Source organism: Cygnus atratus, chromosome 8 (genome assembly GCF_013377495.2).
Source record: "Cygnus atratus isolate AKBS03 ecotype Queensland, Australia chromosome 8, CAtr_DNAZoo_HiC_assembly, whole genome shotgun sequence".
Taxonomy (NCBI): domain Eukaryota; kingdom Metazoa; phylum Chordata; class Aves; order Anseriformes; family Anatidae; genus Cygnus; species Cygnus atratus.
Window position 1 is genome coordinate 27,142,041 of NC_066369.1, and position 203,287 is coordinate 27,345,327.

The following is a 203,287-nucleotide window of genomic DNA, read 5'->3' on the forward strand; positions in this document are numbered from 1 at the left end:
TTGTATTTTTAACTTTAAAATGTCAGTTTTAGAAGGATTTCTTTAATTTTTAGGAAATTAGATTAATCATGTTTTTAAGGCACGATTTCATTTTAATGTCTCCAACTAATTGGAACATGGGAATGATTTTGATTTCTGTATCAGCCATTACAGCTTTCTTGGGCTCTGGATATGATTTTTCTAAGCCCTCCTTTGAAAGCTCTGGAGTTTGTGCTGCTGGGCAGTCATTAAGTTATTATTACCTGCCCCCTTTCTTAACATGGCAGGGGAAGAGTTTGGGCTGCTTACGTCTGAGACGAAAAAAGCTGATGCATCTGAGTAGGTAGGGAACGGGACAGACAGCCAAATGTGGCAGGTACCGGAAGCAAAGCTGTGTGCAGAGGCTTAAAGCATAAACTGGAGCCTTTTTACATCTAATTCCAGGAGAGGAACGGTGAGTCAGTGCTGCCAGGGATGGCTTGTGGCAGGCAGGGCAGCCACAGCTCATGGGTTTGCAGCTGGGACAGGGCGTCCTTGAGAGCCAGAAATCTTGAGGAACTGTTTACAAAAGGTTCCCCTATGCACCTTGTTCTCTAGTGACTAACTCTAAAGCTTCCTGAATGTCTAAGTTTCATTCAAATTTCTTGAGGACAAAAAGCTAAATTGGGCACAGAGGCATCCTCACGTACACTAACGAGGTGCAACCAGGTGCTGGGGAAACAAGTAAAATGCATCCATTTGGCTTTGTGGTTGGCACAAACCAGCCCTGGTGCTACACATGCTGCTATAAGATGGCATCCAGGGTTTTTCCCGCATTTGCAGAGGTCGTTTTGGCTGGGGAGAGGTGCAGTAGCATCTAGGTGCTCGATGCTCATGTGGGAGAGGATTTCTGAGCCACCAGGTGCCGTGCTGGACCTGAGCTGCATCCCGCATTTCTGGGCCTTTAATGTTGGTTGTGCTCCTTCAGTGTCATTTTTGTGTTTCTTTTCTCTCATTTCTCCTCAGCTGCCACCCTGGCACTGCTTTGCAAGGGTTTGCAAAGTGCCCAACAGAGGCAGGGAGCTGGGGGCCAAAGGCTGAGGGCTGGTCTTGGAGCTAACACTCTTGCGGAGGGCAGGGTCTTGGTCACCTCGAAAGTTGCTGCCTGAGGGTTGTCTGCAGGCCTGGGACACTCTCACGGTACCCTTCTGATTCCTTACAAAATGTTTGCTAAAGCCAAGAACTGCCAAGAGTTCCAGCCGGCAGCCCATGGTGGGGCTGCAAAGGACACTCAGAGTGGCTGGGGCATTGGAGACCTCTGGTTTCACACTGCTACTGCATTTCCCCAGTACTTTGGCTGCTGGGTTCACACGTTGCCACCAAATTGTGCTTTAAAATATATATATATATTCACTGTGGTTGTATATCTTTGTGACTGTAAGGAGAACGGCAGTCCTGTGGACCTGCTAACACCACTTCTGCAAGTGCTGCCAAAGAAACACCCCATTCAGCTCGGGGGCTGCTCAGTGGATTCTGATTACGCAGCTGCAAAATGTGGTATTTTCTTAACATGCCACCGAATTTAGCTTTTTTTCCCCCATGGAATTTACTATTTTGCTGAAGCCAGGTGCTTGACATTTTTCTGCCGGTCCTTTTGGGGGGGGCATGCCATCTTCTAGCAGCTACTCCTTGGTGTAGGCTGTTCCTCTAGGGAGCAGCTAGTTGGTTTACAGGCCTGAAAACCAAAGGGATGAGGCTTAGCACCGGCATGCCTGGCACGAGGGAAGGGCCTCGACAGCACTGCACAAGCACGGGGCTGCCAAGCAGATCCTGGTAGTGGGGAGGCGAAAGCGAAGGAGGAGAAGCACCATCCTCGGTCACTGGGAAGTTTTGACCCAGTGTGAGCTTTTCCGTGGTGCCCCACAGTAGCTCAGGTAACTGTGAGCTGCAGGTGAAGGGTATTTGCCAGAGAGGAACTAATTCTCAGTCTGGGAGTTGGTGGTGGTACCTGTGAAGATTTGCCTGGTGGTGAGGAATGTGTTGGGCATCAGCAGCATTTCAGGTGAGCTCCCCTGGCTCCGACAGGCACAGGACAGCTGCCTCGGGCTGCTGTGCTCCTGGCATGGGCAGCTTCTGGCCCTTTCACTGGGATTCTGCAGGCACCTTGGTTTTCCCCATGTATACCTGAGCTGCTTTAATTTCACACTTGCTGAAATGTCGCTGCTTGGTCTACATCACTGTCGGGCATGTTAAGAATGTGATATTAGGATTTATCAGGCAGATCAATGATTGTAAGAAATGACAGTAGACTTGTTTCCAGTTTTTAATGCTTTCTTGTAAAACTGAAAATATAAAACCAGCGAGCAAAAGATTTTTATATACATGAGGTCTGTGATTAAAAAAAAAATCCTTTTAGTTAAAAAAAAAAAAGAAGAAGAGAAAAGAATTGACCAATGAGTTAATTGAAAACTGGTTAAAGGGACCAACATTCTCAAACTGAAACATACTTTTCAGGAAAAAAAAATCTTTACAAGTTTATTATATAACTTACATTTACACTTTATGGAGAGAACTTACAAAACAAGCTGCTTGAAATGCTCCTCATTCCCTTAAAGCATGAATTTCAAAGTGCCACAGCAAAGGAACAGGTTCCAATATTATCTTATACAGACTATTCATGTATAAAATGGTTTGGTAAATGTGAGGTGTTTATTTAAATGAGCACATATAGGGATACAGACTAAATAAAAGTACTTGAGCAACACCTTTGTTATTACATACACAGTTATAGGTATAATAAAGGAAGGAAGGTCAGCACTGCTCTTAGGTATCTGTATAGATGGGAGGAATGTGATTCAAGCAGTGATCAAAGGCGCTGTTCTGGAAAAATCCGTTCTCGTCAGTTCCGTTGGACACCATGTCTTCAGACGCACACTGAGCTTCAGAGATTGCCTCATAGCCTGCAAGCGTGACAAGTTGTAAGGACATGATTTAACAGCAGTACATATAAGGAAGGAAGCATAGTTTGAGGCCTGGGATTATGCAGCACGGCACAGTGCTAATGACAAGACAATAGGATTTACCATCAAAGCCTTACCCAGGAGATACACAAACTAATCTCCACGGGCATTTGTGTCATAGTGTATGAGGCTCCCATTCATTTCTGTGGACGGCTACCCATTTGCAAGTGAAGTGCAAGTATCGGAGCATGACTCCCTTGGGACTTTACAGTTATTATCTGAATAGGATGTCTAAACAATGAATGGGCAAGGATCCTAGTAAGTGTGAGCTAAAAGTGATGTAGTCCTCTTGTTTTGTATGTTTTTCTTTTTAATGGCACTTACGAAAATGTTCCATGTGTCTCCCAGCTGCTCTTAAGCTTAAGGTCCTGGAGAAATTTGGATCCTACATTTGTTGTATCCCTCCATACTGCAGAGGCAAGGTCTGGACGAGCATGGGGAAGCGGTGTCTAGGTTGGGTCAGGCTCACAGGACGAGTGAAAGGAGCTGTGCACCATTTTGTCCTCAGCCCACCAAAGCTCACCATGCTGCTGGCTCCTCACCTGTCTGAGATGGCTTGTGCTTACCAGGCTACCAGAAAGCCACTGTGGTGGGGAGGAGTTTCTCTGTCCTTCTCCTTTCACAGTGAACACCCTCCAAAGGTGTTGTAACCCACCCCGAGCTGAGCACCCCTGTGGTAAGGAACAGGTTTGCCTCTACCACCTGCTTTGAGTCGGGTCTTTAAGAAAGTGTCTGGATGCGCTTCGGCACAGGGTTCTGATCCCTGCACCCAGCCCACAGAGCCCACCTAGCACAATTTCAATGATCATCAGCAGCATGAAGTCAGCTGAGACAACACATGGAGCAAGATCCTTCTTGTTAAGATCTCTCTTGTTAAGATCCTTCTTGTTAGTATCTCCCCCTCTAGAAAATGAGGCTGCTCCTTCTGTTCAGTGTTTCTCATCTCTTCAGCCTACCTAACGCTGCACACGTGTGCGCCTAGGTGTGGCAGAACCTAACTGCTCCAGGCTTTTAGGTGAGGCCTCCGAGCTGTGTGGCACTGCTGGGAAAGGCAGTGTTGGAGTCCTGTCAGGTTGGTCCTTAGAACGTAATGACAGGTAGCTTACTATTGGGTCTGTTTTTATTATTAGAGACAAAATTCTCCACTTATTTATAGTTCTGCATTTTCCTACGACGTACTCATTTACTGTTAGTTTACGGGTCAAATTCTGCTGTTTGCAGAATTCTGGCATGCAGCATATGGCCAAAGTTCCCGAAAGACAAAGTTAGCCTGTTTATCTGCCCTGGGCTGGGTGTCAGTCCAAGTGGAGTGACTGGTATTTTGATAAGCTTTGTGAGTGTTTACGCTATGCTAATTTCTATTTGATGAGCCTGTACACAGGGTGGATGCACAACTGCAGATGGACAAAACCCAAGATAAGCATACACCCCAGAAATCATTATTAGATTCCAGATAGAGTAAACTATCCAAAGTCCTGAACAGAAAATAAAAATTTATTGACTGTTAATGTGATTCATGGAACAGCTGTTTGCCAGTCACATTTGGCATTCCTGTGAGATGAGAACTCATTTAATATTAATGGTGCTATAAAAGCCTGAAAAAAATTAATATATAGCCTTGATGAATCTTGCCAACCTCAATGGTTCTTTTTGACACAGAAAATGATGAGATAAGATTTATATATTTCACATATATATATGTGTTTCAGCCTCTAAGTATTTGCATACCTCAATAACCACTCTAAAAACAAAAATATTACACAGAAACATTTCATAATAGTTTAGCCCCAGACAGAAAAATCAACTGTTGTTGAAGTTGGTGTCTTGCCATAGTATTATTCTTTGCTCCTACAATTTCTTTTGGAAAGTTTATTTAGTCTGTTCTTTAAATATTGCAGTCTGTCAATCTAAACTTGAAATTTGATGTTAACATGAAAAAAAAAATTTTGTTTTAGTAACATCAAACTTATGAATAACACAAAAGAATTCAAAGTTGAATTTGAAACTTCATCTTAAACTTTTCCCTTGTGCTAGTCACTGATGCATACACTTTCTAGTACGGAACACCAGACAAATGCATGCATGCTCTCTCTGAACAGAGTCTCCTTTAATACAAAACAAACAGGAAAGTCAACTCTAATTTTGTGGTCTGACTTAGACCCCATTTCAAAAAGCATTTAAACATATGTTTTCAGTATCGTCCTTAGCTGAGGTGCCCTCCTGAATTCAAACATGAAAAATTTCTTGAAGATATGTAAGTAAAGATTGGGGTAAATGATACTATTTCATGGTCCTGACAATACTCACATTTTGTTTGATTTCAGTAATTCTGTCAACTCTTAATTGTGGTTTTAAAAGTAGAAAAAATGCTTTATAAAAATGAATGCCTACATATTGAAGTACTATAGTCTTCTAGCTATTGTAACTTATTGAAAATTTTACACTATGCAAATATGTAGCTGAACAGGGAAATACAACTGCAATGAATGTGCACAGCACACACAATGAGCAGCACAAATAAAAAGGAACTTCCAAACAAAACGGAACTAAGTAATATTTTTAGCCAAATTTCCCAAAGCAAGGTCTTTCCATTTTGTAAACATCAGTATTGTAAAGCTAAGCCATCCGTTTATTCTTAGATGGACATGAAGCTCCAGCTGCTATTTTCTTCAGAATTTTGCTATCTTCTTAACTACAGTCTGATCATAAAAGCCTTACTGAGCATATGTGAAGACATCTACTATGAACACCCCACATAACGAATGTGAGAAATGTCTTGTTTGTCAGCTCTCTTGAAGCTGTGCGTTCCCTGTAATATCCAGCATAATGAAAGGAGAATTTGTCTGTCAAACCAATATTGGATTAAAGAAAAATTTGCTTTCCTAGTGGGATTTTTATAGAGTCAGATGAATTGCAGTGACTTAGTTTCTAGTGCAAACATATTTTTCTAATAGTACTGACTTCAAAATATGTTCTCTTCCCCTCCTGCTAAAAATATATGGGTAATTCTTTATAGGCAGAAAAAAATTACCTGTTGAAGCTAAAGGTGCATTGAGTATGTGATAGCCATTCTGTCTCAGAGGATTGAAGCAATGGGATTCCCCTGTTAGCACATCGCTGGTGACAGACTGGTCCATTGTTCTGTAGCAGTCTCCGTAGTGGAAACAGTTTTGTATTGAGTGAAAGCTGCCTTGGTAACCTGAAAACAGATATTGCATACACATTTTAACACTGCTGCAATGGTATTAGCTCCATTTCTGTCACAGTATTTCATTACTATTGTGGGGTTTCTTCAGTTCCTCAGTTTTAACTATGGAAAAATGATCATGCTATTCTATAAGGCGTAATAATAGAAAAGCTACACCAGACTTAGTCCCACAAGGTGCTGTGGACTGTAATCCCCATCAAACAAAAATCTTAAGGATGTGCTTTATTTCAAGCAATAGGACAGAATGGATGAATGAAGTCAACAGCCCACTTGTGTTCAAAGAGAAGTAGTAAGTACTTCACTGGATCAGGTCCAGGAAGCTCAGCCCCTAAGGGAACGCTTCTATAATGAATTACTTTTAATTTTAATACAATAATGCAATATTTAAATGAATGCTGCTCTATTTGCAGCAGAGTAAAGGCTTTTCTCATCCAAGGTGCATTACGCACTGCTGGAGACAGCACTTTTTCTTCCAAATACCTTTAAGAATACCTTAAACCCCTCCTTTCTCAGACTGCTCTTATTTCAAGTGAAAACTCTTCAGTGAACACAGAGGGTCACGGTCTGCAAGTAGAACCAAACTAGAGGTGCAGGTCTGTCTCCAGGTGGCCATCAGCTGAAGACTTAGGGCTCAGTTAGAGATTACTTGTTTCTTGCTTCTGCAAAGTGCCAAGATAAATCTGCAGGGTCTCTGGCTGCTTCAGTCATTCTGCTTTTGGGGCATGTGACTTTTGTACCCTGAATTTTCATCTCCTGCTTTTATATATTTTTATATGTATTTCTAGTGGATCAGTAGTTTTGTTTTTGCTTGCAGACATTGTGAATGAATTGCACACAACAAAGAAGACATTTAGTAGTAAAGGACAAATTAATTGCTGAGGAAGGAATTTTACAACTTGCAAGTTTGTGCCAACATCTTAAAAGATGATGTTATTTGCTCCCATAAGGATGACCTCAAAGCATGCCACAAAATTTATACCAAACAAGGTCTGATTTAATTCTCCTCGTTCCTCCTGCCCCAGTAGCCTCTTCCTGACTCCAGATGTGATGCACACTAATTGCATATTGAGATTAACTCTCTCTTTTCCTATCTTCTCCTGAAGTCCCTTCTGAAATTATTTTCCTTCCCTTATAGGTGACTAAAGTCAACCAAGTCAGGCTTAAAGTCTAGAATGTGCCATCAGGATTTTTCCCAAATTGCCACAAAAACCAAGGACTGTTATCTTTCTTCCCCAGTCTTCTTCAGTTAGACTGAAACGCTTCCTGAAGATCAACTGCAAAAGCTTCAGGCAGTTCAGTCAAACAGAGCCACAGCCAGCTCTGCAGCTGACAGGAGTCAGCACTGCTCCACTCACCAGCACAAGACCAGGTTTGCCGGGCCAGTTGTGCAGCTATTTAGTTTGCTTAGAAATGTAATAATGCCTGTCCCTGTCACCAGGGTGCCTAGGTACTGTACGGAGTGGAATTTGTCCCCTACAAATCATGCAGTGTATAAGTTGTTTTTTTTTCCTGTTAGGAAAGATCTTCTCCCTTTTTCTACCTTTTTCTTTTACTACCAAAGTTTGATCAAGTAGATAACATCAGGCAGAGTTCAGGGCCTGTCTGAATTCTGGTCATGTTTTTCTATGACGGTAATAAATAAGGCTAAGTGAGGCAATTCTTTAGTAGAAATGCAATGAACTCATCCAGTGGTGAAAGATTTGCTCTGAAGTTTCACAGTTTAATATGTGTTTTGGCAGTATGTGCAAGGATTAGATGATTCATTTCTTGAAAACCTGTGATCCTCCACCACAAAAAAAAAAAAAAAAAAAAGAAATTTGGAAAGCAGACTACTAAATGATGTATGTCTTTCCTCAGAATAAATAGTCAGCCACCTCTATTTACTGACTGGAGAGTCTGGCTCAGAAAAGCAAGAAGCTCTTAGGAGAGGTAGCAAAGCCATCTTCTGATGTGGTTTTAGGTACAGTGCTTAATTGATTGGCTTTTGATAATTACCCTGACTTTTCTGTTTACAAAACATGAACTTGCTGTAAGCCTTCTAAAAACATATCCTTTTGCGATGAGCAGTGAAAAAAATGAGACACTTGGCTTCAGATGAGGTATAGCTGGTTGCAGAGAGCACTTACATAAATTGCTAGAGGGGAAAAAAAAAAAGACCCTTTTCCAGAATGTCTGCTATACACATTCTGGGGAATGCTATACACTTCTGGGGAAGGCATGATGTGTATTTTCTCTGTCTCTATAATTGCTGCCCTTTCGTCATGCTTCCTAGCTTGCCTTTGTTAAATCAATTAAAACCTTTATGATCTGCAGTGCTGGCACAGTGGCTTAGAATATCCAAGAATAGCCAAGCATGACAGAACTGGATTGAAACTAGGTGGTTCCAGGATTTGCTCAAGACCTATAGGTAAAGGTTTCTTTTGTGGTATTTAAAATTACACTCTCTAGCTGCTCAGGAAAAAATATCTGAGGCAGTTGTCTGCCTCCGAATCAGAAGTCTGCGGAAGAGCTGCCATAAGCAATCAAATTCTCTTTTCGATTGCAGTATCTATCCATCAGCATCACTGAGTGATAATCTGAAAAGGCAGTGCAAAAAGTATTACTAGAACTGTCCAGTGAAGAGGCACAATGTAGGAAAATACTACTGTTATTATACTGTTGTATGTGCTCAAATTCCTGAAAAGTGCTTCCCAAAGAAAATATTGAGAAATGCACCATTCTTGCCCTAATGTGCCTGCAGATGTGATAACGGCAGCAAACTAGAGGAAAAGGACAGATTTAGGAAGGGAAAGGTTGCAGAAAGAATATTGGTCAAGTAAAGCACACCATGACTCTTAAAAATGGGACTTCTAACCCTTTGGACCTCAGCAATATAATAAAAGTTTACTTCCTTTTTCATCAGCTTCATAGAAATGATAAATCAGTAGGACCCTATAAAGAACAGGGTGGAGGCTTTATGGAAGGCATTCCATGCATGCGTCAGAAAAGGAGTGATGGCTATGGGAAGAGTGGTCTGTCTGAAACTGTCCCTGCACTTAAACTGGGGATGAAACAACACTTGGGTAGGAAGACTTGTGCTTGCAGAATTAAAAGCTTTATTTGAATATGTAACTAATTGAATGTCAATCCTGAAAGGTGGAAATCAGTCTTGGAATGACTGAAGCTGGCGTATCTCCAGGCTGTATGATAGCAGGATCAGTGAGTTGCTGTCAGTAAGATTTTCTTCATGACTTTTTCTATACTTCCTATTCTCCTGCCCGCTGTTTCAGCAGCACAGTTGGAGAGTTTCTTTTGGTATGAGGCTGATTGGCTTTTGCTGATGGCCCTCCACAGCCTGGCATGACTCAAGAGGCCAGTCAGTCTGCTTCAGAGGATCTGAGCCTCCGGCAACTTTAACACTAATAAAAAGGGAAAATTGCCAGCTTGTTGAAATGCTAAGTGTTCCTGAAAACCAAAGTCATTAGACAAGATGGAAAGGCCATGTGAGTTAAAGCAACCACAGGGACTTTTGTAACAACTGGTACCCTTGCCAGATAAGATTTCATTCATGTTACACAACCACAGGAAATGAAATTGATGCTTGCAGACAATACAGTGGTTGATTTACATATGCAATACAAGATAGACCTTACTGTTTTTAAAATGTGCAGTATTAAGGAGAGGTTCATTCCATTTCATTATACAATCATAGAATCATTTGATTTGGAAAGGACCTTTACGATCATCAAGTTCAACCACCACCATTCCTACCGAGTCCCATCACAAGTGCCATGTCCACACCTCCCTTCACTACCTCCGGGGATGGGGATTCCACCACTTCCCAGGGCAGCCTGTTCCAATGCTTAACCACCCTCCTCTTAAAGAAATTCTTTCTAATACCCAATCTAAACCTCCCATGGCACAACCTGAGACTATTTTGTCATGTCTCATCACTTATCACCTGAGAGAAGAGACCGACACCCTCCTCAACCCAAACCACTCTATGATCCTATGATTCTCACTGCAACCGCCTTTCAGGTAGCTGTAGAGAGTGATGAGGTCTCCCCTCAGCCTCTTTTTCTCCAGACTAAACAGCCCCAGTTCCCTCAGTGGCTTCTCGTAAGTCCTGTTTTCCTGTCCCAATTCAGTTACGGTTCCTTTAGGTTTTCTGAAATGCTTTGCTTCTACCTGACTTATCCCCCACCACCTACCTCAGAAAATAGTAGGAGCTAAGATATGATTAAAGTCCCATAACTAATGGTTCAATTAGCAACTACATATGGTTGATTAGTGAAAAAGAAACACGGAATATTTTTTACAAGTTCTTCAAAGTCTCCTCAGTGGCTAAAATATGAATTAGGCAGGGAGGCTTGTCTGGTGCAAACATCACTGCTCCTTCTGGGAGAGCGAAAGTGTAGCACCAATTTGGCAACAAGTGCTTTACCAATATTTTTTTTTCCACATGCATTTCAGATTTTCCTTCAGTTTGTTTGATTTAAACCAAATTTTCTGAGGTTAATTTTCAAGTGAAGAATTTACTAAATGTCCTGTCAGTTTAAATGATCACTATTAAATATTTTATGTACAGTAGATGTAGAAATATAACAGTTAATAAAGGAATAAACTGAGTTCCAAGCATAGCATTTAGCTAAAATTTTGCTTTGAAATAATTTGTGACAGAAAAGCTGCAGTTAGCCACTTCACACAGTGCACTGGCTGCCTCTGTTTCTCTAAGGCACAACCTAGAAAACTTGAAGGAGCTTTAAAATGAATGATGTCATGAGCAAATAATTGGAATATGTGTATTAAATGCCATCTTTTTATGTCATGGCATTTACATGTATGTACAAATAAATCTAAGCTCTTCAAATTCCATGAAATTTCTGAGGAGAAAGCATGTCAGGTATAAATAACTACAGGATTCTATCGCCTGCCAAATTCTTCCAGCATATAATAATTTCCATGTGATCTTACTACTACCAGCTTTAAACACATAAATAATGTCAGCTTATTATTCTTTTGTTATCAATATTTCTGCTTCCAGCTTGGTGAAGCTTGATGTCTTGAAAAAACCTGCAGATCCACAATATTTATATGCTTCTATACAGGTACCTAGTTCCACAGTTAAACTTATAGAGTACTCCTTTTTCAGTAAAAATTAAAAACTACAAAATTACTACAGATTCCATTAGAAAAGCATGCTATTAATGAACTGAGAGTCAAAAAAGACTTATAGCAACTATAGCTAAGTACAGGTTACAGATCAATTGATTTCAAAGGCTGCTAATCAAAATTGATTTTTGAATGACCATTTCCATAATGAATTTATAATAATACTTCAACATTTGGCCAAAGTGGAAAATTATTGCTTTTTCAAAACCACACGACATAACACTTAGAAAGCAACAATTCATTCAAAAGGAAATGTGGTTTTCTTAAGGAATAAAGTCAATTTATTTAAGTGGTTCAAAACTTGTTCTGTCTATGCATTTGTTTCTGCCATAGTAATGAGCTGCTAAACTTTCCTCTTGTGGTTTGTAGTTATTTAGCTCATTATAGTAACATAATCATATATCATTATATGCTATCATAAATCTGCCACTTTTCCCTCACAGAGTTAATCTTTTTAAATTGAGTAATCTGTTGAGCATCAGGTTGAGTTAGTTTTTCCTTTGGCACAAATCATTTAATATAATCTGCTTTAACTTTTCAGACTAAGGCAGTCCAACCAAAGATCAAAAATAGTCCTCAGAGATTGAAGGGCAGAAGGAACTGCTGGGATACGGAACCCCATTACAGCTGTGAATTGCTTATTGGCTTTGTGTTAAAATCCTGCGTTTCAGACCTAGCCTTAGAATTTATTCAGAGAAAGCAAACCTATTTTACGCACTGGTAAATTGATCACACGTGTTACTTTGCCAGCCAAAAATGACCTTATACAAATGACAGTACAGCTGTGAAGTGAGTTTCAAAAAACTGGTTATCTGCCTGTATAAACTTATATGCTTGGTTATACTTGCGACCAGACAGATGTCTTGCACACTTCTTTATTGTGAATATTCACCACGCTTAAGCAGCGTACCATCTGCATTATATGACATATTTCTTAAGTATGCAGGCTCCTGTTACTTGGAAGAATCTGTGATAATAATATCACTTGCTAATTTGTACCTCAAAAAAATGTAGAAACATTAATTATTTCCCCCAGCAGAACTGTGGAATAGGAAAATAAGTTCCCCATTATAAAGGCTAGGTAACTCAGAACAACAAAAAAATGTTTTACCTTAAGCAGTAGGGTAGCTGCTTAGCTGTCCCCATTCCTGTCCTCAAAACATGCTGACACTCTATAGTTATGCAAAGTGCCTTTGCAGATTATTATATTATATCATACATAAGCCAGACTGCCAAATATTAAATAGCAAAATCATTTTTCTTTGTCTAAGTTCATGCCTAGTACAGCACCACCAATGGACAGAGCAGGGCATTGCCAAGTGTGCTTCAACCCATCTATTTTAGCAAGCAAACTAAAAATGACTCTTGCTTTGCCAGGGTCACTCTCTCCAATCTGGCTGAAGGCTGGCTAATCAGTCAGATGAGGTGCACAGCCAGTTGTGCTGGGAGAGCAATCCTTACTGACAATCAAGGAGTGAGACAGGGCTAAATAGTTCACTTGATCATTAAATCACTGAGTTATTTGGGGGCGTAACACATTCTTGTGAGGAGACCTTTTTGAAGCCATGTTCTAAAAAAAAATGAATAAATGCAATGGATCAGCTGTTGTGATAGCTTTCCCTAGTATGATATGATATCACAGTATGAAGCGGTCTGAAAATGTTACTCTGTATGAAACAAAACTTCTTAAAATAGGAGTTCTCATTGAAATGCTGTCGGTCCCTTAAAACAATATTGGCAGAAAATGCAAAAACTAAAATCAATTCTTTTTCCCCAACTCCAAATCAGGAAAGCTTAACAACTTTTAAAAATTAATAAATAAATAAATAAATACATAGAAAGGAAGAGTTACCTTGAGATCCCTGCTGTACAGACTGGTTTTGAAATTGAGCATATGGTTTATTTGGTATTCCAGAAAACTGCTGCCCATTCGGTGACTGGCTGTGTGATGATGGAGAGCCGTGCTTCTGCAATAGGGAAGGTGGAACTAATGCTTTCAGGGGGCTGACAAGCGGAGAGATTATGTTGGGAGCAAGCCTAGAAAAAGAAAATTCAGAAAAACTTCACATATCACATCACAATATGGGAAAATGAAATACTTGAAAGGCCTTATTTCCACGATGGCAAAACTATGGAAACATTTATTTTGCAGATATAAATTATGTTGCTAAAAAAAAAAAGCAAGCATGGTAATGCAGTGCTGCTTTCAGGTCTTCATTAGCAGGGAAGGCAGTTAGAAAATGATTTATGTTCCTTTACGCTGACTTCCTGTGCTAATCATAATGACAGAATCAAAATGACATCACTCCCCAGAAAGCAACTTAGACACGGGTCAGTTTTAATTTAAAATTGTGTAAGCTGAGAAACATGTCCAGAAACAGGAGTGGGGAACATACTTAGAATGAGTGAATGCAAGTAAATTGTTTGAGTGCCTTAGTCATTGTAGCAGGGTAAAGCTTTACACCCAGGTTTCAGCCAAGACAAGGAAAAGCATTAGTTTTCAGTCGTTCCTCATACGGTATTTTTCAAACTTCCCTGCAAGAAATACAAATTGAGCTGCAACAGATGGCATTGTCCTTTCAAAGAAAAGGGCTGAGTAAGGGTTTGCTTCTGGTGGCACTGCTCAGTGGAAGGCAGGGACGGGTTGGTTCCTGCCGGATGGAAAATTCTCCTCAGACATCTGGGACTTGGGCCAGCCCAGGAGCATGGGGCAGTCCCGCTCAGGGGACAGGCCTGACCCGGCATTCCCAAAGCAAGCCGGAGCAGTTGAGGGAGAGCCCCGCTAACCCACTTCCACGAAGGCCCTGGTCACACCTCCACCACTGGTGGAGTCACATCCGTGCTTTTTCCTGTCCGCGGCTTGCCCATCCCACCAAGGCCAGGTATGGCAGCGGCCCCAGAAGGACTAAGCCTTTGCCAGAGAAGTCTTTTGGCCACAGGGCTGAATGGAACAGGCATTCACCATATACCCTCTGCTGTCTCTGGAGCTTTAGTTAAACACAGGAAACGTCTCTTGGAGCAGCAGTGGACCCTTCAGACCCCAGAGAAACTACCTGGGAGCCACGCTGCTGAGACTTCGTAGCTGCAGGGCCTGAGGTGGAGAAATAAAAACGCCACAGCAGGTTATAATCTATGCCACCTAGCTGGAAAAAATATGGAGCACACACCATTGCAGGAGTACAAAGAATCAAGTAAGATCACTAATCAAACCTAACACCGGTGACTTCCTCTAGCAGCGTACAAGCCGTTCAGGCAGCACACGCCATGCTTTGGCCAGCAGTTTCTCACCAGTTTGCACAACTGCTGCTGGAGCAGCTGGAGCTAAAACTTGTGCAGCAGGGCTAAGCACTACCTGGGAGTGTTCAGGAGGTAAATACAGATGAACTGTGAATTAATTGTGACAACGGCATAATCAAATGTAACGTGAGAAGCAAGGGAATGCTGCCAAAAGCTGTCACAGTGACACAGTGTCACAGTGACGCTCTATTAAGAGGGGCTTAAATAAATCAACCAGTCAAAGCCAATCCTATCATGAAATAACTCCTTCACCCCAAAGAAGAAAAATAAGGCATATAATGCGGACCAAAGAGAGCCCAAATATCCCAAACTAAACTGAAGAAATAAACAAGCATTGTTAAATGGGTTAAGGCAAGGGTATTTTCAAACCTTTCAATATTTAAGAACTGGAAAATAAACTTTTTGTGAAAAAGGGAGCCCCCCATTAGCAAAGGCCAGCAGTGCATAAAGAGGACTAAAGCAGAATTCTAAAACTCAACATACAAAAAAAAAAAAAAGTGTTAGGCTGGAGGTTTTGTTTGTTTGTTTGTTTGTAAGTGAATATTAAAAAGAACTCAGCAAAAAAAATAAATAAAAATAAAACAAGCTGGGATGGTCCTTACCCAACCAGTGGGTAAAGGCCTGGGTCTATGGGCATGGTAAAAGAGGGGCGCAGAGCTGTGTTGGTGGGGGAATGGGGGGCTGCTGTGCCCTCTTCAGGTCAGAGACAGAAAATGGTTTTCAGAGACTGCAAACGGCTGAGGAGCAGCAGATGCTCGGGGGAAAATACCGAGTTTATTTGCTAAGCAGCAGCAAAACGCAAAGGTCAGCTCCCATGCGGCTGTAGCTGTTCCTCAAACGTCTCGGTGGAGAAGGCGTTTAACAAAACTGATCTGTCCTGCTGCCCAGCTACACGTCGTATCCTCTGCAAATTCTCTCCAATATGTGTCTGTGGTGAGTGCTGCCATGAAGATGGGGCTGCCGTTATCTGCTGGGACCTGCAGGAAAGCCTTGGTACAGCCTCAGCCAGGGCTGCCGGGAGTGCTGGCAAAGCACAAGCACAAATTACAGAACGGTCCCCAGCCCGTTCAAACGGCACATGGAGACACTGTCCTCGACACGCCAGAAATGCTATTAGAAGCCTGGAAATGCTTCTATCTGAAAAGAGATTAAAAAGATTGCAGTTGTTTTCTTTGGAAGGGTAATAGCTAAAAGAGATCATGATAGTGACATTTATATGGGTAATGACCACACACACATTTTAAAGAGAAACAAAAGATGTACTGAAAACTCTGAGGCCAGAAACCAGCCAAAAACTACGCTGAATGAGGGAGGAAAATGCTCCTGGTGAGCACGTACTCTGCAACTGCCCGTGTTGGGTTTCCCGTGCCTGCTCTCATAATGCCTTGTGCTGGCTGCTGAGGGATGCGACCCCCGTACAGGCCGGCCCCGTTCTGCCTTGAATGCTGTTTGGCTGGTGGAGTAATTGCACCTTCACATTCTGTGCAGGCATGGTGCACAGCTAACAAAAGTGGTAAATTGAAGTTGTCTGCCTGGGGGATTGCTGAAAATCCCAGCTTCCACTTAACTCTTCCCAAAGTCTAGTTGGATCAACCCTGTGAGAGGAACTTGTCACTACTGTTAAAGCAGTGCTTGTCCCCACTCACACTCTCTTTCCTATTCTTTTTTTGCCTGTGCGTGAGCTCAGCAGTTGTGTTAGGGCTCGTGCCTTGAAGCCTTTGGGGTGGCTGGTTGAGAGAGGCGAGAGGGGCACCAGCAGCCACCGGGGAGGCAGCTGGGGCTCGGCAGTGCGCGGGGCCCTGCTCCAGCTGGGTGAGCTGGGCTGCCAGCTCCCCACTTCCACTCGGCACCACTGTCACGGTGCTGGAGCTCGGCAAACATAGCTGTCTGCAGGCAGCCAGTATCCTAGGAACTTGCAGCGCAGCAACTTGAGCCGAAACCCCGAGCGCGCCGTGTAACACGACGAGCTCTGCCTCCTCTATGTGAAGAGTTCCCAGCGGTTTGCGCAGGTAACTATAAAATCTGCTCTGCTCAGGCTCTCCCAAGCAGGGAATTTCACGTTTCCCATACGTTAGGGCGCGGTTTGTAGCTAGGAAAGAGCTATGCTCAGCAGAAAAATCAGGCTGTAATAGCACAAGTGGCCATCATGGGGATTGTCTCCTTAAAATAGTCATCACAATGCCTACAGCTCAGGCTGGCCACAAAAATACGATTGTGCGTGTGCGTGCACATGTGCTCTGGCACTCCTAAGGAGAGTTCTTCATCAAGTAACCGTCCCATTGCCAGTGCCCTGTTTTTAATTCTGTCCTGAATATTTGTCTGCTGCTCAGGTTGCTGTGACACTCAGGTTGTTAAAGGATAGGGGGAATCATTCCTGATACAAATTAAATATATAATGTATTAGCAGCAGAAAAGAGCTTAAAAGGAGCTGCCTTCTGTATGGAAGAAGAAATGGCAAACTACTTAAAGCTGAAACTCAGCTGGATACATTAAAAATTCCCAGGCAGTAGCACAGGCATATGTTTCAATAACTAATAGCCTGTACATTTCCTGTTAATACTGTACTACAACCACAATTTGCTTTGGTTTGGATATTGATAACAAATATATGCCATATATTTTATTTTAATTGTAACTTGCATAATTCAGTAAGTTTGCAGGTCCTTTTGGGGCCTTTTAACATATATCTGTGCCTACATATAGAACAGAAATATAAATATATATTTGTATATATAAATATCCCTATCTCTCACATACATGCAGAAAAATCCTTCTTTAATTCATTAAATTCGAGGGCTCCTGACTATTCTGAATCTTTCTGTTCAAGAGAATACATCTTTTTCCTATCTCCCTGATGTTGTTGACAAAGCTAAGGATGAACAGTTCTTACAGATTGCTTGCACTGCTGATACAGCGTACCCTGTCTTATTAGGATGCCTGATGATGTTTTCATTATCTCAAATAACAAATTAACACATTGCAAAGCTTTTATTACTCCATTATCAGAAACCATATGTTCCTTATGTGAAGAAAAAAAAAAAAGAAAAAAAAAACACTGTTGAATGTAATACATGGAGCAGGTAGGAAAGCTTTTTCACCTGAAGACTTACAGTGGTGCAGTGGAGGAGCCAGCCTCCTCTCCACCCTGCCCAAGATAAAGGAGCAACAGGGCATTCACCACAGGGAGAGGCAGGTCAGTTTAAAACAAAAGGAACATTTTGCTCACACAGCATGCCCTGGCCTGTGGCATTCATAGCCACAGGAAGTCACAGACTCAAACAGTCTAGCTAGTTTTTTTTAAAAGGGACTGAATAATTTAATGGCCAAAACCAACATTTCCATGCTAGGCAAGGGGTAATCAAATCTTGTGCTTCAGGATGTAAACTGATCACCCGAGAAGTCAGAGAGGAATTCTCACTCTTCACTCATCACACAACTTCATATGATTGACCAGGTATTGTGGGTTTTTTCAAATTCCCTTTGAAGCACCATGTGTAGGATGGCGCTGAAGACATAATACTAGTCTTGAGGGACTTATGATTTCAGGTGGAATTGCAAAGCTAATGCACTCTTCTCCTGAGGATGCATCACTAAACAAGTAAGTAAAAGGACTAATCAGAAAAAATCGTGTTTTTGTAATTCTGTCATCCACGCAACTGACAGAACACTATTGGAAGAACTGATCCTAAGTGGATAACATACTTTGATACTATGATACTGCACACATTTCTGCACCTTGCTAAACACAGTTGTAAAATACCTGGTTCATGGCCCCTCCTAAGGTAAGCTCTTGAAGTCAGATGGGATACTACCCATGAAGAGCCACTACACCACGTGTTGGACACAGATAACGAGCCAGTTCCTCCCCTGTACTGCAAAGCCACTCATACCAGTAGAAACTCACAGAAATCTGGATCTTAACAGAAGGATTTTTTAAAATTAAAAGTCCAGCCACAAAAGATACTACTCCGTCTTCTCTCATTTTATAAAGCACATACCTTTAAGAATCTCAAACAGAAATCCCAGACTTTTATGTAATTTTTCTTCTGATTGTGTTTTCATGTTACATATTTTTGATTGTAAAAGTTAAGATTAAATTATGAGAAAGACGTATGTGAAGAAACTATCCAGGAATGCCATGAGTTAGCAATGATCTCCACAAGATCTCAATCTCACCTAAGAGGCTACAAGTGCCGTTATCTTACTTTAGAATCATTTATCCTGCTTCCTGGGTTGGTTTCCACAAGTACGTGGTGGTGCATAAGAATTTGTGCATTTTCACAATTCACACCAGATGTTTTGTTTCAATATTCTTGTAAAATACAGAACCAAAAATAAATACATATTGACACTGATTTTTCTGTCAAGATGGTAATGTACGGTTTCCATATTCATCCATACTACTTGGTTGGAGTTAGAAATATTTTTGTACTTTGCTTTAGCCACTCTGTTCAATAGCTGTTCGTGGACAAATTAACAGAGTAACAAATAGTAAAGCCAGATTTAGAGAAGTTTTAAGAGGAGTTTTTTCATCATCTAGTTCATCATGTCTTGACTGCCATAAACCACACACAGTACACTTATATGGCAAATATTTAAATTGAAAATTGAAAAATAATGAAAATAAATTCAAACTAAGATTCTTCAATAATAATTGAGAATGAAACGTAACCACAAAAGAGAAATATCTGAGATAGGGATGTTTCCAATATGAAAACTGTCATTTCTTTTTTTTTTCTTTTTTCCTTTTTATAATGTGATGGCTTGATTGGCAGATTCCTAAGCTAGATGAAGAACCTCAACCCATGTCCCATTGAGTTCAGTGGAAACAGGACCAAATCCAGACTGAAAAACATCTGTCCTTTATCTCAAGTAAGTTTTTATATATTTTGGGTTTTAAGACCATACCGTAATACAGTTCTCATGTATACCATATTGACACATAACACAATCTAGACTTTGAGAATTATTTTTAACTCACGTTACTATGAAGAAGAGTATATAATAAGCACCAATGTGAGAAGCACAAAGCGAAGAAGCTCCATGATTTAGCGTAAGTGACTTGTACAGCATTGCAGTTAGTTGCAAAACCTGAGGTGTTTCCATGAAACCAGGTTCTACCATAAAATCCAGCACGCCAACCCTTTCATTCATAAATTCACTCCCCCTAGCCTTACAGTTACTTATATTGTGAGAAAGTCCAATGAAGTTCCAGGACCAGGAGATTTTTTTTTTTTTAATGAAAAAAAAAAAAGTTAACACTGATTTTCATCTCTCCCCATAATATTAAAAATGATGTGTAAAGCTCTGCTAATCTGGTCTCTGGATAGCGCCCAATCTCTTGCCACGTGTTTCTGTTCTGGGTCTTGCCCTACGGGAATTTCTGTCAGCACATGCTCAGGAAACAGTTATACCGTTCCCTTTTTTTTCTCTATTTTTTTTAAAGACAGACTCTATCTGAAGTTTGGTGAACCTTTGCACTAATCACTGCCAGGTGCCTCTGGCTAGGTTTCTGGAATGCAAGGAATCTTTTCTTTCTCTCTTTCTTTCTTCCTTTCTTCTCTTCCCCCTTCTCCCTGATATATTATAAATCGTTCATTGATGAGCACCTTGCTGCATCATTGCATTTTATTATCCTTTTCTATAAACAGCAAGCAAACAAGTTATGGGGCTGTTTGATACTCAGTCTCTGCTCTGTGACTGCAAGATATGACACCGTATTTTTGGTTTTGTTTGCTTGCTCTGGTTGTGGCTGGCTTGAGAGGTGCCTGCTGGTCAGAGCCTTGGACTCTATTCCTGGCTCTGCTAGTAGTGCAGCGTGTGAAATACCTCCATGTGTAGCACCTTTAAAGCAGGACTAAGGAAATGTCAGCCTCTTCCTAGCTTCTAGATAAGTACAAACTACTCTTTTTAATTCAGAATACTGCTTTGGACTGCTTTAATCCAGTGCTGCATCTTCACTGAGCAGTGTCAACAAGTGAATGTACGAGCGCACTCAGAGAGGTTTCATAAGCATCATGGAGAACACTATCCAAAGAAGCTTTTAATACGACTTGAGAGTCTTAGGTCATTTAATTGCTTTAGAATAGTAATACCAATCAACAGTGATATGCAAACAGCTTCTGGATGAAAATTACACAGGAGCCAGAGGAGTCCTCTCTTGGTACACTCAAAGGCTTTCTGCAGGGACCTTCTCTTCAGGTACAGTTACTGAAACACTTGCAATCTGTTCTAACAAATACACACAAGTCTCATAGTTGGGCATAAAACATAACTATTTTGTAACTCATTTCATTACCTACACAAAAGGACTCACATATACATAAACATAGGCTTTTCTATGTTAAAGTAATATCTTTACAATTGTTCTTACTTGATATGCAGTTTCTGCAGAGCAGTTAGATCTTGGTGATCGTTATTGGAACTATGCCAAACTAAAATACATTTTATTTTTAAGGGTTCATTCAATAATTTTCCTTGAAAAGAAACTGATGAATCACTACAGTGGAAGGCACTATAACAGAAACTTGAAATCTTATTCTTTCTAACAATCTAGCAGGAAAATGTTACCAAAGTAAAAGTAAAAAAATAAAAAAATCATTTTTAATGTGTTCAAAGAAATATCAAAACAGATTTAGATAAAGAACACTGCCTTAGGTTCAAGTGATTGCCAGGAAGCCAATTACTAAGACATGCAATCAAACACAGATATTGTCTACACTATATTATCTGACATGTACTGCATGCTTGACTGATCTGTCTTATTTTAGTCATTTAAAGTCATTATTCTCTGGCAAGTGTGCAGCAAGATGCTTCCAGGTGTAGGTAGATTCTTCACAGGTAGCTGACACCTGCTTTCGTCAAGTTTACAGCCAAAAAGGCAATACACCAAATAGGGGGGGATGTTAAGATAACGTTAACAAGTTGTGACAAATTATTGTGCTTGGTGTATATAGCTTACATCTAACTGCAGAAGTTCTGCTTAGACAACAAAACAAAATGAAAAAGGAACTAAGAAAAAAATCAGCTTTACGTATGTTAAGCACACAATTTACCTACAGATAAAACCAGTAATGGCTAAGATCATTAACATAATGCAGAAGAGCTGTGGTTGAATCCATTTTAAATGCTTCCTGATTTACTCTGATCAACTCTTTTATACTCCCTCCTTCTTCTGTGCCTGTCTCTTACTCTAAGCTAGTTTTGCTTACAGTGTCTCTTCTGGGCAGTCACCAAGGGGGGTGTCTTATCAATGTTTATGAATGCCTGAAGGGAGGGTGCAACAAGATGGAGCCAGGCTCTCCTCAGTGGTGCCCAGTGCCAGGACAAGGGGCAATGGGCACAAACTGGAACCCAAGAGGTTCTGTCTGACCATCAGGCAGCTCTTCTGTGCTGTGTGGGTGACAGAGCCAGAAGATCTCCTCTTTGAAGATCTTCCAAAAGCTGCCGGGACGTGGGACTGGGACCCCTGCTCTGGGTGGCCCTGCTTGAGCAGAGGTTGGACGAGAGGACCCAGGGGTCCCTTCTGACCTCAGCCACTCTGTGACTCTGTGATCATAGCGCTCCCTTTTTTAGGCTCTCTAATGAATGGCAATCCAGCCCTATTAGAAACATAAATGAAGTACATGTCCACCTATTTCTGCTGATGGCCAAACAATATTTTACCCCATGATCAAACACTAAGTTATTCTTAACTGTGTATCATTGAAGTAAGCCTAAACTAATGCTAATTTTGCTTTATGGGGGAAAAAAACTGCATAAGCCTATCTGGACATGATTATAAATGAATTCTGATCACATTTTCTACAATGAGATAAATGACTTGGGATTTGCAACCAGATGCTTTTAATTACTGATTTTCTTTGTTACATGAACCTCAGCTCCGCACCTGTACATTGTTCTTTCTTTGTACAGATGTACTGATGCCCCTTTTGCGTGCTCAGGTCCATAACACTGAGATAAATTATGATGGGTTCTTGGCTTCCTCCATTGAAAATGTTTTCAGCTGTCAGGGATATCTGTTTCTTGTTATTGGTTTTAGTGCTTTTGAAAGAAAGTCTAAAACACTGACTTGTGTATTCTATTATAAATGAAGAGTATTCTCCAGTGGAATTCACAATGAATGAATGATGCATCTCCCTGGTCCTAAGAACTGTTTTAAAACTGTGTAGGTATTTAGTTCTCCAGAGTACTTCTTGAGAGTAAAAGTTTGTTTCCTACAAAGATTCCACCAACGCAAGATCTGGCTTACACCCTTCTTATTAAGTATAACATGATAGTAATACAAACAAAAACCTAACGCACAGGATTTTATCCTGCGTATTTTTTTCAACCTTAAAAATATCAGGAATTTCAAATCTGGTGTTCCCTTGTTGAGCAAAAAGGGAGGCTCTGTGTACCTTGTTTTACTTGAAGTAGAGGGAAATGAAGGACTAACTTTTAACAGAGATCTCTTTACATCTTTACAGTGAAGTATTTCTGTGGTATTTGAATTAACAGGTGCTAACAAGCAAGCAAACAAAAATTCTGATGTTTAAGCAGCCTGATTAAAATGTCTCTTTTCATTTGATTGCTCTTAAGTCCTGTTTCTTGTGATTTTGTATGGTTAAGTGGCTCTTCAGGGAGGTCTGAAAAATGGTTTGAACTGGTTGCAGTTAGCTGGTGAGAAGCCTGGGCAAAAGAGAGTTCTGTAAACCCTTTACTCTAACCTTGATGACTTAATCCTCGATATTAAAGACTCACCATAATTATAAGACTGGATTCAGAGTTCTCATTAATCATCACCTATGGACATCATAGATGTCTTAATCTCACTAGTTCTTCATTTACTGTTGTGTTTACAGAGCAGAAATGACCTAAATTGCCACAGGAGGATATAAAAAATAGTTTTGCTTTCCTTTCCCTTGGAGACACATCACCTTGGTGAAGTTATTATTTGTCAGTCCCCCCAGCTTCTTTTGAGAACATAAGTGCTGTTTGTTATGAGCAGCACGAGTGACTGAGGGCCTCACAGTCACTTATAGAGGGACTGTGTTCAGATCCTACAAAGTGACCTTGTTCGGTCATTAAGCTGCTGAATTGGTGCAAATCCCTTACTTTGCGCTACCACTTAAACTCATTTAACTTTAGTCAGATCAGTTTCATTTAAACCGATAATTTATCACACTAAACATTTTAAACTGGAACTTAGGGAACTGGTCTACAAATACAACTAAGTACATTTTTAGATGACTTAGATAATACCAGCTAAAAAAATAGCAGAGAGAGAAAGCCAAGTGCAACATCCACCTAAGATTTAATACTAAAAGCTGTGCTTCCATCTTCATACTGCTACAAATCAAAATGGAGTACTTTTGCAATGGACAAAATGAAACCAAATTAGACATTGTACATGGCATATGCTACAAGACATGCTAAAATAACATTTTGCTACCTGAAGTAAAAAATAAATATACATTTAAACTTGGATCATGACAAGCCCACTTTCTGGATGCCAAAGTATTTCTCAGTCACACACTTTTAGTTTAATTAATATCAATATAAGTTAAAGTAAATTATTTGGTCTAGCGTATACTTCATACCAGAATTTGAAAAAATATTCTCCGTATTGTATAATGCCAGTATAAATACATTTGGTAATGAAGTCAGATTTTGTTAGAACATTTTCAAGTGAATTAGATAATTTTGTCAAACTATTTAAATGTCCTAGTAAACCATTTGGGAAAATTGACTGCTGCACTTGGTATTGACTTTGGCAAAGGATGGTATGGCATAGGGCTTTTTTTTTTTTATTTTCAAAAAAAAAAGCTTTAAATCAAATTCTGAATCTTCTGTCGAACTTGAGTAGACTATTTGTACTCTGCCTCATGTAGTTTTTGGCATCTTGCGTATTTGATGACTCAGTAATTAGATTTCTTGATAATAATCATTTAGTTCATTCCACAGACTTAAACTATGCAATCCAGTCTTGTCATCGTACTGATTCACAGTATAGAAATTCTTTGCATTTACTTAAACATGAATGCTGAGACAGCTGACAAATGAGGCAAAACATTATATGTGTGTCAGCCAGCTAGAGCAGTTCACATGAAGAAAGGTAGTGTTAGGTGTTTCTTTCTTTGCTATTGTAAACCATGTGTATTTTGTATGAGTAATGGCATGCTGCTACGAACTGGTAAAGGGGTGACAGGTCTAGAATTCAGTGGGTGGCTCCAGGTATTAGATTATTAAGTGATTTTTCCTAGTTAAATGAATGAATGCTTTACACAAAACTGTGCTAAATTAAATTCAAAGACTGTTAGTTCACACTAAGCTTTCTGTATTTGCAATTAAAATGCCATGGATGGGCTTTATTTCAGCAGTCCTTAATAATGTAAGTATAAACAGTTAAAATACAGAAAGAAGATCTGGAGCTGGGTGTGACAATACTGAATGTGTATTATTTGAGTTTAGAAAATGGTATTTGAGATCCTGAAAAATTCCAAGTCATTATGTCATGAAACTAGATAGCCTGTTTTAAAATAACCATTAAAAATACATTCCCTTCTCTACTTCCTGATGTTTGGTTCATGGATAGAAATCTGTTATAATCCCAGGCTTACATTTTGTCATAGGATATTAACTATGGTGTTTCCATGAAGACTTTGCATTACTTAAGTATGTAAGCACTGAGATAATGCATCAGCACTGTCATCTCCACTGAGAAAGAATACTAATTCCACTAGAACTGAAAACAGCAGTGACCATTCTGATGTAAGCTTTGGCCTAAGCAAATGATCACAACGTCTGGAGAAGAAGCTGGTGAGAAGCTCAGCTCACTCAGCACAGGGAGTGCTGAAGATAAGTGCCGTTCTCTGGTGGGGAGACACAAGGGGCAGGATGGAGAATTTATCTGGGAGCTTCCAACTCCTCAAATTGGAAAGTTGACTGCTGCCCTCATTCTGGTCAGATCTTTGATTTCATTTCTTATTAACAGTACCAAGATGTAAAGTGCTTTGGAAACAAATCTACCTCACTGACCACCAGTTAAATCCCTCCTATAGTGTACCTTTAGTCTGTTTCATTCTCGGTTGGTCTTTTGTGCCTTAACGCCCCTAGGAAGCCTATCCTGCAACCACCTGAAGGAAGAAACAGCTGAGCGCTGCACTGGGGAGCAGAGAGCAAAGAACCCTACTCCCCTGGGCTCAACTAGTCCCATGCTGCAGGGAAAGAATAGCTTGTGGATTACCTTCGTTTTTGGCTCTCATCTCCATTCCTCCTGTTTGCACTCACTGCCTTCTCTGCTACAGAAAACCTCACATTTACCTGGTGCAACCTCCACCTAAATCCTCGTGCCCAGTGCCTCTTGTTGGCCATGTCTCTGCCATGGGCATGAGTCTGTCAACAGGAAATAAAAGGTCAGGAATGTGGGTGGCAGGGCAGGGGGGAGAGGGACTGGGCGCAGACATCTTATGCAAGCTTTTCAGTAATTTGGGGACGAAGTCTACTCCTATGATGGGCAGATATGCATTGTATGGTGGAGAGGCACTTGTTACTGGCACGGGTCAGAAGAGGTGGCTGAGGGAGGAACAGGGTATAGAAGCTAAGCTTTCTACAGCATTCATTCCCCAATTCAGAAAAAAAGGCAGTAGCTTGTTTCTAATTGAATTTCCTCAGTCAGACAGTTCTCCAACTACTCCAGGTGTATTTTCCTTGTTGCGCTCTTTCCATGCACCCCTCTTTCTGTCTGTTGCTTAAAGAGTACAATTAAAACTTCCTGGACTTTCCTTTCCCCATATAAAAGAAGGGATGGGTCAGTCACTGACAAAGAAAAAATCTACATTCACTCGCTGGCTTTGCTGAAGAACCCCAACATATTATTAGGCAAAGGTCTCTTTTCTCTCTGTGTCTTAAGTTCCCATCAGAAAAGCAAAATCAGAGTACCCTCCCTGTCCAAAGCACTGGGAAGAAAAAAAAAAAAAGTTTGATGTGTGATTTGCATGAGTGCAGGCACCAAGAGTGTAGCAGAAAGATGAGTTGAATTTTGTGGCTTACAGAGATTCTTTGCTGTTGAGATGCTTTGAGATCCTTGAACAAATGGTATTATAGGAATATCACATAATGTAGCGATGCAATACAATCTATACTGTAGCAGTGCAATCTCTGCAATCATTGTGATAATATCCCCTTCCCTGATTAGGATCTTACTGGTCAATGCTTTCAGCTGAAAAACGTATTACCGAAAATCTCAACAGAGAGCAAGGAAGTGAGAAAACTTGCCATTTTGACACAAACTAAGTCTTACAAAGGCAAACACTGCCTTATTCCCGAGTGAGTCATAGTTTGGATTTTATCCTTTGAGAATTTTTTCATCTTAGCTAAGAAAAGTTCTCTGCACTTATCCAAATCTACAAGAAGTCATTGAGGAAGAATTTAAAAAATTAAATGCAATTGCACTCTGTGAAGAAAAAAAATCTCAGTGTATTTTGTGGAAGACAAAGACAGGGCTGTAATGTCAAATTTTTAGTAATGTCAAAGCTTGCCCTGCTTTGCGCAGTGGATGGATGAGATGAACTTTTGAGGTCCCTTCCAAATTAAATTACTCTGTGATTCTAAAACAAACGGAATTGCTTAGTTTGAGTCAGTGTTTTTCATTCAAACAGCATTCATGCAAACCAAGATAAACAATTAATCATTCACTATCCTGCCAGACAGAGGCCAAGCATGTTTCACACACATACCCTTCCCTGGCACTTTCCAACGGTGACTGATGGTGATGTGGATTGGAGAGGGTGGAGTCAAGCGGATGGTGTCTTGAAGGGATGTCGTGAGGAGGTGGCAATATACCCGGTGAGGGACCATTATGGTTAGCACTGGAACCACTGTACATGCCTGTGAAAAAACAAACATCATTTTGCAACATAAAATAAGGAAAGGAGCATCCAAGTAACCTAACAGTCCCTGACTCCTTCCCTGTCCCCCAGCCCACCCCGATACACACACGGAGCAGCACACCTCTGCTGGGGCAGTCCTCCTGCCAGGGGGGTCGCCTACCCAGACACCCGGCGTGATAGTGAATACCCATATTTGCCATGGCACTCAAACTGTATCAAGGCATTTTGACACGTGTGTCTCCTCCAACACTCTCGGATGGTCCTGTGACTGGAGACGTGTACGCACTCCCCCCAGCAGCCCGTGGGACCTGGCAGGACTCTCACCCTGCCTTCTCCGTTCTTCTGAGGGAGCACTTGCAGCGCTCAGCTGCTGGCAGCACGTTGGAGCTCATACTGGCAGCAGAGTGGTACGTGGTACCTTAATTAGACACTCAATTCAGAGTACTGTGTTTGTGTAAGGGGGAGCAGGATCTAGATTTTTTTTCACTGTTCATTTCAATTTTTAATTTGACTTTCAGTTTGTATAGTGCTGGACATCCCAGACCATTAAAAAATATCACATATCGATACAAATGAAACCTCAATAAATTAAATGCAAAGAGGAATGAGAAGAGATTTTCAATGAGACAACAAAATCAACAAGTTTAGTAGTAGATAGATTATTATTTCCAGTTTTTAGGACTCTGGCTACTTTTCTGTGCCATAGCAGTCAGGCACCAATAGCCAAATGCTTATCATGTCTTCAAGCACGTGCTTCGTTGAGGAAGCTTTGACAGCTGGATTAAGATCCTGGGATAAAGGATTTTTTTTCTTACAATGTCTCTTCTAAGCCATGTACTAAGACAAATCTAGGCTATCTCGGGGTCAGGCCCCTGACTCCAGCTCTTGGCACAAAGGCTGCCCCGAGGGCGGGCTCTGTAAGGAGGGAAGCTGCAGAACTGCTTGCTGCCTGGTGTTCTAGATGCTGTTTGCTCATGCCACCCTATGGCAGGGGGAAAAAAGGCCTGGCTCCTCTAAGTGCAGTTCTTGGAAAAGCCTGGTCTTCTTTTCTCTGCTTCCCTGCCTGTCTCCCCCCCTTCTGCGTTTACCTACAATACATCTCCCAGAGTTTTGGCCCACCGGGGCGTGTACACAGACATGGACTAGGGCAGCCACTGACATTGTACTGTGAAAGTTGTGGGGGGCAGATAAGGTTTTCCAGCTCCCACACTGCCCAGCTACAGCCCAGCAGTCCCCATGCATCCTCTGAGGGCTAGGTTCTTTGCCTTCTTTCCTTCTGCAGCGTTCACCCTTCCTCCCCTGCTCAGTGTGCGAGAGTTACACACCGAGGAAAAGGGAGCTGTGTGTCAGCCGTGCTTTGCCGTGTCCCACACCACTGGCAGGGTTCGGGATGGCACTCATCCCAGCCCCTCTCAGGGACATGTAACGGGCAGAAAGCAACAGGAAAAGCTGAGGCCGGGCGGAATGTGTGACAGCCCTCCGGGTGGGTAAGCAACGGCTGAGCGTCAGCATCTGTTTCTTTGTGACTGAAGAGTTAGAACCACTAGGGCAAGATTCCAGCCACCTTTGTCAGGGACTTCAGATGAGTCAAAAACCTCTCATGAACAATGAGTCCTCGGCTGTTGACAGATCTAAAAGAATGAAAATGAACCACATCATCTCTGTCTCCCACTAGACAGAACATTTGTCAACCAGCCAGTGAAAACAACTTGCTTTCTGCACCGAAAGCCAGACAGAAGGGGTTTTAAGAAGTCAGATGTTCCCAGGTGATGCGAGGATTTATTTGTCAAAGCCTCTTCTGATAACAGTAAGTCAGTAGCTAGGATGCTACATTTTGAGAACACTGTTATTCTGCTGGTGACTTCAGTCCATTTTATACTATAACCGATTCCACTTGCCACAGACCCTTCTTGTTCACACATTCATTCTCAGGCTTGGCAGATGAGCCAAACACCCATTTGACTTTGATTGTGCTGTGCCATTTCACACTTGACCTGTATTTCCACACGCAGCTCAGGTACACTGGCAGCACAGCCTGGAGGAAACTGCTGAATCTAAGAAGGGAGATTTGTGCTCTCTATCAGACTTAGATAGCCTTAATGGCCCCTTGGTGATAGCTCACCCAAAAAGTTAAAAAACTCACAGAAGAGAGTTCTAATAGCGTAGCAGCCAGTAAACACATTCATTTTTTTTGTCTTACAATCCCACCCCTGAACAGTTCATGAATGTTTCAGAGGTCTCCTCTGGGCTCTTCCTTACTGCCCCAGCTACCAAGAATGGTTTCAATTCTTTGCTTGAGGTGGATGAAGAAGACAGAGTACCAGAGTACCTGATTCTCAGCTACTGCTCAGGTATTACTTTTACAAGAACAAGAAAATCACAGTCAGCACGCCCCTCTAGAGAGGCAAGAAAACATTAATAAGAACACCCCACACATCCTTATGTCCAAGAGCTGTGTCCTGCACGATCCCATGTACTCAAACCCACACCATTAGAAAAGAAAATGAAACTAGAATTGCTGCCACTATCAGTTTCTGAGAGTTTTTTTTTTCACACTTTGCCAGGACCAGTACGCAGAGGAATTTACCCAGCTGTGGAACAACTTGGGCAGACACCCACTGCCCACACCAGCCTTGGAGCTCCTCTCCCATTTAAAGCAGGGCTTCCTCCATCTATCCTGAGTTCATCCATGTTTTCACTTACTGATTACACCTTCTCTGGAAAAGTCCCCTGCTTGGAGCATGTGTGCTGAGGTTTGTGGGGTTAGTTCACCAGTGAGCTTTCCTTTTCCTACATCTTTATTCACCACAACGCCTTCGCTCCTGCTGGGTTGGACACGTGGCATCTCTTGTCCTCACGTCCCCCCGGCCCTCCTGCCACACCGCAGCGTGTGCTGCCTCACCCCAGACGCCGCTGGCTGCCCTCGCACTGACAGCCCGGCCCTGCAGCACCGCTAGATCAGCAGCCCACCGCAACCTCAGCCGAAGCACGTCGGGATAAAGCCAGCTGTCCCCATCTCCTCCGTGACGCTTTGACAAATGTGGCGCTACACGTGCGCTGGCGGCTGCCAAGCAGCATGTGGCCCAGCTGAGCCCTGCCTGCTGCTCCCGTGGGGGGAACGCTCATTTTGGGTGCCACTCTCTGGTATCCAGCTGCCAGGATTCATGAAACTCATCAGAACGCAATTATCTCTGGGGCGTTTGTCAAATGTGGTTGAGCTTGGCTAACGTATTAAAAAAAATACTGTGGGGAAGGGGACTGACACACATGTGGACAGCGGCGAGCAGAACGATTACGTAAGTCTCGCTTCCTAAGGAAATGAGACTAGGCCCAGAGCCCCGATGTGCAAAACACTGGGCCAGGGAGAGGAAAAAGGGAGCTGCGAGGCTGCTCTGGCACCAGACACAGTGCTGTGTGCTCCTGGGCCTGGCGATGAAGCTCTGAGACTGCACAGCCTTCTGCTTTGAGCGGGCCTTGTCCGCCCCTGAAGCTTCTGGCTAGTGAGAAAGCCGAAAGACGAGCCAACGTAGGCCAAGCATCACCCCTATTGTTTGCTCGCTTTGCTTGCTGAGGGTGTCTGCCTGTAATTAGGAGTACTTACAAGGCCATGTGGCACAAGCAATGGAAGACGGGGTTTACTATGAGATTCCATGTGAGTCTGCAGTGAGACATTATTCACTTCTGTTGAGTCACTAAGGGCCAAATTGAACTTATTTTAAATTAAGTTCAAAACAAGGGCACTCTGACAGAATATTAACTTTACTTCCTTCAGAGGGACAGACCCTTCTCTGCCCATGGGCGCTGTGCCGGGCGTACCACGCTAAGCACTACACAGGCCATGAGCCATTTAGTCTGCTACTGGAACTCATTTTGGCTCTCAAGTTTCAATGTGTGCATTTCCAGAATTAAAACACTCAAAATTTGGAGCTGCTGCTGTCACTCTGATCCCATGACTGGGTGTGAAGCCCAGCAACAACAGTGCTTTTAGAAGGAAATAACGGCAGTGGCAGTTTATCAGAAAAGAATGAGAGTGAACTGTCTTGTTCAGAGAAGCAAGAGGTACCTGCTGACACGATGGTGGGTAAGTCCTTCCCACTGCCAATCCCTAACAGTAAGGAAGAGTCTTTTGACGTCAGAGAAATGCTGCATTTCCCTTGCTGCAGGCACTCCCTTTGCCTGAGAAACCAGGTGCCTCTACAATGAAAGAAGTCAAGGAGGAAGAGCAGTTGCTATTCCAGCCTCACTCAGTATCATTTTCAATAGTTCCAAAAATTTCTCTTCTTTTCCAGCTTCTTTTCCCTTTTTTTCAGCAGGGAGCTATGATATTCTTAGTACCTGAAGTCACACGGAAGCCTTTGGAGCTGTTATGAATGACTGCTCCTGCAAGCGCAACCCAGTCCAGGACTGTGCATCTTGGGCCTCTTCACGCATTGACCACCTCAGCTTGTAAATATGTCATCAATCAATAATTTAAATGGCTTGGCCTTTAACCTTAACATCTGCTGCCAAAATGGTACTCTGAGCATCTGTGACTAGCAGCAATTTTTTTCAGCTTTACGCCAGGAGAGACCAGAAAAAAACAATAACAAAACGGGCATGCCCAGAGAAGATGTCTGCATGGGATTACCTGAATGGAGATAACTTCCTCTGCAGGGAGAGTGAGAGAAACTCTTGGGCACTGCTAGACTTTCATGTGAGCAGCCATGAAGCAACTTACAAGGAAGGTAAAAGAAGATCTAAGCAAACAATGGGCTCCTCTGACTGCAAAATATTCTTTTGCTCACTGTCTTACCCAGTCCTAAGCACAAACCTGCTTTGAAGTTCGACACAAGGGACGGGAGTTTTTTACATATTTCATTTTTCTATGATTGGCTTTCATCCCTGACATATTTAAAATGTGCTTTAACTTGGAGAAAGACAACACTGAAACTCTCCAGGAATCCAAGTGATCCCTAAAGCCCAGAGCTCTGCACATTAATAATGTGGTTTCTTTGGAAAAAAAAAAAAAAAGCTCAAACCATGAACACTTTCATATTTTCAAGTGGCATTAAGAGACCATCATATACAGTATTCATCCATACATATCCTATATACAGTATTACAGCTGCTTTGTCCAGAAATATTGCCTCTTCTTATGTGAAAGAGCAAACATGCAAACTATAGGTGGCAGCAGGAATGTCCTTATGCTTTAAATCTGTAAGGATCATCACTTTAGCTTATTTGCTGTAAATAATGATAGAGGAACAGTTTTGCCTATGGAATTACACCACACATAATATGAAGTAACCTCTGTTTCACTGTAAAATAGTGATTTATTTTCCCTGGCACTTTTTCATATTGTGCATGTGACGGGGTCTCTTATAGGGTGACCTGATGGAAGTATCAGGAAAGATTTACTGTTTTTTACAACAACCCTGTGACAGATTGATACAATCAGCAAAGAAATTATTGGAGAAAGCCAGTATTATTGATAGACTAAACCTTTAATTTCAGAAGAGGTTCTCAGAACTAACACTGTGAGGTCAGGGCTGGTCCATTTATCTGTAAGCAGTAACTTTTTTCTTGTTTTATTGTGGCCACCTGAAATCTGAGGCTATTCCTGAGGTTATTAACTGCACCCCAATCCTCAGGGCAATGTCACTGAGCTTTCCTGTCCTGCCTGGAAGGGACAGGCTGGACTGCCGAGGGTGGAGAGCAGAGGCCATGTGTTGCCCTCACACACCTCAGGAGTGCAGATGACAAAGCCAGAGAACTGAAGTAATCCCCCCAAGTCCCTCCAGCTTCTTGCCACTTTTTGAGGAGCCACATATAAACCGGGACTGCAGACGCCCCCACTGCTGGAATGATGGGTCATTTCCCTTCCTACTCCGTCCTGCTCACCAGGTACATTCCAACGTTTTAGTGCAACTTAAACTAGAAAGGGAAATAGGAGGTGTCAAACAGGATGATTTTGTTGCTGCTGTTTTTAACATTTGGTGTGAGGAAAAAAGGATGAAATTCTTGCCTAGGTAATTGTAGTTATTTAGTACTTTGCTCTTACAAAGCAAAATACAATAATAAAGAGCACCAGCTCATCCCTTGGTGCAGGTGAATGAGCATCTGGCATTCTTGTTTTCTAATCCCAGTTTACCTTTGGTTTTCTCTAAGTCTCAAGAGGAACGAGCTAGGGTTTATCTGGAAAGCTTGAACCGAGCTCCTAAATCAATTTAAAACAGATTCATTTGGCCCTAAGCTAAAATGTTTTATGAATGATCTTAGCAAAGAACTCACAAAATTATTTCATTTTATTTGTTGTTTTTTTTTCTAACCTCTTCCATAGTGGCAAATCAGACGCACAGTATTTTCTGTTATTATATTGACATTAGCATGATACTTACTAGAAATATTCTTACCTGTAATTAAATCATGATGACCTACAGATCGACCACATTTCCCATCCAAAATGTGTTGTGAAGATGTGTGGAGCTGTTGTATAGCTAAGCATTCACTTAGTACATCCTGTTCGATATCAGTACATGAATTTAGCTACAAGAGGAAGATAAAACAAACATTTTATTTCAAAGTAAACCAAATGACTTCTAATTAATTTCATATGTCTCTTTGCTTAAAGATTATGTACAGAAGGAAGGAGCAAAATGACATTCTTAGCAACTTGGTGTAATTTAGGATATATCTATTACGTGGCATTTCTAATTAGAGATAATTTGGGTTTTCTTAAGCACACAAGTTAAGTGTGCTAATCTTAAATCAAGAGCAGTTTGCTCCAGAAAATAATGTACCCTGGGTTTCTTCAAACCTTCCACAGTAGTTTAACTGCACATTTTCAGGCTTTCTGTAGTTTCTTGGGTTCTGTGGCAAAAGGATTGCATGACGTTCTTACTGTAACACTTGGAAAGACATTTGATAGGGAAAGAAAAGTGTTTGTGCTTATCAGATTAGAACTGGTGGAATAATGTGCTGTCAGTAATGTGTACGAGGTATCACCAATATGTCAGCTGTTCTCCAAGTAAATTAAAGCTCTGGCAAAAGTGTCTGAAGCAAACTCTTGAAAACCACAATGTCGATCATATTAAAAACAGCAGGAGAGGAGAATTAAGAAAGAAAAGCATTTCTAATTCTCTTTCAAACATGCTGACGTTGCCAAGCTTTTGTCATAATATAGTGCTCACATTACACACACAGCCATCATATTCTATAGCCATTAATAAATAGTTATTGTCTCTCTGTTTACAGTTTTGCATACCAATCTCCCCTGGGTTTGGTTATTCTAAATAAAAGATCCAGGCAAACCTATTCAGAATTCTGCTATACAGCCATTTGTTTGATCACGATAAACATCTAACATTTGGATCACAAAGTGCATCTGCAGCCAATTAAACTTAAACTACTACTAAATTAACAGCTAACTTTCTCATATTTTGTGCTTGTAAAGCTGTTCAGAACAACCAAATATTACCGCTGCAGTCATCTAAGCCATGTTCGTAATATTCAGGGTTCCTTTGATGTAAGTCTCAGCACAGGGCATTTTCTTTTGTATCAGAGATGGCAGATTTTGGTAGCATATCTCAACTGAGACATGCAGGCAGAGCATTTTTCTTTCTTGGCTAAATCATCGCCACTCAGAACTCCTAGGAAGCTGATGCCAACAGGAAACTGCCTTTCCAGAGCTGTAACCAAAATTGAGCAAGTGAGTGTGAACAGTATTTTCCCGTTTTATCCTATGTCCGAAGTCCAAAGTAGACTGTCACTGTTTCAATAACAATGAGATTTACTTAGTTGTGAAAGGGTGGTGTGTGTGTTTTTTTTTTTTCCTGTAATATGCTTAAGTGAAATATTTATTATTTCTTTATGAATCAGACTCAGTTTGGTCCCTGTTAAGAGAGCCTGATCAAAATACTCTTCCAATCTACTGCTTTCTCAGATGCCTTTTAGGTTAAAGGAAAAAAGACACAGGATCAAGTATTCATAAAGTTATCACGGGCAAATGAGACAGGAAATCTGAAGATGATTTCTAACCTCTGGAGGAGAGCAGATTTAGATTTGGTCTACCAAATAAGGTGTGGGAAGCAAGGAATTGACATTATTTTAAGATAGACTTGATAAGTCTATGGGAGGGTATGTATATACATGCAGAAAAACTCCTCAAGCTAGGAGATTACGAGATATGAAACCCTGGATATTTGATGTCCTGGTAAGTCCAAGTAGCTTGAGTTTGCAATGAGTGTGCAGAGCATTTGCCCTGCTGTATTCGTTCTATGCTTAAGGCCTCCCGCTGCTTATCCAGGAAGTACTTTTTGTCCCTTAATGCAAAGTTTAGATTTAGGTATTTTCCCCACCTTCCTCTGCAGAACTGGCAATTGGCCTCATCAGGTGTTGGGGTGTAATAATGGGGACTGTTCCTTTGTCCAGACGTAAAGGGTGCTAATGAGTTCCTGTATTCAGCCCTGTAGTTAGAGCTGAACAAACGATACCCATATCTGCTATTAGGAAAGAATTCCCTCCTTCTTTTCCCCAAGAATTATGTCAGCAACCACTGGAAGGAAAGAGGTGGGCAGTTCTCTCCCTCAGAATACAGAGCATGGTTGCTTTCTGGGGTCATCTGAGAAATTCATATAACAAAATCTTCCTGTTGCAAAGATCTTGCTATTGCAAAAGATTTTGATGCTAGTCTACCTCTTTCTGTGGCCAATTATGGTTACAGCTTTTTGTCTCTTACCCTCAGTAAGACCCAAAGGTTGCTTTACGGTATTGTTGAGAAATGCTTTGCGACCTCTGGTGTGGGAAGCATGTGCACAGCACACTCTGAGGAACCTTCCAAGGTGAGAGCTGTAGTGAAACCACATTACCCTATAAAACAAAGCTGGGCTGCAGTCCTGGGTAGTCCTTTCCAGCCCTGCCCACCGACATAAAAGTTCTGACTGGATCTGAGGACAACGCTGCTGCTTGTTGGAACTAATTGTCATTGCTTGCTAAGCCGTGTATTCCCTGCCACTCCTGGGCCGCAAATATGCTCATGGTCTGTTCTGTCACAGCCTGGCTCTGTGGGGTCCCAATCATCTGTTTACAAACTGCGTGTACAAATGCGTAATAAACAAGTCTCTGATCCTGAGCTGGAACCCATAAGCCTTCCCGTTCAATAATGAGTTCAGGATTCAGCCCGTAGAAACCAAAATGCTTATTTGAATCTAACACCAGTGAAACACAACTCGCAGTCTGGGTTTGGAATGATTTATAAATGTGTTTAAAATACAGATGTGGTGGGAGAAGAGTGTGGTGGTTCATTCTGATCGATTACAAGCACTCCTTTTCTGACGTTTCCATAGTATGCTGGCTTAGTTTCACTTGAATTCGAGATAATCTGCTAGCATGTATTTACTAGCTGTTTACAGAGACTCAATGCGTGAACATTTTATGCGAATGACAGCAAAATTTGGGTTTGTGAACAGGAAAGAAATGGTTGGGCAGAAAGCGTGGGACAAACTGAAACTACCAGGTGGTGGCCTTGGAAGTGCAAAACTATAAAGTGAACTGATTAGCAATAACAATTAAAATCCAACAGGGAAATGAGCACAATTTGAGTTTTCTTGCAGCAGTATCACAGAGCAACCCTGATTTGAAAATATATAAACTAAAGTTAAATTAAAAAACTGTGGAGACCTGGAGATGTGTCATTTCTTGCCTGGTGAGTCTTACCTTCTTACGCACCTGTTGTTCTTTGGCTGAATGAGCTTTCACATGCTTGCGCAGCGAGCTGGGGTCGGTGTAGCGTTTGGAGCAGCCAGGAATCTGACAGGCGTACGGTTTCTGTAGGTGTGAGGGAAGGGAAAAGATTTCATATTCCTGTGCATCTCTGCAATTGGCACACAGAGCCCTGAAGGACAGCCATTTCTACGCAACGTGGCTTTAAGCCTGAGCTGCTTGCTCTGCTTGCCGTTTCCAGATCTGCAAACTCCTCTGTGTACAAACGCCTGACACAGCGCAAACAGAAGAACAGCACCAATGGCTCTGACTTTGCGCTCCAGGCAAGTGCTGAGAGCATTTGACACATCTGTAATCCTGCACACTGGATATATTACTGAGCTGAATTAAATGCTAATGAGATGTAATTGGATGGGCTTTGAGAGCATTAAGTTTTCGAGCCTTAACAGTAGACTAAATGATCACGAGAACACCCAACAAAATTATAAATATAGAAATTCTGGTTTCTAATTCTGGTTTACACAGTTTTTACAACAACTATGTTCCACATGCAGCAGAGTAAAACTTGTGGAATAGCACACATTTGGTTTCTTTCATACCCTTTTCCTGTTTTGAACAACGTCAACGTCTTTCTTTTTATAACTCCTAAGCAAACAACCTGCATCAAACATTAACATCTGAGCAAATCAATACAGAAAGAAAAATCCACTATTGTTGACTTTGTTGGGAAGACCTTTCCAGCTGACTTCGGCATGCGTCAGAGCTCGCCGAAATGTGGCACAATATGAGCACTTTCCTGGGAAAGCCATCTGAGCCTGGGCAAGCAGTTCCAGTGTGCTCTTCTCCTATGAAAATAAATAAATTTAAAAGGGCACTCCAATTTAGCTGCTGATTCTGGAGTCCCAATAATGGAAAGCCTCACCAAGTTCTCCTCTCAGTTATGCCTACTTCCAGTAACGAAACACTATCTCTCTGCCACAGTACAGCAGCCAAGTGAATGTGCAATTACCAAGCTGAACAAAGGGACTCTGGCACTTGTTGTTAAGTAACCATTGACTTAAGTGGTAGCAAAGGAGTGCTGTGTGTCAAAGCTCACAGAGTTTCAAAGCTGAACATTCCATTTTGCTTTGTTTTCTTGCCTCATCTTTCAACATTATCTTGGCCTTCTCACTTGTACCAGTAAGTCTTTTTGGTGCTTTCCCAAAGCTAGAAAACTGGTTTGTCATGACCCCAGTGTCACATTCTTTATTCCTCTTGATTTCAGATAGAGGATGCACAAAAAGAAAAAAAAAAAGTTTTGGGAGAAGTGACTGTGAGGTCCTTTACACTGGTTGTTTTACTCATGGAGGAGTGATGACATGCCCTTTCCACCACAAGGACAGATACGTTCCCTTTGTTTTGCTTCTGCCTAGGAGAAAGATCTACTTCCAGATGATTTAGGAGAGATCTGATCAAACTAGCATACACAGTAAGTCTCTGAAATTATTTACAGATTCTCCTCCTGGAGTAGATAAATGATGGAATGACCTACATTAAGAAGCTTTAAAACCAATTCCAAATGCACTCAATAAGGAATAAGTAGTCTGTATAAACCCCTTTTCTTTGTAAGTACCTCAAGAGGATAAGTACTGCTGCTCTGCCCAGCCAGCAGGAAATTTCTTAAGGAATAATAGAATCATTCACCAAATTATGGCCTTACAGGCTAACACAGCACGTACTCAGAAAGTTACAGGGCAAAGCAGATTTATTGAGAGTGTCTGGAACACACAGAGAACTGACACCTGAGGAAAGACTATGGAAAACTTCAACAAATCCCTCAGCAGAACAAAGAGCAGAGTATTTTTCAAATAATCGGTATAATTTGAATTACTGATAGAATCATTCGATTTAGTGATATGGACACTAGATGGAAGTCTGACTGTTTGCTTTGGCTATTTGCTTTGATGTTATGGACAATTATTTTGCCCACTGAGCTAACACAGTGTGCAGTCTTTACAGTAGCACCATCCTGTAGCCCCATTATTTTTCACATTCATACAATACACCAAGTCCAATCACAGGACTTCAAAATTAATGCAAGTAAGTGGAAGTCATTTAGTATAGTGTAGGGTTACAGAAGCAGTTTTGAAGAACCTGAAACAGAATAGCATGGATGATATTTTTAGTCATTTAAGAAAGTTAGTAGAAAATGATTACTGTACCTTTTTGCTGATTTATGAGATTTCAGACAATTAAGACAGAGATACAGGAAGAAGAAGAGAAAATAGAAAGTTAAGAGATTTATCTTCAATAATGCACAGATCAACAGATATAAATATTTTTGCTCATTTTGTTAACTCATTGAATTATCTTTCAAAACTAATAAATGGCATTCCCTTTGTGAGTCTGGCTAATAAAAAATATATACATTAGACTCAAGCAGTTACATTTCAAAACCATGCACCCAATTTAGTATATCCAGTTTCAAAAGAGACGCATTTTAGAACTAATTACAAATTCAAATATCTCAGGTTGACTTTCAAATAAATAAAACATTGTTATTGTAAGTGTGCTTTGGTTTGGAAAATGTGACTGACTCGCTTCTCTTACTTGTTTGTTTTTGCAAGGCATAATGTACATTAGACATTCCTTAATGCTGCACTGTCTGAAATGTGTAACTGCTTAAAAAGTAAATATCAATTAAACTCAAAAGTTCTGCCCCATAAACACTTGGCCAAACATTAAACCGTATATTCATTTCTTTGAAAAAGACAAAGGAACAACTTGGGCTGTTATTCTTTAAAAGCTTTATGCTGGGGACTTAACTCATCTACAGAGTTGCCTACTTACTTTCTTTCCCCATAATATGGTGATTTTATTTTATCAGAGCGTAAGACACCAGACAGGTCCCCATCTTCTCTGCATGACAAGTGAGAAGACTCATAGAGCTGAGCCAGAACTACCAACTGTATATAAAGGTGAATTTGTTTCTTGCAGTTCATTCTGGTGGTGGTACTTAGCTTATACCACAGCTGTATCTTTACCTTTCCAAAATTATGTCCAAAACTGAGAGGCATTTACCTTCCATTAGATGTCTGAGCTGCTTTTGCATTCATTCAGAACAGACTTTAATGAAGCAACACAGGATAGGAAGCGAGACAATGACATACATTGAGTACAGCAGCGATGACTCGGCTTTCACTCATACTATACCTTATTGTACTGGTGCCTCCTCTTACTGGAATGAGAACAATGGGAGAGTTTGCTGAGTAACTTATTCCTGTGTACATTATTCCTCAGCATGAATAAGACAGCTGAATTTGCCTTTCTGAGATCAAGCCATTTTTTATTTCTCAAAGCACACTGAATTAAAAACGAAAGTACAGTTGCTTATAGCTGAGTTTTCTGAGATGCTCCTCATGAAAAGGAAAAGTCACCCTTCAGTTTCAGGACAGATTGTGTACAAGGACTATTGGAAAACTCAGTGCAACTCCCGGTATGAAATCGTGCTTACGGTATCCAGGTGTGTTCGCTGATGCTTTGCCCGGTCGCTGGAGTTGCTGAAAGCTTTCTGGCAGCCTGGGTGCTGACACAGGTACGGCTTCTCCCCAGTGTGACTCCGGAGGTGAATCTTAAGGTTCTCAAGCCTAGAAAATGCCTTGTTGCACCCTTCAAACTGAAAAAAGTCATAAAACATCGTTGTAAAGCGCTATTAAATAAACCATGTGCAGCCACAATGAGAACAGTGTAAGATCCAAGTTGGACATGTAATAAATCAACCAACATTCAAACATCTGTTGAAATTTATGGATGAAACACAACGTTTTGTGCTGTTCATTTAATCTGTCACTGAAGACATGGTGTGTAGCTCAATAATAATACATGGGTTATAAATATCTCACGTTTTGTCTGAAGAACTGAACGTTTAAAGACGTGGTGCCAGTACAGAAAATTCAAAGAAAGAACAAGTGTTCTGATAAGCTCTCTTAAATGTTAATTGGCACAGGATCGACTGTGGGCAATAACAATTAGCTGCTACGGACAGAGAGCACGAGGAGCTATTTGTGGCGGGTAAGAACCTGGTTTCAGGTGTCTGAAATCCTATACACTGGAGCAGATGAGTACAGACTATTACAAGAAGACCCGATCCATTTGAAGATCAATCCAAAGGAGCTCTGCTGTCATTCTGCACCCTCTTCTTTACTAGCCGTATCATTCAGATCTGTTCTCAGCATTTACACAACCAGTAACCTGAGCAATTCTGATTTCTTAAGCATCCGTTTTGTTAAGGAACTCAGTAATAATATGCTGCATAGCATTCATAACAGAAGTAGCTGTTTCAAATTAAATCTGGATAAATAAATAAATAAATGATTAAAATTTCCAGCTACTGGGCCAGAGAAAGAGTATTTTGCATTGCTCAGTGGTGAGTTTCAGTGTTACAGACAACAGGAGACTGCACTGGAGGAACTGTGTCTAGGATGGGCTTTGAGAATTAACTCAGGTGAGCACAAACACATGTACATGCACATGCATGCAGCAGTAAACCCAGAACATGGGCTCAGATGCTTATGCATGTACACAAATACTTCTCTACATACTCACATGTGGTGGTGTGCCCATTTTGCCCACTCTGTGTTGCAGCCTCATGGCATTGCAGATTTCCTCGTGTCTCTATACAGATAGGAACTTGGCTCTGCTGTAATTTGTGATCTTGCCACTTCCTTCTGCTGAGTCAGGATTTTGTTCTGCAGACTGACATTCGCAACCTGTGGTTCTTTGGATGGCATCACAGAAATGACAATCTTGCCAATCCCTGACGTATTCTGCTTGTCATGCACACACCTCTTACGCCCATCGGTGTGTATAAACTTCTAACCCAGCAGTTGCCTCCAGCGTTGCAGGCAGAGGGATGGGAAGGGAGGGCAGACATAGATGGTGCCTAGAAGATTTGGTAAGCTGGAGGCACCTGGTCTCCTGGAGCCTGACAGAGTCAGTTTTGACTGCTGATGGAGAAAGGCCCCTCAAATCCTGCCGAGACCAGTGTGTTTTAAGCATCTCAACACTGTGAACAAAGTGATCTGGATTCTCAAGCCAGCGCTTCATTTCACAGGCTGTGTCCTGTCTTTGGATGCATATCAGCTCTGCACCCTGCAAATTAAACACACCGATGCACTCATGCACACAGACACCCACACAGAGCTTTTCCAGACAGACTGCAAGTTTCTGCCTTTCTCAGCCACTCATAGATGAAAAAGTCACCATGGTTTTTACTGCCCTAAATATTTTCTCTGCCCTGGGCAGGTATGTAATATCTGGATGGCATATTTAGGTCTATGTGCACAGACAAGTACCTCATATGCATATATTTTCATCTTTCCCCATCAAAACAATCCTGAAAGCTCATCACCTGGAGTCACCCAACCTACGGCTTCAGCAGTTAGGTCACGACTCCCCTCACAACGCTTCAGCTGGCGCAGAAAAGGAGGAGTTTTGGAAGAGTCCAAAGAAACAATCTTTCTTTTTAATCATCACTAAAAATCGGGCAAAGGATTCAGAACAATGCAACCTGAAATGCGCAAATATCCTTGAAGTCCATGAAAAATAAGCGGAGTTTGGCAAATCCATAGTTCTCCAAAGATGTCCCACAAGGACAGCCTCTGGTAAATGGAGTTGTGAGGTGCTGAACATGGTTTGCTCTTTGTTTCCTAGCTCCCTTTCCTTTCCTTTCCTTTCCTTTCCTTTCCTTTCCTTTCCTTTCCTTTCCTTTCCTTTCCTTTCCTTTCCTTTCCTTTCCTTTCCTTTCCTTTCCTTTCCTTTCCTTTCCTTTCCTTTCCTTTCCTTTCCTTTCCTTTCCTTTCCTTTCCTTTCCTTTCCTTTCCTTTTCCTTTCCTTTCCTTTCCTTTCCTTTCCTTTCCTTTCCTTTCCTTTCCTTTCCTTTCCTTTCCTTTCCTTTCCTTTCCTTTCGCTCCCTTTCTTCAGTGTCCTCTGATCAGTGCCATGTCTGCACTGCTGTATCACCCCTACAAACCAACACCCCTTCCATTTTCAGTTCAACTCCTCCCGGCTTTACTCCCTGATCCACAGCCCCAAGGTAGCCTGAGGTCAGACCCGGTGTCTAACAAAGCTGTTTTGCAGCTCAGCTCTGCAGCCTCACTCACCTGAACCCCAGGTGAGCAGCAAGCACACACTTCTCCCGTTGTTTTCATGCTCTCCCACCTGCACGAGCCATTCCCCCCCGACCTGAGCAGTCTCCCCTGACAAGCCCGAGCCTTTTACAAGCTCCGCTGCCCTCTCTAAAGGGCTGCCTGGTTCTGACAGATGGGCATCGAAACACCTAGCCCAGGAGGACATCAGGTGGCAACGTTCCTTGTTAATGGGTCCCTGGCAGACTTTACACCCTGCCAGCATCGGAGTCACTACAGTGACACTCCACAGGCTGACCCTCATCTCCGTGTCGTCTCAGGGGCAGAAAGACCTGGTAGGTCACAGAAGTCATTTCTGAGCTATCCAGTCACCAACGCGGGATTTTGACCCTCAGCATGTTTTTCTAGTGGATTATCAGTCTTCAGCTTCGTATCTACAGCCTAATGTGAAGTAGGAAAGTATGCAGAATAATCCAAACTAATTAGAGGTCCAGCTCCATTCCCATTGATGTCAGTAGCAAAAATTCCAATGGCAAATGTCCTAAAACATCTAAACACAAGCTTAATTTGAAACACATGAACGCACATATGTTTAAGAGTTTGCTGGATTGGGACTTAAGGAAGAAAAGGAACAGGCCCTACCATAAACACTCAGAGCTACAATGCGAGCAGCAACACTCAAACAAATATGAATTTATTGTACTTTTACTGTGGTCAACAGCCTTTTTTTGGTGCTAACACATAATCCAAACGCTCCATCACCACATATGCCTTGACTTCAATGGCTTTTCTTAATTATATTATTATTTTTTGATTTTTATTCTTCATATTATCCAGCTCCATTATGCTGGATAACATACAGAGAGTGGGGCAGTCACAGTGCCGTGATTAATTCAGCCTAACCATAAGGTGGGAGAACACACCAGCAAGGAGCGGTGTGACTACAGCTCAAAGGTTCAAGAAGGTAGGGTTGCTAAAGGTAAGTGGCTAAATAGGAAGAAAATCAGTGGAAAAAGGAGCGGGGGTGAGAAGCTTGCTGGCAAGTGATGAGGAGAGGGGAAGAAGAACAAAGGTGAAAGGCCTGAGAGGGAGAGAGGAAAGGAGCTGGTCAGGGCTGACAAGCACGAGGCTGGGAGGATTCCTTCAGAGCTGCAGAAAGGTCTTTGCTTTGAAGGATTCCAGGAGAACCTCTGTTCTGACTCTGTTATGTCTTGCTGGATCTGCTAACTGTATCCTTTGCAGTTTTTCCCTACAAGTCCACACGTGAAGGCAGCACTGCTGGGACCCAGCTTCCTCGAAGCGGAAGAGTCTCCCCCGTACAGTTGTGCAAGGATGAGTAACCTCAACTGGGCTGCTAAGGGAACTGCCAGGATGACTTCCTAAGGTAATTCCTGGACTTCACTGCTGTTCTCTGTCACTTGTAACCCTGCCACCTACCCCTGATACATGAAATGCACATATATTTATGTATAGAGCAAATAGAACTACTCCTGGAGAAACAGGGTAAGGTTCTTCAGCCTTCTCAAATAACCACAATCCCAGAAGTGTCTAAGCTTCAACTACAAAGAGCAAATGTTCAGTTTCCAAAGGGCTTTAGGATGGTAAGAGCTATTTGATCAACTGAGAAGGCTACATACAGTATCTCCCAGACATCTGGCCCCAATCTGTCATTGCCTAATCCTACAATCTTAAACATTTTGTTGACGTTTGATGCCTGGGATAACTGTAACAAACACTGCATGATCCTTAAAGTCTGTAAAAGTCAACATAACTCTTAAACAAGTTCATCAATTAAAAATAATAATTATACTGCAGTTAGTACTTTTGTGTTTTTTTTTTGTGAGACTGTCAATGTGTGCTTCACACACCGCTATGCTGCACACATCTGAGCGCAGACACAAAACAATGCCACATGATTACAGTAAATAGCATGATGTAATTATTGGATTTTATAACTAATGTGCTTTTAGAGTAAGGCTTCTACAAGGAAAAAATATGCTGTAGAAATTTACAGGACTAAATTAGCTCAATACCAGATGGAAATACACGTTATCTTTATCTTACACTACAGCCGCGCTGGAGCGTTACTGCTGGAATATCATGCATTTAAAAGGCATATTTATGAAAACACTGAATTATCTCACAGTGATCTAAACACATCACAATTTTCCTAACCAAACAATTTAATCTAATAACTGTAATTGCTTAAAATGTTTTTTCTTTGCTTCCACATTATACTTTGAATGCACCTGAGAATGTTGCCATGCAGAAATAACAGCATATTCCCGCGAGGGCTTACATTATCAAATGTTTACCATTTTCATAAGCATATTTAATCACAGTCATGTCTAGAATATCTGTCAGTGGTACAGATCAGAAGAAATAAACTATAAACTAAACAGCTCAGACCATAAGGTGAAGCAATAACTGACATTTTCTTAGGAAATGAGTTATGACTGAAAAAGAGAAGCCTTCACAGTTGTGGTGCTAAATAGGTCCAGTGTGCCATTAGAGAAAGCTCATTAATATACACCTCTGCTCTCTGCTGCAAGATCTGTTAAACAAGCTGCCTTTTATTTATAGACCGAAAAGGGAAAGAGCAGGTCATATTGGCTGCTGACATCTCAGACAGCCTACAGATGGAAAACCCAAAACATTTCATTCCAAAGCATTTAATACTATCAATAGGAAATCTTATGTCTGGTCAAAATATCTACAAGCCTTATGAACATTGTGAAATGTTCTTTCTTCCCAGCTGATTACCAAATTGGGAAAATTTTATTGAAAAACATGTCATGAGAAAAAGGATCCTGTGAGGTTGTGTATCCCTTCTGGAGGAGAGGAAATAGTCATGCCACCCTTTAAATAGCATCAATATTTTAAAACACACTGACTCTAATGTTGGTGACATGGCAGGAGGCATACAAGGCTCCAAACTGTTATGAATGTCAGTAACTTAAGCATGTGAGCTGATCCACCCAACACAAGAATCAAAACATCTGAGGTGGAGATTTGTTTTTTTCTAGAGAACTCCTGATTGGATTAATTTTTAATTCTCTATCGTAGCTACAATGTAAAGCCCTGATCCTGCAAATACTTGCTCAGGAGTAACATGACTCATGCAAGGGCTTTTATTAAACTCAACAGAACGATTTTGATGCATAAAAAGTACCTATAGGACTAAGCTCTCAACTTCCTAAAGAATCCCAGTTCATAGAGCCAGTGTACAGATTTAAATGGGTAGAAGCTGCTTTTTTCCCTTTGCAGCAATATAATAATGGAAGATATCTGTAACAACAAAGGACCTGCCAATTTCTACGTCTTTTTTTGAAGTCTGAACAATTTATGTTTGCAAAGTGACACTCCTGCATGATATTTCATTTGGAAAGTATTACCTGTACTCATTTTATTATTTGTATTATAACAAAAGGAGCTTGGACTTTATCCAGATTATTGTATGACTGCTGGTGTGTAGGACATGAAAAGGTAAAAGGTTTCAGAACGGGAAGAAGAAAAATCTAGAAAAGTAAGCCACAGAATAAATGCAGTGCATTGTTCACATTGTTGGGTTTTTAGGTAATTATGGCCAGTCATTTGACATCAACACACTGTACACCAGCAGTTCATTTTTCTTCCTGCTGTTAGACAGGTTGCATATTTCCTAATTAACGTGAAACCGGGAAATACTAATTAGCTGAAAGTCCTGGAAGAGGTTTTTGATCGGCATACGTCACTGAATTAAAGAAGAATTTGGGCTGTCTCTTTTCTTTCAATCCTATGCATTTTATAAGGCCCTAAGTCTGCATTCCTGACCCCCCCTCTGGCAGTACCAGGAGTTATGGGTGCGTGAGGAATGCAGACGTGGCCCACCGAGGGCATAACAACAGACTCATTTAAGTCATGAGGCCTTTAACAGCAAACAGCTCTGATTCTGCATGCGAGGTGATTTCCACACACAAACAGACTTCTCCGACTGCAAAATCCTACCACCTGCCTGCAAGCATCCCCTGAGATGGGATTCCTTCGCTCTCGCTGTAGCCACCTGAAAGCTGAACAGCCTCCTTGTCCGAGCTGCCCGAGCCCCCGGGGACAGGCAGATCTCCAACACGGGGCCGGCAGGCTCAGGCAGCTCCGTGGGACGTGTCCTGCTCTCTGGGTGCCTGGCCCAGGCACCTACGGAGACAGATGAGATTTGGTTCCTGGGTTTTGTTCTGTAAAGTCAGTTGTATCTGTGTTCCCAAGTAAATCTGGCGTTAAACATGAGTTTTGCCCATCCTCTCCCGAGGTCTGCTGTCACAGGGAGTGCTGGGGATCAGCGCATCAGGACAGGCACTGAAGCTCAGCCTGTCTTTAAGTAGCACTACGAGTTTTGGCTCTTGGAAGCCCTGTTCGTGTAATTGTAAATTATCATCTGTCAGGAAAGGTGGGAATGTTGTTCTGAGCACTGAAATATTTATAGATTTATTTCTTCCAGTACCAGTAGGTCAGACGCTTCAGTTAGTATTTCAGTGAGCAAGGAGAGCTTTTCATATGTTTTCCAGCAAAATTCAAAGTATCTGGGAAACTATCAAAGCATCCTATCATTTTCACAAGACCCTGTTGCAAGTCTTAAAATTCTTTTTAGTAATCCTTCTGTAATCAAGTAGAGGGATAACCATTTGTCTAAACGGCGGTACTTGCATTTATTTGCTGCAACATATGAGAATGAACCAGGGAAGTTGGGGATATCTTACTATCAGCAGCATGACAGCCACAAATTTTGCCATAAGGTTTTGGTAAATATGTCATTTGGAAACCAAACAATTTTCTGAAACCTCATTACAGTTGGACTGAATGCAGTATTATGGCTTGCAGGCAAAAATAACATATTATGGAACAACAGTTTAAAAAACAGAACGCAAAATTCAGATGGTCATGTAAAAAGCAAAGAAGACACCCCTTCCAAAATCTACATGTCAGTCCCTTTATTTCCTCATATGTGATTGGGAAACTATTATGTATTTGGGATTTTTTGAATAGCTTGCAAGTTATTTGAAATTAAAGAACAACACACAATCCAAGATTTGCTGCTCTAGTATCTGAAGCCAGATCTGCTTGTTATGGGGACAAAATTAAGATTGAACAAAATCAATTAAAAACCCTCTCCAGCTGTGCCAGCAAAGAACCACAAATAAAATAAAAATGTTTCCCTCCAGTTCTTTGAGACTTTTAAGCAAAAAATGTAGTTTCCTACACATACTTCAAAACTCTGTTCTTCTGTATTGGCAAGACAATGACTTGCCAAACTTTACAAGAAAACATTTCAATTCCAGTTTGCATCTAATGTATTACCTATTTTTACCTATTTCAGTTGAAATTACTGAAATTTTGTCCTACACTCTTGCCTCTATCTTTGCTTTCTGGCCCACATCTGAAAGTAAGGCACTGTGCTTGTGGTCTGGGAGGACAGTTACACTGCAAACAGCTCTGTGCAGAATACATGTCACTGACATGCAAGGTAGAATAGGAGCTCATAAATTACTTGCAGGTATAAGAGCTTGCAAGCTTGGAGTGAAAATATAATCTGCTTAAAATAATGAATGCAGCCCCAGAACAAGGGGAGAATCCGTTATTGTTTATGTGAGCTAACCAGTTGCAATTAAAAAAAAAGAAAGGAAAAAAAAAAAGAAAAAGAAAAAGAAAAAAAAGAGAGGACAACAGCAAGAAGGAAAAAAAAAAGTCATTACAGAAAGAAAAAAAACACCCCAAAACTTATGGCTGATTAGCATAGCGTAGCATCTTAAAAGGCTAAAATACCACATGTGTGGCATGTTACAAAAGAAGATTAAAATAAAGGAAAAAATATCCAGAGAACCATGAAGTCTCAAAACATCTGGAGTTTTATAGTAACAAGCAGGAAAAAATCAAAAACATAATTGAAAAAAGTCCACTGTGATACATTATTATACAATGAAGCTTAATGGAATTGAAAGGAAAAGAGATGAAAAGGCAAAATAAGGGGGGGAAGAAATAAAAGAAACAAGAAAAGGCATTTATATTTTAAAGATGTCACTGAGGGTTTTTATCCCAGTTATTAAAAATTACACACCCTGCTTCTGTAAGCTGTTCGTTTAACGTGTTGAGCACTCTCTTTCAGCGTAGGGCAGTCCTGCGTACTGGGGAATTCATCAACCCTTTTGTGCCCGGTGCAGGGGCACTTTTCACTCCTGATTATTTGAGAGAGATCTGCAAAGAGAACGGCAGAACAACTGCCCGTCTTGGGCTGCATTCTCCATCTGAAGGGAGATTTGAAGAGAGGCAGGGCAAACACGTAAATGAAAAATGTTTGCTAAAAACAATGCACACACTCAGGAATTAAGCAAACAATCCTAAACTGTTATACTGGCATCAGGCACTAGAATCAACATAACTTCGAATGTATTCACTAGGAAACACTTATATGGAAAAGTGAAATGAAAAACTTCCCTCTTTTTTCATATTTTTCTCTTTTTTAATGAATCAATGCAAGAAGAGAAAGATCTGCACATAATCCAGTCTGCCTTTGTAGCATGCTAACAGTGTCTCTCTAAACAGGGAGAGTTTCCAATGCACCACAAGAATTAACATCTTGGATCAGATCTGTGCTCTGTTTGTCCCCAGCCACAGCAGGATCTGGGACCGGCATGTGCCAAACCCTGTCTGTAACAAATACGGTGTCATCTGGCACCGCTGTCCACCCTCATTTCCCACTGTCCTGGTTTTGGCTGGGACAGATCCTCCTAGACTACTATATTTTTTTTTAATCCTGGGAAATCCATTTCATATCTTTGTCAAGACCAATAAATAAACGTGTTTCACAGTCACAGCTTCCCTGTCACATGTCATCGCAGCTCAGAGTGACTGCTGTCCTTGGCTGATCAAAGACAGGAGGATCCTAGGGGTGAAAACTCATATACAATTGGAAGTTGCTGGCTACAGCTAGCTAAACTAGTCAAGCACAACCAAGTTCTGTTAGAAAAGATAAAAATTATCAGCAAGATAACTCTATTTTGTTCAACCTTAATCACCTATGTGATTTTTTTTTTGCAAACGTAACTTTTTGTATGCGGTTCAACAGAGATTGTGAATGTTCTCACAAAATGTGTTTCACAAAATGGATAACCTTATTGCTGCTTTCTTCTCTTCTTTTAGATAGGGTGGTTTGTTTTATTTTTTATTTTTCCTAAAAGGCAGTTTCCTTCTCACACTCTATCAGTATTTATTTCCACATGGATGTAACGCAGATTTTCTCCAAAACTGTTGTTTCTAAAAATCAGTTAAGAAGATTCAAGTTTCCCTGCACATTAACAACACGCTGCATGAGATTTCCAATCCTGGATCAATCTTTGCCCAAAATGACAGGAAGAATGCCCCAATTTCCCCAAGGTTCTTCTCGCCAAGGCAGTAGACGACCTGGTGGGATTTTCTACCATCAGACAGGCTCCTGCTCCTTTCTGTGCCATGCTGGGCCAATCTGACTGTCCTCAAATGAAGATTGGGGTTCTGCCCGTAATCCAAGGGATTACAGCAAGGGATTTGCTGAGATGCCCATGGTCAAGCCCAGCACTGCCCCACGTGGTGAGCAGGGCTCTGTAAAAGAGCCCCGGTAAAGAACTGGGAATGAGGAACAGGCTGTGCAACGTGCTGGGGGCTTGCTATCGTGGCAGGCTTGTTACTTTATTCTGCTTTCCCTCGCCCCGAGTGCGAAACAGAACCTCAGAGACAAAGCTCCCTCCTTCACCTGCTGACCCACTCCAGCCTTGCCATGCCAGAACCCCACAGGGTGCCTTAACAGTGGGAAAGCTGAGGGGGAACAACATGGAGAAGAATAAATCTCTTGCTGCGAAAACAGACTCTCTTCTCTGCAAAAAGAACTTCGCATTTTACCCCGAGACGTTAATTTTCATCTTGTAGTGTTTTTGTTTCATCTTGCTCGGCCATGTTCGTTACATGAAGAAAAATCTGTGAGATGTATTCCTAGGCAAATGGCTTCAAGACCCCCAGTGTTTTAGGGCAAGTCTCCTTCCAGCTTTGCCAAAGTCAAATCAGTGCCTAGGTTGGTCAGGCACTGTGCTGTTGGCAGAGCCATGTTTCAGAGTTCTGAAACACAGCTGAGTTTTTGCACATAGTAAATGACTGCCGTGCTTCACCTGAGCTGCAGCAAAGGCCCATGCTAATTTCCTTCTGGTAAATCCAAGAAAATGGGATGCCTTCATTAGGGGCTGAGCTCACTCACATTTCCATGGGCTAAATGCATGAACTTAATCAGTTAAGGTGCCTGATACGCACTGTGAAGCCATTATACTGGATTCTGTGCCTAAACCCCCAGGAGAGTTGTTAAATCAAGATTTTGCTAATGTACACCCCAAAGCCCATTGCTATTTCTTGTGCACGGTGACCTACTACATCCTAGCAAGCTGAACGTGTCCTAGTGTGGTTAGTGATGATCTTCACCAAGCCCCGCTGCAGCTTTAGGTGGTGAAGTGGCCTTCTGAAGTCTATTGTGAAGCTGAGCTCTGCTAAGAGCAGACGGCGTGGCAGCAGTGCCAGGTCCCTTCATTCTCTATAGCACTGTGGGATCCTTCAGATAAAAGGCAGTATAGCAATGTTCTTTTCTGAATAGCACTTAATGTTTTCCCACAGTCTTATTGTTTACAGGGAGTTTAGCAAGTCACTTCACTAATTTAAAATAGATTGTATCCCACATGGGTGGATAACAATAACACATATTGGTGAATCATATGGCTTTCAAATGATATGTATGAAAAAGTGCTACACACATTGTCTGAAATTTTACTGTGTGAAACCACAGCACTTAGCTCCCTACCAGCTGTGTCAACAATTCAGTGTAATAAACTACACAATTGTAGAATAACAGCAAGGTTAGTTCTGAAAAATGAAAGGCCAAGATAAAAAAATATGCCGCAAGAAAAGGTAAATGAATACAGATGAACACCATTTCAGGTGGGAATAACCAGCCCTGCTAATGATATGACCTCACAAACTACAGATTCCGTGGTTGTAGGTTGCCATCTAGAAGCCTAAGAGGAAAATGGATCATATGGCTGAAAATATTTTCCAAGGGGAAGAAGAGCAAGCGTTGATACCTGAGGAAACCGGTGGGTGATGCTTAGACTGTACCACCACTGCAGGAGCATCCCAACTGGCTGCAGACTTTGCTTGCAACAGCTTTAAAATGAAACAAGAGTAAGAATCCTTCTTGAACTTCGCTTCCTAGGTTCAGAGGAGCCACACAGCCATGCCGACTCCTCTGTAGGAGCTGCTCTAGCACACATGACGTAGCTCCTGAGGACACTGCCAAGGGACATTCCTGACATACTTGACCAAAAGCAGCCCCTGCACAGGAATGGCTGCACGAGCCAGGCTCAGATAACAAAGGTTTCGCATCGAGCTGTCTCGAATAATTTTTAATATGCTGCTAAATAAATAAAGAAAGAAACGAATAAAAAATGTCTTTTTTTTCTAATATTTTGAGGGAAAACTGGAAATGGAACTCAACGGAAATACGTTTTAAATTGAAATGTTGAACTGTAGCCCAGAAATGACAAGAAAATCAAATCTTTTTTTTTCTGAACCCCAATAAAAAAGTCTTAAACACTCTCAGCAGACCACAGTTTTGAAAGAAATGAAATTATGTTATTGTCATGCATGATTATCCAGCATTTAGAAGGTATCTGCAAGGTTTTCCTGAGAGTTATACCTCCATCCTGCAACCTAGCAGGAAACCACAATCACTTCTGTACCTTACGTGGAGGACTTTGAAATGAAAGTGCCTCAAAATCAAATATGAGCAGCTTTCAACATATGCATTTAATCTTCCTAGGTTAAGAAACACCCTGTGGCCACCACACTAAAGAACTGAAAACGTAAATTGAAAAAATTATATCCATATGATTAAGTAAGATTCTTAAAGAGAAACATGTTGTTAAGTACTTCATTGAGAATAAAATGAAATGCAGTAAAATAGAAGCTATTTGGAATAAATCACTGACGCACATGCTTTCTATGCAAAATGGCAATGTTCAGCTCCGAGTGGACATCTGGAGCAAATTAGCATTATGTTGAGAATAATATAAAATTAAAACATTTAGTTTCAGCTTCTAAAATTAAATATAAAATCAGAGACCAATGTTGTGTTGGACAGCTCGCCTTGTGACTCTGATAGCAAGAGTTTATTTTGTTTTTAAAGTTGTTTATGCCTCCTCTCATTGTACTTGGAGCCCTGACACTTGCAGATACTATCTGTGCAAACAGCACCAGACAGAACATTGTATCTCGAAGTGCTGCCGAGTCCTGCTCTGGAGGTTCAGACTGAGGAGGCCAAGGCCAAGTGTGGGCCAGTGCAGGAAAACAAGAGGAAATGACCCAAAACTATAGGCAAAACTCGGACTGTACCCAAGCCAAATCTCCCAGGGCCTGAATGTATTTTGGTTTTACATTTGCACTCTGACTCTGCACTTTTTGCCTCTGGAGAGCATCCAGGGTTGATGTGTTGAAGGTGCTGGATGACTTGAAGCCCTCGCGAGGCTCCTCATACCATAAGCTGAGCTCCTCCTGGCTGCTGCTGCTGAAGCTGCTCCGCTCACACGAGGGCTGATGTGGCCGTCAGAGTTTCTCTCCCCGCTCCTATTGAGGTGAGGGGGAGAAGAGAAGGCTGCTCCTGGTGGGACCTGCCCTATTTGTTCCAGGGCCAGAGGCTGTGCAGGAGACTATTGCAGAGTCCCTGATTTCCAAGCCCCCAAAAAGCTTCTGTCCTTCCTGCCTCTTCCATGCACAATCTCCAGGCGCCTAAGGTGATCAAGGATTTGTACTGCTCTTTTTCTCACTGCCCAGAGAGATTAACCAGGATAAGGGGGGTCTGTGGGGCTGTAACTCCCTATAACCACTCTCCTCCACCCCTGGGTCCTCTGTGTCACTGAGGGGAAAGGCAGCTGCCTTCAGCCATGGGCTTGCCATAGCTGGGTACCCGGCCCATCCACTGTGGTCCTGTGCTTCTGCTCCCAGGGGATGCCAGGCGCAGCACTTGCCCAGACCCCCAACTTCAGGTGAGAACTTTTCCCCTAGACACCTTTTTCAACATCCCATTTCAGTGCTCTGCTCCCCACAGCCTTCCAGAACTGACCGGCTACTCAGAACCAGCCAACACAGCTACTAGAAAATATTTCTGAAAACCTCTTAGCCAGAAGCCTTCACCTCCCCAGTACACTTTGAACAACTCACATCTGGCTCAAGGAGCCATCCTTGCAACTGGTGGCACGCCAAGCATCCCTGCTGCTCCTGTGCCTACTGCCTCTCTGAAACCTCTGTGAGATCTCCCAAAGGGGTCACTTGTGGTCGGCTGGCAGTGTGAACCAGGACAGCCGGGTGTCGAGGAAGTGCCAGACTGGAGAGCAGTGCTGTGCAATCGATGAGACACAGTGCTGGGTGTGGGAGAGCTGGTATTTTCCCAGGGGACCCTAAGCAAATCTCCTGCATGTGGTTTTGTCCTTCCTGCCTCCTGCCTATTTACGCTGAAATCCCTACTGATCAGGGACTGTGCGACACCAAGACCCCCATTTTCCCTCACGGTGCCTAGGTACTTCTGTAATACCTCGCTCTGGTGCTGCCGTACTGCTCGTGTGCATCTGCTGCAGACAATGTGAGCAGCCACGTGTAATCCTACCAGAGCCTCAGAGAGGTCCCTCTTAGCTCGGTCAGTGCTATTGGGTTCTCATGAAACTCAAGCTAACCTTGCTTTCACTTGCTGCCAGACTCGCGGAGCTCTGTTCCCCGCTGCACATCATGTTACTTCATGTGAAAATGACCAAATGGAAGGAAAATCTTGCTTGGTGCCACTCGTGGTTCCATTCTGCTTTCAGAGCACCCTGAACTCATCCATCACGGGCATAAAGCCACTGAGCTCTGGAGAATCAGGCCTTCCTGCAGGAGATCAGTGCCCATGACTCTGGAAAGAATGCCAGGCACATAACCATCTTCAGGTATTTTGCTCATGTACCTTTATGCCTTCAAATACTCTCCTCCGTGTTTGGAACAAAATAACGTCACACATGCAACCAGCATTTACTTTATACAGCATGAAAATAAGCTCTTTATAGTATGATTTATCTCCTTTCTGATGTATTTGGGAACATGCCAACCTTGCCACCTGTTCCTGGACTTCCTTTAAGGTAGCCCCGTCTTTCAACATGAAACCTAAATTGGATGTGCACAGACTTGCTCCTGCACTTTGCAATGTAAACACCTGCACATATGTTTTAAATAGCCTCACACCTCTATATGTAAAATTTCAGACACCTGTGAATTGGCTTTAAATAGCCCCACTGGGTTTTGTGGATGGAGAACAACTTCCAGGTGCAGATGAATAAGGTTATTTCAAGGGCATAGGCAATGCACAGCCTCCAATCCGAGTACTACATTTCCAAATTTAAAGCAACACTTTAAGCACTTGTCTTTTCTGAAATTCATTAGTCATCTACAAAATGGGGTCATAAACATATTCGTATCTCTGTGTATTGTACAGAGCCTGAATTCTTTGGATTTGAATTCACAAAAGCACCTTGAGATCTCTGCACTGCGTGTGCACTCCACGAGCAAGAATATACCGAGTCTTGCTGTTCAAAGAGTTGCAGAGGAAAGGCAAATTTTCCTTGGTCTTAGGCTCCAGCGTTTTGTGCTTCTTCTGGAAAGAACTTTATTTCCTTGTCTCTGTTTTAACACTGAAAAGATTCTTCTGTTTTCATTTAAATTCTCCCACCACCTTCACATCAGATCCCCATAGGTGATTTCCTATTCCAAAATTTGGGTCCACTCTGGCCCAGCGTGTACTCACACAGAATTCGGATAATCACTCCCATTATGCTTTTGCAAATGATGCTCCATGTGCATAAAGGATGGGAAATCTGAATACATCTACAGTAATCTGTACCTTTCCTCTTCTATTTCTTCTCCAGCCACTTCACTATTAAGCAAGCAGGAAGATTGTCGGGTTATTTTGCTGTTTAAGCCAGGGGTTCTGGAGTAAACTTGCTTTGATTTCATGGTGATCTATGTGACCACAACGCATTCTTTGAAAAGAAGCATAACCTTAGCTTTTAATGAATGACTAGGACAAGGCTACCATAACTTTTTAAAAGTTGTGTCCTTTTATCTTTCCCCAGAAAGATAAAACAATCAAACAAAATAACCTCAACTTTCTATATGCAGGCAAATACATGTATCGGACAGTGAAGAAAGTTTTGCAGGGAGAAATAATGTCTTTTATTAGACCAACTAATATAGTTGGGAAAAAATAGACAGGCTCTCAGCACAAAAGCCCTTCTTTGGATGCAAAACTCCTTCCAGGCTGACCACAAAGAATTGGAGCCAGAGGCTTAAGAAAAGATATGTGCATTTCCATGCTGCTCTAGAAGAGGAGTCTAATTGGCAAGGGGGCCCTTGTGGCATGGGGGCCTAGTGGCCTGCACAAAGAAAAGGGTGGCCTGAGCTCCCTTCTGCCTCCCAGAACAGCTTGTTAATTCAGACTCTAGGTCTGGAGCAAGGCAGTGCCAGGCTCCCTGAGCGGTCACTGCAGAGCACAGGCACGCCATAGACCAAGGAGGTGGCTGCTGACACAGCGGTGCTGTGGGGTGGAAAGGGCATGCCTTGCCTTCAGCAGAGGAGGCCACTTAAAGACAGTCCCTGCTGCGTACTGCTCCACTTTCTTTTCTGCTTTATACCCTTGAGAGCAGGGAGGAGGTTTTGTGGATTCCTCTGTCCCACTGAACTCTCTTTATTTGCCTCCTCCAGCTCCTCTCCCTCTAGGTGCAGCCCTGGAAGTGCCAGGCTCCATGGGGATGGAGAGGTGCAGCCCTTCTTTCTCTCCAGATGGTCCTGGATCAATGTCTTCAGGGGGAAAAAACGCATATTCCTCCTTATGAGCTTTCTGTGTTCTTCTCTCACTGCCAAAAGTGAGCATATGAAATAATAATTCTCTAAATTTCATCTTTGAGGTCGGTGCCTTTTTAATTAGCCACTAATTACAGAGAAGCTATAGAGCAAACAAGGCAAATGTGGAAAAGTTGGAAAACACATGCAAGGAAAATAAAAGGGGCATGAGTGGTGGGTCTAGCAGTCTTTCCTGTTCTCATGATTTTTATGTACACATGACCTCAGCCTCTACATGCGATGAGATCAACAGTACAGGACTGTTCTCCCTGTGCTGCATGTCTTCAACACATTCCCGGCCCAAGAAACTTATCTCTAAACCACTGCCTAGAATCAGCCTTTCACATAGCCTAAAACAGGAACTTCACATGTAGTAATGCCATGAAACCCACTTCTTGAAAATAATGAGTAGTGTAACGAGTACTACATGGTGGGAAGGTGATTCCACATCTGTGGAATAAATTTTCGTACCTATTGCTGAAGCATCTCTCACTGTCACCTGTGGTAACGCTTGGTGCCCGTCGTACTGTCGCATTCCTTACCCCATGTCGGAGGCAGGCAGCTTTAATGTTTGAAAGATCACAGCCTCCCCAGAGACTTGATAATCAAAAATTCTGGGAGGATGCCTCCTACACGCTTAGGCATGAAACAAGACAGGGACAGACATGGTGTGGAGAGAGAACATCCTATGACTTCAGGTAAGCAGGTGAATCAGGACTCAATGCAGTCGCTGTCTTGCTTTCATTCTGGGGTAACCACAAAAAACAGAGCAGTGCAGAAAAACAAGACAGAAGACGAACAACAAATGCTGAGCAACCTGTGCAGCAGATTGTACCCACTGAACAGAGACTATTTTGAAATCAGAGCCCAGAATGGGGGCCAAGGAAATTATAAAAATGGTACAGGATACTCGCTCAGCCTCTGAATCCTGTTTACAATGAAGACTGCATTACTGATTTTGACGTGTGAACCTAGTTCTGCTTAGGATCAACCAAGTCTGTGTACCTAAATACCCCATGTCAAGCAACACAAAACATACCCCAATTTTTCATTATTTTCCTTGGTTCTCCATTGACTTTTTTTTTTTTTTTTTTACCATGACTAACGTGAGATTTTCCCTCAGAACTTACCATGACAAAATCACAGCTCCTCAACATAAGAGTACAGCCCGCAGGCTCTTGGAGTTAAAGCAAGCTGGCACAACAACAGCACAGACGACATCCTTGGCCACAAAGGATTACGCCAGCAGGTTACCAGAGGCGCATTAGCACAGCCTTAAAAGCCACACACACAAAACTTTGGCAAATGGTGTCAGTAACAATAGGAAGTGACCTTCCATCAGGGCACAGAAAAGATTCAGCCAAGTGAGGAGAGCCTCTAAGAGCACTGGGCAAAATCATCTTCTCCCCTAGGCCAGCCGTCTCTGCAGATCAGCTGGAACTTCGCACTGCAGGGCAAAGGAATCAGGTCAGTGGGCTCAAGTCTTAAAGAGTTAAGGACCTTGCAACCATTTCTTAGAGTCCTTTTCCCCCGCATTAAAATCAGTTTTCTCAGCATAGAAAGCATTCTTTGCATAGGGCAGAAAAGAGAAAGGGAGAAGTATATTCATGTAGGCACGGCTGAAAGGCTACTTTCCCACAGCAGCATCTGCAAGGAATATTTTGTATTATCTCCAGTTGCCTTGGAGACCCTGTGCCAACCTGAAGGGCTAGTCACAACCTCAGCTGCGACCTCTTAAACTAAACCACAAAAATGCAATGTATTTGGGCATTGCAGACAACCCATCGAGCCTGCTATGGCATTACCCTGCCCTCTGCTCTCTTCCCAGGATGACTGGATGACTCTGAATCATCCCTGCTGTTTGGATCCCATCATCCTCTCCTACGAGGCATTCAGTGGAATGGACAAGGATGCAAAAATCTGACTGGCATGCGAAGAACAAGTTTTTGGTAGAGAGCTTCACTTCTCCAGACAATGAACAAGCCTGCTCCATGGACAAAGAGGAACAGAAGGCCACTCTCCCCTGGATTATTTCAGAGCTATTCTCGAGTCCAGCAGCACACCCACCTCAGACCCGACCAACACACAGAATCGGCCTCTTCCTGGAGAGCCATCAGCAACGGGTCCGCTCTGAAAAATGGCAGCCTGGAACCTGCCAAGTTTAGAAGTAGGAAGAAATTATTTTGCTTTTACCAAGAGCATGTAATTATTGAATCCATTTGTAGGCTGTTCTGAAAAGCCACTTCTTTAACAAAGCAAGTTTTGTGAACCCTTTCTTGTCTGAACAGTCGAGTTACTCGGCTCCCCCATCTCAGGCAGACAAGGATGGATTGGGTGCTGGCTCACAGGACTGCTCTCTTCGGTGTGTAAGCCCACTGGCAAACAGTCCAGCACAGGAAGACTGCTGTAAAAAATGCAAAGTTCGCTGGCACTACACAAAATTTCGATAATGCCAAGCTCTCACCACTTCTGAGATACCCTTTCTTCCCTTAAGTTCTAGGGTTGGACTCTTAGTAGAAAGTTGACACAGCTGTCCCAGATGCAAACCCACTGACACTTCATCTGATATCTTCAAGTGACAACAAATAAACAAACCCAAAAGGTTTTTATGCCAAACACAACAGCCCAGCTCCAAATACATGCTAACATTTAAGCAAGGACAGGGGGATCTGGAGTCAGGGACCACAGTAAGTCAAACCTTGTTGTTGTTTTTAATACCAGCCGAGAAGTTGTGAAATACTGGTAAATTCTAAACCACGAGCATAACATAACGCTGGCCAAATTTCATGCCCTTCCAGTGTTGGGTAGGGGTTCTAGGATGTAAATGGCAACAATAGCGATGACAAACAAGATAACGAAGACGTGAATTCTGCGTAATAAAGGAAGGTCATTAGGACCCACTTTTTGCTGTTGGCCACTGTTCAATAACTGGTAATTTAGCCACGAAGGAGCTTATTGCTATGCATCTGTGATTTGTCAGAAACAGTTCTCAATGGAAACATACAGTTACTGCTATTCTTTGATCTACTGTTGTGTATGGGACTTAATACTCTGTTTGTGTGCACAGCACTCCTAACTGGAAAAGTGTGTGCTCTTATAACACAAGGACCATGTGCTCTGTGATGTAGTACGCTGGTTCATTTAACTGGTCTTTTATTTTACTTTAATCCTTCAAATGGACACCACCAGCATGCAACATACATTATACACATTTCATCTGGTACAAAAAAAACAACAACAAAAACAAAGCCCTAGGTAACCTGAAGGTCTTTCTCCTAAAGTTTTCATGTGTTAGAAATGAAAAAAAAATCCTTTCCAATTCCAGAATTTGGATAATGATTTTCTAATTAATAAAAATCGTCAGATTTATTTTTTTTATTCCCCTCTCTTGTAAGGTTTTTGGTAAGTCCCTTTTCTCTCTGCCACAAGTTCATTTGAGAAAGACACCGGAGTCAGCTGAAGAGAGCACACACAATTCTCCCATTAAGACACCTTCCAGATCAACCTGAAACCACACTACACTTCTCTTTCTTAGCTTTAACTATGCTTCAAGAAATTTAAGGTTTCCTTTTTTTTTCCATTTTATTTTCTTGTGTTTTCGAAGTTAACTTTGTGGGCCCTAAAAGTCAAAATGTTGTTTTGTGTTGTTTTTAATGAAAATGTAGATTTCGGCAGTCGCTTCTGTGCCAAAGGATCTGGGAGCTGGCACAGGAATTCGGCCTGTTGTGTGGCCACCTCTTGAGCGCCTGTCTCTGGTTTACTTATCTCACTTCCCTCTGACCTAGTAACTCTTATTTCAGCAGAAGTATTTTATGGATTTATGTGTAAAAGAGGGAAAGAGAGATGTACATATTTTCGAATCCATACCAGTATGAAGCAATCATTTTCAATTAGCATGTCCTTAGATGAATACAATAAGCCAGTGTTTTTCATTTCCAATTTGTTTTGTTCCTTGCAAAAGGAATTAAAGAGATAAAGGACGTACAAAGACTGGTCCCAGATGCAGCTGTAGAGCAAGATTTGACAATTAGTATGTTAGAAGGACCAGGCTAGCCACCATTCTTAAGGCTTCAGATTCCTGCCTTTCAATTGTATCAATTTTTCTGCTTTTAATTAAATATCATACACCAGAGTAGTTACTTGAGACGGCATCAAAATCACTAGCTGAACCCCAACACCATTCTATGATCGTTAGACTTAATGGCATACGATACCTTATTTTAACCATCACAATTCAAGTGATGTACTAAATAAAGACCTCCTTCCATTCCACTTCTAGAGGGCGAAACTTTAAAACATTAGGTACACACCACTGCATTTTGTCAAATAATGCTGCTCTTACTTCAGGGAAAATAAGACCAAAAACCACTGTAGGCGTCTTTGGCACCAGCACTGACTTAAGGAAATGTTGCCACTGTTTGCTACCACTTTTTGCTCATTCCTGCTTTGTTTTGCATGCCCTCAGTTCAGCCTACAGAAGTGTTTGCACAGCCATGCTGTGAACCAGACCAGTGATTTTATCAGCCAAAAATAGAGAACGTTAATTTTAATAGGGATCTGTTCAGTTCAAAGTGCACATCCAACAGACACAAGTAATGGTAAGAAGGGACAGCACCATTCAAACCCTGGTGCATGAATGAACAGCCAGGGAAGAGCTTTTTCAATCATGTTTCCACGTCTTCTGCTGAAAGCTCATGCATGGTGAAATTATTATTGAAGTACTTCAAGACTAGCCCAGCCAAGGTTACAGGGCAGTAAACAAAAGCACAGAGAATGGCATCCCAATCTTTTAAGTAAATGGCAGCTATACAGTAATACTGCAGCCCACTGCCATGCTCTCCTCCTTGCTGAGCTCTGTGAGATCTCCCTCTCCATAGCCTGTCCTGCCAGAAGTCTCCAAGCCATGCAAACCGTGTCTGCAGCCTGCCACGTGCCTGGGTGAAGCAATCTTAGACTTGTTAAAATGAAAGACTCTATACAACTATAAGAGATTATTACTATTGCCATTTCCATTCATTTTCAAGAGCTGACATTTTCACAGGCACACGGGCATTCATGAACAAACTTTGGCATGCACTTTAAAAATGTCTTTCTAAGAAATGGTGACAATAAATCTTTGATTTATATCTACAAGGTTCTGCACAAGAGTCTTTATGCTACAGACAATGCAAGTGAATGCATTTGCCTTCTTAAATCCTCCACAGGTCCACAGAAACAAAAAATAAACCAAAAAAAGCACTAAGAATTTACGAACCCAGCTTGACAGAAATCAGTACTTCATTTGCCTTTAAAGCTGCATGTATTTTAGAATATCTGAGACTATATAGGCATCACATCCACATAGTAGGTGCAGACGAGAAATGTCTGCTAACTTTTGAAAAAGTATGTCTGGATAATGCCTATAAATCCATACAGTAGCACAGAGGGAGAGAGAACATCTGATTATCCAGACATAAATCTTTGCCGATGAACAGCATACAGTGTACCCCTAGTATTTGCTGACACAACCTGGTAGTGCTTTCTCCTCAGCATCACCTACAGAGCAAAGCCAGATTTCCAAAAGGAAAGAGGAAAAAACTATAAGGAGGGTCATAATTCATATTAAAAAAAAAAAAGAAAAAAAAAAAGAAAAAAAGAAAAAAGAACCCAGCAAAGCCATCCCACCTCTGCCTTCTCTGTGGGATGTCCCATAACACTGGGAGTCGGGGGGTGTGTTTTCTGCTCCAGCAAGTGTCACGTAGGTGAGCTGCACTGAGCAGAAGCCATCTGTATTTGTCACATACACCAAGGCTGAAGTTTGCCCATGCAAATGAACACTATTAATGAACCACCTTAGCCATGATTTTTCAAACACCTCCCCTGTACCCACAGCCTGGAACCACTTCGTTTTAATCAGCTATTTTATATCCACAGGTAACATCCTCACACTGCTCACAGCGCTCAGTGTCGAAACAAGGCAAGCCCTGAGCACACCTGGGGTAGGTAAAGGTAACTCGCTTCAAACATACTCCCTTAACTGTGGGGATGGACCTTCTCACCTTGTCAGCTATTCTGAAGGTGGTGAAGGCAGTGAGGAGGCCGGCAGAAAATGCCGAGTGGCCTTTGCCAGCTCCTGCCAGCTGGCAAGGATGCACTGCAGGCTCTGTGACCCATCTATTTTCTCATTCTGCCTCACATTAACTTTTTCTTCCATGTTTTCCAGATGCTTGTGCTTACCTGAACTGCGTGTTCTGGAAGAGAAGAGACAAGTTGTCAGAAGGGAACTTTAGCCCTGGGTTCACTGAGCTTTGGGCTGGCAAGTTAATACAACAACGGGGATGGGGGAGCAGCGTTAAACAGCTGGGACTGCAGCACGTATCTGCAGTTCACAGAATCATAGAATGACCTTAAAGATCAGTTAAGTCTCTCCTGTGCCTAAAGATCAATGGTACTAAGTAACTTCTACACATCCTTATCTTTTCCTGTGTCATCTTAGGAGAGCGAAACAGAGAAAACCACTGCCACAGCTCCTCATGTCTTAAGTCTCAAAGGTGTAGGCTTAGCCACTGAGCAATCTCAGCTGTGTGTCAGCAGAACTGGGTGCCATTTCATTTCTTTGATTTTGAAACAATAATTTCTCATCACTCTCATTCACTGTGCCTCTGCACTGCCTCAGCCCTTGGCAATGACAGCCCTGCCACACAATGCCGGTTCTGTGCTCTCTGCTGCTCCCCGCCTCTCCAGTGCTTCTTCAGCCTCCCTCTTGGAGCAGTTTCCTCCTAAAGAGCCCTGAGGAGCTGGGAGATGGCACAGAAAGGCTCAGACAGGTTAGGGAGAACAGTTCTAATTTTTCATGAGAGCAGTCAGAAGCAGGAACAGGACAGGCAAAGCTTAGGGAGCTGGGATGAGCTGCCCGTGCGCCTAGTGTCCCCCACCCTGCTGGGGGTGCCTGAAGCCCCTCGCTCAGCAGCACACCTCCAGGAGGAGGAATGTGGACATTGCCCTTCCCAGCAGCTGTTCCCTCCAGGAAAATGCTTTCTTGGCCAGCACCCCCTGCCAGCCCTTGTCTCTCCCTCCCCCTGAGCCCCCTTCCCTTTCCCGACCTCCGCTGTGCCCCACGCATTCCGTGCTGCTCCCCCTTCACCTCCCGCACCCCGTCACTGGTACCGTGGTTCTCACCTCCTAAACGTGCCCCTCAGATTCCCTAATCCCAAAAACATACAGAAGGTGTGGCCAGCCCATCATTGAGGAGTTGGGATTACATTCTGCTAACCAACCTTCCCTTCTCTGCAGCTCACCTGCGCTAAGGCTCAGTCCGCCCGAGCTCTCCGCAGTAGCTGTCCCCACGTGGAAGAAACAGCAACGCGCTGATCAGTCCCAAATACATCTACAAGACTGCAGCGTCTGTAATTTATTATCTTTCAGGAAAAGCCTCTCTAATGCTAGCCATGCAAATTAGCATGGCGAATCCCTACACACACACACACAGTCTGTAGGATGAAGCATGAGCGCGCACACTGCAGGATCATTGCCGTGGCATGCCAGCAGACTGTCAGCTTTCTGTCAAGAGAAAAAGATATGGCAGTGGAGCAATTTGTGCCTAGCACATCCACTTGATTTGCTGAAGGACTGTGGCCACACACAGTCTAAAGAATTCCTTTGCTTGGTCTTTTTGGTATGTACCTCTATAGCCAATTTTTTTCTTAAAATTGAAGTTGTATCCCCAACGGTGCAATAGGAATCTTGAATTAGCCAAGACAAATCTCGAAAGGATGAGATCAGCCAGGGTGGGAGGTACAAGAAGTGCAGTTCAAAGCTTCCCGAGTGTACAAATACCCCGTGATTGTAAAAACACCTTTTGAGATTGTAAAATTCATTTTTCTGGGTGCAAGGAGGAAAAGTTAGATCTGACACCTTGCCATGCTGCTTCAGGCTTGTGACATTCCACACAAGAAATTCAAGTCTGCAACAGGAATCATCTAACGAGCCTGAGCCCAGGATCTTCATTGCAAGAGGTAAGGATACAACCGGGTTTTTAACAGCATGGGCCCAGTGAAATGTCGAAGAGGTCCCAGTAGTAGAATTAACAAAATGCCAATCTTTCTTCCTATTTCACATTACCACAATGGATGCAAGGTATTACAAAAGCAATCCAAACATGTTTTCAAAAGAGCATTCTGTCAAGAAAGGTAAGGCCTCACAATGAAGCAAAATAAAGGCATCTCAAAATATTTAGCCAGGTGAACACCTAAATGGAAATTTTCATTTTGGCTAGAAATCCATTCTTCATAAAAACAAAAAAAATATGAAAAAGTAAACCATTTTACCACTATTTAACGTATTTAAAATTGTGTAAGCGAGTAATTCCAGCTTGCAGAATTACATATGCATTGGAGCATGGGACAGAGCTTTCAGCAGGACCTTTTTCAATTTCTGAGTGCTTCACTTCACACTTTTACAACCTTTCTTACTTCTGAAAGGCTGGGATGAGAACTGTGGTGGCTGTGTCAGCCACCACAGAAGGGAGAAGGCAGAAGGGAGGCTGGGAAGAGCAGGATGCTGCAGGTGGGCAGAGATACCCAGACACAGATACCCGGACACCTGCAAAGCCTGAACTCCTTGCCTGTACCACTAAGTCAGAGCAGCCAATAAACCATGTATCCACAGCTGTGCTTTCAAATCAGAAGCTCTAATACAGCAGTGGCTTAAACTGTAACTGCAAAATTGCTTTCTTTCTTACCTGTGTTCTCCAGAAGAGAAAGGCAGTGCCTGAAAATTGGATTCACATCATCTTTGGCGTCTTCTGCAAGACCAGATGAATTAAATTGAACGGCCTGGCCCAAGTCACAATCAATCCTGCTATATATGGCTACATGCCATTAATTGCTTCATTTTATCCTGCTTGATGTCTCTGTTTCAGCTGTGGGGAAATACATTTCCCTATCTAAAAAGTTGGAAAGCTGCTCTGGGATCGTTCAGGCGGAGAGACACGATACGCTGTAAATATAATTACTCACTATACACAGTAGCCACTATTTAAACATGCATTTCTTAACTAGTTTTATTTTTTTGTAATGCTCAAAGGCACCAGTAGATGTTTAAAGCTGTTTGGGGGCTACAGGGTATTAAAAGGGGAAAAAAAGTTTCTGAAACAATTAGATTTCTATTCCACTCATCACTCTCTTGCAATCTGAAAACAGGCCCGTCAATAAACCAAATGCAGTTTAAATAAGAAAAGCAGTACTCTCTCAGGCTGGAACCCTGTGTGCCAAATTATAGCTTGCAGTAAATTTTTATGAGCAAGTTATAAACCCCTGAAAAATGGAGCTTACAACAGAAACACTGGAAGGGCCATCACTGCAGCAGCACTAACATACACCACTCGTTCTTGCCTGGTGGAGTCTAGCCTCATCTCCTCCTCCTCTCTGGCATCGATAGGGCTTTCTAGAGCGACTGTGAAATCAGCAGTCCTCTTCTCTTGTGAGATGCACTGAGCTATAGCACCTGCTCCTAGCACCTCTGAAAAGACCGTGTCTTCCAACACCACTGCTGAACTGCGGTGCACCCTGCTCTACACTGATTGCCACAGCTTTCCTTAGGGAACGTCTCCCTCTCAGTTTTCTGGTTTACTCTGTGAAGCTAAAGTCTACAGTTGGCCTCCCACTTTCTACCTCTCCAGAGGAAATGGAGTTCTTATTTGAAAGAAATCAGGCTGTTTCATGCACCACTGACTGTCCTTTGGCCTTGCATTTTCAGATCAGAGGTCTATGAACAGAAGTAGAGATTCAGAAGAGAAAGAGAATCCCAGAAAGAAAAAAAGCATAGCAGAGACTAACCACATAGCAGATGAGTGTTCATTGTGTAGTTAAATTGGCTATTTCCTGAACTTGTCAATATAAAAGCTATAATGGGAACACACTATCATTTGTCCAATAGGATTTTCACCTGAGTTGAACAGAGAACCTCATCATCCTCTGAAAACGGAAAGGTAAACTTGGGTTCTTGGCCACAGACCAAAAGCAATGCATTTGACTTCATCAGCGTAACCTCTAGTTTAAGCATACATCTGAAAACACAACTCTAAGGCAATCAAAAATCAAAGACAGGCTCAGTGGCAACAACCCGGGTCAATGAGGAGAAAATGCGCAGGTTTAAAGGTATCTGGCCCTGCGGATCTGATTCAGAGGCATGATGCTGTTTATCAGTTGGTAACACACAGATGGGTAGAAAATATATCAAAGCTATGCAATAATAACCAAAACCACGTTCAACAAAAAGGTGCAAGTCTGAAAGAAATCTATCTTATGGAAAGAAAAAAGGAATTGTGGTCACATAAATAATTCCCAGTGACCTCCTAGGTTACTGGTGAGAATTGGGTTTTCAGAGTTTGAGTTTAGCAGAGTGGTCTGCTTTTTCTTTTTCCATCTTTGATTTAAAATTACATTTTCTGAACATCTGAAAATGTTCAGATAGTTTAGATTTTTTCTGAATGTTTCTATAAGGATTCCACAAACTTTTATCTATTTCTGTGTTGTTTTCTTTTCCCCTTTTCCTCTTTCACATTTTTCTTCTTGTTATCTTCTCCTTTTCTTTTTTTCATTACTGGAAAGGGACTGAGGGGAGACAAAATGAAAAAAGTTGTCTTTTGCATTGGGCAATCAGGACATTTTTTGGTCAGGAAATGATGAACTTTTACAGGAAGCATAACCTCACTCTTTTGCCAGCTCCATTCTGTGACCTCCTTTTGCACAGGATGGAGACTTTGTACAACATTGCCCTGTTCTCCTGAGCATCTTCCCCAACCATTTTTTACTTTTCCTATTTCATCACCGCAATGGGCTGTGTTTATTCCTTCATGTAGAACGGAGCGTTTAGCTCAAGTGAAAAGCGGACAAATGGATTAATACCAAGTGTCATGACTGCTCTTTGAAACCTGTTTGACAAAAGCAGAGTCACTGTCATGAAGAAGTACCTCCTTCAAGACTTCTGTGGCCTCTCAGCTAACAAACACAATGACAGTTGTGCCCAGTACAGCCTACGAGAGCACTCCCTGTTTTCCCATTGTCTCAGGACATTCTCCACGATTTAATTACAGATTTTGGCTCTGCTTTGATTTCGGTTTATACTAATGATATTTGATTGACAGTAACTTAAGAAAAATCACAAACTTATGTTAAATTACTAGATTATTTATGCATTTTCTGCTGTACTGATAACAATGACTTCAGTGAAACATATGGAACAAATAATGGGATATTTAGAAATCAGGAGTTTATAAGAAACTGGAAACAACTTGATATAAACCATTTAAAAACTATATTGTGCTTCATTTAAAAAAAGATACATATTTACCTAGTCTGTCTGGTATTACAGGAAACAAATAAGAGAGAGGTACTTGCAACTGTAATTGAAGTGACAACATATTTCATGGTAGCTGGAGATTTCAACCATCTCTAAAGACTGGATTCACTTTAAAACTACATAGCCTCCTCCCATCACTGTCCAATTTCAGAACACAACTAATATTAGGAAGAGTTGGCAGTATGTTCCTCAAGCCAGAACAGTACTGTACGGTATTAAGAAATGGTAAGACGAGGACAGAACGTGTCTCTACTTCTTCGCACCCTTTTTGGTGATCTTCACAACCACTGCACTGGCACAGTACATTTGAGCTTCCCACAGTTGCCAGGACTGTCCACAATACACATGGTGTCCACCTCCCCAACAACATCCCGTCCCACTGGGCCACAAAACCAGAGATCACCAAGCACATGCTAATGACAAACATGGCAATGAAAGAGTGCACTGAGGTGGTGTGGCAGAGCATGGCTTACTACTGCTAGATGCTACGTAAGGTGAAGAAATAATATGTTGGGGAGTTACAAAATTAATAAATATCTTGGGATAAATACAAAGTAGGAAAAAGCAGTTTATGTGCTCTGTCATTTTTAATCACCACATTTATGAACATCAAATAATGATGCCTAACAACACTATGAAATGACAGTATTGCTATGGCATCAGCAAACAAAAAGCCTATCATTACTCTTGGCTGCTAGAGATGTCAACAGTTTCTACAAATTGGATTTGCCATAAGTGGCATCTCCTGCTCACGCTGCAATCCACAGGGAAGTTTCCCACAACAGGGTTTAAGTGCCTTACTTGTGGCTGTTTGTCACCTCACCAGGAAAGCTGCTCTGGGACGGGTCCCTCTAATTCCCTGGGCCCTTCGCTAAGCATTAGATAAATCCTCTCCGCTTCCCAATGAGAAACGTTTTTCTTAACAAAGATTGATTTTTATTTTTAACAGTCCTTCTAGGAAGGCTGGGGCTCACAGTGTGGGGGAAAGGCTTCCTACCACATATTACTAGGTATTTCTGGGAGAAGACAAATCTTGCTCTGGGTAGCTGGTGAGGAATATTTGATATTACTTCACAAATTATTTTGTAAGACAAAAATATTAAATAGCAATGTCAATTATAATATTCAATTTAATCAAATACGAAGGCAAAGTTCAGACACTAGCCCATAACTATCAAGAGGAAATTCAACAACTGGAATCACATACCTAGCCAGTTTATTGTTTATTTCACCAGTTACAACAGAACATAGAATTGCCCATCTACCTAAGTGACCATCTTTCTGATACAAGTAGCAGCCTAAATAGTGAACACTGATCTTTCCTCCTGTGTTAGGAGTTCTTTAGTTGCTGCTGTTGCTGTTTTTCAATTACAGTATTACAGCAATATAGTGTTTGGAAAAGATGAAACCTCTGAGACAAACTTTTTAGGACCACAGAGAAAACATTCACTTCTCCCCTTACCTTCAAGCCCTTAGATACCATGGCTTGAAGGGCCATAAAACCATTCTGCTTCCACTGACAACACCAATTCTGTAAGCCAAAGGGAAGGGAAGAACTACAGAGAACATGATGGAATCGATCTCTAAAGCCATCTTTTCCTAAGAGGATATAAAGCTCTGGATTTGACCATTGCTGATGTACCCATTTGAGATCTTTCACAGACCTCTGCCTGTGCCATTGTGCCATGTCCCAGCACTGGGCACAGCGTGGGAAGGCCCTAAAGACTCTGTGTCCTGTGCTGTAGAGTTTGAACAGAAATAAACTCAGTGTTTATGACATGGACCTAGTTCCTGGCACTGTGAATACAAGGTACATTCCACTCTAATTATTCCTAATTACCATGACTTAATGTGTAAATATTTGCAACACACGAACATAAAAGTGCTTCCATACTATTAGCTACAGACACGTTACCAGCTGCTAGCATGTTTTCTGAGCCTTTGCAGTTTCTCCAGATAGAGGCCACAGAGCACGGCTCCTCAGCTGACGTAAGCCCTTTGAAGTGAGGGGCTTTCTTCTTCTGTTGAGGTTTTCAACAGATAGTTGAATGGGAACCAGTGCAGCTCTAATGCCCCCGTTTGCACACACCATCTTCCCATAAATCTTTCTTTCATCCATCTGTTATTGTTTTCCACAGCTGTTGGACATGTCTATCACTGTGTAGCCTGAACCACACCTACCCTGGATCTGCCTTTGCCTTCTCCTGACTGCTCCCATGGTACTTACTGCTCTGCCTCTCCTCCGTCCTGCGTACACTGCACTGCTTCTAGTACCTTGGGCAACCTGAATTGGCAAGAGGAGACAGATGCCAGCTGAGAGTACAGCAGACATGAACCAAACATGCTTTTCTCAGTTCAGTCCGTTTTTTCGGTTGAGTCGAACCTGCAGAAAGAGTCAGAGAGAAGGTCGGGGGTGGCTGCAGAGGAGGCAGAGCAGTGGGTGGCACTGGTAACAGCTGGGACTTCAGCTGCCAATTCTGGAAGTTTCACTGGACGGTTGTGGAGACAGCTAGTCCCAGGGCCAAGGCAAGCCTTTGGAACAGTGACGATTCTTAAGATTACCCTGAAATGCTGCAAACAAGTTTTCCACATCCATCAGCCCTACACCTCCACTGGGTGTGCCAGAGCAGCTTGGCAGCATGAATCAGGTCAGATTTATTGACTGAATGCACCGATTGCCATCAGGCACCAAGCTCTCCTCAAGCTGTAACGATTCTCAGCCTCCTTCCACTTGGCCCAGTCAGTCGGAGCAGCTGAGACACTGCATGCAGGCACAGTGCTGTAACTCACTTCCACGTCCCCTGAGGCGTCTTGAGCCGTAATTTATACAGCTCCGAATACTTTTATATTATATAGTACTGAGAGCTTGAAGGAAAACCAAACCAAATGAAACAAAGCAAATGCAGACAATGAATAGCCTGAAAAATTAAAATAGCCTCAAAACTTGAAGATCCCAAACTGTCCCCCCAAGTGACTCACACTGAAGAAGCCTCGTTTATGAGGCTGGAAGAATTGTAAAAACAAGGAAAGAGCAAGCTCCCGGGAGATTCATAGGTTACTCAGTTATTAATTATGATCTCTGATTACAGATTACACTGTAAAGGCATATAGCTGTCCCAAGCCAGGGGCCTTCACCGGGGGTAGGGGAGGTAAAGGGCAAGGCATTGCCACCACCTCACAGTTTTTCTTTCCTCTCCCCCAGGCTGAGGGCCTCTCTCCAGAGCTGTGACACAGAGCATGTTCCACAGAAGGCCTTTCCACAAGGCTGGGGAAGAGGAGGGTGAGCCAGGACAGGTCACAGGATGACTGCGGGTGACAACAGCCTGAGTCACCCCTGCTGAATCTTCTCCTTGTCCACTCTCACCTCAAAGAGATCACAAGGCTTTGGCAAAGCTGAAATCATTTTTTAATGAACAGTAATAGCAAACCCAAGATAGTCTAATAATGCCAGCTAAGACACACACATGTCCTAATTCTTACAGCACTACAATGCACATGCTCTCTGGCTAGTCTCTCTACTCGTGCACGTTTTCTGCAGGCTGAACGGGAGTTTCATTCCAGGACTAACAGTCCTCAGCACACTCTGAGCAACAAATAATAACAAATAAATTACAAAAGCCCTGGAGCAGTCTGCTTAGTCATCTTATTAAGTGTTACTAACACTTTCACAGTGTTGAACAGGCCTTAGTCAGTCACCCCGTCCCGTAAAAGACATGGTTTTCTCATCAATAACCCTCTGCAAACATGCCAGAATGTCACAGCTGGAAAGGGATTGCTACGAGCGGAGTAAGGAGCTCCTCTCTGACCTCTCCCACCACCAGAAAGTAATCAAAGGTTGTTCTGCACTTCGGAAGCCCGTTCTCTTGGTGTTGGTTTGAACTCTAGGACATTGTTTACTGATTATCAGCTCGCTCCCACACCAGTGGGAATGGCTGGAGCTCTGGCTTTGGCTACAAGAACAGCAAGAGGAAGATACTGGATATAAGCTGGCGAGGCACTGCAATTCAAATTTGCTTTAAGAAATTAAAAAAAAAATATCTCATTTTATGCAAAATAAAGGGGATGTTATAAGTTAACAAAGAAATCAAACAGTAACCTTCCCAGGACTTAAATTTCCAGGTGGTTTGGAAGGAATTTCTAAACAGTTTTTAGTATTTTAGAGATTTTGAGTCACTTGATCATGCTGTATCGGAGCAGAAGTGTTAATCAGAATGAACAGTAACCGCCTATCACAATGGTAGTAAGTACATAAATATTATTGGACATACTTTTTCAATACTCCTATACGTGTTTTTTAACAAGCCTCCATAACACAGAGAACATATGAGCCTTGCTAGTATATACCATACCGCAAGGTAGTTAAGAATATATTGCATTTATAAACTATGCACAACTTTATGAGTCTCTAGCTATAATTTCATCATAGCGCAGTAATTGGAAAGTCTGCATAATTTTGGAAGGATATGTGTTTTAGTTAAAAGAACACTATTATTGCTAATTGGATACCAAGCGTACATTGTAAATCAGAGCAAAGTATGGGCTCCTAATTACAAACTTTTTTGAAACAAGCACTGTATGTCTTTACATTATTTTTGGCTAACAAGTGACTTAAATGACCTTAGAGTTACAAAGTCCATAAATCTTTTCTTTAGCTGTGGCTGATGAAATGCTACAGGATACGAATGTGTGTTCCCAAGGTAAATATCTGGCTTGGCAGCCTCATCTCCTCCAGTGAAACGAGGTAAAGGGGTATGTAAGTGACTGGCACCGGCACATGCCCAAGCAGAACAGGTAAAAAGGAGAAGGCTGGTATTAACTTATGTAGCATGTTGCAGCTTAACACGTTTTAAACAGGCTGGGCTCACTCTTTGGCATCTGGAGCTAAAAACTTACAGCCATGTTCTTATGTGGAACGAACTTGTGTATTAGAGTTTTACAACACCAGCAACAAGCTTTTACGAAGTTGTTAAGATCCTGAGTCCAGAGCTGTTGTGAAAGACTATTTTTAAAGTTTTTTTAGCTTTTTTTTTCAAAACAGCTTTTCCTCTGCATGCCTTGATCCACCCTTACTGCTCCTGTGGCAGCGGAGACAGCACTCACCGCTGAGCAGGGCGCCGAGGGGCAAGCACTGAGGGAAATCAATATACTCATTGGGTGTGACCCTTTCTCAGCTCTGCTGGGCTGACGGAAGGTGCCAAAAGCCTCAACTTCCTACCTGAGTTCATGGGAGTGGAGAATGTTCAACAGAGGCTACGATCCTTGTGGGATCTGCTTCTGAGCACACAGTGGTCAGGCCATGTACCCCAAACCTGCAGCCCATGTATTGGGAAGGTGGTTCATTATTTGGGTGAGGGTATTAACACGTCGGTTTTTCATCACAGCTTATCTGAATGATGAACAGAGTGAAAAACCTTTAAAAGGCATGAAAAAGAGGCAACTTAAAAACTGGGCCTCTTGGAACCCAGGTATCATGGCCCAGGAAGATGAACAATGCTAATCCTTTAGTCTTTCTTTTGGTCTCTCCCCATTCATAGGAAATTCATACCTATTTTTAAAGTCTGTTGTGATTACAATAATGTACTACAAATCTCTGGAAATCCTTTTGACTTTCTACACTTATTATATACCTATTAAAAATGTAATGTTGATTTTTGCCATGGCGATGCTGTTCAAATGTCAGCCTGCGTAGCATCAAGTCAGAAGCCATGGGTTGCAGATTTAAAAGCTGTATTCACTTTTTGATATACCATTCAGCAAGGAGTCACTGTCAGACAAGCCTTTTAATCTGTTCAGCATGTTTCCACCTCTTCTTCTTCAGGGAACGGTTGTGGTACATTTCACCAGACTACCAAGTAATTTTGGTGTCTTAACAGCCAGTTAGAGCAGAAGAGAGTCTCAGACAGTGTATGGATCCCATCAAGGCTCAACAAGTCCCCAAAGTCTTGGAGTTCAGCAGCTCTGCAGGCTATATGTATTTAACCTTTTATCCTGGCCAGGTTATTAAAGTGAGTTCACAGAACTTGCCTCCAGAAGAAAAAACAGAAACAGCACGCTTGCAGTGCTGCAGATGGGTAAGTATGGGTTAAGTCCTGTTTTATGACCCCCTTAATTCCTTTCCCATAAATTCACTAACCTCAAATCACAACTGTGAATGCCTGTGACAAAAGAGACTTGTCTGCATGGGAGCAGAACGTTGCAATCTCCACCTTGGCTTGTACCTATTGTTAATGCAGAACCTGAAAATGATTTCTGTCACAAGTTCAACCACAATCTTCTCCATCCACCACAGGGTTAACCCAGGTTCACTCTTGCAGTGCAGGGAACTCAAACTGTATGATTAAAATCACAGTGCTCCAGGCACATTGGCTGTGGAAGCTGGCTTGTAGCCTTCTTGCAAGCTTCTGTGCTTTTTGAGCACAGCTGTACCCAAAACCTGCGTACCTAGGATGGTCAGAGATGAATGACAGACAAAAATCATATTGCCCTGCCAGGCAGAGACACCAAAGAGGAGTTTTTCTCTGTGATGTTTTGACCACTTTGTTCAGGCTCAAGCCATTAATGTTCCAAATCAGGCTTAGGATCCTCCTAACAACCGAAGACACCATGACAACACCTTGTCTCTCCCAGAATGACTGGCTGAAGTACTACACTGTGGGAAAAGCTCTCTTATGGAGATTTTCCTCAGTTTCGGGTTGGCAGCCATTCCCCACTGACCAGAAGAATTGGGAAGGGTACTGGAACAGGAATCAAATCCTTTGAGACATGGAACAAAATGCCAACTGGAGAGTTTTAACAAGGCAGGTGTGACAGAAACCTTAGACTAAATCACTAGTAAAAGAAGAGAAAAAGTGGACAGAAAGACAGAAGTGGACATGTACATCAGACAGGAGGACTGGGTGACTCCTCTGGGTAATTTTAGTTCTTAATTGAAATCTCCTCTAGAAAATTCACAACCTTCAAGCAGGGACAAATTCTTATGAAGCTGGGCACAACATGTGTGCTTCATAGCCTCCAGAAACCCAGAATGGACTGGGCACAGAAACGGTAGGTGAGCACGGTTCAAACCTCATTGGAAGGTAATCTGTGGGCACCTCACATCAAATGGGCAAACAGAAATGCTCGCTGAGAAGCTCTCATCTCAGCCAGCATCAGAGGAAAGATTTACTATACCTGGCAAATCACCTTTGAACAGAGAGCAGAATCTGTTGTGCTAAAAACACGCTTAGCCACCTGCGGTTTATGTTTTTATTTTTGTCCTACTATTCTGATAATCCTGATGTTTCTGTTTAACACCGCTTGCAGTGAATCATTAATTTCAACTGAAACTAGGCCAACTTCTTCACCTAAAGCCTTATTTAAACACCTTCACAAGTAGTCCATTTTTAAAGGTGCTGAGCACTTGGTACCTCTGAAAAATCAAGTCTTTGGACACCATTTCTCTCTTGGCTCAAGCTGACTGTTTATCTCAGACAACTTGACATACTTTGTTTTCAAATCCAAGTCTGTCCTCTCTGTCCTTAGCTCTGAGACGACACACTGGCTGCTTCTCAATAGATTTTTGGTGGCACAGAAATTACAAGGTCTTCCCTGTTGGAATGAGCGTGTTCCTTTTCTTATCGACCCCCTGAGCACGGCAGCGCAGTTAGGTTCCAATTACATTACCGAGAGCTGCTTCAAGACCAGGTGAGGTGAAATCCGTGAGCAACCCTGCAAGCCAAAGCGCAGAGAACTAGCAAGGGCTGCTCCTGCAGGAACTTAGGAGAGTGTCTCTTCTGTGCAGGATATCCTCGGAGCACTGACCACTGACTCTGCTTTTGAAACAAAGTGAAACAGTCTGCTAAGAGTGATTTCAAGCCAACTATTAGATTTCCCATGTGCATGTTGTATGTGCATGTTTTAGACTATCCCCAAGTAACACATGACATTCCCATTAGCTTTTGTTAACATCTACATCGGAGTAAGCCAGAATCTTCAGAAGATTAACCTCTGTTCCTTCTAACTGTTCCTTAATTTTTATTAGAACAATTTTTTGGGATAGTTTTGAGGGCTTTTTTCCTCCTTTGGATGGATACAGAAATTTCTCTGATGAAAGCTTCAGACTTTTTTAATTTAAACCAAACCAAAACAAAAAAGCCAAAAACCCCAACCCTGTAAAATTATTTTCCTTAAGGAAACTGCCAAAACTCTAGGAATCAAATTACAGAACAGAAGCAGACGTCACAATTCCAGCTTTACTCTACCTACTCGGGGAACCTGAATGCCTCTCTGAGGTGATGAGTTGATGGGAAACAGCACAATTTGGCACTAAGGAGGGAATTTCTATTTGTATTTAATGATCTTGGTGAAAGTGAAGCTTATGAGCATATGTAATAGATTTCTGGGTTCTTAAAACCTGGAAAATAATTCTTTTGCCTACTGCTGAATAACTCCTATGCACAAACCTACAGCCAGCTAAGAAAGAAAAAGACCAGCAGGGTCATATCCATGGTCTGAGAAGCGTTTTGGTTAACTCCTTATAAGACTGCTATAAAACATCGTTACAAAAAGCCAATTACCAGCAGACATATATTTGCTACCCAAGAGTACACTCAACCATTTTTTTTAGGAATCTGCAAATTGAAAAATACTTCAAGGTCAGAGGGCCTGATTTTGGCCGTGTCCTTCACTGGTGATACATTTTCTGCTTTTTAAATTGACAGACATTCTTCATTCATAAGCCCCATTGTTTTAATGGTCATTGACTTCAGGAAAGTAAGTTTCTGTTACATCCAGTAACTGCTAACCCCTTTTATCCAACCAATAAATAATCCCTCACCCTCTGCTCCCTCCTGCTCAACTCCTAGGTTATTACATTGCAACATTTTGGCTGTATGCCTATTTAATCTCAGTAATAATGATCAAAACCAGAGTGCGCAGATCTCAGGACCCTGATTAGGATCACCATCCAACTATACATAATACACATACTTCATTATAAACAGGAGGTTCTGCCAGAGGTTGCCAGATTCTATTGGAAATTCTACATTTCTCAGGACTTAATATTATCATCAGCAGTTTAGATCCCACTGGACTTCAGATGGTAAATGGTAAGTTTATTAGTTTTTTGTTAGAGGCAAGTGAGGAAGTGAGTTTTTTTTTTCCTTTTACATTAACTTATGTCAAGAATGATGACTCTAAAAAGTCATTAGAAAGCAGAAAATGGAGGGTGATTACAGTATAATATTGTACAACTGACAAGGCTCTGTTCCTCTTCCAACAAATAAGAAATGCTGGTGAGGTTTCGTAGCCATACATAGTAAGGAATGGGACAGTCCAATTTTAATGTCTGCCTCACTGATTTGGGGTCATGTCTATTTGGAGCTTTTTGTAGTACATGTTAAAGAGTCCATTCACAGAGGACAGGACTCAACTCCTATCTACGACAGTGGCCAAACATCTACTGACCAAAATTGTACAGGCCAAAGGTTCCATTTGTCAGTCTCATGCTATAAAAAAAGAATAATAATAATAATAAAAATAATAATAATAAAGCAGTTTGCAGGTATACAGTCTAGTTTCTCCTGGCAAGGAGAACATTGCATATTGATTTATACTGTCCAACTATCTTCAACGTGCCTTGCACTCTGATGTGCAACAACAGCTACCATTTAAACAATGATTAAGATCCCCAAACTGTGGGTAAACAAATGTTCTGCTGTAGGCATGTTGCTTCCATCTTAAAGACAAGTCTACCTTCCAGCATATGTGGGAAATCCAGGAATTAATTTGGTTTCACTGCACACTTACTGGCTGATTCCTCTGCACATGCTGAATTTGCTGGCTAGCAAAGCACTGATGTGCTGGTACAAAAACAAAATAAGGCCTGGGAGTTTAAATTCGTTTGTTTAACAAGAAACATGCAAATCTATAGTTTTAAATAATGCTTTGTCATCACACTGCTTAAGGCAGGATTAAAATCAGCTTAGAGGCTTCTTCTGTTTTGCAGAGTCAGTTCCAGCACGGGTCACGATGTGGATAAAATACCAAACCCCCAGCCTTGGCTGTAGGTAGCCTGACAAACCCAAGTTTGTGCTGACACATTACACATCTCTGATTCATGGCCACTTCATAGAACAAACCATCTTCCTAATCAATTAGTTACCCAAATGAAATCAGCTTGCCTTCCCACTTTAAGTTGTCCAGAAACACCCAGGTGAGCCAGAATGATTTTTCTGTGTATGGAGAAAATGCCAGGCAAATTTGACAGCGAATTGCTGGTTGCAAAGATGTTAAGTTCCTACAAGTTTTTATGAAAATTGGCAGCTGAGTAGGGAAAAGACTGAAGAAAAAAACCTCAGTAGATTATCTTTTCCTGGACATCAGAGAATCTTCACGGGCACACAGCACTGAGACAACCAAAGAAAAACGGGACTTAATTAGCTCTGCTGTCCTCAGATTTGTTTTTAAGTTAACTATTTTATCTCTTCTTCATAATACTAAAGAATCCTTTATTGTAAAAATGCCTGTGGTATGGGATGATACCGTGCAAACTGTCTCTGCCCATTACATCTATTAAGTCCCTTTGTCCAGCATGGAGAATGGGGAGAGAAAAGCCTAGGCAGGAATTGATGGAGGAGGGATTTGCCTGTGCACATGGGTTAAAAGACATTTAATGAGTCACAGAAAATAATAGCTTTACACAGTAAAAGCATTCCCTCTCTCTGCTTCTCTCCCCCTGCTTTTCCACATAAATTATGTGAACATATCATCAAAACATGATGATTTTTATTTTCATAAATGGGGCCATATGTCAGCTAAAACAGAAAATGTGTGCTGAACTGTGATGTGGGTTACATGATACACTTTAATTGGATGTCACTTTAATGTAAACAGCTTTACATAAAACTCAGCCTTAAAGAAAACTTTTTTAAATTGTCAAATATTAGTTGCTAAAACAACTTGATGTTGCATGTGTCTTTTGCATTTTGCTAGTCAATCAAAGGAGATCAGTCATGAAAGGGGCTAGATTCTCATCTCACTTGCACCAAAGCAGCACAGAGAACAGGGTAGAGGTATTTAGAATATGGAGCCAGGGGCAAAAGATTTTTTTTTCCATAAACATTATCTTTGCCTAAGTTTTCTATGTGAGAAGATTTTTTTTTTTTTAATTGCAAATGTCATCTGTTCATCTAAACATTTAACAAGTGCAATTCACTTGTGGTCATGTCTGTATGCCAACATCCATTTTGCAACGGGAAAAACCTTAATCTGAAAGAACAAAACAGAAACAAAAACAAAACCCACCACCAAACAAGTACAATACACACACACTTATACAGGCGAAACAAACAACTTTTCCTTACACTACAAACAGCTCCAGGTACCCGTATGGAAATAACGTCCATAAACAACAGAGTGCCATAGAAATGAACAGCTGCAAGCAATGGGATTTTTAAAAAATTAAAATAAAAACGCTTTGGTAATGCTGGTAGAACATCTACCACTTACATTTGGAAACTAACAAGTCAGGATTTGCTAGCATACACCTCAGTGTTACTACAGTCATTTTCTATACATGATCATAGGAAAAAAGAGTCATATCTCACTTGCTACTCTCCAGTAACTGCTGGCAAAAGCTTTTTCTTTGATGCCACCATGGTCTACTCTCACAACAATGCTCAGAACAGGATCTATTGAACAAGCTGTCATGTTCAAGTGGCAACTGAGTCTTACTACCTTGCAATAACAAACTCATGTTTTAGCATCAGATATGCAGGTGGGTAGACTCGCTACCTTTTAGAAGTACTTCTACATGTCAAACAATACTGTTGGCAGCAACACATTTGCTAAATCTATCCATGGTTTCCTGTGAATATATCCATGGTTTCATCTAGCATTTGCTCAGACCTGCAGGTCCATAGTGCCATATATGCACTCTCAATCTTAAATGTTATCCCTAACACTTAAGGCAGAATCCCACAGGATTTTGCCAGTATTTGTGGTTGGAAGCATCCCCTGTAAGCTACCCCACCAGAACCCAAGGTCTGCTGGGCAGGAAAAATAACAGCTATCATTACTTAATCTTCAGCTTTCTATTGCAAGCCCACTGCACCGTAGAGCCAAGGCGGAAGACTACAAGATGCCCTCTTGGGCCTGGACTCCTCCTAAAACAAAAGAAACTCCATGCTTCTCTCCGAGAAGCATCTAACACGTTTTTGAATTACGTCTGGACCACCAACAAAGCTGTTGGTGAAAAAGGGGAGCGGCATTGTATTACAAAGCTTTTCCTTACAGTTCCTGTTCCTAGTTATTGGCCGTCATAATGGCTTTTACAACGACGGCAGCGTAAATCAGCGGGCAAAGGCTGAATAGAATGTTCTGCCCTTGCCTCCTGATGAAAATTTCTTTCCAAAGAAGGGATAAAATAATAAAGTAGTTTTAAAGAATCACTTTTTTCCTCGGGTTTATTTTGGTTTAATTTAGCAGAATGCATAAAAGAAGGATAAAAAAATCCATAAAGCCAAGAAAACCACAAAATCCCCTTAAAAAATGAGATTTATGTTCAAGTTTGAAATGGCATAAACAGGCATTACAAACATCATCTCTGTTCCAATCAGAGTAATAAAAATTGTCTTACAAATTATAAGGCTATAAAAACTGAAGATGACTGCTTCTGCCATCCAGTTGGCTTGCACTGACTTCGGTATTTGGTGTTCGAATGTAAACAGCACTGCTGATTCCTCACGTGTTGCCTGCCATTTCAGCTTGCTACAGACAGAGAATGCACTAAAAGGGGAAGCGTGTTTGTATGGCTGCTCCCACAAAGTGTATAGTCCCTGAGCTGACCCCAGCCACAACGCCAGGGGACAGCCGAACCAGAAGGATACCTGCAGAGCATCGTGCCTTTTACCCTGGCTGGTATTTATGGGAAACTCAGCAGCATCACGAGGAAAATCTAGGGGAAGTTTATTGCTTTAAAGCATCATTTTGCACATTAACATCTGCTGAGACAGAACTCATCTTTGACCACATGCTGTGGAATGAAAAATGTTTCAGAATCTGTTATTTTTTCTGGCTGTACTGATGTGGGCATCCACTATCTCAGCCCACAATATACAAACAGGCAACGCTTCCATGATAGAACTGTTGTGGCTGCAACAGCACGAATAAAGAAAATCCAAGCCAGAATGGCCTTTTATCAGGAAGATTTTGGATTTGCTGCACCTGAGCAGGGCACTGACAGCCCTGCAACCCCAACATATGCCATTTGTTCCATGCAGACGTGTCTACAGGTGCTTACACAGCCCCATCCAGCTGCCTGTCCTGCAGCATGCTACTCTTACACCACCTGTCCTGCCTCCTAGTCAGATTACTTAAACAAAAGCCTATTTCCAACTCTAAAATACAAATCCCGTGCATAAATGCTCTCTGGGGGTGGGTGCTGCTCTGAGCAACGTCTCACCAGGGATGGCTGTTGGTGACAATATTTATCCCAGCCTGCAGCGCTCATCCCCACACGGACTCTGTGTTGGCACTGGTGCCAGGGCTCCTGAGGGGGAGGCATTTTGTCTTGCTCCCTCTGGCATAGCCCTGGCAGGCCATAGCCCTGCTATTCTTTTATATACCTTTGCAGCGAGGCAGTGGGATCCAGCATCCTTTTGTCAGCAACTGCTAGGGATGTAAATCCTTCTCAAAAGCAGGGCTAGGGTCCATTCTGCAGCAGTTCACATGAAAGATTAATTTGGACACTGCAAAATCAGCTCCTTAAAGATATCTCAAAAGTGTGGGAGAAAATGAAATGTATTAGAACCACGGCTGTTCAGTACCTGCCACCCACGTTCACCAGCAGCATACAGAAGAGAATAAGCACGTTAAGGTGCTAACATGCCTGGCAGCAGGTGATTGATTTAAGGTGGTCACTTGGCACCTGTGGTGGGATTTTTATGTAAAACACGATCTTGGTTTGTGTATATACCCCGTCTGCAACAACCAGGCTGGGGGAGTATGCATGGGGCAAAATGCACACATACATACCTATAAAAAACACCTAGGTATACACATACACGCATATATGCATATGCTTTTAAATACTGCCACAATGAAGTACAACTGCCTAATGAAATTACTGAACTTTGCCTGTTATAAGCCCTGCTGCCAATCTGCCACCATGCATTCCACCTTTCACAGAGAATTCAGTAAACATTTCAATCCAAATCTCAGACCCATAGCGGAGGTATCAGTAACAGTGACATATTATGAAACTTTCATTCCCTTTCCCCCTCCCCTTCTGCCCCAGTAATAACTGTCAGGCGATCCTGGCAATTTCACAAGCATAGCAATGATTCAGCTGGCAGATTTCAGTGGATTATTGTGGCCAATTTGGAAAAACACTCTAATAAGCATTACTTTCCAGAAACCAATATAAATCTGGAAGAGAGGATTATTAAACCCAGGGAAACTATAACAAAAGACATTAATTGCATTTTTGGAAGGACCTTTTGAATTAAATTATTACCTGCTAGTTTATAAGGCAAATATATAGATAAAATCCACTACCGTGACAAGAATTTATTTATATTGGCTACATATATACACTGTAGGAAATTTATATATAAATATAATTTACACACAAACACTATGCTCATTTATGGCATTATGTAAGCAATACATGTTGTTACATGTCTGTATGTGTATCTTCAGACAATTAGGATTAGGTTATTTACTCTCACATACACACATGCACACAAGTCAAGTAGAACAAAAGATCAAAGGTAGGAAGTGATCACAATGAATTATAAGCCATGTGTTTGTGTATTTGTGTGTGTATTTGGGGGTTTCTAGATAGTCTTACAACAGAATACAGCAATTTCTTAAATTGGGTCCACAGCACTTGGAAAGATTTTCCTGACTTGCTTCTCATTTGCTGCTTGTGCATAATTTTGAAAAATCACTGGCCTGCTCCAAAGTCTGTTGAAGTATATCAGGAGCTTTCTCTCGACATCAGCAAATGCTGGATCAGGCCATTACGGCAGAAAGATTAATCATTGCCTCTAACTCTTGTGTCTTTGGGGACTGTGTGAGAAGAACGATGGAACAACCACAGGCCGTTTTGGAAGTTCAAACACAAGATGACTCAAGGATTCATCCCACTGTTGAATAACAGTTTGGAAAACAAAATACTGTATTCTTACAATAATATGATGTAACCTCTGATTTTCTTATTTTCCCTGTTACAAGGCTGTTAGGTTGTACATGTGTTGCTCATATTTTGTCTGTCTTGTCTATTTGTCTTTCCAAACACATAGTGATTAGCTTTAGAAGTGAATGAGAAACCCCTTCCCTTCAAAGTGAACTCACGTCCTCGTTGGAGTCAGTGTTCTGGAAGGCTTAATAAAGCAGCAGGAAGGCAGTGCTGCAAACAAATATTTAAATAGCTCAGATCATATACCCCACTTATGACAAAAACTGGTCACAAAGTCTGAATTTATTTTGATAACTCGAAAACAGAGCTAGGTTTTCACACTCCATTATTATTAATGAATAGACCAGGAACAAACACAGGAAGCCCAGCTCCAAAATAACTACTGCATAGGACGCTGCTGCTATCCAAACAAAACACGCAGGGACTGTGGCTGAGCCACACGACTCCCACGCAGCTACTTTTTGTCTTCCTGGAAGGGAAATAGAGCCTGTGTCCTGAACCTGAACACGTTCAGCACCTGTCCTGTGCCAAACACCAGTGCTGTCCACTCTGGCTCGGGTATTTCCAAGTCTGCATTTCACAACCACAGGGTCTGATAAACCTCTAAGTTTCCATAAATGCAGATGCAATTCACAGGTCCCTTCCTATTCTCAGCCAGCTCCCTCCAGGGAGTGGCCATTACAGACAACAGGTTAAAAAAGAAAGGTATTTGAACCTTCTGCTGACCTTGGCAGATGACCACGAATCCCCACACCAGCACAAGATGCTCACTTGCTCATGGCGCTGTGGCCACCTTGCAAGTGATAGCATCAGGACTGTGTTGAAGGGCGTGCAGCTAACACATTGCCCTAAGCGCCCCTATCAACTCTCAGTTTTATTTATTCCCAAATTCATTGATATACTACAAATAAATAATGAACTGTCCTTTTCCCAATAATTTTCATCTTAATTTTTGTTTCCTGTACACTCCAAGATCAAAAACTCAAGCACTGTACGGTAAAGTCAAAATTCTGCATCCACCATTAAACACGGGGACAGATTTTCAGAGTAAGAAAGAATAACGGAGTTGTCTCCCTTTCTTCTCCTTTTAGCATTGCATACTGATACATGCAAGTAAGACATGTCCTCCCTCTGCTTTTAATCCCAAAAGACAGCCAGGCATGAGCTGTCTGCTTAATTTGACAAACACTTGGCTTTCAGGAGGATATGACTCGCAGTAACAAAAGGCTCCAATGTCTTATACTGTTTTGCCCTAAACATTACTGCAGTGTGCAATTACCATAGAACTCACCGAGAAAACAAAGTCCCTGGATGATTCACGTTGTACATTTTCCCTAAACCTGAGCTAAAAACTTCAAAGCCTCCCAAACTGAATCACCAAACTGAATCACCCTGTTTTCAAACATGTCGAGGAGCTTCAGGAAAGCAGCATTCAGAGGTGCCATACAGTGGAGCTGTGCAGAACACAGCAAAGCCCAGGGAAAGTCACCCACCTCTATAACAGGAGCACTCAGTATCTTGTGAACTGGGGCTTGATTATTGCGCTTGTATCATAAAGGCCTCAGCTGTGCTCCTGCTTGTTTGCGGTCATTGGGAGTTTTGCTTTCAGCACAGCTGAAATTTGCCTGTAGGAACTGGCAGAGGCTTAGAGCTTGCAGCTGGGTAGGCTCCATGCAGGTGCTCAAAGGTTGGAGACCCTGCCTTGCCCGCGGAAACTCTCCCCGCAGCTTTGCACGGTCGTTCTGATGCCTGAGAGTGGATGGGACAGAGCAAAATGGGATTGCTGGGGGATGGGAGGGCAGCACCTTCTGCCTGCCCACGCAGTGGTAGCTACAGTCCCAGCTGGGAGCTCCAGTGGGCACTCTGCAGCTGCTCCAGCATATCTGGAGACAGACCAACCTCTCTTCCCCTTAAATAAGGCCAACGATTTGATAGCTAAACGATGTGTCTGTTTCTATAATAACATTATGAAACATTTATCAGAATTTACCAGAACCAGACTTGGGTCATGAGTAAAGCCACTGTACGCTCATAAATGTAGCAAAGAACCAGAAATTGGTCTTTTAAGGCTTTCTGTTCTTCATCTTTCATAATCTAAATTACAATTGGCTGCAATCAGGCCTGGAAATCAGGCAGCCCTGCTATAGTTGTTTACTAGTAACTGTATTTAAGCTAAATTTGCCAGTATTCTATATTTAACATTTTCTTAAGTATACACTGGTATCTTTGAGTGCATGGAGGGAAAGAGAGTTGAAACAATGACAACGTTTTTGGTGCAACACTGCAGTCAAAAGAACTCCATTTAATATACAGGTTTGATAGTTTGTTTTGTCTAAGGTGGCTATTTTGCATGCTGGAGTTTTGTACTTGAAATGGTTCCTGGGCAAAACACTGTAGATTTAGAATGATACGCTGCCATGTTTTTATGAAAAATATGGTTTTGTTTAGGCTACAATTAGAAGCTTTCACAATTTGTCTCTGGAAAACTGAGACCAAAAACTCCAGAGTCAGTTTGTTTACTGTGAACTGAAGTAACATCTATCTTCGTAAAGTTTTACAACAACCTTCAGCTTACAACAGCCTTCAGCATAGTAAGACCTAAGAGTTTTCCTACTAAAAATGTACAGCTGCCATGCAATTCTTAACGCACTCCAATTCACAAGGCTACGAGCCATGCATTGTTTTGAAGCCATGGGGGTAAATCAAATTATTATGAATGACACTAATGATCCCATACTTGCTTGAACATAATGCATGATATAGCCTTGCCTTTAGGGATTTATTTTTTTTTTGGATTTATAATTGTTATAAATGGCTCGCTCCCTCTCTTTTGTTGATTTTACAAACAAATGCACTCAGGTACACAGTCTGCCTTTTCCAGGTTAATCATGTGAGCCAAATCAGCCATGCCTATCATATGAGAAGTCCCAGTGTAATGCCTCAGAAAGGCCCGAGTGCAATAAATGGAGCAGCATATCATAAAATACATACAACTACCTTCTCCCAGATGGAGCTAGAGCAGCTGACCTGTGTCAGTGGATCCTCAAAGTCATGATTTAATAGAAGTCCTTTTGCATTGACTGGAATAGGTTTGGTTTTTCAAAGAAGTGGATCTAAACGCAGTTATCAAAGGGAGTTCCTGGGTGATCAGAGTATGCTGTCCTTCAGCAAAGCAGGCATTTTTATTAAGTACAGGTCAATTATAAACACAATAGCCAAAAATAAAAATAAAATACAAAAGCTATATAATGAGAGAAGACAACCATCACAGACTTTCAGAAATCCAAATGGTTTCTTTGCCTTGCCCTTTTCTTTCCCAGCAAAATCAGGCCAGATCCCAGCTGGTAAAAACTGGCAAATTTCCATTAGCCTGTGGGTCATTAACTCTGAAAAAAGGGCAGTTTCAAAACCAGTTTTGTGTATAGTGTTAGTTTTTGTCAGCGTTGCTATAAACAATCGAAATTGAAAGTATTTGGGATGACTGCAATACCCACTTCTTTCTCTTGCCATTCAGAGATGCGTTTCAACACAGACTTTCCTAAAACAATTTATATGTATCGGAGCCTGTATTTGACAAGACAAAATATTCAAAACAAGCTTCATCTGCCTTCTAAGTTGCACCCCTGGTGATGCACGACCATAGTCTGTTGGTGATCAACAAGCATCAGACCAATTCTTAACAGAGGTGCCTTCACCTGCTAAGGGGAACGACTCATTCATAACAGCTGGGACAAACGCTAAGACCAGGGAGCTGATGTGCTCTGCACTTCCTCATCAGCCACCAAAAACTTTTGCAAGAAATCTCAGTCCACGCCAGATGTAAAAGAGGGAGGCGGCATTATCATGCTTTTCACTGTCTTGCTTTTCTGCTATGTTTATCCTGCTTAGAGTTGCCAAAGAACTGGCAAACATAGGCCCAGGTACAGATTCAGAAGAGATGTCTTAGGGAAGAGCTGGCCTCCTTCTCTCTCCTCAGGTTTGGCTTAATGTCATCTGATTGTGAGCCCATACCTGTGCATCTCTCACCTCCACAATGCAGTTGTGCCCTGCATCGTTTCCCAGACAAAACACAGCCTGATCTGATCTGATCAATGCACATCAAAGCATCACGCTTGAAACAAAACTTGAATTTCACTGCCTGAATTTTGAGGAAATTGAAGCAGGAATCTGCAGGTGAAGGTGCTGTGCTCAACAGCCCTTACTTGCCCAATTTCCCAACAGAAATAAAATATCCGTATATCATGGCACAGTCATTCTTGGCACAATGGCCTAAGTGGTACAATCGCATTCACTGGAATGAATAGCAAGGCTTTCATTCATGGTGAGAAGAAACATTTTGTTCTATAAAGGTCAAACCTGGTAAGAGCAAAGCAAAACAGAAGGTATCATTCTTGGCAACATGACTGCTCTACCAGTCATCCCTGATTCCATGCTTGCCGGTGTGCAAAGAAAGCATTCATTTGTGAAATGGGCTGACAGTCTTGCCTGGAAGGACAGGGGAACGCACAATATATGGGCTGCTGGGCACCACCTCTGTGCATGCTGCCTGTCCCTCGCTACCTTACAGCAACATTAGGAGGACAAAATACACAAATAATATCTTTAGAGTGCAGACACCTGAAGGCTAAAAATGTATTCCTGTGCCTGTTATTGCAAGTCTTTCTCTTATGCCTAATGACAAAATCAATTTTCACAGAATGGCAGAAATCAGCAATAAGTTTGCATTCAAGATGATTTTCTACAATATGTTTTTCACTTATTCAGACAGCCTACCTTATATTCTTCACATAATTGGGCATCCATTATTTCCACTATGAAATTATTCCAGTCTAAAATATACCTCATAATTAAGGAAATTTTTACTGAAAGATTAGCATTAATTTTTCCTTTGCTCAGTTATGGCTGATCTCCCCTACTTACATTCTCTGCTCTCCTCTAAACAACCCCTCCCTTTCCTTGTTCTCTGCTCCCCAGCCCTTGTTTAATTCCTTTAATCTTTCCTTAAAAGACTGTCTCTCTGTCCCCTTAATCATTTTTTAATTTCCCATCCTTTAGGCGAGTGCCAAAGATGTTAAAATGAGAGATGGATGCTTGCCATAAAGGAACAGTACTCCTGTAACTCCAAAACAGTTGAAATCATGAGAACTTGCAGGCCATTACCCCATTATGTGAATGGTATTTTTACAGCACTAGAAATGAAGTAATGCAGAGACAAATATTCATGTTTTAAACGTGTTGTCATTCCAGTGGCCCAGCTACAAATTGCATGAGAGCAATCAATGTAAAGTTAGGAATATCTCAAGCCACAGTTCGAATGCCCACGCTTCACAAAGGTTCCTTCCACTCTGATCCCTTCTACTTTGCCCTGTGCTAAAATGTCTTTCCTTTAAAAAGGTCTAAATTTGCTACTTTTAAGTATCCATCTATAAGGACAGACAATACAGAATCCCTCACCTGGCCTCTCCTGGCATGTTCACTGTGTACCTCTGATTCCTCGCCCTCTAAATTCAGCACAGTCTCTTCACACCTGAAAGTCTTTCTGTTCATCTCCTTTCAAAATCCAAAGAAAAATGGTCAGTCATCATCAGAGATAGTTTTGGCATATCATTTCAGCCCTCAAGTAAGGTATACATAAGAAGAGGTTTGCCAAACTAGTGTAAAGCATGCTATTTTTTAGCACCTACCTGGCTAAAAAAACTTAGACTGACTAAGCTGGTGTGCTCTGTGCAGCTGATGCATATGCCAAGTTTCTGTGTGTTTGCTGTCATCTTTTCACTCCTGAAGACAAAACAAAAGCTAAAAATGTTTAGTTAGACCAAAGCATTGTAAACAGTGACCTCTGAGATCACCCCGACCATGCAATTAAAGATGTCATAACGTTTGAGGATGTGCAGGAAGATAAAAGTCTGGGAATAACTGTGATGCTTTTACATATTTTCACATATTCTGCTTTTTTCTGCTCTCCCCATGTCACGTCTGAGTAGAGAATTTATTGCATGGAGGCAAGTGGGCACCGTGTCAAGCATTAGATGTGGTTTTGCTGAGAACACCCCATACTGAGTCAGGTCTACTGCTGTTTTTCTGTGAGTCCAAGCAAGTACCACAAGGTAGGTCTCTTGCCAGACCCCCTCTCCCTGCAGTACCCCAGAACGTGTTTTCAGGCACCAAGGCTCGGGCCATTCCAGGGGCACCCCCATGGGCCTTGTTTTCTGTGGAGACAGCGTGCTGGAGATCTACAGGGAACCGGTCCGAGACCGTGTCTCTTTATAAGGGAAAGCATTCCTGCAGCTGGTCATTGCTGCACAAAGGCAGAGAAATGTAGTTGTACCATTTTGAAATCAGCAAAAACAAGGCTGGGTTTGTTTCACACCACTTTGAAAGACCCTGGCTTCCAAGTGTCGACACTGCATCTTTCTCAAAGGCCCGGACAGAAAGGTATTCTGTGCCTCTGGGTGTACTGAAGGGATTATTGTAATGTGACATGATACCTGGCCTCGCGGAGGCTGGGCTCAGTGACCCAGAAGGCCCTACCAGTTTTGCCTGGTGTTTCTCTGTTTTTTTAGTACTCCATCTTCCTCGCTCTCTCACTGAAACAGGGAGTGAAATCATATCAACATGGACACAGCAGATTAGCTTTACAAGGTTCCCACCTGTCTGACATTCATCAGCTCTCTAATCTAATAGTAACACAATACCCTGTACAAGTACACGTTGAAGCAGCGTGCTCACAGCCTGAGGCCAAGGGCTGCAGGTTAAACTGATACCCAGGCCTGCCTGTCGCTGCCGGACCGACCTTAGTGCTGCCATTCCCGGGGCCTGGCAGCCCTCCACGCAAGGGTTAAAGGCAAGTTGTAAGCAAAGGCTCTAAAACACTTGGAAGAATCTCCCTGAATCAAAACCATTTCATAAAAGGCTCTCTGCCAGGCAATAAAATATTTTTGATGGACTCTTATTTTATCATTACCCATGTAAGAAGAATGTATTGCAAGAATCCCAACACAATTCAGGGAAGTAATCATTTGCAGATTTAGTAGGCATTCTCAATTGGCAAAAATGAAAGATTTATTGTAGGGATGATGAAACAAAGAGCAGTTGTGCAAACTTTACTGAGCTGGATTATGAGAACATGCTTTTTCCATTTCCCACTTTTAAATGCCTTGGATGCTGTTTCAAAAGAAAGATCAAGATCAATTATTTAACGCTGCAGTTACACCGTACCTGAGTGAGGATCTCTTCACACATATGTTATCTGTACGCAACAATAAAAGAAGGCGATTGAGGGAAAACACTGTTATAGACAACAAAAGCAGGCTTTGGAATAAAACTCATATTCCTGATTCCACAGGTAGCCCAGGGATGTGAACAGAAAACTCGGGCAACAACAGATGTCTGTGATATAAGTGCAAAAATTTGACTTACAGAACACAGAAAATACATGTGTCCTGGAGATAGCACATGGGGCTCTGAACACTTTGTAATAGCAACAATTTCTTTGAAAGCCACTGTACAGCTGAAAAAAATTGCAGTTTAGCAAACCCTTACTCATGTGAGTAATGCTCTGAAGCGGAAGGGATTTTTTGGTCAACAGAGGTGCACAGTCTCACAGCAACTTTAAGAAATAGGTGGAAGAGAAAACACTTTGGGAAGAAACAGTTCTTTTTCCCGCCTTTTCTGCCAGGGACTCAATGTGTGACTATTGGCACTTTGTAGCTGAGCCGTTCTAGGCTCACACACCCTGACGTAAATTCAGGGTTTCTTTACCATTACACCAATGTAAACAGGGACAGAAGGTAGCGGAGTAATTTGCCTGAATTTAACTGAATCTGTAATTTGGGTGCAACACTTTTTGCCACAGGAAATGCTGTACACTGGCAGAAGCCTGTAAGAGCTTTGAGGTTCACAGCAGAAAGAACCGCTAGAGATGCAAAATAGCATTATGGATGTGTTACGTTCTTGGCCTCGCTACCTCTCTGTGATTATTCACACTCACTGTGCTCCAGGGAGACTAACCTCGTTGTGCTTGTGTGGAAATGGAGATCTAACGTCAACGTTTCCAGAAGTGCTTACGAAATTTCAGTACCTTCATTATATGCTGTCTGCTTTGAGAGAAAGAAAGAAGACCTCAACTTCAGAGGTGCCCTGTTCAAGCTGGGGACCTCCACAATACAGCTACCCAAATGCAGGGTGCACTTCTGAAAATCTTGAAAATCCACAATGTGGACTGTCAGATGCCAGAAGGTCAAGTTTTGACATACTGAATTTAAATAACAATTATTTATTACTAGGCCCACTGGACAACTTGTTAAGCAAGTGAGAAGGTTTCAGAATCTGGCCCATTGTGAAGCCTACACCAATATAGCTGCCCCGTGTTGTGGAATGATGCTTTTTTTATTTCCCATCCGATTGTTAAAAGCTAAGTGTTGCTGGTTTGCCCTGAAGTAACAAACAAATGCATCATATTTAGAACTGAGATCCAACTGCATAAATGACTGCATAAAATTTTTAATGTGCACTAAATTCCTCTTTCTCCCCTGAGACTGCAGTATACAGCCTTTGTGCTGCCTGCAAACGCAGATTAACATTTTTATTAAATGACATATGTTTCACTAATATGGAGTATTAAAATGTATTGGCCTAATAAGAAACATTAATGAGTATATCGTTGGCACAGTTTTTAAACAGTATTTAATTTTACTGCTTTTTAATTTGACCAAACCCTCTGCCAGGTGATTCAAGCTATTTTCTTTCTTGAGGTTAATCGCTGTTCAGGAAGGCTAAATCACTGAGAGTTCAGAACAATTCCAGGCCGTTTTTAATAATCCCCACAGAACACATACACAGAAATAAAATAAAGCCAAACACTTAACCTCAAGTACACAGTCACAAAGACTGTTTAAAATTTTAGAACTTTCAAGCTTTCCACTTTCTAAGTGGAAAGATTAATAATGTTCAGATGCAAAATCTTTTAAAAATGAAATTTTAGGGGGAAAAAAATCCTCTGTCACTGCTCCCAGATATTAGATAACTGCAGACTGCCCATGTATCAGTCAATGCAACCTACTTTCCCAGACCCTGTGGAGACAACTCACCCTGCCAAAATGATGCTGAACCCATCTTTGAGGTACTCTTGGGGTATGTTAAGACGTTCCCACGGGAAGCAGGTAGTTCACAAGTATGTTTACTGCTCTGCAAAAATTATGACTAGATGGGGAATGCATCTGACCAGCCGAGGGTGTACCACTCGTTCTTTCCTACCGTGCAGATTCATATAGTGAAACTGATGGACGATTCAGTCCCAGACAGGATGCATAGTGAGAAGGAAGTCTTGTCATACTGTTGCTACATTGGAAATGGTGAGCTCCAGAAATTCTGAAGAGTTATTGCAAACCCAGCACTTAGAGGCTGGAAAGCCTTTCCCTTTTTGCATCCTCAGATGTGCTTATTTGATACAATTCATTGATCTGCATGGCAAAGAAAGTGATCTTGTGGTGCAGCTGGAATGAATTGGCAGTTAAGAGGCTGCTTGCAAGGTATCTTCAAAAGGTGATGCCCCATGAGAGGTTTATAGGTCTGTGCTGAGACTGGAGCTTGAATAAATCTACATATGGACTATCATCCAGAGCCAGGCCACAGTAGAGCTGGAAATATTCTGTGTCTTAAAATGAGAAGAAATCACTAATGGAGTTTTGTGGGGCAATGGGATAAGGATAAAAACATGGTATCGAGATGTAAGTTTTGTGAGCAAACTGGGCAAAGGGAAGGGAAAGAAGTCTAGGAAAAATCTTCCAAAAAGACCTGGGAGCAATGCCTAGAATTTTGTCTGGCAGCCAGACATCATAGGTCACAACTAATAAATTGTAAGTTTCTAAGCTGGGCATACTTTAGCCTATATATTTGACAAAGAACACAAATGACTTAGTTCAGTGTGGAGGAGTTCTGATCAAATTACTTCTCTGTGCCACAATGGTGCCAAGCTGCACAGTCACTGTGTAGAAGCATTTCAACACAAAAATGTTTCCTTCCTTTAAGATGATCGCTATCAGATCGCTGTCAGGTGTTTGTCAAAAGCTCAGAGCGTTTAGGATTCTGACAAATATCTGCTGCTTTGGAGGAAAGTGGTTCATTTTACCTCTATTCAAATAATGTCACAGCTAGGATTATGTTAAAGATATATTTTTTTCAGTAGCCAAATCAAAACACTGAAGAATGAAGGGAAGAGAAATCAGTCCAGAATGAGCTGAGATACAATTGTTTGGGGACTGCTCTAACAAAATAAAAACTCTAAATAAATCAAATGGGGAGAGCTTTCACACAACCTTGAAAAGCCTCTTTGTTTAATACTTTTCATTCTGAAAAGTCAAAAAAGATGGGTTAAAATACAGAAAAAAAAAATCATTATTTCTAAATTAGTACACTGTTCAGAAAATGCCAATAGTAACAAAATCCTCCAGCCCTGTTCACTGTCCCCCAATCATTCTGTTTTCCAAACTGAATGTGATCCAGATTCACTAATGATTTTCTTCTCAAAACTCTGTTTTGCAATGATACTACTACTGGTTGGAAAAAAATGGCCTGGAACATCTAGTAACATTTCTAGTGGGGAACATGGAAAGAAATATCCATCCTTGTGCCACAAGTCTAGCTGTTCCCTAAACCACTATCTGCTTTGTCTTGTCCCGATAGCTTGAGTAGATACTGAGTTTTATTAGCTGAAAGGATCCAGCACTGTGAGAAATCACAATAGTGGTAATTAATTACATTATATGGTATGGCAGTGAGGTTCACAGAGCGAGTACCCACTATGTTGTGGTGATATTATTGTTATTATCCCACTTTGATTCTTAAAAGAATGAACAGCAGTATCTACACACAGTGACTAGCTCTGCATAAACATGCCAGGAAAACTGCAGTCAAAAAGTAGGATTATGTTTTAACCAGGTCCCCAGTAATTATTCATTACTGAATAATTTATCAAGTCAAATTAAATAAAACTTTATGGAATTAAATGCTCTTGTGGATAAAAACAGTATGTATTTGAAGCCTAATGCTTCCATGTAAAGCCTACCATACTACATTTATCTGCTCTCTCTTCAGTGTACTGTGTAAAATTTTTAAGGCACGCAACTGAGCTTGAATACCCTTCTGGGTGCTGGCAGCCATAGTCACAACTTACTTCCTTTGTATTTATTTAGATTTATGCAAACAAAGGGCCCAAGAATATGCAGTGAGACCTAACCCATATCAAACTGCTGTGAAAGAAGAGAAAACGAGCCGCCCTGGTCGGATGGAAATCCATCTAGCCCCTCCAATGCTCTCAACCGGAGAAAGCAGCCGCACCTCACAGCACGTCCTGAAGGTCGGCAGTCCCAGGGGAGGGATGCCCCATGTTGGGAAGCTGACGGTCCTTCAGGGAATCACTGGAGCTACTCCTTCTGCGGCCCAACTCCAGCAGGCAGGTGTTGAGCCCCCGCAGACACCGCAACGTGCTGTACTATTGCACCGTGGCTCCTAGCTCCACCAAGAACCACAGGTTTGCATTCCTGTTCTGCTGCAGCGAACCAAGGGACAACCCCAGACACAGAGGAAACTCTCAGAGCTTGCGCTGCAAGATCAGTCAGTCTGGAGCTCTCCCGTGGACACCAAGAGTTCAAATTCACCAGATGCTGGTGGGGAACTGACACAGTGACGAGTCCAAAGCCGTTTGCCTGCCCCGCAGTGCTGGTGCATGCCTAAACCCATCTGCACTGCTGTCAGGCAGTCTGTAGTGGGTTTCGTAAACAGATAAACATTGTGTTTTCACCAAACCACTGAATTGCTGTCTACTTCTCCTCTAATCACAGAGTGGTTTTAATGGGGCAATTCCTTGAGTGTTGGGAAATGCCACCAAAGGGACCTCATAAAAAGAGAGATCTGTAATGAGGCAGCCATGATAGAATTGATGTTTCCTACCATTGACTTCAAAGGAAAGAAAGTGTGGCTACTGTTTTTTTAAAGCACTCCTTTGGCATCAGTGCATGACACCCTCCACACCAAAAGCTGAAAACACTTTGCAGACCTCCACAGCATTCCCTCGGGTCCGGCTCACTGTTCAGGTGAAGTAACTCCCGTCAGCCCGGGCACGCAGGCCTGTTTCCCTGCACTCGCAGGACCCGCTCAGACTCACTGGCAGATGTAGCCCACAGAGATCTCATTACTCAACGTGCACTGCTGGGCACACGCTCCCCACTGACCGTAGGCAGCATAATCCTTGCTATCTACTGACAGCAGAGATTCCGCATGGGTTTCCTTAGCAGCAGTGGCAATCACACTGATCTGCCCCATAGGCCCCTCTCGCCCTTAAGCGCCATAACCGGGTTGCTGCCCAGGATGTGTTACAAAGGCCTTGCGTGGGGCCTTCTGGCGCTCAGCTGAAAGTTGTCACAGGTTTATGCCACATGGAACCACCTGCGTCATAGAAGAACAATAAAAATAACAAGAAGTGCAGCAGGATCGCTATCTTTTATGCAATCCGTACAAAAATATGTTTCAGAGGTCAAATTGCCAGTGCTTAGTTTGTGTGATGCAGTGATCTGAACACAGAGCTGAGCTGGAATGCTGGAATTGCCTCAGGATGCCTTTAGGCAAGTTCCTTATCTGCTCTATGTCTCAATACAGGACCTATAGAGCCTCACCTTTAAGGATCCAAAAGAACTGACTACAAACAGCACAAGTGCAGAGTTTCAGGGTGCACAACAGCAGAACCCAAATCCTTGCATTATGACTGTTCCCAAACTGAACACACTGCACGTACGCAAGGACAAAAGATTCTGCTTCCAAGTCTTACCCAGGCAGAAACACGATGCCACAGACAGGGCTACAACATACACAGGAGGCATTTGTTTCTTTGAAATACATGAACTAGAAACATTAACAATGGCTGTTATCACCGCCCAGCTCTTTTCATGGATATCACAAACGTTAGGAAACCCAACATCGATAAACACAGTTTGCATATGTAGAAATTACAAAAAGGAAAATATAATACCTTTGCTCATGTCTGTGAAAGCCTGCAACATAATTTCCCTGAACACAGATGCATGCAGCGATGCTAACTTCATTTTCTACTCTTTATGAAGCCACAGAAAGCACAAGAGGATAAACTGATAAGCCAAGCATGGATTTTTCCAAATCAAACAATGCTAGACAACTAAATGAGCAGCTCTGTATTTACATTTGTAAGCAGAGGCTTAAACCAAAGATGCAATATTTAGAGATCAGCAGGGTTCTACCCACCAAAGTATTGGAAGAACTAAAAGCAGCAAAAGATGCAGCTATGAGAAATTTTTTTAAATAAAAACCATTTAAGCTTGCTAATTTTTGCTGTCTCAGACAATCAAAATTCCAATTGTCTGGGACATCAAATCTAAAAAAGCATGAAATTAATCTTCAGAAGTTAAAGTCTTAAATGCATTGCATCATTATTTTTGTTGGATATATTTTTGATTATAATGCAGATGAACCCCAAATTTAATAAAACTAAAATAACATGAGTTAAGTATGAAACATAACAGGATATTGCAAAGAGATTAGGTAGTTTCCTCTAGACTACTTGCAGAGCCCAAGGAAAAACCAAACTGAGGGACACAATGACAAGAAGGCACCACTAAATTAGAGTATTTAACAGAATATGAAAACAGTATACTCATAGTATGGGTTTTGGCAATGAAACACAGCAAGCGGAATATGGACCCGAAACATCAGCATTTCTCTACACCAGATACTGTTTTGCCTGTCGACTCTCTGTAGTAAAGAAAGAAGCAGGCTACCTAAATTTAAACCAGCTGTAACGATGAGAGTGTTACAGTTGGACTGAAGGAAGCTTACCTCATGAAAGTATTGTGGAAACTGCTGTTGGAAAGATAATAAAAGGATTAACTGCTGTTTTAGTGAACCATTTACTTTTCAATCAAAATGTCTCATGTATTTCCTGTTCTCAAGTAGCTTGAATTCCAAAATTCCTTTGTCTATTACAGTACATAGTAGCAAAGCTTGTCATAAGAAATTAATAATTTTACATGGAAAAGTACTTTTATGTATGATGGTGGGGTGCTGCTTGCTGTTAGCTTCTCCTGAACAGCTCAATACCTAGTCGGCCAGTAATCTTACAGATGGGAACAAAATCGAGGGCTTAAAAAGAAAGTACAATGGGTAATTGTGAACAGCGAAAGAAAATCTCCACTACAAATACCAAGAGATGTAAAGTTACTTTAACAGGGCTACAGCAAAAATAAAACAAAATCTCAGACCTCTATAGACACAGAATGAATTGCCTTCTTAATTTGCAGGAATAACAGCACAATTATTATCACATCAAAAGAAAAGCCATCATTTAAAATGACATGACATCACTGCACAAAGAAACACTGCACAGCAACCCTTGTTTAAAGTGGAATGGAATTCACTGGGCAAATAATCCCCACTTGATATTAATAACTTTAAGGAGCTGTGTTGCAGCTTTGGATCCTGTCCCTGCTAGATCAAGGTCTTTCCAGGGTAGGAAACTAAATTTGCAAAGACAACTTATTTTTCATGTGCTCACTTGGATCCAGTTATACTCCAGTAGAGGATTCCAGATTGTGACACTTAATACACGGATACATCTGCTGATAGCAGAAGGGTGTTGGTCTGGGAATAGAAGAGTTAACTGCAAGTTCTGCAGTGTGAAGCACCAAATTCTGATTGGGGCAATCCTGGCTATGGGAACAACAATACACTATCTGCATAAATAAAACATCTTTATGTACTTACATGCCAAGGCTGCATACATGTGCCATGAAAGCAATCTGCAATAGCAGATGCAAAATTTTTTTCAACCTATTCACAATGTTAAGCATTGAGACACTATCAAAAGCCACTTCTTTAATGCAGATGTACCTAATTGAAAGGCAAAATCTTTAGCATTTGCTAAGATGTTACATGATTTAATGTCTCTGGTTTATCTAGTTTCCTGTAGGAATGGGAATGTAACATTAGATATCTGCTATACAATACCTGTCAAATACGCATTTTGCAGAAAAAGGCAAAAGTTCCCGCACACATGGAGTCTACTCATTCTTTCAGCATTATAGTAAAGCTAATCAGGGTTTCATGTTTAAATATTTCCTTTAAAAACTGTGAGATATAAGTAGGGAAAAGACCAGTCTCATTACAGAGACTGTTAAAACAGTCGAATAAAAGGAAGGCTAAAATAAAATAGGCATACTTTCACTGTTTACTTAGACTTTTGTTCAGAAAGAAGCAACTAAGCTGCATTATCCTTGGATGATTTATGACCAAAAAAAAGATATTTATAGGAACTTCAAATTCCTTTATACTTTTACTAAATAGGGTTTAGCTACTTCTGGAAATGAGCAAATCAGTTCTTTCACTCAAAATGAAAGAAACAGGTAAGTCTTAGAAACTTTCCATTTGATCTTGGACATGATGGCGTTGTCTAAAAATCTTCATTGTTTCCAGTATTATTTCAGGGAATACCCACTGAACAGTGCGGATATTAAGGTAACATTGCTCATTTATGTAATGGAAGTAAGAATATCATCAGGTGACTATCTAGAGAATATTTTTCTCCGTAAAACACTGAATAACTTTTTTCTTCCTTCTCCCTGCCATACCCATTGCAAGCCAGCAAGCTTTTCCTCAAACAAATGAAGAAAAGGAAGCTTTTTATAAAAACATGCTTTCCTTTTCCTCCATAGAAAGCTACAGCTTGCCATGGAAAAGTTTGTCTTGATCTAACTTCCTTACGAACATTTTCCATTATATCATGCTCTGATCATAACAATAAATAGACATACAGTCAAAAATTCTGCCTATCAAGAACAACAACCTGCTGCTATAATCATCCCTTTTGTTTGGAGTCATTTGTGTGTGCGCGTATGTGCATGTGCATGCACGCACACGCGTGCGCATGTGGGTGTTACAAATAAGACTTTACAAATTTCATGGCCCAATTTGGAAGCTTATGTCAAACTTGTTTTGCTTCATCTGTTTCAGTCAGGGTCTTATATCATTGTTGTTGCAAACATGTGGAAAGCTTAATGGAAGTCATTAACTTTTATTTTAGTTTAGCCATATTGTCATCATGGTGGGCAGATGCAGAGATGGTGCTATTCCCAAGATCCTCTTTTTGGAACACTGATGTTGTTTACATCTTCTTGATCAGAAGAGAACAATGGTTTTTACTTATTTTTAAAGCTCTGTTTTGCAAATTAAAAAAGCCCCTAAAAACCTTTGAAAATTTAATTGAAGATATTCCTTTTATTCTTTTAACTGTTTAAAATCCTTAACAAGTTTCTTTTTCTTTTCTAAACTGCCATTCGAAACTTTTGCACTCGTAACTCTATGGGTTACTGTTCAGCTGAAGGAATGAAAAGAATTTCATTAGATGTGTTTTATGTTTCTTGATTAAAAATGTCACCCGAGGCTCAGAGACTTGTTTTACGTTAAGTGACTGCTGTGTGCTTTGATCATCACTTTATTAATGCTTTAATGAATATTAAAAAAATAAAGCACTGTATTAAAAGTTAAGCTCTCATATGAGGAAACTGAATCCCTTTTCCAAGAACTACAGTATTTCTTACTCAAACATTTCCTTCTCTACTAAGGCTTTCTCCAGTTCCCCTGTAGCCTGCTGCAGACTCTTACAGGAAAGCACAACAATTATATTGGAATAAGACTGAAGAGAGAGCAAAAAAAGAGAACAGAGTAGTATGCTTCTATTCAAACAAATAAATTCCAGACTTACCATGCACTTGTTTGGTTTTTCTCCAGAATGAACCCTCATATGAATCAGCAGTTTGTAACGAGCATTGAAGGGTTTATATCGGCGGACACAGCCTGCCCAAAAGCAAGTGAAGTCCTCTCCTTTCCGCTGGTCAATGTGCGTCTTTTCTATGTGTCTGACCAGTTCGTCTTGTTGGTCATAAGTGGCACTGCAGTCAATCCACCGACAGATCTGCTTGCCATTGCCGAGGTCCTGTTCATCCCCTTCGCTGGGCTGAAGGGATTTCGGAGACATAGAGGCGTGCAAGTGAGGCAGTGTCCCTTGAGTTTGGCTTAGCTGCTGGTGTAGGTGGTAAGGGGGAGGCAGCCCCTGATGATGTCGGAAAAGATCAGCAGCGGAGGAATAATCGTCAGCTGGTTCTTGTTTTAAGAAACTCACCTTCTGAGTGCTGTGGGAGGTGTTTTGATGAGGAATGCTACTACCATTCATCATAAGGCTGAGACTTCCATTCTCCTCGACTTGCTGCATTTGTATCTGCTCACAGTCACCTCTGTCACATTCAGTGGAAATAGGTACAAGACATGCTGGAGGGGAGGGAATACTGCAAGGGTTTCCAGGCTGAGAGCAAGACTGGGGCCGAGAGGATTTTTGAGCACTGTGATGACTGATCTCCACGGGATGAGAGGAAATGCCAGCTGAATTAGTTCGCAGTCCATTCACACAGGTGACCAGTGACGTCTGTGATGTGCGGATGATAGCTGTAATGTCAATTCCTTCAGCTGAAGACGGCACAACAGAGATGCATCTCTTCTTCAGGTTGCTTGTTTGTAGCCTAGCTGAGTGCTGAGGGGTGCCAAGTGACAACGGACCCAGGGAGGAGCTATGTTCATTATTAAACAAGTAGGAAGAAAGTGAATTTGTAAAGCTATTATTCATTAGGTCTATTTCAGGATGCAGGCTACCAGAGGCTCTCAGCTCCATCCCCTCCGTAATCCTTCTATGCGTGGAAGCCTCAGACAGAACCTTATAATCACTGGGGCATTCTTGTTTAATGTGCTGAGCTGGGTGACTTCCATTCTGGCATGGAGCAGCAGAATCTACCGAGTCTTGAAACCTGGGTGACCTGTAATATAGGTTGCATTAAGCATCACGAACTACCACAGGATTTATCATTTTTGTATAAGACACAACATTTGTTAAGCCCCAAAGAATGGAAGCACTTGTTTTCTGCTGAATGTTGCTCCTCTAACGCAGCAATTACATCAAAAAATTCTGCAGCGCTTCCTCTACAACCCTTGTATAGGCAGCATCATTTTACATGGGATTAATTTTACACACTGAGCTATGCACAGAACAGACAGTCTCCCCTCTACTGCTACAGGCAGTTCATCAATCACAATCTAGGTTTTCAATGCATAATAGACTGGGCAAAACAATAGCTGAGAATGAAGTTTGAGAGCTTTGGGCATTTTCATATTATTCAAATATCAGCATTTTCCTCAGAGCACACTGGGAAAATGCCTTGGCAATCTTAACATGAATAAAAAAAGGCTAGCTGAATTTTGCTCACCCGTGACGGAGATGCTGTGCTTCGCTAAATTAAAAAAGGCACTCGATCAGTGGGTAAAAAAGGATTACAAATACAGAACAGCTCGCTTTCAACCAGTGGTCCAGAGCTGATGAAAATCAGACAACTATTTACTTCTAACGGGTCTACAAAAGATAACTAGGAGAAGTCCACAACCAGTAGATTTAAACTGGCAGTCTATTGTATGTCCATTTCCATTTCTTGAAAATCTGCATGGGTCTGCAAATGATAAGAAGTGATTTTCTGCAGAAGTGATTTTCTATCTTTTTTTGATGTGTTCTGAATCCAATCACTCAGGAAGCATAAACCCCACATTGACATTTCAGAAAAACTCTTAGGATAACATCTTCTAAGCAGCTAGCAATTGGTTTATGCCTTAACACAAAAAAAAAAAAAAAATCTATCTCGGTGATAAACATTCACTGTGCATGACCCAATTGTGTGTTTTTCTTAGGACCAGTGTTTCTTAGTTATCTGAAAAGTGTAGAAGGGTTTTAACCTGTGGCTTCAACACGCAGTGATCTGCCAGACCTAGAAGAGGAAAGTACATCTGTGTGCAAAAAAGCTGTACCTGAATCAATAAACCCCCCAGAGAGGTCCTCCATGGCACTTACACTGACATGTTCCATATAAACGAATTTTATGCTTTTTTGATGCTAGTGCCACAAAAGCTGAAGGAAACCTGGCCATTTGGCAACTTTTGTATGTGACACCGTAGCTGACAAATCTGACACATCTTAAAGCATGAAGCACATATGCATAAAATACTGTGGACGTATCCGTACATTAAACTGCAGAGCTGCTGAATAAACAGCATTTATTTTATGGCTTAGATGATTTCACCTCTATTATTTCCATTAAACCACTACAAACATTAGAAGCTGAGACCATTTCTAACCCCTTCTTGGTAACAGCTCTCAAAGAACTGCCAATTAGAAAATAAATAAAAACAACAACAAAAAGCTTCAAAAAGACTTCCTTCCCATGCAAATGAAGGGTGCAAAAAATGACACCAGTCTGAGGCACACAGCTGGTAGTTGTGCATCCACTGGTGACAGGCTCCTAAGCTACAACAGTTCGCAGCCAGCAGGGCTTGATATAAAAAAACTTTAAGGCCATGAGAGAAATGAAATTCCCCACCATTCATTGCTACAGAACAATCAGACCTTGCATTCTGCCACCAGAAGTTTAAAAAGACTACATTTAAAATTTTTAGAGGTTTCCATAATCCATTAGTTATAATTTCTCCCTTTAGGTTTGCACAGTTGGTCTCAGGGTAAACTTAAAGCACCTGGTTTTGCAGATGGTGAGTTTAAAAAAAACACATCAGTATTCATGCATTATTTTTTAACATTTACAGAACCATATGTCTGTAAAATATGTGGTATAAGCATAAGTAAAAACCTTTTATTGCACATGTTTGGAAAACCCTGCCCTGCTTGCTTGTAGCTTCACTGCTCAGTAGAAAGTGTGCTGTTTTAAACTCATTCTGAGAAAAGTTTTACAGCATACCATGCCAGGCACAGTATTTCCTATTATTTAGTTTCTTCTGTACAAGAACTCTTCTAAATAATTCAGTTTGTGCCATAGCTTAGTGGTCCCAAAGCCTCAGGCTAAAGTAAACACAACACGTCTCTTACATCACATAAAGCTAACCCAATCCTTACATTTCAGCCCGTGATAATTGGTGTCATATTATTAAGCTTTCTGTAAAGCTCCCATCCTGCCAGAAATCCGTGTGAGGAGTTCAAGCTAGAGTCAGTGCGGAGTACCTGCAGGATGGATACAAGCGTCCTTACCCTGAGACATACTACATTCTCCAAATTCCTAGCGACATCCATCTGCATTTCTAGCACAAGGTCTCACTCAGAGTCAGGACTGTATTGTTGTGATGCTGCTACCGTACAAAACATGAAACAGTGGAAGAAGGCAGTTTTGAGGCCTTTTCCAATAAGGCATTGGAATACCTTATTTCACAAACAAAAGGGATGAAGGCACTGAATTTAAGCATCCTGTTAGCACAACCTTGCTCTGCCTACTTGATGGTAAGTGCAGGCTGCTTGTGCAGATCAGAAGCAAGTCTTTTTGGGGAACTACAGCCTTCTCCTTAGCACTGTGTATTTAAACATGTGATATATTTTGTAATTGTTAACTCTGCTGGGAGCATCTGGCTTTGTTTCAATTTCCTGATGTTTAAGTGGTGAGGTACAGAACATCAAAGTTGCATGAATGCAAACTTTATGTATTCCTGGCAGAATTTTACCATCACCGGTCTAGGGAAAAGCCTGCAGGTTCCTCCCAGCCCTGGGGGTGGGGGACACAAACAAAACTGATGTGAGAGAGACAAGGTGTCTGGAACCCAATGTGCTTTGTGGCTCCTCTTCTACCTTATTACTGCACTATTTGCTCCTGCAATGGCATCTTGCAGCCAGAGATCAGATTCCAGGTCTGGTACACACAGGCAATGCTGGCCTTAAGAATTTCATAATCTCTGGACAGTAGCCTAATATAAATGCGTATGAAACAAACAGCCAAGACAAGAGCGAGAGGAACAGAGTATTGCACGACAGCATGAAGTGCACTGTGTGGGCATGTGGATTAGCCTGGGTGGCTCTGGGGGCTTCCAGATGAGTGGCCCTGGGAGGGAGCGGGGTTGGAAGGAGAATATGCCCCATGGACATCTCTTCACAAGGAGCATCTGTGTACTCTGCTCAGCATACAAAAGCTGAACATAAGGCCTTTGTAGAGTAACAGCAGCCTCTCAGAGGATACTAAAACAGCGTTTCCAAAGAGACTCCCTTACGTGGTAATTGGAGCCAGAGCGTGAGGCCTGTAGCACCATGCCAGAAGTACTGCAGTTCCCAACTGCCCTCAGAGGAAAAGACAACTGTAACTGAGATCTTCAGATTATTTACAAAACAAACGTACACGCCTTCAGTTGCCACTGTAAATGTGCAATCAGTGATAACTGGCAGTTTTAAGGAGCTGGAGGGGATTGTTCTGCTGCACATCCAGGGACCCTGTGCAACACTATCTGACTGCTCCAGTGTCTTCCCTGGGTTTTATACGCTGGGCTCTGAGCACAGTGTGGGCGGGTTAGCTCTGGCTGATAATGGATTATCTGACAAAAGGCCAACATTTGCTGTGTGCTGACTCCAATTGTGGTGAAGAAGGTATGAGGACTTCTCCAGTCCCACACACATCGCATTCACAGATAGCATGTAGCAGCAATTATGTTGCACAACTTAAAAGCTATTAACTGAGTGGGAAAAAGGGGGCAGGAGGAAGAGGGATCGTGATTCTTGGATTAAGGCAGTCAACCCTAGAGTAATTTTTCCGATAGAAAGTAATTCAGGGAGAAGCTGAAGGGGATAACAAGTTTCAGTGCGCTGAGGGAAAAAGGACAAAGACAGTCATAACCCCAAGTCCTGAGGGAGATTTTGGATTGTTAGGGGAGGTGCTCTCTGGTTTGTCTGGGCTTTCTTTGGATGTTGCATATCCTAGAAATGCAGAGTGGTTCAAAGCTCAGTTTAGAGAGCTTGTTGGAATTTGTATCTTCCTTTGTTTCTATGCCTGTCACTAGAGCTGGACAGAACAACCAAACTGTCTGCACTGCCCTCCATATGCTCAGGTATCTGTCCGTTCCAGCCCTATCTCTCTCATATTTCAGATTTCAACCTTCCTTCTCTGAGGGAGGTGTAAATCTGGGGGGGCACAGAGCACCCTTGGCTCCCATTGACTTCACTGGAGCCCGATGGGCATTTGCCTCCACCTCAGCTATGATCACCTACTTCTGGTTCTTCAGGGAAAGCCCATGCTTTTTGTTACTTGTTTGTCAAGAACCCTTAGTGTACCAAACACCATGAAGAGAAGTCATCCCAGCTGCTGTCCACCTTCCCTCACATGCCAAGATTTTGGCTCTGTACCACACACGTGGTGAGTAGCACCAGGACAAAATTGGACATTGTGTCCAGGAGACCCACAGAGCACAGCTGGGCTTGGCATTACCTTGTACATCCCAGACAGACAAAAGTAGTACCAGCCAGGTGGACATACGAGTAGAGAAAGGCTGACAGGACACACCAACAACCCATAAAGGAATGGAAGGGACCTTCAAGATATTCTCTGAACGTTTCCAAACTGTTGCTTAGGAAGCAGCAGAGCCTCAAGGCTTTAGACCATGCAATAAAGCAAAGAGGACAGAACTAGGCCTGTCACCTGCCACTTTTCTCATGCTATGCAGCCAAAAATTCTTTATGTTGTTCTGGGAATCCTCTCTCAAATGGGGGCTGGAATGGGTTCATATTTCTGAGGGGGGGTATTGTGATCCACGGTATGCAGGTATCTGTCATTTCCTCATTATAAGTTTCACAAAAAGGTCCAAAAAGATCTAAGCAGAGTACTCTCTTTCTCCTTTTGTTTGCTCTTGCCCTAATTATCTTTGTTTCATAATTGTCCTCACTGACAGGATAAAAAAGGTTGGTAAGCGGCAGTTCCACATTGATTCATAAGGCAGCTGGGAGGAAGCAGACTTGAATGAAGCTTCAACAGCATCTACAACTCTTTGCAGCGATAGCAGAATATTTTGTTACGTGGCACATATATTACTTGTTCTTTTCAAACAAACAAACAGACAGCTCTTTCCACTTGCTTGCCATATTCTGTACGCCTCCTCTTCCCGAAAACACAGATGTTCTACCCCACTAGTAAATGGAAAAGGGGAAATAAGAAATAAATATGTACAATAAAATCAGAAACAGCCAGATTTCCAAGACCAAGCTATAGCCCGTATTTCCTCTTGCTGTGACTATGGAAATTTGGGCCTGATAGTTCCACGCAGAGTGCCAATTATTCCAAGTATCTAAGATAAAGGCTGCAACTTTATTGAGGTTTTTCTTTTCTACAGCTCTTCAAAAAGGTCAAGATTATTCTGTATTACATCCTCTGCCAAAAAGCATTGTAATTAAAATAGATGGACAGATTTTAATTTGTAGCAGGCTTCTATTCACAATGGATGTCTGTTTAGGGTACTTGTTTAAAATCTGGTAATGTTAAATTTGTAACAACAACAAAAAAATAATGGAGTCCTGTGTTTTCATATAATTAATTTATAGCAAATGTTTAAATAGAGATTCTGTTCATAGCATATCCAACTACAGTGTATATATCAAAACCAGAGACCAAATTTTCACATTACGGCCTTAAAAGCAAATACCAAGGATGTGGCTGTATGGGAACATTGAAAATATTTCATTAAAGGAGATGCTGTAGAAATAAAAGTGGCATTGGCTTCCTGTAGGTTTGATGGTGGCATGCCAAATTGCCATATGGGAGACATTGGCTTGGGAGTAAGTATCATCCCTGCCTTCCAGGCTGCAAGTTGGAAACAGCATGGCATTGGTGTGGAGAGTGGAGGTACAGAGGAGGCAAGTCTGACCCTACTTAAGCCCCTGGCAAAACTCTCATTGACTTTTGAGCATGCTGGAAGAGCCCCCACGGAGAAGCTGTATTTAAACTTCAGTGCAGGGGGGCTGCAGCTGCATATACAGTGACTCCTACTGGCATTGCTTTGGATAGTTGTCTGTGCCCATGTCCATGTCCCTGCAGTGAGAACCTGCAAATGAGTAGTGTGGTTAAACGAGCATCCAAAGGACTTCCAAAATGAAGTAAAAGCCAAAAATACTCTTCCAAATATAGCACCCATGGATTCTACTCAAAAACAGTTACAAAAATGAAGCATTCCAGAAGAGCTAAGTACATCAGCTGTCAAATCTTGCAGTAATACCTTATATCAGAGTGTGTCAAGTTCAGCTGACCAACATGAAGCAATCTCTCACAGGACAGTGGGTGGTCTCGCATGAGTGGGTTTCCTGTGTGGATGAATAGTCCTTGTCTGCAGACAGGTACTGAGCTACTTGTCATCTCCATGTCCATCATGTTCTTCTTCTCAGAGATCAAGTTACAATGATTGTAGCCACCATTAACTGTAAAAAAAAAGAAATTATCATAAGCCTTTGACTAAGAACGCGCTATACTTACTACTACTCTGTGTGCTGATTTTGCAACTCCTTGCAAAATTCCTGTAAGTGGCATGGCAGTGAAATGAAAGGTTTCACAAGGAAGCAAAAATTAATTCCAAAGGAATCTGTGAATGATGACTGTTTATTTCTCTTTTTAAGTTTTGTGGCTATGCATAATTTAACTCAAAAAAAAACACAAAAAACTTAGCATGATAGCTTCCTTTCCTTTTGTGTATTTTTATGGCAGAATCTTGCCTTTGTTAGATTTTGTGGAGGGATGTTTCAGAGTCCCTTTATTTTCAGGGAGAGAAGCTCTCTGAAAACAGTGATGTAAGTCAAGTTTTTCTTTGCAGACAATTATCTCTGTGATTATGACTTTAGATGGGCATGTTTCTCCTTTACTGCCAGGTCAACAGTGCGGAAAAAAAATGTAACTAATTTGGTTCAATGTATACATTTAACTGTATTTTCAATGTGAGCTGTTAGTTTAAATGCTACTATTACTACCGATAATAATAAATTCTGTTTTGGTGAATACTACGTTTCACTTGACTTGGAAAAACAGACTAGAGCTATAGCGATATTTTTCAAAGTATATATATAGCCACTAATGATAATTTAGTTGAAAAGAAAGGAAAAAGGGGAAACTAAGAACTTAGATTGTATCGGTCAAATACTAGCAAGAAGTAACTTAAACTGAGGATCTGACTTCTAGACAGCTGCAGTCAACTGAAATGAATCGCTCTGAGTAGCCATATGACTTACAGACACCCTGATCACAAACTACCTACTTTACACTGCTCTTGGGCCCAGCCCTTCTACTGAAGCCCGCGGTGGACCTACCATTGGCAGAACAAATTCTGCCATTTCAACACTACAATTTTGGTATTTCCCAGAGATATAGGTATAATAATACATAGGTACACAGATACCACAGTATATAGCAAATGATATTTTCATGATATAAGAGTAGGTAAAATTCTACTCGTGAAGTTTTGCAATCGCTGCAGTTTTGTTCCATCGTTTACGAAGTTCATATCAGAGATCATGCTCATTTTTGGCGGTACTGCTCTGGCACAACCCCTCAAGAGCAGAGGTACCCTTAACACACACGAACCCCCATTTCTTCTACTTACAGTTGCTGTCCCTAAAGCTAACGAAAGGCAAGTGGGAGAGCTCGAGCTGTTGTGGTCCTCTGTAATCACAGTCAATGCATGCTTCGAAAGCAATGACAATGATATTCAGGTTTTTGGTGCGTATAAATGAGAAGAAACAGGTGACTAGGGAAGACTAGAAGAAGTCTCTGGTAACTCGAGAAATTGTGAAAGGGATCACAGCACAAAAGTCCATTCTCCTCCACTGGCTGGGCTCCACAGCTTCCCCATCATGCTTCGCAGCACCATTGTAAAGGGAAGACCATGGCAGATGAAGACGTAGTCCAGGCAAGGATCCAGACCCATAGAAAAGAGTGGGTACATGTGACACCCAAATTACAAGTCTCCTGAGGCATTATTGTGACATTTCCAGAATAGAATTCCCTGGTTCCAGTGAAAAGTTTTTAGTGTTTGGCTAATGCATTACATTTCTTGATCATTTATTTGTATGATTTTTTTTTTTAAGCTAGAATCTTTAAAATTGGACAAACAATATGGGATTTCTCTTAACCATCTCCAGGCACAATACTAAGGCACATCATAAGTCTTAGAAAGCATAGGGCAGAGTTATATATATAAACAGACCATGTAAGATTTTTAGGAATTATACAAAATGGACCATTAACCTTCTTCAGGGTAATTAATATTTTGGTTATTTCAGATTTATATTCAGAGACTGTGATATCCACTGATATTTATATCCAACGATACTCTGTGATTGCTCTAAAAAGCTCTGAAGGTACAAAGAAGCTGTACAGAAATGGAGCAACTTTTGGCCTGTGCAGAGCAGTCAGCTGTATTTGATGGGTTTGGACTAAAATGTTTAAGATCATATTGGATACCTTTCAGCTTATAGTGGGTGTTTGTGACAAGTAGCTCTGCCCTGGATGTAATCATGACATAAATGATCATTATAACCTCTGGAGTCTACAGCTCCGTAGGGCTTTACTCCTTTCCTATTCTGGTTTATTCCTACCACAATTTAACTCATTTCAATGGTAATATCTACCTTAGCAAGACTGTACAGACTTGTGGCTGTTAATTTGGATTTATGAATCACATCTAAAGGGTATCCAAATACACTGCTAAACACTGGTGAAAGAAGCTCTATACAATTTCAAAGGCCACACCACCAAGAGACATTGGTAAATCAGTCACACCTACAATATCCAGGCCACAGTTCCTCACTTTTTCCACCAGTAATATTACCTGGAATATATGCAAACTGCATCGTCCCTCCAAAATACCATGGACACTTTAAAAAGGTTTTAGATTTATACTGGATCTGTAATAAAAGGAATTTCTTTTTTTTTTTTTTTTCATTCCCCATTTATACATCTGAAATTCATTAGGGCTTTCTAAATATGCATTTTATCAATTTTATCATGTTATCAAGACAAGGAAACCTGACACTTTCACTCAAAATTCAGCAGTACCAACTGTAGCACACGCTGATACCAATTTGTGTGAAGATGGAGATTTCCTAGAATAACATGGACATTATTCCCATGCTGTCAAAAACGAGTATCTTCTCTTGTAACTGTCAAATCAGAAAATACATTTTCTCCCTGCAAAGGAACAGAACAGCCATGCTAAATCTGTGAAATTCTGTGTGTTTCAGACAATCTGCCACAGATTTGCCTTCACAAAGTCCCTCACAGATTTGTTAACCAGAGCCAAAAATTTCTTGCACAACAGTGCCTTGTGCGAAGTCACACTTGCAGCCGAACGCCTCTGAAATATGCCCACCACATGGCAATCGGAACAACGATGGACAAGTAGCAGCACCTTTGTCTCACCTTTTTTCTCTTTCCACACAGCAAACCACGACAAGGACTGTGAGATGTCTCTGAACACAGACAACTGGAGTCTACATTCAAATGTTGGGAGAGCAAATTCATTGCCTCCGGAAAAAAAAAAAAAAAAAAAAAAAAAAAGGAAAAAAATGTCTGGTTTACACCAGTGTAACTGAGAAGAGAATCTGGCCCTTTGACAACTGGCTTTTTTATGCAATATTAATATCACTGGCTGGCATAACACAAGATTTAAGCATTTTCCATGTCTGGAACTAGATCTCCTCTTTCACTGGTATCGAGGGGCCTTTAACCTACATACTGTAACTTACCAATACCAGATGAAAAGAGCACACTCCCTGCCTTACACCAGAGCGTTCATTCTGCTTTCAGTAGAACCATAGCTATTTCATAAATCCATATAAAAAACTAATCCTAATTTACAGAGAGTAAATCTAATAAAAGCAGAATGGTTTCCAGAAGGATCTCATGGAAGTGGAATCCATCAAGGTAACTTTTGTCTTTCTCTTTTGCTGTCCGGCAGCTTTGATTTATATCTTTACATTTAAACACTCACACAGGGAACAGAAGAGGTTGATGCAGAAGTGTGCAAAGGCTGCAATCAGGCAATTCCTTCCATATGAGTAATCAGGTTAGTTCAGCTTTGGATATCTTGCTGCTTTCGTTCTGGGGTAACTAACTTTGGGGGAGTGTTTCCTTGATTTATACCAGATTAAGACTTGTGAGAATTGGTCCCACGGATTGTGACAGGGCTACACACCTCAGGAAGGACCGCTCACAACTGGTCGGGATCTGCAGAGTCAGCCTGGTGTCTCTTGCTAGGGGCACATTCTCCTGGGGGAGAACAGCACCTCGTCACGCGAAGGGAAACCTGTCTGTGTAACAATGAGATCAACATTAAAAACGGCCCTACTAAGGGGCAACAGCTCTTCTTCCCTGGGAGCATCTTGTTTACCATTCAGGAAGGCTTCCCTCTTAGTGATAAAATTAGCTATTATGGTTGTAGATCGATAAGAGCAAGAACTTATCAAAGGGGTAATTATTCGACAATAAACACATGTTGCAATGCTTTGGAGTTTACCTAATTAAGGCCAATGAACAAAAAACTGAAATGATATATAATTGAAATGACTCACATTCGAAATAGAGATAGATTTGAAATATTTGCCTAACATACTTAGATATCCCCAGAGCATTGTGGGTTTTGTGGTGAAGACCAAACTAGGTCATTTGCCTTTTTTTTTTTTCTTACTGCTTCATTCTCTTTAATTACTTCTTTTTTTAAAAGATTTTGCCATTCTCGGTTTTGTTTGGATGCGATGTCCAAAATTTACCACGACAACACTGAGAAATGGAACGCTGTTCCTGGCAGCTGGAGGAGTCACATGGGGCCAGTGAAAGACCAAATGGTGCCACATTTTCTCCAACAAGTGAAAATCATCCATGCTGGAAGAGGCCATCTATCAGAGCCCTCCAAGAGAAAATTATTAACCCAGAAGGTGCCAACGCAGAAAAAACAGGTATTGCAGAGAAGGCCTGTACAGATATTCAGCATCCCATTATGCCCAAGTAGTGCTGAATAACCTTTATTACCGCACGGCTGGAGTGACTGCCGCAACTCCTACAGTCAGTAATTTACGAATGTTAAAATTGATGCTTAGCACCATGCTACCTGCTGGAAGGCTCTAACAAACTAAACATTTCAAAACACAGAATCTTCAAAATGATTCATGAAAATGCAGCATTTTTGAAATTCAGAAAAAAAAAAGTTAACATTTTCCCAAAGGTTTTTATGCCTATTACGCCTTGTGAAACACATGGTTTCTCCTTCAGTTCCAGTGAAATACGGTCACAATGGATAGGAGTTCGGACACACATTTTTATACTGTGAACACAGCTTAAGAGAAGGAAAATCACTTCAGAAGTATGTTGGTATGACTAGCCATGTATGACAGGCTACTTAAGTAGGCCTTACCCAAACGAAATAGTTATTTTCACTTAGATCTTCAAGCTTGTAACAAGATAACCCAAATACGAACTTCCAGGTCTTGGTATGGAGGCCCAAAGCTGGGATGGTCAGATCTTTTACTGATTTCTTTGCAGTCACTATCACCGTGTGGTACGCAACAAACCTCTAGGTATTTGGGCCTCTAATGACTAGAAAGGAAAGTTCTGCACTTTCAGAGACATTTTTGATGACTTACAATTCAATACAAAACTTCCAATAACATTTGATTTGATTTGAGTGTTTTGGTTTCATCTCTGTGTGATAGCAGTACTGTGCACCACTAGATCTCTTTTTTGGGGTTGAAAAAGGCAAGAAACCCCTTAGAGCTGAATAGTCCCAGACCACTGTGCCAAGGTGCAGAATTCCCTCCTTGCTCTATGAACTATCCGAGTCGTCTGTAAACGACAGCTAGCAAACACAGGATCTGAACATGGTGCTGAGGAAGCAACTGTATTGAGAGGGATTATCAAACAAAATCAACACTACACAGAAAAGCTACTAAAAATGTTCACGTGCAGTTGTGCAGTTCTTAAGCCCATTGGTAAGCCCATGGGGTCGAACATACGGGCTTTCAATATGGCCACCTGGAACACACGGTTCCTTTGGTTCTTTTAGATAGTCAAAGGAAGTTAACAACTCTCTCCGTGGCATCAAGCGAGAGACCTCTGAGTCCCTTTTGCTGCTGTTTGTCCTCACCTGGACTGAAGTGGTTAACAATGACAGCACTGAATTCACTGAATTTTCACCGCCACATACAAAAGAGTTCGTATCTCATCAAGATGAACGGAGCCGCTCACACCACATTCCAGGGTCACCCCAGGTCGGTTACATTCTGTTCCCATTTTAAGGCCTGTTTCATACAGCTGGTAGAGGCTTGGCTTTACTTTTTTATAATACCTGTACAATATCTCCAAAAAAAATGCAGTATGTGAGAACCAACAGGTTCTTTAGTACAGAGCAAACAACACCGTACAGTGAGAGTCAAGTGGAGAATCAAATTGTCCTACATTTGTGTATCACAACAGAGGTGAGAGCTATTTGAAAATAGCTACAGGGATTCCTATTTGAAAATATATATGGGTGATATTAATCTATAAAAGGGTACGGTTAAAACCAACAGCATTCAATAAAAAAGAAGGATCTCTTTCTTCCAAGTCTTTTTGAATCATCCTGTATAATCCTGTAACAGAAATACTTTACCTTCACATTGATGTATGAGTGAAGACAGAAGGACTAAGAAAACTCTTGTAAACTAAAACAAACCAGTTAGTGAAATAAATTGTAGAATATCAATCTTAAAAACTTGTGATAGATTAATGTAACCCATGTGAGTCTTTTTAGTAAAATCTGGAGTGTTGGCTACATCTATATTTGTTATTTCATGTTCAATTTATTTTTCAAACAAGTTATTTGGATTGCTTTTTATTTCTGTTCTGTGGATTTTTTTTCTGCAGACTACACACGGTATTTTGAAAGAGTGAATGAGTAGGGTTGGCATTACTGAATAAAGAAGCATGGTTAATTTTATATCAGTTGAACTTAACTCGAAAACGTTTCAATAGTTTAGAGATCTGTAACCTCTTCGTCTCTGAGCATGCAGATAGATATGGCTCCCATATTTGACTTTTTCATGATATTTTAAAGACAGTTTAAAGACATAATTTAAAGAGAATCCAACAGAGGCAGGCAAAGAATGCAGTAACTGTACATTACATGCAATAGATTGCATTGGTTTGCAATGTTACACGGTTTAGATTTCCAACAAAGACCTTCACAACACTTTTTGAAGTCTGAGAGCACGGCTGAGATTCAGGAGAACACATGCCACGTGCTTAGGTTCCAGTGACTTCACAGCCTTAGCTGATGTTCTGTGTCAGGCTCTAGATGGCTAAGAATATAACCATTTTAGGCAACGGTGAATCAATCGTCAGAGAAGTAAAATAACTGCCTGCTATCACAGTGACTGTTTCACTGCACTCGGGCTTGGAACTCAACATTCTTGGCTTCCCATTTGGATTTCAGACCTCTAAATTACGTCCCCCAACAGAGCTGAGAGCAGACTGAAAATGACCATTGCACTTCTTTGTGGCAATCAGGACAAACCCCTTCCCAGCCTGATGAAACACAGGGCTTGTCGTTACATTCATTGTTACGCAGTTTCCTCGTCTTGGAATTACCTTTTGCCTGTTGCCAGGCAATCCGAAAAATATTGTTCTCAGCACATCTGGCCTTTTTTGTGGTCAGTTATCCTTCCTCACAGCTTGGGTTTTAGTAACAGGGGGAAAAGACATTAAAATAAATGTTTTAGGAAAATATTAAGCTCAACAAACATTATTTTAATTAAAAAGGAAATCCTAAAACCTGCCTAATGGGCACTTGGAGAATATAAGCTCAATGTAATGAAATGCGATGTGTTTCTTTTTTTCCTTTTAAGAGGACTGTGTATGGAATAGATTTAATTCTCAGTATTTCTAATAGATAGGGTATATCATTATAGTTTTCTTTGCTCTGCCAAACACACAAGAACAGGGGTGCCTCTGCTGCCTTATGAATAAACATGTTTGAAGGAGACACGAACACAGCCCTTGGCCCCATTCTCTATTCCCACTTCTCCACTCACCTCTATTTCCCTTTCATTTCTAAGCTCAGTTTGAAACCTTCAGTTCCAGCACTGTCTTCAACCCTCTCCATCCTGTGCCTCGCCTTCCACTACACCTTCCATGATGCCACAGATGCAACAGACAGCTGCTGTGCTGTGCAAAGCTGGTGCTATCAAACCCATTTTACTATTTAGATGCACAAGCTTCAACCCCAGCTGAAGCTGGTCACACTACCTGGGTATCAGACAGTTGTATTTTTTTTTCTACGCAAGCAACACACATAGCACACACAAGCTGCTGTCAGTCTACCTGGTTTAAACTCCTTGCTCTCGTGGATCAGGTTGATTGACAACCCATGCTCCCAGAGATCAGCTGAACCAGGACAAATCAATTCATACCTTGTGAATAAATGCCACTGAGCATCCTGATGTAAGGTAGAAGACAACTCTACACCATTTAGGGTTATGAATACCTGCCCCTTGTCCCCTTTGGTTTTTTTGTTGCTCTAGATGGACACCACCAGGGTTTTCTCAGCAGCCTGTAGGTTAAAAGAACTCCAGAGTGACTTTCTCAACACACAAGTTCACACATTTTCTGATGTGGGTGCTTGCATTGTTCCTATTGTAAACATGCTTTCACCATTGATTATATGACTCCATTGAAGAGACAGGATCTTTCCATACATGCACAGTTTGAAAAAATCTATTCCTTTTGTTTTTGTTTTTGTTTTTTTCTCCAAGTCATCTAATTCACTAATAGCCAAAGCATGCCTCCTATGAGCTGCATGTGGGTTATTGCTTTCCCATTTACTTATTAAACTCTGAACTTTTAAACTCCCAGACCTCCACTCCCCTGTATTTTACTTAGTCCATTTAGTCTCTCTTTTCCATGGAAGTTCTAGCCAGCAGACCATGTAAAGGCTCCACAGGGGCTTGTGCTCTCCCAAACATTTGAAACACAAGGATGTGCAGGGAATGAAAGCTGGGGTTTTTGCCATATGGCACCTTGCATGTGTCTTGTGTAAACATATATGTCTCTATGTCCCAAGAAGGAATTTTATGTCTGCCTAGCTCAGCATGCACTCTATATATTAAAAAGGAAGAAACCTACCACCCGTACTTCCAGCTGAGCACAACAACAATTAGTTCCATCAAGATGTTGGGCTGAAAGATTTAGAAGCCTGGAAGTGTCACCAAGTCAGTAAAAGCCACGGAAGCTAACTTCTGCAAGGACAAAATCAATGTAGACATGCAGGCTTATGAAGAAACTTTAAACAAAAGAGGATGCTGGTAACCAAAAAGCATTTTGTTCTTTTCAATGCAAGCTAGACAGAGGAAAAGGACTGGTGGGAAGGGCATGCACAGCATCCAGTTTTAGGGATCTAATTCTGAAGCGTGTATTTGGAGGCTACTCTACTTATAGTGAAAGGAGGCAGAAAATGACTCATAGTAGGAATCAAAATGAATTGGGAGTCTAGGAAGAACTTTCCATGTTGGGTGCTAAAGCTGTGTCACAGCAATACTCCCACACACAAAGGGAAGACAATGGGGGGAGCTAGTAAACCTGCACTGCACATCAGCTTCCAGCAATGGGTTGTCTTCCATTTGCTGGTCCCCCAAAACATGTGAATTAAGCTCCTTTTCTATGACAGGTTTCATGACACTCTTCTCAACTGACATCTTCACTCCAAGCTCACCTGGCGCTTCTTCCAGGCATTTTTTCTTGTTTTTCTATAGATCACAGGGATGAAAAATTACAGTCAAGAGGCATTGGATCACTGAAAGCTACAGGTCCTCCTAACACACCTTGGTTTCTCCATTCTTTTATTGAAAAGGAGACCTCTTCACATCCACACATTCCACGTAGAGTCACTGCAGACCTCTCACACTCACCAGGTAACCTACATCCCCCATCAACCTCACTCACCAAGTAACCTACATCCCCAATCAACCTCTTTGTGCTCTTGTGTAAAAAATGTTTTACAATGAAAACTCAAATCGCTACCCCAACCAGGAAACCATTTCAGCTACACAGCCTCTTTGTTCATTTACCACTTAATACCTAACACAGTAACAGCTTCTTTGCAGCTTAGAATTAAAACTGCCAGAAAGAGAATTCAAGACAAACAAAACAATCCTCTCCAGTATATGCTGAAAAGAGCAACAGCCTGGCCCTTCTACTTTTCATTTGCTGCTTTCATTGTTTGACATTTCTTTCTGCCAGGATTTTGGCATTATTTCAAGGATTGATTTGAAATATATTTAACATCAAGTGATTTGCCATGTTGCTTTCTATTTTACCAGAACTATGCTTAGGAATAACTCTATTCAAGTAGAATTTACCCTTCTGCACTCACTGCCAGTGAACGGACCTCTTGCAGGCTCTCCACAACCGATTGCACTTCTCCCTAACCTTGCACATATCTGACAATTCAAATAAATAACTCTTGCTGATATGCACACCTACGCTCACAGCTATCTTCTATTTAATCTATTTTCTTAGATAAATCACAGAATAATGAGATTAGGGAACCTTTGCACTGACCCAGTGCAACTGGTTTGGGTTCTTATTGCTGCATTAAACTGTCCTCTGAAAAATGCCCAGAAATCTCAGTACAGAAGAACTTATTAAACACCCATGCAAAGGTAAAGGTTGCCTCCACCGTGGTCTCATCACTCCATAATTCAACTTAATGGCATAAAACAGTAAATGAGAACTCTCATGACAGTGCACATATTTGCACACTGCCCAGACTTGAGTGCTAGGGCATTCCCAAAACTCTACTTTGGGCTGACTCTTTAGATTTACAGTGCCTCCTGACTATCCCAGCCCTCTGAAATTCATGAAGGGCACGAGATCATTCCAACATGCTGATCTAATTGATCCACTGAAACTGAGACAGTAGTTCATGAATCATGTTGTATCAGGGTCCAGTTCTGTTCTTGCCTGGTTGTCAATTAGGAGTCACTGCCACAGCCAGTGAAATACCAATACTACTACAAAACTAGAAGGAGCAAAATCGGACCTGTGAAGTCTTCTAGAACTGGGTATTTAACAGTACGTTGTAGGGACGAGTCCCAACATCTCCATTTGAATAAAAACTTCTACTGCTTAATTAGAGATACAAACACTGCAGCTGGCAACTGCAAATCTTGTCCACTACCAAATGGAGCAGAAAGCCACAGAGAGAACGACCTTCTAACCAGAGTAGATTTAAGGGCCTCAGACTGAGACAGTCTAGCCTGTTACTACTCCAGGCAGCCATCCCATTGCTTTCCTGTTTCCCATCACCTTGCTCCACTGCTAGCCTTGATAACGAGGCATAAGGATTTGTATCTGGAACGTGCGTTTTTATGTGAATTTAGTGCTGGAGAACTGTGGAGACTGAAATGTCCCTACAGGAGGAAAAGTGCAGTCAAAAGCTGTGCAAGGTTCCCTAAATGTCAGGGTGAAGGAGCCAGAAATGTGCCCTGTAAGAACTACTTCTAAGTGGGAAACAGAGACCTTGTGGTGAGGTGACGGAGTTTTTGAAGAGCAGATGTAGCGCAGGAACACAGGGCAACTTCCAAACCCCACACTGTCCACAGGCAGAACCTAGGAAGGAGGTTGGTGTGTTTGGTGCACTATAGTGCTGTTGGCGTATCAGATCTAAGGTGTATCTTTTAGATAGACATCAAATCTCTAAATGATGGGGAATTGCTTCTGTGGCAACTTGTTCCAAGTTCTCAGCATGAATTTTGTATAGCTTGAACTTTTTTGTCTTCATTTCCCAGGCACTGGGTCTCGTTATGCCTTTGTGTGCTACATTAAGGCACGAGAAGTACCTGGGACTTTCTCCCTCTGTGGATAACTTTAGACTTTGCTCCTACCTTTTCTTCAGTGACTAACTGGCCTTTTTCGTTTTCTCACGGTAGAGAATATTCGCCAGATCGTGAATCATCTGTGTGAATCTTCTCTTAATCACAGCCAGTTTTTCCAAAGAACCTTGTTAAATTGTCAACACCAGAGCAGCACAGTGCTAGAACCATTAATAACTTCGAAGACAACAATGTCATTTGCCTCCTTCTGCCTGATATGTGCATAAACAGAGCTCTCCAATTTTTTCTTTTCTTATTCTGCTGCAGCATCAGAACGGAACCGCTCATTCAGTCAGCAAATTCTTGATGTTTCACCTGAGGCTGCCAGGCTGGGTCCTATAAAGCTGTCTGGGTTTGGGGGAAGGGAGAAGGATGGTTATTCTGTTCTAGTGTGTGCGTGACTGTAATACAAGCTCTGCTAAGGAATAGAATAAAGTCACCAAATTATACTACTGCGCCTCCAAACTTAATGACCCAGAATGAGTTCTGCTGTCGATGGGCCTAACTCAATAGGCACCACTGAAAACAATGGAGTCCCCCAGTGTGTGACCAAAAAAGAAATAACAGCTTTTTAAGGAATGTAGCAACTGCAGAAGATCAGTAACCACTTATGAAACTGAGGGGGGAAAATCAGCCATTTGAATTTTTTGTTTACAGGCAAAAAGGGCTCCAGCAATAGAGTCACTGAGTGTGAGATTTCTGCTGTTTTAATTTAGGCTTTCTTAGGTTTGCCTTGTTTGGTTTAGCGCAAGTTCTGCAGAATACATCTAAACCCCGTGGCTGGTTTGCAAAGGGCGGCACAGTGGGAGTAACTCAAGCCATTTGAAAAATAAAGGAGCTGGAAGCAGAAGGCGTGTGTCATCCGAGCCCCACGCTAAGCCATAGCCTTTTAGAGCTAAAATGATTGCTGTTAGAGCAGGGCATGACGCACAAAAATCCACATTTACCTGTCAGAAATCCCATGTGGTCCTGAACTGACTAAGAAATTAGCTGGGGGGGGGAAGGCAACCTCGGCAAGTACCCAAAAAGAGAAAAATGAGGAATCTTTCCTTCTCATTGTCATAGCCCTTCATCTGCATGGATCCTTGCAGCCAGCAAGAGGGAAAAGATGAGAGCAGCACGGCTCCAAAATCACTACCTGCAGTACAACGGAAGTATCGTGCATTATTTGCGCTGCAAGTCCTTAGCGGTGGTTTTCCAGGAAGAACATCAAGGAAAGAAGGGACCAGCAACAGCAAACCTGGGCTGCTTCCGAGCCTGCTGCAGGAATCTCCAAGCTGTCATGACCTGAGCTAACAAGTCCTCGTGCTGTGGGGTCCCACCACGCAGAGATATTTCCCACCCCCAAGAAGACAGCCTGTCTCCTGAGGGTACACATACTGCCCTGGGTCCTGGCCAGGCTGGCAAAAATGCACAGAGGCTGGTTCAAAGGCAAGCCCGAATGCCAGCCATCGTGCTGTCGGCCACGTGCCCTCAGATATGCTTAGAAAGCCCTACGCCCTACAGAAACACCAGTACGTATGCTGCAGTGACCAGTCTTCTGCGAGCAGGAGCGGCTTCCCAAAGCTCAGGTCTACATTCCCTGCACGTCACTGCGTTTTCCTCTTCTCAGTTAGCGTGGAAAAGCAAAGTATCTTGTTTCTGTGTAACTGAATCCCAGCCATGTATATACAGCTAATGACTGGTTACACCACACATAATGAAGAGTCACGTTTTGCTAACTGCATAGAAAATAAACAAGCTAAAAAAGAAAACAATTACCGGCTTTTGTAGGAATCTCTCTTGACCTTCCTTCTGGACTCAGACCCTCAGTGTTCAGACTGCTGTGCAATATAGCCACTGTTAGGCACATGCACTGCCTGCTCTGGTTTTGCTTCCCCTTTAAAGTCCACTGATGTTTCATAACTTTGCAGCAGGACATCCATCGCCAAGGCCAGAGCCTCAGAAGTAACTCCTGGGGTCTGTGGTCTGCTCCTCACCATCCTCGGCCTCTTTCCTGACATCCACCTGACTGAGGCGAGCCATGGTGCAATAGCCGAGCTATTGCCAGCTTTTACTTCCAGGACACAGGCAGTATTTGGTTATAATCCCGTATTTCTGCACTGGGATGACCAAAAATATGACCTCTGCCTCAGAAAGTTGACAGCCTAAGAGACTGAGGGGTACAAGCAGAGCAGTAAGGAATGGTGAGCCAGTGCCACTCAGCACAGCAACGGTGGCTTTGGCACAAGTGTCATTTAGTGCTCGTTACATCTTTTGTCTTCATCAAGGGCCAAACAGGGCAACCTTGTGACATGCAGTAATGACAAGTGCAGCCACGGGCTTGGGCTGTGCTGGTGAAGACCAGCAGGTTATGCTCAGCAGGACAGAAAGTGGGGAAGGGCTGGGCCACAAGAAGAGGCAGGGAAAGAGGCAACACACACATGTACTAGGTTCTGCCCCTGCAATCCATGCTCAGGGCTAAGGGAACCCCTCACATTTCCACATCAGAAGGAAAACACATCCTTCCTAAACATCTGTGCATCTGGTGGCCTGTGTCTCCCTCTGCTCTCCTATAGTCTAAGACAAGCCCTGTGTCACAGCAGTGTCCCCAGAGGTGACACGGTAGCCTGCACATCTCTCTGTATGGACACCGTTTTCCTGTAGGAGAGAACCTACGATAACAAATCAGTTGTTTCATTGTGTTTGGACAGGGACATTTTATACAGAGAGGTGGAGACGGAAGGAGAAAAAAAAAAAAGGGACTTACACTGACAAGTGGCTGGTGGGGATAACGACCCCAGTCAGAGTCTTGTCTTCTTACAAAAAAACTCTTGACAAACCCCAGCATCTGGTAGTTCAGCTGTGGGTTTCCGCTGTTTATTTTTCTATTCCAGTGCTCTCATCCCTATGCACTGCCTGTGCCTGGCTCTGTTAAGCATTCCAAGTGCTACACAGCATAATTGAAAGAATAAAAACCCCAGGCTCAGCATCAGGCACATACAGGAAAAAAAAAAAAGGAAACTGCTTAAATCCTTCCCTGTGTTGATGGGAACACAGGCAATAACGCCACAACACCACACCAGGCAGGTCCAAGGTGAACGCAAGCCAGGAGTGCCAAGCCCAGCGGTCTTTTCTGAACTGGTGCTCGGACGCACAAACATCGAGTTATTTTGGTCTAACCAGTGGGAACCATGCCCAACCCCTGTGATGCACTGGGAGAAGCAGTTACCTCAGTGAGCTGTCCAGAGGAAAGATTGCGTTCACGTTCTTAATTTCAACGAGCTTAGTCCTTTCTCTGTTTCTCCTCTCCCTCTTCACATCGGTAATCTCAATTACAAAATCAAACATAACCCTACTGCCTTTGCTCACTATTGTCTGCCTAACACTGCTAATATTCAGCCTCTGGCATCTCTTTGTGGCTGACAAGTATCAAAGGTGGCTCCTTGCAGCTGCAAAATGGAACCCAGCACCTGCATCCTCTCCCTCTTTGAGCAGTTCCTACCAAAACAGCTCCTACCATGAGGTCTTCATAACACGGGCTTCATCTCTGACTTGGACCTCTCAGTCCTCGCTTTACTTCTGGGTCTTGTAATAAGCTCTTTCTGTAGACGATTCCTAAGGCAACACCTTTTCTATCTATCCACACTGCCAGCACTTTCACCCAGCTCCCCACTACCCCGTTCTTGTATTGTTAACACATCCTCTTATGCAATCTTTACTCACGTAATATTCTCCTGCTGATAATCACCCAGACTAGTGCAGGAAAAAACTAATATACAGTGACAGCAGGGATGAAAAAATGCAAGACAGGGAAAGGCTGTTCTGACAAAAAACAATCCCATGCAGCTACAATTGAAAAACAGGGGGACTACAGGGGAACCCTGAGCCATACGTGCACTTCGAGAAGATTTCTCCAACTCCATGCATCATAGTTAGGGAAGGAGCAGTGGTCAGAGCCTGGAAGGCCCAGGCTGGAGAGAAGCCCAAAGCTGAGGCTGTGCTTCCTTATGGAAGAGGGAGAGCAGGAAGAGTTGTATCAGCTCCCGAGATGCAGCCAGCCTCCTGGATGTGGTAACTTACCCTGCGAGGTGTCTGTGCAAAGCCTCCGGGGGCTGCTAATGTCTCAGCCTCTCTCTGAAAGCGATTTTAGAAAATCTTTAGAGAAATGCCCTGTCTTTCACTTTGGGAAAGCCCTGTTCTGCATCTCATCAGCTGGCCACCAGAGCCGTTAACTGTAACTGGTGATAATCACAGGAGACTTTTATTCACTGACAATTCATTGTCTGTAATTATTACTCTGTTCTTATAAAAGTTACCTAAATGCTGTGCTTACAGCTACAACAAGAGCATTCCCAATGCCAACTCTCAAACTGTTTTCACTTTTAGAGATGCATAATATTGAAAGCAGATGTACCAAATTGATTCTTTTTTCTTTTTTTTTTTTTTTTTGCAACATACTGTAAATGTTTTTAAAATGTGACTCTAGTACAATGCATGTCAAATGGTCAAATTCAAGGTAGAGTGCTGCCAAAACCAGAAGACAAATGAAGTTTAAAATCAGTTCTGACAGATTAAATTGGGATACTTTGAAGCCGTAAATCAGATGGCCAGTCTCTAGGAAGTTAATAATGAATGTATCTTTTCTCCATACTTATTACCTCAAAGATACACAGAAAAACAAGCCAATATAATTTGCTACAAAAGTAAGTTTGTGCCTCAGTGTCTACAACACTTCACCCGAGCAGCAGTGAAAGTATGACCAAGTTCATCTCCCAATATTTGCTTGTTGTGAAGACAGATGAAAGACTAATATTTGTACGTAAGACACAACTTCCCAGAGTTTGGGATCGTTGCCGAAAGTAAACATTTGAGCCTACTGCATTTTCAATAATGTGCACATTCACAAACCAAGGATATCTGGAGGTTTTTTTCAACATTTGTTATGAGCAAATCAGTGTCTGTTTCAAATCGTTATTGTGTTTTTGTTGTCTTTTTTTTTTTTTTTTTTTTTTTGTAAAATCACATTCCACAACAGAAAGGACAGGAGGATATAAATTTTGCATGTAAGACATTATTCTAACTCCTGTACAATCTGGTTGGTTGTATTGGGTTAATTTCTTCACATGTAAAATGATGCATGCAAACAAAACCAAACCAAAACAAAGAAGGCAGAGCAAAATGTTTTCCAAGCTTTGCAACAGAGTGCTTACAGTGTTTATACAAATAGTAAAGTCTGGCTAAAGGAAGCATCTGACAGCTCTGTGCTGCTCTTACGACACATGACTCCTATTTGCCATTTATTCCATGTAGGCAGAATTGGGTGCCCAGGCAGAGCCCCAGTGAAATTCCTGGTGCAACGCATGAATGCAAAGTTCTGCTTGCACACATGCCATTGCTGGATTAGATCTTGCGTGTTGAGCACTCTGTTCCGTGCTCACTCAACGTGCTCCCACTGAAGCTGGACAAATCTAGATATAAACTGTCCTGGAGGAATCAGGTACTACAGAAGGCATAATAAACAGAGGGCTAAGAAATTTGTGCACAAAAATATGACTTCCATTTCTAGTTTTCTTTTGTCTTACAAATGATATTGCAAAATCTGCTGGCATGCATTCTGCATGGACATCAACAAACTTCTTAAAGAGGGCAAGGTCTAAAATGCAGCACCTGACAGCAACCTCAGCAAGGAAAAAATGAGGGAGTCTCAGCAGGCTGCAGGAGAAATAATTGTCACAGTAGCATCCTATGTTGTCGAATCAGGAGGGAGAAGATGGGATTTGCACTTCCATCTGTAAACATGTAAGTGCCAATACAAACATGAGCATTTGGGAATACCGCATGGATTCAGGACTCTCTGTAGAGGTTAATGCCATTACAATAATCTAGACATATGGGGAAATAAAATTCTCTTCTGATAAGCTTGCTGGTGATTCATTAAAATGGCACCCTGCTGTCACTGTCCACTGGGCTCGGCCACTCTCCGCATGCAGCAGTGAAGAGCTTTTCACCAGCATCTGGATGTGTGAAACGTTCTTCCAATGCAAACTACTCCATAGGCAATTTCTATTAAATATACCTCTTTCTGTTTTGATCCTGGTGTCAAACTGTCCATTCTACTTCCAGCAAAAGCATCACCAACTACTTTAAATCAGTATGCAACATCACTAGCTCTTGTAATTACTGCCAAATTCTCCTAATCCAGAGATATTAGCATTTAAATGACAGACACTTGAGATTTAATCCCATCGCACACATCTCTATCTAAGTAAAGTTCCTCTGGAATTCAACAAAATGCCTTGAGGCTTGTGCAAGTCACTAAATAAATCAACTGGAAGAAGGGGAAAAATGCACAACACAGGGACAAGCAGAACTTGTTTGCTTTGTATAACAGCATTTTCCTTAGTATGTGGTACCGCATTCTCCTGCTCTTCAGAATATTATATTTGAGTTATAACCTGGATTTTAGTCAATGCAAGGTTTTCCTTTGGAAGTCCTTATCTTGTGAGACAATTTACTTTACTGTATGGGTCTCTGAAGGGAGCTGCTATTCACAGAAAAAAAAAAAAAAAAAAAAAAAAAAAAAAACAATACCCTTGGTAAAATAAAGGCAGAGCTCAAAGAAAGCCACCCACTGCAAGGTCTGTACCTTGCCCACAGGCACCGCAAGCACAGCACAAGGCAGGCAGCAGGGCCTCCTTTCATTAGTATCAAAATTAATCGCTTTGTTACACTGAAACCCCCTCGATACTGCTGCTTGAAGCTATTTTATAGATAGAGCAGTCACAGGCGAAACTGGGAACAAGAAATGTTCCTTCTATAAACACTGTTGCTTGGTAACCCTGTATTTTTAATAACCCAGCGCTCCAAATTCAGCATGGCCTGTCAGTATGGGATTTCAGCACAACACTAAGGTATTTTGAGGCCAATTTGCATTGTGCCATACACAGAGTTGTTCTTCATGGACACGCAGTGACATGATCAGTTGGGGTAAAGAGAGGAAGCCAAGTACTCGTTCATTATCCATACTGCCGTAATGTCTGAGACCTCCAGTGCTAAAGTAAATTTCCTTTTGCTAGTGATGTGTAAATATGAGACAAGACAGACAAGGTAAATGTACAGACTAAAAAAGGTACAAAGGGACAATTCTTTTGAAAAATAACATAATCTACACAAGAAATCCTATAAATAAATAAATAAAAATAAAATGCAGTTATTTGTTTTTGCTTGGATATGCTGTGTTCCTTTGAAATATGTCCTTTGCTCTAAAACAAAACCAAACCACATACACAGATATGGCTGCTCTCTCTGCTGAGGGTACCTGAGAGCATACACGGTCCTGCTGAAGCACAGTTACAGCTGCTCTCAGTATCTTCCTTGTGTTTCAGCATCACCATCCTGCTGCATTGCTTCTTTGCCTGCTAAAAAGCTTTCTCTTCAGAGAGTCCTACAATAGTTGTTTTGGTTCAAGCAGTTAGGTTCGTACAAAGGGAAAAGTGATTTTTATAAAATCAAACATGACTTCTCAGAGACATCTGTATATTTTCCAGAGACATGCAAACATCTGGGGATGAGATTTATACGGGTAATGAATTTTTATAAATGAGGAACAGTGGACAAAGTTCCCTCTGAAAGACAGGAATATCATGTAGAATCAAGCACTAAATTCTGAGCTCTCCCAGACTTAATCATCCACGTTTTTATTATAAACTAATCATGAACAATAATTTAAAATACTTAGTGGACCAAATCAAGACTCCGCAGCCAAAATCTTCCAAGTCTATTAACTTTTTACCTAAGACACAACCAGATCAGAAATAAGTATGGGTATTTGGATTTCACTCATGATTTTTACCTTGATTGTACCTACTTAAATTGCCACTGTTTTCCCTCCAGCACTTCTGCCCATCAAAACTTTGGTCAAATCCCAGCACCTCCCTGTTAGCTCGCTGTTCAGCTTCCCAACAAGGTTGTGCTCCTTTGGGAATACATCATTCCTAGCCCGAAAGGATGCAATGTCCTCGCAAGGCTAAGCTCAGTTTTACCTATAAATGTCCCTTCCCCTTCTAGTCCAAAGAGATGGCAAGTCTCGCTGTCTTGCCAGGAAAACATGACGCCCAAAAGCTGACACTTTCTATGACCCTGACCCTCTAAGGTATGTTACATCTTGTTCTCCAGCCATCAAGTTTTATGTCTATTGCGTAATTCTCCAACAGTGACGCTTCCAGAAGATACTAAAGGCCACAGTTTTACTGCAATGTGACATACACTGAAGTCAGACTTGGGGCCTCAGTTTGAACAAAGCAATGCACTTTTACCTATAGTTTATAGGGTGCAGCAGAGGCCCTCCAGCTTCCCATAAGTCAGCAGTGTGACATGGACAATTCTGAGCTTTTCACTACTGAAAGTTTCATAAGGATTCACCACAAAAGTGTTGGTATTTATTCACTGTGCAAAAAGGCTGCAAGACAAAGGTTTCTATACATTTTATCTCTCTACTGTTTTAGCACTTGAGGTTACCTTATTGATTCTTTAAGGGTGCAGGAAGAAAAGTTTAATGTCAGCCAAGGCAGCCCTTAAACTTTATTAGGCTATTCCTGTGAGTAAGATTAATTCATTAACCTGAACCTAACCTTTCCATTAAGATTACAGATTGGGTAAGTGATCAGAGCAGGGTTTGTATGACAACTACTGCTTTTTAAAGGCACATAGCAACAATGGACTCAGATAAATGTGACAAAATGCAAACCCAAAAGAGTGCATCCTGCCAGAAATTACATCTTTTTCTTCAGGTTTTCATCTTGCCAGTATTTCAGTACGTGGAGAAAAACGATTGCAAATGCCCCAAATGTTTTTAAAATCCCCAGAAATAGTCATAATTCTTAGCTAAAGCCAACAGAGCCAGAATTTCCACAGATGCTTTGCTACTGTAGCCATACTACCTTAAGCTTTGCACTTCACAAGTCTTGCAAGCAAATCAGTATTGAACATGGGCAGGTTTTGGTGGGAGATACCCAGGAAAACCTCAGGCACCACAAAAAGTGCACCTGACACCTAGGTAGCCACATGTTCCACTAAAATCAGTGCCTTCTGGACTCTCTGGAATGGTCTTAGGGTTACTAGCTGCCAGGATACCAATTCTTGATCTATATAGCAAACAGACGCAGGGCTTTCACAAAGTAAGTATATATGCACTCACAAGAGAACTAAATAATATTTTTGCAAATTAATTTTTATAGCAACAGCTACTAACTGCAATGCAGGAAGATTGCACTCCTCTATAAAAAGAAGAAAGAAAAAAAAAAAACTTATGATTGCTTTAATTCATGTCAGATTACAAGAGCAAGAAGCAAACTCTGTATTGGTGGATTACATGCTACAGAACAACAAATATTTTCCAAACTGCAGATTCTGTAGATATAACTGTCCAGTACAAATTACAGCTTAGACAGATTCAAGCAACAGGAAATAAACCTTACCAATTCTTCTGTGTTTTACTTTGGTGCAAAAAAACACACTAGCAAGGCCAGCTAACAAAAATGACTGATAGAACTGATAGGTTTGCCATGTTTAATGGAACTAATCTTCCACATATTCCATAGATGTTACTATGTTTTCAAAAATGACCCTTTATCATCTGAATTTTTTAGGCCTCCTGATCAAGCTCAACATTTCCATCACAGCTGATGTCTTTTATGGTTGTTTTCTTGCGACACTTTAGTTAGGGTAAGGTTAAGGGACTTTTAGGTTTTCCTCCAACAGTGTAAGGTATATCTTCAAAGACTGTGTGGCCTGTGCCCACCTAAAGGTCTGGATGAAAGGATGGGCCTTGGATTAGAGCAATGACTGAAATGTTGGAGGTGATAGTTCACGTTTTGGGTGGCGCTCAGGTAAGTCACTGAATTCAACCTGTGCTTTAAACCTTTCTGGTAAAATGGGAGTAACAGCCCTTCTGCCTCTCAAAGGTTTAAATAAATATATTAAGGGCTGAGAAACACACACCTTCTATAGGGCCATAAAATCACCTTACATAGAGAAGTTACCGTCAAAGTGTTGCTGTCTGGCGACTCCCATTTCAATACAGTAGATATTTGCTGGCCAGGCCTAATATAAAGCCTCTACAAGAAGTATCTTAAATTATAGCCAGAGAGTGCACAGGGGATTGCACCATCTTTGTCAGGGAGAAGCCTGGATAATTCAAACAGGCTCCAGAATTGCATCTATCTTTTGGGATACTCACTGGAGCTAAGCCTGAACTCTGAACCCCCTAAGCCTCTGCTGTCACAGCAAGACAGGAGAAAGCTTGGTGGTAAATTTTAAGTGAAGAAGGAAGGATCTTCAGAAGGTTCTCAGGGAATCCTCAATGCAAGTGTCACTCACAGATGAGGGTGCCTACTATCACAAACAAACTGATACAAAGGCAGAAGGAAGGGGAGAAAGCAAGCTCTTTAGGGTTGGTCTCTATACCTTTACTGATCTGTCTTCGGTTTTGGTAAATTAGCTCTGCCTGCACCGTCTCGTGTGCTGCAAGGACCATCCCCCAGCAGATTATTACCATTTGGTGAAAGGGCAGGCAGGCAGCACCTTCCCGGAGTACATTCAGTGAGGTTTGATGTGACAAATAAGTTGGATTTTTTCCTCAGAGGATAGGTAGACCGAGAAATTATTTGGCCTTAACAAAACCATCATTCCCAAAAATATTAGTTCAAGCCAAGGAGCAGCCAGAAATGCAGCAGAGCGCAGTTAGCTCAATCCAATCTGAGATCTGAGCCTATGTGAAAATCAAGCTTAAGACAATAATTTAACACATCTTATTGAGTGGCAGATTTATTTCCCATTCACCTTAAATTGTGGCCTATTCACATGTCCATGGTTGCATCCACAGGGGAAAAACAATAGGAAGGGATAAAAGAAAGGGAATAGAAGAGGACCCCTGGAGAACCTGTCACCACTTTTTCCCTCCCTTTCCCCAGCTTGTTCCCTGTTGGGTTCAGCCCAGCTCCCCCATCCTATCTCTCACAGACTTATTTGCAAGGCCTCGAGGCCTGTCATCACCAGGGAGGCAAACTAGAACATCCCTCCTTCCTTCCTGCCTTGGGAATATGGTATGTTTGTAGTCCCCACGCCCATCAAAACAACTGCTGGTAGCAGACCCTCGAAGGAGGGCGGAATGGCTGGGGGACATGTTCTGATCTTTGTCTCTTCAGAGACTGGAACAAACCTGAGGCAGGGCCCTCATCACAGACCTCCCACCAGTCATTTACCCGTCTGGATTCTAGCTAAGAAGAATGCCAAGCATCTCAGCCCCACTCAGATGCACTCTTTGACCAGGACTGGGTACAGACATCTCCACAACCTGTGACATTAGGGTAAGTGCTTTCTCCGGACATGTCCACTGCATTGACTTGGTAGTGTTCAAGGAAAAAATGCAGCTGAGAGAAAATACTTGCTTTGAAAGGACGACATCCCTTCTTTCTGCTTCAGTTTCTTTCCTTCCACTTCATCCAGTTTAGAGAACTTGTGTGATTCTAGGATCAACACTGCGTAAAGCTGAGTTCCCAGTCCTACCTTCTTCTGAAGAAAGACCATAATGAAATCAGCCAATTAAGTCAATAAAGCCCAAACCTAAGGGGAACTTGGCAATTTTTTCCCTCTTCCTTTCTGAGCACTCAGGGAAGGAAAAGAAGGAGGATTTTTCTGAGGGGAATGTGATGGTTTGGGAGAGAGAGGAAATCAAATTTCTGAATTTCCATTCTACCAGAAATCCTCTAAGGAAGGATATTTCTTCAGTGGAGCATCAAGAGTGTTTTTGAATTTCCAAGGAAAGTAACAGGGAGAAAACAACATACTGAAGTTTCTGACCTCTCTGAGAATTGAGAAAAAAATGCTGTCTTTAAAATAAAAGGAAACAGAAACGTGGAGATCAGGAGCTCTGACACAGATCAATTTCTGCAGGGTGGCAAGTTACTACTTAACGACCACTTCATATTAACTGTGCTGTGCAGGCACTTTCCTTAAGTGTAACACAATTTAAGACAGCTTTCCTTCAGGAAAAGAGAGGTACAGTACCTCTTGTTGACCAGGAGATGCTGCAAGGTAAGAGTGTGCATATGGTTGCAGACACAGTGATTTGCTGCTCTCCAGTAACTTATCCTGATGCCAAAGCCCTGAGGCCCCGTGCCCCTATGAACACCTCTGCTTCCTATCCATTAGCTCTTTAAAAGGGCTGAGACATCAGCACAATAGTCATCTGTCTCCTAGTAGGATCAGAGACATTTACGCACCTCAGGAGCAATGACTGTATGCATGGAATGTTTTTTCTTGGAAAACCTGTAAAGTCTAGACAAATTCTTGGGAAGGAAATACTGTCTGTCCAGTCATTCTTGTGCTGTGCTGTGTGAATGACTGCTTGAGCTGCCCAGGATGTTTCTGTTAATCCTGCTGGATGATCAGAATACAGATCCCCCACGACTGCTGGCCTCCAGTTACAGTCATGCATGCACAGCACAGTCAAATTCTACTGCAAGGAGACCATGGGGCAGGTTCTCAGCTCATGCAAATCATCAAAACCTTTTCTACTTCAGTTCAACTCCTTAGTGAATACTACGGTGATTTACACAAGCTAGGGCCTAACTGTGTATGTTTAGACATACGCTGTGTCTAAACACAGCTGAGGGGGGAAGGATTTGATCCATTATATCCTTGACAGGGACTAAAGAGTGCTTTCAACCTAAAAGCAGACATCAGCTTAGCTAAGCTAAATGGTCCGTCCTTGGGCTAAATGGATCCATCAAGTCTTTCTATTTTTTAAGAAAATTTTCCAAAAACATTTCAGCATCCAAGCATAGGGTAGGGAAGGAGACGGCATGAAACATGTGTCCTAACATACCTTGCTCTGCAGAAGCAGTGAGAGACAAGTAAGAGAAGATTCCCTTTTGTTTCCTTAAATAACTGGATAAACAGAGGAGAGGAGACAGGATGTTTGGCAAAGATGCATCTCTTGGAATATTGCACTTAAATGCTTAACAACTGTCAGATGAAAAAGTTATGTAGCTGCTTCACACAATTGAGGAAAGGGAAATAAACAGTTATGCTCACTTGCTCTGCCTCTGCATCCCATGTTATGGTGTCTAGGCATTCAGACATGAATGGAAACAGCTACAGTGACTGCTCGAGGAAGGATTGGCCTATCTGCCTTTGGTGAGGCATGAAATGCTTCTTAACCATGGAAACCTGAAACTACAAACGAGAAAGTCTTTTCATAAGGAAAGTTTCTTCCTATCTCCTTTGCTTCAAGGTTGTATGCAGAAACACGAGGTTTCATATCGATCCTACAGTTCACATCAGCTGGGCACTCTGTTTCATTTCTAATGCTGACATAAGTATGCCACATCCATATGGTAGGAATAAGCTGTGACTCTCACAATCCTTGTCTAAGTTGGCCATAAAACGTGAGAAGGTCTTTCTTTTCCCACAGGAACCTGAGCTTGGCATCATGGGCGCCCTACCTGCCCACTGCATGGGGGCAAGGACATGGGGAAGGATCCGTTCCTACTTGTTTTCAAATTGCTGAGGAAAAATTAGATTTGAAATTTGAAAAAAAAAAAAAAAAAGAAAAAGAAACAGAACTGCTTTTGGAATTTCTAATTCCTTCCCCACAAACTGACTCCATGTTCTTTTGCAGAAACACTTAGTTTTAGGACCAATGAGCAATTCAGCTCACGCTTTCTATCTGCTTGTAGCATAGTCTCAAGAGACTCCCGACTACTCAAGTTTTAACTTCACTGGAGTCTTCATTAGATACAGACCGAGCAGAAGGGTCATACACTATCAATTGGCCAAAAAAGAAGCCCTAAATCAACTAAGTCAACCACTTTCAATGGTAAAGACGGGTTTGCTTACCCAAGTTCAGACAGAAATATAAGCTCTTCACATTCCAGGACAGCCTCTCAGTATTTTCCATTTTCATTTACATACCTTATAAAAATAGCCAGCATTTCATGATATATGCTCATAGAAATCAGTCCCTGAGGACAGATGCAATTTTTGTTTACATGGAAAACCTGTCATAGGCATTAGGGGATATATGAGCATTACTGTTAGCTGTTTGAATTGTGTCCAAAGAAAAAAAAAAATTAACTTTGTAATTAAAAAAACAAATCCTGCCTGAAGCTAGGCAAGGAAACCAAAAAACACTGCAGTAGATGCTCTGTACTGGGGAAAGGAGCATATTATTTAGTGTGGCATCTTGCAGAGCCATGATAAGCACAAAATGGAGCTGCCTACAGAAAATGGCAAAGAAAAAAGAAAAGATCCAGGGAAAGCATTAAAACCCAAAGAACAAAACATACCCTTACACTCAGTGCAGTTTAAGTGCACCAGGAGTCCCTTCAAACATTTGACCTTCACTGGGGAAGTCCCACAAAGACAAACAACTCGCTCCAGAGCCCAACTGTCTTCAAATATCTCTGGATAATCCCATCACCAGAGTAACAGGACGGTGTTTCTCATCCTGCACAGTATCAGCAGTTCTCAGCACTTACTAATGACAGCCTGAAAGTTAGTAATGATTTCTGGCCGATGGCACCAGTTAGGAATCAGTCAGTATTGCAGCTCCATTGGCGTGGGTACTGTGTAACATAATCTAAGAGATACAAAACAAAGAGCAGTTTAGAGATACAACACAAGCAAATGTCCTGCCCTGCACTTCTGGAATCATTTTAATATAAATAAAAATGAGTTTAAGAAGTTCTTCATAACAGGAACATGTTCCAAATGCACAGTAGCTTCTGGATCAACCCAAACGTTGGGATACAAAAAAGTGCAAAATATTTTTCCTTCTTATTATGTCAAAACTAATATTTACGGAATAGTCTTGATATGTCATTCACTATATTCTTGACTTCATTACAGGTCAGAAAATAAGTCTCTTTGCAAGACAGGACTGCACCAACCAAAATACTTCCTTAAACACAATTCAACAGTGCTAGCTTTTGGAATATGAAAGGCTGTTCCAGCAGTATCTACTAATGTACAGAAATGTGAGCTCGTTGCACTGCTTTATATGGAGCTCCTCGACAGACCCTCTGTAAGTCAAAAACAGAATAAAATAATTTATGTTCTTTGTGTATCTATTGGCAATAATACTTACACAATTTTAATGAATTTGCTGGTAAATCAATAGCTCTGTTTCTGTTCTGCATTACAAGTATTACTGCATGTCAAATAAATCACTGTAATGAAGTTTGATGAGCAAAGGGTTTGATGGTGGTGTTCCATAATTATAAACATCAGCAGTAAGACTTTTTCAAATCATGAAAGGAAAAGTGCTTTGATGATGGCAAGTAAATTCCCTGATTAAAATTACTTTAGACATTTCAGGCAATGGAAGTCTTCAAATCTGGCCCTGACCTTTGCTCTTCAAAATACATCTCTTCATTAGTAAATTGCAATACGTTTAATCATCAAATAATAAAAAGACACTGAACATCACAAAAAGCCACAGTACATAGCTGACTTATTTATGCAAATTTTGGAGATGCAGTTGCTCGAACCATTTAGAAGGTATCCAACTTCTATGAAAAGAAACAGCCATATCAACCTGATGGAAGCATTTGTTGCCTTCATATGGAAAGAATCAAAGGGCTGAAGAAATAAAGTATCAGCTGGAACAGACACTACATTATCGAGACTATAAAACATGATTTACTTTCAGGTTTCTCCTTGACACAAGCATTATAAATTTAAAACTCTAGCTAACGTTGGATCAGGTGCAAGACTCAACAGAAGCAAAAATCGCAGTCACCACTTACACAGTATTTCGTCGGATTCCTCCTGGCACACGACAAAGAAGGCTCTCATCTGCATATCGAATGAATGCCTAAATGTCTTACGCACATCAAGAAACCCACCATCCCAGTTAAACAGCTCTTGCTGTAAACAGTAAATGATTTAGGTGTTCTTATCAAAGAATAATAGCAAACAAACCTGGAGAGTAACATCAGAACAGATGTGCAAACTGAGTGCTGGGAAATAAACAAGGTTAGGTCATCATCCAACAACAACAAAATAGGCTTTTACAAGACAAATCATTTTATTTTTGACACTTTGTAACATCCTGAAATAATCCTATCTATTCTCAGTTATTATGTTTATTGTTGTTGGCTACAACAATAAACTCCAACTAGACACCAAAGACTCACAATAACACCAAACACTCCCACTGCTCCTCCCTCCTTATATTTGTCCATGCCTCTAAGGCTGCAGGGTGCAACTCTGAGGGCACTTTGGAAGTGGCACAGCGAAAGAGCTGTTATTTCCAACCTTTCTCCAAGGCTGTTCTGAGATTTCAAGGATCTGAAAAACTGCATGTGCTGGGGAAGTAGCTCCCGTTGGTTCCATCAGCTCAACCACCTATGCAGGCTCAAAGAGCTAGGAGCAACAAAAACCTAACTCAGAGACCTACATTTAGGAGTGTCTGTTCCTTCACCCCCTGATCCAGAAAGGGAATACAGAACTCAGCACTCCTCTGGCCTGTTCTTATAGGTCCCTCCAGCATTTGGGCAAGAACAGCAGCAGGTCTCTCCTGAGACCTGCAATTACACACACAGTGATAGCACAGGAACACTACATGAAGTGAAGTTTGAAAAAGAACTCAGCATTTCTGCTGAACAATGAGAAAGAGGGCTTGAGTTTTGTTTTACTAACCATAAGCTGGAGGAAAAACCAACCTCTGAGAGCATGCAGTTGCATACAGAGGACAACAGCTAACTTCTGTCATACATGCATACCCCTCTGAGCTTCAGTTGTATTTCAAAGATGCAGAAAGGAATTAAATGTTTATTCTGAGAGTTGCTCCACAAGCTGTATGAACAGCTGCAAGGCCAGCCCACCAGAAGCCCTAGTGCTGGTGCTATAGCTGGAAAGGTGGAGGGATGTGTTCTTCAGCCAACCTTCAGGTGCCATTCGTTGCAGCAGATGTAACCCAACCATGGCAAAAACAGATGTTTTCTAGCAGAAAAGTCAGAACAAGTGAGCACAAAAGTCAGAGACATACACCTTGCAGATGAAACGTCAGTGATGCACAACCTTACTTTAGAGGCAGAACACACACAGAACTTCCAGCAGCCCTATCAAAATGATAAAGGATGTGATATATGTTGGTTTTGAGGCATGAATTCCCTATTACTAAGTCCAGATATGATTAAAACAACCAAAAAGAAAACAGCTCTTGTAAATGTGACCAGGTAGACGAAGAAAGGCAAAAATTCAGGGATCAACTGGGTGCTGAAAATTAAATGAGGGAGAGGTTTCGCTGGAGACAAAAGAGGCCCCAATGCTGGATGTAAAGGCATGGCAGGCACCTCAAAGAGTGAGGGCAGCAGATTGGAAGGGATAAACAGAGAGGAGTCTGGTGTTCTGGCTGCCAGAAAACATTGGAAATATATTTTTAAATACCTTTAATTGAAACTTGGCTTTTTTTTTTTTTTTTTTTGGTTTCCCATTCAGTACTACTGCAATGAGAGACAAACTAAAACAACTGCCTATGCTGCCAAGTCCAAGACGTTCTGCAGAGATCACAACAGTGGGTCAAATCCAGAGGTGAGTATAAGCAAGGCTGCAGGAAGCCTTTGGTGGCGCGACTGCTGTTACCACAGAGTCCTCAGCCTGCATGTCACCTCCACTCAGATTCCCTCCAGCCTGGTGCATGCCTATCTGGGGCTAACTCGCCCATCCTCGTGCCTCACCTCTGAATTTGGCTCTCTCTGTGTTTAGAGGCATGAGAAGGATGTTTTGGAGAACCTAAGCTATGAGATCTTACAACAGAGCTGCGTGTTGAGCACCGACTGAATCCCAGATGAACTGGAGAGTGCGACCCTAGGAGCAGCTAACTGGAAGGTGAAATAAGGCAGCTCGAAGAAGGGGCACTGCTTCAACTGACAGCACCCTAAGACTGCGGCGCATATAAATTATAACTACCTATTGTACCTCATCCTAAAAGCACCTACATTAGAGTGAGGTGCTTGCGACGCATCTCCTCTGGGTTAGTCCCAACTGCTGCCAAATAATAGGGAAATCTTAAGCTTTTCCCAAAGACATTTGAGTGCCTAACCCAGTGGCACCCAGCTGCTGCCTGGCACAATTTCCCAGGGTGTAAGCGGGTGGCCAACGTCCACACATACCAGACCCAAACCTTTCCACTCACCTTCATGAAGTCACGCAGTTCTAACTCAATCTCCCCGTAACCTCTTCGGCTCTACTTCCAACATTAACAGCCAGAGTCATTTTAAGTAGCACCCAAAAGTTAGCCAAGTGAGCTAAAACTTTCCTTTGAACCCATGAGCCTTTAGAAAGGTTGGTAAATTTTTACACAGTATAGAAGTGTGGCGCGCTTGCTACTTAACAATCCAGTTCTGTGCTGGATCTGTCACCACTACAGTAAAAATTTTAAGTGTACAGTGTGCTTATAATAAATGCTTTGCACAAAATTATTCATTCCACAGATGGGCAAAAGAGACTTTAATGCTTACTTTGTTTGCAGAATGCTATATAAATCCTGCTAGTTACAGGCAAGAATATGGAAGTTGTTTTGTTCTATTAAATAAAGGAAACAAGGTTCTCATTTTAAAATTAACTCAATGAAAACTATTAAGTAGCTGGCTGTGAATGCTTTGGGAATTTATATACATACACATGCATATATATTTTTACCTGATACTAATTTCCCTCCCCCCCCTTACCTCTTAAACAAACACACTGTTAACCACGTCATTTCCAAGGAGTTCTGCGTGGGAAGAGCTTGCAAGTCAAGATGGCACGGTAACTTTCCCTACCCAAATCCTGCAGGCCGACTCCGTATCCGCCAGCAGGCACAAAGGGAGAACACACCAGAGAGTTTTCTCCCTGCAGATGCAATTTGATCTCTTCCATAATCAGGCTGGTTTAATACTAAGAGCTGAGGAGGAACAGCCACAGCCCTCTTGTCTCTTGGCAATATCAGCATCACTTGGGGAGTTAGCCCAGCGCAGACTTTTGGCCAAAGTGTGAGGCCTGAGAGCTTATCTGAGCTGGGTGTTTACCCCGACTTCAGCTCCCCTTCGTTGGTTTCAGGGCACCTGAGTGTTTGTCCTGAGCTGAGAAAGACCTACTGGCTCTCTGCAGCCTGTTGCGAGCTAGATACAAACCTAACTAAGCATTTTATCTGCTTTTTCTGGGAGGTTCCCAGCTTCCCAAGAGCAAAGGTGGTGGCTATGTAGTTACAATTTTCTGTTGTGAATGCAGCCTCTCTTTTTATCCCTAACAGCTTCTTTAGTCTTTCCACTTAGCACCATGCAGGATGTGCCATAATATTATTCCTGAACATCCCTGTAGCGACTGTGTGAGGCCACAAATGACGGGCTGTGTATCCAGCTCACAAGGAGGTCCAGGGTCTGGGGAGAAGAGAGCTTCAGTTTAAATAAAACCAATTGTTTATCAAGAACCACAGAACAAAGCAATAGCCAAAAAGTTAGAAGAAATATAATGTATATAATTAGGAGATGTCATTCCTGTTTTTAAACACTTTCACAGAGCTTGCATGTATTTATGCCTCTTTGAGCTTCCAAAACCATATTTCTAATCTGTCACAGCACAAGTCACACATCATAAAATGGAACGATAACACGGCCAGAGCCAGAGACCTCTGTGCCACGCACAGATACCCTACCGGGGAGCTTTTCACTCTCTTGAATGGTGCTTCCCATGTCCCCTGCATCTCTCCAGGCTGCATGCTAACTTCAGAGACAAATTCTGGCTTAAATTAAGATGGTTGTATCAGGATGAAATGTGCATGTCTTAGAAAACTATAAGGATAATATATCAAATCTTTTAGCTGGCATGTTTTTTTCTACAGCTTCGCTGCTGATTTACACTATCTAATGATCTGTTTATTCTCTGGATTGTGTATAGTCCATGATGGTTTAAATTACTCATCTGCTTGCACTTAAGCGTTTGGCCTCTATAAAAGACATGATAGGTAAGTGCAATGCAAATGTACTTTCCAATAATCAGTGCCACCCGGGTCAGAATTTCAGCTGGGTATACTCAGTGCAAGCACACAGATTTATTCCACCTTCAGTGAGGACCCTTTGATGAGGATCTGTAGAAATTTCTAATAGGAATGTTAGCATTTACTCTTGGTTTCATCTACGGAAGGTTTTAGCATAGCAATCTCCAATGATGTATTTTGAAGCCCGGTCTACCAAACTCCATCAATATCTTTAGCAGCAAAGCAGCAGACTGCCTGTGCAGTTACATCAAGAGAAGCAGGATACACACCACAGCAGGTTGAACAAATGCAACATTTGGATAACAATATAAAATCATATTCAGCTCATCTGATCTCATCAGGTAGCTCATGAGTATTTCATGGGGACATCAACATCTGCAACTATAGGGTCTACAGTGGGAGGTTAAGGCAAAGTTCCAGTTTATTTGACTCATTATTGCTGGGGCACCTTGCCCTTGAAACCAGAAACTTCTGCCTGGACTCCCTACATGTGTCATGCGTATATACACACTCAGACACTATATCCCAGCAAAGATTATCTAAATTCTTATTTAGATATAGCTGAGAATACAAGTGAAATTCAATGAGCGCATCTAGGGAAGCTGTCCAGCAACAACAATATACTTACCACAACTGCAATAAAACCCATGTATCTTTCACTAGTCCTTCATTATCCATAGGGTATGCATGCTGCTCTTATCAAAGCTGAGATCCTACAGCACCTTAATGTGATACTCTTTTCTCTGGAATAACCCCACTTGCTGTGGCTCAGAATTAGGGTTATGCAGAATGACCTAGAACCTCACCGAATGTCTTTCTTACTGTGGCAAGCCTGACAGGTGTCCTTCAGCACACAAGCTCTATCAGTAGTTTAACTTCATAAAACAAAATGGCAGGGAGAAGCAAATAAAGGAAAAAGAACAAGAGAACAATTGTTAACATAATTTAGTTATTCAGAGAAAGAAAGAAAATGCAAGCATGTTTTCTTTGGAAATAACAATAACAATTGTCTTTGTCAGCTAATTCCCTATTGGCTTTATCGGTCTCCAGTAGAGACTTAGGCGAAGAGCATCAAGCTGATGAACTCAGTGAGGGCCTGGGGTTTGTTTAGGAGATCCAGAAGGAAGGGAGGTAGTTGTCTGAGAGGCAGGAACGCAATCGAATGTGTAAAGGCACAATAGAGGGAACAAAGGGATAACAGGACGAGTGATAAAGACCAACGATCACCAACAAAGTAAATCAGCAATTTACCTGAACACAAAGCATGAAGTATTATACCGAAAGCAGACCAATATTTGAACCAAGAAGCAGGAATTTTTCAGGACTTGATGTGATCTAATCACTGGGATTTACTCCACCATTTATCCACCAAAAAAAAAATCACTGAAGAGCAGGGACTCCAGCTCCGCCTGACTACAGCAGTACCCAGATTTGGCTCCGTATAATCAGGAACAAGTCCGGACAGAGTGGACTACACAAGTGAATAGGAGACAGGCTTGTCTGATTTAAAAACACAAATAAAAGGTCAAATGAGAAAATGAAAGTAGGCACCATCACAGCTATCATGCACTAGAATTGTGCAAGAGTGACCTAAGAAAATAAAGCATTGCTTTAGCGCATATGATTTGGAAATATTAAGGGACAAAAACATTGACGTCTTCAATGCTGTTTTAGAGTTGCTTTTCAGGGAGGATCTGCCCTTTTAGTTTGAGTGACTAATGGCAACGAATGTAATCTGTTTTTTATTTGCAGTGCCAGGCTCATTTGGCTTGTGTAAAATGCAACCCTTTGTTTGGTAAACAAGCAAATTAAACTGGTGATCCAGAGAATCTTGGAAACTTTACTTAAATAAAAGAGCCTCTCTTTCAGCGTTGTGGCTTAAAACGCATTGGAAGGTGTATTTCCAGATGTTTTATCATGGGCTGTGCTGTCAAGATCAAACCAGAAATCTTTGCTCAGATAGTCATGCCATATTAAAAACAGAAGTAGTGAATAAACATCTATTTATTCATAAAGCAACAGTGGCCTCAGCTTCTTGGTCAAATCAGAACAGCTCTGCACAATGTATTATAAATAAGTTAAAATATGGTTACATCATTGAAAATAGCCTCAAAAAATATAAATAGCTATACCAATGTTATGACAGGAAAACTAATATAGAAAATAAGGAAAGAGGGCAGGAGGAAAAACTATGCACAGAAGCAAGACTGCATAACCCCTCCAAATCTCAGTAAGTTTTTTGAAATTTTAGGAACGCTCAGCTAAGACATATGCCTAATCTTGGGGGAATATTCCACATGAGAGATTACTCCCGGGCAATGAATAGACCCATGCCACTCTACTATGCCAATACACTCTACTATCTCAAAAGGCATAGGGCAGAAGCACACAACATCACCCTGCCTTAGCAGAATTATGCCCATTTCCTCACGCTGTCAGCCTGCTTGTTGCAGAAGCGCAAACGTTCCCCAGGATTCATTCGAAGCAGTAAGCTAACCGTGTAACCGGGGCTTACACCAGCCCTTGTTGAAAAAGCTGTCTGTCCTAAAAGTACACGGAGATGTAAATGCAAGTGGAGCTGCTTGTGCCAGCAGGAGGAAATGACTTTGCTCCTACCAGAGCTCAGCACCCCTGGGTAGAGCAAGGGGTGCAATCTCCAAAGCCTGCTAGCTGTAGGTACACCCGCAGCCATCACGAGGAGCCTGCTCCCAGGCACTGACCACTTCCAGACCACGGAAAATGCAATACTGAAAACAATGCATTGATTGTTACAGAAAGAGGATACAAAAATAGGATAAAAAAATGTCATCCTCCAGCTCCCTGGACAGATGTTGTTTAACATCTTGGACTGGACTGTTTTCAGACACAATTCGGAAAATGCTTGCTAAGGAAACCAAAGCTACATAACACCGAGACGCCCCAAGGACTGCACTGGCCATAACAGTTGCTTTTCCCCTCCCTTTCTAGAGAACTAAGGGAGCAGAAGCAAGATTCCCTCTGCTGCATTGTCAACAGACCCATGCTGTAGTCCAGGCAGTTGTGCATGTTTATTTAGATGTATAATTCACGGTTAAAAGCACTGGGGAAGATCTAATCTGGCCCACTGACATCCAAGATGCAATAACCAAGTATCATTCTGTAAGACCAATGATAGCTTGAGGAACCGACTGTCAGAAAACACACCTTGCCATATACAAATGGAATAAACTGCTAGAGCCAGACACGATAAATCTAGAAGCTCTTACCATTAATTGCACAGGCCTACTTTTCACAGCAAGACTGGAACTGACCCTGATTTACGTCCAAATGACAAAGTCTGACCAATTAAAATCTGCAAAATGAAATAAATTAAAGCAGATTCCTTCTGAGTTGAGACACCTCTTCTATCTCTAGTGAGTATTCGCATGGAGTCCACATGTAAACCCATCTTACCTATTATTCCTCCTTGCGAGGTTAAGCCCAAGACAGCATTAAACTCCATTCTGATTGTTTTGATCTTGTTGGTTTAAATTTGATCCTCAACATTTGGATTTTTTTTCATTCGATTACACACACTCTTCTCAGAAAGGAATGCCGAGTGCTCTCTCCAGCTTTCAATTAGGATGATGCGATTACCTTGAATTTCACAACCCTCTGCAGCAACGCCTTAAACTGAGGATGGAGGAGCTCCCTTTGCCCCACCGTCACCGGAATGTGTGATTTCGAAGAATCTACATATGCTAATGCTCACTGTTTGGATAGTAACTCACTATGCAAAACCAGCAGCCAAAACACAAATTAGAGCTGGTGGTAAATCGACTCCTGATCTGTTTGGGACTGTGCAATGAGATCCCCCAGGAATTCACTGTAATATTTCGGCTGCTCACCCTGTTGCCTGAGTACATGGTCACCAGCAGACAGTAAGACCAACACGCTACTAGTAAGCAAAATGTGAAATACCGTGATAGCTAATGATAAACTCTGCCACAAACTCCTGCACTCGTTGTTCTTTTTCCTTCCCAGACAGATCATCGGCCGTTACGTGGAGGGAGGGATTTATACCTTTTTCATCTCCTGCATCTTCCCTAACCCAGCACATTGCCAACACCATGTTAACGGTTTTTGAAAATGCCCCTGAAGAACAAAGATACTCCTTTTGCCAGATCCCAGTATTTACAAGCAAGCCCAAATCTGTGAGAAAATTCAATTGAATGCAGATGGCAGGAAATTCCTCTAAAATGACAGTGGCCAAATTCAAACCACAAGACATGAAAATAACCCAACGTACTAGACAAGAAGAACATATCTTATAGATTTTTCCTCATGCAATTCACAATCTGTGATTGATTACTGGGAAGACAGGCTGCAGATTTATTGGACTTCTGTAGAACAAGTATTCCATTTGCAACAATTAAATCTTATGTGGTTGAAAAATAGGTTGGAGGAACCAGAGGATGGCTCTGACACTGAGGAATGCATTTCTAGGTTGTCTGTAAGACTGTAGCTAGTTTAATTTTGTACTAGAACTCACTGTGCATTAATTTATTTAGCATCATTAACTGGGCTGCCTCAAAATTTTTGTCACTGTATCAGAAAACTAGACCTGAGAGATATTATTTGCACTGTTTCTTTTCATTTCTTTTCAATTGCTTTTCATTTTTTCAATAATAGAAGATGTCGGTCTTTTTGTGATTTAGCAGCTGACTTTCTTTACGCACTCTTCAAAAAATATATTGCCACATATATGACAACATTCAGATGGAGCCTGAACAAATTACAATTATGTCCCAAACTTGGATGAGAAGAAAGCTGAAACAGTTTTCTACACTGAAGGGACTGACTATGTGCTGGTGGCTGGACTAAGCTAGATAAGCTAGATCCTGATTCACTGAAACATTCACTCCATCACAGGAAATGAAATTGCCATCTTACCTTTCTCTCTGCCTGAAATCCAGGTGACCAGGGACTCTGAAAGGTGGTACTCACACAGCATTACTTTTCTGCTGCCGCTTCTGTTTTCATTTTATTCTAGCAAATTTTCAGGATTAAAATGCTTCATGCCAGTAGCCAGGTGACTAAGTGAACCATGGATGTCCGTTCCTATGCCTGAACTGCTTGCCCTCCAGGGATGGGTATTTGGGTTAGAGAGAAATGCTATCAAGCAGCTCACCAACACTGGCAGCTATGGGAAGATCCTGCTGAACAGCTGAAGCACAGAGTAGATCCTGAACACTAAAGTATGACTGCACAGGGTGTGTGTGGACTTGAGGATAAATTCTAGTCACAGATAACTCAGAAACACACAACGGGCTGAACTGACCGACACCATCATTCACCCTAAATGACCCAGCCCTGTTGTGCTTCCCTGAGCCCATGGAGACCAAAACAACTCTCCTAGTAGTCTCTTATGCTGAGTTTCCCTCTCTTGCTTCCCTGTGCTCACACCTAATACCTCTCCCTTCCCATCTGCCTGCTAACACCTCTCATTTCACAGTATCGTGGCAGACAGGTGCCACGTTTCGTCTGAATGTGATGGCGTCTGAGGAAACAGGAGCAGAGCAGGAAGGGACAGCGAATGTTTCCCTGTCCCAGAGCCACACCAAGGCAGCAGGACAGTGCTCTCAGAGCGCTCCTGCCTCTCGGGGACACGCTGCAGGCCCTCACAGTGCCAGCACAGGCCTGTGCTCCTGCCCCAGGCGGCTGCGGGCCCACTAGGTACTGCTCCTCTGCCTCCCACCCCAGCACAGCTCTTCTCTCAGCACCCAGAGGGATACAGCTCCTTCCCCTCGATCCCCAGCACATCCCCCCTGCTAAGACAAGATAGGGCAGCAGAGGCTTCGTGCCGGCCTCTGTGGCACGCTACGTCTGCTTTCTGGCTGCAGCGCGCCTCGTGCACGCAGCAACAGACAGAAACTTGGCAGCCCCTCCGCTCGCTGCACCGACCCGCAGAGCCCTCCCCGGCCTCTCCCACTCCATATCCATTAGCTTTCATGGGAATTCTGCACGCGCATCGAACGGAAAACAGAGATCCTGGCTGGGGCCTGCGGAGGATACTCGCCTAACAGCACGCGAAGCAAGCAAGCAAAGCCCGCTCTCAAACGAAGCGCCCTCTTCTCACGGTGGCTGGGAAACAGGTAGCAAAAGCAGCGGTTTGGAGCACGCCTGGCGGCTGGCAGGCTCTCCTCCAGGCAGAAAGAGACACACATAACCCGTAACACAATAACCTGGTGCAATGCTCACACAAGAGCTGCCCAAGTATGTTGTTAGGCACCACGGTCTACGTGTTTTTATGAGTAACTAGCTTCTGTGCTGGGGCTAGGAATACCTCTTTTTTTATTTGTCTCCAGGTGCTTCTTAATATAGCTGTGAGAGCCTGGAAAAAAATCTGCCTTGCAGACAGGCTTTTTCTCTCTCTGCCTTTATCCTCCCCCTTCTCTCTGCACCTCCTGTTTCAAAACAGCTCTTCAAACTCAAAAGTCCAAGGAGATCTCCATGGAAAGAACAGTGAAGACACGAAAGCAATTACAACTGAATCATGCAAATATAAACAAGCCTGATTCGGATCCTTCGGTGAATTTATATGGGTAGAAATCCATCAAATTTATTGGAATTGTTACCAAATGACACTGGAAAATGCAATATCCTAGTTCTAATTACTGTGTTAGTTCTTGGAAAAATAATCAGTCGAATAAAAATATTCCCATTCTTTTAAGCTCCACTCAAAAGGGCTGCCGGCGTAGGAACATGTTAGTGAATCCCTTGCACTTGATCTTGAAGTGACCACTACCAAATCCGAGAGCTGATCTGGGAGTAAAAGCAATGCTATTTTGACTCACTCTGAAGCCCGTGAACAGGCCTCCCCTAACCCCAACCCAAATCAGACCCTTGTAAGAATGACAGAGTAAATCTGAGGAAGGTTAAAAGGAATGTGATATGATTAACAGCTGCCCTTACCAGCAAGTTTGAGCCTCAAGTATTAAAACAGACTAAACCATGCCATATACAAACCCACTGGATGCACTTACTTTCTGTTTGCTGTTGTCAGCTACTCTGAGCCAGTACTCACTCTGTTTAATAGATGGTTTAGCAATATCACATGTTGCTATTTTTTTTAAGAAACCCTCAATGCACTAACCTCACAACCTCAGGCCAATCCCAACAAGATGCACTTTACAACCATGCTAAACTAACTGCATGTCTGTTCTTCAGTATTTCATCAAACCACGTTATTACCAAATATAAAGCCCCACTAACTGTCCTACTGCCACCCTCTTCGTTCATTTTTGATATTTTGATCAGGCTGAGGCAAGGAAAATAGCCACGCTGCTGTGCTGTCTGCTTACTTCACTGTGGAGCCATTCAGCAACTGCTCGAGTCTGCTTGTGCGACATGTTAACAGCAGTGTCCAGCAGCAGTCACTGAAGTCAAGGCTCCTTTGTGCCAGAGAACAGATACCCACTGCTTTTGTACACGCTGATTAAACAGAAAGATAGTGCCTCGCCCACAGGGATCCAGCTCAGTGAGGTGCTGCTCTACAGCCAGGAAAGGTCCTGCAGTAGCAGCTGCGCCTGTCAGAGCCTACCCATTACCCTTTAATTTCTTCCTCTGAAGCACCGCTTCACGTTGAGCCTTGGAAGACTCTTCCATGCTCTGCTCTCTTCTGGTCTGAGCACACGCTCAATAGCAGTCTGAACTCGTGCCAGCACTGCAGGCTGAGGCAGGGCTCAGACATCTCGCAGCTGTGTGCATCAATAGGATGAACTCACTGCAGACCTCTAGGGTCAGCCTGGGCTTCATTCAGACTTGTGCAGGAGTCAGCAAAGCCAACTGAGTCACATACAATCCGCTTCCCACAGAGCCATCAGCCTTTGAGGATGAAGCAGTTGCCACTGCTGCAGCACACTTTCGTGTCACGCTTCTGACCCTGTGTGAGTCACCCCCACGTTCCCCCCTGCACCCAGCTATTTATCGCTGCCATGTCTTTGTCCCAGTCTCCCTGTCTCCTGGCTCTGCTGAGGGCAGCACAAGACAGTTCTGCGTCAGTGGTTAGCCAGTCACTCACCTCCCACTCCTGAGGCAGGGGAAGCACCAGAATAGCTCCTGTCTTCACAGCAGACACAAGAAGGACAAGATCACTCCAGCAAGACAGAAGAACAATAAGAAAGGGGAGGAAGGCAAACAGACAGCAATAATCCTACAGAGCACACTGTTGTTTGTCGTTTAATAACGGAAGCATAGGTACATGCGTGGGATGAAGTTAAGGACAGAAAGCAGGAAAACACAGACTGTTGAAAGAGATCAATCCAGCTACACCAAAGTTTCTTCAGAAAATCCACTCCTTGGCCATATGTATAAATCCCTAGTAAATCTGCAGCACAGAAAAACTCTGCACTGGCAGGAAGAAGAGCATTTGGCCAAATCACTCTTCAGCTCCTAGACCGACAGCTGAACTGGTCTCTTTCCTTTTATTTCACCTTTCAGTCTGGCACCACGGTACCACAGTAGGAAAAGATGCACCCAAAAGGTGGGAGAGGAGTGTTTCCCCACTTGCAAACGGTGATAAATTCATGCACAGGGGTGAGGTGAAACTTTGTAAAAAACCAGGAGAACTTCTAATAGCAGATGCTGTAAAAAGTACAGAATGCTGTTGTTCAAAGGGCAGAGAATCTAGAGGAGCAAACACAAGGAGTACCGCCCAGGAGCAGAAAAGAAATTAAAGGATAAGGACCTAGAAATCATATGATAAGCCCTACAAAAGCATTGCTGTGCTTACACAATTCCCCGAGTAAGCTCCGTAAGGGAAAAACACTTACAGTAAGTGATGGATTGTGTGTGAATCACCCCGTCCCCATTACCTACTCTTCAAAAAAACAAAAGGTACTTACTTCTGTACCGCTCTGTGCACAAATAACTCGCTCAGAGCTGTGCTGGCTGGACAAGCACAACACAAATAGTTTCTATTAACATTCCTTGTGAGGGCTCCTTCTCCTCCAACATCTAGTTGGAAGCCCTGCTGCTATTCTAAAGTCATCCTCAACAGTCTATTGCTTGGCATCCCCTACAGTCAGAATTCTTCATTTTTATTTTTGTTTTCCCTTCTCTTGCCTTAAGAATCTCCTACCCAGACACTCTCAGCATTGGTAACCCTGGTAAACACTCAGATATTACTGGAAGAAGCAGGGTACAAATCTCTTAGCTGATTGACTGCGCAGGCAATACTCAAACACCTTTCACACCCAGGTGAACCGAGATGAAACAGTGCCCACAACAGGTAGGATCTCCAGGATCTCAAGCCTGGAGCCAGAAGACACTACCACTACATGAAGTACAAATTGCTCTTTAGGGAAAAACAAAACAAAACAAAACAAAACAACAACAAAAGCCATCTGGTTTGGAAGCACAAGCACCAGCACTGCAAAGCACAACAGAGAGAGTGAGAAGTTTTTTATTAAAAAATATGGGGAAGCAACTCAAGTTCAAAAAGAAAAGAAAAAAATGACCGCAAACCAGAGAAGCTGGAAACCTTTACCAAGTACTTGTGATGCATAACTACCAGAGGTAAAAATAAATAAATAAAAATAAATATATTTTTTTTAATGTAGCAATTATAAATCCCTGGAAGGGAACAGATAAAAATGAACAGGCAATAATAACCAGACGAATTCCAAAAGCCTAAAACTGGGAACAAGATTTCTGCAACATGCTCTAAGGGGGCTGGCATCACTGCACGTAACCCCTCGCACATTACTGGGAGCCTCAGACAATTCGGGGCAGGTGCTGAAGCACTGAAATAGTCAAGTGAGCTTCATTCATCAGCCAACTAAGACAGCAGCCTCTGGAAGTGCGGGTGAGGTAGGTGCTGTTATGGAGCAGGATTTGCTTTTATTGAATAGTGAGTCACTTTCCCTGGGGTGACTGGGCAGCATGGTATGTGCAGCCATGTGTTTAGATGACAATGCCTCTCTCTGTGCCTAACAGATCAACTGTTTGATGGGGCATTTGCTCAGCAGCTCCTGGAACAGTCTCAAGATCATGAAAATTCTGTCTAGTCACACTGCAGCACTGTTCCAGGCATAATTCAAAAGCTAGATTCACTCTCGAAGTACTCCTGACGCCATTCTCCTTTTCATGAGTAAACAACAAAGAAGTCATTTCAGTTTCTGTAAACATGTTTTTCTTCATGAGCTAGCCTGTTTGGTGTGCATTACACGCCGTGCTGGCACGGGCTGGGACATCTTACAAAAAAGCTTTCCACTAATACTGGAATCTTGCTACTCTGAGGGAATGCTGGGTTGCACAAGAGAGGCATCAAGAATGAATTCTGTCTCTTCCCCTACAATTTCAGATAAGAATTGGTTTTATGTTAATTGCACATTCCAGTTTTACAAAGGACTCTGGTATAAGTCAAAATTTCAAAAGAGTTTCTTTCTTCATTTTATTCAGACGAGGAGAAGAAAATGATAATATTTAGATAGAGAAATAAGTACTTACTAGGCTGAAGTAGAGAACTCTGATTTATTGCACAGTGAAGTAGCCAAATTCTGTCCTCACTCTAACAGAAACTAGAATAAACACAGCACATACTGTGAAAGCAAATGGAAGGAGATTTTACACCTAAAATTTTATACAGGTAATAGATCAGTACGTGACTGGTGGAGGAACCTGAAAATAAATAATGCAGGAAAATCTTTTGTTTAGCGAACAGGATGGATTTTGCATCCATAAATTGGAATTATGACTGACTCCACCGACGGACTCCACTTTCCTTCCCCTTTAATCATGTTTGGGCCTGATTCTTACAAGTCTTCCCACTGAACTGGCAGAGGACAGTGTCCCTGACGTGGTTTTGATGAAAACTTCTTATTAAAATAATTGTTTCATTTTTGTTCTCATCGATCTATTAATGAACACTACAAAGTGTCCGTTGGGCATCTCTTGTCACACAATTCCAACAAGAATCCCCCTTCTCCCTAATATCTCTGCAGTACTTACTCCAAACTTTTGTGTCTGTTATCATCTGGAAAACGGAATATCGCTAGCACTGCAGCTAGTCTGTGAATTCCCCAAATGATGCCACTTCCTATGATAAATGTGGCCTATTACTCCTCATCTATCATCCCTCCCCGAGTTGTCATTCACCTGCTTTGTACAGCCTTCCCATTAAGTCACCAAGCTGCTGTCTGCAGGAGCACACTGATCGAGAGGACATTTCAGAAAACACAACTATAGAAATTGTTGCGTACTAAGGGCAATGGAAGCCGGCTATAAGGCTCGTTGAAAGTCAGTGGGATTGGTACTGCTCCATTTTAGAAAAATATTTTTAAAGCCAGTTTTGATTAATACTGACTTCATCTCAGCCTTTATTGGGATCCTTCATCTCCATAACAACTCTGTATCTGGACTTTTGTGCCAAAAAGTACCAGGCTGGCTCCACCCTCTTTTGAAAACTCATCAAAATCTGTGGCTCAATTCAGCCCAGCTCACCCAGATCTTTAAACAGAAATTCAGTCCTGGATTCATTCTGTCTGATTGGTGAGCATTGTAGCCTTGCATGAGAGGCAGCAAAGAGACACACGCAACTCCAGATCTTAGGTGGCTGACTCAACCTTTGTGAAGTATCTCTGTCTTTTCATTAACTCCACAACGAGCCTGTAGATCTGGCCTCTCAGCTTCGATGGTTCTAATTTGGGAGTCTAAAATTAGCTGAGATGCCACTAGCAAGATGTCTTAGTCCAGAGGGACCTTAGAGTGTATTGGTTTCTTCAGCTGGAATATATGCTTTATTTTTATCTCCAGTATCGCTGATACTTATTTAAAAATACACAAAAACGGTCTGCAATTTTCAAACACGCATTTTGGAACCGGACACCTACATTCACATTTCAGCACCTAAGAGTAAAGAATTTTGCTTTCCAAGAAGCTGGGCCTTTCATATAACTGCATGAATGAAAACAAAGAATGTAACTCCACCGCATTTCCCTTTGAAACCACTAACCCCAGTGTCATTTCTCATTGCTACAATTCGCTTCAAACAAGAGGGAAAGCCGGCGGTACGCACGAGCAGTGTCCTGTGGCTCTGCCATATCTTCCAGCAGCCTGCACGCAAACGCAGAGCGGTGCGGCGGAGCTCGGCAAGTGAAAAATCCCTCTAGTGGGGTGACATCGCAATCGTAAACTGAGCGCAGGAGTGGACTTGCTCGGGCTGCAGAAGGCACAGCGCAGCTGCTTCCCAGGGACACGCGCTCCCCTGCTGCAGCATCCTGACCCAAGGCGCTGCTCGTAGCTCATGTCACACAACTGCGGGACCCAGCTCATTTTCACAGCGTATGTTTTTTGCCTCTTCTTGTTTCAGGACTTCACACTGCCTGATGGAGAAGTTTCTCTTGGACAACAGGTCACAACGTAAGATCTTAAACTGGATTTGACTTCTGGTTTGGAAAGGTTCTGAATTTAAGACAGGGGAAACAAAGGCCCCTCAAGCTAACTATAACTCCAAGAGGATACAGAAAGACAAGCTTTCTAACAGTGTTCTAGCACAGGTAACAGCCCTTCTGCTCCCTTTGTCCTCACTATCCAACTCTCATTGCACTTGGCAAAACTCCTATCAGCTTGAACAAGGGCTGTATCAAATCCTTAGGTTACTACTGTACATGCAGCTTATAATGGCGTACAAGAGCTTTGCAGCCCAAAGCACTTCAAGTTGCTCTGAGAGGCACCGTAACTCAGCTCAGCTCCTGGTATCACCTTTCCAGCAGCCACTATCTTATCTATTATCTTTGCTCTTTAGTCTTAAATGAAGTTAACTCCAGTCAGACTGCAGCATTTACTCCAGAAGCATCTTGTTTCCTGCTGAGCACATTCTCTGGGCCACCCGAGTGCTTCTGAGCCAGATGTACAGTTCTGTACGCCGGAATGGGCTTTGTGAGTTACAAACCGCTATAAAGGAGCAAAACAGTATCTCTTCCTCAACTGCCCCTTGAAACAGTGAATGAAAAAGCAGCAAAAGAAACATCCGCCCACTGGGCTCCTGGCCATGCTGTGCTAGAACATCTCACTAATATCAGCTTGGCACCGCATACGAGAAACAGCTGTAAAATGCTGAAGGAGAAATCCTTGTTTAGAGTGCAATTAGAATGTGCTTTTCTTGCTTAAACAGATTGTGACGTGAAAATAAATATACACAGGAAAGCTCAGATTTGCTGCTCTGTTGACTAGACAGGTCTCCTATGGCTTGGATCATTCAGTGACAGCCCCTGCCCTCCCCCTAAACTCCCCTCTGCTCTCAGCATCAGTCTATAGATGTGTATCGCCCTGTTTCAAAACATCATTATTTTCCCACATTATTTTTTCACCACAGCACGAGCACAAGCATGGTGAAATGAGTGTGCTTGGCTCTCATTTGCACCTCCAGGCTCAGCACCACAAGGACCCTTACAAGTCCACAACTATTGCTTGAGACAGATCGCCACATTAGTAAAGAAAACTAGCAAACAAACAACAAAACAGTTCTTGAAGCCAGAGATGCCAATACTGCCACCCCTTTAGCTTTTAATCCACGTGTTTTAGAGGGAACTGAGGCCTCCCTCCCTGTTGCTGAGAGGTGATGCTGCCTCCCACACAGCAGGATTAGGACAGAGCCAGAGCCCACATCTCCCCACCTCGCAGCTTGCTCAGCCACATCCCAGCACCACCACCCCAACTGGTGTGCATGACCAGTAACAGCAGCGTTACTACACCACAGAGGAAACGGACAGACTGACCGCATCCTCCGCAGCGCCCTCCACATGGGAACTTTTGCTCAGGACTACTTTCGTACTAACAAGTCCTAAACGAACAAAGCAAGTAAGAAGGTTAAGATCAGACTCTTGGATAACTATTCTGTCATTCAAATTAAACAGCAAAGGTTTTAGAGAGAAGGTGATCTTCTCAGAAGCAAATTAAGCTCACAGCTCACTTATCACTGGAAGACCACCTCTTTCCTTTGGGCTGATCTGGTCAGAAGCTCACCTCTTTCCTCTCCAGCATGCAGGCACAAGAAAAGCTCACCAGATCAGGACAGCCAAAGAGCACGTTGACAAGGAAAGGCTGATGTAATTTACGTGAGGATGGAGGATGCGCTGCCATGAAGAGCTCACAAATGAGAGGAGAGTAACATACACACTAAGCCTCCGGAAACCTCTGCATCAGTTTGAGGATTACCACTAGGTGGTATAGAGCAGAAACGAACTCCTCTGCGGAGAAGTCACCACTCTTCTGAGAGGTGATTGCTAAGCCACTTTGAATTCCTTTTTGCCAAACTCAAAACCATCTAAATTTCAAGAGTGGTAAACAAAATGACAACATTTTCAGAGCTCATCTTGCTGATACCCACACATTTCTGCTGCTACCTGCCCCCCAACAGCTGCTCAGCACCTTATGAAGAAATCAAGGTCCTCTTCCAGATGTTTGTGTAATTTTAGAAGTCTTAATTTTTGTTCTGTTTTCTTTCAGTGCTTGACACTGTATTCAGTAATTTGCAGCTTAGCTGTGGCTACCTTATTTCTTAATTATTTAAAAAAAATATTTCCTCCCTCTTCCACACAGTTTCAACCTGAAACAATTTGGTTCTTCACTTGGACAAAAAGAAAAGGATCAGGGTGGAGAAGGGATGAATGCAACAAGTACACAAAGGTCTGTTTAACTGAGCAGGTATTTCACAAGTCACTTGCTCATCCAAGGCACCGTTATCCTACATACTCTGCCAGTGCCTCAAGAAGCACCCATAATTTTCTGTGGCTGCTGAATAAGCTCAATTTTCAGTCAACTGGGAGCCCCACAACCATTACTTTGTCAAGTACCTAATATTGGTCCTCTTGGTAAATACAAGAGACCTCAGATGGCACAACACCGTGCTACAAACTCAATAGAGGAGCACTTCAACAGAGGCCAAATCACAATATTCATTTAATGTATCAATGGCTAATACCTTTTACCAAAAATACTGCTAACACTCCAGCCAAAAGGGACCTTATAGAAACAGAGGCCATTTCAGACACAGGTGGTAAAGATGAGAAAAAGCAGAGAACACGCTTCAGATTAAAAACTCTTGCAGAGATCTGGAACTTTACCTCCAAAACAGAGAGAAATAGGAGGTGACCAAGCTACACGATGAATAGTATAAAGCTATCCATGGAATAGTTACGTAGAGTTACTTCTCACCTCCCCATAAAAGAGTATGTTCAACAAAACTTCTGTAAAAAGAAATTATCCCCTAACTACTGTGCGGTAGGATCTCCTTCTACGAAGCATTTAGGACTCACTGCTGCTTAAGACAGAATCCTGAATTCAGATGGACCAATGGTCCAAATTCCTTTGGCAATCCCTTTGTTCCTGCTGTTGTAAGTTATCAATCCTACAAGGAAAAGACTTCCCTCGATATTTTTAATTAAGTATTCTGAGTTGTTTTATAATCGTGTTAGGAAAGCAAATGCAAAGCTAACTGGTGGAGAGCACAGAGCATCTGTCACCAAGGGAATAAGCCATATCCTCCTAGGAGGCAGCGTATTGTCAGAGCTGTATTAACTGGCATCAGCTAACAGTTACCTTAAGCAATAAAACGGTCTCGATGCTGGAAGAGTCCATTAGAGAGCAATTACTCAGAATAACAGGGAAGGCAATAATTTTCCATATCATACCTTCAAACTTGCAGACACATGACACTGAAATCCAGTACAGCTCGGCTGTAAATCAGCTGTGCATCGTAGGACTATTAAATGCTTTCAAACCATTCAAAAAGTGTTTTCCCACCGCTTGGTACAAATTGAATCAAGATGTATTCACAGCTGTATGAATATCTGAAGGAATAATAATTTATTTTTTCTCCCTTTCAAAATCAATTGCTATTGGTGTATCTAATTTAAGAAGGTTTTTTTGGCCGATTTCACAAAATATGGCTGAAACGCAGGAAAGAAAAATTGTTGTTGACGCCCCAAGCAGGCATCTTTAGTCATGAATGGAAGCTTATTGTGCAATTAAAATAAAACTCCAAAAAGATCTTTAAAATAACTTATAATGCTTTTTAGAAAGCTCATAGTGATGAATTTACTGCTTGTTTACCAAGAAAATCCAGCTTAGATTTAAGATGAAAGTAGTAGAGAAACCAGATGTTAGGACAAATATCTGAACCTAACACAGACCAAAAACAATTTAGGACTCATGTTTTTAATGATTCCCCCATTTCCCATCCCATTTTAGCTTCCCTGAAGCAAGATGGCCTTTTAAAATTATCTCATTCAACCCTAAAGGTCATGCTGTAAAACTCAAGTGTGTGTCTGCTTCCAGCACGCTGAGTTTTATCCTGTACCAATGACACGTTTCCTTCCCTGACATGCCTTTAAACATTGTGCAATCCAACCAGTAAAATAACACCATGCAGCCCACTGATCATGGGGCATGCCACTCACTCTCCGGTAAGGTGCAAAGCAGAGGATGTACCAAATGAAAACATTGTGTGGCAGTTCTGTCGAGTCAGAACAGGCTAGCTTTTGGTGGGGAAGTTAACTAACACACGGTTAGGAAACTCACTGTCACAGGATATTGTGAAGGCATGCATTCAAAAAGTGATTAGAAAAACTGTGATTGTAAAACTGGTCAAGGTCTTTAAAACAGAACACGAGTACTAGCTAAGCAAGCTCCTAAACTGCAACTGTTAGAGGCTGGAAGAATGTGCCCAGATTGACTCCACGCTTGCCCTCTTCTGCTGCTCTTCCCTCAGCGTTTGCCCCCAGCTCCAGTAAGACAGAGTATTGGACCTTTAATCCAATTTGGGCGTTTATATGTCAGAGAGGAATGAGCAAAATCACCAGTCTCATGCAACAGAGATTAGAAATCTCCCGGAGATGTCGGCTGTCCAACTCTGCCTCAAATCAGAATAAATTGCATCCAATTCTTCTCCAGCAGATGTTTTCCTAATGTGTTCCTAAATACTATAAAAGATGATGACTTCACAAGCTTTCTGCCCTTAAGCAGGTCTCCAGTGTCTAGATCCCAAATAGATCTACAAGGGCTGATTTAGCTGCATATGTGGGACAGACACAAAGATGTCCTATCATGGTGCTCAGGGACAGACTTTGAGTCTTCCCTCTCCAAGGAAACCCATGCCTCTCATCTCACACCAATTAGATAAGCATTACCTTCTGTGCCTAACATGTAAAGCTGTGGTCAAAGCTTTGTGCCCTGCCACACAAAAAACAGAAAGAAAACCTCTCACAAATGTATTTTTAAAATTATTATTATTAAAAGTAATTGTGGACAGCAGTCATACTTACTGACGGAAACACCCTTGCAAATCCATGGGGAATGCTGTAGCCCAATGGCAGTGAATGGCTGTCTTGGTTGTAAAGCAAGGCTGCTGCTGGTTTCTGAACCTCTGCCTCATTTTGCCCTGTAACATACTCAGAACTGGTGCACAGACATGTATCTACTCTCACGTCAAGCAAGCAGTAAGGCTCTGAACCACGCTAACATGACCTCAAGCCCTCATCTTGAAGTAAAGTAGTCACTCAGTGTTGCGGAAGACTAACAAAAGGATTTGGTTTGCATTAACCTCAAAACAACCTAGGATCTAAACCTCAACTCTCCAGAAGCCTGAAAGCATCTGAATGATTTTAGGTAAGGCCTATCTTTGCCTTCATTATAGCAAGAGAAACAACATTTTGAACCCAAACTCTGGAATTCTTTTCAAATATGTATTCCCAAGATATACATCTAGAAGAGAAAAAGAATAGGACTTCCGTACAAACATCTTTACAGTCTTCTTTTAAAAAATGACCTAAACCCTTATGATATCTGGATGTCTCTTAAATGTTGATTTGAGGCCTGTTTGTCATGGAATGATGTAATGCAAAAAGAAAATGCCAAGTCGAAATTTTCTGCTGGAAAATAATCCTGTCAAGTGTAGCTGTAAAAAAAAAAAAAGTTGTTTGCAATCAATAGGGTCTACTTTCAACTTAAACAACGTCACTGTACGATCGATCACTGTATGATCACAAGTGTTAGTTATGCAGGTCATGACAGACATACCAGCTAAAACTCTGCTCTCACCTCCTGCACTTCATGGGTGATGATATTACGTTAACAGTTAAGAAAGATACAATATGCAATTCTGGTTTGAGAAATGGTCATCTGACACACGCTTCTCCCGGACTCCCAAACTCCTACTCCCCTCCCCAAAAGCAGAGTAGGGGCCAGGGTTATTTATGTCAAACACAGTGGCAGACCTGTTCCTCATAGGAGACCAAGTGTGTATGGGCCAAATTCTCTCATGCTGCATGTCTCGACTTCAATTTCTGTCAGCAGAGAACATGCCCTCTGCTCAAAGGATGTGCTCTTTCCCTTTGGTCCTCAGATATTTTGCATTTTTCCACATTATCTCTGAGGCTTAATACCAGATGAGGTTCTGGATGTGTTATATGTGTCCAAAAGGATGCTCACTGCTGGATCTGTTGCTCCATCTCCAGGAACACAGGTGGCCATTGACGTCTTTCTCTTCCTGTAAATGGTTCTCTTTTGTCTGCTTGAGATCTTCCTCACCAAGGCTGGGCACACCAAACTCTAGAACCTGCCTTATCATTCTCACCTTTTGTGCATTCATAAAAGGAGAACAACACAGAGATAACACTCCTCACATTACCCTTGCATCTATTCATAACAGGGGAGATAACTCAGAATAAAGTCATGCCCATGTAGTACCCAGCATATCAGTATCATCTAACTGAAGATCTACGCAGCAACGCAGATCCTGTATTTCCTTCCTACATATTCCTTGAAATTACCTCTTATCTACCTCATTTTCCCCTTAGTAACCATGTACTTCATTTTTGTCCCATAGCCATACAGACACAGCCATCTCGAGACAACAGTTTTAGCCAATACAGTTAATGTGATTGAATCTATTTTCCACATGAAATACAAAAAACAAATCCTTCCCTCGTTACTCACTTTTTTATTCAGGATCTTATACTTTTATTTGCCCTTAATTATAGTTTTGAAATGACATCTTAGTATTTCTTAGTCTTTTTTCCTGAATTTTGTCTGAATCCGCAGTTTCAAGAAGGTACTTAACATGCAGATTAGACCAACACTTTTGATACTAAGTTTTTTAGCCATCATATTGCTTTGATTATTTCTAACATCTGGGATCAGCATGTGCCATTTCAAGGCATGAAAAAGTTTCTGCAATAGAAGAGTAGAGTTCCAAGTAAGAACTCTGCAACCTGCACTACCGATACTGTGTACTTCAAAATAGTCAAAGTGCACTGAAAGCACTCCAAAAGCACATTTCTTCCCGGTTTTTCTCTAATTCCAAGCACTGAACACTTGAGCAGGCAGCCAACAAAGCCTTCTAGCATCAGCTCCTAAATTCTACCAAAAAGGCATATTAGGTGCCTTAGCATTTTTGTTACAGCTGGCCCTCAGAAACTGCTTTGAATGAGCAGCACTGCAAGAGGCCCTGACATTTCTTTCAAGGCAAACCATTTGCCAGGGGTGTGGATGCTTGTTTCTGGGTGGAACAGCGAGTGGATTGCTCTTCTCCTTCTACAAGGTCCACAAACCCTGCAGAAGCTGTTTTATTTTTCTACAAGAGATTACAGAAGAAATAAGCAATCTGCTCGTGCCGTATCACTGTGCCGTATCACTGAACAAAGTACAAAATTAGAATTATATAGTGTAACTTCAAGGTGAAAAAAAAGAAAGAAAGAGAAATCACTTAACGCTTTTTGATTGTTGAAAAGAAAACAACAACAACAAACTTAGAGCAATAACTGATAGAGCTTTTGCTGGCTGAATTATTCAGCTGTATCTGATTTTGTCTGCAGCAGAATCAAACTACAGCTCAGTATGTTTAACACTTCTGAGATATGCCACCTATGAAAATATATTTCATTTATTTGACAAATAAGGCTGTGTTGAGCTCCCAAATTTCATTTTTTAATAGTTCTCCAGTTCTCAAGGTGGTCATAGCACACGTGGGATCTACTGTTGTAGTCTGCACCCAAAATCTGAACTTTTGACTAAGTGCACAAATTAAGCTGTTATGCCATCCATGTTTCCAGTTGGGAAAAACAATCTTAAAACCCATTTGAGATCACTGCAAAGCAGCTGATACCATTCAAAAGACCACAAGAATGTGGGTGAAATGCTAAGTTTTCAGTGCTCTCTAAAGAAAAAAGAAAACAGGAAGATCCTTATGAAAGTACTAAGTAGGAGATATTATCTTGCCTGACAAAGACGTGCACTGCAAGACCACTGAAGTAAAGAAACTGAAAATACACCCTTTAGCAAAGAGTAAAGTCGAAATCAATCTTAGCTGACTCGTTTGCAAACAAGAGTCTGATCCTCATATTTCAAAGTAGCTGAAAATGACTCAAGACAAATTCACAAATCCAGTTACTCAACATGAGATAATGGAAATTATGGCTCCAAAACTCATGAGAAATGCTTCTGAGAAAATTTCTGGAAAGTGCTGTACAATTATGAATGATGAAACAATGGATTTCTCCAAAAGACAGCTAGTGGTTTTATGTCTGCTGTATGTGGATGACAACAAGAATATTCATACAGAGTTCACCAGATTCTGCAATCCATTCTATATTTGTGGTGAAATTACATCAGTAATTAGAATATTATGTGCAGATCCAAGGGGCATCCAATGGTATGGATAAAGCTACAACAGCATACAAAATGGCAAGCTTTGTGTTAGCCTGACTACAGGAGGAGAAACTACAAGCCCTTAATAATCACTACATCAGATTTTTATTTATCTGTACAGCCTATGTACATGTTTTAAATTGTTTCATTATTTTGGAAATACCCAAAGGGGATAAAAGATATTAAGAAGGACATGTTGCATGTATCACCTAGTGTTTGTGTGTACTCCTCTATGTAGTAAGAGCAACAGCTTCACATTCTGAGAACTGCTCTGCACGTGTGAAACTTGGGAGGATGTAAAAGGTGCAGTGAAAGATCCTGAATGTAAAGCACAGCAGCTCAGAAGTAGAAAACTAATATTCTCTTTGGTACTGAATTAAGTAAGAGAGTCCTAGACACAGTAACAACAAATCTTTTCACAGTCCTGCAAGGGCCAGGTATACTAACAAGAGAAGTCCGCTTTCTTACCGAAAGACATTAATTTCCTCAGTCATCCAACTGGATAGAGGTTACAACTTGTTTATATCCAATGGCTTTTCACCAAGGATAACTAAGTGCCTGAACCTGGTTACCAAAAATTAAAAGGGAGTTGTGTAAGTATATCTGTGCTGAAGTAATTGTTTTTACAGCATCCAGTATTCAATCAATTTCAATTCACAGGCTTAGAAAACGATTCAAGATCTTTAAACTCACATTACAACTCCAAACATAACAGAAATGTAAAAACAACACAGGCTTCAAGTGGCTGATTCTGATTTCAGCTGTAATTGCCTGGTTACTCAGCCTCTTCTGTTGCAAGCCAACTGTCAGCTCACAGAAAGGGCCTTGTAGTCAGCTCAGAAGCATCTCAGCCAGCTCAGCCGAGACTGGCTTGAGCACAGCACAGCCGATACAGGTGATTTTGATGGTACCAGCCATCGGCCCTATAAGCAAGTGCAGTTTCAGTCCTCTCTCTTATATTAATGTTTTACTTTTTCTTTCTTCTTCTCCCCCCCCCTTTTTTTTTTAATTGGTGAACCTCAAATTATTTGTTCCTCTGGTGGTTCTAGAGCTAAAGCATTCAAAGTTCACACACTGAAAGGGACATTTTCTCAAATTTTATAAAAGTTGCAGTTATTAACATATAGATGGAATTTTGTACGGAGATGTTCACACTGGTCTGTAGGCAGAGCCATATTACTATTTTTAGAATCACACTGAATACTCAACAGCTGAGACCAGAATGTCCTTTCAAGGTATTTTTGTTTAAAAATACTGGTCTCAAATCCCTCATTCCGGGCTCAGCCTGACACCAAAGGAAATCTTGAGAAAAGGCCAGACTTTAAGAAACCAGAGAGTCCATTACCTACCCAGTATTTCTCCCCCTGTAGGACACCCTGTGAGACTGATGCCTTGACTCTGCTTGCCAAATAGTAAATACTTAAGATACATGACTTGATTCCTCTATGTCCCCTAAGAACTATTTCAACATTAACAACTTAAGGAACTGATCTGAGTCTCCTCCTCCATTTCAGTACACAAACAACAAATAAGAAAAGTCATCGTAAAGTAGTTTGTCAGAAACCTTTGGCTTTTTCACCAGCACATATATTCCTATGATTTGCAAGTCCTTCTAACTTACAAGAAGTCTGACTTCATCGTTCAGCACAGTTTGATCCAAAGATAGTTGGCATCTTTACAGTGAGTAGATAAGTAATATTTTCATGCAATGTGACATTAGTTACTGTGCAGATAGCAGAGTAAAGTAATTGACTCTCCTGATTTATTACAAATGCTATCAACACAAAATTCACAGTAAGAGTTTCACTATATTATGTTTTCTGTATAAACATCTCCATGGGTTTTGCCAATCCATTTTACATCCAAAAAAACATAACAGCAGGGATGCATAAAATATAAATATGTCTGAGTCTGTATTTTGACTATTTCTAAGAAATATGCTTTAAGCAATTAGAATGATAAATAGAATAGGAAAGGAAGCTACTTCATTGTCTAAATCCAACATTTCATGCTCAAATGACTTCACAGGAGTTCTCTCTTTTTCAAATTGTCCTTCCATCTACCTAGACTTCTCCCTGCCCCCAACCCCGAAGGAAATGGGCTACAGACAGTTTGGGGGAAGATAAGATTTATGTGTCTTAAACACTATAAAGACTGATTATATTCTGCAGACAAAAGTTAGACAGTTCCTGCCAAAAACCTAGTCTATGTATCCCTAGCTGCAGACTGAGTTGGTGCCATAACCTGCAGTTTGGAATGTGTTTAAATCAGGCATTACCCAAGGTACAGATCAGGTGCTTTCAACCACCCAAAAAATGTCTGTACTGAGTGTAAGCGTGCTGATGTTGCTGGTTTTAGAGAACTACAGGAGAATGGAAAGATTTTATATCACCTGGTTTGTGACACCTGACCCACCTGTAACATCCAATAGTCCAGAATTTTTCGAGAGCTGGACCACCCCTCTGTTAAAAGGCATCTTCTATTCAGATAGGTTCAGTTTGAGTCTCTCTCACACAAGGTCAGATTCAAAGCTGGGCTTTCAAAAGACAGGAAATTGTGGGCCACACACAAAATGTGTCAATATATTTTTATACCTGTCAGCATGTTAGATGTAGATGAAATCTGAACACCTGTGGATGCAGAAGTCTACTTAGGTATTAACTTGAGCAAACTGGCTACAGTCTTGCCCTCACACTTGACCTTCAAGGTGCGAAGATTCAGTCCTCGATGAGACAATGCTTCTGCCTTAGCTGTGAAAAACGTCATGCAATGTTTGTGTTAGATTTTCACAGATCACTCCTTTGGATGGCTAGACATGAGACATTCATTAACTGAAGTGCCAAACAAGAGCAGATGAAAGTTCTATCACTACGTACTTTTTCCAATTCTCCAATTCTTTCAGCAGCTATAAGCAAACAGTAGCACTTTGTCCATCAGGAAGAGTCTGCAGGCCAGACAGATCCTATTGGCTACAAGTCAAGATAACTCCCGTAGAGATTTAAAAAAAAAAAAAGTAAATTGACTCTATTCTCAAATCTTACAGACATTTGTTGGCAAAAAAGTATACATACATAGAAAGCAGATTTTGAGTTTGGATCTGAAAAAAGATCTTGTGAATGTTTGCTTTACAAAATATCTATTTCTTCTCTTCCCACCCTTGCATCTCCTGTATATCAACAGTAACTTAAAGCATTTATTTGCAAGTTATTCTTTTTATATACAGGTAGAGCTGGTTGTATGCATTCCTGTGCCAGCTGAGACAATAGCCTAGTAGAAAAGGAAAGCTTCCATAACCCGCAAGGACTCTACCTTTAGAAAGAAGTCCTAGCACACCTTAAAGTCCCACTTCTTAATTTGACTTGTGTAGCTACTTTCTTACCCATCTGAATAAAATACGAAGATGATAGCTAGCTAGGTCCTAGGTGTAATTATCAGGAAGTAAAAGTCCAACTAAACACTGTTTTCTGTATCTTTCTCTTTTTGTGATATTACCATGCCTTCTATGGGCCAAATCTTCAATTACTTCTACCATGAGGGGAACAAATATCCAGTGGGTCTAACTAGGAGATTTCTTTCCATTTCACTCAAGGGCTGAGCGGGTAATTGATAGTAAAACTCCATCAGTAGGTCAGAAAGGCCCTCCTTGTGGTAGCTCACTCCAGCACTGTATAATTTCAGTTTACACAGCAGATCTGGTTCAAGATTGTCAGGTTATTTTTTTTAAATACTTTAATCCTGTCTTCATGAACGGTCATTGTTGTGCTACTCACTCAGATCTCCAGAAACAGGAGTCAGAGCAAGAGATCTCATTACCCGTTGTTCGAAACAAAACAAATTCCTTCTTCTGCAGTGAGAGTAACCATAGGCAGTCTGCTCTCAGCTCCACAGGTGACTGCCGGTGTGATCTTGAATAGCTGTCTTCCAATCACATGTAGCTTGGCCTAGATCCCAGCAGCCAAATCTATGTGTGAAAACGAAGTCTATAGCAACTGCCAAACTCTTCTGCCAGTGTGTGGAGTACATTACGCATATGTCCAGCAGCGGATGTCTAACCTGCCCGCAGATAAACAGCTCTCGGATCACTGCCTTGTTCAGGCCTAGGTCCGACGACAAAACCTTCTGCTAATAAGAACAAAACACGACGCTCAGTCCTGCCTTCCCACTGGCTGGGAAATGCCATCTTGCAAAGAAGCCGCTATTGCCACCATTTTAATGATGACAAAACAACACCTTGATTCCTAAAGCTAGCCCTTGGCTTGAATGAGGTTAGCTTATCTGTCTGTCATGCCACTTGTGTTCAGAGGAGATTTGTCTTTACTAGGCTGTAACTCAGTCAGATGCTCATGGAATAAAGCTTCTTTATCTAATCCAACAGCAAAAATTAGCACAGACACAGAAGTGGTGCTTTCAAACTGGGAAACATTGTAGGGCTCATCCTCAGGAACAGCTATTATAGGATTCCAGAATTTTCTACTTTTAAATGCATGTAAGATGGCAGGAAGGGCAGCGACTTGCAACAATGCTCTTTCTGTCAGGCCAATACAGCTCTGCTCCCTACTCTCACAAAACCCAAACCCCTCAAGAACCAGAGCAGGCAGGGCTGTTGGAAGCTCCCTCCCAGCCTCTTGCTTTGCGGAAGAACCCTAGCCCTGGCCTGCTGTCCTTAGGCTACTGTAATTCGTCAGAATTAACTTCTGCCGATGCACTTCAGTACTGACCCAAGCAGATGCCTTTTTTATTCCAGCCTCCAGCTTCCACTGAACACAAGAGCCAATATTGTCAGACTTCAAGGGAAGTGTCAGCTTCAACGTGCTTTAGAGACATCAATGAATCTTCACAGGCAGTCCAGGGTAGTATCAGGGTAGCAATGATTTTCTGCCTTTTACAGATGAGGGGCTAGAAACAAGGAGACTCAGTAAATCAGCCCAGGACAAGCTGCTGGACTGTTCAGAATAACGTTTTCCCTCAAGATCACAGGCCTCTCTAGCTGCCACTCTGTTTTATGTCCCAGAATGCCTTAAGAACTATGCAGAAAGAAGGCTCCTGAAGAGAAAGGATGTTCGAATTTTGTTCTTAAGGAAGTACATCTTCATTCAAACTTGTCCAAAAGGGAAATAGTACTGCTAGGGACCAGGGTAGGAATGGGAGCAGCTTCTCCAAATACTCACATAACCAAGGTGTCCAAATGAAAACATACAGTTGTACTGGTTGCCATTTCTCCTTGCTAATTTTTCCCTTTTATTGCATACATAACTCAGCTTGCCTAACATGGGTATGTACACGACAGTTTTGTATTTGACAGAACATTTACAAATATTTCTATGGTCAAGGTATATCCAGCCCCCAACTGAGATGGGGTACTTTTTGTCTAGATAACACATACAGTGCTTATTGACAGTTCCTCCCCAAGGAGTTTGAAGAAGAAGTGGACCAGGGAAGGAATTAGGAGAACTGAGGCACAGAGAGTTCAAGTAACGCGTTCACAGTTGTACAGCAAGCCCGTAGAGACTGGGGAATTAAAGCCAGACCTTCTAAGGCTCAGCTCAGTGCATTAACCACTAGACCCTCCTTCCTGAAAAGCCTACTCCCACTTTCAATTGCACAGAAAATTGGAGCATTGAACTAAATACTTGGCATCGAGCATTGATACTGATGGATCACTTAATTTCCCAATACCTCAAATCATCACTACACACATCGTGGTCTCTTGCTCCACAATATATACAGTATATAGTCTATTTCCACAAAGCCACAAGTAATTGTTGCTTCATCCGTTAAGAGTACTTTGGCAGGATAGAGGGGTTTTTGTTTTGTTTTTGTTTGGAAATCCTGCCAAGAAACCCTCTTTGGTGGATAGTAAGTAACACATTTAGGGACTTGTTACATTACAAGTTAAAAGGAAAACTTGATTAAAAATTATATTCAACAGAGTAGAGTTGGCTGAAGAATCAGAGCATCAAAGAATGGGAATCTTTCCCAGTAAGGCCAAAGTTACTGCCCAGAGTCCATGGCAAACAATGAAAGTATTCATCAGAAGTAGTGCACCTTCCCTACTGAATGTTTGCAAGAGCACAGAAAAGCACAACTGGCCCTGGTATCATGAGGTTAACTCTATCTCAGAAAAAAAAATACAGTCTAGAGTCAGTCACAATGTCCACAATATATTTCAAATTTCAACTGTGCTTCACAAGATCAGACAGATCATGTTTCCTAAACAACCTAGGAGCTAGCTCATGGGGCTTCCAAAAAAGCTCTTTAAGAAGTGAACCCCTGAGAACTGTACACATATCCATGTATATACACAGAAATACCTAGACTAAATTTTCAACCCTTTCAGGAGACCTGCAGATGGTGCATACAATGGGCTGCCAACATAAGCCAAAGCCCACAAAACCCAGCTTTAAGAGATGGTAAATACTACACCCCCATTTCACTGCTGGAACACTAGATAGCAGCTTATCACCATTAACCTTCTGAGCTGATTTACAAGTCACTGCAACCTCTTCAGATGGTCTTCTGTCTTGTTGCTGCGTCTTGTCTTTCTCTGGGTAATAACAAGGGAATGATTCATACTTGGGCACGTACAAGATATTCTTAGACTGGACGACTCCTTTGGCTTCAAATGGAATCCAAGCCAGCTGCAGGTAACATCAGCAGCTACCAGCACGGAGCTGCCACAGCTCCATCATGTCAGTAACCTAGCTAACAGCCTTCACATGGTAGTTTAATCGCAGATGCTAAAAATACTTCTCAATGGGTCTGAATTTAACAGTGGAAGGGAAGAAAGACAACCACCATTTTCTGGATTTACAAGAAGGCAGAACACCTTCAAATACTCCTACAGGCATGTTACCCACAGGCCGGAAAGCAATTTGCCTCTCAGCCATCAGAAGAATTAAACCTACCTCAGAGACTAAGCTGAACTCGGAAGGGGAACCAGCTGGTGAATGCAATGGTCTCTTCGTAGCTGCATCAAAGTCAATGTTACTGTTGGGAACCTCAGCAAAGGATCAAGGGATGGGATTTGCCCTCCCACTTCTATGGCAGACAGCAAATGTTCAGTCTACACAAGGCAGCGGATGACAGTACTGACCTGTCAGGCCACTGAGTAGATGTACTGAAGACTGAACTGCTACTCAGCCATTACCACAATGCTTTCTGCGTTACAGACATGTCTCAGCTTTACTTATCTGTCCATGTGGTCAAATCACCCCAGCTTAATAGTTGAGCCATTCTGTCTGTTCATACAGTAAGCATTTTTAGCCTGAAGCAGGTGTGAGATCATTCGTCTCAAATATTTTTTCCATGGTGAGACAAACTAAGTTACATTGTCTCCCCCTTGCCACAGGCCAAGAGCACAGTAGGGGACAGTCATCGCAGCATAGCTGACATGAGAATTTTATTTTGCAAAACTGAGCAACAGTTTTAGCAGCCGAAGACTTTCATTGTCCCTCAGCCCTGCAACAAAAACCAAACCTGCCTAAAAAAAAAAAAAAAAACAGACCTGTCTATTTAACAGGGATGTCTCTGGACAAATAAAGTCACAATTCTAGCCTGTGGTTAAAAAACAAAACAAACAAACAAAAACACCACTAACATTTTAAGTGATGAAAAAATACATTAGACGGAAATTCCAAGCCAGCACAAAGAAAGGAAAACAAAATAACAAAGAGCATGAGCTGCTCCCCATGGCTCAACCCAAAGAAAACAGGCAATTTAGTATGTGAACACTTTTCAGTGAAAGATCAGGACTGGTTTTGCACAGATCTGCTCTAAGTGGAAGAAAATGCAGCTCTTAGACATGTAACACCTGAACAGACACTAGGACTGCTCCAACCCATCTTTTCTTTTCCCTTTTTTTCCCCTACTAAGCAGAGTTTATAGCAATGTGAACTATTTTCTTAGCCCCGACTGCATGCTGCAAACATTGGTGCTAGAGCATGGACATACATGACTTTAATAAAACTAGCAGCAGCTAATGGTTAACAATAAAAAATAATATTTTTCCTTCAAGCAATTAAATTGTAATATAGGGCTCTCTAATTCCTTCCTGTCTGGTCCCATGGGCCTAAGAATAAGGCAACAGGAGAAATAAATAATGTGTTGCTGTTACACTGTTTCAACCAAATCTTTAAGTCTCTACAGGAGAAATATTGTCTCCCTCATTAATTCTGAAATTTCTTTTATGGTTTCATATATCAAGTTACCTTTCTGCTAACCTTTTATTTATATGCTAGTTTACTGCATTATGGTTGCAATTCAGCATTGTTTTAATGAGTAATTTGGCTTTGATAAGTCTATGACACATCACAGTCAAACCCATGTTACATTTAACCCAGCAAATACTCCAAAATAAGCAGACGCCCCTCATTCAAAGGGCCTGCAAGATTTTGTAACCGCACCTTAATGTTAGTTTGCTTTTATTTATTCCCTTCCAAATGCAAATAACTTCCCAGCTCCCTTTAACAAAGAAGTACTCGCAGCAGACAAGAAAGGGATTTTGTTAGAAGCAAGGGAGGGTTCGGTAAGTATTTAGACATGAGTATTAAAATATCAGTCACATTTCCAAATCAGACCCTGAATAAACTACATGGAAGAGAAGAAATACCTCAAAACAACAACTTTAACATAATCTGGGACTCTACTTAACCTACTGTTAGGGAAGGTACAGAGGGCCCGATCAAGGCCAGTTTTTTCAGAGGTACTGCTGTATGAACCTAGCACTAAAAAAATACTCTAAAACCTCTTCTATATGTTTTTACGCAATCTGGATGATAACTACATACAGGTATCAGAAGGCTCCGTGAGCAAACAGCAACTTCTCAAGTCTACAGAGTCACTTCTAAGCATTTGCACTTAAGTAAAACAACAGGATAATGTACGGAGAACAAAAGGGAAACCCCAAAACAGGCAGTGGAAATGCAGCCATCACATCAAGAAGCCTTGCACAGAGATTTCAGGAAAGATGAGGAATCTGTACTTCAAAGTGAATTCAGAGTGAGACTAAAAGGGTAAGGTAGGGAAAAGCTTCAACATGTCTGCTGAACTATAAGGTGAGGAGAAACCTTCCATTCAACCAGGTACTTTTTAAAGAGCTGTGAGACTTAGTTCAGAAACTAACCCCAGGTTAAACCTGAAGAAACTGCAGGCCAGCACCTACCTCAGGGGTTCTGCTCTCACCACCCCAAGAGCTTCTTCAGGCCTCTTCTACCAGCCACTGTGACCTGTTATCTTGAGCCCCAGACTTGCAGCTATTCCTCCTAGGCACGAAGCATACCTGACCTTGTACTGTCCCCACCATGTGTGCGCCAATGAGAACTGCCCCTCTCACCCTACCTAGGTTGCCGATCTGCATAACGTAACCCTGAGATTGTTACAGAATCTGTGTCAAGAAGATTCACAGAAGCTGCTCCATGCATCACTTCTGTTTTGGGGAAAAAAAAGAAAAGAAAAAAAAGGCAAATCAGTTTTAAGAAAATAAGTGTTAATTCCCCAATACTGTAAAATGATCGTCATTCTGACTCACCATGAATGGAAACAACTTTTTTTTTTAAACCTGACATATTACCCTTGCTAGAATATGTGAAAATCACAGAGTTATGAAAGTATAAACAACACGAAGGAGAAAGTCTACCTTCCCATTTCAGAGGAACTGCATTAGAATACAGATCCTATGGCAGCAACTTAATGAAAGTACGAAGATTTTCAGTGTTGGCAGACTTTTAAAGCACGTGCCTGAAATGTGTGTTAAGCTTTGCTTCAGAGAACTCTTCCGTCTGGTAGGACTCCTTAGTTCTTTACAATGACACACGTGTCCTCACACCCACACACACCATTATCATCTTCAGTGATGATGTGTGTCCTGGAAATACTAGTTATTTTAGCTCCAAGCCCTGCATTTTATGAGCTTTGAGTAATTCTTAGCATTCAAAACCTCGTTCCAAAGGGGGGGGAGAAAGAGAGAGAGAGAGAGAGAGAGGGAGGGAGGGAGGGAGAGGGAGAGGGATGGGGAGTGGTTGGCACAGACAGAACTGGGCACCAGAGGTTTCTTTCTCCGTGCACATAGTTTTGGTTGCACTTAAGGGCTGCTGCATTCAGTAGCTTCATCAGTTCCACATTAAGCAAAATCCTACTTTTGACCGCTCTTCTTGAAAGCCAAGCTCTGAGGATTTGTGGGTTACAATATTTACTTATATGCAATGTTCTTGGACCACATATTCTCCCCTCAGTCTCTAAGCACTTTATAAAAACAGATAAGAATCGCTATTCTCACTCTGGAAGCGGGGAGCCCAAGGCACAGACAAGCTGCCTGACTCACTCAAGATTGCATCGATGAGCCAGGCCAGTCAGGCCCAGAACGCAGATCTGACATGCAGCCACGCTGCCAGACTTCAGCACCGTAACCAGAGACAGATGCCATTGTTAGGTTACACACTACACGTTCATAATAAATTTTTCTAGAATTAGAAGGCAAAATATATCACCTCTGTTGGCAAAATGAAAATTCTAAATTAAGGACTCAGTCTTGTAAACACGGCCTGTGAGACATTCCCAGGGATCCTCGATCCTCAGCTGAGAGGCTGCAGTGCTGTCAACTGGCTGCAGCTCTTACACACGCAGTCAAGCCACAACATCTGTGCAAAGAATGTAGGCCTTATGCGACCCAAGAACGCCAATCGGATGTATCTACAGCACTTCACAGCCAGGTCTGCAAGTCCAAGCTCGCTAATAGCACACTTGTGCAAGCAGACCTTCGAGGTCAGCAAGACTACTTAAGTACATAAGGACAATGTACTGGAGGAGGGGGGTTGAAGTCTCCAGAATCAAAATCAATGATTTCCAGAATATTTTCTAAAAATAAGAGTAACACTGGAAATTATTTTTTTTTTCAAGCACATAAAATGCAAGAACATTTCACATCCATGAATTATGTGCCATTTACACAGCATCAGGTTCATTAACTCCTTTTCATTTAAAATCAAAGTAATACCAACATGCACTTTCTGTCTTCCTTCCCCCTCTGATCTCAGTTACAAGAGTTTGATTATGAGTGAATGCAGGGAAAAGCTGAAGAATATAATGAAGCTGCTTTTTAAGAGGGAATTATTTGCTGCTGCTCTTAAATTTTTTACTTGCAATAAACATAATTTATGCAGTAATGTGTAGGACTCTTTTGATTTACAAAAAAAGGTTACTTATAATTTATATAATGTATCTTTAGTACATATTAATATGTAAATATATAAGTGCATCTAATACAGCACATGCTGAAATATTTAGATTAAACATCCGTCAGAAAGTAGTGTCTGACAAAGTATACAGCTAAACAGGATTATTTCCCTTTAAAGACTTTTAGTCAGTATTCCATCCCATTAAACTCTTATTTTTTTTCTGTTATTCCCTTTAGTTGAAGCTCATACTGATGTCATGCTTGCCATCAAAACTATAAAAGCCCAGGTTATAATCTCACAATTTAATCAGCCCTAAGCTGACCAGCGTCATGATGAACAATTGTATAAGTAGGAAAATGATTTATCTTGGGACTCTGAGGCAGATAATTTTGGCTAAATTTTTCCAGATGGCTTCAAAATCTGAAAATTAGCCAAACTCTTTACCAACCTACTGAAAGTGCTTGGATGCCTTCCCTGGCTGATTCATGAAAAGAACACGTTATATATACTCTATATGGCATGATACTCTTCATTCTTGGCTGCCAGCACAAAGATGTAATTAATCAGTATTAGCTGGTAGGTGTTTTTCTTTCTGTTGATATTAGAAGCACAGATTAAACAGAAACTTCTCACGATCTTTGGATTTTATATGTTTCCCTTCTACTCTTTGATCCTATAAACTGTAACAGTGGAAAATAGGGCAGTACTGCCTCCCAGCAGCACAGAGAGCTGGGTTAATGCTCGTCCTATACATGTGTGCATATGTGCATGCATAAACGTAAATCTCTAGAATAATGCTTTGAACATGCTAGATAATAAGGACTGAAACACGTCTGTTACCACCTAGAAGGCACTGTAAGAGTCAGCAGTGCGTGTTTGACATGGACTTTACCTCAGTGACACCTAGTGCTCAGCTACCCTGGTGTGACGACACTCACTGGGACTGTCTCGGCCTGCATACCAGCTGGGTTTCTCTCGAGTCTGTCCTCTCTTTACAAGGACCTAACAGGTCCTACTTGCTTCTCAAGCACCGTCTGGGGAAATCCTGATGTATAACTTGGCCACTATAGGCATCTTCTAAAGGCCTCCTGCCCAGCCTGTTTAGCTTCCTTCAGCAATGCCCCACACCATCAGTCTGCATCCTCCACCCTAAGAAGATGCAAAAACACAGAACAGCACTAAGCCAGGCAACACGTAAAGAAAAAGCAAGAGGCCAAAGAGGAAGAACTGCTCTGTTAAAGCATGGCAGGACAGAGCAAAGGAAGCAGTGAAGCTGCGGGAGCCAGCAAGGGCCTTTTCAGCAGGAAGCCATGTTGAGAGGAAAGTTGTAACGGCAGGGCTTCCGCTCTGGCAGCCTTGGACCAACACTTTGACTCCGTGGACAATTCTTTTATGAGACAGGAAATCATTAATAGCATGACCAGTTTTCCAAGTGAAGCAGTATCTGTTGGAGCTGAAGGAACTCAGGTTTCCTTCAGCTTACACAGACTCAGACTAACACGAGTCCCAATGGTTTCTGCTGACAGAACGAGTCAAGCTTAGCAAAGGAGACTGGTGAAACATCCAGGAAAGGGGAGGCAGCACCTGTGAAAGGCAGCTAGGCCCTAGGGTAGGGGGGGACACAGCATATCTGTTCTTGGCGGCACATAAAACAGACTTGGCGAAGATCTACCAGAAATAGAGTGGGGAACGTTGATCCTGGCCGGGGAAAGGAGGATGTCTGTCACCGCTTGGGTGCTGGCCAACATCACCAGCCATTTTCACTGGTAATTAAAAGTGCTGTTTTTCCAGAACTATACAGCCCAGCTATGAGGGCAGACACTTGTGATGCCCTCATAAGGCTTAGGAGTACCACTGCTACTGTAAGCCAAAGCAGCATAAATACTTGTGTCTTCTACCAGCCACAGTTTACCTCAGCTAGCAGATTTTCAAATACAACTTGGCTTTCATGATACTAGGTGCAAGGTCTTGCTTTAACCCTATTAAATTCCAATGCACAACACCTTATATAAACACCACTATTCACAGTGAACTGTATTTCTTCTACAGCTTTCTTATTTTCCACTAGTTTTTACTTATCTATCCTGAATGTCCAAACATGAGGAACTCATGAATGTGTCTGTAAGTTATACTCCTTCCTGTAGAAGATGTTCAAGCTCTTTATTCATTTAAATATTTGAAACCTACAATTTTAACACATTTTACCATATCTTATCCAGAATAGATATGGCTTTCAGATGAAAAACAGAGAGTTCATGATTTGGCACAAGTCTTTCGGTTGTGATGAACAGGTTACAGGAAGGAGTGGAATACTGCACAACAATATGCAGTTTTACTTTATTGTCATAAAAAATACACTTAGCATTTTCTTATATTTTAATGAATAGTGCTTCTAAAAGTTGAAGCTAATATGACATAAAAATGCAATAAAACACAGCTTACGAACTCAAGGCTATCTTTTTAAGCAGCAATTTGCCACCTCTACAGAGGACGCAGATTTAAGAAGAATCCAGGTGTCCACAAATTCAGTCACAGAAGGCTAAAACTCAGGAATGAAAATGCTGCAAAGAGCCAGAACATGTCTTTAGCTACATCAGTGTGGCTGAAATCAGTGGAACTAGTCCAGGTTTGCACCTGTGTAACTGAAAGCAGAATGCAGGTATTTGCTTTCCCTTTAGACTTAATGTTCAGTAAGACAAGAAAACAAATTCAAGCTGTTCCCACTTCTTAATGTTTACCAAAATCCTCTAATTGCTCTCCTCAGGAAATACTTTGAGGCATACTCTAATCCTGACACACAAAATCTTACACAAGGTGATTCCCTACTAACCTCTTACTAAGAGCTCTGTGCAAAGCCCCAGAAATCAAGGTGGGAACGAGCAGCTCCATCTGACTCTTGCTGGTTTACCCAATTTGCACCCATATGAGCAGAACTTAGAGCACATTTCAGAGCAGTTTTCAGCAATGTCAAAGGCTGCCAGCACAGACCTGCTGACTGGGAACCCCAAAGCACACAGAATACACATAGAACCAGAAGTAAAAGCAGTAGGCCATAAAGGCTCGCAAGTTCTTAAGCAGAACTGAATAAATGTGCTTGAAAGACCAGAAATACGAGGTGGCCAGTGGCTCACAAAGGGAGAAAAACAAAACTCAAACTTTCCAGAAAGCAAAGGCTTATTAATCTTTTTCTGTTCAGCTTCTAAAGTTTTATAACCACATATCTCACCTATAAATACTCAGTCTAAGACCAATGTGTCTTGTTCCGTGTAAACTCCCCAATCAATGCTGCCTCCTTTTCTATTAATCCACCCTTTAAAATACATTCTTTTATCAGGTTTTAATGTCTAACATGATTTAATCAGGAACACATGCCTCATAAATATCATCTGTCATGTTCCATTAGTTTCATGTGGAAAAGTACAAGTCAATAAACAAAGGTTGTGCCATAAATCTGCCTTGAACACATTATACCTCAAATAAGAAAATAAAAACATGTGTGTCCTTTGACCTGGATATTCTTAAAATGGAACTTCAGGTATTGTCTTATGCCTTTAAAAACGTCTAAAGCATTCACAATTAATTGCGTACCTAAGCAATTTCAATTTACATAATGTTGATATGGAGACGGTGATTAAATAAGCACTATGCCTTTAAGGCACCTGTTAAATAACATCACTGCCTCTGGGTTAAAACTGATATCCCAGGCTGCACAATGAAAACCAGGTCCCTCCACCATGCAACTGCGCTGTAAAAATCCCTCATAACTCGGAGGAGCTGTTGGGTTCAGTTATTAAAATGGAGAGGGGGAGAGGAAAAAAAAAAAAAGAGGGGGGGAGAAAAAAAAAGGGGAAAAAGCACCTTGTCTTGTGTGCCGCATGGAACTGTGCTTGCTGTTAGCACCAGCAAGTCCGAAAGGCACGCACGGGATCCCCACGAGCAGCCCTTCCACTCCTGGGTTGGTGGACACCAGCTTGTCCCCAGTTGTCCAAGCATGCAAAAGACATGAGGTGGTCGGTGGTGCAGCCTCCCCCAGCCACAGTGCATTAAGGCAAAAATCAGATTTGACGTTTGGATCATCTGGGAATTTTCACTGAAGGAAACTCCCTGCCTTTCCAGAGTTGCAGGCCGTGGTCAGTGCTTTCAACCTCTCCTGCTCTCTACTGTGCACAGCAGTTTGTGGCTTTTGGTATTTTCCACTAATGATCTCAGTTTGTTATAGGCTGTCGGGGAGTGCTTAGTGGCTTGTGGGTGGTGTGGGACAGATGCTCCGTGGACCGAGTGTCGATTGCCTGCAGTAGCAACAAGCTGGATTCAATGGGCCGTGTGGTGGTCCCTCCCAGACCCTGGTGGCTACCAAGCCAGGGGGTTTGGAATCAGTCCCCATCCCTGCCCAGCCTTCTGCACTGCAGCAGCATGAACAAGAAGGGCCAATGTTCGTGTCGGGGTCCCACTCCATCCCCCAGCACCTTTCTGCACACCATACTGCTCCTCATGTCCTAGAGCTGGCCAACATGCAAGATGGCTCGCTCAATTTAGCTCTGCTAAAAGCTATGTTTTTTTCCCTGAGGTTCTACTAACTTCTGTAGGATCTGGCAAGTGGTGAACATTTCTGGTTGCTGTCTAAAACCAGAGAAATTGGACTGTGAACAGCTCCAGAGTCCTTGAGAAAGAAACTCAGATGTTTTCCTCGCAAGTATTGTGAAATCTGAAAAGCAAGGAGCTCACAAAGCCAATAGATAAATTCTGAACTTCTAGGAAGAATACAAGGAATATCTGTTTTTCTCTTTAGTGACCACTCTGATCACACCCTGTGCACACACTTATTTCATGCAGGTCCCGCTTCACCTCTTTGTGCAGATGGGCCTTTACTCTTCCACAAAGCAGTTGGTCCCCGCTGGTTTCTAATTTCTCCTGTTCCAACTGCCTTTTCCCAGTGCTCCATTCCCTCCATACCCAACCCCACTGCCACCTTCTCCCAGCCCTTCAGCCTCCAGCTCTTACACACCTCACAGAGCTCCTCCGAGTTCCTGGGTACACCTTTGTGGTGCCAGTCAGGACAGTCCCTGTGCAGGTTAGGGGAAGCTGTGACTGGGTGTTGTGGAGATGAAAAGAAGAGGCCATGGGATGAAAACGCAGCAGGAAAAAGATCACAGCAGGTACAAGCAAGGGAGGAGGAGTCAAAGGAGTAAATCTCACATTCAGCCAGCAGTCCTCACATGGCTGGAGTCTCACACCAAGCCATAAAAGCATTCCAGCACTAGAAAATCCCCACAGTATTACCGAGCATCACTACTGAATTGACCTGAAAATAATCAAAATAGATGCACAGCACCACTGCTCTGAGTCTCTGCAAGGAAGACGAGGGTGATTCTTGTTACTGCAGGAGCTTTTGCTCTCGTGTCACTCAGTCAGCAGCACCACCAAACCTACAGCCCCACGTTGAAACCAGGCGTTGTATAGGACCATGAGACTAGCACAGCATCCCAGTAGGGCAATCATCCCCACAGCACCCTGATGAGGCCCATCACAAACTTAGGGAACTGGCCCAGATGCTGGGTAGCGACTCAGACCTCCAGAGCATCTCACAAGACACACTAGAAGCACACAAAATATTTTCTCTTACCTGTTGAGAGGACGCTTCATGTGCTCAGTGCCAGGCACAGAATTAGTGTATGGTGCACAGTTCCCAAGTTCTCCCAGGCTACACCTAACCTGGCTGAACACCAGGGCCCTTTGCTGGTGGAGGAATAAGTCTTCCAGAAACCTGCAGCTGCTCTCAGGGCCCTTATAAACGTCAGGCTCCACTTTCCAGCTCTTGTGCTGCTTTTTCTTGCAATAATAGAATTTTTTAAAAACAGGCTAGTTTTCTGGGCCAGAAAACTCTACTCATCAGCATTGGATGATAGGAAAGTCATAATACTTGTAATTCCCTGAGATCCTTTATCTCGCACATCTCAGACGGACTCCAATGGTATCACCTGGAAAGGAGCCAGAAGAGCTCTGCTACTAAAGCAGCATGATAAGATCAGTACTGAGTGGGGGAAACGCCAACAAAAATCTCCCACTTCTCCCCGGACTTTCATCCAAACAAACAAACATGTCATTGTAGCTCTCCCCTCAACGAAGTCTCAATGCCTGAATGTCAGCCCCATCCTTCCTCAGTAACAATTAATACAAGAGCAGCGTAGTTTCTCTGGGTCGCTGTCCCACCCCACTCCTTGCCTCGCTCCTGGTTGGAACAGTGGATTATCACATGGCACAACTTTCTAGGCAGCTGTCTGCATCGTGTGCTGGAACTCATGATGGGAAGAATTCAAAATTAATACTATTGCACCACTCAGAAGATGCCATAAAAGGAGACCCACAGAAAGCATGAACTGTGTAACATCCAACACCAGAAGACTAAGCGCCAGATCCAGAGAGGTATTTAGGCACTGAGTTTCCACTGACGTCAGTAGGAGTTAGGTGCTTGAATACCTCTCTGATCAGACCTTTAACAGAGCAAACTTCAATGCTTGGTTTTTCAGTGGTTCTGCAGTTTCTATAAACACTTCGGTACCTCCTCTGAGGACCAAGTCCTTCAGAGAAAGGACTAGGAGGCTCATCACATAGTTGTCTTGCCTGAAAACAGCCACTCATTTCTCAAAGGAAACAGACAGGACCTGATAAGTATAGAGGGGGAAAAAAGAAGAAAAAAAAATTATGTCTTATAACATTGTTAAAGTGTCACTGCTTGGCTTCCCAGGAGCCATTTAACTGCACGAATCTCTAAGGTAGGATCCTATCTCTGCTACCAGACTTATGGACTGGCAGTATGGTAGGAGGCATCAATGCAACAGTTGTTGCATTGTGGAAGAATACCTGATAGCAATTAGCTCTTCATGAAGACTTAAAGGTTGTTTTCAATTAACATGGGTATCACTGAATTCCACTGGCTCTTAAACAAAAAAAAAGGGGGGGGCAAAAAAATCAAAACAACAGCAAAAAAAATCCTAAACCCAAGAAACCTGTTTGCAGTAATAAAAACTGATGAACTGATTTGATTCTGTAACTTATAATCTATAAGGAAACTGAACCACACATGCTCTTAATGGGCACCAAAGGGTGATCACTTGCCTCATTCAGAAATATAAATCAAAGATACCACCCAAAGGAAAAGGGAATTAAAAAAGGTCCTTGTGATGACAGTTGAGATTGAAATTAATTTGCCCACTTGCAGAAATTCTGAAAGTGTTTGCTCTTGATTTTTCATCCCCACCACATGGCAGCTGCTTTCTTCCAAAGCACACACTCGTACTGTTGTGGGCTGCTGGAGCAAGACAGCCAGCGTTGGAAATAGACGTGTCCCGCAGTGGCACGGCAAGCAGCGGGCACAGCGGCCACACCACAGGGTGTGCGGAGCCTTAAGTACATATACAGACAGACTTGTGTCTGGCCCAGGGACTGACAGCGGAGGAAGGTGTCACAAATATAAATCTCGGGCCAGGGAGCCAAAGAACTCAGCCGAATTTTAGTCACATGGGTATATCTCAGTTTCCCTTGGCTGCCTCGATCAACTGTGGCCCAAAGTTGTAAAACCTGCCCACAGCTGCTCTGCTCACCCCCAACCTGATATTTCACACTGTGACTTTATGCAGGCTTGTTTAGGTCTAACAAGGTCCTTATTTTTCTACAATGCAGGAAATAAGGAAACCAGCCATCAATTATTAGAAGCGCAGCAGATCTGAGCTGCATGGCTGTAAAACAGATTTTTCTTTAATGAAACTGAACTGGCATTTGCCAGAAATAACAAGTGCCCAAGACCAAAATGTAAATCAAAACTAAAGGAGAGTTTTCAAAACTTTGAATCATTGGTAGCAACAGACAAGCTCAGAAGGAGGTTGGTATGATTTTGGAATGTCTTAAAAATGTGTGACTAATATGACTTCTAAAGACATTATTTGTGAGTTAGTATTTCAGTCTCCCCACAGAAAGAAAACATCATGACCAGGGAGGGCCACAATGTTTGCTGTAATAACTGTGTTAGTATGTCACTATTGCTGTGCTAGGAAGGAGGCTAAGCGCCTTTGTTTTCATTTCAGAAAGCAAAGAAAGGGAAGATATTAATGTTGAAAATCATCGGGGCTTGGTAAGAGGAGGAAGAACACAGCTGTTACCATTTTCCTACGTGTCCAGGTTTTAAACCCAGCACTTGGTTTTAGTTGGTCTCAGCCCAGGTCCTAGGAGACTGGAGGTTCCATCACAACGTCTCTGAACAGAGCCCCGTCTAGCCATGGAGGAGTGGTGCTGTTTGCTGAGGAGAGACATAACACGAGGAGAGAAAGGGAGGGTTTGGAAGACACAGTAGTTTCTAGCGATTGCTTTACCACAATTTCCATCAAAACTGTGTGATTCAGGAGCAGTAACACTCCTCCTTCTCCAGCCTGCCCCCTGCTCTTCCTCATGAAGCCCAGACTGCAGCCCTAAATCTGGCCTCAGCATGGGCATTAAGCCTGAGGATTGCAATGCAGAAGGCACATGAAGGAAGAGCACTCCGGCAGCAGGAGGTGACCTGGGACTCGATCTTTTAAAGATTACAAGTGAAAGCGACTCGATCTTTTACAGAGTGCAAGTGAAAGCCATTGGGATGGTCCAGCTTGTTGGTCCAGTGATTCTATCGTTGAGTGCAATTTGTCCGTGGTTGAAATGAATTGTTTCTTCCATAGGAACGACCAAAATTGACTCAGAGACTCCCAAGTACCAGAGGATTTATCATATCTTTTGTTAAGCTGTGCCAGGTTTACTATCCTTGAAATCAAAACCATGGGTCTTCCTTCTTGTTTGATCTTCCCTGGCTTTGGTTTCCAGCCATGAGACCTTGTTCTGAATTTATCTGCACCCAAAAGAGCCCTCAAGGGTCACATACTTTTCTCATCTAGTGCATCTCCAGAACTGACCGGATTGCCTCTTTTGAGCCTTAATCCGTCCATACCACGTGTGGGTTAGCATCTTCCAGTTCTTCTCCAAATCCTTTGATTTTTCAAAGCCATTTAATAAAGTTTGAGCATTAGCCTATCCTGCAGCTAGACTGATGCTTAACAGAAAGGTAACATCACTTCCCTATGCTTTTTAATAATTTATCGCATCACCTCATACCCCACTAGAAATATATTTTCCCATACCAATCTCATCCCAATTGTTTTGTCACTGCTTACCAGGACATACAGCCTGCCATCTGTAAGAACAGTTCATACTCTTCATCACAAGGAATAGTCTCAAGTGTTTCTATCAAAATATCCATCGTTCAGTTCCTGATCCTTGATTAAGAAATCCATGTCTCACTCTGGTCACTTTCTAATTTTTATTTATTATTGCCTTAATCTGAAGCAACAGATAAACTGTACTGGCAGTGGCAAACGTTTTCTGTCAGGATTTCAGTAGAAACTGTTAGATAACATTGGGAACCAAACAACCTTTCAGAGTTCTGTACAAAATACTGCCACTGATAGTTGTTTGGTGCGTGTCTCAATTTCTATAGATCAGTCAGTTTTTCATCCATTCAAAAGGCCACATATTATTTTCTAGACAGCTATTTTTCCCATCAACATGGCACGTGATGATTCAAAATGTCTCCCAGAAGCTTAAGCCTAATCCACCAACACATTTACCTCTGCCAGCCTGGCTCTTGGGCTTGTTCTAAGACATGAACACGCTTGATGAGACTGACTCTTCGAAGAAGCAGAACAGCTTCCCTGTTAATGCAGATTTCTGTCACAATTCACCTCAGTTCAGAATAGTGTAAACTCCACCTAGAACGTAACTCTGTAGATATGAGCAGCAATGAAAGGTTGATAGTGCTGGAGGACTTTGGTATAGCCAGTCGATTTTTGTATTTGGAAAACAGGATGTACTACGAATGAATAATAATAATTCAATCTGAGCCTAATTCAGTATCAATAAGGCTATTTCCTTCTTCAGAACAATGGCTGGCATTTTCTATCCCCAACAGGCAATCGTGTGTTAGCAATGGCATGTCCCCAGAATGCCACAGAACATTTCACAACTGCTTTGTGCATAAAAATCAATCATTCTCCATGCCCAGCTGTCCCACCGCTGGCTCTCCCCACTGCCCTCTTAGAGCCCCTCACTCAGTCTGTGAGTGCCTTCTCAGCGTTTTCTTGACAAACGAGTGTCCAGAAACACTAACATAGACAAGGGGAGATTTGAACTTCATTCAGTAGGTCAGAGAATAGCAGTCCAAAGCTTGACAGACCTCTTGTAACTCTTCATCGTGCCTGAGCAGGTCAGTGTGGGAATGAAATTGTTGCAGAAAAGACAGTACTGTACCAGCAGTTATATCCCATGGAAGGATTTCCATGCAGCCTGTCTTTAAAAACTCCAGTGATAAACACCTCACAGCCTGTTTGGGCAGAGTATATCAAAAGGTTAGTGTACTTGTAAAGTTCTTCCCTAGCGTCCAGTCCACACAAAACCTGTGGAAGAATAAACCAATGTAGAAGAGACAGAAGGCACTGAATGCCACGCGCATTTCACAAGGTACTTAGTTCCGATGGGGAAAGCCTACTGCCACACTCAGGTTTGGAAAGGATGCAACAGGACACATGCTTGTTCTTCCATACAAGCAGAACAAGACTGGTGTGGGTACCATGCACACGAAGTGTAATCTAATCTATAAATCAGCGGATTTCATGTTTAGAAGGTCCTTACCATTAATATCTAGCTTGTATTCTAAACCTGGGTTGCTCATCAAACTAACAGACGCCGTCAGGAGACTTCACACTGGAAGCTGCAGCCAGCCTCTCCGGTTGCTTTCTCTAGTGGCAGTTACTAACATATTTCATTATTACCTAAATTCCAGTTGGTTATAAGACAGGGGTGTTCTTCACCAAGTTTCCTCTCAACTCGCGTATTATCTCCAGGCTCTGAAACTGCCTAACTGTCACTTCAGAGTGACTGCTGGCTGCCGAAACAGCCACCCCGTGCATAAAGCATCTTTATCACCTCTGTTTACCGTTCTTAATTTCCATGTCTCCCAGCAACTTCTCCAGTAGCTAATAAAAACCCCATTGTAAACATTAACACTAACTCTTGGCAAGGAAAGCTCCCCAAGATGGTTAGTCCCATTTTAAGAAACTCAACCTGGATACCACTGAAGCAGCAAGCCTCTGCAAAATGCTAGTGTTTTTACCCAAACTCGCCAAAGAAATTGCACTCGTAGCCAATGCCATCACACATTAGGGCCCAAACACAATTCGCAATTAGTCACTGGGATGGTTTGCTCTCACTTTCTAGCTGTTACCCCCCTTTATATCTGCTTTCTATGACTAATCCAGCAAAATATACACACTTGTAAAAGTATTTGTGGAAGTGGTGATTTTACAAGCAAGCAGGCATAAAAGCAAATTCTGACGAAGTGGTCTGAGTATCCACGCCAGTAATCTCTGCTGAACAGCTTCTGACGGGATGCAGCAACAGAACAGAGATCTCACATGAATAACGTTTCCAACAAAAGCTACCCAAATCACCCTCTCAGATTTTGAATATTTACACATTCAACAGGCCAAAAGCTATTTACACTAGTTGCCACATTTCCACATATTTAGCCCACAATTCCAATAAGTTACTTCCCTTTACGTATATTTAAAATAAGCCATCAGAAAAGTTGCACAAAGTCAAAGACAGAGGCCAGTTGGCTAAGAAAGTAGAATGAGTAAGTTGAGATTCGAGGGCAGGGAAAGAGCAAGTGGGCTCTAGGGGCAAACATCCCCTTAAATTTCCTGTCCGTTCATTCAGAGATGCTGAAATGCAGCATCTTTGTTTTGAAAAGAGAACCATTCGCACAGCCTGTAGCTTATCCCCATGAAAATAAGACAAGTCAACAAACTTTACTGAATAGCTCAAGAACTCAGAGAAAAAGAATAGAAGCCAATCTGCAGTGAGTTGGCAAGAGGAAAAGCAAGAAGTAAAACTGCTCAAATTAAAAACTTGAGATATCTTTCTTTTGCCATGTGAACTAAGTCCATACATAGAAGACAAACTTCTATGCATTAACCCTCCATGACTCAAGTCTGCTTCATTTTTATCCACTCTTGGTTTAAAATGGTGCTGCTTCAGATCTGCACCAGATCTAGGGAGAATGGAACGAAGCCAACTCAGTTTCAGTTGAACATAAACCAGCTCTGATGACTTCAAGGAAACTGAACGTTACCACAATCAGATATCCAGAAAAGAGGAATTTACTGTTGCCTTTTCCTCTTTGAGTCCTGGAAGGCAGTTTCAGCTGTGTGGAAAGCCTGTTCTGCTGGAGGGATGAGGACCAGGGACCTTATAGCAGCTACCTGTGCCCCAAGCCCTACAGGCACACAACCCAGTGGGTGCCCCCTGCCTGAAGAACAGCAGCCGTCGGATTCCTTCCCATCTGCTGGCAACTCTGAAGCTGCTTCCTCCAGCAAGGCAGGGGGAAAATTTTCGTCCCAACAGGAACTTATTATTGGCTATTTCTAGCATAGCTCCCTCAACGTAGCTCTTAACATAGCCTCTTTTCCCTCACCTGAGCATTTCAGGCACTAAAATAAATGGGAGAATATTGCTCCTCAGCAACTCTCCTGCAACTGGCAGTATAACCCAGATGCCAAGCAGCACGAAACCCAGCTGAAATGTTTCATTACCAACCTTATTCTCCCAAAGACAACAAATAAGTGTTTTGGTCGCTTCACCACTCACACTCAAGAAGACTTACCAATGAAGGCAAGTACCACGTACTTCAGGTAGCACAAAGAGAAATCCAGTCCACGTGCACGCTGAGCGGAAGGGGAGCAGCCACGCTCAGTAAGCGCTGCAGACATTGCAGTGTGGCATCCTGCGATAACACCAGGTCAGACCTCAAACAGAGCACAGCCACACCACCTGAACACTGCACCTGAACCAACAAAGTCTGGCCCTAAGCAGAGAAAATTCAGCTGGCCCGGAAGATGTGCCGACAACTGCACTGCTTCTGGCTCCAGAACGGGCTTGTATTTCTCCACGCCACACTCTGTTACACTCCTGCTGAAGAAATGTCCTGAATAATAAACAGACTTGCCCCCAAACAATACAAGTAAATGGCACAGCCTAGAACAGAGTCCAAGCACCCCAACCCTCTTCATCCCAAACATTTACATACACTTGGCCATGCCAGCTGCTGGCACAGTCTTTGTGTTCTCTCTCTGCCTTCACCATTTCTTTGCCTGCCTCATGGGAGACAGCAGATCGCACCGACCTTAGACCTACGTGGGGTCCTGAACAGGAAGGGAAATTAAAGATGAACATGCTGTTCTGACTGTCTGACCTTGGCATCTGAGCTACTGGGCTGTTTCTGCTTGCACTTTTCTCTCCGGGAGCAGGTTTAACACTTGGATCTTCTAGTCTGTGCTGCTCTTCTGTGCACAGGATTTTCAAAAGCATTCAGTCCTGGCCTCCTCCTGAAGTCAATGCCACAACTCCCTGCAATTTCAGGGGAAGAAGCAGGGCAAAGCAGGAGTTAGGAAACTTCATGCTAAATCCTTTCTGGAAAACAGTGGGAAATAAAAACAGAGATTTCCTCTTTTTATCTGCTCTCACGTTAACTCTCCCTTCTCTGCCCAGCCCAGACAGAGGCTGGGAGGCAGGCAGGACTTACACAAGAACAGCAAGTGAAAAGATCTGTTTTGGGGTGAAACAAATGCAAACTGCTGCTTTCCTCAAGCACTTCTGCTGGCCTATTTGTTTTTCTCCCTTATGCGTCCAGTCTGTGGAGATGCTCCAGCAAAGAACACGACACGCAGTCATCAGCAGTGACTGATCATTTGGGCTCTGTGAAGGATTCAGGTTAAATCAAAGCCAGCTGCTTCAGAGAGGGGCAGGCGGGTAGAGAGAAGTAAAGCAAAATAACGATAAAAAATGCAATCTAGAGCCTCCATACATAGGAAATCTACTCTTGTATTTCAAATAAACAGGTCTAAGGTATTTAAGCCTCATGCACAGAAAACATACAACTTTTTTTTTTTAAGCCATCCTCTTGCATTGTTGTTCTGCCCTAATAACTCTGAAATGTGCTACTCATCTCTCCCAGTTAAATATCCTGTTTCACAAGCCCACTCCTAGATATCTGAAACTGCACAGCATTTCTATCTAGCTTTAGGCATCTAGCATTCCAAAGAATTAATATTTAAACTTATTATAAAGGAATGGGGATTGCATTAAGCATGCAGTATTTAGCAAAACATTCATATTAATAAACCGTTGTGTGGCTTGTTTGAAGCACTTTTATGATTCTTTAAACTCAAAGAAGACTGCTCCAAAAACTGACACACGAATCTGTATTTTCCTTTTTTTACAAGCAAGACTTAGCTAGGATTATAGACTGGAAGCTATGACATTTCAATTTTACAATACGCTTAAAATCACATTATCTTTCTTTGCCATGGGGATTGTTGACTTCAGTATTTAAGCAACTTAACCACAGCAAATTGTGAAAAAGCAATGAATCACAGCACTTTATTTAAAGGAACACTAGACCCTCTACCTCTTCTTGGAAAGCACCTCATGTTAACATTGTTACACATAATGTTGCTCTTAAATCTTTTGATTATAGGTAAATGTATAAATAAAATTAATCAGTCACAAAATATCACTTAATTCTTTTTCCCTCTTATATTAGCCTTTGATTTACACCTCAGATACTCTCTCCCAAGCCTGCACATGTAATTTATTTACAACATAGGAAGGCAGGCAAAATACATCATCTACTGTTATACAACCTTCTACTAGGTATTAAAATACCAGGCCCCTGGAGACACACTTCATATAGTTCAGCAAGTTCCAAAATAAACCAACCAGCCAGCCCCTTAAGCACTTAAAACAACAATGGAGATCTGTATGAAAAAATTAGTTTTACAGTATTTGATGATGTCGCCTCAGTGTCATTTTTCCCTCTGGTTAAATATGAAAAAAACCAACACTTGTAAGAATGTATTTGCTTTCCTCTCAATCTAAAAAGACTGATAATGCTAAAGCACTCACAAAGCCTTCTTCTTATCACGCACGTAAATGCCAGAATCAAAAGCAGTTTAAGACGTTTTGCATTTGTTTAACCCCTAGAATAAATTTGATCGGGCAGATTCAATTACAGTGCTCCTTACCAGTCCACTATGCAAAATAATCACATATACATTCACACATAATGATGATAATGATCACTTTGTGATGATTTGACTAAATCCAACCTTGCAATTCCTAAACACACAAAACCTTAGAATAACCTAAAACACAGAATTTGCATCTATTTCCTATTGCAGCTCTGGCAATGTTTCTTCTGTTTTCCAAGTAGCCTCCTTTCTACAAACAGTCTTAATGATTAACAGCCATTTAATATATCCAAACTAATGACTGTAATTTAAAAAAAAAAAATCCTTGTTCCAGGTTACTGGTGAAGCACAGATTCTGAGAACAGAAAGCTTCAGGTTCCAGCCGAGATTTCACATAGTGGGTGCCAAAATGTAAGAGGAGGGGAAGGGAAAAGGGGAATTCTTTGCCTCCATTCTTCAAAGGCCGTGCAGAAAGGTAGCACTGCAGTAGCCTGAACCGATACTTATCTGGATGGAAGAACCGGCCCTTGCTTTCTTACATGCCCCATTTAAACGCAATAAAACGGCACGAGTGGTTTTAACTGGCCGTTCTGTCTGTGTCACTGTAACGCTCCCTGCTCTCGGGAGAAGATAACAGCTGTGCCATATTCAGAAACACATACTTTTGCTATTGTTTGCACATTTGTAGAGCCAGATTATGCTGTACCACAGTGAGCGAGCACTGCCCTTGCGCTGGAACCCTGTATTCTTTGAGTTGCATCAGTGTGCTGGGAAACGATGCTTGGTGGCTGAGGGGAAAAAAAAGCAAACAAAAACAACGCTCTATTAAAAGCAGTTCTCAGGCACTGTGAAATAATTACTAGATTGCATGCCTTGTTCAAGCCTGTTGACATATAATGATAGAAACCTGGAGTACAGAGCGGAGCGGTTTACGTCTATATTCCCTCTCCAATTACCCGGCCATCAACATCTTCAACGTTCTCAGATCACTGAACGGCAGAGCTTCACGTTTCTGGAATAATGCTAATCATGGTGCTGAACAAGGAAATTATATTGACAATAATTCCAAATTTCCCTTCATACATAGCCCATACATTATTCTGCTTCGGAGCTTACAGATGGATTTAATACAAGCTTGTTATTTGTTCTACAAGCTTTGCCCTGTACACAGGATAAAGGACTTCTGTAACATCAGGATTGAAATACTGACCCAGCTGAAGTTCGTGGCAAGACTCCTGTTGATTTTAATCATTTGGAGTAAAATTTTGTCCCTCCTATTCAACACACTGAGCATCTTTGCTCACTGAAAGTGAAATAAAGCTCTGTTGCCATAAGGAAGTGCCATCTCCCAGAAGACACTCACTTTACATTTAGCAGCTTTGCTCAATCGAATCTCCCAGCACCTCCAGCAAGTAACTTCAAATCTGCTAAAACCCCTTCGCGTATGCCTCAACAGCTTATGTGCTTACAGGGTTGAACTCTAGCATACAAGCAATCATTTAGATATAGCTGAATAGATCATTGAGAATGTTTGGAGTCCCAAGTATTTGTAGAAGATAAGGCTACTGACAGAAACACAGTGACACACAGATCTGGGTTTTAAACTTTTTCTTCCCATTAAAGAAGAAAGGAAAAGATCTTTTTCTTCTCGTCTCTTTTAGCACAGTATATAATAAGCCACATTTTTATTCCATTTTAAAGCCAGAGTAAATAATTTCTTATTTACTTTTATTTCATCAAGTAAAACTCAAGAAGTTACAAAATCTCTTCCACAGATCAGACTCATTTCCTGTAATCTGACATTATTTACTAATTCTACATAGTATTAAGATAGATGCAATATTTATTATCTTCCTCTTTCCAACAGCTTTTTTTTTCCCTAAAGCAGAAGGGTTTTCTTGCTTTAACAAGTACTGAATGTCTTTATCCGGTAGGTCTATCATTAGATCTCCTGCTTTGTATTCACTAAACGTTCTCTACTAACAATCCCTAAATGACAAGATTTTAATTACTAGATGCAACTAAACCTCTTTTAAATTAATCCCATGAAAGGGTCATCTTCAATTCAGTGACTCTGATTTTGCAACACAAATCACTAGAAGAACCGTCAGCAGCAAGTAACCGAAAGTTGTTTTCCTATTCAAAATGAGTAAGCATTTTAGCCAGTTTAACAGAGGAGGGGACAGTCACAATTTAACCCAAACGGATTTTCAGCACACATTCTCCAATTTGAAGCTTCCTCCCCTTTCTCTCCCTACAAAGCAGGGAAATCAGAAAAAAAAAAAAAAAAAGAAAAAAAAAGGACATAAAAAGGAGTTGTGTAACTACAAGTTCAGTTCCAATAAACCTTTAAATTCCTTTTTGTAGGGGAGAATGCAAATGCATAATACAACAAGCAAGCTTGTAAGTGAATTGCAGTGAAAAAGAAAATTTTAAAAAAAGCTTTGCTACAGCTCTATATAAAACATAGGAAGTTTAGAGATCACTGTACAAGTGATCACCACTCCCTGTCTCCTTATTAGCTCAGATAATATTTATCAGCCCTAGACAGTCCCATTTGCTTCAGTGGGATAATTTAGGTGAACGCGGACAAGGTGTACAAAAGAAAATGGCAGAATCAGGCCCAAGACCAGCCAATACACCTAATAAGTCATATAACCCAAACATATGCTTTTACTTAAGATCCCAACAGCATAAGCTGCTGCTTAGGCAAGGACTGTCCTGCTAACCAAGGGAGCAGGCACAGGCGGTTGCAGTGGCAAGATTTAATGCACCTTCTCAACAGCAGAAGAAAATTAATACCCTTATACATTGGTTGTGTGTTTGCCAAACGTGGCTACATTGAAAAAAGAAAAGAAAAAAAAAACTTTCTCCTTGTCTGAATAATAAATACTCTCAACAAGGAAATATCCAGCTACTGCAATCCAAACAGCTTATTGTTTTGCCCGCTCAAAGTTAATATCTGAAGTGGTTACTGCAAAGGTCTGGGCCATTTGGCTGATTTCCCAGTGGCACAACCAACAGGATAAATCTCGTCATTTCTACTGAGTCATGAATTAGATACACCGAACGAAACTGGAAAAGAATGAAAAGGAGAAGTGTTTCCTGGTAACAACCATAATCAATGTCATTTAAAAAAAAAAAAGAAAAAGAGAGATTTGACATCTTTATAGATTACTCTTTTGTCAGCACTAAAGCTTGCTTTCCCCAAAGTTTCTTTCCTGTTGACAGTAATTATTTTGTTCTGTGTTACTTTCAAAATGGTAATGTCCTAGCACAAAATTCAATGAAACAGGATCAAACCCACACAATCACAGGACAGCACTATAAAATATACGTCATACCTCTTGGTACAATTATTCTATGCCGAGCAGACCACGAATTCCTCTAAGAAGTACTGTCTGGGTACAAATACTCTGCCTGATGACACACGGGGAAGTCAATGATCAAGAAATGCCTGGTGCGTATCACAGCCAATCGTACCAGAAGGGGGAGGCTGGGTGAAAACCGGGTGTTTAAAATAAACAGCTCCCAAACAGAACAAAACATGAAGCACAATTCCAAACTACTGATATTTCTGGTAAACAAACAACAGCTCCATCCTACAAAGCTTAGCTCCAAATGATCTGATTCCCAGGAGTAATCCTCCCACCACCCCTCGAGTTTTTGTTTGGCTGTTGATGTAAAAAGCCCTGCTCAGGCACGGAAGCATGTTGCAGGATCCATCCAAAACACCGTCAAGCACGGGAGTAACGCTGTGGGGACATTACCCCAGCAGGATGCCTTCTCCCCATTGTGACTACTTCAAAGCTGCTCATGTTATTAACAGGGCAGTGTATCATTTCGATTCGTTCTTTTCTGAAATATATATGTATATGTTTAGAAAAAAAAATATTTTTACAGGCAACTATAAAAATTGTTTTTGCTCTTGTTAAAGAGGGTCTTTTCCTCTCCCTACTTGCAGCTTTCAACTGTGGATAAACCAAAAGCAGGAGGCGCGTTCTGTAATCCAACCCAGATTGCAGGAGGAATTACTGGGTACGCGGTACGCTGGGGCTGGAGAGCAGGAGACACACAGCGTGATGATCTGAAATCAAGCTGTCACCCGTTTCCTTCTCAAAACCTTTGACAGGGTAAGTGTGAATACTTCCCTCATTCCCACTTCTTAGCTTTATCTTGTTATCTGACATCTACGTACAGCTGTCCTTGGCCCTCTTCCTTATCTTTCTGTTCTCGGCAGAACCGCTGGTGTTGGGAGATGGTTCACACCACTCCTTGAAAGATCAGTGGCTCTCCTCTCCCATCAGCAGCACAGCTCACTTTGAGATGCACAGAGCTCTGATTTTACGGTTAGATCACAGTGAGTAATGGAGTGACTTCAGTTATTTCTGCGGCGCTGACTGCAGCACACTTGACTCAGAAGCGCTGGGTTCCAAGCAGGGGCCGGCAGCTCCCAGCATTTGGTGGGAGAACTCCCCAGTGCCCGCGTGGGTATTAAGGCACTTGCTGCTGCTGGGCAGCCAGGAGGAGCTGCACAGCCCACACGTTTGGAATAAGAATCTAGCCCCAAATTTATTTTCCCTAGCTCCTCCTGAAAATATCTTCGGAGGGGAAAAAAAAAAGCAACCAAACAAACAGTACTGCCGTCTTCGGAAAAATCCAACGTTATCCATCAAATCACCACGCTCAGTAAATGAACCCAGTCCTGGCCATGGGTACCTCCTACGTACTCCCATGAGTCAAGCCACCCATACACTGAAGCAACCACAGGGTACCACCCTGGACAGAAAATGCATTAAACAAAAAACAGCAACAAAGCTTAAAACACTTTTTTTTTTTTTCCCCAGTGGAAAAAAGGGGGAATTGATCAGTCAGACAAGATGAATTTGCATCCTTCTCAAGTGCCTACCTACATCTGTTCTAAGTAGTCCCAAGTAAGTGGAAATTACATTTTTCTTCTTCCCCTCCCTACATCCCTACCCTCTGCAACAGACATAAGAGGAATATGGACAAAAAGAGGAGTAAATAGCTCAAAAAGGAAAAAAGAAAAAAAAAAAAGGAGGGGAGGCAGAGAAGGGAGAGGGAAAAAAAAGCACTTCAACAGTCCATTTGAGTAAGACAATGCACAGGTCGGGTTTTAAACCAGTGTGAACCCAAGTGAAGTAGCAACAACCTCACTTCTGGGACCAAAAGGAACACAAACATCTCACGAGTTCCTTCTACAGGCAGCAGCAGCAGCACAGCAGTACCCGAGCTCCTAGCTGTCCCGTCATCTGTTGTGAATCCTCCTTTCCTTCATCTGTCCCCTCCAAATCTGGTTCTGTGTAACAGTCCCCCAGCTCAGCCTTGCCAAATATGAAGAAACTTTTTTTTTTAAACAAAGATGTGAGAATTGCAGTATTAACAAAGAGAAAAATAAAAAAGAATTTATAACTTGCTGCTCCACTCTGTACTCACTGGTGATGAACAAACACGTCCTACAGTTTGCAGAACAGACCTAGTACACACTGAGGTGTTCGTTAACATAACTTCATTGCAATGAAGGGTGCCATCACCCTAGGTAACAAGATGACAAAAGAAAATGTTACCAGTCCAAGGGTGCACAATCTGTTTTATTCTTCAGAACGGAGAGAAAGGGATGCACTGAAAAAATCCTAGTGGGAACTGTATCAACCCAACAAGGTAACAGCATCTCCATGTCTACAATATAGAATGGGAAAAGACCAAGAAGGCAAAAAGAAGAACTACCTTGTTAACGCTATAGAAAACACTGCCTTAATATTAATAACTTTAGGTGCATGTAGGTCTCTGCAAGTGGCTTTGTAGCGCAAAGGAATGCTTGAATTTCCTCAGAATCCATCCAGTGACTCCTCAGAGCGATTAGTCTAAAACTAAACCTTGATTAACAAATTCTAGCTCAATTAACAAGTTCTAGTTCAAAAGGGTAGCAGACTTTAGTGAGCAATTCCTGACCTAACTTCAATACCAGTTATTTAACAATGCACAGATGAAAATTGGGCATTTGTTAAACCAGCAGAACTTGACCTCACGCCATGCCTTTCAGGCACCAGGAATCCCGGAGCCCGAGGATTCGCCGCCTGGGTCCAACATTTGCAACACCTCCTTGAAACGCAAACTATAAATCCAAGCAACCGTGGTGAAACCGTTGAGTAAGAACCAGGCATTTCTTGTCAGCCAGGCACCCCCGTGAACAAACACCCCATGCGCACACCCGGCACGGGACAGCCAAGCACCGTGCTGGGCACCACCGGGGAGCCACCGCCGGCACCGCGGAGCGGCCGCACCAGGCAGCGGCCACTCAGCAGGACCGGGGAAGATGCTGGGCTCAGGATTTCTTAAGGGATATTGATAAACTCTGCTGCCCATCTGCAAAAAAGCAGTCTGGTGCATCCTGCGCGGGGAAGGTGCATGGAAGAAAAATGTTTTAAAGTTTGCAGCGTTAAATAAATAAGTTAGAAAACATCCTGATGAGCAAAAGGGAAGACAAGAAAACACACACACACACAAAGGAGCTCGATAGACGTTTTTGTTGGGTTGGTGGGTGTTGTTTTGGTGGTGGTGGTGGTCGGGTCGTGCGTTTTTAAGACTCACCCTTCACGCTTTGATGTTTCTGCTGCTGGAAATAATCTTTGGAGCCTCTAGCGCATCGCAGCTCCTGCGCCCTGGGCAGGATCGGGATCCTCTCGAATATGCTGGGTCTTTTGGGGACGAAGTCTAGCAAAGGCGCTGACATTTCAGGGGGGCTCTGCTGAGGCTCCGCTCGCTCGCTGCTGTTGCTGACGGTTCTCTTAAAGGACATCTGAGGATTCAAGAGAGCTTTACCGGCGCCGGGACAAGTCCCTCGCGGCTGGTCCTTCGGAGGAGCTCCCTGGCATTTAGCGGTCACCTCGAAGCGGCCCGAGCTGCCTTTCTGCCCCGCTGCGAGCTCGCAGTGCATGGCCGGGGGGGGCCCTCGCCGCTCTCCTGCACCGGCCGCGGCTCCCTCAGCCCCGCGGCGCCTCCCTCACACAGCTCGGGGAGGGGGGCGCGCAGACCCCGGGGTGGGGGGGTGGGGGGGGGTTTGAACCCTCCCGGGCTCGTCAGGGCGGCTGCCCGCCTGCCCCCCCTCCTTCCCTGCCTAGGCAACGCCGCCGGGCTCCTAGCAGCCGGGAGGGGAGGGAAGGGGGAGCCCGGCCGCCCGGGTAACGCCGCGTGTTTACCGCTCGCCGGGCGCCGCCGTGAGGGACAGCCCCGGGGACAGCCGCGCTCCTACCTGGCAGGGGCCGCCCGGGGGGACGCGCTGCCCGCCGGCTCCCGCCGCCGCCCCCTCGCCCCGTCCTGCTGCCACCACAGCCGCCGCCGTGCCGGGCTCATGGGCTCAGCCGCGCCGCCCCGCCGCAGGTCCGGCTGCCTGAGTGAAGGCGGCCCGGGCCATTACACGGCGGCGGCGGCGGCGGCGGGGGCCAGCCCTCGGCTCGGGCCGGTCGGGGCGGGCAGGGGGAGGGCTGTGCCGCCAGGGCCGCCCCTCGGGGCTTTGACAGCGGGGGCCGCCCGCCCGCCCCTCGCGGGGAAGGGGCGCGGGTAACAGCGGGATCCCCCCCTCCAGGGGGCTCAGGGCGAGCCCTGACGGGCCGGGACCCCTCGCCTTGGGTCACCCCCAGCGCCCCGTGCTCAGGTCGGGGAGCAGGGGAGCAGCCTCGCCAGCCTCCCAGCTTTGCCAGCGGCCTGGAAGCAGATGTCAGAGGCACACACCGCCCGGCCGTGGCACACCGTCCCCTTCCAGCCCTACAGGTGCCTGGGGCTGGCCCGCTCCAGTCGAGGCACTGAGGCTGGCTCCGAGCAAGCAGAGCACATCAGCAGTGACATTTGCGCTGGCTCCTCGTGGCCCAGCTCGGGTCTGGAAGCAATCTAGCTGGGTTTATTAGCTTGGGCCTTGTTCCAGGCGAGCGCAGGCTGAGCTACAATGCGCAGCTTTGCACCAGCGAGACTTAGCAGCCCGCTGCTGGCTGCGGGGTGTCCGTACTCTGCTGCCCTGCTTTCTGCTCTCGGCACAGGTGCAGCGACACAGGCCTGCGACACACCAGGGCAGCTCAAAGATAGGGGTGACTCAGACCCACACAATTTATATGGAATAAACCATTCAGACGTCTCGTTGGAAATCACTCCTGTTCACATCACACCCAGAGGGGAGGTTTAGCACGAGGAAGAGGGACAGCTACTGAACTGGCGCCTCGCTGTGTCCCTCCTGAGGAGCATCCTGCAGCTAGAGGACAGAGATCTTCGTCTTGCAGCACAGTGCTTCACTCACAGTATTTTGTCCGTCCCCTTAATAACATATGCTACCCCGTGGAATAAAGGAACAGTCAAGACAGGAGGGCATGACTTTATTTTTTTGGCAAATGCTGTGCATGTTGTATATTTGGTGGGAGGGCAGCAGCTCTCCCTAACAGATGTGAGATGTAGGGGTGGAACAGGCAGTTCTGGGAGCAGCAGTGCGAAGTCTCATTTGCAGTGCTTCTCCCCCTTTCTGCCCACCACGGATGCCCTGAGGTCTACCAAACGGAGGTTGCCAGCCTTATCCCGTGGGGGTCTTTTTCTTCAGTAAGGCAGTGTCTTAAATCACCAGAAGTTAATAGCTGTCTGTCAAATTTGGCTGAAAACTGGTCAGTGTCCTCAGAATATGTTAGTAGGAACAAGACATTACGCAAAGGGAGAAATTCCCCCCTTACCTCTATAGGAAACAAAACTAAATATCAACCAGCTGGCACAAACACTGAATTTTAATGATGATAAGGGCCTTGAGAAGCAGAAAGCAAAAACTTTCAGCCTATGTTATTCTGCAGAGAGCAGTTACGCCACATCGCTGAGTGCTCTGCTAGCCTTTAGCCATCCCAGGCCCCTCGGCCTGCGAGGCCCTCTGCACAGAGCAGCTCTTTCTCTTCTATTTGGAAATGCTCGAGTCACCTGGCAGCACTACCAGAAACAATAATTAAGACACAAACACACTGTGGTAACAGGCTAAGCCCCAGCGACATTTGAAGAGGCAGTAAAATTTATTGAGGGAAATATTATTCCAGAACGCAGTGTAACCAGGGTAATCCACTGCTCCCAGCGAAGGAGAAGCCTAGGGTTTGGGTAGATCCGGAACACGGCCTCAGCTTGTGCAGATTAGCTGTATCAATACAAACTGACTGAATATCTAAAACAGAGGGTTTTTCCTGGAAAACAGGGAGCATTGGGTGTGTTGTATAACTTCCTAGGGGGTTCTTTCTTGGCTAGCAGTCATCCCACAACATACAGGAAAAAGGACAGCGTTTAGCACCTCGCTGCTCTGACCCCATTAACCCACATCATGCTGCATTTCCTACCCGGGCCGTGCTGGCCCTGCCCCGAAGTGCTGTTTTCAGATGTTTCTCTCAGCGTTAACCAGAATATTCTGCACAACACCGGCAGGTGCCGCCACTGGCCCAGCAATCACAGAACTGCCGGCGTTGGAAGGGACCTCTGCAGATCACCTAGTGCAACCCCCTGCAGGCAGGATCACCCAGAGATCATCACCCCACAGAGATATTCAGGGCCCAGGCCGAGCTGCGAGGGAGGCAGGAGGGGAATTTTTACACATAGTGGGCGAGGAGGTGCTGGGAGCAAAGCACATCGACCTTGCACAAGGCCTGGCACAGCGAGGTAGAACCTCCATGGCAGATCACCTCACAGAGGCAGGTCCCTGCGTGCCTTTAGGCACAGTAGGGAATGAGACCCTGTGGACTCAAAACTTCACTAACACCACGATTTCCTTAGTTTTTGAGGGGAAAAGAAGAAGGTCCAGGTGTGGATGTCTGTCCCGGAGCAAGAGAAGCACCAGCGGATGGACATACATCCTCCTACAGACCTAGCTGTGCCCAGCAGAGGTTTGATGCTTAAAGCTCTTCCAAAGCAACGTCTTGACTCCTCGGACAGTGCCACAGACCCATCTGGGAGGACCAAGTGCCCGTTGAATCACCGTGCTTATGAAAGAGTTAAGCGGTTCCCGTTCTCTCCCAGCTGAATCAGAGGATGCTTCACATGTCTCTGTTCTGGAACAAAGGCCAAGCAAGTGTTGTAGGCTCTGACTGCTGTATGCCCCAGGTCACCATGACTTTGCTGTATGCACGAGCTGTGCAGCAATTGTGATTCACCCAATGCTGTCACTACAATCATCAGCTAGATGGGGGTGTCCCCTCTGTGTCCTCATGAAAATCAGTCACTGGCCTCCCTCCCCCATGACAGCAATACCCACTAATAGAATGAGGGGGGAAATTTCTCCATATTAGCTTTCTTTGTTTCACATTCCCCATTACAGAGGACTGTGGTCATGGGTCATAGCATAAAGCGATCGCAGCTATCCCAGTCACCTCTTCCCTCTGTTAATGAAGTCGCCATCACCGCAATAGACCTTGCAGTTGAGGCAGAGAGGACACCCTCAGTCCTAAAGCTAGTCCATGGGATTTGCTTTATGTTGAGTCAGATGTGAAAGATGATGTTGCAATGTGCGCTAAAACCTCCCAGGGGAGTGCAATTGCTTGCCTGAATATCTTCTCCCTAGGTCAGTGGGTAGGACACAAGTGATAAATAACCAGAGACTTGCCCATCTGCCCAATCACTCCTAGTTGGTGACCAAAGAAAGAAAAGAACCCAGCCTGGGGTGAAATCTTACCTCACAGGAACTGAGAAAAAGCCAAGACACAGGCAATTACTGGTGAAATGGCACTGACCTGGGTCCTTGTAGCCTGAAAGCACTAAAACACCGAGTTTCCATGAGACAGTTCCCTCGTGGCTCTGGGAGATTGGTGGTGGTGGGACAAGGTGCTCACACCAAAACCAGCTGCTGGACCACGCCAAGCCACAGGAACTGGGCAACCCGACACCACCACAGCACATTAGCCTAACTGCCTGAGCGTGCACAAAAGGCCGTATTGCACAAGGTCCATTTCAAAACTTAGCGGTGAGGAGAAAAGTAGTTTTAACAAGTTTGATACATCAGTTTTCCTCAGCTGATATAAGCCAAGGTCAGGTCATGGCTACAATGCTGGTTTTCTAAAGCCTGCAGGTACTTTTTAGGCACCCAGCCTCTTTGCTCTGGACAGCACAAGCCCCTGTGATCTTAGCTGCAAAAGCAGAGGCCTTACTGTCTTGGCTTGAGGTGCTGCCATCTGGGAACTGACCACGATGAGGTCAATGAGAGAGATCATCTGTAAAAGGCAAGGGAAACAGGAGCGGGGAAAGGGCATTATGTGAAGGGGATCCCAGTTCACCAAATCCATTCTTCAAAGTGTGTTCTTTACCTTCTTCAGGAGCAGATGGTTGTGACCAGGCTCAGCAATACGGCTAGTCACAAACCAGATCTTCCAGAAACTCACAGAGGCCAAAAACTCCAGTTCCCCGCATAGTTCTTCTGTGGGAGGAGAGGAATGAAGCAGAACAGTTGCATGTAAGGTGAGCTGTGCAGAGCAAACATAGTTGAAGAATTCATCTCTAGTTCATGTGCTTCATCTGCTTCTACTCCAGCAGAGAACAAAATTAAAATTTTGCTTGTTTTATTTTCTTTCAAAGAGACATAATTGAAATTGTGAGGCCTTTGTGTAACTGCTTCAGCATAGACAGGGGTGGGAGTTGTTACCATAAGCATTCTGCTAATATAGAGCAAAACAACCTCTCTGGTGGGAGAAATAAAAAACTTTGTTATAAATAACCTGGTTGCAAACGAGCTGTCAATTCACACACAGCAGTTTATTTACAAAGGCATGCCAAGTCCAGACTTGTTTTTGTTTTAATTTACTGCACCACAGATAATAAAAAAGAAACAACCAAACAAAAACTGAGCCAAAGGGATTGTCTCTATAAGTATGCCCGTTTCTTAGAGATTGCCCATATCCCTTTAAGGCAGCACAAAGCCCTTCTTTATAGCGGTTTTAAAATGACCTCTTAAATTAAGACAGCAGGGTCAAACTGACCACACATTATCTAGTGATGTACTCAGCTGTTGCCTCATAACTTACAGATTTGTTTATAGCTCTTGTAGTTACAAGGAAGACGTTCCTCAGATCAGTGCGACTTATCTTTTAAAAACAAGTCTCTTTTCAATAACTAGCATATCTTGGGAAAGTCATATGGTAATCTCGAGCCCACCTTCGTCTTGCAGAGACTGCAAGAAATGATCAGTATCTCCAAAAGGCACCATAAGCTGCAGATCTTTCCCTGCCTCCTGCCCTCCCTGTTAGCTGGCAGATCATTCTAGAAGACATCCAGAGGAAAAAGAAAAGAAACAAAACACCTCTAAACAAGGGTTCGGTCAGCCTCCATTGAGAACATTGCTGTTTACACCTGCAATTAGGTTCCTCAAGCATTCATCTCTATTATCCCTCTGCATCAAGTCCATAAATAGATTGATCTCTCACACCGTGTGTAGAGAACACAGGCAGTAAAATAAATACCAGAAAAAAAGAAAAGCCAAACAAACAAAATAAACAGGCCAACATAACTTGAGAACATTTAGCTTGTAAAATCCAATCCTTAGCAGTCGGGACATGCCAGAACTAGAATTTTGTACAACCTCAGTTCACGCCTACTATAAATGAATTATAACACTGGCTTATAACATGGCCCCACAGTCATTTTGCCCGGGGATCCATATATTCAATGCACTGAAGATAGCGATTGCTGAATGAGCAGCTAGTCACTCTTCTGTCTTCTCTTCATTGGCATAGCATCTGGACCCCACATTGAATATGTTTACTGCACATCAGCCAAACCCTGCACAGAATACAGAATTACTCGCTTTCTCCAGGGCATTTCTATGGTGTCCATCACCGCAGCAGCCTACTGATTTGCAAAGACTGTTATCATCATCCGAGGTGAGAGAGGGTGGGGTTAGACTGAGCCCCGTCTTACAACAGAGGCCCAGAAGCCAAAAGCATCCCTTCAGTTTGGGCGCTAAACTTGTGACACTGACTGACTGCTTCCCTCCACCACCACCTCGCTCCAGTTTATTTAGTATTTCCCATCACTGTATATGGCAGAACACGTTTCCAGCTCCATCAGTTCAACTCAACCCTTGGTGTCCCAAATGGAGCATAGAAGTCTTGCAAACAGTGACCACCACGAAGAGCAGAAGTGCCAGATGGGATCTCTGTGATAAAGGCAAGGACAAACCATTTCTCCCTGGCAGCATTCAGCTTGCACTAACCATAGGACGGGGCTTTCCTCTTCCTATAATGCTCTTTGCAGTTGCACGTAAGGCTTTCCCTGGGCCCAGCTGCTACCATCTGCAAGGTCAGCAGCCCCCAGCTCCTGTCCTGAGCAGCTCTGTGCTCAGAACAAAACTCAACCACTGCTGTCACGGTCCACAGCCTGGCACTGCCCGAAACAACCTTTGAGCTGACACCTCTGCCAGTAAGCCCGCAGGGAACCCAGAGGTTTACGAGGCTGGTGCCCTCCCTACGTGGTCCTCACAGCTTGCCCTGAAGGTATCCACCCAACGGCACTTACACAGAACCCGTAAAAACCGTCTGCTTGCAGAAAGCTAATTAATCCCCCTCCCCATTCCTCCAAAATTCACTGCAGAGCTCTCCCCGTACCTTTACAGACAAGATGCAGTTAAACACAACAGCAAGCCCCAGCACTGTTGTTTTGGTAGTCACATACAAAAGTTGGGTTATTCAAGAAGCAAAAGGCAGAGCTTGTATTTTTGGTGTGTTTTTTGGGCAGGGGAAGGAGAAGGGCTCACTGTTCACTCAGCACTTAGTTCCTTTGATGACTGCACGAGCACATACACACACTGTTTAGGCCAGTTTTCTCTGAAATTCATCCTACTGATTTACACTTTAGAGGATATGAGAGAGAGAGGAAAAAAACGTCCTGTCCCATCACCACCTATTAGAAGAATCAGCTAGTGTATCCAGCAGGCCACCCAGGGAACTAGTCCTCCTTGAGTCCGTGTTTTTGATCGCAGGGTAGACTTCTTCAGAGCTGTTCATCTAGCTCCTGTCTGACTAGCTCTACTGTAGTCCTGAGCTGAAAGGGGAGGTGTTTCCCAATTCATTTTTTGTCTTCTGATTTCAGAGAGCAGTGTAGGTTTTACTTCCTTTCTCACAGCCTGCTTTTTTTTTTTTTTTTTTCAGACACAAGGGAGCTGCACAGCTTGTTTATACTACAGCTTTGTCTGAAGCTGATGCACCACCAGATGAGATTTGCTACCACAAGTCCACAGCTGCAGTGAGGGGAATCAATATTGTGATGTGGGAACATCCCCCTGCAGCACCAGAGCTTGGCAAACCCCACTCCTCCAGGTACGGCCACAGCACCCAAGTGCATTTGATCCACACAGCAAATGCATCAACAGTGCCACAGCCCAAATCTATCAGAGCACAGGGGAAGGAATGTGCATGGGTGTTGGGGGGGGTCCTCAACTTGCAGGGTCTGTGATGATCCCACGCAGCCCCTCAGCTTTGTTCCATGGCTGGAGGAAGGTGTGGCTGGGCGTGCTCCTCTGGAGGTGGGAAGAGGGCCGCTTCGGGCCTTAAGACAGCAGGAGCAGCACACACAATACAGCCTCTGTTCAAAGTAAGCAGCGACAGAATTGCAACCACTTCATTTCAAGGGTGCATTCAGGCCCTGAGCAGCAATTGGCATCCAGACAACTCTCCAAAGGGGTGAAATGAGGGAGCAAGTCCAGTAGTTCCCTCAGATACAGGAGTGTACAAAGGCCTGGGCCACTGTGTTTGCTCACTCAGACTTTTCAAAGTTGTATCTCAGAAAATGAAGCAGGACAGGGGCTTGTTCAGATTTATATGGGACTGCTTCAGAACTGAACTCTCAAACTCATTACTCAGATGTAACAGGAAAACAGATCTGAACAATCGGCTGCCTACGTCTGCAGCTGCAGTGAAAATAATTTCAGGGATTCTTGACTACAGTTAACCTGTGGGGAGAGGCAGGTAGTTCACAAAGCTGCCAGAAAAACAATCAAGCAAACACTATCAGTTTCACTTGTGCATGCAGTAGGCAAGCCAGCAAGAAAGTGCAGCTCAGCTTAGAGATGATTAAATAGATGAGAAATATTATTGGGCTTAAGGGAACAAGTTTAGCTGCAGTTACATAGAAACCAACTGTAAAAAGGCTTTATGATTTTTCCTCATTACCCAGAATGCAGAAATGAACTCAAGAGACCTCACACACCTCACAGAAGTTTCACAGTGTGATTATTTTTATGTTAAGACAGAAGTATAAGGGGACTTGAAACACCAGCACAGTTTGCCACAGGAATAAAATTATTCCCAAACCCCCAAACTAGAATGAGACATTACCCATTGGAGTTCTACAATCCAGATACTGCAACTTCAGAGGGCACCCGTCATACACTTTCTATTCCTGTACACTTATATCCATGCGCACAAGACACTGTTAAAGATTCACTTTTAAGTAAAGCCTTTTAAAAATAAAAAATAAAAAAATAAAAGCACTACACTACTAGAATTGTAGCCTTTAAACCACAAAGCAACCAGCTTCGGAAAGCTCTTCTGTCATACCCGGAGAATGCCATGAATCACACGCACATTAGCAGATGTCGTGTGCAAATCTCTGCTGCAACACAAGGACAACAGACCTCAAGCACTTTGGCATCAAAAAGACGTCTGCATTTTAAGCCTCCTGCTGACAGCCATAACACTGTTAATTACAACTTAGAGCTTATAGTTGTGGGAGTGTTGCACAAAATACCAGAGCAATAAAAAAAACATTCTGCACCTGTTTAAATGCACAGAAAATTTATTTGAAACTCTCAACCAAAGTATTTGGGTCAACAGTTAACACCTGAGGTACTAGCTAAAGCATCATTTAACTCCAGGTGCACATTGCAATACCAGCAAAAGAGCAAATTATTTAATACACCAGACGGGCAAGAGGTTTTGACGTAAGTCAAATCTGTGGTAGAAGTTAACCTTGGGGAAAACTTTAAAAGACTTTGTGTCTAACCTTAAATATAATGAAAGGCTGGCCATCCCCTTATGGTGTTTGCTGTAAGCCGCCCCAACCCAAAAGGAATATAGTTCTGATGTCCACTACCAAGCTAACCCATACAGCATCTGTATGTCAAGAAAATTAAATGCCTCTGTACTGAGGAAAGCAATATGGAGATCCCACTGTGGGTTTGGGTTTTTCCTCTCTTCTTACAGGTCCCTGCTAAGGAATTATTTTTACACAACCACTCTGTCAGCCAGCTGATCCACCACACCAACATAACTGACATCCTGGTCATCTTTGAATCTTAGGTGCTCTGGTAAAAACACAGGGCTGTAAGCACTGAATGGAATGGAAGGAGAAGAATCCAAATTTTCTTTCCCCTCATCACACTAAAAGCATTTTCAAGACCATTCAGCTTACCTTACTGTAATTGCCTTGAGATAAAACTACTGCAGCTACCTCTCAGCACTTCATATTCCATACAAGTTTTGTGTAGACATCACAGTAACTGGAGTCAGTTTAAAAATGGGATCGTTCCTTTTCAAACAACTTTGTCAGGTTTGCTTATGAATACAGTTCAAAAAAATGCTGTTAAAATCATATTTCTCATCAGAAGCTACCAATAATGTTGGTTTTTTTTTTTTTTGAAATATCTGGATATGTTGTCACAATATCACTACCTGGAGTTTTACCACATAATGTTTCCT

At 42.3% G+C, this 203,287-nt stretch overlaps 1 protein-coding gene across 2 annotated transcripts; it reads right to left on the bottom strand.

Moving 5' to 3' along the window:
• Positions 1-2,277: 2,277 nt before the first annotated feature.
• On the bottom strand, positions 2,278-193,600 carry GLIS1 (GLIS family zinc finger 1). Of its 2 annotated transcripts, none has more exons than XM_035538080.2 (10): positions 193,197-193,600; positions 107,949-108,147; positions 100,597-101,698; positions 40,699-40,860; positions 37,212-37,310; positions 33,899-34,031; positions 27,354-27,504; positions 13,190-13,374; positions 6,010-6,177; positions 2,278-2,918 (listed from the first exon to the last, which is right to left on the bottom strand). In XM_035538080.2, exons 1-10 carry the CDS (start codon positions 193,540-193,542, stop codon positions 2,782-2,784), a joined length of 2,682 nt encoding a protein of 893 aa, XP_035393973.1. In that variant the 5' UTR covers positions 193,543-193,600; the 3' UTR covers positions 2,278-2,781. The 2 variants fall into 2 exon arrangements, with proteins under 2 accessions (XP_035393973.1, XP_035393972.1); XM_035538079.2 differs by having other exon boundaries at positions 37,200-37,310.
• Between the last annotated feature and the right edge of the window lie 9,687 nt (positions 193,601-203,287).

What these genes read in the sequence shown, in the direction of transcription:
- GLIS1 (XM_035538079.2), bottom strand. Translation starts at nt 193,542, where the DNA reads ATGCACTGCGAGCTCGCAGCGGGGCAGAAAGGCAGCTCGGGCCGCTTC. An exon ending in TCATCATGATTTAATTACAG is followed by an intron (nt 27,505 to 33,898) that starts GTAAGAATATTT and finishes GTTTTTTCACAG; the next exon opens with GCATGTACAGTGGTTCCAGT. An exon ending in TGTACAGCAGGGATCTCAAG is followed by an intron (nt 6,178 to 13,189) that starts GTAACTCTTCCT and finishes ATCTGTTTTCAG; the next exon opens with GTTACCAAGGCAGCTTTCAC.